At 41.8% G+C, this 274,148-nt stretch overlaps 34 protein-coding genes across 63 annotated transcripts; 17 read left to right on the top strand and 17 right to left on the bottom strand.

Moving 5' to 3' along the window:
• Nucleotides 1-7,188: 7,188 nt before the first annotated feature.
• Nucleotides 7,189-14,562, bottom strand: LOC125312688 (late embryogenesis abundant protein M17-like). 5 transcript variants are annotated; one of them, XM_048271732.1, is made up of 6 exons: nt 14,369-14,562; nt 13,937-14,050; nt 13,033-13,071; nt 9,305-9,308; nt 8,097-8,203; nt 7,189-7,658 (listed from the first exon to the last, which is right to left on the bottom strand). In XM_048271732.1, exons 1-6 carry the CDS (start codon nt 14,460-14,462, stop codon nt 7,384-7,386), a joined length of 633 nt encoding a protein of 210 aa, XP_048127689.1. In that variant the 5' UTR covers nt 14,463-14,562; the 3' UTR covers nt 7,189-7,383. The 5 variants fall into 5 exon arrangements, with proteins under 5 accessions (XP_048127689.1, XP_048127691.1, XP_048127690.1 ...); XM_048271734.1 differs by lacking the exons at nt 9,305-9,308; nt 13,033-13,071 and having other exon boundaries at nt 14,017-14,050; nt 14,369-14,560; XM_048271733.1 differs by lacking the exons at nt 9,305-9,308; nt 13,033-13,071 and having other exon boundaries at nt 8,097-8,210; nt 14,369-14,545.
• Nucleotides 14,563-21,358: 6,796 nt separating this feature from the next.
• On the bottom strand, nt 21,359-22,080 carry LOC115747649 (cold and drought-regulated protein CORA-like). The gene is made up of 2 exons (XM_030683879.2): nt 21,886-22,080; nt 21,359-21,669 (listed from the first exon to the last, which is right to left on the bottom strand). The coding sequence occupies exons 1-2, from the start codon at nt 22,004-22,006 to the stop codon at nt 21,395-21,397; spliced, it is 396 nt and encodes a 131-aa protein (XP_030539739.1). The 5' UTR covers nt 22,007-22,080; the 3' UTR covers nt 21,359-21,394.
• Nucleotides 22,081-27,691: 5,611 nt separating this feature from the next.
• Nucleotides 27,692-30,377, top strand: LOC115747677 (protein IQ-DOMAIN 33). 2 transcript variants are annotated; one of them, XM_030683919.2, is made up of 6 exons: nt 27,692-28,026; nt 28,116-28,388; nt 28,549-28,758; nt 29,317-29,430; nt 29,528-29,893; nt 30,093-30,377. In XM_030683919.2, the coding sequence occupies exons 1-6, from the start codon at nt 27,955-27,957 to the stop codon at nt 30,198-30,200; spliced, it is 1,143 nt and encodes a 380-aa protein (XP_030539779.1). In that variant the 5' UTR covers nt 27,692-27,954; the 3' UTR covers nt 30,201-30,377. The 2 variants fall into 2 exon arrangements, with proteins under 2 accessions (XP_030539779.1, XP_030539780.1); XM_030683920.2 differs by having other exon boundaries at nt 27,693-28,020.
• Nucleotides 30,378-30,900: 523 nt separating this feature from the next.
• LOC115747683 (eukaryotic translation initiation factor 1A-like) lies at nt 30,901-31,941 on the bottom strand. Its single transcript, XM_030683931.2, has 2 exons — nt 31,801-31,941; nt 30,901-31,586 (listed from the first exon to the last, which is right to left on the bottom strand). Exon 2 carries the CDS (start codon nt 31,563-31,565, stop codon nt 31,128-31,130), a length of 438 nt encoding a protein of 145 aa, XP_030539791.1. The 5' UTR covers nt 31,566-31,586; nt 31,801-31,941; the 3' UTR covers nt 30,901-31,127.
• A 591-nt stretch (nt 31,942-32,532) lies between these two features.
• On the bottom strand, nt 32,533-37,278 carry LOC115747681. Its single transcript, XM_030683925.2, has 11 exons — nt 36,986-37,278; nt 36,337-36,470; nt 35,723-35,804; nt 34,372-34,442; nt 34,140-34,241; nt 33,961-34,050; nt 33,629-33,703; nt 33,473-33,505; nt 33,295-33,375; nt 33,079-33,138; nt 32,533-33,002 (listed from the first exon to the last, which is right to left on the bottom strand). Exons 1-11 carry the CDS (start codon nt 37,038-37,040, stop codon nt 32,829-32,831), a joined length of 957 nt encoding a protein of 318 aa, XP_030539785.1. The 5' UTR covers nt 37,041-37,278; the 3' UTR covers nt 32,533-32,828.
• A 3,082-nt stretch (nt 37,279-40,360) lies between these two features.
• On the top strand, nt 40,361-43,992 carry LOC115747680 (GDSL esterase/lipase At2g04570-like). Its single transcript, XM_030683923.2, has 3 exons — nt 40,361-40,848; nt 41,432-41,927; nt 43,560-43,992. The coding sequence occupies exons 1-3, from the start codon at nt 40,498-40,500 to the stop codon at nt 43,754-43,756; spliced, it is 1,044 nt and encodes a 347-aa protein (XP_030539783.1). The 5' UTR covers nt 40,361-40,497; the 3' UTR covers nt 43,757-43,992.
• An 8,058-nt stretch (nt 43,993-52,050) lies between these two features.
• Nucleotides 52,051-54,412, top strand: LOC115747679 (GDSL esterase/lipase At2g04570-like). Its single transcript, XM_030683922.2, has 3 exons — nt 52,051-52,505; nt 52,618-53,107; nt 54,131-54,412. Exons 1-3 carry the CDS (start codon nt 52,140-52,142, stop codon nt 54,322-54,324), a joined length of 1,050 nt encoding a protein of 349 aa, XP_030539782.1. The 5' UTR covers nt 52,051-52,139; the 3' UTR covers nt 54,325-54,412.
• Nucleotides 54,413-67,071: 12,659 nt separating this feature from the next.
• Nucleotides 67,072-68,225, top strand: LOC115747682. The gene has a single exon (XM_048271284.1). The coding sequence runs from the start codon at nt 67,184-67,186 to the stop codon at nt 68,024-68,026; it is 843 nt and encodes a 280-aa protein (XP_048127241.1). The 5' UTR covers nt 67,072-67,183; the 3' UTR covers nt 68,027-68,225.
• A 2,006-nt stretch (nt 68,226-70,231) lies between these two features.
• Nucleotides 70,232-75,892, top strand: LOC115747675 (centromere/kinetochore protein zw10 homolog). Of its 2 annotated transcripts, XM_030683916.2 has the most exons (14): nt 70,234-70,891; nt 71,073-71,210; nt 71,464-71,637; nt 71,768-71,929; nt 72,595-72,828; nt 72,904-73,053; nt 73,584-73,676; nt 73,956-74,051; nt 74,197-74,325; nt 74,443-74,520; nt 74,599-74,757; nt 74,831-74,981; nt 75,081-75,163; nt 75,446-75,892. In XM_030683916.2, the coding sequence occupies exons 1-14, from the start codon at nt 70,331-70,333 to the stop codon at nt 75,527-75,529; spliced, it is 2,292 nt and encodes a 763-aa protein (XP_030539776.1). In that variant the 5' UTR covers nt 70,234-70,330; the 3' UTR covers nt 75,530-75,892. The 2 variants fall into 2 exon arrangements, with proteins under 2 accessions (XP_030539777.1, XP_030539776.1); XM_030683917.2 differs by lacking the exons at nt 75,081-75,163; nt 75,446-75,892 and having other exon boundaries at nt 70,232-70,891; nt 74,615-74,757.
• A 1,220-nt stretch (nt 75,893-77,112) lies between these two features.
• On the bottom strand, nt 77,113-79,623 carry LOC115747676 (triacylglycerol lipase 2-like). The gene is made up of 9 exons (XM_030683918.2): nt 79,375-79,623; nt 79,176-79,283; nt 78,678-78,818; nt 78,383-78,493; nt 78,143-78,286; nt 77,993-78,033; nt 77,777-77,856; nt 77,584-77,679; nt 77,113-77,496 (listed from the first exon to the last, which is right to left on the bottom strand). The coding sequence occupies exons 1-9, from the start codon at nt 79,582-79,584 to the stop codon at nt 77,177-77,179; spliced, it is 1,251 nt and encodes a 416-aa protein (XP_030539778.1). The 5' UTR covers nt 79,585-79,623; the 3' UTR covers nt 77,113-77,176.
• Nucleotides 79,624-80,461: 838 nt separating this feature from the next.
• Nucleotides 80,462-84,268, bottom strand: LOC115747588 (triacylglycerol lipase 2-like). 2 transcript variants are annotated; one of them, XM_030683796.2, is made up of 11 exons: nt 83,616-84,268; nt 83,222-83,531; nt 82,802-82,935; nt 82,585-82,695; nt 82,324-82,464; nt 82,126-82,236; nt 81,885-82,028; nt 81,755-81,795; nt 81,250-81,329; nt 80,915-81,010; nt 80,462-80,786 (listed from the first exon to the last, which is right to left on the bottom strand). In XM_030683796.2, exons 3-11 carry the CDS (start codon nt 82,838-82,840, stop codon nt 80,467-80,469), a joined length of 1,083 nt encoding a protein of 360 aa, XP_030539656.2. In that variant the 5' UTR covers nt 82,841-82,935; nt 83,222-83,531; nt 83,616-84,268; the 3' UTR covers nt 80,462-80,466. The 2 variants fall into 2 exon arrangements, with proteins under 2 accessions (XP_030539656.2, XP_048127877.1); XM_048271920.1 differs by having other exon boundaries at nt 82,802-83,531.
• Nucleotides 84,269-86,395: 2,127 nt separating this feature from the next.
• Nucleotides 86,396-87,638, bottom strand: LOC115747589 (ethylene-responsive transcription factor 3-like). Its single transcript, XM_030683797.2, has one exon. It carries the CDS (start codon nt 87,330-87,332, stop codon nt 86,646-86,648), a length of 687 nt encoding a protein of 228 aa, XP_030539657.2. The 5' UTR covers nt 87,333-87,638; the 3' UTR covers nt 86,396-86,645.
• On the top strand, nt 86,753-109,942 carry LOC115747637 (tyrosine-protein phosphatase DSP1-like). 4 transcript variants are annotated; one of them, XM_048271275.1, is made up of 6 exons: nt 86,753-86,801; nt 106,283-106,471; nt 106,603-106,696; nt 108,947-109,004; nt 109,107-109,150; nt 109,241-109,942. In XM_048271275.1, exons 2-6 carry the CDS (start codon nt 106,287-106,289, stop codon nt 109,430-109,432), a joined length of 573 nt encoding a protein of 190 aa, XP_048127232.1. In that variant the 5' UTR covers nt 86,753-86,801; nt 106,283-106,286; the 3' UTR covers nt 109,433-109,942. The 4 variants fall into 4 exon arrangements, with proteins under 4 accessions (XP_048127232.1, XP_048127233.1, XP_030539719.1 ...); XM_030683859.2 differs by lacking the exon at nt 86,753-86,801 and having other exon boundaries at nt 106,049-106,471; nt 109,241-109,356; nt 109,577-109,942; XM_030683858.2 differs by lacking the exon at nt 86,753-86,801 and having other exon boundaries at nt 106,049-106,471.
• A 588-nt stretch (nt 109,943-110,530) lies between these two features.
• On the top strand, nt 110,531-137,303 carry LOC115747635 (chromatin remodeling protein EBS-like). Of its 5 annotated transcripts, none has more exons than XM_048271272.1 (6): nt 110,531-110,572; nt 132,414-132,573; nt 132,946-133,288; nt 133,743-133,811; nt 135,028-135,163; nt 135,976-136,479. In XM_048271272.1, the coding sequence occupies exons 2-6, from the start codon at nt 132,501-132,503 to the stop codon at nt 136,000-136,002; spliced, it is 648 nt and encodes a 215-aa protein (XP_048127229.1). In that variant the 5' UTR covers nt 110,531-110,572; nt 132,414-132,500; the 3' UTR covers nt 136,003-136,479. The 5 variants fall into 5 exon arrangements, 4 of the variants coding, with proteins under 4 accessions (XP_048127229.1, XP_048127231.1, XP_048127230.1 ...); XR_004016145.2 differs by lacking the exon at nt 110,531-110,572 and adding an exon at nt 137,020-137,303 and having other exon boundaries at nt 132,257-132,573; nt 135,976-136,098; XM_048271273.1 differs by lacking the exon at nt 110,531-110,572 and adding an exon at nt 137,020-137,303 and having other exon boundaries at nt 132,257-132,573; nt 135,976-136,045.
• On the bottom strand, nt 114,608-117,364 carry LOC115747632 (glucan endo-1,3-beta-D-glucosidase). Its single transcript, XM_030683853.2, has 4 exons — nt 116,905-117,364; nt 116,294-116,718; nt 115,219-116,128; nt 114,608-114,860 (listed from the first exon to the last, which is right to left on the bottom strand). Exons 1-4 carry the CDS (start codon nt 117,347-117,349, stop codon nt 114,826-114,828), a joined length of 1,815 nt encoding a protein of 604 aa, XP_030539713.2. The 5' UTR covers nt 117,350-117,364; the 3' UTR covers nt 114,608-114,825.
• Nucleotides 118,590-124,047, bottom strand: LOC115747634. 2 transcript variants are annotated; one of them, XR_007196686.1, is made up of 11 exons: nt 123,714-124,047; nt 123,368-123,521; nt 122,709-122,883; nt 122,215-122,330; nt 121,605-121,664; nt 120,953-121,100; nt 120,316-120,382; nt 119,777-119,848; nt 119,564-119,629; nt 118,806-119,227; nt 118,590-118,617 (listed from the first exon to the last, which is right to left on the bottom strand). XR_007196686.1 is itself a non-coding variant. In XM_030683856.2 (10 exons), exons 1-10 carry the CDS (start codon nt 123,909-123,911, stop codon nt 119,093-119,095), a joined length of 1,191 nt encoding a protein of 396 aa, XP_030539716.1. In that variant the 5' UTR covers nt 123,912-124,047; the 3' UTR covers nt 118,777-119,092. The 2 variants fall into 2 exon arrangements, 1 of the variants encoding a protein (XP_030539716.1); XM_030683856.2 differs by lacking the exon at nt 118,590-118,617 and having other exon boundaries at nt 118,777-119,227.
• LOC115747638 (glycine-rich RNA-binding protein 4, mitochondrial-like) lies at nt 124,216-127,278 on the top strand. The gene is made up of 6 exons (XM_048271277.1): nt 124,216-124,450; nt 124,965-125,199; nt 125,283-125,351; nt 125,971-126,077; nt 126,202-126,324; nt 126,746-127,278. Exons 2-5 carry the CDS (start codon nt 125,064-125,066, stop codon nt 126,313-126,315), a joined length of 426 nt encoding a protein of 141 aa, XP_048127234.1. The 5' UTR covers nt 124,216-124,450; nt 124,965-125,063; the 3' UTR covers nt 126,316-126,324; nt 126,746-127,278.
• LOC115747633 (plant UBX domain-containing protein 4) lies at nt 128,033-131,083 on the top strand. The gene is made up of 4 exons (XM_030683854.2): nt 128,033-128,662; nt 129,670-129,946; nt 130,292-130,387; nt 130,482-131,083. Exons 1-4 carry the CDS (start codon nt 128,148-128,150, stop codon nt 130,863-130,865), a joined length of 1,272 nt encoding a protein of 423 aa, XP_030539714.1. The 5' UTR covers nt 128,033-128,147; the 3' UTR covers nt 130,866-131,083.
• Nucleotides 137,304-137,774: 471 nt separating the features above from the next.
• On the top strand, nt 137,775-145,387 carry LOC115747639. 2 transcript variants are annotated; one of them, XM_030683865.2, is made up of 18 exons: nt 137,775-138,098; nt 138,573-138,690; nt 138,786-138,973; nt 139,085-139,192; nt 139,649-139,713; nt 140,305-140,410; nt 140,592-140,675; nt 141,025-141,171; nt 141,254-141,382; nt 142,183-142,250; nt 143,063-143,096; nt 143,182-143,266; nt 143,573-143,640; nt 143,723-143,836; nt 143,952-143,987; nt 144,112-144,198; nt 144,824-144,915; nt 145,090-145,387. In XM_030683865.2, the coding sequence occupies exons 1-18, from the start codon at nt 137,964-137,966 to the stop codon at nt 145,184-145,186; spliced, it is 1,761 nt and encodes a 586-aa protein (XP_030539725.1). In that variant the 5' UTR covers nt 137,775-137,963; the 3' UTR covers nt 145,187-145,387. The 2 variants fall into 2 exon arrangements, with proteins under 2 accessions (XP_030539725.1, XP_048127505.1); XM_048271548.1 differs by lacking the exon at nt 137,775-138,098 and adding an exon at nt 138,130-138,425.
• A 670-nt stretch (nt 145,388-146,057) lies between these two features.
• LOC115747695 lies at nt 146,058-148,907 on the bottom strand. Of its 2 annotated transcripts, XM_030683945.2 has the most exons (5): nt 148,353-148,903; nt 147,506-147,627; nt 146,884-146,975; nt 146,466-146,552; nt 146,058-146,367 (listed from the first exon to the last, which is right to left on the bottom strand). In XM_030683945.2, the coding sequence occupies exons 1-5, from the start codon at nt 148,721-148,723 to the stop codon at nt 146,260-146,262; spliced, it is 780 nt and encodes a 259-aa protein (XP_030539805.1). In that variant the 5' UTR covers nt 148,724-148,903; the 3' UTR covers nt 146,058-146,259. The 2 variants fall into 2 exon arrangements, with proteins under 2 accessions (XP_030539805.1, XP_048127696.1); XM_048271739.1 differs by lacking the exon at nt 146,466-146,552 and having other exon boundaries at nt 148,353-148,907.
• Nucleotides 148,908-164,171: 15,264 nt separating this feature from the next.
• On the top strand, nt 164,172-171,128 carry LOC115747604 (ribonucleases P/MRP protein subunit POP1-like). The gene is made up of 12 exons (XM_048271039.1): nt 164,172-164,229; nt 165,123-165,549; nt 165,796-165,892; nt 166,117-166,224; nt 166,308-166,538; nt 166,961-167,031; nt 167,164-167,664; nt 168,373-168,481; nt 168,556-169,148; nt 169,875-170,042; nt 170,175-170,516; nt 170,599-171,128. The coding sequence occupies exons 2-11, from the start codon at nt 165,125-165,127 to the stop codon at nt 170,371-170,373; spliced, it is 2,502 nt and encodes an 833-aa protein (XP_048126996.1). The 5' UTR covers nt 164,172-164,229; nt 165,123-165,124; the 3' UTR covers nt 170,374-170,516; nt 170,599-171,128.
• Nucleotides 171,129-176,608: 5,480 nt separating this feature from the next.
• Nucleotides 176,609-182,430, top strand: LOC115747606 (lysM domain receptor-like kinase 3). Of its 5 annotated transcripts, XM_048271041.1 has the most exons (14): nt 176,609-176,774; nt 176,811-176,858; nt 176,917-177,572; nt 178,341-178,374; nt 178,473-178,477; nt 178,598-178,759; nt 179,324-179,520; nt 179,868-179,957; nt 180,332-180,425; nt 180,518-180,669; nt 180,738-180,829; nt 181,367-181,505; nt 181,807-181,905; nt 181,995-182,430. In XM_048271041.1, the coding sequence occupies exons 3-14, from the start codon at nt 176,951-176,953 to the stop codon at nt 182,157-182,159; spliced, it is 1,851 nt and encodes a 616-aa protein (XP_048126998.1). In that variant the 5' UTR covers nt 176,609-176,774; nt 176,811-176,858; nt 176,917-176,950; the 3' UTR covers nt 182,160-182,430. The 5 variants fall into 5 exon arrangements, with proteins under 5 accessions (XP_048126998.1, XP_048126997.1, XP_048126999.1 ...); XM_048271040.1 differs by lacking the exon at nt 176,609-176,774 and having other exon boundaries at nt 176,790-177,572; XM_048271043.1 differs by lacking the exon at nt 176,609-176,774 and having other exon boundaries at nt 176,791-177,572; nt 179,336-179,520.
• Nucleotides 182,431-183,857: 1,427 nt separating this feature from the next.
• On the top strand, nt 183,858-188,987 carry LOC115747628. The gene is made up of 3 exons (XM_030683849.2): nt 183,858-184,219; nt 186,592-187,890; nt 188,281-188,987. The coding sequence occupies exons 1-3, from the start codon at nt 184,037-184,039 to the stop codon at nt 188,506-188,508; spliced, it is 1,710 nt and encodes a 569-aa protein (XP_030539709.1). The 5' UTR covers nt 183,858-184,036; the 3' UTR covers nt 188,509-188,987.
• A 306-nt stretch (nt 188,988-189,293) lies between these two features.
• On the top strand, nt 189,294-193,846 carry LOC115747544 (condensin complex subunit 2). 2 transcript variants are annotated; one of them, XM_030683745.2, is made up of 13 exons: nt 189,294-189,811; nt 189,902-190,003; nt 190,302-190,419; nt 190,618-190,691; nt 190,790-190,850; nt 190,938-191,135; nt 191,240-191,526; nt 191,646-191,790; nt 191,873-192,129; nt 192,216-192,246; nt 192,327-192,466; nt 192,581-192,691; nt 193,347-193,846. In XM_030683745.2, the coding sequence occupies exons 1-13, from the start codon at nt 189,560-189,562 to the stop codon at nt 193,563-193,565; spliced, it is 1,995 nt and encodes a 664-aa protein (XP_030539605.1). In that variant the 5' UTR covers nt 189,294-189,559; the 3' UTR covers nt 193,566-193,846. The 2 variants fall into 2 exon arrangements, with proteins under 2 accessions (XP_030539605.1, XP_030539604.1); XM_030683744.2 differs by having other exon boundaries at nt 189,295-189,811; nt 193,344-193,845.
• Nucleotides 193,847-194,320: 474 nt separating this feature from the next.
• Nucleotides 194,321-198,187, bottom strand: LOC115747546. Its single transcript, XM_030683748.2, has 3 exons — nt 197,733-198,187; nt 196,196-196,219; nt 194,321-195,136 (listed from the first exon to the last, which is right to left on the bottom strand). The coding sequence occupies exons 1-3, from the start codon at nt 197,941-197,943 to the stop codon at nt 194,790-194,792; spliced, it is 582 nt and encodes a 193-aa protein (XP_030539608.1). The 5' UTR covers nt 197,944-198,187; the 3' UTR covers nt 194,321-194,789.
• A 581-nt stretch (nt 198,188-198,768) lies between these two features.
• On the bottom strand, nt 198,769-202,651 carry LOC115747590 (CCR4-NOT transcription complex subunit 9-like). The gene is made up of 9 exons (XM_048271536.1): nt 202,252-202,651; nt 200,718-200,789; nt 200,547-200,636; nt 200,362-200,404; nt 200,048-200,154; nt 199,793-199,888; nt 199,322-199,512; nt 199,142-199,211; nt 198,769-199,038 (listed from the first exon to the last, which is right to left on the bottom strand). The coding sequence occupies exons 1-9, from the start codon at nt 202,429-202,431 to the stop codon at nt 198,907-198,909; spliced, it is 981 nt and encodes a 326-aa protein (XP_048127493.1). The 5' UTR covers nt 202,432-202,651; the 3' UTR covers nt 198,769-198,906.
• Nucleotides 202,652-215,657: 13,006 nt separating this feature from the next.
• Nucleotides 215,658-221,010, top strand: LOC115747545 (aspartic proteinase A1-like). Of its 2 annotated transcripts, XM_048271329.1 has the most exons (15): nt 215,674-215,815; nt 216,210-216,328; nt 216,580-216,958; nt 217,075-217,135; nt 217,438-217,532; nt 217,615-217,727; nt 217,996-218,164; nt 218,272-218,311; nt 218,404-218,468; nt 219,390-219,503; nt 219,605-219,669; nt 219,812-219,968; nt 220,053-220,172; nt 220,346-220,434; nt 220,677-221,010. In XM_048271329.1, the coding sequence occupies exons 2-15, from the start codon at nt 216,252-216,254 to the stop codon at nt 220,759-220,761; spliced, it is 1,629 nt and encodes a 542-aa protein (XP_048127286.1). In that variant the 5' UTR covers nt 215,674-215,815; nt 216,210-216,251; the 3' UTR covers nt 220,762-221,010. The 2 variants fall into 2 exon arrangements, with proteins under 2 accessions (XP_030539606.1, XP_048127286.1); XM_030683746.2 differs by lacking the exon at nt 216,210-216,328 and having other exon boundaries at nt 215,658-215,815.
• A 3,472-nt stretch (nt 221,011-224,482) lies between these two features.
• LOC115747630 (mitogen-activated protein kinase kinase kinase 18-like) lies at nt 224,483-225,861 on the top strand. Its single transcript, XM_030683851.2, has one exon. It carries the CDS (start codon nt 224,610-224,612, stop codon nt 225,840-225,842), a length of 1,233 nt encoding a protein of 410 aa, XP_030539711.1. The 5' UTR covers nt 224,483-224,609; the 3' UTR covers nt 225,843-225,861.
• A 1,643-nt stretch (nt 225,862-227,504) lies between these two features.
• LOC115747591 (pterocarpan synthase 1-like) lies at nt 227,505-228,083 on the bottom strand. The gene has a single exon (XM_030683799.2). It carries the CDS (start codon nt 228,072-228,074, stop codon nt 227,520-227,522), a length of 555 nt encoding a protein of 184 aa, XP_030539659.2. The 5' UTR covers nt 228,075-228,083; the 3' UTR covers nt 227,505-227,519.
• Nucleotides 228,084-230,714: 2,631 nt separating this feature from the next.
• On the bottom strand, nt 230,715-232,758 carry LOC115747631 (B-cell receptor-associated protein 31). Its single transcript, XM_030683852.2, has 2 exons — nt 232,379-232,758; nt 230,715-231,342 (listed from the first exon to the last, which is right to left on the bottom strand). Exons 1-2 carry the CDS (start codon nt 232,659-232,661, stop codon nt 230,960-230,962), a joined length of 666 nt encoding a protein of 221 aa, XP_030539712.1. The 5' UTR covers nt 232,662-232,758; the 3' UTR covers nt 230,715-230,959.
• Nucleotides 232,759-237,454: 4,696 nt separating this feature from the next.
• On the bottom strand, nt 237,455-238,961 carry LOC115747592 (glycine-rich cell wall structural protein 1-like). Of its 3 annotated transcripts, none has more exons than XM_048271414.1 (3): nt 238,421-238,961; nt 237,563-238,264; nt 237,455-237,530 (listed from the first exon to the last, which is right to left on the bottom strand). In XM_048271414.1, exons 1-2 carry the CDS (start codon nt 238,869-238,871, stop codon nt 237,642-237,644), a joined length of 1,074 nt encoding a protein of 357 aa, XP_048127371.1. In that variant the 5' UTR covers nt 238,872-238,961; the 3' UTR covers nt 237,455-237,530; nt 237,563-237,641. The 3 variants fall into 3 exon arrangements, with proteins under 3 accessions (XP_048127371.1, XP_048127369.1, XP_048127370.1); XM_048271412.1 differs by having other exon boundaries at nt 237,563-238,381; nt 238,538-238,961; XM_048271413.1 differs by having other exon boundaries at nt 237,455-237,542; nt 237,575-238,381; nt 238,538-238,961.
• Nucleotides 238,962-243,413: 4,452 nt separating this feature from the next.
• LOC115747666 (L-ascorbate oxidase homolog) lies at nt 243,414-247,596 on the bottom strand. The gene is made up of 9 exons (XM_048271758.1): nt 247,438-247,596; nt 247,187-247,365; nt 246,948-247,057; nt 245,668-245,938; nt 245,425-245,527; nt 244,981-245,326; nt 244,342-244,707; nt 244,092-244,170; nt 243,414-243,878 (listed from the first exon to the last, which is right to left on the bottom strand). Exons 2-9 carry the CDS (start codon nt 247,334-247,336, stop codon nt 243,657-243,659), a joined length of 1,647 nt encoding a protein of 548 aa, XP_048127715.1. The 5' UTR covers nt 247,337-247,365; nt 247,438-247,596; the 3' UTR covers nt 243,414-243,656.
• Nucleotides 247,597-252,764: 5,168 nt separating this feature from the next.
• LOC115747693 (aquaporin SIP1-1-like) lies at nt 252,765-253,570 on the top strand. The gene has a single exon (XM_030683944.2). It carries the CDS (start codon nt 252,828-252,830, stop codon nt 253,548-253,550), a length of 723 nt encoding a protein of 240 aa, XP_030539804.1. The 5' UTR covers nt 252,765-252,827; the 3' UTR covers nt 253,551-253,570.
• An 8,101-nt stretch (nt 253,571-261,671) lies between these two features.
• LOC115747558 (arogenate dehydratase/prephenate dehydratase 1, chloroplastic-like) lies at nt 261,672-267,688 on the bottom strand. 5 transcript variants are annotated; one of them, XM_030683769.2, is made up of 12 exons: nt 267,461-267,687; nt 267,101-267,402; nt 266,032-266,099; nt 265,794-265,886; nt 265,164-265,364; nt 264,941-265,021; nt 264,762-264,857; nt 264,000-264,077; nt 263,819-263,908; nt 263,661-263,728; nt 262,825-262,906; nt 261,672-262,342 (listed from the first exon to the last, which is right to left on the bottom strand). In XM_030683769.2, exons 2-12 carry the CDS (start codon nt 267,369-267,371, stop codon nt 262,286-262,288), a joined length of 1,185 nt encoding a protein of 394 aa, XP_030539629.1. In that variant the 5' UTR covers nt 267,372-267,402; nt 267,461-267,687; the 3' UTR covers nt 261,672-262,285. The 5 variants fall into 5 exon arrangements, with proteins under 5 accessions (XP_030539629.1, XP_030539628.1, XP_048127466.1 ...); XM_030683768.2 differs by having other exon boundaries at nt 267,101-267,686; XM_048271509.1 differs by lacking the exons at nt 267,101-267,402; nt 267,461-267,687 and adding an exon at nt 266,303-266,546.
• Nucleotides 267,689-274,148: the final 6,460 nt, after the last annotated feature.

Raw genomic sequence — 274,148 nt, 5'->3', positions numbered from 1 at the left:
ACCGGGAGAATGAATTCTTTTAACATGATCCGACGCACATTTACTTCGTGAATAGTCTTCTTTTTTTTCCTTTCAAAATGATATTTAAAACGTGTTGTACGCGCATTTTACCCGCACGCGATGCATTTGTAAATCGGTGAACGTCGGGACCGGCTCCCGTGTTGGTTCCGGCCTTGGAACCCCGAAAACCGGACCCAATGCTCACCGCTAATGAAAAATCCCTAGGATCTTTTCCTAAACCAACGCCGTTCAAGGATTATCGGCTCAGCCCTCAAGTATGGATTGGTTAAGCACGATGATTATGGAGGGAGATCGAAAGTCAAATGCAGATTAATCCTCGGGCGTGATGTAAGCCGTCAAATTATGAAAGGATGGAACTTTCCACCCGACACGGCACACGGCCTAATAAAGCCCAATTGACATATCCCAATCGCCCTTTGCTTCTCAATTCTATTATCCTCTTCGATGTGTTTATTATTTTGTTCCCACGTACGGCGGATGGCCCAAAAACGCATCAAATATCCATCTAGATTCGTATCCGCATCTCTAGACTCGTTTAGGCGCTCTCGAAGCACGGCGATGGTGCCCGGCTAGATCGATCATAAGACGGCGTCGAGAAAATTGTTCAAAAAATCTTAAACCTATTGTACATCGACCAATTCAGTTCTAGACCTTTCAATTGTGTTAATTTCATCCTAAACGTTTGGCGGTTTGCCAATTTAATCCTAAACCATTTGACAAATTGTCAACGTAGTCTTTCTCCACTAATTATTCATGTAATAAGTTTGTGACTAAATTGACGACATTTCAGAAGGTTTATAATTAAAGGCTTGCATAGCAACCGTTCTAATCCAAAAAAGTGATTCCGATTAAAATTGATCGCATTGTAATAGGTTTAGGATTTTTTGGGCAATTTATCCCTGCGGCATGGCGACGCACACTTAGACTCCGAGTAACTGGACCTTTCCAGTGCGATTTCACCCGATTAGTTAACAAGTCGACACAATTGACTTCGGGTGCACAAATCCAATTGAAATACGCCGTAGCTCAAGCTTCTTCCACGGCTCATTCGTTTGTATTCATTCCCGAGCTGTCTTGAGCTCCCAATTTCAACCCCCAAATTCTTGGTCAAGTACGCCGCACCCACCCTCAATTTCGTTGTCCATCTTTTTGTTTGTTTATTCAAATCGAATTATTATTTTATAAATTAAGATTCCCATAAAGCTATAAATAAATAAATTTCATGGTGGTGGGTGTTGGCTCCATACCACTCCCGTGAAAACGACGCCGGTGATGTAATGCGACATATAAATCGTGGCGTCGGTTCGTACTCTCAAAAGTCATATGACATGCCCCCCAACCAACCAATTACCAATAGTATAGTCCAAATACATATTATTATGTTGTCAACTAAATTTCCCACATTAATTCTAATAATTTTTTTATTTTATATTATTACTCTCCAGCAAAAATAATTATGAATGGCACGAAAAATTCGGACTCGTGGGGGGGGAAATAAAGCGGGCAATTTGATTTCTCGTCTGCACCTTCACCCAGAAAAGTGAAGTTGAAATTGAAATTGAAAATGAGCAGAGGGGAGAAGGAAACCAAACCATCGGAAACGGGAAAACGGGAAAACCGGGTTTAGCATTATTATCACTTTTGTATGATCAATATGCTTCGATGCTCTGCGAGGCCAGATGCCTCACGTGTGGCTGTCCGGTCACCGGTCGCTTCCCTATCCCCGTTCCCCCCATGTATGAAAATCAAGAACCGAAGCTACAAACCCAACCCCAAGAAGAAGAAGAAGAAGAAGAAGAATACGAACTTGAAAGCAGAACAAAAATGGAGCAAAATGCATGCCTGGCCTTCCCGTGTACGCCGCTGATTTTTTTTTTTTCATTTTTTCTTTTATGGTGGGTTATTTTCTGTGGGTGAAGTGAAATCTTCTTCACCTTGTCACCAGAAGAAGCAAGAAGCTGCTCGAGACCGAACACCGGCGGCGTTTCGCGGCTGAAGAGACGCCTCCCTCGTTAGCAGGAGCACCACCCGAAAGAAGCTCCTTGGACGACGGCGAAGAAGACGAGCGGTGCACCGTGTCGAAGAGGAGAGCTTCTCCTTCTCTGTCCTCCATTGATGCTTGCGCTCTCTTTGGCTTTGGCTTCCGGGGCCAGAGAGGTCGCCGAGAAAGCTCAAAGGGGTCGAAGGAGGAGACGAAAGGCCATGTTGCAGCAAGCAACGAACGTTTGAGTTTCAGAGGAAGGACAACATATAAAGGGACACTCTGTGTTAGAGAGAGAGAGAGAGAGACGGTGTGTGTCTCCCGAAGAAGAAGACGAGCGTTTCCCGTTAATGTTGTTGTCAAAGAGAGTGGGCCAACGAGAAGCCCCTTTTTGTGTCACACATTGGGTTGCTTCTCTTTGTCTTCTCCCCCCCCTCTTCTCTCTCTCTCTCCCCCTCTCTCTCTCTCTCTAACCCACCAGAGTCAACATATTACCAAAAGAAAAAAAATATTGTAATGCATCGACTTAATTCGATCGTAATGTAATGTTCGGACAGCCTAAATCGTAACCAACGCGCCCTATCCTAACGAAACGGGTCGATCGTTCTTGTGTCACCGTCGCATGATGTAAACGAGACACGACGCCACCGCGGCTTTCGAGTGACCCCGCATGGCTTTCTTCTCTGGTTCCAAGCATTCTTCTGTCTTTGCTCAAGCAAGAGGCATTGGCTTTTGATAAGTCATGGGAAAACTAAACATGTCCAATTCCAGAGGCAAAAATTCAAGTGAAAGCCAGTTTCTGCGTTGTGTATCGGGCCAAAGAAAGTCAGACGAGTTTGGTTATTTGCCTTGGCGAGAGATGTAAAACAGCAGCGAGACATCTGTCCAGCATCCGTTGGATCACAAAAGTCGTCTTCCCTTTCCCTACAAGCCAATGTATTCCCGATAGTTCTTGTTGGACCTTCGCTTTCTCCGAGATTTTGGCGGAACATCCAAATTTGAGAAGAAACCCTAATCAACCATGGAGGTGTTAAGACACGTCACGTCCCACAGCATCTTCGTGCTTAGGTTCACGGTTCATTAAGGAGCAAAGACCACCCAAATCACATGACGAACGCTGGAAAGATGACTTGAGATTCGTAAAAAAATTTAGTGGCCGAGTAATCTTTCGGCGAGTGTTAGTTCGTATTAAATGCATAAGGTCACGACATATGTCACTGATATTTTGAAAATTAAGCATCAAAGCGAGAGACGTTGATATCTTAGATAATCGACGCGAGCTACGATGCAGTCACGAGAATTCTACCATTGCCTTATTAGAGGATGAACTGCCTAAGTGAAGTACTATATGAAATTTTCCATGGGAATGAGATCTTCTAAATTTAGGACGTTACTTACAATTTAAAGTTATACCATCAGAGAAGCTGATGCCCCATTTTTGAACCTATTTGAATGGCCAATGTTTATTCTCCTTCTCTTCTTTCTCTTCTTTCCATTTTCTGTTTTGCCTTCCCCAATCACGCAATTGCCCATTCCGCGAAACACAAAGCCATGAACAGAGGACCAGTCCCGAACACAGAGGAGCGCACCGCACGTTGCCGACCAACCCGTGGGAGCTCATCCACCCACCGTGGCCGCCGTCGAGCCTTCAACAACGTCCCCGAGACCCGACCAATCTATCTCGAGTTGGACTGAGGTCGAGATGTCTGCTCCAATGTCACCAGCCTCAGCCGACCTAGTGCGACGCCACCCGCAGTGGTCACGAGCTCGCGACTCGCACGGCCCGGGAAAAAAAATGGAAAATCTAGGTTTTTTCTTTGTAGATTCTTCACTAAACAAAAGAAGAGCATTTCTGTTATTCAGAAAAAGTTACTTTACATGGGTTATTAACCCCTAATTTCAGAGGACACCAACCTTTTAAAACGATCATCATCTACCGCAAAACTGGACACAAATGCGAGAAGAAGAGAACAGGGGGCAAGTTTGCCCGTAACAGTGTTGGTGACGATGACTGAGACCTTTGGCCTACCAAAGGTCCAAAGCATGTCATGTCAGAATCACGTCATGTGACTATGGTTGCTTCTTAAGAGGATGTTTCTACCACTACCGGTCCATGGGGACGCTCCCACAATCTCGTACGTCCCCATGTTAATCCCAAAAGGTGCAAGGACCACCTCTTCGGTACTCCCTATCGGAGGCGCGTCCGTTTGATATACTGAGATCGCGATCTCTACGAAAGCATTTTTTATTTTAATGTGTTAGTACTTGCACGCTCCGTACTTTCAATTGTCAATCATATCTTTTTCTTTCTTATCATGAAAAATATCATTTGTTTACTTTACATTTAAGATATCCCGAGATTTAGATGAGGCTTCAGACGAAGCAATTTAAGGGCATACTTAGGTCCTACCGCAGCAAATTATACATGTTCGCATAAAAAATTGTCCAAAATATTCTGAACTTATTGCACTTTTACTAATCCAGCCTCAAAAATATTTTGATTTTACAAATTGAATCTAAATATTTTCACATTTTGCCAATTGAGTCGATCCGACTAATTTCTTGCCAAAAATCGCCAACATAGACACCGTCTGTCATGGCACGACGGGCACCGACGTAGATAATTTTCCTCATATTCATGTACGATGGCTCTCGATATGCCCCTGCAAACAAATTGATAGCCACTGTGCTTTTCTTGCGATCTAATTTCCTTACCATTGGCATATTTTTGTAACACTAGTAATGTGTTACAGAGGTCCGGATGAGAGATTGAACCCGCCCTAATGTCATTGACCAATATTCAGCATGAGCGGAAAGTACACTAGTCTTGATATGTGCAGTGGCTTCCTTCATCCCGGTTGCAAAAAGTTTCCTTCGATCAGTCGTCCGATTGACGGTTCCGAACATAGATTAAGTATGGATGTATCGATGCTCAGCAAGGAGTTAGGAATTGAAGATCTTGACTCAGTTACCATGTTGTAGTTGAGTGCACGATGATTTGTTCCAAAAGCTCACTCTGTTAATGATTCGGCACGTGGTTTTTAGGAGAAACCACTTTAGGGTTTCTTGTTCGAGTCGTAAAATGCCACATGCACGGTCTTAATTGCACATGTGTCCTGGTACTGGAACCGCAACAAAGTTCTAATCGCAACAGTGTTTCTGGGGGGACAGTTGGAACAGGCTTGGGAGCTGGGAGTTGAAGTCGCGTCCACGACAGGACGAAATCCATCAAGTTTTATAATCGTTAGTTGGAAACAATGATGCACAAACCCCAGACATTTGCTTGGACTCAAATTCACAGAGCAAAACATTGTACAAAACATCAATGGATCTTCAAACTGTGGGTCGGTCGACGTACATCTGTAAACCTTAAATTCTGGATGGAAATAACTTCTGCACAGTTTGATGCTCGTCGTGGAAGTTTGCCATGGCCAATCTAATGCTCATAAGCACCACGGAGTATGTAAGGTAGGGGTGAGCAGTTTTAGATTTTTTACAGATTTTATCTAGAACCTAAAATCTATTCATGCGAACCGGTTTCTCATTTTTTAAAATATGAATCCTACTTTAAAATCTTAAATCTACGCAATCACATATTTCGGAATCGATTCCGTGGACTATCAAGTTTCACATATATTTTTAATTGAGCTATTATAGCGAATCATCGAATCTAATGAACATTATTTATTGCTACAATTCAGTGACCATAACTCATGTTTAGACACGTGAAAATAAGAATCATTGATAAAGTAAAAGTCCTAGTCATGGATATAGCCGGAAATGAAAGTTTGAACTAATAGTTCAAGATCACATACTCATCGTCGGACGCTATAAAATACCGTAGGATGGCGCAAATACGTAAAACAGGAAAACAAAAAGGTTTATTTTGAGATTCATGTTTCACCTTTCGAAACCCGAAATCTACTTATTGAAATCGATTCTCCAATTTTGAAATTCGGAATCTAAACTATATATCTTGAAATCTGAAACTTACTATGTTTAGTCCTTCGGTTTTTTATTTTACTTTGAAATCATGCCCGTCCCTCCTATGGAGATCAAGAAAAGCTCGTTCGTGTATCCGACTGGACGCGCTGAATGCGCTTAGGGCGAACACGAAAGTTAGATTCAACTCCTCGGGTCCCCCGCCGGGCACGATGAAGTTGACTTTCTGCGTTCGCAGTCCGAGCCCGACATGATTCCCCCACAACAAGAAAACCAAAACAACAGAAGAGATTACTTTGACCGGCAAGGGCCGGTTCTGCCGGGGGGGAGTCGTGGGGCCCGCTCCCCGATTGACCTTTGTGCGAGGCCGGAGGGAGAGATATCGATCGATCCTCGTCCCACGTTCTTCTAGAACCCAAGAAGGGGGCTGAAAACAAGGACAAAGAGAGAATCTTGTCGTCGCCGGCGGAGGCATTGTCAAGCCCCAGACAGCCCTAAGGCTAATTCATACCTAAAGTCCAAAGCAAGATGTTTGTCTGTAAAGTCGAACCTGATTCACTCATGGCTCAAAATAATGCTCTTCGTTTACGATATTATGAGCCGGATAGAATAAATCTTACGTTGGACGATACTCGAGGAGAAGCGGTCCGCTGATATTTCTGCCTCCGGATCACCTCGCCAGCGTGTGTATCTTCTACCAGGCCTGGGCGAAGGCTGAACGTGCTTGGCATCGGGCCGCCGAGTTTTCTGTCAGGCCCAGCCGGTAAAGGAGACCGCCACTTCCGGCCCAATAACTTGATGGAAAAAGATTTAACCCGGCCTGAGGTCGGCCGACGGGTCCAAATGCACCGTCCCCGGTTGTTCGCGTGACGCTGGGTAGCTCGTTCGGTCTAGGATCGAGAGTACGGCAGAGCCATCGTCTGCTGCATCTGCTGAATTTGTATACTTTGCTACTAGAAATTACTACCGTAGCGAATGCAATGATCAGCTCCCCTGTTCACATATAATACTTGGGTCATCAAACAGGAACTCTCGCGCCTGGTGCACGGACCGAACGGACACAAGATGCGCCATCCTCTGTTCGTGTTATCGAACCATCAAAATTACGATACATCGATCTGTACCAATATTAGGGACTTTGATCCGCGAGAATGATCATTGATTAATCGCGGCGGAAGTCTAGTCATTTGAGGTATGGATCGAGCCTGCGCTCATTTGGCCATGGAAGATTAAGGGGACAAGAATTAAGCAAACAGAAAACGATTTTGGTATTTTAGGACAGAAACATGAGAGCTACAACATATTTAGGGTCAACTTCAGGGGATCTAACCCTTGCTTGTTGCGTTGCATGCTTCCCGCATGCAATTATTATTCTCCTTTACACAACACACAAAACTTACTTCTCCTGCACTCTCTTAAAGCACCACACCACATCGCTACTAATTATTCCTTAATTTACACTCTGTAATATGCCACTCCACTAGGTTCGCGGTTTGCCGCCTCTTGCCATCTGGGCCGCCTCCTCGGCTGTGCAGTGCGGGCACCTCCCTCCTCCCCCGCGACGCCCTCCTCCTCCTCCCCAGCCTCCTCCACCACGCCCTCCTCCTCCCCCCCCAGCCTCCTCCACCTCCTCCATAGCCTCCGCCGCCGCCGTAATGGGTTGTCCCTTCAGCCGCTTGGTTTTTCTCCGTCACTGTTTCGGCTTGTTTTGCATCTTTTCCCCCAAAAAGAAAAAGAATCAGACAAAAATACATAGAAAGCAAAGATAGAAAGGGGATTTGTGTGCCGTATGGTCCACTTCTTGACCGGTTTTGAACAAAATTTATGCCACGAGAAGCATATATATATAGAGCCGAACTATTTCAGTATTAGAGAAAGCAGAAAAGCCCGTGAAGCTTCTGCGCCAAGCAACTGCTTGCTCCATCAATTGTCGAAAATGCGAAGCTTCACTACGGGAGTTTTTTTTTCTTTTTAAACGAGAAATAAGGAAGTTCATGACGATCGACATTCGATAATTTGTCCGGAAAACTAGTCCTCTTGTACCCCTGAAAATATCGAAAGTTCCTTCTCCCTTAACCCGTGGTACTTGAATTTGTAGAATTCTGCCGAATTTCTCGAAAGTTTAAGAGGTCTATTTAATGACGAAGCTCACCATCAAGACAACAACCGCAATATTTTCTGCCACAGCACCCGCAGTAGTGTTTTCCCTCTTCCAAATTCCCAGCTCGGGCTTGGTCTTGGTTTTTGTCCGTCGCTGCTGCCTCCGCTGCAACAATTAACCGAACAAAACCCAGATTTTGATTAGTCCTGGGAGACTATAATATCCATGTCCCGATCTCATGGTAGTTCTAGGTTTTATAAGTTTCGAGTTAGTAGTCAGAAGTGTCCCGTCGTCACGACATGTGACCCCCGAGAAACTCCCGTTTGCATGCCCCATGCACGTCGCCAACAAATATCGAACGCCCTATAAAACTTGCCATGTCTCCATGTCGTAACCTACTAAAAAAAAATCACGAAAAACAACTCAAGTATAAACCACGAAATTCAGACACGCAAGCAAGGCGGAGGGTACATTTTTTCCCATCCTTAGACGTCTCGGTGGCCGCCGAAGAGATGAGAACTGCTGCGAACAGGAGGGCCACGAAACACAGCGCCTTGAGCTTCATTTTCTTCGGACCGCAGAAAAACTATCAGAATCGGAAAGACTCGAGTGCTTGATGAGGAAGGATATGCTTGAACAGCGATGGTGAGCCTACGAGCGGTATATATAGCGATCAAGGCATCGCAAAGTGATAAGATCCTGAGTTAAAAGCACCGAGACCGACACGCAGAGCATTAATAAGAACGACGGGCTGAACTCAGGTGGGCGTTGTGAATTCTTGGCGCATAGCACCACCCCAGTTTCAAAGCCTTATCGCTTGGAGCATTGACCGAGCAAGGGACATCTGCAAGCTGAGATTGGAACGACAGTTTAATATTTAAATATTCTATTACTCTTACTCACGCTCAGTCTGATTTTTTTTTTTTTTTACCTAGTATTAAAAGTGAATATATTTAATTAGAGAGGCAAAGAGAATCTGATAAGATTTGAACCCGTGATCACTTACTATGATTGGAACCATTGTAACTGTTCTAAAAATTTAGACGATTAGATGAAGGCGTAATTTATCATTTAATTATTCTGTCGTTGTTAATCAGTCTCGGTTTGATCTGAGATTAATCTTTTCTTCGTTCAGCAAAAGGGAAAGTCGAAGCGATAGAGTTGGAAACGAGCCTCGTGTTGTGATCCGTGCAGCGGTCAAAGAGTCAAATTTGGCAATATATAACCTCGAGTGAGTGAGGCCATGGGGACCTTCAAAGTGGCCCTCTGTACGAGGCAGTCCGAATCTGATCGCTCGGTTTGTCATTTGGCGCACCGGGACGACGATGGTGGGACGACGACGTGCTCACGTGGATCTTGGCCGCGGGAAGCGGTTGTAGGATGGTCTACATATGGACAATATCATCTCAATCGTTAATTATATAGAATAGTAGACCCCACTGAATCGGACGGTTGAAATTAATTCGGTCCATATGACTTAGATACCATACACTAATTTATATCTAGCCGTGCATCGTTATGAGTTATTGCGAACATTTATTGGCCAATAGACCGAAACTTTAAGTCCAATTTCAAGTCTAACCTAAACTCCTTTTTTTGTCTCATAAAAGTTGGTAATCTTTTATGTGACAAAAAAAATTAGAGTAAAATGGAAACTGGACCCAAAGCTGGGATGTTTTTATGAGATAAAAAAAAAAGTTTAGGTGAGAATTGAGACCAAATCTAAAGTTAAGGGATTTTTATGGGGCAAAACATAATTTATGATAGAATTGAGACTGCATCTAAAATTGAGGATTTTTTATGATACAAAAGGTCGAATTGAGACTAGAAATAAAGTTGGAGGTTTTTTAGGTATTACACCGTTCAGAAAATAATATGTCATAGTGATTGGGATGATAGATTGAATCCACCCTAATGACGATACACGAATAAAGAGTATGAAAAGAAAGTATACTAGTTTTGATATGTGCAATGGTTTCTTTCATCCTGTTTGCAAAAAATTTCGATTCCTTTGATCAGTCGGCTGATTGATGGCTCCAAAAAACGAGATAAGTTTGGATGAATGACATACTCAACAAGGTGTAGGGAATTGAAGTTAGGATTCTTACTTTGTTACCCCGTCGCAGTTGAGCGCACGATGATTTGTTTCCAAAGGAGAAAATTGTCAAAAAAGTCCTAAACCTTTCACACTTTTGTCAATTCAGCTCTAAACATTTTAAGTTTGCCGATCTAATTCTAAACATTAATTTTCGCTTTGTGCCGATTTAGTCGTATTCGCTGAAAATCGCTGACGTAAATGCCGACCATCCTACGTGACACCGCCGGTGCTGATATGAATAGTTTTTAAATATTTTTATTTGAAAAAAAATATTTTTTTTTGTTATTTTTTATTTTTTTGGTTTGTTGGCTCCATGGCCGACGACCTCTGTCGGATTAGGGCCGGCAAGGGTCGCCGGCCCCTAGGCAAGAGCCGACAGGGGTTGGCGATCCTTGTGGGTCCCCGGGTGAGGACCACAAATCTCTCGCGACCAAAGGCTAGGGGTTGCGACCCTAGCCCTCGCGAGCTACAACGAGGGCGTCGTGGCCCTCGCTCGCCCTAGCCGTCGCCAGATCTGGCCATGGAAACCCCTACCATATCCGGCCATGGCAAGGGCGAGCAAGGGCCGCGACCCCTCGCCTTCAGCTGCTAGGGATTCGCGACCTTAAGGCAAGCAAACCAAAAAAATCAAAATCAAAATCAAAATTTTTAAATAAAAATTTAAAAAAATTATTAAATATTATCGCCGGTGGTGCCACGTATGACGGTCGACCTCCACGTCGGTGATTTCCGACGAATAGTACTGAATCGGCACAAAGTGAAAAGGTTTAGGACTTTATCAAGAAACTTAAAAGGTTTAAGACCGAATTGACAAAAATATGGAAGGTTTAGGACTTTTTTGACAATTTTCCCGCTTCCAAAGCTTACCCTATTGAAGAACGGCACGAAAACAATGTGTTTCAATGTGTTGATTTTTGCAGGAGAAACGACTTTAGGGTTATCTTTCGTGTATAATCTTGTATAATCTCGAATGTTATCCGTTCCGCGTTAGAGTGGTCATCTGCTATGTTATATACTCTGTTACTGGAGAGCGTTACCGCAGTGAAGGACCTCCTTGTGCTTTTGTTTTCATGGAATGCAAGGATCAGCTCTTTGTTCACATATAATACTCAGGTTACCAAACGGGGCCTCTCGCGCACGTACTCTCAAGTCCGAATGACACGAGGCGAAATTTTTGTTCGTGTTGTCGAACCATCAAAATTACCAAGGCTTCAATATATACCATTGTTAGGGACTTTGCTCATCCATTCTATTATTAGCAATATTGGGGTATCTACTTGATTCTGCAGGATTATTCATTTATTTCCTTTTGATATTGCATATCCTTGAGTGATTATATTTGATATCATGTTGTTGCGCGTCGAAATCCTTCGACGGGGCATTGCCTGTTATAGGTTCTAAGCCAAAATTGACTATGGCCCAAAAAGGGTTACTTACGCGAGAATCTTTTATCGAACTTAATCCGTTCGTTTTCCGAAAAGGAGTTCTGGGTCGATTTTGGACAGAGAGTGTCAAATGCAGTAGATTTACACAAAATGCGCGTTACAAACAGGCTTTCGACAACTTCGACGGCCCAATATGCGCGATAGTAACGTGATGCGACCCTGGAATTGAATCGACGGGATCGGGGATGATGTAGGACACAATGCTGGAATTTAATCAACAGCACTCGACGGGGGATTGTAGGACACAATACCGGAATTGAATCGACGGCATCGGACAAGATGGGTGAAGGGTGCAATACCGGAATTCAATCGACGTTATCGAACCTAGTGAGTAGACGTCGAAATCTAATCGACGACACCTAACTCTGGATATGATGCTCGCCGGAATTGAATCAACGACGGGAATCTAAAAGCTATAACTAGGCTAGGCTAAAGGCTAAAGGCTAAGAGCTTAGTTGAAAATGCAAGTGTTTTGGATTTGTTGTGTGTGTGTATCTTGCTACTGCGATGTATTTATAGGCAAGCTCTTTGGTAACCGCCGAACGGTTTCTTCCTTTTGCCCCACGCTTTGCGCTTTTCCATAAGCCACGTGGATGACGGTTTCCCGGTCTTCGTGCCTTTTCTTTTTACCTCGTGGGGATTACCACCAACCGCCTCGATCGTGGCCTCCCTCCGCGCGCTTTTTCTTGCTCTAGAAGGAAGTGGCGCCAAAGTTTACCCCGACACGTGGCACCTTTCCGATTGGTACGTGCACGGCTTCGGTGTTCCTTCCCGTAGCTGATTATCGCTTCCTCACGTGCTCGTCACGAGTCTTTCTTGGATTACTTTTAAGTGTCAACACATGTTTATCTTAATAACTATTAATAAAGCCTATAAATAAGCCCCGTATACTCTTTTCTATACAAATCGAAATATAATGAAATTCCTTATTTTTCCTTCCGTTCATTATTCTCGAGTACTATAATGGCAAGAACGAATCGTCAGATGTTAATTAATAGCGGTGGAAGTCGATCCTGCGCTCGTTTGGCTGTGGAGGATTAAGAGATCAAGAATTAAGGGAACAGACAACACTTTATGATATTTAGGACAGAAACATGAGAGCTACAACATATTTTGGGTCAACGTCAGGGGATCTAACCCTTCGCTTGTTGCATGCTTCATGCATGCGATTATTATTCCTCCTTTACGCACACAAACACACTCCTCCTACTGTCTTAAAAACGCCACTCCACGTCGCTACTAATTATTCCTTCCTTTACAGTCCGATTATTTGCCACTTGCTACGTTCACGGTTTGCCTCCTCTCGCCATCTCGGCCAACTCCTCGGCTGTGCAGTGCGGGTAGCACCCCCGTCCTCCCCCGCCACCCCCTTTGCCGCCTCCGCGCCCTCCGCCTCCCTTACCGTGCCCTCCTCCTCTGCCGTTTTCGGTTGTCCCTTCGGCCGCTTGGTTTTGCTCGGTCACTGTTTCGGCTTGTTTAGCATCTTTTCCCCAAAAAGAAAAAAGAATCAGACATAAATACATAAAAAGCAAGAACGGAAAGGGGCTCTGTGTGCTGTATAATGCCCTTCTTGACCGGTTTTGAACAAAATTCATGCCACGAGAAGCATAAAAATATATATAATAATAATTCTAGCTTTTATAAGTTTTTTAGCTCATATAGTCAGATATGTCCCGTTGTGAACGCTGAGTAACTCCCGTTTGCATGCCCCATGCACGTCGCCAACAAATATGGAACAACCCTATAAAACTTGCCACGTCTCCGTGTTATATAACCTACTGGAAATTATAACGAAAAGCCAAAGCATGAACCACGAATTTCGGACCCCGTGAACAAGGCAAAGTGTACATTTTTTCTCGAACTGGTGCCAAAGAGACCAGAACTGTTGCGACTAGACATGACCAAATGAACCGTGGGCTCGGAATCGGCCTGGAATTGGCCCGTTGACCGGGCCCACGGTTCCAACCCGGAACCGGAACCGGCCCGGAACCGCCAATTCCAACCCGTTTTTCTTTTTTTTTTTTTTTTTAAAAAGGGAGGAAACTTGGGAGAAAAGACCCATTGGGCCTAGGAACAGGCGGTTCCGAACCGGAACTGGAACCGGCGGTTCCAAACCCGGAACCGGAACCGCCGGTTCCCGAATCGGAATCGGCGGTTCCATGGAACCAGCCATGTCTAGTTGCGACCACGAGGGCTGAAGAGACGAGAACTAATTTTTGGGAAAATTAGTCCTTTTCTATCCCCGAAAATATCCGAAAGTTTTTCTCCCTTAACCCGCGGTACTTGAATTTGGAGAATTCTGCCGGATATTCGACAGTTTAAGAGGTATATCTAATGACGAAGCTCACCATCATGACAACAACCGCAATATTTTCTGCCACAGCACCCGCAGTAGTGTTTTCCCTCTTCCAAATTCCCAGCTCGGGCTTGGTCTTCGTTTTTGTCCGTCGCTACTGCCGCCGCTGCAACAATTAACCAAAAAAACCCAGATTTTGATTAGTCCTTGTGAAATCATGTTATCCATGTCGATCCCTGATCTCATAATAGTTCTAGGTTTCATAAGTTTTGAGTTAGCTCATATAGTCGGAAGTGTCCCGTTGTCACGACATGTGACCCCCCCGAGAAACTGACGTTCGCATGCCCCATGCACGCCGCCAACACATATTGAACAACCCTATAAAACTTGCCGTGTCTCCATGTTATAACCTAGTGGAAAATATAATGAAAAAACCGAAGAATGAACCGGGAAATTCGGACACGCGAGAAAGGCGAAGTGTTACATTTTTCCCCGTCTTTAGACGTCTCGGTGGCCGCCGAAGAGATGAGAAGTGCCGCGAACAGGAGGGCCACGAGACACAGAGCCTTGAGCTTCATTTTCTTCGGACCGCGAAAGATATCAGAATCGGCAAGACTCGAGTCGAGTGTGTGATGAGGAAGGATACTGCTTGAGGAGCGATGGTGAATACATGAGCGGTACATATAGCGATCGAGGCGTCGCAAAGTGACGAAAACCTGAGTTAAAGAGCACCGAGACAGACGCACAGATCATTAATAAGCACGACGCTTGGAAGCATTGACCGAGCAAGGGACATCTGTATCGGCTGAGTTGGGAACGACTGTATGGCAGCAAACTGGAAATGAAATTTGGATTTTGTTGGTAGGATACCATCTTTGATTTCGTGTAAAAGACTATTCGAATATTATGTCTCCGATCGGCCGACTACGTCCGCATAAATGTCGGCCAGCTAAAATTGATCGGATAGATTGAATTGATAAAGGGATACAAAATTTTTTCCGTTTTGTTCAATCGAAGCGATAGAGTTTGGAAGTAGCCTCGTGTTGTGATCTGTGCCGCAGTCAAATAGTCCAATTTGGCAAAAGATATAACTTGAGTGAGGCCATGGGGACCGACCTTCAAAGTGGTCCTCGTGCAGCCCCCATCTGATCGCTCGGTTTGTCCTTTGGTGCATCGCGGGTCGACGGCGGGACGATGACATGCTCACGTGGATCATGGCTGCAGGAAGCGGCTGTACAGGATAGTCTACAGATCTCAATCAAATGTCGTGGTAAATGCTCGATTTCGAAAGTTTGAATTATTAGATGGATAAATTTTGTACATAAGAATTTCGTGGAATTTCGTTGTCAAACGATATGGGATGACGTTACGGCTATGAGTGCTTTTTCTTCTCACCTACGTTAAATTAAACGAGATACTCGCTATCGTAGCCGGACCGACATGCATAGATTTTTTTGTTTTTGGGCCCTTTTCACGATTTCAAGAAATAATTCCGCTTGAGGTTTCGTCCTTTTCTTGTGCTGCGGTGTGACCGGAGACACGTCGAGGGAGTGTTTGGTGAACAAGTAATGAAATGAATGCGACGCTTCTTCTGGGCAACGCGCCACGTCATCAATGCAGAGTCGACGGTTCTAAGCCACGTGCTGCCCGGTGTCGTCCTGGCTCGCACGAGGGCGGGACTTCCAGAACCCAAGTTAGGCTTCGCGAGATTCCTATCGTGTCATCCCGTGTCCGTTCTAAAATGCATCTTAGTCATTAGGCTTGACGGTGGCGTGGCGTGGCGTGTTCAAGGCTCCCCCGTGCTGCTTTTAGATTAATGAGCAGGGCAGTGCCCTCGTAATACTAAATAACTTTTATAATTGGAGCTCGTATTTTATTATTAATTTGATTTTCGATTCACGAATAGTGTCTGTTATATATAATTTTTTTTTCTTATAATTGAAAGTAAAAAAAAAAAGATGCGAGGTGCTGATGTGAAACCCTTTATCGGATATAGTTCTAGCTTAAAAGAGAATCATGATAAATCTTGTGTCTTCATTTTTTTTTTCTCTTTTTTACTCTTTATTTCGTTATGGTTGTGCACCTAACCATAGCAAATGTGACCTATTACATGTTAGGGATATTAAGAGTTCGTAAATCAAATAAATTTGACAGAGTAATGACACGGGAATGATAGTTTAATTAAGTCGATAGACCTCATTCGACGACCCAACAAGGATATTGTCCCAGACTTAACGAATAAGTTCGCTAGATGATTCTAATATGGATAGCAATTATGTTACAGGCTTTTCCCTAGTGCCACACCCGATAGCAAGAAATACCATAGTGTCTTGGCAACAGCCTAACATGAGAAAATCACAAGAAAAGTTTTAAGTTTATTGCATTTACGTCAATTCGGTTTCCTATGTTGCCGCCCAGCATTGACGTACACAATTTTTATGGTTTTTATTTTTTTAAAATTATTTTATCATTTTTTTTATTATATTTGTCTTTTTCCTTCTTACTCAATCGGTCATCAAGCCTCAACAATGGTCGGCGATTGGCCACAAATGACGATGGGCGATGGACAAGGGTCGGTCTTGCCAGCTTCTCCCAAGGCTCGCCTCCCCGAATATGGCAAGGGACAAGCCTCGCCCGAGGCCGGCAAGGTCACTCCTCGCCAAATTCCCAAGAGGTCGAGCCTCGCTCAATGCATGGTCATCCCCCACCAAATCCCGACGAAGGTGATCATGCCTAAGGCCGACGAGGGTCACCTGGCCGATCGTTGGCTATCCCAAGGCCTAGAGATTGGCGGAGAAAGAATGACCAAAAAATGAAAAATGTAAAGAAAAAGGAACAATTAGAAAAAAAATATGTAAAGAAGTCCACGTCAACGTTGGCCGTGCAACATGGAACGGTTGGTATCCACATTAGCAATTTTCGACCAAAATTAATTGGATGAACTATATTGGCAAATTTTTAAAAAGCTTAAGACTAAATTAGTCAAATTAAAAGTTTTATGACTAAAGTTGTGTAAATATAAAATGTTAAAAAAATTATGGTAATTTTCCCAGCTTTCCTCGGACACAACACCAAGTGAATGATGGCTTGCAAGGCAAAAAGACTAAGGAATGAAAATTCTTTAAACTTCCGATACTGTCCTTTTTAGGGACGGAGATCTTGTAGATTGAATTTGAATTTTTTGAGGGGAGGGCAAGTCAACGATAGTTAGTTCGATGATGCATGTGCCACAAATCGGTGGTATCTTGCCTTCTCACACGCATCGGGCTTTTGGAGAATCTTCCCAAGTGAGCCGATTCTTACACACACACACACATGATATCCGGCTTTAGGAAAACCTTCCCAAGTTAGCCTATTCTTACACACACACATGATACAAGGGTCGTACAACGACAACGAGAGAGTATGGGAAGAAATCACGAATTGTATTTCAAATGCGTACGTTACAAATGAGGGGATGACCCCTTTATGTGATGGGATGACCACCCCTTTATATACACAAGAATGGAGACCTCTTGTCTCCTCGGCCTTTTGTCTTTTTCCCCTTGTCTTATATGTGCCTTATCTTGCATGGTTCAGCTACCATGCTTTGTCCCATAAGAATTGTCTCTTATGAGACACTTCGGGTGTGCATGGTAACAATTCCGATCCGAAAAAGTGATTTTGATTAAAAGTATTTTTTTTTATTCTGTTCCCTATATGAGTTTTAGAGAATTAGAACATGTTTGATAACCGCACAAAATTTCTATTCCCGAAAACAATTTATCTTCCCAATTTTTGTTATTTAGGTCAAATAATTACATAGTCACTTTGTAAAATTTCATCACACATTTCGAATTAGCCATCAATCTATGCTAAGTGTGGAGCCACAACATTCAGGGTGACTTAATCACAGGACTCATGAATCAAGACCAAAATGTTTCCACCCTGTGTTTTGAAAAGCATGCAAATGAAAAGGAAAACAACATGAGCATGAGGGCGGGCAAGCATGAGCACGAGGGTGACTCTCGCCTAGGATCGCGAGGCGATCTCAATGATCCTGGCAAGGGCCGCCCCTAATCGGGCTCGATGAGGAGACAAGGGACAGATTCAAGTCGTGCGAAACTCACCAGATTCATGCGACGAGGACGACGGATGGCAACGGTGGAGTTGGCGGGTCACAAGAGCGGCAGATGAGGGAGTGAATTGAGACCTCATTCTGTTTTAGGCTAAGTAGTACCGACATCGGCACACAACGCGACACGACACATCAATACGTCATTTCTCAACAAATAAAATATTTCGATACTTTGGGACACGTTGTATTTATCGTGTACTTATAAATATATTAGTGGTGAATTTCTTCTTATTATTCTTATGTTAGAGATTCACGATTAGGTTTTTTTTTTAGGTGGCTGGGTATATTAATATTAGGGTGATTGGATATATGACTTAGGTATATATATTTGTAATAAATTTACATTTTGGCCTCCTTATTTAATGAAAATACTTAAAATTGACACCGTGTGTCGAAATGGTCTTGTCTAGACGCTGGAATCACATGTCGCTAGCGTGTCCGGAGCGCTAACCACGTATCGGTCGTATGCCGAAGTGTATTGGAGTGTCGGCCACGACACGAAGACTCCTAGAGAGTGTCGGCGTTTCCTAGATTTTAGGTCGAGGGAAAGTAATGAGAGAACTTAAAGAGAAAGGTGAGAAATGTGGGACTTCACACAGCTTTGTATTTCTGAAAAGTGATTCTTTTTTTTAGAATTAACTTTTTTTTATTCTTGTTTTTGCTTCAAAACTGTTTCCGGTAATAGAATCAGAATCAGAATCATGTACGTTACCAAACCCGTTTCTCATCATTTTTCATTCCGGGGAATAGAATCGGAAAATCAAAATCGTTGCCATGCAAACCCTTTATCTCTTTTATCACGTAGGGTTTCACCAGATCAAGGTCTAGTCACTACATGCATAGTCCCTAGGATGGTTCTGAAAGGGCTTGGACCATTCAAGAGTCATGCTTAGCCATGCATCTAGCCACCTTTGGTCATGCTTGGCTGGATCAGGTTATTTGTGGGTCACAAGTGCTGGGGTCTAGCCCTATAGAAGTTGCCTATGAGATCGCCTTCCATCAGGTTTTTAAGATTGGAGGCTTTTATAGTGCTAAATAAAAAGATCCTTAGCCTGTCGCACGTATTACAATCCATTCCTTGCATGATAATCTGTTGGGATGTGATACATGTGTGTCTTAATCATCGAGTTTAGTTGTCCCCAATGCAAGTCTTTGGTAGCGGCTGCTGTAGCCGCCCCTAAAAACTTAAGGGAAAATTTCAAAAGAAAGTCTCAAGTGCCCTCGTTTTTTTAAATAAAGATTTGAGTAGACTTTGTTTCAAATAAGGGTCTTAAGTACCATTTTTATTTCAAAGGAGGGCCTTAGTAAGAGTATTTTTGTCTTTTTACATTTTCTTATTCTTTTCCCATTTTTCTTTCCTTTTTTTCCTTTTTTTCTTTTCCCTTTTTTTTTCCTTTTCCCTTGTTTTCTCTTCCCACAGTCGGCGACTGTGGACCGGGCGGCCTCCCCGGCGACTGGCCTCGCTTGCGGCCGTGAGGGAACGTCTCGCCCAGCCTAGGCGAGGGCCGACCTCGCAATAGCCAGCAAGGGGAGCCCTTGCTAGATCGGGCGAGCACTCGCCTCGCACTGCCCAAGGCCGCGCCAATATCATATGCGCCAACTGGAGAACGGAGCCAATGATTCTGTCATGCTAATATCATCCGCACCAGCTGGAGCTCGCTCCAATTGACGCAATTGGCCGCATGGATCAGCTCGTCGAAGAATTCGAGCCTGAGGGCGCTTGATCCGACGGGGGAATCAGCAGATGAGTCGAGCAGGTTTGGGAAGGAGTCGGAGAGGGGGAAATCGTGGGGGAGGAAGTGACCCGGAGGCTCGAGGTGGAGGTGGTGTTGGCGGTGGGGAGGATGAGATGGAGGCAGGAAGGCGTCGGACGGACAGACATGGGGATTGAGCTTGAATGGAGGGGCGCAATCATCATGACGGCCCAAGTCCTTCATGATAGAGTCCCAGTCCAGGGTCTGGAGCACGTCCCACTAGAGGGCAGTGGAGCCATCCTCGGCGTCGCCGTCGCCGCTTCAACCCCCCGGCAGCGAGGATACTTCGGGGGATTATCAGACACGGAGCTGCGGAGGTCGAGGACAGATGTAGGCTCGTAGCACAGGGGCAAAGGAGAGGCGGCGTCTTGCTGTTGGGAAGTGACAGGAACTCTCATAGCTCGGCGCGACGCGCTCTTTTTGCCTTGTCCCCTGTCGATCGATTGTGGTCTGGTTTTTGGTGTTGGGTGGAGAGATCTGAGGTTGAGTTTCTATGTTTGACTTAGAAATAGTGGTGGTGAAGGAGAGACGAGGACGAGGGGAGTTTGGTGGAGATGGAGGGGAAGAGAAAAAAAAAGGAAAAAGGAAAGTAAAAAAAGAAAAGGGCAAAAAAAGGAAATAAATAAAAAAATGTAAAAGGATAAAAATATCCTTAATCAAGCCCTTTTTTTTTAAAATAAAGATAGCACTTTAGATCTTTATATGAATCAAGATCCACTTCAGGCCATTTTTTGAGTAAATGAGAGCACTTAGGACCCTTCTTTGAAATTTTCCCAAAACTTAACAATGGGCTTCACGTCTGGCGGCGAGTGTATTGGTGATGAGGGACGAAGAGCGCCTTCTCGTCACTGATGATCAGCTGGGACAAAGCTTTCTCGCTTTTAGGGTGGACTTTACCCGTTGCTTTGCTCTCCCTATTTTAGTGAGTGGGGTCTCGCCCTCTCTCTAAATGCATATATGGGTTAAAGACATGAGTTTATGACACATTCGACAGGTCTAAATTAAGATATGATACTTTTCACAAATTTTGAATTATGACTAAACTTGAAATCTCATGTAACGGTTATGAAATAAATTTTGCTAATGTATAACTTGTACGTAAGAGATAAGTTTATGTACTATAATTTATCTTGTTAAGTTAGCAGAATCTCAATCCTTGATTTACCAGAATTTATATAGCTTCATCATGCATAGGGAAATGCTTCCCTGACAGCTGTTAGGGATGGTACAATTTCAACCGTAAATCCACACACCATCATTACGTATTTTGCGTAAAACTCTCATTGATTGAAAGATCATATGATCAGAAATATCTGACGGTACTATCAGACTTTTAGACTAGCAGATTCTTTTAGGTTATTGTAGAAAATATGGCCATCGAATTAATATGCTCGGAAAAAATGAACGTTGCCAACCCAAGATCAAACACAAACACTTGCACATTTGATTGAAGACACTCCGTACACGCATCACAAACTTTATTCATTACGCGCTAGGCAGTCCCCTCGTATCGCAACACACCATAATACGAGGCATTTTCTGCGTCTTTAGCTAGTGCAAACACCGGTTGCACATTTGGACCGAAAAAAAAAAAAACACACCGATTGCACATGCGATGCCCGGCCTTGTTGTTGCTCTTCTAGTTCTGAGGTTTCTCTCCTGGCTTGGTCTCAGCAGCCTCGCCGGCGTAAGTGCAGCATCTGCAACCTCCGCCGTAGTATCCTCCTCTGCCACCACAGCAACCGTAGCGGCAGTGACCTCCTCCACCACCGCCGCCATGGTATCCTCCACCGCCGCCGCCGCCATGGTATCCTCCGCCGCCGCCGCCGCCATGGTATCCTCCACCGCCGCCGCCCGGGTATCCTCCTCCGTACCCGCCGTACTTCGCATCATTTACATCATTCGTCTCTGTGGTCGCGGCGGATGTCGCTGCACACAGAAAAGCGAAAGTTTAACCAGGCTTTAGTTCTTCAGTTCTAGGTACTCATGATTAGGATTATCCCATGGTGGGCGAAGAAATGTTTGAGCACTGTCGATTGAACCCTAATCATATCATACTATTTCCATGAAATTAAACAATTGCAGTGCTTCAGAAATAGGGAGATGGGTCAAGAAGGAACGTCATGCGAAAGAGCTCACCATGTTCTTCCTTGGACGTAGTCCCAGCCAATTCTCTTGCAGACACCTCCGAGGAGATGAGAAGAACACAAGCGACCAAAACACCCAGCAAAATGAAAACTCTCGAACTCATCTGTTCTCCCTTTTTTGTCTGTCCCCTCGAAAACAAGTGAAGAGCTCTCAAGAAAGAGAAGTGTTCTTCGTACCCTTTTCAGGAGTCGTTGATGAGAAGGGAATGCTTCCTTCCAAGCTTATTTATAGGCGGGAGAAGGTATGGAAGTGCCTCGCAAATGGGTGAAGATTGCATGTGAGACCTGCACACTCGTTATGGATTGAGACCCCACACCATGTGGTTGATCTTATCTCTTTGATTTGAATCCACACATCAGATGAGAAAGCTCGTCTTCTTTCTACCTTATTGTTTTTATCATGAGATCGACGTTGGATGTGCATTTTTAGACAGGATCGAAGCTCCCTCGCTTTGTACTTTGCCTCAAATGGCAACTTCTCGTGCTATATAGATAGAGTTAAAAACCAAAGTCGTGCGTAGGGTTTTCATTTCCTTGTCAGCCAAATGAGACCACCCTATCCGTGGATTCATATTCCTATTTTGACACTTCGAGTGTAATTTCTGGTAATGTTTAAACGTGTCTAACATGATATTAAAATTGATAAGTTATTCAGGATCAATTAGAATGTTTATCTAAATGTCCTCGAACATTGATCTCTACGACATTGATATGTGAGGAAGTATTGTAGCAGTGAAGCTTCGGACCATTTAGACCTAACCTGTTCAATTTTGGTCAATTTAGTCTTAAACTTCACTTTGATCGTCCTTCCATTAATCAAGTCTATTGGAACTATACCGCGTCGTCATACCGGCTCGACCTGGCGTTCAAGTTCAATGACAACATCGAATATCTTCATGTAATCCAGGGACCGAATTGAACACGTATAACAAATTCATGGACAACATTGCACATTAAGCTAAAATTCAGGGACCACATTGAATAAATTAAAAGCTCGTCGGCCGCATTGTATATTAAACTAAAATTCAAGAATCATTTGTAAATCTTTCCTTCTCTAAACGATTATGACATCACAAGATACTTCCCCCAAGCTTTAACAACGTAGAAATCGCCGCCCGCAAAAGCTTTTAATGCATTCCAAACTCAGCAATTAACTAAAGCTCGAGACTTGGTCAAAGCATATTGGGCAAGTTACACCGGCCGGCCGGTACCATTTAATCCGGCTGGCGTTTTTATTAGCCTTGTTGAAAGTGGCGTGTAATTAATCACTTCATTTTATAATAAGCAATTTTTTCTTATTCAGGATAATCTAACTCGCCAAATTCGAAGTTATTAGTGAGACCGGGTTCATAAGCTTGAGGGACAGAGGCGATGTGAAAGGCCTAAGACGAGGTCTAGGCAGCCTCACCTTTTGTGAAACGGGGTATGTATACACCTAAGACGAGGTCTAGGCCTGTGTAAACCTAAGCAATACGAGGCTTAAGTGAGATTAAAAATCCACCTATTGAAGAGGCTGAATTGATAATTTAAAAGCTTAACCCGCAAATGATATCACGTCAGAATGCTACACGCTAAAGTAATCGGCAGTTGGGTGCGCTTCAAAGCATTTATTTCGTCGGCAAAGATCAACGGCAATCGGGTCGATTGCTAGGGTTTTATACGTGGAATTTCCGGAAACCTACCATTTTATTCTGTCTTTTGGATATGTAGTCAAACGAGGGCCTAAAGATGGTAGCTAGCTAGCGTCCTTTTGATGAATATAAATCCTAATAAAAGCGGGTGGGTGTGAGTGCAGGTTGTATATAAAAGCAGAGTGGGTACGGTTAAGTTGCAGAAGATTTAAAGCCGGACTTCCCCCCTTGACAGAGCGGAAGTATTGGACAAAATCGAGTCGCATGGTCCAACCCCCTCTCTTCCAAATTGTGTGGCTGGTCAGTGTTCATTGAACTTCTCTCTCTCTCTCTCTCAAAATTGAATGACGGTGATCACTTTTCCAAAGTTCAATCTACAAAAGAACGATACATGCTCTTGGGATATGTATGTCTTGGAAGGACAACTATTCTTGGGAAGTTACTTTTTCGACTTCTCAGTATTTGGACGGCGAAAAACTGATCGATTCAACAAAAATCCTTCTCCTAGGACTGCAAAACAACAAGCTTAGATCTCGGAGGCAAACAAATTCTGACAAAGAAAAAACTACCAAACAAGTAAAAAGTAATCATTCTCTTTGAAATTGATTTTCATGGATCATATTCTCCTTTAATACGAAGTTGCCGACGAAAGAAATGCCCACTTGGGTACCAAACTTTAAAAGTGAGTGTCCAATCGTACATCTACTACCTGCTTTGTCTTGATGGATCGATATAGCCAGCTGGCTTTGTACTGCCACAAGAGTGCAAGGCATCGATTTTTTTTTTTTTTTTGTTGGTCAATTTGGGATTGAAGGGGCCAAGAAGAACTTGAAGCATTGGGCTTTTCTTATGGGTTACTACTTGACAGTATATATCAAATCTAAAATCCCGGTGGATTGTGACAAAAGCACCCTCCTTTGTAACCTGAAAAAAATCTTAGGTATTGATGTTGCGACGTGCAAAATTTAGGGCTTTTGGTTGTAGACAGAAGATAATGTTTGTCATACTGGTACAAGGTTGGAGTATTGGTATCGCAGTGGGTAAAGGTTAGGGATTTTTTTGCCGTAGATAGATGGTATTTTTGTCACACTAGTACAAATTTAGGGATTTTCGCTACTCAAAATAAAAATTAGGGTATAAGTATGATAATAGGCATGATTTAAGATTTTTTTTACGGTATTTTCCCTACTTTTAATTTTCCAATACCACATCTTTTCTAGTGAATAAGTTTTGACACGTATGGATCAAACTATTCTACACGAAATGTTGAGGGGCAAGCATGATTCACCTCACAATCGCCCATGGATTCCTTGAGAGATAAAACTTCCAGAGTAAATACGTTCATATTTCGAGAAAGAAGTACGAGTTTAAAAACGGATATTAGGGGTACCAAACTCCTTTGGAATATTAAAAATAGATCTATAATTCCAAGTCTTTGTGTTATTTCTTTTACGAGACATGTCGGATCCGAGACATCGTTACCCGATTAATTAGGATGACGGTTTCTTATTTGAATTTACGAAATCAGCATTTCGATAAAATCACACACTATGGTAATGCTAAGCCTTCTATTCTTTGAGAAATTTATCCAAAAACTCCGCGATCTAACTAGGAAGACAGTTTCGAATGTCACACGTAGATTAATGGACATGCTAATTTAATGTATCCCATTAGATAAAATATATGACTCATTCGTTATGTGATGCTCTAACAACTTTAATTTTTAAGCTTCAATGGTTGTGTATACAACTTTAATTAAGTATTAAAAGTAGAGGTCTTAAGTCCGATTCCTCAGGCCTTCCAACTCGTCCTCTCTGTATCATGACTAGGGCCAATCACCGATCTTTTAAAATGAGAAAATTGTCCAAAAAGTTGTAAAATCATTGCACTTTTACTAATTCAATTTTAAACATTTTAATTTTTTTTAATTAAGTCTATTCGGCCAATTTTGATCAAAAATTGCTGACTTGGCATGGCCTACGCTCCGATATGGATAATTTTTAATAATAATTTAAATTTAATATCAAATGTTAATTTATTTTATTTAATTTTAAATTAGATAAAAAAAAATATAAATAGAAATATAAATTTTTATTTAAAAATAAGAATGAAAAAAGTATGGCAAGCTAGCCGGGCCAAGGCGAGGGCTGGCAATCCTTGCCGGGCCCAAGCGAGGGCACCCATATCTAGGTGACGCCGGCCCTCCTCTAAGGCCAACGAACCATTGTTGGCCCCGGACGAGGCCTCGTCGGCCCAAAGCAAGGGCTAGTGACCCTCACTAGGCCCGAACGAGTGCCGGTGTAGATCAAATCAAGACGACCTTGCCCGGTCGTAGTGAGGGTTGCCAGCCCTCTTCTGGTGCTAGTGACCTCTAGCAACCCCTCCGGCAATGAGCGGCGATGCTCCAACCGATGAGCCCGCCATTTTTTTTTCAATTTTATTTTCTTGATTAAAAATTAGCTTTTCTTTTATAGTTTTTTAATCTAATTTAAAAACAAAGAAAAAAAGAAAAAAATATTGGAATGCTAAAATTTTTCCAATGTGAAGCGCATGTGCCGCGTAGGATGACCGACGTCCACGTTAGCGATTTCCCGTCAAAATTGATCGGATGGACTAATTGGAAAAACATGAAAAGATTTACTACTCAATTAGTAAAATTAAAATGTTTAGGCCTGAATGGGTAAAAGTGCAATATGTTTAAGGTTTTTTGGATAATTTTTCCTTTTCAAAACGCTACCTACATGTCACCATTCGACCGCTTCCGTTATATACACAACTCCACCGAGGCCGTCAATGCCACATTTGCCTCGACTTTTTTTTGTCACGGCTGCCTCCGTGGCACCGAGCTGCACCACAAGCTCCTCCTCCCTCTTCCTCGTCGCGCCCGGCCGTCGCCACCGTAACCTGCGCGAACACCCAACAATACCGGCCTACAACAATGCTTGTGGCCATCACATGATTAGCCTTGCATGTCCAAGCACCTATATGGGCCTAAGTAGCACCGAACTACTACACCAATGGCCCAAAAAATGACGGTTGGCCTTGTTGACCCGATTTGGGATTGTGGGCTTGTAACATCTCGTCCCATTACCTATTGGGATTGGTGTGGGCAAGTCATCAAAAACGTCCTCGATCCTCCTGGATCATGTTCATCTAGGTTAAAGTGCGTATATATTCCTAATCCTAGCTAGTTTTCTTTCGAAACCAAGTCTTATTTTGCTAACCAAAAGTTACCCGTGGAGTTGCCATAACTCGAAGCGAACACACCCTAAACTTTATGAAATACAACCATGTACACATTAATAATTTATTCCATAAATAATTTAATGAAAAAAGAAATTATTCGAAAACACGAATTGCTAGCCTCACCGTTGTGGTTTGCTTGGCTTCTTTGACATGTTATCCACTCAGTGCGGTAAAATAGATTTCGGCATGGCTAACACGCCAAGGCATGCGAAACAGCACCGGCCAGAGGCAACATCGATAGTCCTTTTTCGTGATTTAACACGACGGAGGGATCGGCCAACAAAGAAAAACACAAGCCTTCTCTCTTTTGCCCCTTCCTTAGCCCTTCCCCGTCATTGCCGTGTTTCTTCCCGTTTCCTTCTCTGTTTCCTAGTAGATCTCGATATCTAAGAACTCTCGATCGACTGATGTGGCTAAAGAATAGAGGCGTGTGCAGATTAGACGTACAATATTAGTTCGATTCCCCACGAGGGCCACGACACAAGTTCGAATAGTCTTATACCCGAATCACGTATCCACATCATAAGTCTGCATGTCGAGATAAACGCGCTTACAAACTCCGTCGAACAACTAATCAATCGAAACACGAGACCCACTTCGGAACTATCCCTGCTTTCCTTGCCGGATGATGATGAACCGAAGTGCCCAGAAGGCAATGACCCAAGAAAGGAACGGATAGACTTAGCCAAGGGAAGAAGGAAGAAGGCTTAGAAAGCAAGAATTGACAGGCATAGCCCACCCACCAAGCAAAGCCTCAATTCCAAGAGGCCAATGGGGTGAGAGCCATGTGCACAAAGTGTCTGGCCATGAAAGAAAGGCAAAAAAAAAAAAAAAAAAGCTAAATTGAATGAGATGTCACCTTTTCAGTTTCCCTTATCTATTTTCTGATGATAAAGGGTCCTTCAAGTCCAGCTCTAAAGGAGCTCTGCCCTGCATATGTGCTTAGCTAACATGTGCTGATTGACTAATCATCTCATTTTTGTAAGCAACTGATCACCCAGCAGTCACATTGCAACCTGATAGATTTCACTTACTTATTCCACTTCTCTGAACTTTTGCTCTTGCTATATATCTGAGAGAACTTTTCATCATTTCCCCAAGCTTCAGTGTGGTTTCTGGGGAAGACTCGTTTGAGAATTCCCCTGCTCTCTGTGGCTGGTGGGTGGAGATCAAAGATGGGTCTCACTGGAGAGCTCGTGAAGAGTGTCTTCTCCAGAAGCCGACCATCCGGTCTGCACGAGGCAAATGTACGCTCTTGGCCCCCTTTGAAAATGTGTCTTGCTGCTGAGATCGTGTAGGTAACTTGCGCTAGTAGTGATCTGTTTGATTCTATCAGGCAAGAAGCAGGGAGGCCGAGAGGAGGAGATGGAGCGTGGTGAGATCATACCTGTGCGGCGACGAGTTCAATTCGGTCCTGGCGGAGGAAGATTCTGCTTCTGTCAAGAGCTATGGAGCCACGACTAGTCCACCGTCCGTGGAAACCGAACCAGACGTCGAAAGTAATGGAGGGAAGGAAAGTTTGTCGGGAAAGCGAAGGAATTCGATGTCCAGGTTGTTCCATGAAGACGATGCGGCTATCATCATTCAATCAGCTTTCAGAAGATTCCTGGTGAGGCCACGCTCTCTAGTTTTAGGATACAATCCACTAGCGCACGAAGTTCATCTTGGATCTGTGTTTTCTCCGTCTGCAGCGTCAATTAGGATGGGATAGTTACATTCACCATATGCGTTGTAAGTGCTAAAAACGACCGATGTGTTCACAAATTCAGGCTAGGCGTAAAGACATGGAAGATATTATATCAGTGAGCAGGAGCGAGCAATGTGCGGTATCGGCAGCAGAGAGCCCAAGCAAGGACTCCATTGGTACATCCCTGGAAGTTCAAACCGGAAATTCTGTGCGAGTGTTCGCAGTGCAAGACGAGAAGTTGGCCATCAGTCACCAGAAGCACAAACTCAGAACTCAAGTCACAAAGCCAAAGGTAAAATTCATGGCCACAGTGGCTGCTCGTACGTACCTGCACCTTAACAGCAAGAAACTTCATCATAAATGTTCGACGCCAAACGGGTCATCTTACACTGGTGAGAGTATGGTCCCTCCTCGCAGATACCGCACCTTCATAGATTTTCACTATTAGATTGAAAAGCAAATCACGGCCATTCAGGCTGAAATATGTCGAACGGCAGTGATCTGTCGAATTTCAATCCGACAGCTTGTGAGGGCGCCGCTCGCCGTGCCGTTTTACCAAGTGCATCCTTGTTATTTATCTTCCACGATCACTAACATAAACACCTTTCACCTATTCTTTATCATCGTGTGTCCGAATCAAATGAGGTGAACACATATAAGTATGTGTTGAACAACCACAAAAGTTCCTTCCACGCAGTTATGTACAAGGACTCGAGAAATGATTCAAAAGTGATCCCCGACTCTCCTGAGCATACGGTTGGACAGCAAGAACCATGCTTCGGACAATAATTCGCAAAGATAAAAAGACTGTAACTTCCGTGTGCAACTTCTGTGTGCATCAATGTTGCAGGAAGAGTGGGACGACAGCACAGTAAGCAGCAACATATCGAAAATGAGGATTCAAAGCAGACTGGAAGCTACGACCAGGCGCGAGAGAGCTCTGGCATATGCATTCTCCCAACAGGTACATCTATGATCTAACCGACCTTAGAAAAAAAAAAAAAAAACAAGGTTCGACAACTAGACCTGGCTTCATTACATAATTATCTGCGTGTTTGTAGCTGAGGATTTGTTCAAAGAAGAGGCAAACAAGAACAGAAGGAAGAGAGCCCAACATGAGCTGGAGCTGGCTTGAAAGATGGATGGCGACTCGCATTTCAGAGAACTCGTCGGTCGGATCTCACACGAACATGCCACTTGTGCCCAGGAACATAGTCAAGAACGAATCGCTCGATGTAGCAGGAGAAGAAAAGGAAAGTTGTGGATCGAACGAAGTACCCGTCCATCTCAACGCGTTGTCAGTTAAAGTGACGGGGTATGGGAAGACCTTAAAGCCAACTAGGAACAGGCTTAAAGCTACTAATAAGAGAGGTGTATCGAGGCGGAAAACAGTTCCGAGCCAACAATTTCCAAAAGCTTATGCAAAGGTACAACCCTTCTGTTTTTGTTCAACTGTATCTTGGGAAGAATCTACAAGGCACTCATGTAGCAAAGCCAGAAGGCATGCTCCGCAACGTTCCCGAATGTTTGGAACTAAGTAGCAGGACCAGTTTTGGTGGTTCTTTTGCAGTCAGAAGATTCACACAACATAAAAATATAGCTGGCTGAAAACACCTGTTTTTGCAGGCAACAAGGAAAGACTCATTGGATGAAGTAGGACTTGGAACAGACAGAAAGCACGATCAGCAAATGGAAAGCAAGAACGAAATCAAATGCGATGATTCGGAATCGTAGGAGACGCCTTGCAAAATGCAGACAACACCAACGTCCTGCAGCTGGCGAATTAACCCAGCTAGACAAGTCAGTTCTCTGTTGGAATGACTCCAGTATATATAGCAGTTTAAGACTGCCAGATGCCCGCCAGAATTTTCTCTCTAAATTTATGAATCCAAGTGCTTTCGGCATTGCTAGGCATACGCATTTCATGAATGGTCTAATAAGTTCGATATCAATGAGCTTATGGAATTGAAAATACTCACGGAATTGAAATGCCGCTTTGACCGGTACCTGCTGTTGGGAACATCATGAAAGAAAAGTAAAGGCCACAAGACAATACAACACCATCATTACCCTTACTGTAATGCAGGGGATAGTCAATCAATGCATGTCAAAATAGCACCATGAACCTGCAATTAGAGTTCACTTCACCGTGTGACCCAAGAAAGGAAAAAACAGCACACATCACCAGCCGAATTGCCTTTGAACTCCCTAAGCTTAACATATAGGCAATGGATACTAGGACTGCTGAATCTCTTTTTCCCAAGTACATGACACCCTAAGGCATGACCCCGACGCACCAACACCTTTGCTAAGGGATTGATGTCCCTTGAAGTACAGAACTTGATCTGACAGCTTAAATGCCTAACACCAAGATGGATTCATTAGCTTGAAGACCGAGTGGAAAGAAGTAGAGGATAACAAGAGAGGTGCCCGCCCTTAATAAGGGTACTTAGCATAGAATCCTAAAGTAAAATCACTTGCACAACAACAAAATTTACCAAATATGGTGCATAATTTCAGTATTACACATGTGTTCAACCCACATCTGTGATCCACTTATAGTGTGAAATCTACCTTACGCCAATTCGCTACATTAAAGACAGCTCCATAGTATGAAACAGCCACCAACTAACTCAAACAGCTTCAGCAATCAAAAACAGATTATATCTTATCGATGTCCTCATCTTCGAACTCGATGTAATCATCGCCGGGGCCTTCTTCGTCCTCCTCCAGACCCCCTGCGATGCCCTCATTGAGGCGGGTGTTCTCGGGTAGCTCTCCATATGCCTTGAGAAGCCTGGCCTCGTCGGGCATGTACTTGAGGATGACATCAGCCTTATCATCCTGGTAGTCGCGGAGGCCGACAAGGATGATGTCGCCGGCCGCAATCCACACCTTCTTGTGCATCTTACCTCGGATGTGACAAAGGCGCTTGGTCCCGTCGATGCACATGGCCTCGCACCTGCCGTTGCCGAGCATGCGAAGCACCTGGGCATACTCTTGCCCGTCTTCCTTGAAAACCAGCTCACGCTTCTCATCATCCGCCTCGTTCTTTCCCCTCTTCCTGTTCTTACCTCCCTTACCCTTATTCTTCGGCATGGTCGCAGATTGCCCTCGAAACTGGAGATACAAAATCAACAAACTCGATCAGACCTTATCGTATCACCATCCAGACAGATCAATCAAAAACAACCTTGAATTTCGCGAAAATCAAAGAAACACAAAACCACGCAATCAAATATGCAAATCGACACAAAAAAATAAAAAACACGAAAGCAAAAGGGATTCATCAAAGAAAAGAAAGAATCGAAAATCGAAGATCGAAGAGAAGTACCTTTGGAGAGAAGATTACGAGCAGCAAGTGAATTGAGGATCGGGGAACCTTATGCGAAGTTGGCAGTATGCAGAGGAGCTTCCGAGCCCTAGGATTTATAGTCAGACCATGCAAGAGGGATGTGAATGAGATGCTTCTTTCCTCAGACGACGATGATTCGTGGCAAAGAGGAGCATGCCGAGTCGGTTTCGGAGTGGTAGAATCTGGACCGGACCCAAAATGGATCGGACCGAGCCTTGACATGCGGGGCTTCCAAGCCCGATTCAATTAGACCGGGATTTGGTGCTCGGAGTCAATTGAGTGGGCCGAAGGCTAATTGGGAATCTTTTAACCTTGTTACATGTATCTGGAAAACATAATTATCGCAAATAAGACATGTTGTCTCAAGAAAAAAACAGATTAAAGAAGTAAAACACCCAAATTGTAACCGCAATTTTGTCGTTGCTTAATAAAGACGAAGTCAGCGAATCACAACATTCTCTCGCAATATAGAACGCCGGCTTGCCGGCTCGATAGATTTACGAGACGTTTTGCATGAGGCTATAGCGTGACCGATGATACATTTGAGGCCCGATTATTTCTTCATCAATCAAATAAACTACCGTATGACGTGACGTTACGACGTATAAATGGTACGGTGGAGAGGAAGGGAAAGCAATCATTAGGGGGGTGAATCTCCCGCGAGTTAATATGATACCTAACAATGGGTTACAAAAATTCAGGAGCAGGAACTGAAACAGGGTACAGAATATAGCTCCCTTCATCAACAACTTTACAACAATTTAATAGCATTATCTTCGTTTACAGCCTGCCAAAAGCTTATTGGCACAACAGATGAAATCAAATGAATATATGAGCAGAATGAAGTGGCGGTAACTGCGTACCAGAGCAATCGGATGCAATAACGCAACCTATCAACGTAAACAATCTGATAATCTAATCCCACATTCCGGGACTCAATTATAGAGGCGAGTCGGGTAACCAATGAGAAAAATTTTGCGACCGATCAAAGAAAAGGATCATGTGTTTCAGATTATCCCCTGAGCCAGTGAAATCCCAGCAGCTGGATAATATCTGTGTATTCTTCGTGTAGTAATTGGGACCTTTTCCGTTATAAGACTGTCAGCACCATTACTCTTCGCACTCGTGATTGAATTTTCAATGTCATTTAATCGATTCGTTTCGGAAATGAATTGAAGCCCCTGAAAGTTTTAACAGAACCATGCGAGTCATTGGAGAGCCACGGTAAAAGAAGTGACAATATATTGTTGAACATACCTTTGCAGATGTCTCCTCGTATGGCAATCTCAAGTTCTTGGCTAGTTTGCCACTGATATCCTGCCAATGAAGAAGGTGAAAACTAGATGCATAAATCTCCTTGCAGACAATATTTGTTACTCCTCATTTGTCAATAATACAAAATCCACATCCAAATATTATTCGAGTTATTATTCTTTTTTTCTTTTTCTTTTTTTCAACTTGAAGGAGGCTGACCTTAATCTTTCTGCTGTTTTGGGCATCTTGAAAACCATCAGCTAGTTGACACAAATGCCATAAACCAGAGTTGGTGACATCCTGCGTAAATCAACAGGGCAAGTAAAGTCGATCAATTACAAGAACTATGAGCAATACTTCTTATAACAGGTGCATGAATACATTAAAAAAATCTCACCTGTTTGCTCTCAAACAACTCGATTTTGTCTTCCTGTCAAAATAAAAAATCAACATCAGGGTCATTGGATTGCTCTCCAAGCAAGTTCCAACTTTCACTCCAGCAAGTCAAGAAAGCTTAATCATTGCAATCACATAAGTCAAAATTTCTGCTTACCAACCCAGAAACCATCTGGTGGATTACTTCGACATTGAGTCCTATCTGAGATAGGTTCAACTTCACGTCATTTACCTGCATTAGTCCAGGTATAGGTAAGCAGGTACATGTACACATGATTGATACCAACCAAATGCAAGTTCTGTGCTAGATGAAACATCTCTCTTCATTCATACTTGTAGAGATAAAGACAGTGCAACATACGTCTTATTTTGCAGTGCCAACTGAATTAATGCAGCCAAAGAGAGGAAAAGGACTGATTATGCTCGACTACGTGCAAGCAGAAGATTGTACTGAGTATTGAATATCAAGTTGTTTTTAATATTCCTTACATCATCTGCGATAAGCTTGGATATCTCCTTTTGCTCGTCGAACTTCCAATCCAAGCTCTCAAGCCTCTTCGATAGGTGCCTCCTTGTTGTCTGCATATTTGATGCTTATAGTATATTAAACATGCTCGAAAAGAATCTGAAAAGAGTAATTATAGATTAATATCATCTCTCTGACTTACTGCCAATGTTTGAGACACATTCTCTAATTGTTTTGATACAGTTGCAACAGCATTTTCCATATTGCGCTTTGTAACAAACATTGCATCAGTGAATGACCAGCCCTGTAAAGTTCATTTTCATATCAGTACGCGTCCTTGTAACAGCAGTTGGCAAGAAAGGGTGCAAAGGAACACAAATCAGTAATATTTGGGTAGCAAACATTGTAAGTTTAGTATGTGTCAAGAACATTGCCTTCCACCACATGTAACAATACCCCACTGCGCCAAGTGCAGCAGCTGGTACTAGGTAAGAAGCATAACTCCCTGCAATCACAAACGATGGAAGTATCCATAAGCAACCAAGCAATCCACGATGCTAACGTGAGATAGTACGACAACAAATTACGAACAAGTAAAAAAACCTGAGTTCTGATTGAAACACAAAAGCACAACCTATACAACCTTTCCCACCCTCGGAGATTATCGCATAATTTACACGGGTCAGGTAGCATAATTAATCTAACAACTAGCAGCTCTTCTATTTGCAATGAAAATGATGGCATCGGTTGGAGTATAAAGCAAAAATTTAGCAAGTACAAAACTCGAAGCAGTTCCCTAAAAATGCAGCTAAACCTCAGAATTGGACACAGATTTGAAAATTGTACATTGAATCCTCTCAGCAGAGTACTGGAAAGTGGACACTGTTCGCTCTCAAGGAGAATCTCATGTCTTATTGGTTAGTCCTCTCAAAACGACAGTTTTGGAAGATCGCTATGTTCAGTCTAGGAAAAGCCCAGTACAAAGTAAAGTGCCCCCCTACATTAAATGCACACAGAAAAATCTCCTCACAACGACCTAATCATTTCCTGCTCTACAACTGGAAATTCTTCACCTCCTTAGACTATTCTCACACCCCACCAAAAATGGATGCCCTATTTGCATTTCCGTAGCTTCTTCAGAGCCTATCGAACTATTAAACCTCAAGTACTACTCATAAGTCCTGACTTTGATATTTGGCAACATAACAAGGAAATAGTTGGCAGATGCTAGGAAACCACTAATGGACCGCAACGGGTGCTCTTATTACTCTTTCCCAAAATCTATCATTACTTGTTTTCTGAGTAGGAACATAACTCATTCCCTCTCTCATTCTTAGTGATCCCAAAAGGATCATGTTCAAGAAATAAACCCCAGATGAATGAACCCAGGATTGGACATAGAACATTCTTGGAAGCAGATAAAGCAAATTCTACAAGAAATTCTCTTTTAGGCAACCAATCTGTTTCAGCGATATACTTTCAAATTCTTTTCTTCTCATAACCTCAAACCAGTTAGTCAAGACAAAAATTGGCTCCTTCAGATGAGTTTTTTCTTTTGATCTAGAATAATTTTCTTTTCACTGCTGGTAAGTATTCGTGGCGCTCCTCTTATAAACAAACAAGGTAGCAATTTCATGAGGGAAGAGTACTTACTCGTGTCCTAACGTTATTTAGAAAAGACAACAAGTAAAGGGAAACTCTTATTGGACATAGTAAATAGAAAAGCTGTGACATTATTGAGCCATATAAGCTTTGCAATGTAGTACAGAAAAAAAATGTTCATACCACTTGACGCTGAGTTCCCATTATAGATGGTTATCGGATTGGACAAGGATAACTCCTTGATATCTTGTGCCAACTGCCTAATCTGAAGGCACAAAGAAAGATGAGGCCCAAAGTAAAGGAAAATTCTGTCGAAGATAAATAAGAGATGGATGTGACTTCAAGGAGAATGCATGGTCTGCTCATAAAATTATCAAGAAAGATTAACGGTAATGGCAACTGTATGCACTGAGATTAACTTGAGATAACCAAGTAACCTCTATATGATTACGTAAAGTGACAGTTTCAGCAACTAGCAATTCTATTCATCATCCTTCATTAACTATCATCACCAGTTCAAGTGAAAGTGAAGGCCTTCAATACACATAATAGAAAGTCCTCTCACATCAGAACAAGAATTCTAATACTTGGCCTAACATGTGTTTCATCCTTCTATATTAACTCGACATTAGAATTCTAAACAGCCCAGTATCTACCAATAAAAATTGTTCCTCAAATGCATATGGATTAAAATATCATTTCTCACTCATCGAAAGGGACTCTACTGTCAAATTTAGAGGCTACCAAATGCATCAAAAAATGGAGTCAACTAAGGATAGCAAATAGCTCTGCAATACCTGAGCTGCAAGAAGAGCGCTATTGAACTTGTTGGACAAGACCTCGGCCTCATCCACGCCCTTCAGAATTTCCTGAAGCTGTGAAACGAGCTCCGAAAGCCGACCACTATTGAAAACAATTGAGCCAGTTAAACCTGTTGCACAACAAGGGAGACGGACAGGCAAAAGGTTATCGGAACTGCTTATCAGTCAGATGACTGACAAGTGACAAAAACTCAATCCTCGACCCAACAAAACAAAACACTTTGTAGCAAAGAGAGCTCATTGTCTGGATCCCGAGCGAATTATTCTAACAAATGAACATAACAAGACAATTTTTTGGCAATGAAAGATCCAGTCCTCTCCTTTCTTCACGTCAACAAGGTACGCCCCATCGACTCATCAACAGCAAGAACGATACTGGACCTTAACTAACAAATGGAATCGAATAACCAGAAACCAACGACTCAACCCTGAAGGAGAGGCTCAAGCGCAATCAAAATCACCACGTCGCAGCCGAAAATCAACTGAGAGACATTTGGAAACTTCAAAATAAGTCCTGGCGAGAAGAGCAGCCCCTATAAACCCATCCCGCAAGCAGAACACTGTCCAACTGAATCGCCAGTGATCGCGATTGAAAATGGGGAAGAGGAATGGACGAGGCTATTACCTGCACCGGCGAGAATCAGAACCTTGGAGCTAGAAACCCCAGTCTGCAACGCCATTTTTCCTCCCCAATTGTTGCGCCGAAACTGCTCGATGAGGAGCTAATGTCGCCGTGTTAAACTCCACAATCGGCGGATTTTTTGCAGCTACGAGCTTGAGGATAGAACCAGAACGCCGCCGCCGGCGCTATGGGATGTCGGAGCTCCGTTTCGGCTTCCTCTCGCGCGAGCTCGGAGAGAGAGAGAGATTACGATACGGGCACAACCCAATCGGATCCGAATTTGACCAACCCGGTACAAATTTTATTTCTTACGCCGAGCTCGGAAAGCTCTTGATTTTTTTTATTAGATTTATTATGATGCTATGCGTAAATTAGGGATTTTATTGTTTCTTAAGTCAAAGTAATCAGTCTTAATGGAACTTCGCGACTGACGGAGGAACTAGATATATTATTACATCGTCCGCTATACTCAAATAGAGTTCGCTTGTTCGAAAGAAAGCTATTTTCAAAAAATTATGTTCAAAGTTTATGGTAGTTGGATAATGAAAAATTAATCGAGTTTCGAAAAAACATTCTCAATAGACCCAAAACAACAAATTTAACTTTTGGGGAAAACGACTTTTTCTTCTAATGAGAAGAAAATTGCTTTCTCTAAACCACCGAACAAATGAAAATTAACTATTTTCCTTAAGAAATAATCTCCACAAAAAATATATATTTTCTTCTATCATGTGAAACAAATGGAATTTGGGATACATTTGTACCGAAAACTTCATGATAAAGAAAATTAATTTTCATGAAAAATTAGGAATGAGCAAGATAGACCGGCTTAATCGGGAACCGTCGGGACCATTCGTACCTTATGATAGGGAAAAGGCTATGAGCGTGTGAAATGCACGGCCAGTTGACCATGCAGTTGCTTTACTATTACAGATTGGATCTCTCTGATTTTAAAGTCTTGCTCAAACATCGACTCCTGCCCCTGTTCTTCGTACGCTGCACTAAATATTTGCTGAGGAAACTCTGTGTCTGTCGATCCACCAACGTAACCGAGTCCGATCAATTGCGAAAACGTCAATGGGAAAGCTCTTACGCGTCAGATGTTATTTAATGAGCTCAACCAATTCCTCTTCACTACGATCACAGGTGTCGACTTCCTTTGCAAAGTCAAATGCGGTTTGGTAAGTAGCCATATCAATTGACCATTTGCCTCTCCTGCAACCTCAAGTACGTATCAACCCCACCCCCCCCTTCTTAATGAAAGAAAGAAATAAGTGCACCAAACGTAATAAGACTAAGACTTATAACGATGGTGCAATTGAAACGTAAAAATTTCAAAAAGCACAACCTAAGTCTTTTCGTTGACTCCGTCCAACTTAACTGACAAAAAACGGCGATGTGACTTTTTATTTATTGCTTTCTCTCTCCTACGTGGCTAAAACATCCGCCAACCCGCCATCAACTGGAAGCACAGCCCTCGCCAGTATTTTTGCTCCTTCCCCATCTTTTTTTAATCTTGCTTATGTTTTTAATTTGACGTAAATGATATTTAGACTTAAAAGATTAGACCAAAAAGATGTCATTTTGGCCTTGTCCTTCATATTTTAGCCATATCGGCGTCATGTAAGAGAGATAAAATAATAAATAAAAAGCCATATCGACACATAAAAGGAAAGCTTCAGCAGAGGGAAGAGCGAAACATAAAGAGGAGAAATGGGAGGGAGGGCCCTCCCCTTAGAGACGGCTCTGCAAGAGTGGACTTAGGCGGAGAAAAGGAGTTTACGTGCTAGGGTATCCAATTGGCTCAAGCTTAGAATAGACCTTTCAGTCAAGTGATTTACGTTAACGAAAGGACTTGATTGCATCAATTTGATAAGTTTTAGAACTTGATTGCACTTTCTAAAAGTTTTAGGACTCAATTATACTTTCGTGACAAGTTATAGGACTTTCAAAGTACTTGAGCCTAAAAGTAACGGCGAAGCTTCCCCCCTTGAAACTTGATTAAAATTAAGGGGTCTTTGAAAGTTATTATCTTGGAACGGTCGAACCGGAAACAATCCTAAGAGAGGTCGAAAGGGAACCGGGAGTGCTCGTCTAACGCGAAAAATGGAAGCAGGAAACTCAATAGATCGATCCCGACACAAAGTTGACGTGGTGTAGACAAGACATTTGTAGAAGTAGTCATTAATAAGCAACAGATTTAGAGCCAACTTTCTGGTTGGCTAATTGAAATCAAAGTCATTTTCCTAGCTTTAAATGCCAGAGGGCCTCATTTCACATGCATATCTCACACATTAGTGGTCCACGGACATTATAGTTTCATGGAATTTTCTGGACTCCGACCCTGACAAGATTTTGTGAAGAATAAAATGTGCATTATATTCCACATTGTCATATTGAAATAATTGAGTAATCATTTATTGCCAATTGCAACACTCTCTCCCTACCAATTGGGGGCCATTCTCACCAACAGTTGTCTTGTTAGTTGTTATACAGGTCTCCTCATAATCAATGTCCGGGCCTATAGTTATCAAATTACATAGATTCTTTATGAGGTTTTAAGTTTTACATGGGATGAGATGAAAAAAAAAATGTTCTTTACGCTTACCACCGTACGCGATATTGTTGATCCAATCGCGAATTTGCTTTTAAACAATATGTTCTCGTGTTCGAAAGTTGCAAGAACCATGAACCAAGTGGCTGCATGGAGTAAACGGTCACCTGAATAATTTTCGAACTATCATATGTCTAAGGAGTCGCCACGTGCTTCAAAAGGTTTTTATTATCGACTATATCCCGATCACTTACTTTTTTGTTGAACAACCAAATAATAATTTTTATCATGTTTATATTAAATCATTACTTGAAAATTTTCATATATATCGTGTGAACTATATTTAGGATTTTATTAACAAGCGCTCGACACCAGATGAAGAGAAATATCGTTACCATAATTGGAAATACATTCTCACACTACATGTGATCAGTGCATTACAGATCAAAACAAATGCTCCCAAGCACTCATTATCACCATCCTCACCACCAAAACTTTGGGAAAAAAAAAATCACAAATTGTGCTCCACTGAAACCCTAATTAATGGAGACTGAAACCCTAATCAATGGAGGTTCCTGCTCGTCTCATCCTCTTTCTTGGGATAATTCCCTTCCACAATTTCAAGGCCTCCCATTCTACCATCAGCCACAGAGAGAAGGACAGAGAGAGAGAGAGAGAGAGGACCAGAGCTGCACAACATAACTGATTACTGCCAAAGAAAAAACTCATGCAACTGCAACACCAAGCCAATTAAGCCACTCCATTAATACTCCCACCAAACATCTTTCCCCACACAATTCCCCACACAATTCCCCATCAAAGCTTGTTCCCTCCACTATGAATCCCTCGTGTATATATACCATACCCCATGTCTTGTTCCTCTCTGAGAACTCAGAAATTCTCCTCCCAAAGCCCCAGCTGTTAGCCGGAATCAGGCCTCCTGACTACATAGAAATTGAGCATGGCGGCACACGTGCACTTGCTCTTGCTGTTGATCGCCACCGTGTGCGAAGCCAAAGTCCCTGCGGTCATCGTGTTCGGGGACTCGTCCGTCGACGCCGGGAACAACAACGTGATCTCCACCGTCCTGAAGAGCAACTTCCTGCCGTACGGCCGGGATTTCGTCGGCGGCCGGCCCACGGGGCGCTTCTCCAATGGCCGGATCCCTCCGGACTTCATCTCCGAGGCGTTCGGGCTCAAGCCGACTGTGCCGGCCTACCTGGACCGGATGTACAGCATCAAGGACTTCGCCACCGGAGTCTGCTTTGCCTCCGCCGGGACTGGGTACGACAATGCCACCGCCACCGTCCTCGTAAGTGCTGACTATAATCTTCAGTGCTCAGCTCTCGGAATTCCTTTTTCGTCATTGGGAAAGAGATTTCAAAGTCTAGACTAGATTTTCCGGCTGACTTTTAATCCTCTCCCTATTTTGCCCCATAAGTATTCGAACTGTGATGTCAATGATTCGATATTGATTCCTCGAGCCGAAACAATGGGCACGGTGCAAGCATCATAAACTATTTGAGCCTCTGCCGCTAGAAGGGCAACATCGTAAATGTCGAAAGTCAAAGGTCAATTGACAAAAATACAGATTGGGTACCATGTTGCATACCATGTCCATGGATGATTAGTTTCACTTTTTCCAAAACAGAAACAACCAGGATAGTCGTATAAATACGAACCCCAGGAATAAATGAAACCCTAGTCATGAGCAGAAGTTTTACTAGGATATTGGTGGGGGAAGATGAGTTGTTTTATGTAAATGAAAACACTAGGAATCAACGGAAAATCTCTCATTTACTACAGACTATAGTGCCCGAGAACTTACATCGTACAGTCACCGACGCGAGCTGGCCAACTGAGGCATTAATGACGGTCGTCGCTGTCTGTCGCAGAACGTAATCCCCATGTGGCGAGAGATGGAGTACTACAAGGAATACCAGCAGAAGCTCCGGTCGTACCTCGGCGACAACAAGGCCAACTTCACCCTCTCCGAGGCGCTCTACCTGGTCAGCCTCGGCACCAACGACTTCCTCGAGAACTACTACTCTTCCCTCCCCGGCGGACGGCGGTCACAGTTCACGGTGGGGCAGTACGAGGACTTCCTCGTCGGCCTCGCCACCAACCTGATAACTGAGCTGCACCGCCTCGGCGCCCGGAAGGTGTCGCTGACGGGGCTGCCCCCGATGGGATGCCTACCGCTGGAGAGGACGACCAACTTCTTCGGGCTTAATGAGTGTGTTCAGGAGTACAACGACGTGGCCGTGGAGTTCAACGGCAAGTTGAGGAAGGCGGTGGCGAGGATGAACCAGCGGCTCCCCGGGCTGCGGATGGTGCTGTCGGATCCCTACGAGCTGTTCCTTCAGATCATCAAGAAGCCCTCTTCCTTCGGTGAGTTATTACCCCTTCACTGGAGTCTTACAAAGTAGAGCTCATCAATTAGGCGGGCTCACACCTGATCGGTCCCGAAGGGAACCTTCTGACGACTTCGGGCCTAGCATGTTGCTCAGGCTCATCATTTTTCGAAATGTCCGAGAAGATGTCCGTGGACGAGTCAGGCTGATCCTCGGAAGTTGAGAAAAAAAAAATGCTAAGCTAAAAAAAAAAAAACCGGGTAAAAAATTTTAATTTATTTTAAATTAACTAAAAAGATATTAAAAATTAGATGTAGACCAAAACAACGTCGTTTTGGCCACATAAGATTCGTTACCAAGTTGAACAGAGTTAAAAGAAAGACTTGGTTGCACCAGTTTGACAAATTTTATGACTTGATTGCATTTTGTGCAAGTTTTAGAACTCAATTGTATTTTCGTGACAAATTTTAGCATTTTCATCGAATATATCCCTAAAAAGAAATGCTAAAAAAATACCAAATTTTTTTTTATTGCTAGCTTTGACTTACTTTCCAAAGATTTCATTATTATGCGGTTATAAATTTTTCTTACACCTCATTTAGAAAAACACCGATCTCATATTGTATTTGAGAAACTGAGAGCGATTTTTATATTTTCACTATTAGGTATATGGTATCAACCAAAGATACTCGTGAAGAAAATCTCACAATTAGAAGAGTTGAAAAACATCTCAGTTTCTACTTCTAAGGAGCACAATGTCACGCCATAAATAAACAATAACGACCTTTGAAATTATTCACGAGGAATTTAACATGTGAAGGTGTATATACGTTTGTCTACAATATCGGCAAAGCAAAGAAACTGTGCGATTTCAGCTGTAAATAGATGATTTTCCGATGGGGACAGAAAACCTAAATCATGACTAGTGTTTGGATGGTGCCGTCTCTTTCCTTGTTTAGTCCATGTTTGGACTACGTTAAGAGACCGTTGTCCTGGTCAAATGACCCGAGCCAGGAGCGCACGGTGACCGATTGACTTCTCCTGGATCACTGACCAAGGCCGAGCCGAGTATGAATGTACAGGCGTTAATGAAAAAGTTGGGGCCCTTAGGGGGGGTGGGGAGGCTTGGCCTTTTGATGTCCTCTGGCGTCACTGCGAACCACGGATCCGGGATAAGTCATGTGCGTCATGGCCAATGCATAGGCCCTTGCCTCTGGACGTGCCGGTAGCTCATGAGTCCTGGCGAGGCGAGGCGAGGGCTCGTCGGGTTTCACAATCTCACGAGTAGGGTTCGCATAGTTCTGATACTTATTTTCGTTTTTAACATTCAATCTCCTTTTCCTTTCTTTCTAAGTCATGGTGGATGCGATGCCGTGTTAGCGGATTTTGTCTCGGGCAAGGCACCCGAGATTACATTAGCGTTTCTACAATTAAAAAAAAATCAAGAAAGAAATCAGTAGAAAGATGATCAGAATGCATGAATTCCAAAAAAAAAATGTATGTAAAACCACTAGCTGAAGAATTTACATATACAACGAAGGTCAAAGTGCAATCGAATTGCACCACTAGCTCTCCTTCGACAGTTTTTTCTTTTCTTTTTTGGCTTCGATTGCAGCATGATGTTGCATATAAAGCATGTTAACCCAAGTCCAAATTCCATCTTTGACAGGGTTCGACATCACGCAGAGGGCGTGTTGCTCGACCGGGCTGTACGAGATGAGTTACCTGTGCAATCAACAGAATCCGTTCACCTGCATCGACGCTAGCAAGTACGTGTTCTGGGATTCCTTCCACCCGACGGAGAAGATGAACCAGATACTCTCGGAGTATCTGACCAGGGAGCTTCTCCTACCCACGTTCTCTTGATCGAGTGTACGATGATTATGAATGCATGTGATGCGTGATTTATATATAGACCCTCCGCTGGTCGAGCTATTTCATGCCGTTCCATGTGTAAATTGCGATTGTCGGTGCCAAAATGTTGTACTAAAGATCGATATGAACAATTTAATGTTTGGAGCTCGATCAACTTCCATGCGATGAAACTGCTGATAGATTTGCTTTATTGTATAGTTTTCTCTCTTAGGGAGAAGGCCAATCTATCTAAAAGATGTAATGCGTTGGAGAGGAGATTATTAGTGATTACATAGTCTCAAGGGCATTGACTGGAGTCTCTGCGCATGCAATGAGAATGTCCTTGTGGCATCATGGGCGTCCGGAGAAGTTCGATCCTAGACGCCCACTATTGAGAGCAAAAGAAGAAATTTCATGAGCTCAAAACTAGACTGCGTTTGGTTGAACTTTAGAGAGAGATCTTTATAAAAATGTAAAGGATGTTAGGTTAAAGGAATTTTTCGAAATGCAAACAATATTTGATAACCTGTAATTTAAAGGTGTATTGGGAATCAACTCTTGTTTAAATGATGTTTGAAAAAATCGCACTTTGTAAAAAGACTTCTGCTATTTTTTGTATAACAAAAAAAACCTCGAACAAGAGAAGGGCTAAGGCGGCCAATGCCAGATCTGGCCAAATTTGGCTCGTTGGCGGCCTGAGCAATTCGCCGATGACGTGTCGCGAGGCGAGGCCATTTTCATAATTATGAACTTTTAGCGAGAGCAAAGTTGGCGAAAAGAACATATTAGCATTTGAAAAATGCTCGCAACTCCAAAGTTCTTTCGAACCTGCCTTGTGCTAAAGAGATCTTTGAAAATGCGATTGCATCTCTTGAAAAGTTTTGTCAAACGCCATTTGCCTTGGGCCACAGGCCTTTAGGCATAAGTCTCCTGATTGAGCTAACTATTGGTCAGGATATTACTTATTAGCTTTTAAATTCAACAAGGTTGTCTCTCAAACATTAGAGAAAAAAATTTCATGGGGCAACTTAATATTGAGCTCATGTCTTATCTAATTCATGATGTCAATGAGTATTTTGTAACCCGATTTATCCTTTTAAAAGTGCTTTCACGTAAAAAAAAAAAAAGGTAAATATGAGACAAAGCAAAGTATTCCCAGGGAAGATTTTTCGTGGAAAAGGGCAATGGGCATTGCAACTGATGCGAAATGATGGAAGCCAACGAATTTTGTAATGGAAAAGTATAAAAAAAAAAGTCATAAATATATTGCATTGATACGAATTTAGTCATAAGCTTTTCAATTCGATCAATTTAATCCTAAATCTTTAGACGATTTGTCAATTAATGTAATCCATCCGGCCAATTTTGATATGAAATCGTTGACATGGACAGTTGCATCTTACGTGGCATAGCCGGTACTAACATCCATATTTTTTTATTTTGTATTACTTTTTTTTTCCTTCTTTTTTTTTTCCCCAATTGTGTGTTGACAAGGGCCATGACTCCCTCCCAGCCACATGCGAGGGGCTCACCGCATGTGACCTGCGAGGGCAGCGCGGCTCTTGCCTAGATCTTGGTGAGGGTGTGGAGGCCCTCACCGGTGGCTCGTTATGGTTGACCAACGACCTCGTCGACGAGAGTTATAAAAAAATATTTAAAAAATTTTAACATTTTGGCCTGAAATCATTGACATGGGCAATTGCATCTTACGTGGCATAGCCGGCACTAACGTCCATAATTTTTTATTTTTTAAATAATTTATTTATTTATTTTGTATTACTTTTTTGTTTCTTTTCCTTTTTTTTTTCCCCCAATTGTGTGTTGGCAAGGGCCATGACTCCCTCCCAGCCACATGCAAGGGGCTCACCGCATGTGACTTGCGAGGGCGGCGCGGCCCTTACCTAGATCTAGATGAGGGTGTGGAGGCCCTCACCCGTGGCTCGTTATGGTCAACCGGTGACCTCGTCGACGAGAATTATAAAAAAAAAATAAAGAAAAGAAAAAAATGTTAAAAAAATTGTAACATTTTTGCCTAAAATCGTTGATATGGATAATAGCATCTTACGTGACATAGCCAGTACTAACGTCCATAATTATTTATTTATTTATTTATTTTGTATTACTTTTTTGTTTCTTGTCCTTCTTTTTTGTTTTCCCAATTGTGTGTTGGCAAGGGCCATGACTCCCTCCTAGCCACATGCGAGAGGCTCACTGCATGTGACCTACGAGGGCGGTGCGACCCTTGCCTAGATCTTGGTGAGGGTGTGGAGGCCCTCACCCTTGTTATGCTTGTTGACACCCGATTTTTAATCATCTTTTTTTGGATTTATCTTTGAAAATTCATAAAAAATTCACAAAAAATTAGAAAATTGCAAAATCAACTTTGGTAGCCTTGGTCAAGCTCGAGGAACCATTTTTGATCAAAAAATAATTTTTCATATTTTTTGCATTTTTTGATATTTTTCAGAAAATAGGAAAATACCCAAAAAATCAAGAAAAATACCATTCGAGGTCACAAAAATACAGAAAAATAGTCAGTATTTTTATTTTATTTTTATTTTTACTTTGACCTCTTAAAATTTGAAAATTTCAAATCGGATTTGTGTGTTCCTTCACAAATACAACCCACAAATTAGACATGAAAATACCATTTGGGGTCATTTTATTTTTCTTTCTTCACTATTGAGGGTTGTGACATGATTCTCTAGCATTACATTTCACATTCTGATCCAATTGCGTGTTAATTTGCTCAATTTTGGCACTAGGGACTTAATTGCACAAAAATTTCTTTCATTTTAGTCCCTAGAAGGCCAAATTCAAAATTAAATTTTCTTGAGAGACACCCATGGAATCCCAAGACCCCTAGTCTATAGTTTTTGACCTTCTGAATCTAATGGCAGGCTCAATTGATGATAATTCTTTCATTAAGGACTCCAATTTTACAGAAATCAATTTCGGATCCTACTCAAAATTTGGGGTTTTCACTCAATTTCAAAGGAATTTTTCATGAAAATCACATCTTTAGAGACAATCCATGTTGGGAAAATGATTTTTGTCATCAATTTCATGGAAAAATGCTAATTACGGCCCCGATTTGGCCTTCATTGCATGAACCGGGTCTGCCGGCCTGGGCGAATCCGACCCGGAGACCCGAGATCGTTCATTGTCTTCCCCAAAGCTTCACCGGCGCAAGAGAGAGGGGGAATCCGTTTTCTTGAGTTCGTTATTCAGCGACGAAGCTTCGGGAAGCTTCTGGAAGGACCGGCGGTTAGGAGAGAGCACGAGGGGAAATTAACAAAAGGAAAAAGAGTGCTCGCAAAGAAAGGGGAGAGGAGATTTTCGGTGCAGAGAGGACGAACAGAAAGAAAGAAGAAGAGAGGGAGGCGAGGTTCATTTTCATGGAGAGGAGGCCATTGGAGTTCCGCAACTCGGGAGCCGGGAGCTCCAAATCCGGGAGATCTAAACGACGCTAGACCACGCCATCACCTTTGCTAGCCACGTCTCGACCCTAGGAGCGGGCTGATTCCGGCCAACACTTCTGCAACTTTTGAGAGAGGTGAATCCCGTCGCCCATTCCCAAACTCGCTCTTCGGTATAGCTTCGATTGAATCATGTCGTCTAGGCTATTTCAAGTTAGATGGCTGCCGAACTCCTTCTAAGCAGATTCTCTTCTCCCGTTTGCACTTTCTTTGCATAAAAACCGAGTTCGTACCCTCGCGTTTCCAACTCAGTTCTAAGCTCGCGAGATCCGTTTGTGATATCTTCGACTCGTTTCGGTAATCGGGTAAGTTTCCTCAACTTTTGTTGGTGATGAATAATCGATTGGATGATCCGAGGCATGTTAGAATAGGCTAAGATGAAGCTTCGTCGGGAATTCATTTTTTTTCACTGCGTTGGATGCACGGGTGTAGGCTCGTTTGAGTATGTTTCTGGTGCAAAGATGAAGATATGTCAATGCAAAAGAAATGAGGAATAGATTCGTATTGAAATGACCGAGTTTAACAAGCGTTTACATTGATTTTTCAAGCTCGCCGGAAGTTGCGGGTTTTTTCGCCGGACGGCCGGAAGTTGGAGGTCGGTGTAGGTTAGTTCCGGCTTGTCGTTTGGGTCAAACTCGGGATATGTGGATGTAGGATAGTTGAAAAGTAGAATGAACGAAAAATCGAGAAAGAATCGGGTGGTTTGGGCTTCGGAATCGAATTCCGGCGAGGCGCCGGCCAGGTTCGCCGGCGCCGATCATCTTCTCGGGCGAGCTTGTTGACCGGTCAACTAAAGTTGACCGAGTCAACGTCTACGTGTCGCCGACGTGGCAGCCGCGTGGCAGCCACGTCGGCGAGCTTTTATAACAAACCAATTTGATCCGACGGCTCATAGGGCGCCACTTGTCGAGATCTCTTTTTTTTTAAAAATAAAATAATTTTTTCGAAATTATTCCTTTTTCAGAAAAATAAAAATCCGAAATTTGTGATCGCGCGGCCCAGGTTCGGACACGTGTCACCATTCCGATAGTTGGATCGAATTTTCGAATAATAAATAAAAAATCATTTTCGGAAATGAAAAATACTTAGATCGAACGGTCACTTTTGGTCGCACCATTCAATCTTGACCGTTAATATTGGTATTCGTTTTGAACGGCGGGGATAAAGTCTCCTTCCCATCTGAGCCGTTGATTCCAGTTGTGTGATCCGACCGTCGTCTTCGCGCCACGTGGCGAAGTATTGAACGTCGATTTTTTTTAGGCTGGATTTTTTAAGCGTTCGGTCGCCAAAATGCAAACGGCGCCGTTTTTGGGGAGCGCCGGTCCGGGCGTGGGTCCGGACCAGACAAATTGGTCCGTAGACCGGGTTGACCCGGTCTAATAAAAAAATAAATCAAAAAAAATCAAAAAAATCATTAAAAAATCGAAAAAAAATTAGAAAAAATTGTAGAAAATTCCCAAAAATTCCAAAAAATTGTCAAAAATTGAGGAATGGCTACAATCAACTAGCCAATCCTATTTTTGAGATTTCTTCTTCCGATCTGTTCAAAAATGACAATTTTACCCTTTAGAGGGTAATTTGTCCCCAAAAATTCATAAAAAAATTTCAGAAAATTCCAAAAAAATGTCGGAAATTAGGAAATGGGTCGGTTTAGGTGGCCAATCCTATTTTCAACACTTTTTTCACTCCGGATCTTTTCTGAAATGACGATTTTGCCCCTTTCTTGGCAAATTGTCCCCAAATTTTCTCAAAATTACGATTTTGCCCCTCAAGGGCGAATCACTTCCAAATCATTCCTAATCCTCTTCTTATGCTTTGAATGTCCCTTCCCTAAGCTGATAGGGCTATACTAGGAATACCACGCCGATTTGATGCGATTTATCCGTACGTTATGGATTCCTTGATTTGCGCATTTACTTTGATTGATTGTGATTGCTAGGATAGTCATTCCCATCTGCATGAACTCCTAGATTAGGATCCGTGCCCCACTCGTCTACATGAAATCCGAGATTAGAAAAATTCACTCAACTTAGGTACCAAAAGGGCGTCAATTAAGATAATTGACGTAACTAAGTCCCCGAACCCACTTCTCCGGTTCTCGCAGAATCGAATAGAAACTCCCGACTATTCGATAGGGTTTCCAATCGTACCTTCCACGAAACGATTGGTGGCGACTCCGAGACATGCACACGTAGCACATGTCACTAGACCACACCGAAAGGTCGATCCGTTTTTTTATCCTCCGTTGCGATTTGGGTAATGGGCCTTGGGAGAGGCCCGCGTCCGAAGGTCCACACGCAACTAGACCCGAAGGGCGACCCATTAGCCCACGATCTCCCGCCGACGAGATCGAGGGTCGCGACAATGGTCGACCAACGACCTTGTCGACGAGAGTTATAAAAAAACAAAGAAAAAAATACTTAAAAAATTATAACATTCGTCCACGTCAACATTGGGCATTTCACATAGAATGATCGGCGTCCATATCGGTGATTTCTGGCCAAATTTGACTAGACAGAATACATTGGCAAATCGTCAAAAGATTTATGACTAAATTGATCTAATTGAAAAGTTTAGAACTGAATTGACACAAATGTAATATGTTTAGGACTTTTTTGGTACTTTTCCCGTCTACTAATTAAAGTCAAACACGAGACAACAAAATTATCAAAGAAATCAATGAGGAACAATGTGAGAGGTGTACGTAGTTCAATCCTAGTCAGTACTTACTCTTCAGGAGATCCAGTCACAAAAAAATTCCATTAATCAATCATAGAAGTACAGAATTATAATTGTTCGTACACTGAAGTGTCAATCCACAATGTTTAGCCCTACGAAATTACTTGATAAAATAAATCACGAAGAAAATCTCACAGCTTAAAATACTTAGATATATATTCTTAACACTTCCCTTACACGTAGGTTGGACTATGATCTAAGTTCAAAGCATGAAAATATGTTAAGGAGTAGACAAATAAAGGCGTGGATCTCCTGCTCTGATCTCATGACAGACTTTGTGGGATTATTGTCAAATGCTTTAAAAGCTTGAATTATTTGATGGAGGGACATTTCATGGAAGAAAATGACCCGATTGGAGTTAGGGTTCTCCGCACAAACCATGGTACCCAGAGTTTCTGTTGTACGGCTAAAAAGAAGTCAAAAAAAACACAGAGTGGTTGTTGTCTCCTACCTCTGACCAGCAATGACAGACAAACGAGCCCCAGTATCCCACCAATGCATCATTTCGCATGAAGAAAGCGAGCCCTAGCAGTAATGTCAAAATGCCCCTGCAAGAGGAATTCGAATCCAAAATGGGAAAGCGAATTGTTAGGAAATAGATTTAGGTAGGAAGCACCAATCAATCTACATTCCATTCTCCAAATCTGGTCGGGTTTCATGCACGCGTTCAAGCTCTCGAAACATATAAATTAACCCCTCCTCTCGTTTGTTTCGCACGTAGCGAAGGAGGCTCCATTAATGGGCCATATCAAGGCGCCTCCTTTTCTGTTGGAAGACTTTCGAAGATCTCACTTACGTTCCAAGGTTTCTCCCCCCTTCTTTTTTTTGTTTTACCCTCCTCTTTTCTGGTCCTTTCGCTGTCGTGGGCGGTTGCAACCACATGTTGATGCCATTAAATCCGAGGTGTCCTCTTGTGGACTTTGGTGCCCAAATGTGGTGTTCCTCTCTCGGTAGAGCAGTTGGGCAAAAATCAGCCGCTTTGCCACCTCACAATTGCGAGTCATTTAATGACTTTTGAAAAGGGATCGACGCGCTTAAAAAAGTCTTTCAGAAGGGTGCATTTTCTTTCTTCGAGCGCCCTCCTGCATGAACAGCTTCTTTCGTAACGCGATGAGCTGATTCCTGCATCAATGGCCTCCTCATCCTTTCTGCTCTTGCTTTTGCACAAGCTTAAGACAAATATGGGGGTCCGTCGCCGATTGGTGAATCGTTCGGAGTTTATGGATTTGAGCTGGGTAGTGAATCTTCGAGTTCACTGAGCAATAAAAGAGAGAATGATAAGACTCGCAAACTTTTTTTTTTTTTTTTGGTCAAGAAGAGACTTGCAATGTTGATATCTATTTTTGTGGGGTTCGCTTTTTCAAGAATTTGTGAGTCGCAATATACTTTTACTCTCATGGCAATGTAAAGATTGTTATGCTAGCAAAACCTTGACGATATACATGTATTCTCCTTCAGGAAAAGTACAAAAAAAAAATTTAAACCTATTTCATTTGCATTCATAAACCTTTTAATTGCATCAATTAATCATAAACAGTTCCAAATTGGTACCAATTCAATTAGTTCGGTCAATTTAGACCGAAAATCGTTGATGTGGATGACAGCCATCTCAAGTGGCACGACCAACTTTGACATGAACATTTTTTTAATTTTTTATAGTTTCTTTAAGAAGGAAAAAAACTAAAAAAATTATGAAAAGATATCCACGTGTTGGCCGTGTCACATAGGACGGCCGACATCTACATCAAGAATTTCCCATTTAAATTGTCTGGATGTACTAAATAAGTACCAGTAAATTTATCTAAATTTATCTAATTAACAGGTTCATGACTGAATTGGTACTAATGAAATAAATTTATCTTGTTTTTTTAATACTTTTGTCACTCTTTCTTCCGTCTGCCATTTCGGTGTCTGAACAAACCCTAAAAACATCTTCAAAATAACGTGCCCCACTCGGCACAAAAATCAAACTCCCTCAGGCCCAACCATTAAATCATGCCAAGTACGATCCAACCGGTAGACATTTAACAATTCCAACGACCTCCCACGCGTACAGACCCTGCCCAACAACTCTTATTTATGACCAAGACAAACCCCCCTCAACACCGCACCGCAGCCCTCTAATCTCCCCCCCCTCAAGCACCACCCTACACAGCAAAACGAAGAAACAAAGAAATATGGCCCTCGCCAAGTACGACTTTGCCCTGTTCCTGCATTTCCTCTGTTTGGTCACGGCGACGAGCGGCAAAGTCCCAGCAATAATCGTGTTCGGAGACTCCTCGGTCGACGCGGGGAACAACAACTACATCCCTACCATCGCTAGGAGCAACTTCCAGCCCTATGGTCGGGACTTTTACGGCAGCAAGCCGACCGGGAGGTTCTCGAACGGCAGGATCCCGTCGGATTTCATTTCGGAGGCCTTCAAGATCAAGCCGAGCATTCCCGCCTACTTGGACCCAGCTTACAACATATCGGACTTCGCCACCGGAGTGACCTTCGCCTCCGCGGGAACGGGTTACGACAACGCGACATCTGGAGTGCTCGTAAGTCTCTCTTCTTAAGATACCATATGTAGCTAGATCGACGCATCTGTTTAGTTGAACCATTTTTTAAAGTGGCATTATCACAATCGCATGTTCATGTTTGGCCTGCAAGTCTGTGATCCCCCTGTGGAAGGAACTCGAGTACTACAAGGACTACCAAAGGAAGCTAAGATCGCACCTCGGGCCGAGCTCCGCGAACCAGGTGCTCGCTGAGGCGCTCTACATGATCAGCATGGGCACGAACGACTTCCTCGAGAACTACTACACGATGCCGGGCCGCCGGTCGCAGTTCACCGTGAGCCAGTATGAGGACTTCCTCATCGGGATCGCGGAAAACTTCGTGAGGGAGCTCTATGGCCTCGGGGCCCGCAAGATATCGCTCGGGGGGTTGCCGCCGATGGGGTGCTTGCCGCTCGAGAGGACGACGAACGTGATGGAGCAAAACAGGTGCGTGGGGAATTACAACAATGTGGCCTTGGAGTTCAACGGGAAGCTGAAGGGTCTGGTGGTGAGGCTGAGCTCGGAGCTGCCGGGGATCAACTTGGTGTTCTCCAACCCGTATTACATCGTCATGCACATCGTCCGGAAACCTGCTTTCTACGGTCAGTCCTCTTTAATCAGCTCTATTCTAACGTACATGTACGTATAACTTTGCGTAGTCAACATTTCGGGCAGGTGGTTGTGTGCCATAAAAAGCATTAATCACAATCAAGAAAAGAATTCGTCTATGTTGACGGGTAGACTAAAAAATCTAATAAAAGCCAGTTAACTATTCATCTTCTCCGCTGACAAAAGCTTAAACGGTTAGATAGAAGTATATATAATTGAGGAGATAAATTGAGCTTGAAAAGATTTGAACTCAAGATATCGTGCTTTGATATCATGTAAGATTTTGAGGGCCCGTTGTCAAATGTTATAAAAGTTTAAGATATTAAATAAAAACGTGATTTGATATTTAATTATTTTATCAAGAAGTTCAATTTCTATGGATCGAGATATTAATGTGTATGTTGCTTGTGGAGATTGGGAGGGAGAGATACATGAATCCGGCATCAAAACAAGTCACGGGACAAGGGGTGGAGATGGGACCCAAAGATGTACTATGTAGGCACGCTTAATTTTTTAATGTATGCGTCGCTCTTGAAGCTTATTAGATATGTGCAGGTCAAATAGCATTGGATTTCACACGACCTCGACTTGTATATATATGTTCTGGTCGATCCGGGGGATTCCAAGACATTTACACGAACAAGGTTTAATTACGCATTTATCTAACAGGAGGTCCCGAGTTCAAATCTTATATGGCATCAGAATAAGAGGTCCCGAGTTCAAATCTTTTCGGGAACCCCATTTGCCTCCCTCCCCAATTATATATTTGCACGCGAAAAGATCAGAAGCTTTAAAATAGTTGGGAGTGAACCCACATGTTGATGTGGTCAATATCACATAGCAAGTTGCTCTGACATTTACAAGTATATTAATCTCGTGATCTTGGTCTAGAAGAGCTCAAATTGATTTCGAATCTCATCTCGTCTAGGATGCTAGAAGAGTATTTTACATTAGTCCCCATTATATGTGTGTGTTCTTTTGCCAGCACAATTTCCCACATTCTTGGATGTTTGTAGGGTTCGAAGTTACGTCGGTTGCATGTTGCGCGACGGGATTGTTTGAGATGGGATATGCATGCGCACGGGACAGCCTCTTCACGTGCCAAGATGCGAACAAGTACGTGTTCTGGGACGCTTTCCATCCCACCGAGAAGACCAGCCGCATCGTCGCCGATTATGTCGTGAAGACCGTTTTAGCTAGATTCCTCTGATCACCGGCCCCACACTCTCTCCGTATCCATGTACAATAGACATCGTATGGTCTACGTATAATAATACGATGTATGACTTTTTTGTAGAGTCTACATGCTCTTTAGTGACTATGTCTACGTGATCTTGTGGGTAGTGTAAGTGCTTGCGTGAGTGGTGTTGGTTGTAATGCTTGGTAGTAGAATTCTATGGTGAAGCCGCCCAAAAGGAAAGGAGAGGAAAAGGTGGACTAGGTTGAGCTTTAGAGTTTAGTCATATTAAATCCGTGGTTTCATATAAGAGTTATTGGCCTTGAGAAGTTGCACAAGTCACGCAAACAAATTTTTTCCAGATAATTGAGTATAAGTGCAACATGCTTAGAAGCTCTATGATAACATTGAAGTCGTTGCAACTTGCGTGAACCAACTACCTCAAGATTTTGCAATCCTTCATAAATTTGATAACCATTTTTTGTAGCACACGTGCATGTCCGAGCAGAAACTTTACCGGCATCCGTACTTCCTCATTTCAAGATTCTTGACAAGTGGATCTCAACATTCTTGACATGTGGAGCCCCGCGCTTGAGTTTGTTCTTTATGTGCAAAGAGCTGTCCTGCAAGATTCCGTACAAGATTGTCTCAACTTCTGAGTCAGATACATCATATACATCCTGCACACAGACAAAAGATAGAGTGGGATATGGATCCCCTAACATTGTAATGGGTGATATTGATCAAATCAGGCCGTCCAAATTAAAATAGACGACCTGATTTGAACCATGTCACATCTTCAAAATGGGAGAAAAATGTAGGCAGGAATTTTAAAAAATTTTGAAGAGGTGACATGAATCAAATCAGGCCGTCCATTTTGATTTGGACGGCCCAATTTGATCAATATCACCCCTAACATTGCCATCGCAATGTTAGGGGATCCGGATCCGATAGAGTAAACATTCCAAATAAAACACCATATAGTTCCCACAATTTTAATATCTTAATCAGCCGAAAGAGCAATCATCTTTTGTCAAATCATATCTCTAGCCTATAGCAACCAGATCCGAGGAAATCATGAACGAGGGAAATGAAACTTTGGGCACCCGAGTTCATAAATGCAAGCACAATCTTTTAATCGTCATTATTACAACGGCATTCGGAGAGAGAAGAAAAACAAGAATTCACGAGACTGTTGTGAAACTGTTAGAGGAGGGAGCATTTAAACCAGGGTGCGGCAGCCTTGCAACTTCCAGATCATTATACTAGCATATTTTGGATGGTACATTCCAATCTCAAATATCTTAATCTGTGAATTAGAGTTCAGAAAATCTACCGAGAACCGATCATAATGCCACAATTTTATAACCAGCTTCTCCAAATTTGGTGTGGTCGCTAGCATATTTCCTATAGCCGGAAAGCAAAAATCACGAATGCGCAGGCGTAGGGTCAGAGACTTGCAATTCGGTAGCGAAATCTACACGTCCTCTACCTTCGAACGCTACATAACCTACCCATGTCATGTTAATATCCCATGCAAATACCACCCGTTCACATGCAACGACAGTAAATGAGGAGTCGAAATCCGCAAAGGGGATCCCGCAACAGCATCATCAATCCCCAACTGAATTCCCATTTCAGTCAAATCAAAGTATTCAAGAACGAGGCTGCCCATCAAGAATTTTCCGAAACACGTCATCACTCACGGTCACGAATTCAATGGACAAGGACATGAGCGAACTCCAACTGATACTTTCAATGGACGAGAAACGGCAGCCACGCAAACATAGCTTAGTCAACGAAGAGCAATTATAAACCAATGGAGGCAACGTGCGATCTGCCGCCAAAAACCATTCAAGAAGTCCTTCCACTTGATGATCGATCGCAAAGCAAATCCATGCATGAATCTTAGGGAGGGGGGGGTGGGGGTGGGCGGGGGCGCAGAGCTCTGATCTGATGCAAAGGTGGAACTTTTTCACCTTACCAGACGCATATAGCGTCAAAACCCTGTCCACAAATAAATCGTCATGAGAAGAGACGGAGAACTTGAGATCCGAGATAGCGGTCCAAACAGACCGCCATCTTTTCGACAAAACACAAGTTTTGACCACGTCCCTCGTGGGCAAATAGGAGCAGAGGTGGTGGATTAGGCAATCAGGTGACAGACTGACGTAATCCTCGTCGTCTTTTTGGCCTGTGGTCTTCTTCGAATACCTGCCATGGCTTCTAGGGTTTCTGTTTTTTTTCTCTATTCGGTGGTGAAGCGTGAACTTGTGTTGAGATTTGCTCCCTTAAGTGATGGCTTAGGCTTGCGGCAGGACCCCCAGAGGAAGTTCGAGATTCCCCACTATGCTTATCTCATAAATTTCTCAGCCCTTTCAAATTCCTCGGAAAAAGGAAACCATATCTTATGCATTCAATAAGATACTAACGTGGTTCAGCCAGCCAATCAGACTATCCACTTCATATAGACTTCGTCTAAATCTTATCTATTGCATATTGTACATAATATATTTAAAGGGGGGGAAGATTTCCACATCGTATTTGACTTTGTCCGCTGCATTTTCACTTGATACATCCTTAATGATTTTCCTGTTTGGAAAATTTCCCTCAATTCAGTTATTTTCCTATCTCTTATTGCAACTCATACATCATTCGTCACTCCTACCTCAAAGGCTCATTCGTTTTTTTGTCATGAATTTGTTATTTGATTAGTCTGAAAAAAAATATTGAGTCTCTTTATTAACTACATCAAAGAATGAATGATTCCTTTACACCATCATTGAAACACTTTCACACATTGCATGAAAAATATTTAGTTATAGGAGTATCTAAAATGCACGAAGGCAAAAAAAAAAAAAAAAAAATCTTTGAACGCCCCATGAATCACATTATTTCTTCTCAATCCAAAATGACTGAAATTCAACTATCATTTCAAATTTCGACCAAAAAAAATTTTTCATTTCAAATTATTTTCTTATTTTATATAATTTTTTTTATTAAATCAAATTTTGTATTTTAGAATTTTTCCTTGGATATGTAATAGTGATTTTATTTTGATAATCTTTGAAGAGCCTTTTTCCCGTCCATCCATCCTGTTATGTTTGTGTGAAAGACATCTGATTAGAAAAGTTTGTTAGTGATATCCACAACAAAAATAAAAAGCTTAAACATGCTGCATTGTGCTGAAATCTTGTTTATATTCAATTTTTTTCTAGATTCTACCGGAGAACATAAATACTCGACAATATGGAAAAGAACTAGGTTTAGTGGAAATTTCTCTATCTGAGAAAGCTAATATATACAGAGGTAAAATCTAAAATATTAAAAAGAACATAGTTCTTTTGATATGCATGGTACTATCCGCTTACTAATTGGAAAAAAAAAAAAACAAACATATGACATTCTCAATTATGACAACTAGTACATTGACATGGAAAATACAAAGAAAGGAAATAAAGTGAATAAAGTTGGGGACCACCACCTTAAATTCCAATTGAATTATTAACCGCAGTTGTTTCTCTTTAGCGGAAATCAATAAATTATTTTAGGGATGGAAATTGTTAAAACAGAAATTAGATAATTTAATGACGGTGAAATAGGAAATCAAAAATATTAGTGTGGGCAGAGTCTAAAAAAAAAACAAAAATCTATTAAATTAATGCTCAGTTAGACTTGCATTGTATATGACTTTTGAAATGCTGACTTTGACTCAAAATCCTCTGAAATTGTATTGCCCAATACCTCAATTTTGATACAAAGGCCTTCAGGTCCAAAATCGCTGAATTAAGGCATCTTAAGATAGACGCTCTTGACTCTAATTTCACCTATATAACTAATTTACTTTTGTCGTGAAGAAAATTAAACAGATGTAGAAAGTCACTTAATCTGAAAAGACATTAAAATGGTACAAAATGAAGATATATGGTGTGCAAACAGACAATCGAAAATTTTATCATAGATTTTTTGTATTAATTTTCTGGAAGGAACAAAGAAACCCACTCAATTTGAATACAATGTAAAGATTAATAAATTGTAGCTATTTAAAATACAACTAATCACATTTCTTAACCTTGATATTAAACACAATTAACATATTTTTCTTTAAATAAGTTATCTATTCCATATGAATTTGTGATTCATCTGAAACTATGGATAAAGAAAGATAGTCTTAGGTGTTAACTCAGCCGACGAGGAGTCAAATGAACGTTACACTAAAAGAATAAGATATGCTTAAGGCTGTCCAACTCCTATAACATATATATATATATATATATATATATATATATATATATATATATATATATATATATATATTGCAAAGATGCCAAACCTTTCTTTTCGCTGATTTTTCTATCATATGTCCATTTTAACTCAATTTTAACTTTTATGCATGTTTTTGTATATTTAAAACTCTACAAAAATTTTCCATTGTTGGTGTTTGTGCACATATATAGATTCAAAAGCACGGAAACAACGTGATGAGTGAAAAAATATATATGACTAATTCATGCATAAGCTACATGTAAAAATATCAGTTCATGCATGATATCTAGAAGAAGTCATATATCAAGTGTGCCCCCGCAAAACGTCAGAAATGTAACTGGCACGTAATTAAAGTCTTATACTCTCAACGTAACACTTTAGTTTCTCTCCATATCTAATTGTCAGGCGACAAATCTTGTCGCATATACCATATTAAACCAACAAACTTTGAATATTCATTTGCCAATTCTTCTCTTGATAAATTTAGATAAATTATCTTGAAATGCATGTTAAAGAATATGCGTTAGTTTAACCAAAACTCATGATAACGAAATTATCTATTAGATTTTGAAACTTTTATTTCTCTCGGTTTTAAATTCGACAATATATGCTACAAGAAACTTTTGAGTAAGAACATTTTGACGTGCAATCCAAGGCGGTTCAGTCCCTGTTAGTGTTTGCTAATGAGGAGTTACATGTTTCTATTTTAACGGATGGAACTTTTAGGGTTTTCGAGATTGCAGAGTTTTACTAAGAATAATTCCAATGATGTACACTATTGTTTTGTCTGTTCAGTCCCGCAGTCTAAAATGATGATCTTTTTTTTTTTCTTGACATCCTCTTTTTGGTTTTTACCCCATATATTTTCGGCATTTGAAAATCGAAGAACTCATAGAAGTTTCAACTTTGATATTTTTTCAAACTGTTTCGTCTTACTTTCGAATAGGAAAATAAAGTGTGGAAATACATATGTCATGTACTACTTGACAATTTAGGAAAAATGTTTAGTTCCGCCGAGCGATTTAGTCGATCAACCTACATTTTATCCGAGCTTTCATTCAATTCTGACTTGATGGGAAAACATTCAATAGCCTTGGGGGAGTGAAGTGGCATTCAAGTTCCCCCATTTTGCCTTTTGTTTTCTTCCCAACCTAAGAAAAACCTCAAAATAAAGAAAGCTTTCCAATGAATTTAAGTGTTAAAATATATATTCAGGAAATTTACATGTACATATAAATTTGACATAGTCGGTTAATGCGTTTAAAGCCACGTAAAAATAAATTTGAAAGCAACATCTCAACATCCAGAAGTCACGAACGCGAATCATTTGACTGGAAGACTAATTTTCCCTTAAGGCATTCCTAATGAAGAAAACTTGAAGGCTTTGAATAAGCCTATAGTTTTTACTTTATTTTATATTCCAATGGAGTGTCTAAGACTTATTTTAGCATTTAATTACTCGACATTGATGGGTCCATGTTCGTTGGAGGGAAAATCGTATAAAAAATCGTAAACTTATTGTACTTTTATCAGTTCAGTCCTACACTAATTTTTTTGGTCAAAAATTGTGCCAATTAAATCCTAAACAAATTCACGTTTTGCCAATTCGGTTCATTTGTCTAATTTTGGCCAGAAATTATGACGTGGACGCCGGCCATCTTACGTGACACAGCCCGTGTTAACATGGACAATTTTATATAAAAAATAATAATTTTTCTTGATTTTTGTAATTTTGTTCTTTTTTTTTTTTTTTTTTGATAACCGAGGTGTCCGCGCGGCCGGCGAGCTATGGCTCAAACCAGCGGTGAAGCACGACTAGTCCTCGGGGGTGGCTAGCGCAGCATCCCACCGCCACGACCCCCCACTTAAATCACCGACGCCTACGAGTTTCGAACCCAGAACCTCTCGTGAAAAGAACTGGGCTCAAACCATTGCGGCCACCGATGGGTGGGTTTGTTCTTTTTTTCTTCTTCTCTCCCTTCTTCAATTTTTTCTTATTGTGGCCGACGAGAGTCGCCGAGCCCTTGTAAGGGCCCACAACCTTGCTAGCCACAGTAAAATAAAAAGAAAAGAAGGAAAAGAGAAGAAAAGGAAAAAGAAAAGAAAAGAATAAAACAGTTCGAAACAATGGAGCATTCTGTTACACTGGACATGCATCAAGAGATGGTTGTCGATGTCACTGAGGAAGAAAAAAAAAAAATGCAGACTTCCAGTTGGAATCATTCAAGGCTCCTGAGATGGTTTCTCAGGGGCCTTCTATAAAAAAAATATTGGGACATCGTTGGTTCTTCCAATCTCTCTTTTTATCATTATACTCATGTTTTGATTAAATCATCAAACTTGTGCATTACCTAGAGACCACCTCAATGAGCATAGACCGATCAGTTTCAGGTAAATTAATTAAGGGAAAATTTCAAAAAAGGGCTTGAAGTAGCCTCGTTTTTTCAAAAAAGGGCCCGAAGTGAATATCGTTTCAAATAAGGATCTCAAGTGCTCAAATTATTTCAAAAAAGAGCCTACTTGAAGGGCATATTTGTCTTTTAATTTTTTTGCCTTTTTCTTTTCTCTTTTTCTTTCTTTTTCCCTTCCCTCTTATTCATCATCTCCCCAAGCACGTCATCTATGTCATCGAAAGACCTTCACCGCTCGTTGCATACTGCCACCGCCACCGACTCCCCAAGCTCAACTCCTTCAACCTCTTGCCCGGCACCCATCTTCCCCCTCGGCCCGACGGCCCGCTCCTCTCCGTTAGCTTCTGCTCGTTCCTCTCTGTCGCCTTCTGCTCGTACCAAAGAGTACAATTTTACCCGAGTTGCTTTGATGACAGCGCCTTTGGCCAAGTAAAGCGTCATGTGGCTTATGAGGTTGAAGCTCTCTGTCAAGTGCACCCCGGAAGGCACGTACGGCGGCGTGCCGCGGGGCTGGTGCGGGTGCCGAATCCGGTACACGGCCTCCCGAATGCCTTGGTGTTCAGCATCCACTCGTCGCCGACACTGCCGAAGTCCACGATGGAGATCCTATCCACGCAGTCACTCATCGGAATCATGCCGGAGCATGTGACGACTTCCTCCTCCGCAGCCACCGAGACGCCGGCCAGCGGCACCACGATGGCGACGAGCGGGGCGACGGTCGAAGCCGACGACCGCGACTTTCCCGTGCTCTCGACGGCTACTCGGGGTAAAACGTTGCGAAGAGTGGGCGTGACGCGAGGGAAGGTGCGACGGACGATGAGAAAGATTGAGATTCTGTTGGTGGTTTAGGGGGTGGGATTGGGGAGGACTGGAGATGGATTTGGTGGGCGGATTGAGCCAAGGAGGACAGCGGCGAAGAGTCCAGACGAAGCTTTTTTTATGGAGGTGATGATCTAAGGAGAGTCATGAGCGGAAGATGTGAGCAGTTCTAGAGGAGAGTAAAGCCGATGAAGAAGAAGACAACGCAGAGAGAGAGAGAGAGAGAGAGAGAGAGATTAATGCATTGATTGCAAGAGACGGAGAGAGCTTAGTAGAGTAGCTCTTCGTCAACGGCGGGAGCCCGGCCGCGGGAGGAGAGAGAGGAGCGGGCCGCCGGGTTGAGGGGGAAGATGGGTGCCGGGCGGGAGGTCGAAGGAGCGGCGAGCTTGGGGAGTCGATGGCGGTGGCGGTGGACAACGAAAGATGCAGTCCTTCGGTGACATTCCCACGAAGAAGTCATGCTCGGGGAGATGATGAACGGGAGGGGAGGAGAGGGGACAAAAAAAGAAAAACGAAAAAAAAAAAGGTAAAAAGATTAAAAGACAAAAATGCCCTTTGAATAGGCCCTTTTTTAAAATCATTAGAGCACTTCGGGCCCTTATTTGAAACGATGTTTACTCTGGGCCCTTATTTGAGAAAACGAGACCACTTCGGACCCTTTTTTGAAATTTTCCCTATAATATATATATATGTTTGCAAAGATGCCAATAGTTGTCAAACTTTTCTTTTCTCTGATTTTTCTATCACATGTCCATTCTAACTAAATTCTAACTTTTATCAGTTTATGCAGCTTTTTGTATGTTTAAACTTTACAAAACTTTGCCATTTTGGTGTTTATGCACATATATAGGTCCAAATGCAGATTTCACAGAAACGGCGTAATAACAACTTTGAAATCGTAAGTGGCAAAATATATATGCCTAATTCATGCACAAGCTACATTTCGGTACCTATAAGAAGTCATATATCCAAATATGCCCACGCAAAGCGTTAGTCATTTAACTGTAAGTTATCGCGAAAATTGATAATTCAGAAACGATCAAATAATTAAATATAGGAGTCACTCGCTTATCGGCAATTTAGATCGCCCACATAGCATCTTGTCCGGTGGCTACCATTTCTCTAGATTTTATGTCTAGCTCATCGACTATTTCGACGTGGACGTCGGAGTGGGAAAAACTGATTTTTGTAAATGACCGGCGAAGGAAACTGGTGTTCGAATAATTTGTAGAAGTAATGGCGCATTTCTTTCACAGAAAAGTAAACATTTGAAAATCATTTTTCTTAAAAATGATGGCTTATTTTTCTAACAAAAATAAATGAAGGCATAAATTGTCATCGATAATGGAAATATTTTTTATTGATCAATTTTTTAAAGAGAAATAACTAATTATTTTTAAAAAAAATCTTAATTTTAAGTTTTTCATAATATAAACTCATTAGAAATTCTTTACCAAAAAAAAAAAAACTCATTAGAAATTTGGTTGAGATCTCCGCGCACCGCAGAACACGAGGGTCTTCGTCTGAACCGCGTGATGTAATTTTCATCCCCGAAGGAGAAAGCAAAATCGCGGAATATAATAGCAAGTCTGTGTAGCATTTTGTCTTCTGAATTCCGTGTACAGCACCACTCCAACTCGAAGCGCGTGTGGTTCGCGCGCCCTGACTTTTGCCTTCTATTTACCCAGTCAATTCTTTTTTGAGTATGGACCCAAAAAAACTTTTCTTTTTGAGCTTTGTTTTTTTTATTTTTCATTTTTTTTTCGCCTCTATGCTGTTGGGGCAACCCGATGTCAATTAGAAAAAAAAATCCAGTGAACCCTCCTTGAAACGTTTCAATCCTCTCCCTTCTTGACCATTCCATAATCACTTTCAATCATTGCAAGTCCAAAACCTTTTAGGGAAGGGACCTCAAAAAAATCCGCAAAATAAATGAGATTAAAATTACGACCTCCTTTCGCTTTTGGAGCCGGCGCACCTAAATGGATTACCCTTAAAAAGGATTGAGTTCATATGAAACGTACTACTTTTATCCATCATGTGTCGGTTTTGGAATGATTAATTTAAGGTTATCGTAGGTAAACGTAGAATTTACCATAGGAAGGAAGCGAGACCAGCCTAAACCTGAAACAGATATGATATCCCCAAAATCAAGCTCTTGGCCAATTTTCGGGAGACTACCTTTTTGCTTACGGGCTCAATCTTGAAGTTCAATCCTCAAGGTGCCACAAATTTCTGTTTCACAAGTTCCACCAAGGTGACAAGTCAAGAGCATGCTAAATCACATCGTACTATCGAATTAACAAGAGGATTCTAGGAGTTTAGGAACCATGCTCGGATGAGAAGAGAAGAGGAGAATTTAGGGACTCATGTAGAGAAAACTTCACACCGATATTAGAAGTAGGCTCAATCCCCCTCATTACATGATCCAAGGGGCCTTATATAGGCAATGGAAATACAACTGGACAAAACACATTGGATTTGCATATTCGACAACAACAATACATGACAAAACATGATAGAATAACTTTTGACCACTATTGCCAATTATTGAAGGAAATACATACATATGACATATAAGAGGCCTTATAATTGGTACCGGTAGAACCCTTTCTAAGCTATTCGAGTTGTCGGGCCATTCTTTTGTCTTTTGAAAGCTTTCCAAATGAGCTCGTCATTATCCCATGGCTCTTGGAATCTTGGGCTGCTAGGGACAGCATCCGGTGGCAAAGATGAGCCGGAAGAAATATCTTCACGTAGGATGAAATTATTGTTATAAGAGCTTTGTGCAAAATTATTGTTCTGAGAGCTTTGTGCATATGGATCTTGAGAAAGTGGTCCTCCCCACGGATCTTGAGAATCCATGTCCATTGAAGACTGGTTCTGATGAAAAATCTGCGGGGCTTCTTGGATGATTTCTCTTGAGTGGACGTATGAATCAGAATAATCCCATGAGACATCATATGCATCCGAGGGCCAAACCTCCGGAGGAACAATGCGGTTATCCTGGCATATGATTCTTTGGAGTTCTCTGTATTCTTGAGGAATGGATGCAATACAACTTGTAAAGGTCCTGTAAACACAGGCGACTTCCAAATTATATTAGGGCTTGTCCGTGGTAGTGCCAAGCAAGCTTAGTTTGGATCTCACATCTCTAGTAGAACTGATAAATGTCCATAGCCTGTGGAAAAGCATAACGGTGTATCTTTCGGGTTCGGGTCTTCCCACACGGTTTTGAATCCTTAATAATTCTCTTCAAGCGCCGAGTGGTTGGAACCATAGTAATACATCAATCATTTTTTCTGGTTAGAGTAATCACCTGCTCCGGTCAAAACTCTAACAATCTTGTCAATGGAAAACTGGATGGCTACAACATACAGATTGAACATATACCAAAACATCAATTTGAGTTCTTTAGGGAAATCTTGGTCGGGTGACCAAAGTAAGGGATGGATCAATGGGTATTTAGGGTGAAAACATTGGGTTTCAGTATTAAACCACCATAATATCTAAAGATTCTTAAATGATACTTTGATATTAGGAGTGAGTTGATTGGTGTGGATCAAGTCCGGAACATCGGGGGGTACTTGAGGGTGTTCCAATTTTCTCTAATATCAACGGTGCGGTATATGTCAAGGAGAGGTTCCTTGCGTACAAACATGTTGATAGAGGTAATCGGTTGTTTTGGCATGAACAAGAAATCTGCAAGAATATTTTTGTTTCTCGCAAGGTGTTTAGTGTCAAAAGAATATTTTGAAAACCATGATGTCCACCTTAGCAATTGAGGATGAGGAACCCCGCTTCGCTTGAATTTCAACATATGAGAAAAAGAGGATTGGACTGGTCTGGTGTTCTTGTGAAGTTTTTCGTAGTTGGTTACGCAACTATCGGGAAGGAGTTTCACAAGCTAATCTCTAGGAGTTTGTTTAGGCAAATGAACACATGAGGTATGATCGTGATCAATAGAGATAAATATGTCATCAATGGCATGATTGTGGACTCAGTAAATCATCCGATAATGAAGAGTAACAGCTATAGATCCAAGAGTCCGAAGAGCTCCGATAATCAGAATCTGTACTTTGAGTGCTGAAAGAAGGTTGGGATCGGCAAGGGCCATGTTGAAATTTGGGAAAAGAGTAACAAAAATAGTGTCGGCATTCAAAGTAATCTGAATGGTTCCAATGCGGGCATGTTGGTAGTCAATGATACGAGTGTCGAGTAGAGCGACCCGAGCCATAACAAGCAACCCTTTTATGTCCATGAAAGGAGAGAGCGAGACAAATGGCTTCAAAATGGAGATATGTGTAACCCCGTTGAGCCCATTGAAGCGAGAACTCTTGAGGGAAGTTGTATTTATTTTTTGATTTTATTCTTTTTAGATAAAAAAGATTTAAATAAAGGAGAAAGGTGGCCTAGTAGGCGGATCTTAGTAGTTTCGATACAGCTTAATCTCACCCGGTGAGTGGGTCTTACTGTCAAGCCAAGGGTAGTTGATGAGGACTCCAAAGCCCTTCTTTGGCGCTATAGGACAACCCTCTTTAAAGCAAGAAAAAAAAAATCCTAAAATAGAATAATACGCTCCATATAGAATTTCGACAAGCTTTATCTAATTAAGTTTGTTACATAAATAGTTTCCCCGTAGATGCAAAGTACATGAAAATGTGAGATAATACATTTATACATGTGTTTATGTGTAACATATTCGTTAAAACTCCTCCTCATTTCCTACAACATCTCACATGTGATCAGATAATACGTAACAAATAGAGATTTGGCAAATAGACCAAAAACAATTGGAGTTAATAGCATTTACAAACACACAAAAAAAAAAATCACGTTCCAAGCTCATTGTATATGCTTTGGTGGCTTAAACTATTTATTTCAAAGAAAAAACTTAAATGATCAACAACACACGCCAATGTGTCGCGTTAAAGTTAAACTTTCGATTTTATCTTGAAAGAGCAGGCATGCTTCAATCACGGGTTTGTGACCTATTTCGAAAACTCAAATGAATTATTGACACAATATCCAGCAATGGTATTATTGCAAAACATTTGTCTACTCAATGTGCATTGACAACATAGTAATAAAACGGGCGTTTATGGAAATGATTCTTGGAAAAAATTTCTCTCAGCCCTTTTTTTTATCTTTTCACAAACCCTAAAACAATATTACTTTTCCTCAAAATACTTTATTTCTCGCACAGGCGATCAAGAAGGCGCGTGGGCGTGTCATTCTTTTCTTTCTCATATCCCCAACCCCCGGTTGGAAAAAAGGTGGAAACTTTTCAAACCTACCATCATTCAAAGTTCAGAACTTCCTCTCGCCCCGTTTCGCAAGAAAGAAGAACGATTCTCAAACCCGTTTCGGCAAGAAACCACCGTTCATCGACCTCCATGGCTAAGCCCCACGGCAAGAAAGGCAAAGTCCACCCGTCGCCGCCCTCCGTCGCGGACCAGCTGGCCCTCCTCCCCGCGGCGCTCCTGACCCTCGCGGCGGCTCTCTCGCCCGACGACAGAGAAGTCCTGGCCTACCTCATCTCGCGCTCCAACGAAAACGCCTCTGGCCCGAACCCCTCCGGCCGCCGGGGAGTCGCGAGCGACGGCCGCAAGAACGGGGAGCATGACTTTCCCGGCGAGGAGGACCACCCCCCCATGTTCCAGTGCGACTGCTTCCGGTGCTACAAGAGCTTCTGGTCGCGCTGGGACGCGTCGCCGAACCGCCAGGCGATAGACGAGATCATCGAGGCGTACGAAGACGGGCTGCTCCGGGATGGAGGGAAGAGCTCCAGCGCGAAGAAGAAGAAGCAGAGGAAGGGCCAGAACAGGGTCGCTGATTGCGGTGAGGACAGAGTTACGGCAGAAAGAAGGACTGAGAAGGATGAGTTGGGTGAGCAGGAGATGGAGGGAAGAGCTCCAGCGATAGATGAGATCATCGAGGCGTCCGAAGACGGGCTGCTCCGGGATGGAGGGAAGAGCTCCAGCGCGAAGAAGAAGAAGCAGAGGAAGGGCCAGAACAGGGTTGCTGATTGCGGCGAGGACAGAGTTACGGCAGAAAGAAGGACTGCGAAGGATGAGTTGGGCGAGCAGGAGATCGAAGGAGGCACCGGCGGCGATGAAGCGGCGACGGCGGCCGGTGGCGTCGTCGAAGATGGCGAGGCCGGATCGGAGAAGGGGACGTTGAGAAAGATCGCCAGTTTCATCGCAGAGAAAATTTGGGGCCTTTGGAGTAGGAAGTAAGATCATCCTTTTACCTTTTACCCATTTCACAAGGGATTCATTCTTTGGTTTCAACTTCTTTTCAGTCTCTGAAAAACTCTCTCCCTTCCCCTGTAAATGACTGTACTCATAACGGGGCACGCAGGGTAACTTTTTTGCCCGTTACTGGGTTCGAGCTAAGTTTTTTGAATCTCAAGAGTAATGTAACGTCCCTCTTGGCTTTGTTCTTCATCGATCTTTCCGAGGAGTCCGAACGAATCGATCGAACATAAAGTTAAAAAGGAACCGCGCAAATGGGTCGGAGCAATTTCTACTGCAAATTACTAGATTCTTTCTGATCTCGTCTGTAGTTGGGGGTATGTTCTTGAATTCATGGATTCTGCATCTTGATGTCGAGTAGAACGGCCGTGACACGTGTTGCGTTCTTGGTTTTGGTACGGATATGTGGAGCGGTCAACATTGTGCGGCTAGCGTCGTTCAACAGCAGAGGACCGAAAAAGGGCTCGCGCTCCGTTTTCTCTGCGCGAGAGAGAGAGTCAAATTCAAAGAACGATTCTCGATTTTTCTTTCGCCGCGAGCTTTCGGTCGGAAAAGTTGACTGTCGTGGCATGAACTTCTTCTTGCCGCGAGGGGTAGGAGAAAGTTCCTTCTTCGTTTTATGCGAATATTACCAAGAAGTTCGAGGGGATCGTTGAGATTAACTCGCGGATCCGAGCGATTGATGTGAAGTGCGTATAAAAGGTCGACACGTGGTGTCGAAGCATTGTGATTGACTAATTGTTATCGTCTGTGAGCAATGAATCTCGTCCTTCTCGGTGCCTTGAGCGTATGAATCTCTCTTATATTCGGTTTGTCACGCCACGTTTTACTGGCGCGTGATGTATCCAGCTAATTATCTCCGTTCGAGGGACAGATTCAAGCCTATCTTTCCAACCGTTCCTTTTGTGTTTTTTGACGCGTTAGGCTTTTCTTTAGAAGTGCTCTGATCGTTCGATATTAAGCCGGAGCAATTCAGTTAAAAGCGAGTCTGAAGTTAAAGGGAGAGCTGGAGATATCTCGTGTCCCCAGCTTAAGGCTAGTTTGCTCGCCAATGTGGATCTTCGGGTTACAAGTGGTGTGGTACAATTATGACTCGATTAGAACATTGTGCAGAGGGCATGGGTTGGTTCTTAAATAGGGAAAAATACCTAGAAAGTACTAAACCTATTGTATGGTGAGTAATTCAGACGTGGGCACGACAGTTTAGTTCTGAGCTTTTTGATGATTTGTCACTTTAATTGTAAACCTTTCGATTGTACCGATTTAATCCTAAATCTTTTGGTGGGTTGCCAATGTAGCCCTTTCGGTCAATTATCCAAATAATATATTTATGATTAAATTGACAAACTATCAAAATGTTTATTACTAAATTAGCACAATTAAAAGTTTGGGGCTAAATTGGAAAATCGTCAAAAGGCTCGAGACTAAATTGGGTGGAATTGAAATATTTATGATCGAAATAGTCATCATACAATGGATTTATGACTTTTTGGACAATTATTCATTGTTAAATAACTCTCTAAAGGAAGTCGTTAATATTGGTCATCCCTCTCCGATCGTTTATCAATGATACGTGTACATAAAATCAAAAAGTTTCAGTTTTTATGATGTGATTTCTATCGCTACAAACCCTAAGAATTGCCGCGATAATGATAATTTGAATCTATTTGATCCAACTCTTCTTAATAAACAAAGTAGAGTAGTCACAGACAATCGATGTACGAATTCATCCAAACTATTGTAGTTCAAGTGCAGCAAAATGAGGAGCAAGAAGAATTTTTTTTTTTTTGTCAGAAGGAGCAAGAAGATTAGACGGTTCAATAAGTTCACAGAATATTTGCCCAAAATAGACCTCAAAAGAAACATTCTACCAATGTCAAGTATTAGGTCAATGGTCTTTCTTTCACTAGTTGTAGGTCAGTTTCGGACATAATCTATATAGATGCCAGGTTACATTCTTGAAGCTTTTTATGCCCTGTGTTCTCATTTTTCTTCATAGGTTATACCAACATTTGACTTTAATTTATCCGTCCTTTTGTTATGTTTTTCCAAGATTTCTTTTAAAGGAGTGGGCTTGAGCAACTCTTTGGGCCAGATGCACTTCAATTTCACACGAGGCCCAAAACCAAAAGGCCTATATGGCCGGCGCACGATAGCCCTCTCCGCCGCCGACTTCCACCTTCCCGCACTCTCGATTTCCGTTCGCATCCCAATCCTCACACCTCACTCCAACTCGATCCCCTCGCCCGAACCAAGACCCCCTCCGATCGATCCCCGTCCCACGAGATGGACGTCCTCTTCGACACGATCAACGTCCGAGACCTCCTCTCCGCCGGCGACCTCAGCGACCCGACGTCCCCTCTCTCCGCCCCCGATCTCCGCCTCCTCATCCAGAGGCTCGACTCCCACTCCCGCGGCATCAAGTCGCAGGTCCAGTCCTACCTCCTCTCCCACCACTCCGACTTCTCCTCCCTCTTCTCCCTCTGCTCCGACGTCGTCTCGCGGACCGACGATATCGCCTCCGAGTTGGGCGGTGTCCTGCAGTTGATATCCGACCGACCCATCGACGTCCAGATTGGCGAGGCCGTGTCCGAGATCGAGGTCAAGACGAGGGAGGCGAAGCTGAAGAAGGAGCTGCTGGAGTTGGTGAGGGTCATTTCGAGACTGAGCGAGAGGTTTGGAGGGGCGAGGGAGGCGCTGAGGAGCGGACGGCTCAGATTCGCCGCTGAAGAGATTAGAAATCTGAAGTTGGCGGCTAGAGTATGTGATACGGAGGAAAATGTTGCGGGGAGAGAGCCTGTGGTGTATGGGCTGTTGAAGGCTCAGTGGCACGAGTGTTTTGAGGAGGTGGAGTGTTTCTTTCCCTTTTCTTCCCATTTTAACGTGGCACGTTAAAATTCAAAAATTGGTTGATAAGTGAATGGACTGAGCTGCTGAATTTCTGCTTTTGTTTCGTTGAAAAGCTTTCAATTGGCGATCGCTTGAGTTCATGATTGTCCTTTGAGAGGTTTTGGTTTTGGGTTTCTAGATACAAGAGGTTTTCTCGAGGTTTGTGGATAATGCTGTCCTATTCGAGCAGCAGTCCAACAGAATTCGGGTGAAATACCAGCTCAGTGTCGATGGAATTGCTGGGGTAGATTTCCAAGAAGTTTTGGAGTCAATGGAGGTGAGTTTATCGAATCTCCCTTGTGCTTATGCTTGAGTAGAATTTATGCAGTTCTACCCCCCCATTATAATCTTCAGATGAAGATAATGCAAATTGGTGAACTACTTTCGGGTATTATAGCAAACTCCTGTGTTAGATAGGAATTAGCCATGGGAAAATGGAATCTATCTATTTCTTAATGTATTCGGTTCTCTTGGTGGCAAGACACCATTTCTTCAAGTTCACATTTTGACTTTGTTCATGTTTATTCTAGGTGGTCGGCCTTTTAGATTATGGACTTGCTAGAGTAGCTGATTTGATGATCAAGTATGTTATGACACCGGTCATTAATTCTGGCTCGGCAATTGCTTTTGTAGAAGAATCGAAACAAGAGTCAGGAAAATTGACTGAGGCATTTTTGAGGATGATGCAGTCTCCAGATCAGAAGGTGATTATTATGAATGTTTCTTATAGGTGATATATTGGGCTACATTCTCTGACTGCAAAAAGAATCTTCTTTGGTGAAGAAATTACCAACCCATGTTTCATTTGTTTCATATGTTTAATTGTTGTTTCAGATTGGAACTGTGGATAGCGAGATGATCTTTTCCAAGATTATTGAGGTTGCTAAGTTTATTTGTGAACGGATTTGCTTCAAAAGTGATTCATGGATTCGATCTTTTGGAAGATTGACATGGCCAAGGATATCAGAGCTGATAATAATTAACATTCTCTCCAAGGTTGGTTGATCAAGCAATCAAATTGGCTTTGATACTGCCACTAACTATTCTTGCTTGGGTGCTAGAAAGATGAAGTCATCAGGAGTTTGTGCTTGAAATAATCTCATGATTCGAAGTGATAAAATTCTGAAATGTTTTGTCTACCATGGCATATATATTATGTTCAGCAATATTGGTAAGCTTGTGAGGTTCTTGGCTGCACTGGTGGGACATTTAATTTTGTCTATATGAAAATGGATTTAGGAAAATTCTCTGCCTCATCTAGCCATTTCATTTGTCGAATAATTTGTTCAGCTGATAAAACATTTATTATGACGACAAAGTCCTCCTTAGGTAGGTCAACCTGGACCTATACACTCTTCCTTTCCAAAATTCACTGGTTGGGGCTTGGAGCACATATTGTGCCGGTTGATAAAGTGCCTCATAATCGGGAACGGAGTCTGTGTCTGAATTCGTCCCATCATGTCCTGCGCCAGCTTATGTGGCCATAGCTTACTCTATTAGAATTGTCAACTGAAAATTTCTTCTCTTCCTTCTCAGGAATTATTTGTCTGAATGGATGGATGCTTGTCTCTATTTAGGTTCAGGCACTGTATATAACACCGCCTCATAGATTTTAGAGCATGTCAACTGGGCTTTTGACATCCTTAGGACTCCTATTTCAGGTTGTTCCAGAAGATGCTTCTGAACTTGCCGATTTTCAGAAGATCATTGAACTGGCAACTGGATTAGAGACAGCTTTGAAGGACTTGCGATTTATTTCATCCTCTGATAAAAAGGATGAAAGATTGAGCAATTTCACTGAAAACATTGAGGTTCACTTTGCATCAAGGAAGAAAAAGGAAATCTTAGGAAAATCCAGAAAGCTGCTTCTTAGTTGTGATTTTGCCGTTCCACAAGTGAGATCTTTTAAATGTTCTACCGATATTTCATATTGCCGCGAGTTAGCTTTTTCACAGAGTTTTGTCTGGCAGGAATATACTAGGAAACATCATTCGCCAAAAGGTGCTGAAATCTCTGTGGATCCTTCCGATCATGCTGTTGACTTGCTTTTTCTGTCGGAGAAATGTTTGGTTTCTGAAGCTGCTTCTGGATTGATGAAGATGGTGCATGATACTCTGAAAGTAAGTAAAAAACGTGCATGCTGTAGGATGAGACACTTGTGTAAAATTTCTCCTTACAAATATGTTCAAATCTAGATAAAGAAGTTACTGTTCTACATGGCAGAACTATTGAAATGACCAGTTCTTCCTTGAATATCTACTTGCCATGTCTTAGGCAGAGTGCACTTTAATTACTTATGCTGCAGAAGTGAAGGGTATACATGTAGACTTTAACTGCTTAAAAACTATATTTTGCATTGCAGCAGAATTCTAATTGCAATATCCAATTGCTTTGATTGCCGATTTCCCTGATGTCATATATGCTGTCATGTCTTTGAATGAATGTCATAAAGCTTGTTGTTTGTATTGATGGGACGATATTGTTCTTCCATTGTTATTCATAATCTTAATCTTTGAGGACTCCATGCCTTCAATTCTGTTTGCCTAGCATAATAAATAAAGGGTGCCAATGGCACAAAATGGTGTTTTTATTTTATAGAACCAAGAGAAATAAAGATAATAGGATAGTTGTGACTTGTGACCTCATGCAGGATGTTTGCTCATCATCCACTAGAGTTGCATTGGAACTGTACCATGCTGCAAGGGATGCTATTCTTCTTTATGAGGCTATTATTCCTGTCAGGGTAAGTGATATGACCAGTATATTCATAGCTATGGTATTAACATGTGATATCACTGTATATATACTACAGTTTGATCTGATGCCTGCATTAGAAAATTTGTAATGGTTAACAATTTAGAATGCTCAAGATTACTGCCTTTACCCCCTTGCCGAGAGAGTGAGTAGCAATTTGTAGTGTGTTAGATATTAGGTGCAGACAAAAAACTCAACTGTATCCTGCATGTTACTACATTGTCTCTGTATATGATGGGATCTTGATAGTCTCTTTTGGGTTATGAAGCAAGAAAGGCAGCTTGATAGCATCAACCAGGTTGCTGTTCTCATGCACAATGACTTCCTTTATCTTGCTCAGGAAATACTTGGCCTCGCATTCCAGGTAGGCATGTATGAATCTGTTGGTTTCTAAGAGAAGTTTGAAGCCTGGTGTGGTTTTTTTCTTTTCTTGAATATCAACGAACTGCTTTAGAATTACTTGAAGAAGATTTTCTAATACGATCGTACACATAAATGTGATGTTCCAGTACCGGCCTGACTTCCCGAATTGCATCAAGGAGCATGCTGTTTTTGTTGATTTGGCACCAAGATTACATTTGAAGGCGGAAGAGATGTTGCAAAGACAAATTCAACTTGTAATTTTCAATTTAAAAGGGGTAAGACTTTCTATGTAGATGCACCTTAGTCGTTTGTGGCAGGGTGAGAAGTTATCTGCCTCTGTTATTTTGGAATTACTGTACTTTTCACACTTCGCTGATATTGATAATTATCAGGCCTTGGACAGTGCAGACGGATTCCAGAATACTCATCAAATGCAGCAGTTTGAATCTGCTAAATTGAGTATAGACCAGGTATTTTTGCTACAGCTTTTATTATTCTGCTTCCCGATGTCTTTTTACCCTGGTTCACATCTGATTCTTGTTAATTAGGTGGTTTTCATTCTAGAAAAAGTGCACATCATATGGGAGCCCCTCTTGCTGCCTTCAATCTATCATAAGAGCATGTGTCTCGTCCTGGAATCAGTTTTTTCCAGAGTCACTCGAGACATACTCTTTTTGGATGATATGGCAGCGGAGGAAACATTACAGGTACTGAAGTCGTCATTAGCTGGTTTCTGCTGATTTCTGCCAGAAGTGGTCTAATACATGATTGTCATTTCAGCTTCAGAGGCTTATATACCTGATGCTGGAAAGTCTGTCGGATTTATTCCACTCCCTGAATGCCATAGACCAAGAGGGAAAGTCACAAGATTCCTCTTTACGCTCCCTTGATGATTTCATGCCATCTCTACGTAAACTTCGTAAACTGGCAGGCATGCTCTCTTACAGTTACTCAAAATTTTCTTCAAATTCGTGATACTAACTTCTGTCCTGCAAATCTGATTATTGCGTTTCATTCTTGCACAACTCAGAGCTGTTGGATATGCCTTTGAGATCCATAACAGCAGCTTGGGAAAGTGGTGAATTGGTCACTTCTTGTTTCACATTGCCTGAGGTACAAGTTATGACATATTCAGGCAATCAGTCTGCTTCTTGTTTGTTAATTCACTGTTTTGTTTTACATCAAACTCTCTTCTTTTCAAATTTGCCACGCCGTTCCTGCGTTAGAAGTACTTTGATCAGGAAGTGAAATAGCTGTGATATTCCACTATCAAATTGGATATTGTCAATTTTCCATGCCATATTATATGCTCCTTTCATGGCAGATTCTTCTTTGCCTCTTTTGGTCAGATAATTCTTTGTTCTTTTAATTTGCTTTATGGTCACATGTTTGCAGATCAAGGATTTCATCAAAGCTATATTTACTGATTCGCCTCTAAGAAAAGAATGTCTATGGAGGATAGAAAATGCCAGCTTCTAAAATTTGCTGGATGACTGCATCCATCTGTTTTGAAGATCCAACTTGAAGAAAGGAATGAGCGATCTTCTTTTCAGCTACAGGTTCATCTTTAGCGACTTACTACTCATTAAACAGCGTGCCTTCCTGGTAGAAGCTATGCTGGATTACCTCGTGGTGTAAATTTTCTTCTTTTTTCTTCCTTTTGGCTAGATTTTATTTTTCTTGGCATTCTATTGAGGGAGTCTGAGGGAAGAAAAAGGCATACTTCTTGAGTCTGCAGGGATTTTTGTAGGGCCATTCCGTTGTAAATTAAGATATATGGGTCCAACTTCCTGAGTTGTTAATAGAGGATCAATCGATGTTTATCCAGATTTTTAAGATCCATCTCATCAGAGGATCTGTTGATCAATGATTTTTGGATGTATTTATTTAATGTCATCTTGTGGCATCTACAGGCATTGCCCACCAATTTGTTGCGGTTACCCCAGTCTTGCATGCTCCTTACTAAAATTTACTCCCTTTGCTGGTCATTCATGCTCATTCAGCACATGACTTAAGAATTAATATTATGCTTGTGGCTTCCTTTTCGCACTAAAGTAATTGCCTTGTAACTATCTAGCCGCTCACTGTCTTAATGGCCCCACAGAGAGATCGCCACAACGGTATTTCTTTGCTTATGCTATCTTTGGAGTCACATGTCAACAGTATTACCATTGCTTTGGATAAAATCTGAGACCTACTAAATCGTTGCGTCTGTGTATTTTGTGTGTGCATGTCCGCTTGCACATAATTATGGACGGTTGCAAACATGCATGCATGTGTAAATGTGTGCATGTGCCTGAATTTGTTTGTCGAAATACTGAAACTATCGTGTGCAAAGTAGCTGGTGGGTTAACAAGTAGAACTTTGGATTGTCTGCTGAAAAATGTCTTCATCCCTAGTGTCGGACCTCTGCTAATAGGATGGTGGATTGCCGTTTGAGAAATTCGTACTCTACATGTCCACTAATACGCCTCAGTATGCTGGTGATACTTACAGTTTGATAGACAGCAAATTGCACATGTATCCACAAACACTTGCGTCGTGGGGTTCCGAACAAAGCATGGTGCAATGCAGATGATGGGAGCTATCAAACTCCGGCATTCATGCCATGTGTCATCAGCAACATCAGGAGGGAAGTATTCGGAACCAGTCGCCATCCTATGCTTCTCATGTTAGCTTTACTCAGACAATTTGCATTCCAGGTCTCGGAGAAACCTCATGGTAGCCTCTGCCTTTACTCGACAATTGCAATCACAGAGGCCCGTGAAAATGCTGAGGAACATAAAATATGCGAAAAAGTTGGAGTACAGTTTGAGAGGCCAATCCAGTTATTCAGATTCCTTAACTTCACCTTCACTTTCGATCGACTGCGCAGGTTCCCTTTGTTTAAGGATGTTCAGAAGATGGCAGAAAATCTTAAGACTACTTCATGCCACTTGAATTACATCATACTGAATGGGGCATGCATGCCCTAGATTTGCAGCAGACCCGTTTTAAACGCGGTGCGAACTCTTTTTTCTTTTTTCCTTTTCCTGGCTGTACTGGACAGAAAACATTCTTGTCCGATATAGAGAGAGAGGCCTAAGTTCTATCCTAAATTTGTATAGGGAGAGTTCTGTTCCACCCTCAGTGAAGGCGGAAGAAGGCCATTACAGGCTCATATATGACCTGATCCGCATTTATGCCAAAGACAAAATCGGCGTGAGCATAGTCTTCCCTGTACTGAATCACCAACTTGTCCCCATCATGATCCTTAAAGCAACCGAGCAAGACTTTCACATCAGCGGGATCGGCAAGCAGGTCTTTCCCTCCGTAGCTAAGGTAAAGAGGGAGATCATTCGGGATGCTCGTCATGTTGTATACTGGAGGAGTTGGCTGGCCATAGTGGTTCATGTTATCGTCTTGGTTGCCATAATCGAACTTCGCTATGGTTCCCGTCCTGATCACTACTCGAGTACAGAGATCGCATAGAAGAATGATTTAACTACATCCGTAGCCCGTGAGAGAATATCTGAAGAATCAATGAGACTTACTCTGGGCCAAGTGGATCATGTTCTTCGTTGCAGTCGATTGCGGTTCATGATCGAGGAAAACATCCGACCTAGAAGAATTTAAGCAGCAATTCTGGCCTACAACATATAACGGTCAAGACCGGCTGTCCGTGAAAAGCGAAAAATACAACTTGAGGACATTATTGAAGGCAGTGGACATCAAAACTGGGATTACCTGTGAAGCCGGACATCAAGTTTGAACAGTCATTGCCTGGTATGTTGCATATGTCTTTTAGAAGCTTGTTCACAGCGTCCCTGTCAAATTGATACTAACGTCTAGCTTCAGAGTGTGTGATTCTGGTTTTAAGCTAGAGTGTGAAAGAAATTTATCATATGCACGACATCGCCGTCTTTGTGATCACACAGCCCCATGATTGTGAACTATACTCACCCTTTAGGATTCAATTGATGGAGACCTAACCAGTAGATGTCCTGGTAAAACAGACCAATGTTTAGTAAGCTTCCTGCTGAAATTCACTCTCCATTGACAAATTTCTGTTTTTTATAAAGAGGGAAAGAGGATGATATCAGTTTAGCTTACTTCAGCTAGGAAGATCTGAGCAGCACTTCTCGCCAGCGGGGAGGGCACTTGATTCATATAGGCGATCGGGCTAAGCAAAACAGCCGATCTTAGCATGTTCACCAGTTCCTTGTGGGAGAAGGCAGCCAGAGCAATTAAAGTTCCCTGGAATCAAACTTGCTATGTATTAATTTTTTTTTCCCAGCAACATAATAAAGATTTCCATGAACTTGATGGGAAGATTGAGCGAGATATATTCACCAAGGAATGCCCGACATAGTGCATATTCTGGCCAGTGAGGCTGCGCACGTGCTGAAGCACGGCGGGCATGTCATAAGCAACTAGCTCATCCCAGGACCACTCCCAGTATGCCTGCAGTACAGAAACCAAAATGTTACCTAGTCTCACCAATTGAAAGCGGTTCAGTAAGAAGTTGAGTTAAGCAATCGCTTGGAATGCAACAATCTAGATCCTAGGCCTTTGACATACTCGAGACCGAGGACAATCCGTGTTCTAGGAATTAATAATAGGAAATTCTAGGAAGTGGATCGCAAACCGGATCACTAGGACTGAGAGACGTGTGCTGGAGGCTGGAATTAGTTCCCCGAGAGTTGGACAGCCATACATCGTACCCCGCATCTGCCAATATGAAGGCCAGCGACTCGGCTGGTGGGTTCATCAACCATGTCACAGCATCCTGTCAAATTTCATTGAAAATCAATCTCTCTATCGGCTCATCTAAGTTTTGAGAGTCTCAAGATCGCCATTTCTCTGGCAAATCCGCCAGCAACAAGTACATGTCGCATAATCATCCGAAACCCATTAACACATGATCCAAGTGCTTGTGGTACTGGTGGTTCGGATGCATCACACACGGCAATGCATGTACGATTGATGCTTGGCTCATCACATGCTGCAATAGATGTGGCCGAGTCCAAGCCAGAAATTTGTTTTGCTTACAGGTTATCTCGTTAACAGGAAAACGGAAAATTTTTACGCGTTCAGTTCTTTTTGTCAAGTCCTTTTTGTGAATCATCAGTTTGGGGCTACTGACCATCATGAGACCATGTTGCAGAAGAACTGGAGGCTTATAAGCCGACTGCCCGGACCTCGAAGCTGGAATCCTCTGAAGGCCGAGAATGTAACCATCTTTCGTCGTCACCTGAAACCCAAGACATCATAAGTTCAATCAAATTCCACGTGAACGGAAACCCAAAAGAACTTGATATGAAAATGATTAAGAGTTTATTAACTGTATGTTCTTGGCAAGCATAGCCTTGTGTGACCACCAAAGATTTGCAGATGCCGCCAGTACCAGCTGAAGATCCTGTGGGGTAGAGCCTCGCTCTTCTCGCTGCAACCGAAGCCGCGCAAAATAGAAATGCCATGAGAATCAGCTTAACCGTAGTGTTAGCCATTGCCAACTGCTTATTTTCTATATCCACAATGCCCCATTTATTCATACCATGCAAAGTCCAGACAAAACTAAAGAAGACACACGAAATGGTGTGGGGTCTCTAATCCTGCGGCTATTTTCTCTTCTTTTATTGTTATTTTTTCACTCTCCGTTACTTCTACGATTGAAATTTGTTTACTCTGAGGCTCATGGCTCATCAGGAAGTCGAATTGGGCGATGATAAGAACCAGGAGATAGCTCGCAAAACTGCGGAATCAATGTGAACGTGGGAGGAGAAGATGTTGATGTGTAGGCTGTTGAAAGACTAGTGTGCAGATAATGTTAAAAAACCACTCAATTACAAGACATATCTAGAGTAATCTTCTTTGATTAAATATTCCGTTTCGATAAGCTTCGCGCAGAAAAAAAGGTGTGTAAATGCAGAACAGGATGCGGTACGCATACATCGTTGAAAGCTATCTGCAGGTTGCGGCTACACACGGAGCCCTTTTTTGGGAAGATCTTTCTGGTTTTATAGTTCAAGACGTTGCTCTTGCGAATGACATTGGCCCCTCGAGTTGATATCATTCTCGGTCCCATGACCCGATTTTTGTTAGGCTTGATTTTGATGGAATGTGAGTCGTTTATTCATGTTCAGCAGATCGTTCTGGTTTGCCGTGTCTGCGATATAAAATTGAAATCTACCCTGAAATTTTGCAACATGGCCTGGTCAAGAGGATGATCTAGCCTTCTTTCTGTAATGTCGCGAGGAATATTCTGCAGACATAATTCCACAAAGAAGCAAGGGGATGTGATAAACACCAAACAAACAAAAGCAGACAAAAAAATTTAAAGAATCTATAATTTTCTGAACATTCCCATTGTCATTGAAGTTACATAGTCCCTTTGTACAACATTACAATCACAAGTTTCTCCTAGAAGTACATCCTCATTGCAGCCTGAGAAAGGCCATCAGAGGATCATACACTACTTCTTTAGCATTCTCGCCCATGACAAAATCGGCGTGAGCGTAGTCCTCTCTATACTGAGTCACCAGTTTGTCCCCGTCGTGGTCCTTGAGGCTGTCGAGCAACAGCTTCACGTCACGCACGTCCGACAGAGCGTCGGCCCCGCCGTAGCTTAAGAAGAGGGGTAGATCGTTCGGAATGCTCGACATATTGTACAGGGGAGGCGTCGCCTGCCCATAGTGCTCCACGTTCTGGCCTTCGTCGCCATAGTCATACATTGAGATAGTGCCATCTCTAATCACTGCTCATCCACCAATAGGACACACTAATGATGAATAAAGATTTCATTCGGCGACTCAAATGGAGCATATAACTTGCTGAGAAACAATATGATATTCGCGACATCCTTTCAGAAATTCATCCACTTACTCTGAGCCAGATGGATCAAATTCATTGTCGATGTGGGTTGAGGTTCATGGTCCAGAAAGACATCAACTATGGTGGAGTTCAGACAGCAATTCGGGCCTATAGACATTCGAGCATTCTTTGAAGTCAGCAATGGAATTCAAGTACTAATGGGAAAGTGTCTATTCGATCCGAATTGGTGGAAAAACAAAGATTTTAACTATGTAGTTGATTGACTGATCAACCTCTTCATTTGGAAAAAAACACAAGGATATAACTCGTTTGTTCACTTGATGGGCGTTCAGTTTAATTTTTCCGAAACCTTTTACGGATGAGTCGGCACGTGGAACATATACTACCTGTGAAAGCAGTCAACATGTGAGTGCAGTCGACTCCGGTTTTCTGGCAAATATCTTGCAGTAGCTTCACTGCCGCTACCCTGCATGCTTGAGAGAAAGATCAGCGGTGTCACCGGAGATATTCTGCCGGCATTTCAATGTTCGTCTAGGAACAACACTAACAAACTGAAACTCGATGGTAGTAAATTTGATGGCGACCTGAGCACCGATAACTTAAACTACTAGGCGGAAAGGCTGCTCCTAAGAGGTCTAAACATTGAGTGATATCGGTGCATCTGGGCTTGGTCTAACTCTTGGAATAGTTTCTACTGAGAATGTTCCGAGGGATGCGATATGCATGGTTCTTTCTCCGGCCGTCTACTTGGTAGCCTAGTAATACTTACATTTAATGTAGTTTAGTAAGAAGTTTAGACATTTTACTTGCTAATGTTGCAGGAGAAGTCGAGGCACTACACTTCTTACACTAGCTGCCAGAATGATAAGGGATTGAATCGGATTATCTCACCCTCTCAGATCGAATTCGTCGACGCCCAACCAGTAAAGAGCCTGTCAAGAGGGAAAAAAAAAGTGAGATTCTGGTCCAGTTTTATCAGTTTAGCCTCTCTGCCAGTACCGACAGAAAATTGGGTATTTACCTCAGCTAGGAAGTTTTCGGCCGCACTTCTCGCAACTGGAGATGTCATCTGACCCATATAGGCGATCGGACTAAGTAAAACGGCTGATCTTAACATGTCCAAAAGTTGTTCCTTGGAGAAAGCAGCTAGAGCCATCAAGGTCCCCTGCAAGAGAACACTTAAGTTGCTGCTAAATACTAAAATCTGCAACGTAATGCAGTTTCTAAAACAAAGTCAAAGTTCGAAATTGAGCGGAACCCACCTGGGAGTGACCAACATAGTGCAGTCTCTGCCCAGTTTGATGGTAGACGTAGTTGAACACAGCAGGAAGATCAGAAGACACCAAAGTATCCCATGTCCAATTCCAGTAAGCCTACAAGGAAAAGAATGGACTTTCCAATGAAGAAACATCGGAAGGCGAAAGGAGAACCCCATACTGAAGGGGCAGAAGGTTCATCACCTCATCGTCAGGACTCAGCGACGTGTGTCCACGGCTATATTTGGTTCCACGGGTGTTGGCAATCCACACATCGAACTTGTTATCCGCTAAGAGGAATGCCAGCGATTTGTCCGCCGGCAATAGCAGCCACGTGATTCCATCCTATCACCAAAACACATATTACATCTCTAGGAAATAAAGGGTCACTTGGCCAACTATCTTCTGACTTAATTCAATCAACAAGATCCTAACTAAAATGCTATCAGCTGCAAAGTTACCCACCATGAAGACCCCGTGCTGTAACATCACGGGAGGCCTGTCCCCGGTTGTTCCGCCTGATTGTCTCACTGAAATTCTCTGCAAGCTCAGGATATAACCATCCTGTGTCGTTACCTGAAAAATTATGCAACTTACATTGATTATTTTACATTGTGTAGTCACTGCAAATCAGAAATTAAACCGTCACTATGCGATCAAGTATCTGGAGTCAGCAAATTACAGTATGTTCTTCACAGTCATAGTTTTGTGGCTCCACCATCGATTGGCAAATACCATCATCATCTGCAACTGCGACCAAGTCGGACAGGCGCCGTTGACTTCTGAGTGAAAATGCTTTTGTTCTCACTCCCGTGGCTGACCGACAGAGAAGAGTCAGCAGAAGACTAATCGTTGCTAAAGCATTCGCCATTTCCGACTCCTTTCAGGGCTTTAAAAACACTCGGACGCTAGCCATTTTATAAAAAGGTGAACTAGCATACAAACAGGACTTAGCATCTACCATCACTCAAACCTCGTTTGACGAAAGGCAAGTGATGGTTCCATCGAGGCATCTTTAAGAAAAGTCCTTGGATCACCCTGCATCCTTTGATGATGACTAGGTGTAATAGGTCAGACATGTCGACCAAAACATGCAAATTACCAAAGCTACAGTTTTGAAAGCATTTTGTTGTCTGATCACCCAAGGCTTAAGATATAGCTCCAGAAGATTCCATAGGAAACTAAAGCTGTCACCCCATTTTGCATACAAAAGTGATGGCATTTTTCACATGGCAAAGTTTCTCCGAAAAACTGGCAAATCAGCATAGACATAGCCGAGAAGTTAGCCCATTTGATGCCATCGAAATAGAGTGCCTCAACACCGATGAAACTCCATCAATGGCATCTTGTAAACCAGAACTTCCTGATGCGTCCATATCATGACGTCAAGAGGGAGACACGAATAAATTCATCTAGCAAAAGGTGTTTAGATGATGAAAAGATCACATTAGATTAAAGACACCAGACGAAATAGGAGAGGGAATAGATTTAGCTACCGAGGTGATCGTCGTCAAAACCACGTTTTTTGCAAGCACAAAAGGAGTGTCCAAGTCATTGCATACCAGACATCTACTATGAATAAACTGAAATGGGCATCCATGACATGAGATTCTTAAACTGGCCTGACATATATACTGATCATCGTTCTGTTCATAAGATGTAAGAAAAAAGGTTCGCTATGTGACCTGCAGGAGATTCATTCATTACTCTGATGATGAACAACTCTAAGCAAAGAAAACACACTGAAAAATTAGATCTTGTCTTGTGCGTAATGGCTGATCCTGAAAGCTCTGATTGTTCACATCTGGACCTCAGCCCAACATTTGGAGTTCTGATACTAAAACCAGGTACCCATAACCATACCGCAACTCCATGTAAACCTACTCTTTGTGGTCTATATCATAAGAACCGATTCGTGCAGAGATGTTGGGTGTTGGTTTCAGTTACTTTGATCAAGGCTAGCCGTCTTGCCCATCAATTGGTAAAAACCCGTGGGCATTGCCCTCCGCCAGATTTGATGGTCCAGATTTTCCCGCTATACCCGTGAAAGAATGTTTCTTCGAGAGAGTCGTGAACGAAACACTAGCAAAAAATTGTAGCGATCGAATCACCTTCCTGGCTAGAGTTGCGTTCATATCCATGTTACTTATGTTTACACGAAATTACTTACACATTGTTTATCACACACAATCTCTTGAAAATAATCTGTCAATCTTTCAAAGGAATTCCTATATCTTACCACCAACGGCAAAGTCTTTTGTGGATGCAATTCACGATTACCACTTAGACTCCAGGAAATTCTCCACGAATCTTAATGGAAGCCACCAAGCAGGAGATCACATTCTGCACATCAACGGCATCAACAGAAATACCACCTCTTGGAGAACATGAACATAATAGAAGAGAAACTTTCTTCAGCCGTCCGCAACCTGGATTAGGAAATCGTCGTTTTTTCTTAACCTGACTTGGCATGGTTTGATACAAAAACCAAGTTGGACTCCCCTATTCCGACCGCCACTTTATCACACTTTTGTTCGGATTGAATTTCCGTCGTGAGTTCAAACTGAAGACACAATTCCAATACAAGCAATTTGGATAGTGTTGTGGGATTTCCTAAACTTTCAGTTATTTGAAAATGGATGCACCTTTCTCCAAATTTAACCAAATCATTCATTAAAATTTTGACATGATAGCCACTTGGCCAATTTTCAGGAAACCATCTCATTGCCGCATGGGCCATCACGTCAAAGGGCATCAACTACAGGGATTTGCTTTTTCTTTTTACCGCATTGCTGACCTACTGCAAAACTTACTTTTCACTTTGGAACTTTGCCAATTAACATTTCGAAGATTGGTAATTGTTAATGCTAAATACCATATCTTCAGAACCATGTACATGTATGAGGTTCAAAACCATTTTTAGAAATTTCCAATATTTCTCTGTATTAACTTTCCTAAATCAAGGAAAAGGAAATGAAGTCAATAGGTAACATCTAGCTGACAGCAAACCAAACCAAACCAAACAGTAACATGCCCTGTAGTTCGACTAAGCAGCTGCAGCACCAGCATCCAGACCGATGTACCTTGAAATGGCCTCCAAAAGAAAAAGCAGAGAGAGAGAGAGAGAGAGCATGGCACGATGAATCATTATTACGTTCACCCCCGGTCAAGGCTCAGCAGATGTGTAAAAAGTCTCTAAACCCAACAGTAAAAAGTGAATGCCCGTACAAAGTAGAACCCCTTCTCCTCCTCCTCCCTCCTCCGCCTACCCACTCTTTTTGAGAGAATCCTAAGGTCAAAAGCAAGGCAACCAACACCGTGTAACTCCTCTTTCAAGATCTAACTGCATGCTCAACGGGGCACACAGACTGTCAAAAAAACAAACCAGACTCCTTCCACCCACCACTCACTCAATGATTTTACCATCCACCGGACACCAACACCCCCCACAAATGAAAAGTCCTAACTCTCATTCAATCGTGAAGAACAGAATAAGAAAGCTTTTTAGACACATGCACAAACCACTACAGTGGGGCGGGTCTATGGTCCTCGAGTCCTCGAACGGTTAAAATCTGTTGCATTTCAATCCAATATCCAAATACTACAGAGGCCATGAAGCATAAAATCACCCGGTAAAATGAGCATACGATTTTTTTTTTTTTTAAATATGTCCGAAAGCTCTATTTGCCCCTGTTCTTCCGGGTCTCTCTGTTTTAAAGAACAAAAAGAAAACAAGCAAAGCATGCAAAAAACCCTTTGCTTGAGCAAATGCATAGCTGCAGGGCAGAGTAATAAAGAAAAGGTTAGGGAAGAGTGCAGAGCCTCGGACTGCGGGGCTTCTGATGCAAATCCCAGGCTTGCAAGAATCCCCATAAAGCAGCCCCCCCATGTGCATTCAATGCCCCTTCTCGACAAACCCTATCTTCCCCATTCGACACCACCATAGCCCTCCGTTCTCAACCATCTTCATCTTCTTCTGGGTATTATGTCTCCTTCACATTCTAGGTCATACACATTCATTTCCACCAAAATCTAACATGCTTGTCATTTGTCCTTGAACAAGCAAGTTCCTGACTTTGAATCGTAACCCATCTTCTGCACATATACGACACACAATGTGCAGTGCACAATGACCCATAAAAATCAAGTCCGTTTAGGGCAAGGTCCAAATACAATAAGCAGAGAAACGATGGCAACCAGAAAATAAACAGAGAGACCGATACAGAAACAGAGGAAGGAGGGGGCGGATTCAAAAAGGGGAAGACATTTTTGTACAACAGATCGAGATCTGATTAGCAGATACATAAATCTATCCGTAAGCCCATCGAGTTCATGGACAAAAGCATAATCTACAGGAGATCTAAAAATTAAGTAGATTATCTCTGGAAAAAAGAAAAAAAGATGCCCAAATCTCTCCACTTCTCTTATCATTTTTCCCGGAACACGATACAAGATTAGAGGGTTTCAAGGTGACGAAATACCCCCAAAATAGAAAACTTGATATCAAATCTAGGCCGCACAACAGATCAGAGGCACAGAGCGGTGGCGCGAAGCGCATCACCGTCAAGATCGGCGTCGTCCAACGGCGGGGGCAGGTTCAGATCGAATGGCAACGCTCGCCGGAAGCACGAGGACGCCAGCACGCAGCAATCGTCCACGTCGTCGATCACCGACGACGACGAGTCGCAGTCGCTCCGGCAGTCCTCCGGCGGAGCCCTGGGGACGGCCAGGACCCTGGGGACCGCCGGAGCCAGATTCGAGACCCTGGGACCGCTGTACGACTCCACCGTGCTGCTCAGGCTGCTGCTCGTCGGCCGGTTGACGTGGAAATCCTCAGCGGGCGGGACGCGGCGCCGCCGGCTGCGAGGCCGCGGCCGCGGGCGGGGCCGGGGGAGCGCCGCCGCCGCTCCCGCGGCCGGCGACGGCGCGGCCTGGGGCAAGCCGGTGAGCGGGTCGAGGGGGAAGTTGGTCTTGGCCTTGGGGCCGCGGAGGGAGAGGGCGGCCTCGTCGTAGGCGCGGGCTGCGTCCTCGGCGGAGTCGAAGGTGCCGAGCCAGATTCGAGCCTTCTTCCACGGGTCCCGGATCTCGGCGGCGAATCTGCCCCAGGGCCGCCTCCGGACGCCGCGGAACCGGTGCTCCTGGGCGGGTTCTGGGAAATTCCGCGTCGTGGGGATCGGATCTGCGGCCGTCGCGGCGGTTCCGGTCTCGGGCATGGATGTGGGAGAGAGAGAATGACCAAGAAGCAAACTTTTTCCTCTCCCCTTTCCTTTTTCCCCTTAGGGACCGATTCCGAAGCGGAAGGCGGAGGAGGAAGAGACGGGAGGCCCTGGAAAAATAAGAAAGGTCTCGCTGGGGAAATCTCGACCACCACCTCCTTCAATGTAGGGTTAATAATCCCTGGGCCTCTCCATTTCCGCGTCTACGGAGGTTTCCTTCCATTCTCCTCTTCTTCTTCTTCTTGCGCTCTGTTTTTGTCGTTGATCTTCGCTCCCCCGCTTTATTATTCCGCCCCCCAACTTTTTCCTTCTTTTTATTCCCACAGGGGACGACGGGACGATTATTAAAAGGAAAAGCGAAAACGCGCACCTGTGAAAAGACGATTCTGCCATTTCCCAGCTTCTTGAGTCAGGGATGAGGTGAAATTTCCATCTATTTTTGCTTTTTCCTTTTTTTTTTTCATTGGTTCTCCGGTCATCGATGCGTAAAAGAAAAGGTAATATTCAGCTGCGAAAAGACGATTCTGCCCATCACATAAGGGTTGTCGGGATCCCTGTACAAAATTAGCTTAATAATTCACACAAAAAAAAAAAAATTTTGGTATTTATTGCGGCGAAGTATTATGTGGTCCTTTCTGTTTAAAATAATTGTTGCTTCTGATTTCCGCCTTTTCTGGCTCTTGGCAACGCGGTCGATTTAAAAAGCATGCTACAGCCTACGGCCTCCAGCACTAGCAACTTTTACAAATCCAATTTTTTTTTTTTTCTGGGGGACCAATTCCCTGATAAAAATATAAAAAAATTCGAGTTGAATTTCAAATCTAATTCGTACTTTTTTTCGTCTCGCGAAGAGTCGTCAATCTTCGGTCGATTTACTTTTTCGGTTCTGGTCGAATTGGACCGGATAAGGCGAGGTAATTTTGATAACCACGAGTAGACCGACATGACAATTCCACTTTAGCAGTAAATTCGTGTTGTCGCTCTTGTTAGTTCCAAATCGATATGGAAAATTATTGAAGCGATTAGGGCTCCATTCTTATGGCTGGGGCTCGAGATCTTCAATTCGTCCTATAGAGAGGCTGTCGCTTGCTCTCGCACTCTCTCATATAGGCTCGTGCTCAGTCTACCTTCCTAATTTGCACCCTCATACACAAACTCGCCATGGAAGCTATTTCAATTTAGGATGGGAAAATGACGCAAATGGCGCTTGAATTTTAACCTACGGGGCAATTTCGTTCCCGAACCCGTAATTTGTTTTATGCGGTCTTTGAAGTTTCGTTCAACGTAGAATATCATCCCCGAACTTTTAGTTTATTTAATGCGGTCTCTGAATTTTTGGTACATGTTCAATTTAATCCATGAAACAACATTGAAGATTATCGCATGATCCATAAACTAAATTGAACGTGTACCAAAAAGTTCGGGGATCGCATTGAATAAATTAAAATTTCAAGTACAACATTGCATATTAGACTCAAGTTCATGGACCACAATGAACAAATTAAAAATTCAATTACGAAATTGCACGTTAAATGAAAATTTAAAGACCATTTGTGTGATTGTTCTATCCCATTTAGAAATATATTCCTTTCATTCATCCCATTTAGAAATATATTCCTTTCATTCCATCGCTATGTTGTCATCGTCCTCCTCCTCATCTGAAGTGGTTTATTACACTCTCTCTCTTAGGGATGTGCAACCGGATCAGGTTTACCCAAAACCCGAATCAGCCCATCCGAAAAACAGGGTCGGGAATCGATTCTTGCTCAAATCGGTCCCGGAATCGGTTTCAATTTTTGGGAACCGGTTGAAACCGATCCAGCTTTCGGTTCTAGGTGAAGACCCACCCCGACCCATTTTAGAACAAATTTTTAGTTACTTTAAAAAAAAAAAACCATAGTGTCCAGTCTAGCATCGCTTGCCCTTTGGTTGTCTCATGGCCCTCACCTTCTCTCGCTCCTCTGTTTCTTCTCATCTCGTCGTATTATCTATTATTATATTTTGGACTATTGCTTTTGGTGAATTGTAATTTATATTGCTTATTTTATCGATACTCGTATTATTTTGATTGCAAAAAAAAGGACAACAGATTCTCGGGTAAACCCCGAAATCGAATCGAAAAACAGGGTCGGTTCTCGATTCTAAAAACTGGAAACCGGTTATAACAGGATCGGTTTTAGGATTTAGGTCTAGACCCGGCCCATACCCGCCCATACTCTCTCTCTCTCTCTCTCTCTCTCTCTCTCTCTCTCTCTCTCTCTCTCTCTCTCTCCACAGCTAAATAGCTCCTCAAGCTTGATTGTTTTGCAACATTTTAATTCATAGAGCAATCAATCGGTGCACTGTCAAGGAATTGGGACATTCCTTTTGCTGGCCCCTTAAATTATAATAAGCACCTTGCGAAAAATAGCAAGTACATATCAATAAAAGGAAAAAAAAGAGAAAAATATTATGATCAGAATGACTTCATGATTATAGATTTCAACTTAAACTGTTTTGAGAAAATTTAAGGGATTTTTGAAGAGGTCTCGTTCTTTTCACTCTCCGTCGGCAGACCTCCTCATCTCCCAAAAACTCTTCACTCTTTTGAAACTCTCCAGTAGGCTCTCAGCTTTAGTTTATGAAGCTCGAGCCTCCTTAGTCTCTGATTTTAATTTTCTTTGCTCGATACTTTTCTTTTATCTCTTGGTCTGTTTTGAAAGTTTTTGTGTGTGAACTTTTTTTTGCAGCTAATCTTGGGTGAACATAGAGACCGGTTCGGCTATTCATCCAGTGGATAAGCATCGAGGAGGATGTTCTTGACGTGGCTCTACAAACTCTCAAAGAATAGATCGTTATCCTCTCCCAATCTAAATTTAGGTCAAGATCCGTAGATTTTACTCTCCCGGACTAGATCTAGATATAGATTTTAGAGTTCCTTACATATATATATATATGATTTATGTTCTATCAATGTGTTGATGTTAGTATCTCAACATGCTGATGGTGATGAGAACGTTAACGTGTACTGCAAGCCGTTGCAAATAGAGTGGAAGATCTTGACGTGTGCTCATCATTGAATCCGGTGATCGGCCACATCCAGAAACGCGTATAGTAAAAAATTGTTCCAAACATGTTCCGAGAACACTTTTAAGAAACAAAAACATTTTTGGAGCAAAAATAAGAAACAACAAAAACTTGTTTTTGGGTTTTGGAACATTTTTTAGAAACAACTTGAGGGCGAGTTTATGCAAATCACCACCGCTCACTATCGTCGGTGAGGAGTTGAAGCGATCGCCAACAGCCTCCGCCACCGTCGGTCGCCGGCCGCCGGCCGCCTCCACCGCCGGTTGTAGATCCTTCATTTTGATGAAAAAAGTGTTTTTGTTTTTAAGAAACAAAAACATTTTTGGAGCAAAAATGAGAAACAACAAAAACTTGTTTCCGGGTTTTGGAACACTTTTTAGAAACAACTTGAGGGCGAGTTTATGCAAACCACCACCGCTCACTATCGTCGGTGAGGAGTTGAAGCGATCGCCAACGGCCTCCGCCACCGTCGGTCGCCGGCCGCCTCCACCGCCGGTTGTAGATCCTTCATTTTGATGAAAAAAGTGTTTTTTTTTTTACTTGCCAAATGCGTTTCTGTTCCCGAAAATCGTAGCCGAGAATAGAAACACAAAAAAATATTTATATTCCAAATATGTTCCCAAAAATAGAAACGTTACCATACGGACCCTTATTTTTAAGGGATAAGAATATGCCTCTAACTGCAGGCAATCCTTTGTTATTTACTTTCTAGTATTTGTTTTGTACTGTAGTTATTGGGGATTTGCTTGGCTTCAAAGCCTTCTGCGGATCTCTCAAGCGTTATTCTAACTAATGAATGGAATATTTTTCCGATAAAAAAGAAAAACTTTAAATCATTTTTATATCTCACGGTAGGTAGAACAATTTTCAATTTTGGCGGGACATTGGGAACATAGCCAAACCAAAATGACCTTCCCTCGCACCTTTCCTTAATTGTCTTTCGAGTTGTGCGTTTCACGATGTGAAGTCCTCGATGCAAACGTAGCAACATTTAGGCTAAGAATTCTTCGAGACATGATGGTTCCGTCGTTTTCCAAGGAAAATAAATAATTCGAAAATATCTTTTTTAAAAAATATTCTTTTATATTACTCAAAATAATTAGTCGATAATTTTTTTTTACTGCCCGGCAATATAAATATTTTCATGAATAATGAAAATACTTTTCGTCCGTTTATTTTCATAAACAATACAAGCAATCATTATTAGAAAAAATATTATTTAAATTGCTCATTTTTCGCGAAATAAACGGAGCCAAAAATTTTGCGATTCGTCACTGTCTTTCTTGCCAACTTATTAGCCTCGCGCCAAAAAAAAAGTTGCACATGATTATTATTTCGTGTGCTTACAAAGCTATTACGCACATTTATGTAATCAACGTTATGGCCAAAACAATAGCTCGATGGACTGTCTAGAAGAGGACGGCTGCCGGCAATGACTGGGTTGGAACAGAGAATATGCAGGCCAGATTTGGAATAATGCCAATGCTTATTGTTTAATTAATTATCTTATGATATTGTTCTTTTTTTCCCCCCGTTGACGATTGTATTAATATTTAGGGGTTAATTTAAATTATACTCCAACAGTCGATTCCCACTCTCTGTCTATTCAAAGCAATTGAAATTTTATATAATCTGCCCGTTTTGTTTGCTTCGATAATTTGCTCGTTTTATTTGCGCCAAGATCTCCAATTTCGTTCTATGCCTCCGTCAAACTCTGAATAAAGGTTCCATTTTGAGAATTTCACAATGACACGAAATTTATGTTCACAGAATATAAATTCATTTGATAAAACAGCATAAAACTTCTTTGGTCGGGCGACGGGCGAACGAAAAGCGATGGTGGGTGAACGGCAACCGGGGACGAGAGATCGACAAATGGTGATCGACGGTTGGCAGCAGGGACGCGAGAGAGGCGACCCGCGATTGCCCGCTGCCAAACGGAAGACGGGGAACGGAGATTGGCGGATGGCGACCGGTGGCCTACGGTGGGCAACGGGAGACTACCAACCAATGGATGGCTACCGGCGGCAAGGACGCGAGAGAGAATGAATAAACAATGAGAAAAATTCTTATTTCTATTTCTATTAAAGAAATAGAAAATTAGAAAATTCCCGCCTCTCATTTTTGTTCCGTTCTACCTCTCATTTATGTTCCAAATCAATTTTTGGATAAAAAATTTATCCCGAAAATAGAAAAATGAAATTGCATTACCAAATAGATTTGTATTCCAAACTTGTTTCCCATCACTAAAATAAAAATAAAAAATAGGGAAATAGAACTATTGCCACGCGCACCCTTATTCTCTCTCTTGAACAATATACCAACTATACAAAAAAATAGTTTCCATATAAAATTTGGGAGAAAAGGATATTAAAATTGCCGTAAATTTCGTACGAAGCTCATTTTAGCACCAAAACTTTTTGAAAGAACACTTTAATACCACGTCGGAGATAAAACGATCACTCAAGTGCCTTTGACGACAAATCCCGGTAAAAAATTTCACGTGACATTTTTATTTGAAATATTAATTCCTATATGGCTTTATTATAGAAATGAAAGTCCAACGTAATCGATGAGGTGACCCACCATGACAAAACGACGCCGTTCTGTCCTTGTCTCTTCTGATTTGCTCGCTCTCTTCCACTTTCTCCACTTTCACCGTAACCACAACGGTTCTTTCAAATCAAAGACAACCATAGTTTCCCAATCTCGTTGTCTCTGAGTTGTTTCTCTTAAATGGCATCTATACCCTCCTCAAATCGAATTAATCACACACAGCCCTCGATCAAAGCATTGCCCCGTTGGTTCTCAATTTAAGGTTCGAGGAAGAAGGGAGTCTGTTCCCCAATTCTTTAATGTGGGGCAAAAGTTGCTACACCACGTCGCTCAAGGCAATTAAAGCCGACTCACTTGTCGATGAACCGCGTCAGGATGAAGAAATAGTAAAAATAAAGCCGTGTCGGATTTCAAGATCTTAAATCGAGAATGACATTTAAGCGATCATTTTTCTAACAAAGTGGCACTGAAGTGCAATTAGCTTTTGCTAAAAGGGGTAAACATGTCGTTTGAGCAAATGAAGACGGGAGGGTTCACACATTCGGGGATCGACCTTTCCAACCACGAAAGAACAGTGTGAACCCGCATCGGCGTGCATTCTCTCTCTCTCTCTCTTCGCCGTCCAGGCCGATTCCTTTCAATTTACCCGTTCCCGATTGCCTTGTGGGACCACAAACCCGACCACCTCTTTTTCTTTTTCTTCAAAGATTGTCTTGCCATGTACCTGGATTTTACCAAAGTTTCTTTTCCAAATTTCCGTCCGTATATTATCCAAAATCACCCTTCGTCTCGCTGTTTCCATTTCCATCCATATTGGGCCTCCCCAAAACAAACAAATGAAACGAAAAAGGACCTATTCACAAATTACCTTTGCAAATGACTGCCGCATTCCTTTTGATTTTGACATTTCATCCGCCGCCTCGCGTGAGATAAGAGTTATGGGTGTTAAAGGTTTTGATTTTCTTGAGAATCCGAACCAAATTGAACAGTTAGAGCGAGCGTTTGAATTGAATCGAATCGCGACCGGAATGGAAAATCTGGTTCGGCCCTCAGCTAGTGGTCAGCAACCTTGCCGGCCCTTTTCATCAAAAAAGGGCAAAAAAAGAATTTTTTTTTAAATGATTATTTTTTCCCAAATTACTAACATTAAGAAGAAAGAGATTTTCAGTTTGGTTAAGTTAATCGCCGCTCGATGCTGCGGGCTCTCTCCTCCTCGTTGGCCCCTATGGACGATCCCCGTCGTTGTGCCGATGCCATTTCACGCCATGACTCTTTTCGGACGAACATCCCGCATTTTTTGCTGAGTGAATTCCACTCGTTTTACGAAGGAACTGGGGACGTCGCGGGTTGAGGAGCTCGTACATTGATCCAGCATGAATCAACAGGACAAAAAGCCCATTTTGATTTAGTCCATCAATCACATTTCAAAGAAACATTAACGAAAGATGAAAGGTCACGTAGAAAACGGTCCTAAAATTTCTGGCCCGACCCGCTCCAGCGAAAATAAAAAATAAAAATAAAAACTCTCTTGTACCCCTTAGAGACAAAGTTGGCCCGAACGGAGCTTTGGAGTCGGGTTAACGAAGCGGACAACTTCACTCGGGCCGAACATATACGGTCGGGCTTATTGCCAAAAGGTCGGGCTTTTAGAAGATATTCTTGTTCGAGATAACCATATTCGAACAATGGTCGTTCACTATTTTAAATTTTGCGTTTTCAGTTCATTATGTTCGATCAACTTTTTTTAATTCTTGGGCGAGCACTTTGTATTGGGAATTCCAGTCCTTCTTAAACAAATCCAATGAGTTAATTTATTATTTCCATATACGGTCAATAATCGACGTTGATTTGTTCGCATCAATTTTCATTAATAGAAGGATTAATACTACGAAGAATCTCAAACTAATACACATGTGGCAAACACAGAGGGTAAAAATCCCAAATTGGTACACTCGTCAACTACCGCGTGTTATCCAATTTAGTAATTTGATGATAAAATTTAACGGAAACTAACGGATGGTAAATTTGTCACAAGTTTAACAGTTTGGGATTGTTGGTAATCTTGAATAAATTTATTACAAGTATACTAATTTGAGATTTTTTTGCCATATTAATCCTTCAAAGAAATGCCTCCCCCAAAAAGGGCCCCTCCGGACACAAATCGCAATCCCATACGACAGCGGGTTTCAGCCTTGATCTCACAGAAGCCCAAGTCAAAACACACATCAAAAGATGAATTAACGACGCACGCAAGCTCAAGTCAAACACAGTTTGGTTAGAAACCTTACGACAATCCTAAACCGACGCCGTCGGACATTATTCCCACGAAAACTCCTCCCGCCCGAATAATTTGCTGTCGTCGGTGACGTGAATTCCCGGCTTTTTGTCAAACATCGCCGCGACGTTTGCTGCGACTTTGAAAATGAGGACGCGTTTTGTTTCCTCGAAGACGGTCAAGAAGATGAAGATGACGACGGTGCTTGCCTCCGTGCAAGCAACACTTTTAAGTGTGCCCAAACAACTCGATTCCTCCAAGAATTTTTCTTGCTCTCTGGACGTCTGCGTTGTTGAAGTTCATACGATTCGAGGGATGAAAGTCGGCCACCCAAGATTTACCCTTTTGACAATCTTTCGTAGAAAACAGAACCGCATCGAGAAAGTCGACGAGAATCCGATGACAGGAAAGTAGACAGAAGCGAAAAGCAAGAGAATCGGAGGTGCTGACTGGTGGCTATTTCGTTTGCGTGAGACTATTATAGTTTTGGTTAAACCTAAACCCTAGGTCGACAAGAGACGAGGGGCACCTCCCTAAAGGCAAGCAATCAGGCTTATAGCTTGATATGTATTTGTCTTTTCTCGAATTCAACATGAAGGATGACTAAGCTCCACATCTGCATTAATTCGGCCTTTAACGCAACTTTGATGCCACTTAAAGATAGATTAAACTAAACTTCGCAAAAGGTTGGATGAGTGTGGTCAGGTAAGACGTGACGGAGACCTTATCATGATCGGCCATGAATGCTTCGCACCCGATGCAATTCATGGGCTCACGCGAAAGGGGCGACCTACGTTCATTTGTTAAATTTCGTGGAATAAATAAAAAGGCTAGACCCGATTACTGTACCTGATAATTAACCTGACGAGGTTAATTATCCTGGAAAGGAAATATATGCAAGATCGATGCTCAAGGATTTTCAACGTCTTTCTGAGCACGAAAACATTTTTCTATTCACGGGATTGTTTGCGAAGAAAAAGGTGAATCGCAAAATGGGATCGCGGCAGCCGTCAGAGATATTGTCAATGAGACAATAACGTATCAAAGGCGTGGTCTAGGGGCATTAATTCTTGCATGGCTCCATCTACTTTGCTTTATAACTTGGATCGGGACTTGACGTGCCAAACGAGCAAAACTTCGGTATGGTCCAAGATCCACGGCCTCGCTCAAAGCAAACAACATCCATTCAGCGAGAAAGATAAGACGGTGTAATTTTCATTTCGTCTTTTCATAAGGTAAGCCCCTTTTTGTGCTTGGGGCATTAGCCATTCGTAACTTTTTGATTTTGGTGTTGGGGCTTCTACCTCGACCAAGAAAATGACAGGTATTTGATTGGGATGAGACCTGCGAAGGGCCTATTCGATATGACCTCTAAAGAGATTAAACAGAAAGCAACGGGAAAATTACCAAGAACAGAAAAGAAGGATTAAAAAAAAAAGAAATAAAAATAAAGAATCCATAAAAAATTGAAATAAAGTAAAATGTTATTAAAAATTATCCACATTGGCACCGGCCACTCAAAAGAACTGAATTGATACAAATGCAAAAGGTTTAAGACTCTATTGGAAAAAAAAGAAAAGATTTAAGATTGAAATAACACAATTGTGATATGTTTAGAACTGTTTTGGCGATTTTTATGAGAGCAACCTTTTGTCTTTTCGCTTAAACTTGCAAAACACGATAAAAAGTTACTATATATAATTTACTTGTCAAAAGCATTGGTGAAACTTAAGGATATTTCGCGCAAAAAAGAAATATCAAAATGCATCCATAGTAAGATTTAAATTAAATAAAACATAAGAAATAGAAATTTTATTTAGACACGTCCAATTACATTCTTTTAGGCTAAATTGTGATGACCTATCACTATCAGTATCCGGTAATTGAGGCAAAGAACGTCAAAATGATGAAGGGTTCGTGTTGTTGCATGATGGGAAGGACGGTACCATGTCTTGGATTCAACTTTAAAAATAAAATAAAAAAAAAGGCAAGAAATTTTCATTAAGGGGAGCGAGAAGGGCTTAAACAGGGCATCGGATCTACCAAAACTCAAATGGGATGCAAAAATGTAGCAAGATGGCAGAAAACTATCAAAAAAGTTTTAAACTTATTATAATTATGCCAATTCAGTTCTAATTTTTTTTTTTTACAATTCAGTCCAAAATATTTTGCATTTATATCAATTCAGTCATTCGGACAATTTTGAGTGAAAAATGCTGACGTGGCCAATTTTAGTAATATTTTAATATTTTTTAAATCTATTTTGTTTTTTTTTTCTTCCTTCAACTAGTTGGCGAAGTTTGCCCCCATCGACGATGGCGAGCCTCACCCGCTCGATGAGCTCGAGCCTCAATCAAATCGGGCGATCCGGCGAGGCGTAACCTCTCCGAGTGACAGTGAGGTTACACCTCGCCAGGGCCGAGCTCACCGGCCTAACCGGGGGGAGCTCACCGGCCCTCGCCTCTAGTCGATCGCCGGGCTCAATGGCCAGCTAGAGGAAGAAGAAGCATAAAAAAGAAAATAAATAAATAACAAATACAAAATTTTAAAAAAATACTAAAATATTATTAAAAATTGATCACGTCGACACCGGCCGTGCCATGTCAGCAATTTTGGGGCAAAATTGACCGGAAGGATTGAATTGGCACGAACACAAAATGTTTAGGATTGAATTGAAAAAAAAAGTTGAATAATTGGTTGAGGATTTTTTTGATAATTTTTCCGCAATATGGTATACGGTTAATCACCAAAAACTTACAGGTTTTTAGATTTTATAGTTGGAAAACACGACAATTATTAACTCTTTAAGGATTTGTAATGGTTTTGAGATTTTTGGGATGGCATTATTTGGTCAAACTTCTCCGTATTACGGGCAACATTTGTGAACATTGAGAACAAATTTAGTATATACGACATTTTTCAATGACGGACGCCATTTCATAGCGGCTTCAAATTTTCCTATCTAAGGCTTCTAAGACCGGTTGATTTTAAATTCTTTCAATCTTATTATTTTTTAGACTTCGTAGATTTTTTAATTGGAAATTCACGATGCACAAATTTCGAATAAAGGGTTACATTCGCACATTCGATTTTTTTTTTCCAAGGTATGATTGTTGCATTTGCCAAATGCTATGGCAGGTTGCAGGGAAATTTTTCAAAAAGTTATAAATTTATTGCATTTTGGCCAATTGAGTCCTAAACTTTTTGACACTTTGTTAATTGAGTTCATCCGGTCAATTTTAGCTCGAAAATCGGTGACGTGGATGCCGGGCGTCATGCGTGGTATGACTAGCATTGACGTAGACAATTTTTATAATTTTTTAAAAACTTTTTTATCCTTTTTTCTTTAGTTTTCTTTTTTTAATTTATTTTCCTTTTTTTTCTTGCCAAGTCCGGCGATGGCCACGAAGCCCTTGTCGGCCGTGGGCAATGGTCGCGCCCCTTGCCGCGACATCACGAGGGCCACGAAGCCCTCATCTAGTGGCCAACGAGGGTCGCCGGCCCTCGCTGCACTTGATAGAAAAAAGAAAGGATAAGAAAGAAAGAAAGAAAAATAAATAAAATTAATTTTTTAAAGAAAATTATTAAATATTGTCCACACTAGCGTCGGCCATCCTATGCGGCACCTTTGTCGTCCAAGTCAGCGATTTCCGGTTAAAATTGGCTCGACAAAACATCAAAATATTTATAACTCAACTGGCAAATATTTCGATAGAAAAAAAAAAATCAAAAATTTAAGACTCAATTAGCCAAAGGGTAATAGAGTTTAAGACTTTTTGGATAATTTTCCCACGGGTCGGAGTACCCAACGTAAACCTGACTACTTTGGGGGACACTTCAAGAAGAAAAAAAACAAAAACAATCAAAGTCAAGATTCCCGATTTATATTGAAGCAATAGAAGAGGTCACATATCGTTCTTCGGATTACTACATCAGTTCATGACTTCGTTTTATGTCATGCATGGAGGAAACGTACACGCATCGGCGCTGTTAGGGGCTCGGGGACCAGGCTCGATCCAAGGCCTGAGGTACAAATTATTGATACGACAAGTCTCATCAGTTCATAGTCTTTGATTTGGAAGAGGACGTGAGAAACTTAACTCTCAGTCTGCAGACGATCAAACCTCCCATGGTGCAATCATTTGATTGGGGGGGAGAGGGAAACGCGCGGCCTCACGGAGTTCGGCGCTAGACGTAATTCAGAGTCATGTAGGATTCAATCCTTGTCATAGGTATGTTCACATTCACATCTTTTCCCCATAAGTAGAAAATTTTGGTTTGCTTTATGCACCAGGAAGACATTTTGAATGTTTTGTTTTGCTCTATGCACCTAGAAGATATTTTGCGTATAAGATCTTTTGAAATCCAAACATAAAAGCAGTGGATATGCATGTCGGGAAAAAGTGTCTAAAAGGTCCTAAAATTATCTCAAGACGGCGCAATTCAACCATAGATATTTCAATTGTGTCAATTTAGTTCTTAATGTTATGATGATTTGTCAATTTAGTTCTTCCGGCTAATTTTGGTCAGAAATCACCGCCGCGGGACCCGGCCGTCCTACGTGGCATGATCGGTCTTGGCGTGGACCACTTTTGTAACTCTTTTTCTTTGAAAGGTTTAGTATTTTTAATTGCTTCTTCATGTCATTTTTTTTAGTTTTTCCTTTTTTCCTTTTGTTTTTTCTTGTATCCTTTTTTCCTTTGCTGGCAAACATCGCCAACCACAAGCGAGGATGTAGTGGACTTCGCTAAAGCATCGCGAGCCCTAGTCCGCGGCTGGCGAGGGCTTTGTGGCCCTTGCCCAAGGGTCGACGGGGGGGAAAGAAGTAAATAAATAAATATAGAATAATACAACGCCGACTATATTATGTAGGACGGCTAGTGTCAACATAAGTGATTTTCGGCCAAAATTGGCAGGAAGGGCTACATAGGCAAAAATGTTTAAGACTAAATTGACTAAATAGAAAGGTTTAGGACCGAATTGAAATTCGTACACTAGGTCTACTGTCTAAAACTTTTTTGGTAAGTATCCCAATCAATACACTCAAGTAAGATGATTGACCGATTATATGATGTTGTCGCCAATATACTTTCTACTATCCACGGCTAGTAGGAAAAATATACGTGAGTACGATACGTTAGATGAGTTTTATGCATGTAATTGAAATTTCGAAAACCGACACTTATTTTGTAATTATGGCGTGGAAAGCGCGTCTTTCACGAGGCCAAAACCACGCCCCGTGCTCCGGGAAGGGGCCGAGAGGATGAGACCCGAGTTCAAAGCCCGAGTTACTCGGAGCCTATGCGAAGAGAAATATCTGTCTTCCCACGTAAAGAGAAAAAAAAAAAAAAAGCAAAAGGGATGAGAGATGTCAACATACAGAACTTCCCTAAGCAAAAGGGTTTCGCTCACGATCCGAACATTGTAATCGAAAACAACACATGCCAAACAAACGGCCTTTCGGAGAAGGTAAGAGCAAATTGCAACTGCTCTTGCATATTTTCCATCTCGAGCCATATATACGAAAGTAGCTTTTTTGTCGAGACAAATCTATCCGGCCGTCGAATGTGGAGCCAGGCAACTTGCGCACCATGTGAGGGGGACCAAGCGCCGCGACCCAACTCCGAACCAGACTGCCCATGATGCGATAACCAAAGGGGGTTTCGATTTCGACGATCGAGAGGCCGGCTCGTGATTATTTTAACTTCGGAATCATTTGCACGTTCGTATTGGCAGACAGATTCGGTCCAACATCTGATTAGAAAACCCAATCATGGAGGGGGCGGAAATCCGACGGCGTCCTCGGATTCCGAGGTCACTGTCGATCTCCAGGGGGAGGTGGGTTGGTCGTCAATAATTGATGGTCCGAGCGGGTTTGCCGACTTTGCGGCGGGAGGTCGTGGCTTTATTGTGGGTTGTGCAGCAATTAGACGCATCTCTCCCTCTCTCGTGGAAAGCGATGGACGTGATTCCGCGATAATTTTAATCACGAGGGTCTTCGCGGATTTGGAGTAGGTTTATATTATACGTATAGCCAGCTCACTCCGTCGTAAGCTATAATTAGCTTAATCTTGGGGAATTTGGTTTGAATTCCTGGCGGGAATCATGGTGACGTATCGTCGCTAATCCACGCGTTGTTCGGCAACCTTCGTTGCATTATATATGCACACCAGAAGGAGGTTAAACAGATTGTCCTTTGGTTGAATATGGGAGTGGGGATTGTAATTAAGCACTTGACTACATCACGCGTGCGATGACCTAGAGCTGATTGCTTCTGACAGAATTCTCTCTGTCTTTTCTTTTATTGAGCACCTAAGTGCGGCCAAAACAACGAGGGTTCGGATGTAGCTTAGGGCTAGGAGATTTGAGCCATTGTAACTCCGTGATTCTCCCGTTGAGCGGTGGATTCGCACAACGTGAATCTCTCATGTTCGTTGTTGTCCCTTGCTGACTTCTTTGATAGGCTTGAGTTGAGGGCGAAGAAGTGCATAATCGTGGGTTATGTTTCGATAGTGTTGCGCGTAAAAAATCCTTCGACTAGGCTCAAATAAATACACGAGCCTTGGCCCAAATGAGGTAGAGGCCCAAAGGGATTATCAACGCGGGAATCTTTTATCGAACTTAATCCGTTCGTTTTCCAATAAGGGATTCAGGGCCGCTTTTGGACAGAGAGTGTCAAATGCGAAGAATAATTGTATTGATGCGAGATGTGTGATACAAACTCTTGTTGATTTGACAGCCTTCTCATTCGATAGTGAAACGAACTTTGACGCACTAGGAATTGGAATTTGGCTCCGATAATTCAATCGACGTGGCCAAACCAAAATTATAGGACACAATGTCGGAATCTAATCAACGACACCGGACGGTAGATGTAGGACACAATACCGGAATTTAATCAACGGTATTGGACAGGATGAGCGATGGAAACAACACCGAAATTGAATCGACGGCACTGAACCTACCGAGCGGACACCGGAATCTAATCAACAACATCTAACTTTGAGTATGAATCTCACCGGAATCGAATCGATGATGAGAATCTGGAAACTACAACTAAACTAGAGGTTAAAGATTAAATATAGAGACGAGTGTTTGTGTGTGTTTTTGGATGTCTTCTTGCCTGTTGTGGCTAAAGGTATTTATAGATCAAGTCCGGTAACCGTCGAGTGGTTATTTCTTTGGTCCCACGTTTCGCTCTTTTTCGATATGCCATGTGGGTGACTCCTTAGTGGTTCCTTGATTTTTGCGCTCTTTCTTTTCACCTCGTGGGGATTATCGCCAATCTTTTATTAACCGCTCCAATCGTGGCTTTTTTCGCGCGCTTCTTCTTTCGTCCTTCAAGGAAGATGCTGCCAAAATTTTCTTTGACGCGTGGCATTTCTACGGTTCTTCCGAGTCTGTCTCTAGTGCTCTCATCCGTAGGCGATTGAAGCACTTGCTTATCACGTGGCCATCCCCTAGGGGGGAACCTTAGGTGTTAATAGATAGAACAGTCTTGAGACATGACCAGTCAAGCAAACCAATCACGGAATTAGTAGTAAGGTAGAGCTTTAGGTGGAGACTTTGAAGGTATTAATTATTTCCCCCATGGCTATGCTGCTTCTTATATGTGGTGCAAAGACTATATACGATCGATAATGTCACGCTATTGACTTTGACGAACCTTGGTGTTCCATCCCACCTCGGCGTGCATTGCAATGCAAGGAAGGAAAGGACGACGAACAGAACGAGATCATTATTAGTCCCCAAAAATTTGGATTCATGTGTTGAATAATTCAGCAAAACTTCTCACTATAATCGCCGGATTTAGAATACATCCAAAGAGACGTTTTTGGGTGTTTATCCATTAGCCAACAAAAAAACACGTGTCATCAAGGACAAGTGGACACGTCAGCACTTAACTATCCATAGAAGATAAATGCACAGGAAAAAGCGTAAATACGCCAAGCGCTAATCGGCCCGCGAGACGACGGCCATTATTGACAGCCTATGTGCTGCAACACATCAAAAACACCCACGCGGGTCAAAGCGTACGCCGCCAGAATTACCACTTGCGTCCAAAAATGTTACGGGCGCCACCCACCAGGCCTGTTAAAAACGAGTCAATATGGTAGAATGGGTTATTACAGGCGTTAAATGAGTCATAAATAAATTTTCAAGTTACTTAAATTCATTTGATAGAAAAAAAATAAACTCAACTCACTTTTATTATTTTCTTTCATTCTCGATCACCTCGGTTTGAGTACGAGTTTTTTCAAATTTAGTTAGATATAAAAGTGCTTTAGGGATATCGGTTAGGGTGTGTATGTGTTTGGTATAGATCGAGTGGGGTATGGATCACTATATTTTTTTCGTCAGAATGGATTACTAATTTTAGATAGCATGTAAATGGATTAAACAAGTCTATTTGGGCCGGACAACTTTCGACCCGTCCCAAAAAGCCCCTTTAGATGCGTCTAGGAGCCGCCATCCGGAATCCTACTTGCCCGATGTAATCTTGAGTTGAGGAGCAAACATCGACAAGAACCTCGAAACCTATCATGTGAGAAGTGGATGTTTTCGACGAACCCAAGTTCCGTATCGAATGAGAGTGGACTCCCGACTTCACTCATAAGCGTAATTCTATATGGGTTCGGATTGTGGTTATAAGTAGGGGTGTTCGGTTCCATGGTGGAAATTCCAAGGTGGGCGATTTCCACCCTAGGACTGGAAAATGCCCGTTAAGGACCAATTTCAAAAAATTGAAATCGGGAGCTGCCTGTTGGTTCCATGGACCTACCAAGCTTCTTTGTTTTTTTGCAAGCAAAAAAGAATGCCGGTTCGGTTCTTAGGTGGGTCTATGCAACCGATTCCACCAAGCTTTTTTGTTCAGCAAAAAAATGTCTTATTCTTTTAATTGCCTTGTTGTTTGTAAAAAATGCAAACACGTGCAAAGAATACCTCACTTTATTCTCATTACTTCGTATAGTGAGTAGATTGAAGAAAATAAATAGGAGCAAATGGCAGTAATTAGGGTTTCTAACCTACGACAAATGGAGGCGATCGAGAGTGAGAGAGGGAGGCGTGGCCGTGAGTCGTGTTTGTGCGGAACGACCGAAGGCGTGGCCGTGAGTTGATAGGAGTTGAGAGTCGAGAGATGGATAGACCGGGGAAGTTGCCCGAGAGAGTTGAGACGAAAGAGACCGAGATGAGACGAGACGAATGACGAGCTAGATTAGAGATTTAGAGTTCTAATTCTTCTTATATATATTTATCGGTGCGGTCCGGTGCGGGTGGACGGTTCTACACCTAAATCTGGGAACCAAACCGATACCCACCGGTTCCAGCTTATTGGAATCGAGAGCCGGACCGGTGCGAAATCGGGAATCGTACTCATTCCGTTGGGACCCATCGCCCGGGGGTCGGTTCGGTCTAATTTTGAGCGGTTTTCGATTTCTTTGCTCGCCCCTAATTATATGAGGTCGAACGACCTGGATCGACTCCCCGTAAAATCACATGCCACGGCCTCCTTTTATGTTAAAAAAAAGAACCTAGGGGGCGAATATGCCCTAAGGCTCGACCCCCCGAAAAAAAAAAAAACAGAAATATGCCCTAAGGAAAGTAGGAGAGCAAACCAAAGAGTTTCCCAAAGATCCGTATCGTTTTGTTACGAGAGAAATGGCCACGGGGAAGGAGCCAAAGAAAATAGAAAATGGTGTCCAACCGAAGAGAGAGAGAGAGAGAGAGGCGAAAGGAGATCCGGCTTCCATATGCGTAAAGTGCCCCCCTTCTTTCTTTTGTACCCTTTCTGGCGTGGGAACCGCACGTGACAACCCGCCCTTTTCCACGCCACTAAGTACGTGGCGGCCGGGCCTCGCACCGGCTGCACAGCCCAACGAATGCAACCCCCACCCCACCTCCGCATATTCCTTTCGAATGTACCCTTCCTCTTCCTCCCTATCCATTTCCACCCCCGCCCCCCCCTCCTTTTTTTCTCTTTTATAATCAATTATCGTACGCAATTATTATTAATTTTTTTTATTTCTACTTTCTATTTTAAAAAAATTCATAATTATAAAGATTTATAAATTTCCCTTAATGTGTGTGTTTAATAAGTGCCCTCGGCGCTCATCGACAAAAGTCTTCATCAGTAGCAGCACCGGCCTTTAGTTTTTTTTTTTTTTTTTTTTTTTTAAGAGTGATTTGTCGAAATAAGGTCGGTTCGCTACAAAAGAAACTGGAAATTAATGTGGAAGATTTTAAAGGGGAGATGTAGGTTCAGTGCACCCTACGACTAGGTCAAGACCCAAAAGCGATTGGAGTCATGATTGAATCGTCGCTCGACTCCCGTGCATGCTCCGGATTTGCAATTTTAATCCGAATTCAATTGAACTTTCTTCTGATATTCACCGGGTTAGAGTTAGACAATCGATGTTCGAGCCGTTCGATTTTCCGGACCGCGAGCTCCACGACGGATCGACGTGCCACGGCTTGTTGGAAACCAATCGGAGTCATCGCTTACGAAGCCATCTCGACGTATTTATTTGGTGCGCACTTATTGAGCGCATTCGTACAATAGACATCTCCAGCTTCGAACGATTCTAAGGATTAGGTAAAAAAAAAAAAAAAAAGGGAGGGATGGCCTTTACGGCGTTTTCTCATTTTTAATGGATTCCGTCACGCCAGCCAAAAAGAAATCAGTTTTCCAGTTTCACGTCAAGAATTACTTTTATTCCGTGAAGTTTCGCAGTGGCGAGGGTCGCACCCCTTTTTTTTTTCTTTTTTCCTGGAAGAAACCGCCGTCTCTCTATAAATAGTCGTCGTGGTCGCCGCCACACACCATCACCTCCTCCCCGCAGCCCGCCGCTTTAACCACCAAAGCCCCTCTCTCTCTCTCTCTAGCTCGAGTCTTCTCTCTCCATAACTGTCAAAAAGGTCGCAAGCAGCGTCGGGACGCGAAAACGAACGTCCCTCTCTCTGATCCCAAGGCGGCCCTCTCCAGAATCGGACTGATGAAAGTGGACAGGGCGACCGAGCGAGAAGGGACCGCCGCCGCCATGTGCAAGAGCGCCATGTGCAAGAAGATCGAGGTGGCCGTCGTCGACCACCGCGACCCCTCCCCGGCGGCGGGGGAGGAGTTCCTCCACTTCACGCCTCCGCTCAACTTCGCGCCGGTCGACAATGGCATCTTCCGCTCCGGCTTCCCCGACTCCGCCAACTTCTCCTTCCTCCAAACCCTAGGCCTCCGCTCCATCATGTGGGTGCCCGTGAGATTTTTGTGCATTTCCCTCTTTTTCCAAAATATCCGTTGCCGTCGTTTGCGTACGTGTTGAATTTTGTCTTCCGTTTTCTTGGCTGCGTCGTTGTCGATTCACGTGGACGGGGCAGATACTTGTGCCCGGAGCCGTATCCGGAGGCGAACGTGGAGTTCCTCAAGTCTAACGGGATCAAGCTTTTCCAATTCGGAATCGAAGGATATAAGGTGAATATTCTGTTCCTTAGATTAAGCTTTTTCCGCTACTTTTGACGTCGCTGTTGCTTTTTTCATTTCTTTATTCTACAACCCCCTTCTTCTTTATCTTGTATGATTGTCTTGTCGCTACTTCTACAATGGCATTCATCGCGAGTTTGGCTTCATCGACCGCTGAATAAGCTATCTTTGGCGAGTGCTGTGATTATAACCTAGCCACGGTACGGGTGGGTCGTTAGAGGGTTTTCGAATTTGCATCGTCACTCATTTTATGGCTCTAATCTATTCTTGCACCTAACATATTTGCTTGGTGGTTTGAGTGGAACGGGGGGCCTTTAAACCAGAAAGTAGGACAAACGGAGGATGACAGCCACTGGGCTCTGGGGTATATTGAATCGCATTAACATCCGATGTACCGTATTTGGTATCTTGCTAGTTGATTGAGCACCGTTTTGATTAGGTTCTCTGTGTGCATATTCAGACCGGGGAAATAAGAGCCCTTTCTCGAGAATCCCAGAAGAATACTCACATCCAAGTTATTGAGTGTCGCATGCTTTCACTTTTTGTAGATGGGGAATTCAAAAAGTTGGCCGAAAATTTGATCGGGACAACAATGGCAGTGTTGCAATATCATGTCAGTAGTCGGAGTCTTTTTCAAAGATGAAGTCGGAGAGTATATCATTTTTCTTTGTAGATATCTAGTGATATAAGCAATGTGCTGTGCACGGATCCGACTTTTGTTGGTAAAGCTCAGATATTTGTTAAATCTGGCTGTTTGGTAGGGTCGGATTTGGCCAATTTTCTACCTGATTTTTGGGTGCCACATGCATTGTAAAACTGATTTGGTTTCGAAGTCATGTGGTGAGCACTCGGTGTGTCTTTGTCCTGTGCACCGGAAAGGAAAAACCATACAAGCATCGTAAAGTTGTTTCAGATATGATGCTGATGACAACTGAATATTGTCTTTTAGAAATATTCAAGAAGGGACTACTAGTTACTCCGTTGTTTGTTCTGCACCTCACTGGCTTGATAACTTGCCTCTTTTGATAAGTTTTTAGATGACTTTTTTACTCATCCCATTGGTACATCTTCAGTATCTTTGCTTTCTCCCCCCCATAAGAAGTTGGAAAGCCTCTTCCATGCATTTTTTTTTTGTTGCTTTTGTCATTCGGCCTTATCTTATCACATTCTGAAATTGAAACGTCTCTCCTTATTTAATTCTAATTTTTCCAATCAAGTAACCCAAAGCAACTAAGTTCGAGAGCTCAGATCCTGAATACAATTTGGAATCTACAGTTTGGCTGTAAAGATTTGAATTTTCCTTGATGGTATTGATTCTTGCTCAATGAGTGATCTTATTGAGGGCCTTCCTCTTTCTACTAGCTATTTTTAGGACACGCACACACGCACGCACACACGGGTATATATGTAGAGAGAGAGTTTGCAAAAAGAACACAGAGAATGCATAAACTTGTCTGTTGCTTATGTTTCTTAAGTTTTCATACTGCAGTACGTTGATTTGTGACGGTTTCGGAGTGAAAGATACTAAATACTGAATTTGCAATCCTTGGATGTTGACTCGAGTATGATGAGTGAACGAATACAGATCACTAGATTTGCATCTAGAACTTAGCATTTTGTGAGGACAAGTTGGTTACTTTTTTCAGCCTTCTTAGGACGAAATGTGAAAATACAAGCTACGCATGAATTTAAACTATAGAAGATTCTGGCTTGTAAACTTTTCCTTATTTCCGACCAAAAAAAAGAAACTCTTCCTTATAGCTAAACAATAATTGCAGAGATACATGTTTCTGGGCAAAAAATTGGAATAAAATGTCCATGTTTTACTTGGTTTAGAACTTCTCTCGATGGGTTACAAGCTAATAAATTGACAAACCCCAACTTTGTTGCTATTGGTTTCCGTTGTTCGACAAGTGTAGGCAATTGGATTAAAAGATGAGAACTCCTCAGGCTGGTTTATTTATTTATTTTTCTCTGGATTTGTTTTCGTATGCATGCACTAGCATTGGTGGTCCATTTGAGTTGTTCTGTCTAAGTAGTTTATCTTTTCTGCATTTCCTTTAGGGTTAAATATGTGCATTCATGATTTTCGTTATTGCTAAGTTGTTCAAATCTTATTTTTCGCAGACCTTATATTTTATCATTAGCTACTCTAGAGACTAGAGTAATAATGACTATGAAAGAAGATAGATACATATGATGTTGAGCATTCAAAAGTAGTCACCATGGTTGTGCTTTCAGGAACCTTTTGTATATATCCCAGAGGAGACAGTTCGTGAGGCATTGAAGGTTCTACTTGGTATGACAATTATTCACTCTCCTCCTATATTTATCCGAATGCAGTAATCAAATTTTGTTCGAGGGTCTTTCTTAATGTTTCTTCTTACCATTTTTATTGCAGATGTAAGGAATCATCCTATTCTAATTCACTGTAAGAGAGGAAAGGTATGTTGCTTCATCTATATAGCTACTTAATGCCGCGACCTTTATTTAAAAATGTGTTTTGACTTTTGGGGATTACCCTTCTATGTGCAGCACCGCACTGGCTGTCTGGTAGGCTGCTTGAGGAAACTGCAGAGATGGTGCCTTTCATCCATATTCGACGAGTATCAGCGGTTTGCAGCAGCGAAAGCGAGAGTTTCAGATCAAAGGTTCATGGAGTTATTTGATATTTCTAGCTTGAAGAATGCACCATTGACATTTTCATTCTCAAAGAGGATCTGCTAGCAGTATTAAGCAGATATTTTGCTTTCCACTGGCGGAGGCAGATCGATCGTCTTGCTTTAAAATTAGTAGGAAAGGGTTGATGAGTTTCCTGACTGCTTTGCCGCGGCTAAGGAATAGTGCTTATTTGATTTTCCTCTCGTGCAGCTATTAATAAGGACACAGAATTCTATGGGGCTCGTCAGATTCGTTCATCGGTCCTCTAGTTCATTTAATTAGCTAAGGAGAAATAAGGTGCCAATCCGCATAAAAACATGTATATGAACCGGCGACCAAAATTACCGTTTCTGCTTTCTGTCATCAGCTGTTTTTCGCCCATTGTTATATTAGAGGCCTGGCAGCTGGGGAAGTGCAGCACTTTTTTAGTGTGGGGATTGTGGTCAAATAAAATTTTTGCGGATTGTAAAGTTACTGGGATCTTACATGTCTAGTGCAATTTGAGGGGAATATCCTTCTGCGAATGTAATTTTCCCAAGTGCTTCAGCATTATGTTGAAATGGCAGTTCGTATCCATGCTGCATTGCTCTGCAGTCCTCACGCATTTGGGTTTTACATGTTTTCTGCGTAATACATAGAGAGCGAACTACTGCTCCACCACGGATCTCAGCTGCACTACACTGATGTGATTTCCACTTCTTCAGCATTAAGGTTGGTTCCATAACCATACAGATTAAGGGGGAGCAATAGGAGGGGCAACCGCACTTTGATGCTAGAAAGGTGACCCCACAGTAACTAAAGAAAAAGAAAAGGAGAAAACAAAAAAAATATTAAAATAATAAAAAAAATGTCTAAGTTAGAACTGGTTGGCGTCATGTCAATGACCTCAGGCTAAAATTGATTGGATGGATTCAATTGACAAAAGTACGATAGGTTTGTGACTTCTTGGACAATTTTTCCCAAAAAATTAGTTAAAATGGATTAAATGTGTCAATATAGATTGATACATTTGTAACCCGACCCTAATAGATTCGACCCACTTGTTTTTGGGCCTAGCAATGAGCTATTATTCAAGCTTATGGTATCAAGCATCGACCAAAAGGGAATGATGTGGGATGCAGGGTATGGCCCCCTGTCACTGTACATAATTGCTGGATCGCGAGCCCTTTCCTCAAAACGCCTCTCTCTCTCTCTCTCTCTCTCTCTAAAATTCTCTTCTATGACGTGATGCAAAAGAACAGGATACGTCCAGAAACGGTGTCGGAATCTCTCTCTGTCTCATTTATTTTTCTTTTCTTTTGGCTTTTTTTTTTTCCATATTATAAAGGACTTTTGTAGCATAACATTCTTTGAATAACTATGATAATAAGAGTGTGTTGTGAGTCATAAATTCTTAAAGAGTTAACATGATAATAAATTTTAATTAATTGTTATTTATTTTTTTATGGCCCAAAACAAACCGTTAGTATAACAGTAAGTCTTTATTATAAATTCCAATTCATTAAAGGGTATGAATTCGTCGGGGTGTCATGGCGTGGGAAATCCCAGCTTCATCCCAACTTGCATCCGATGGTGTGGACGAATGGCGGGCTCGTTCGAATGAACTAGGGATGAGCATGGTTTAGGTACGCGATTTCCACCTTAGAACCGGGAGTTGCCTACTAGGGATCGGTTTTGAAAAATTGAAACCGGGAACGCTCATTGATTCCATGGATCCACCTGGAAATGGACCACCGGTCCGATCCCCGTTTTCGAATGGGTCCATGAAACCGGTCCCACCAAGCTCACCGACCAAATAGAGATTGAAATTAATGATTGAGTGATTAGATTGAGATTAGGGATTCAAACGTTTGGCAAATGGAGGTGATCAAGAGCGAGAGAGGGAGGTGATGAACGATTGAATGTGCGGTTGTGAGTTGATGGGAGTCAAGGCCATGAGTTGATGGAAGTCGAGAGACGAAGATGGAGCCAGAGACGAAGGGACCGGGGTGAGAGTGAGAAACTAAGAGTCTAAGGAGAAAGAGAGAGAGAGTAGAGACCGAGATGAGAATGAGAGTTTGAGACCGGATGATTGAGTTTCGGATTAGGGATTTAGGATTTTTTAATTTTTTAAATTAAAAATTATATATATTACCAGTCCAGTCCCGGTGGACGGGTGGGCGGAACTGAAAACTGGACCATTTCTCTTAAGAACCAATGGTTTTGGGCCGGTCCGATTCTGGGCGATTTTCGATTTTTTTTGTATGCCCCTAGAATGAGCAGCGACTATGGCTTCCTGTGTTTCGACCGCGAACGTGGTGCGGACCTAGAAACTCCTCTCAGCGGGGGTCAATGGTGTGACCATTTAATCTAGCAGATCGAGTGAACATAGTATTCTGTTAAATTTCACTAAAAGAATTGAAAGTTCGATGTTGAACTTAGCTCGAATTAGTTCACATTTAATTTCTCGAGCTCGTATCAGAACGTAATTCATATTTTAAAGCTTAATCTCAACTGCTCTCAATTAAGGAAAAATATGATAAAACGTCATATAGTTATATTTACTAAACTTAACAAGAATATTTACGAACTCAATAACTTATGGGTTCCTCACCTCGTTTTGTACACCCAGTGGCATAAATAACCTCGTGCACCACAACTGTCCGCAGGTGACGCATCAAGTTGGGTAAAGAGAAAACCTTATTTTCATGTCGTAAATTGTGTTGTTTTGAACTTAACAAAGTCAAGTTTTAGTATTAAATGTTTCGTGAGGTCAAACTTTCATGGTAGTTCTCGAAAGACATCGTCGTTCCGGCGAAACAACTAGTAAATGTTCTCACCGAAAACCGACGTTTGGTGTTGATGACGTTATCAGAAAGGTGTCGATTATTCTTACCAAACTGCTTATTGGACAAAATATCTTTCTCCGAAAGTAGTTCTTCGGCCTTAAAATATGTTAAAGGCTTCGTGGTAATTCCGGATATGAATAATTCAGATAAATAAGGAAATAAATACTTTTGTTTCCAAACAAGACTATACAAATGCAAATCGAACCGGAGTTTGACTCGACGGAAAAGTTTGTGAAGTATGCCTATTACAAACGAATAAAGTCATCAACACAAAACATCTATTACAAATGACAACCTTTACTAGTCGATGAAGTCATTGATAGTCATCGTAGATTTTACTGAGTGTTGGAACTTGAGGGCGGTGATAAATAATCGATTCCAGAAATAATTGTCGAGTGGCTATTTTGTAATTTTTTACAGATAAATGTCACCTAATAGTAGGAAATTGCACAATAAATTTTTGCAACCACAAATAAGATTAGGAAGTTATTTTTTCTTTCAAATTCAGTAATCATTGCACGTAATACCGTATGTAACAGTTTGGAGAGGGTTATAAATACCTCAAGTGTATTGACGATAACTAGCCCCTTTGAATTAAGGGTGAGCAAAAGAACATACCGAACCGGCTAGATTTGGGCATTTCCGGTTCCTAAAATTTAGAATTGATGAATATGTATCTGGTTTCGGATTTTAGGCATGGACCCACCCATTCGACTGGACTAATTTTTTTTTTTAATTTTTACAATTCTAAATTTTCAAAACCCTAATTCACATTATTATCTCACTCAGAATTGGTCACACACGCCCGTTGCTCACGCCTCTTCATGTCACTTCTCTCCATCTCGGTCACTCGCGCTGCCTCCCTCTCGCAGCTCCTACGCCTTTCACTTCGCTCAGTCTCATACGCTCGCACCTCTTGCTTCCCTCTCCCTCGCGGCTCGACGACGCCTCCCTCTGTCCTTCTCGCTCGACGCCTCCTTCCCGGCTCCCTCTCAGGTGATGAGTGAAGCTGCGTCTAGTGTGATTTGTGTGAACCTCTAAAACACTAGAAGGCAATTCGCAATCTCTAGTACGCCACATTTGTAGACAATAGTTAGTTTTTTTTTTTTCAAGTGATGGTTTGTGCAGCTTGCATTAGCTTCGGCATTGTCGGTGGGGATGAATTTTTTCCCGATTCACAAGCTTAGTACTAACTAGAGGAATTCCTGCTTGAATTTCTTTTTTGTCTTTATCCCGTCAAGCATAGGATGCCAACTGGTGGTTGGGTCCTCAGGGCTGAATTTTTCGTAAGACCCTTTTGTTCTTTCAGATATGAATGGCTGTGATCGTACCATTACCTGTTTTCAGTATATAGAAAGAGTGCCAGGGAATTTGGTAATGTTGGATCTTGAAGAAGCTAAGAAGGAGGAGGGGGGGATAGGAAAATGGATAAAAAAAAAAGAGATACATCCGTTTCCTGGATCCACTCGGGGACCGGACCGGACCGGTCGGTTCGGTTACCGCGTGGGTCTAGGACCGGGTGGATTGGTTTTCAGTTCCTCAAACTGAGGACCGATCCTTATGATTTAGCTCCTGATTTCACAGTGAGATCGATTCATCCAAAGACTGATAACCCCTCAAAGTTTGAATCAATCTAAGAACTCCACGTTCTTTTGCCAATTTACTTCAATGCATTTTTTACATGGCTCGATGCGATTGTCTCTGATCGCCGCACCTTCAATTTTCTCTGTCATTTACTTTCCCGTCCGAACTCAACAAACGAATCGTCGTGACCCCTCCTCTCTGTCGATTCGCACCAATCAATCAATCCATATTTTGAAAGGCGTTTTCATCCGCACATTTTCGGCGAAACAGATACTGCTGCAATGGCTAGATGTTTCGCACATCTTCAATTTCTGTAATGATATTCCCCGTTGCCTAGAGCCAAGTCACATGCGATGATGTGTTAAAGTGTGGAAAGTAGGGGAGAGAGAGGCACATGGGCCATATGGTCGCAACTTTCTTCTGCGTGTTCCTAGCGTATATTAAAAAAAAAAACAGTACAAAAAAGTAGGGACCACTTAGGGTTTTCCGAGCCGCCAACGACACAAAATGGTTGCTGCTATTGCGAGCCCAAGACAGTGCCCTCTCCCTGGTTGGTCCCCACCAAATTCAGTGACCTCCGCGTGGGACTCACCGGCTCGTACGGGTCGGGCCAGCTCCACCCGCAAGTCTCACCCTCCCGTCACCTCCTCGGGAGCCGGGGGGTTTTATTTCCTCCGGTTTTGGTCCTGAAGAGACGCGACGACTCGGATGAACCGGTCACAGCGGCCCCCTTTTCCCCACGGGTCGGAATGTGGGCACAAAGCGGGTCGAGAGAGTTGCAGTAAAGCAATGTAGACGGAGGAAAACATAACATCATCAAATCTGAATATGGACAAAAGCTACAACTAGTGGAAGATTTTTTTATATTTTTTTTTTGAACTTTTTCAACAACTCTAGGGATTAGATACAAAGCACAGAGACCCACCAATAAAAAAAAAATTGTAGGATTCTACATTTAAACCCCCCTACCAAAAGCTGAAAATAACAATTTGATCCCTAAGGCCCTTGACCTCATCACCATCCATCCATCCATCATCGGGACCGGCTTCAGTATCCCGTGGGGAACTCGCATTTCCCAAACTCTGCCAAAGAAAAAAGCCGCACCATTTAGTACTCTGATAAGAAAATTTACAGTACTAGTAGTACTAGTAGTAGTGGAGAAGAGAAGAAAACTGGAAAAGCATGGAGGGAGCAAGCAAGCTTCAAAGTCAAAGAATGGTCGTCAGAGTGTTGTTAGTAGTGTCAGATCAGTGGAAAAAAAGAGCAAAGAAAGGATTAAATTTTCCCAGCCATTCACGTGGTGCTGCCTTCTCTTCTCTGACTAATTTTGACCTTTTTCTCGTGACAACCTGGACTCCGCTTTGGGAGTTTCACCAAATGTTTTCAATCATCATCGACCTCGCGCACTCGCGATATACGTAAAGAGTGGAAAATACGTACTGGGAGGCTGGGATACGATGGAGGCGGCCCCACCGAAGTCGCAGGTCCAGAACCCCCGACCCATCTTCTGGTAGTAGCTGTTGAACGCGTACGACGCGTGCGCCTCCACCGTGTTCGGGTCGTAGCACGTCGACCCGGGCTGGATCGGCCGGCAGTCCGCCCTTCCCTCCCCGCACGCGAAGTCCAGTGCCGCCTGCAGCTTCTCCTTCCCGGCCTCGCCGCTGGCCACGCACCACGTGTTCGGCCCCGATGAGCTCTTCGACACTCCCCCTCCGCCCCTCACCGGCGCCGCGACCGTCCTCTGCCCGCCGCTCGCCGGCGTCGACTTCCCGCTGTCGTGGTAGTTCTTGAGCCCCTCCACGGTGAAGGGTATGTCGTAGACCTTGTCCTCGTTCGGGTAGAAGAGGCCGTAGTTCTGCTCCGACGAGGGGCCGGGCTTCTTGTTCTCGTTGAAGAGCGCGAACAGGTAGACCGTGAGGTCGGCCTGCGGCCTCCGGGGTGTGCCGCCGCCGGTGAGGATCCGGCGGACGAGGTTGCCGTTGTAGGCGGCAGCATTGTCCTTGCTCGCGCCGACCTCGTTCTCGTCGCCCTTGGAGGGCCAGCCCGTCTCGGTGACGACCATCTTGATGTCGTCGTACTTGAGGGCAGACATGGCGGCGAAGACGGCGTCGATCTGGGCGTCAAAGAGGCTGAAGTAGCGCAGCCCGTTGCCGGCGTCGACAACGCCCGGGTTCTCTCGGAAGAGGGCGTAGTCCATGGAGATGACGTCGGAGTTGGACTCGTAGGCGAAGAAGGGGTAGGCGTTAACCATGAGGTACGAACCGGTCTGGCGGAGGAACTCAAGCATGGGCTTGAACACCGGTTCGATGAGCTCGGGCCGGAACGAACCGGCTGAGGAAGGGTAGGAGGCCTGCAAAACAAATAAAGGGGTGTCGAATCGTCGATTCTGTACACTAACAGAAGAACACAACTCAAGACCAAAAAGATGAAAGGAAAAAAAAAATTATACTTTGACGCGACACGAACACGATTGAACATGTCTTGAGACGCCACAAATTGACAGCCTCTCTCATACCTGCAAGGCGCTGAGGGCGATGGGCGAGGAGATCTTGATGGCGTTGTGGAGGTTGTACTTGACGAGGGCGGTGTGGATGTTCTTCATGGCGGGGACGAGGAACTTGGTGGTGTTGCGCGGGTCGACGAAGACCTCGTTGCCGACGGCGATGGCCTCGATCTGGGTGGCGGGGTGGTAGGCGGCGACGTTGCGCTGGACCCAGACGAGGGAGTAGGAGAGGCTGCGGGCCGCGGCGAAGAGGAGCTCGTTGGGGAGGTCGACGGTGAGCCTGATGCCGGAGCCGGCGAAGGCGTGGAGGACGGCGGGGTCGGCGTCGTAGATCTTCACCTTCTCGATGCCCTGCGACTTGAGGAGCTGCACCACCTTGGAGGCCGACGGCAGGTTGTTGGCCACCCGCCCGTAGTTCACTCCGATGGAACCACCATCTGTCCACACAACAACACCCATTAGAAAAGAGAGAGAGAAAGCAAGAAAAAGCACGGCATTGTGCTCCTTCGTGCTTTCTGCGGTGACTGTGAGTCGGAAAGCTTTCAAAATTGCACTGCATTTGAATGTTTCGCGAGAAAAAAAACACGGTGAACGAGGAAAGGAGAGAGCTTGAGATAACTTACCTGCAAGACAGAGAACAGAGAGAAGTAAGAAGCAGAAGAAGGAGGAGGAAAGAGGAAGACGCTCCATAATGCGTTGGTGGTTCTTCGGAGGAGAAACAGAGGAAGAGAGAGTATAGAGAGGAGGAGCGAATGCCTCTCCTCTGTTTCTTCTGTCTGGCGAACGAGCGAGCGAGTTGGTGGGAGCGAGTGGAAGTGAGCGAGCGAGTGATAAAAAGGAGGAGGAAGAAGAGGGGAGTGCCGTTGCGAAGATCGAGATGGTGAGGTGGGACCCAGGGGTGGGGTCGTGGGGACAAGGAGAGAGAGAAGTCATCACCTCGTGGGCCCTCGTCACTCTGTGTCTCACGTGTCCCCACGCCACGCCACAATCGGGACTGTTCACAAAAACTCGACCGTTGGATGTGGCGGTCCCACCGGACCATGTACAATCCGAGGCCGAGGATTCCATCGTTTGTCCCTCCCCACCCTTGGATCCCGCTTTGCTTATTAAAGCGCTCCCAACGTCCCGCTATCTATCTATATTTGCTGCGACTGCGAAAGGCATTTAGTTAAAGGGTAAAAGAAATGTACCTTTACTTCCCTTTTCTCTTTTACCTCTATCCATCCAACTTATATAACACTTTTTTTTTTTTTTGGGGGTCGAAACTTATATAACACTTTGAAGACCGATCTCTCGTAAAAGCGACGCCTTTATCCGCATTGGTATCTTCTTCTTTCTAACCCCCCGCCATTTTGTTTCGTGCATTACTAACACATTTCGACGTGAATGTCCGAGAGACGCTAACCATGCGCATTGAGATTCCTGTTAAAATTAGATGCCGACGGAGCGACGAGTTTGTCAACCTTTTAAAGTTTTTCTGTCACAGCATCGCTTATGCCTAAACGCTACAATCCCGAAACAGATATAGAGATACGTCTCGAAGAATGTAGGAGTTTTTCGCAGAAATGCCCGCGGAGGAAGGGAGGAATTCGATGCTGATTACAGATACAGATACCTCACTCTTTTTGTCCAGCCACTGATAGAAAAGAGGGACGTCGAAACATGTGATAGGATCTCACCGGTAGATTTGTACATGTTCCACCATAGCCGCTGATTGGAACTAGTAAATGAATTCTACGCTCTTGGGTAATCCATCCATTCTATAACGAGCTTGTGATGCATGGGACCTGTGCAGTATTTCCCCCACCCGATCTCTCCCTTTGTCTCTCTCTCGGGCGGCCCGAATTTCGAACGTTAAGAGCATCGTGGCACCGACAAATCCTTGTCCTGATGCGGGAGGGAAACAAGGCTTTGTCGCCAGTGTTGGAAGATAGTTTAGGCACTAGCTGGGCTCCTCCTCGGAAAAAACGCCGGTGCAAGGAACGAGAAGTAGACATCGGTCTTCGTCCCATCTCCCGAAGCATCTCTTCTTCTCTTTTGTCTATCGTTCTCGTTTCAAGATTTTTCATTTTGACTAAAACCGACAAAACAATTCCCGAATAACAGCGCAGCCCTCGTAATTCTAGGGACGCAATCCTCGAGAAATATGTTAATTCTCGTGTATGAGCGAGCTCCATTACTCACCCACAAAGGGGCTAGTCTCATGGACACATTGAGCTTTGCCTACATGTCACTAGTACGTTTCTACGTACGCCGACATCGCCCATGCAAAGTGCAGTGCCAAGAAAATACTGGGAATCATCAAGAAGAGGCAAAATACGAGAGCAGGGAGCGTACTCTCTATTCAACATGTTGCGAAGTGAACATCACTTCAGGATCTGTAAGCACATGCTCCAAAAGAGCGAGCGTGTATATTTCTTCTCCTGACCTTCTCGTTACAAAAAGTTAGAGGCCTTTTTGCCTTTGAAAGACCGCGAGGGCGCAAATGCCAAGAAGAGGCAAAATACGAGAGCAGGGAGCGTACTCTCTATTCAACATGTTGCGAAGTGAACATCACTTCAGGATCTGTAAGCACATGCTCCAAAAGAGCGAGCGTGTATATTTCTTCTCCTGACCTTCTCGTTACAAAAAGTAGAGGCCTTTTTGCCTTTGAAAGACGGCGAGGGCGCAAATGCCAAGAGTGAAAAGCCGATTACAGGTAATAAATGCGACATTTTACAACGGTTACAAGGAATGAGCGCACCTGGTTATGATCGGCGAATGTTTGCTTGTGAAACGGAACTAAATGAATGCCTTTGTTATCGTTTCGCCTCAGGCAGTCTCTTTATCAGGTCCGCTGTACATGGTGATGCACGCTGAAATTAGGACAAGAAAACACCCGACAAGCCGCCCAAAAGATGGGGATAGTCTTCGTGAACCAATTCCCCAAAACTGTGATAGTGCAACCTACATGACAAATGAAGGTAAAGGATTAAACTGTGATAAGCCATTGATATATGATCACATGTTAAACGGTAGAAACCCATCGTGAATAGCAAATGAAGAAACTGGTCACATCCATCTGTAATCATAGTTGATACACTCAGGGGCGGCACGTAAAGCATTGTGGAAATCACTTGCCCAATTGGATGAAAGATGCATGCGCTTCTCTAATTGGAATGCCCCTGACCAACTAGAACCTTGCAGCTAGTAATGGAAAAAATGAACAAACAATGCAGCCAACATACAGTTCAACCATCGACAAGGACAGTCTTCGATAATTGAAGCAAAAAAGAAAAGTACCTCAATGAACTGGATGTTTGTAACTTTGCTAGTCTTTTCAAGCTGAAGAGCCCGCGCCAATAACAGCTGCAAGTTAACACCACAGACAGACCCCATTAAGATGCTACAGCAAGTCAGGAGACCAGAGAGAGAGGAAGAGGATGGGAGAATTTAGTGACTAGTGAAGATTGGTGAGCTGAAGATAAAATAAGCACAAAAAAGGGCTAGGAGCACCTCTGCCAGAAAGGCCAGCACACCAAATACCACCATAAGGAAAACTGTGTAATAGCTAGGCAGCACAAAATCCTGTACCACAAAGATAGAAAAAACATCTGAAATTGCAGCGGCTGCGGCATAAAATTGTAGTCATTGCAGCGGCTGCGGCATAAAGTTGTAGTCATTACAGCACGTGCAAATTGATGTCAATAGCGACATCAGGAAAATAACCTGATGGATTTGGTCGCTACATAAAATTATGAAAATGCAGATTTCATATGGGCACATGTCTGATACAAGCTTGTGCCATGTGCTGGACTGTACAGTATCTAGCTGTCCAACCAACATATTCAGCAAGTATCCTAAGTCCACATACTAGCACTTGAAGGCTTAAAGGTATCAAAGAATTAGGTCAATCATGGCGATCCTGAACCGGAAATTTATAGAATTAGGTCAAATCTAGTGAGTTTAATAAAAATATCTAGAAGCCTGGTATTTTAACCTGATTGAACCAAGAATTTACTTCTAAGGGAACACACCAAGTCCCACGAACTTACCTCAAACGAAAACGTGCAGAGTCCAGCAGCAGGGCTAGCCAGCAAGGCAAATGAAAACACAGTCGCCCTGAAAAGTAGAAGCAACAGTAGCAATGAGTTCTATATACAATTTCCAGAGGGGGAAATAACTTTCTTCATCATGATCACGATTTGCAAGGTTACACTTATCCACTTCCACCAAAGAGTAAGGAGCCAATTTACATCAACATAGGAGAGGACTCAGAGATACCATACTGAATCAATAATTTTCCTAAGGTTTCTTTAGCATGAGAGAGAGAGAAAGAGAGAGAGACAGTTGGATCATTGTCTTAGATATGTTTAGATATGCTCTAATGCATTTCAAGATTCAAGCTATTATCATATAAAAAACAACTGCATCTATGCTTCAGTTCACTGAGGGAAAGGCCTGCAAATGACAGATATCAATCTATAGTTGGATCATGAGAGAGAGCAAAAGAGAGAGAGACAGTTGGATCATTGTCTTAGATATGTTTAGATATGCTCTAATGCATTTCAAGATTCAAGCTATGATCATATAAAAAACAACTGCATCTATGCTTCAGTTCACTGAGGGGAAGGCCTGCAAATGACAGATATCAATCTATAGTATAAACGTGCTCATGAAAAAAAATTGTACATAGGTTGATCCGTTTCTCTGGCTCCTGCTCGAATAAGACAATAGCTGATTCCACCAGTTATTGCCGAAAATAAGCCAACTAGCACTGCCAATATATGGTGACTTCCCTTAACATAAGCTTGTACTTTGCCAGCTTTATTTAATACCCCTGTAAAAGTCGATAATCAGTTTGAAGTTAAAACCTTTCTAATCTTTCATTTACAGGCAGTTCTTACAATGGAAAATACATTAAAAAAAATCAATTTTCAATTGATACAAAAATAATCCAACTCCTGTACCCCGTACAAGAGGCTCATTGCCAGGTTAGAAGATGAATTGTTCACAGAACTGAACCATGATACTATTAATACTCATGACACTCTCTAGCTCACAATTTTCTTGCTCATAAACTCACACGGGTCTCAAAACATACATAGTCACAGAAGTTGAGAGGAACCGGTTAAAAAGAAGATGAATCAGTGGGGCAATTAAACCTAAACTTGCAGATGCTTTTCATTTGTTTTCCTTTTGTGGTTTAGCATCCTGTACTATCATGAAATCAGGACACATTAGCGCAACTGAAATCAAACCAGACATTCCGTTTTATGAACATTCCCAAAGCAACTGACATCCAGCATGTACTTTAAAAGGTTCTGCAAACTCACTTGTATACCTTGTGTGACAAGCATCTGCTGGAAGATAAAAAGCACACCAAAGTAACTGCAAGCAAGACCTAGGACAAGAAAAGATCAAGGTAAGCAGTCACGCACTGGTGAACCATAATACCAAGGCAGCCAAACCAGGTACTACTTCCATCAAATAGCTACAAAACAAGTTCCATTAGAACAGAATCAATACTTAGAGAGACATACATGATCAAAGTTTCAAAAGACAACCAGGAGAGTATTATAGGATATGAATGTATCTTCTCAAATAGTATTATGAATGTATACATTGCATTGCAGAAACTCCAAACAGCCAAGGCCTCGAAATCGACCATAAATATAGCACAAGTAAACGCAATGAACTTAGCCTTGTGACCCAATCCAGCAGACCAGATTTTCTACACACCCCTTTCTCAAGCATTTATACTTAAAAAGAATTTGTCTAGGAACAAAGCATCTTTTACTCCTGCAGCTATATATGAGGAAAGAAGCTACAAATATACCATATCTCTCACTCTCTCTCTCTCTCTCTCTCAACTGTCAACCTATATAGAAGACATGGGTTCATAAGAAGAGATTTTCATAGTAAATAAAATTCCAACTGAAAAAAGAACACACCTCCTATATCCCCAATTCTCAACTTCTCCCGCAATATGATTCTCGCCGCTATTGAAGCCATAATTGGAGTTGTGAAGCTCAAAATAATGGCCTGAGACAAAGGTAATCTTTGAATGCTGAAATGAAAAAGAAAGAAGGTTCAACTCAATTTAGAATGAATGGTACTTGAAAAACTTCAATATCAATACAAGCATGGGAATGTAGGAAAGAGAACAGCCACATGTTTTAAAATCAAATGTTGAAGCAAAGAAATTAAGCGTCAGCCGATTTGGAATGCCATGTCACACCAAGAATGTAGAGGTAATGAGTCTATCCTATTGACGTTGCTGACAACTCAAATGTGCACCAATGGGGATCCATTGTTCTTTGAAGTACAAGAAGATACTCCAGATGGACTTAAAAAGGAGAACATGAACACCTCTAAAGCAAAAAGGCACTGCATAAGCATAAGGATGAGACGAATTCTGGAACAAAGCATATCTACCGTCACTTACCAATAAATAAAACTCATTAGTGAGAGATATCCAAGTAGAGCTCTTGAAAATAAAAGCTTTCTAGCATGTTTGGGCTCAAATAATGGCTGTCCACCCTTCCTCAACCACAGATACGATGATATCAAAATTAGCGTACATCGGGCAAATGCGGTCTCAAACAATGGAATTGACTGAGCTGTCATGACAGAATTAAGGGGAGAAAATCAGTCTGCATCCAAAACAAATGACATCTCAATCCTGGTCCGAAAAGAATTATATCAAATGAAGGTCGATGAGTTTAAGAATGATTATCAGAGACAATGTATTATGACGCCCCGAGACTGGAGAAGATGAAAAAAGAAATCATTCAAGAAGTAATCCCATAGGACATATAGTAGAATATATAGTTCCAATCTGAGTTACCTAGTTCTCACCGTCGTATAAGGGTTAGAAGGCATTACATTATGTAAACGGGGAAGTAGCTTCTTTTCTGGGGTACACATGATATGAAGCTCTTCCTCATGGTTGCTTAGGCAATACATTAGGCAACCGTGATTCTTCGGTGATGTTATATATATAAGTCCAGCAGCTACATTCAGACTAAGATGTACTTATATCAGGGTGTTTCATTCGACGATAAGCACCGAGAGACTTGACACCAGCGAAAAGTCAATACTAACCAGAGAAAGCGTCAGAAACAGCTTCCATCAAAAAGTAGATCATAGATGACGCAGCCATGCACAACAGACCAGAGTATCTGGATCCACTCCACACCCACAAAGCACACTGAACTGCAGGAGACACCTCGGCATCGTGTGATCTGATTATTTGCTCCTACGAAAGCATAACATGGTCAAACTTACTTCTCCAATTGCGGCTTCATCTGCAAATTGCAATTACGAGCAAGAAAGAGAGACAACAACACGCAACAGAACATTCACGAGCGTCAACCAGTTCAGCACAAACACAACCAACCGGCTATCCAATTGTTCTATGTCGGGGCTGAATTGGGGTCAAATTCGTTACCCTAGGTTTTCGTTGAGGATAGGAGATGGCGAATATGTTGATCTTAGGCTTCTCGGACTGATTCAACAGAGGCGTTATCTCGGGAGCATCGCCGTTAACATCGGTGGCGGCAGCGGCAGCGGCTTCCGACGGTGAAGATGCGTCGCTCACGATCAGCTCCACCGCGCGATCTCCTTCATTCGCCTCCGCCGACGCCATTCGCACATCGAAGATTCTCAGCGATGGATTGAAAGTGGCGGTGATATGCGAGACGGTAGGTCAATGGTCATTCATCTTTACCATTCCAATTTGGCGATTGGCACATTCAAACCAATTGTATTTTTTTTCTCTTTCTTGTCGAGAGGTGAGTCAGGTGACGGTCTCCATGGATAGAGCGACGGGAGAACTGTCAAAAAGAGGTGAGCGAGTTGGTGCTTACTGGACCGGGTTACCGGTCCAACCGTGAGACGGGCGTCGAGTCGTCGACTAGGGCCGGCCCCCACCCCCCACACACTAAAAGCGTTCCACTTCAGCCCGCACTCCCACCAGTCTTCCACTTCGCCTCTCACATCGCGCCAAGCTGTCCGCTCAGCCAACCAACCATCAGGCTGCCACCACCTCCGCCGCCAGCGACTCCGGCTACAGCGCAGAAACCGCCCCTAAAGACTGAAGACTGCCAACTGCAACGAACGCCGCTCCTTCACCTCTGAAAAACCCTTCAGGAGAGATTGGAGGATCTCAGCATTCGTCGCGGAAAGGTACGCAGGCCGTCTCAAGAATAAGATAGACTGCTTGAGCGAATTTCTTCATTCAGTAGCCAGAAACGAAACCTGATTTCACAGAAACTGGACTCTCGGGTTCAGTTTTAAGGTGGCCATGCCATATTAGACTCTCTTGCTCGAGCACGAAGGATGGGCAATTCATCGTGTTCATCATCTGAACGGAACGGATTCCTTCAATGAGAATCATATGATGGCATTCAGTTCCTTAATATTCAAACACTGCAGCTTGCATAATTGGTTTTCAGAAAGATTAAATTGTTTTTTGTTCGTCAGTCGTGTTACATGAGATTGAAGAACATAGGGTGCCTATCTCAATTACTAAAATTATGGTTGCATCCGAATGATGATCACGTCTTTTGTGTATTTCCTCACACCGTGGAAGTATCCCCATGTTGTTGGACTAGAGTAATTGACTGTTATGCGAGACAAATTTCTTGTGAATATCCTGCTTTTGTATGCTGATACTCTGACTCTGTCTTTTTCTTGGTAAGGAACATTGTTTTGGTGCCAACCAGTCGTGAGTATCTTTCGAAGTATAAAGAGAAGGGAGAGATCTGCGTCCTTTTGGTAGCACTTAGCAGGGCTCAGCATGGACAGGACTTTGATGTTCCTGGTGCGAAGGGCTTTGACAGTTCAAAACCCAAACCAGACCTTTAGCTTACGCCGCTTTTGTTCTCCACCCATGTCGTGTTCGTCTCCCTCCAATAGTAAACTCTTTGTTGGTGGTGTGTTCTGTTGTCTCGGCTTCATTCCATTAGCATCACGTAAAGCACTTGGGTGTCTAATTTTATGGATCTTGGTGTCATAGGACTGTCGTGGTCAGTTGATGAGAAGTCCTTGAAAGATGCTTTCTCTTCATTTGGGGAGGTCACTGAAGGTAAAGCAATCTCCAAAAGCCTAACATTGATACAAATTCTGTACTGATTTGCTAACTTGTGTTCTAGTTCATCAAAGCATCTCAAGTGAGCAAAGTGAGACTCTGATTGTGAATGGAAATGTGTTTTGGTTTACTATTTGGTCAAAAGAAGCGGGCAAAAAGAACAGATGCAGGTGTGGACTGCTGACTGGCAAGCTATTAATCTATTTGATAGGCCCACTTAAGGATCTCTCCAATTACTAGATCCGATATTTGGAAATGGCTCAATTTTGTAGTAAGTTACTTCACCCTATGCTCTGCGGGTGAATGCTGCCATGTGATGCCCATGATGGGGGCTGAAAAGCTATGTAATTGCTGCTAATTCGTAATTATCAAATTTGCAGTATTGATTCAGTTCCGAGACTTCTTGTGTTGATCTTCTAAAATCATTTGCTTCTAAAGATTCATCTATTAAAACACCATTACTCAAAGGAAGACATGCACCAACACAAGTACTCTTGGTATTAGTGATGGTTAACATGCTCAGGATTAGACGAAGGGGAAAAATGTTCTTACTTTCTGATGGCCTGCAACTGTGTCTGAAGTTTTCTTTTGCTAACTGCCTCGAGTTTTGTTTCAGTTAAGATTTTGTATGACAAAGACAGTGGTAGATCAAGAGGCTTTGGTTTTGTTTGTTTTACAAACCAAGCTGAGGCTACATGTGCAAAAGATGCCATGGATGGGAAGGTGAATAAGTATGAGATTTCCCCATTTCATTTTCTTTCCTTTCTGCGTTGTATAAGGTTCAAGTTCTGTTCATGTTTCTCAAAATTCGAGAACTATATTCCAACTATGGCACGTTTGGTTGTAGGCATTGCTAGGCCGACCCTTAAGGATAAGCTACGCTCTTGAAAAGGTCCGTGGTGCTCCAGTTGTTGTCCCTCGCCTCTCGAGTATTGGTGATGACACCAGTCTGAAGCGGTGATCTTCCCTGGTATTTTGTTTGTCTCAGCATTGACTTACTGCAAAAGGAGTAACTAAGACACCTAAATTGTCCGTGACAGCCAAATATCCTTTGGTCCTCCCTTATCATCGAATTTACCTTGAGAAAGAAAAGGGCTTTCTTTGCTTGTACCCAATATTAGTAGGAATTAGAACTCACAGAAAGCTTATCAAGACGCAATTTGTTTATGCAGTCAGCGCCATTACAGGCTGAAAGATTAATGTGAGGTCTGAGCCTCGTCTTTCTAGTCGCAGTCCACCGTTTTCTGCTTATAGCATTCCGACTCATATGAAGAGTTGCAAGTAGCTCATATGCAGAAACAGAATACGTGTAATTAGCACTATTAACTATTGATAGTAGTTGTGGTGATCTTTTTGATATCTTTACCTTTCAACCCTTCTACTTTATGCAGCTTGAGACTGAGACTGGTCTTGGCAAAGGAAGTGAATCAACTCGCCCAGTGAAAAGGGAAACGGACATACTCCCTATTTATGAAGCAATGTCTCGTTTGCCTGGAGGATCAAACACTGATGAAGCTTGGTTTCAATTACCTGGAGGATCTATTACTGAGGTGTAATCATCAGCTATTTTGATAACTGTGTCATTTCGCCTTTTCACCTCACCGTAATAGCAGTGACAGGCTTTCAGGGGCCACGAATCATGCTAGTCGCTGGAATCCATAAGTATGCCTTAGTGGGTGCCCATTGATGACCTTTCCTAGTGGGGATTGATACTCTCATTGAGAAACTTGACTATTGTTTGATGAACTATTTGCCCCTCCTGCTTATGAGGCTGAAGTGTTAATTCTGCACTATCCTCTCTTTCTAGTCTTCCTTCTGTTAGCCTTGACACTTTCTTTATTCCTGCTCCGGAATGAACTTGCTGTAGGAATGCTTGATCAGTGGTGTTCAAAAATGTGTTCATGTTACTTCTTTTGTTCTCCAACTCGTTAGATTCTTTTAACTTCATTTTTCTGGAGGTTTCTTTTCGTCGAAAGTCAATAAAAGGCGATGGATTGAAGAGGTGTATCAAGAACTTCAGGGACAGGAGACCGGAGCATTTGGATTGGCCAATCTCCTGAGAATAAGTATGATAGTGAGGAAAGTTAATATACACTGGTAAGAATGGTTATATGAGCTAACATCGGAGATGAACGTGACTCACAAGCGTACAAGCCATAAGGTAGACCTTTATGGGCCAAAGGCCTAATGGGCCCGCCCAGGAATGGGTGGGCTTGGCCTAATACTTTCGCACGAGTGGGCGGGCCTGGCTATTCGTTTGGGCCCTACGTAGGACCTTCGGTCTGCCCACCTTCTCAAATCACAGTAAAAATTGTCTTTGAAAAGAAAAGTTTGGAACCTCTTAAAAATTTCCATCTCTTATGCTGTTTATTAATTTATTTCTATATTTTAACACGATTATGTTGCTTTACACACATTTTCAAACTTTTACCAACTTGAATTTCGTACTCAATTTTGTCTTTTTGAAAACATCCACATGTGGCCATGTCGGCGGGCCTGACACTTGAACAAGCCCGTGATTTCGGGCTTCGTCAAGCCCATAGTATCCATGTGGGCCCGGCTGACCTGTCCAGTCCAGGTCCATGTATCGAACGATTCGCTGCATTGCCAACTCCTCCAACGAGACGTCGTTTTAGTCTCAGGAACAGCGAGCTTTTCCACTGAAGCGGTGCCGTAGCAGCAAAGACAGCTATGGATCCCCCAGTCACTCCATCGACATTCGAATCGCAGCTGACTTGAGAAGAAACACAAGCAGCGGCTCCATCGAAGAGTCTCAGCCCCCAACCAATCGCCATGGACAACGAGCCCATGGAGTCGGCGCTCAAGGGCGACGAGGACAACGCCGCCACGATCAACTCCTTCCGCGAGATCACTTCTTCCTCTCGTGAGGAGGCCGTCTTCTTCCTCGAGAGCCACAATTGGGACCTCGACGCCGCTGTCTCGACGTTCCTCGACAACAACACCCTCGCCGACGCTCCCCCGCTCCCCGTCCCCGTCCCCGTTCCCGTCCCGGCTTCCCCTAACTCGCCCTCTCAGTCGCCTTCCTACTCCCCGTCGCTGGCGCAGTCCCCATCGCTGTCGTACTCCCCGTCGCGGTCCCCGTCGAGGTCCCGATCGGCTTCGCCGGCCAGGGCTCCCTACGAGCTGCGCTCGCGCCGCGCTACCAAGGCGAAGAAGAAGCCGGATAAGCCGTCCGGCAGCCGGACACGCGGCGTCCGCACGCTGGCGGATCTGAACCAGCCAGTTGATCATGGCTCGGACAGCGACTCTGACGAACCGCAGGAGTACTATACTGGTGGCGAAAAGAGGTCTTTTTTTGTGTGTCCTGACATTCGTTTTACTCAGATGCACGATAAGCTATGCTAAAGGCGGCGGCGGCTTGCATTTGTTTCAATAATTTTGCTTCAAATCGACTGATAGGAAATAAGTTTCCCGCCCGTAGTTTCTAATCTCTCTGGAAATAAGAAGTTGAGGTTGTTTGCTTCTTTGGATAATTGTGAATTAGGCATAATTGAAGATCGGTCTAGAGCTGTCATTGTTTGATCTGTTGGTGAGTGGTGAGTTGCTAGAGTGAAACTTGCGTTGAATTTTTCATGGTTTGTACCTGTCGGTTGGAAACTATGTGTACTCCTCTTTGGAACTAGCAGGAAGCGAAACTCATTCTCAGCCAATGACTTCCATCATCTTTCCATGTAATCCTTTTGATGATAAAAACTTGAGCTTTCTGATAAGATTTTGTGATAAGGGTGTACTTTCACTTATTCAACTTCCTTAGTATTTTAGTCTTTCAAATTTTGCTGGTCTAGTTGATAGAGTAGAAGTACGCTGGACATTTTGTCAGCACCGGGTGTTTTTAACCATTCTTGTCACTGTTCCTTGAACGACAGTAGAGAGGATATTAGCCGAAGAGAAGAATCCTGCTGTTCTTCTATTATTGCGTGCTAGAGCGAGAGTTATCTAGTTGTGATGAGCTAACTCTGAGACCAAACTTAAGTAGGTGATTTTGCGATGAGCGGAAGAAATGTTGGTGCAGCATCAGAAGCCTTTTGAAAATGAAACCGCGAACTTTTTCTCGCCGAACTTATGTGGGTGATTTTGCAATGAGCGGAAAACCTCCGCCATGTCCTTGGAATGTGAGCTTCCTCCTTAAAAATTCAAAGTGAAGAAGAAATAATAGCACTTTTGTCCTGTTTTCAGTTTTGAAAGTTTGCTGAGCAATTACAGTATTTATGCGATGTTCCATCTGGTATTGTCATATCAGATTTTGTTTGATTAGTGATATACTGCTGTCCAATTTAATGTTCTTCTGGAGCAGTGGAATGCTTGTCCAAGATCCCACCAAGGGGAATGATGTAGATTCAATTTTTAATCAAGCTAGAGAAAGGGGTGTGGAAAGACCTGCTGATAACCAGTCATCAAGATCAAGAAGCTTTACTGGTCGAGGGAGATTGCTTTCTGGGGAGGTCATCTCATCTGCTCCTGAGCACCCTGAAGTGGTCACCCACACAATTACGTTTTGGCAGAATGGATTTACTGTTGATGATGGTCCTCTGCGGAGGATGGATGATCCTGAAAATGCTCAATTCTTGGAGGTATGTGACATGATTCTCTCCAGGCTTTTTCTTGTGGCTAGTAGCATCTATCTCTGTTATGGCTCTTGTAAAAAGTATGCACTAGGCCTGTAATTTGTGGTTAAGTTCAAGAAATTTGAGGTTTGCACTGCTCAGGCAAGATTGTCTGATATATTTCTTTAAAGTCGCTAAAGTCCCATTTAAGCTAGTCACTGGCTAAAGTTCCCAGGTCTGTTTATATTGAGTCATGTCATAACCAGAAAATGGATGATATCACGATTCACAAGAATGGCTCAAAATATATGTGCCATTTTTTATATTTGGCTACTTTGTCGCATTACTCATTCCTGTTAATGTAACGTGCAGAGCATCAAGAATTCAGAGTGTCCTCAAGAACTTGCTCCAGCTGATCGGAGGACTGCAGTGCATGTTGATCTTGTGAGGCGCGAAGAACCCTACAACGTAAGTCTTCCTTTCCTCCCAAGTTGCTTCTGCTAGTCCTTTTGTCATCGCAGCAGTGAGATGTGATTATGTGGATCTGTTCTCTTCCCTGCAGGAACCAAAGAAACCCCAATTTCCATTCCGTGGAACAGGAAGAACTCTAGGCAGCACAAGCAGCTCTCCTGCTGCTTCTGAACCCACTGTTGCTGCCTCTTCCATTAATACTCCACCAACTCCGTTCATGGGTCTAGTGGTGGATGATTCGTTGCCGTCCACTTCTATTCAACTCAGGTTAGCCGATGGGACGCGCATGGTCTCTCGCTTCAACTATAGCCATACGATTCGGGATGTTCGTGCCTTCATCGATGCGTCCAGGCCTGGCGGGGAAAGAAATTACCAGTTGCAGACTATGGGGTTCCCCCCCAAGAAACTCAACGATCTGGATCAGACGATAGAGCAAGCTGGAATAGCTAATTCGGTGGTTATCCAAAAGTTCTAAGTGGCTTCCTGGGAGAAGTCAGAAGTGCTACTCTCAGATTAAATTAAGCTCCGTCGCATGTTTATTATTCAGAAAACTTGCCCCCGAATGAGATCCAAACGACCCTTAGGAGACATATTCTTGCTGCAAAGCAAGAGTTTTTGGTTGTTGAAGTGTGGATGCCAATCTCATTGAATTCTTCAGTTAAAACCGGGAAGAATAGATATTTCCTTCTAGCCTCATCATGTTCAGTGTCGCTGCCGCTGAATCATGTTATAATCCACATACGGGTGTGCCTTGGTCCACTGTGGCTGATCTGGAAGGGAAACGCTGTCGATCCACAGAAGAGTAGAGTTTGTCATCTCGTTCGCGTGACGGTTGATTAACTTGTAGATCTCAACTCGATGCTTGTTGGGACACAATTAAACCCTTGAAGCAGGACCAAGATGATCATTCTGAGTCCATGTCTTCCGTCCTTGAAGCTCCCTTGGTCGGGTCAGGTGGTTGCATTGTTCTGAACGCTGGAAATGTAGTGATTCCAAAGGGGTGGTCAACGTCGTTGTGTCATCCTCCACCTAACAAGGATTCCGTCAGAAGTTCCAGCTTTTTGTATCATGCCAAGGCCACCAACATTTTCATGCTGAGTCGTGGACGAAGCAGAGATATAGAGAATCAGAGATGGCCCAACCTATCAATCGTATCTACAACCGTTAGCGATAGCGCCCAACCTGACCAAACTTTTGCTGTGATTCTCATGGTACAAACCATCCTGCTGTCTTCCGTTCTAGTGAGGCTTTGGTGAGTTTGGAACGTTGACAAATTAGTGCAATCTTCCTCGCGAAGTCGCATGACCTATAGCTTCTACGTGCGGTCCATTTTACGACAACGAATATCGAGAGCGACGAATCAAGGCGGTGTTTTTTGAGCTCTTTTTATTTATTTATTTAAATCAGATTTTGAACCCGTTTCAACACCGATAGATTGGTCACGAGCGAAAAGAAGAAAAAAGAAAAATCAGGAGGGTGGGTACCTCTGTAATTGCAGCAATAGACAAGGTTTGAATTTGGGTGACAATGAATGAAGTCAACGGGGTCCCGCTTTCTGGAAATTTTATTTATTTATCTATTTATTTATTTATTTTTTGGAGTTTAGTAACAAAGCAAATATTATGCGATTCCAAGTAAGAAAGTCCTCCTCTCATGTTTTGCGTGGTTAATGTTTTAATGAGTTAAAACGTTCAAATTAAATAGGCACAGTATGCCAAACCCAATTTTCCCCCCTGGAGAGAAGATAAAAAAAAATTAAAAAAAATGAAAAAAGAGAGAAGAGGACAAAGAAGACCCTTGTGGGATTTATTACAGCGGATGACGTGGCATGCACTGAGTGACCAACTTCAATCATCCTCGCACCCCGACAACGCGACACGAGAACCCGCTCCCCCCTCCTCTTTCTCTATGCTCAAACGCCATTATCGCCTCTGCTGTGCTTAGGGCTTCCTCAATCGCCTTCCCAGTTCCACCCCCAAAAAACCCTCCGCTCGAACTCCGAGAAAGACCTGGCGAGCCGATACTCTCTCTCCATTGATTGACGTTTCTCCGCTCGGCGATACGAATCCGAGCTCCGCGAGCGCGACCAGCCCAGCTTCACTCTCCGCTGATGGCGAAGACCAAACCGGGAAGGAAGGACCTCGACTCCTACACCATCAAAGGCACCAACAAAGTCGTCCGACGTAACCTTCTCTCCTCTCCGATCCCTCTTCGCGGCCCGCGTTTCTCTTTCCTCTCTCGGCATTGCCCGTCTCGCTCGTTGCTCCGTCGATGTAGATTTTTCCGCCTTTGAGCGCAGTGTTTTCGAGTGTTTTTTTGCGTCCTGAAATTGCGCGCGCGCGTGTCGAAGTAGCTGGTGGTCTCTTCGTGTGAGGCGGGGTCGTGGGCTCTCCGCTGTCCGTCCTCGAAACCTGCATTTCTCTCGCATTTCGCTTGCGCGAGAGGCTTTGCCTCAAACGTTCAAGGGGTTTGAGTTGATTGTTGCTCTGGTGCTCGGATTATGACAAATTTCATGCGGAAGTTGATGCGGGAATTCCTTCCGTTTTGTGTTGCAGCTGGAGATTGCGTTCTCATGCGCTCGCCGGAGTCCGGCAAGCCGCCTTACGTGGCGCGCGTGGAGAAGATAGAGGCCGACCACCGTAACAACGTCAAAGTCCATGTCCGGTGGTATTACCGGCCAGAGGAATCGATTGGAGGGCGCAGGCAGTTCCATGGAGTGAAGGAGCTGTTCCTGTCGGATCACTTTGATGTGCAGAGTGCCCACACTATTGAAGGGAAGTGCACGGTGCACACTTTCAAGAACTACACCAAGCTTGAGAATGTTGGAGGAGAGGATTATTTCTGCCGGTTTGAATACAAGGCTGCCACCGGAGCATTCACTCCAGACCGAGTAGCTGTGTGAGCTCCAGATTTTTGTCCCTGTCATTCATTTGAGTAATCTCATTTGGCTTAGCCATAGAAAATAGTATCGATCAGAGAGGTTGGCATTTTTAAGTGGATATTGATGGACTTTCTAGTGTTATTGCAGATGTACTTATTTGCCTGGTTCATACTTTAGTTCCTGTTTGCTATAGTTTGCCTTTTGGCATGGACGGTCAGTTCTTTAAGGTTAAGTGGCGACTTGTATATCTGTTTTTCTTGCAGCTCGCTTTTTTCATTCTGGCGATTGGTTCAAAAGAATTTCTAGTGCGGGCCACTGGGTGTTTGTAGAGCTCTCTCATTTTAAAATTTAAGTCAGTCTCTTGGTTCTGGTAGAGAGAGAAAGGTCTTTCTTGGTTAAATTTCTGTTCATGTCTTCCTTTTCGGTTTTCTGGTATTTAACTAGCATTAATTTTGGGTTTGTATTTTGAAGGTACTGCAAGTGTGAGATGCCGTATAACCCAGATGATCTCATGGTGCAATGCGAAGGGTGCAAGGACTGGTACTAGATATAAGGCTACTAGTTCAGTTTCTCTTAATATAACTTTGTGTTGTTAATTGAATTTCTGAGTGATTCAAGCAGGCATCCCATTTGAGTGGCTTAGGCTGTGTCCATGTGCTTAAGTTCTCTTTTTAAGTTATGTTTACTTATTCATGATATGTTTGATTTCCCTTTGATCTGTTTCTGCTTTATTTGTTGTCAATTCAGAGTATCACCTCTTCATAAGCTTCCGTCGTCACTTTTGGATACAAATAGTTGTCTAGTGCCAGGTCTTTAACATTGTCGGAGATGATGCCTATGCCTAAGCTAACTTTCTATATTCTGCGCTTGTTGGAATTTAAATGAGCCTAGTCTTCTTGTTGCCAAAAGCAAGGATTAGCTGTTCTGGTGTCTCTTTTTGCTCTTATTTCCATTGGGTGGACTTTTATGAAGCTTGATTCCTGCTATAGATGGTTGTATCTGTTTCAATGGTTATCAACTCTGATGAGGTTTACATCCATTGACAAACTTACAGCTAGGATGATTTTTTAGAAAATAAATGGTAAATAAATCAAGCACATTATATAGCCTCCTCGAGGTGTATACGTATAAATAGTAAATGTTCAAGTGGCTCTAAATAATCCTCTTCGTTAAGTTCACCTGTAGCTCACTGGTCTCTTGGTCATTGCATTCTTCGTTTGAAGGTTATACTTTGGAGCTTTAACATGGGTAGATTCCTTTCAGGATGCCCCTTCAACTAACATCTATATTTATTATGTCAAGATATCTAAAATGACGAGGATGTGGTTATGATTTGTTCTTTCTGTTCATCCAAAAGGATGTTGTCTTGATGAAGTTACTTGTCCAGGACTCCCTTGTGACTTACAGCATGCAAACCCTCTAATTTCTCTGCCAAGCACTTCCTTGTCATATGTAGACCATTGTAAATTACACAGAGGAAGTTTGTAATTGGTGTCACCTTGTTTTGCTTTGTTAAATGGTAGCATATAGGCAAACCTTTATAGCCACAGAGCAATTCTTTGAAGGACATGTTGGCCAATGGTTGCATTTCAATGGTCATTTCACTGCGGTTGGTACTGCATGCATCTCTGTTATTTACCGACGCTTGCCAAGCTGAGTTTCCTGTGCTGTGATGTGGTCATTTCTTCAGTTTGTTACTGTATTGTGCTTTTTAATTATCATGCATGACAAAAACCACGGTAATCGGATGTCGTAGGTTCCATCCTTCTTGTATGGGTATGACGATTGAAGAAGCAAAGAAGTTAGAATACTTTTTATGTACCGACTGTTCTACTGAAGATGATGCCAAACGATCCATACAGTTTCCTGTATCACCTTCAACCGAGACGAAGGTGAAGATGTGCCTCCCTTTCTCTCTGGCCTTAGTTTCAATGTGCGCTTGTGTGGTACATGCTGCCATGCATCGTTAATAAACGTAGATCATGTGGAAACTTGCAGCTTTTTGTAATCTCCTAGTGAAGAGATGGTTGTTTTCTCTTTCATTGGCATAAGCATCTTCTTCTTCTTAAATTCAGTTTCACATGTGACCATCCACATCAATAAGCTGCCTGAGAATATTGGTTATCAAGGAAGCTTGTAGTTCCTGTTGTGGGTTTGCCCTTCTATGATCTCCCAGGGAACCATTCCATGGGGCATAATGCTCTCCCTTTCTGTAAATGGGCCTGGGTTTTCACCACTATTCAGTGCTTCCCTTCACCATCCAACACCACCCTCCTTTTCCCCGGTTTACCTAATTCAACGTGGGACAAATGAGTGCATCCGTTTTAGGTTGGTTTTGTCGTAACTGAATTGAAAGCGTTGTAAATCACTGATACTTTGTGACCGAAATGCAAGCTAGTGGCGTTTTGTATTGGATTACGACTATACGTGTGTGGTTGCAATTTGTTACACTGGGGCACCATAGACCCATCCGGTTGTCAAATAGTAGCGACACTTTCATTCATCATGTGGTTCATCTGAAATCTTGTCAATTGATGAAGAGATTTACTCTGTAATTCTGTTTGCTTTTCAAGAAACTCTCTTTTGGTTTTAGTAGTCAGTCGACTAACTCTGATGTGCTTAGATTGAATTCTAGTGTTTGTGTTATGGCTTTGTCACATTTTCTGAAGCATTCCCTCTTAATTTCCTCGTGCATTGTTTTTAGGTGGAGGCAAAGCGTCGGAAGAGGTGACTTGTAGACTATGATGCGGAGAGGGCTGGTACTTATTTTCCTGGTATCAGCTCCAGTGTTGTTATCCTGTTCTTGAACTGTACAGCAAAGAACACTGTGAGCATCAATTAGGGATATTTGATTTTTCTTTTTGTCTCTAAGTAGATTAGAGTGAGTAGAGGACACTGTCTTTTATGTTGCCACGTGCATTGAATCTGCTTGAAAAAGAGTGCATAGACCACGCTTCAGCACGAGGAGCGAGGAAACTTAGACTAGACTAAGCCATTCCTCGCTTTATTGGGACAGACGCAGTGAAATTGTTCGGTCTTTTTTCCACAGTTTTTGCCAGTTGGTTAAATTGAGTGACTGCAAGCGGATTTTTCTTTTCTTTTTCCTCAGTTGTTGGTTTCACTCATGTTTTTGTTCATCTCTTTGTATCATGTGCAAATGTGCTGAATTGTTGGTGAATACCAAGTTGCAGGCCCATTCTTGTTGCTTTTTGTTATGCCTGTAAATTATGATCTCAAATTAGCAGCAACCAGGTAGAGCTATAATAGGTATATAGAGAGACAGAACTAAGAATAGGGAGAGTGGAAAGGAGTTTGTGAAGACTTGGACACAGACGAAACAAGAGAGAGGAGGAATTTGAGGGAGGAATGTTGTATCGATTCTTCATATTCTGAGTGCATTTCCTTGATATGTTGGCATGTAAAGGTTCTTACATAATGATTCGTTAAAAACAGAAAAATGCTTGAAAATGCCTAGCCAGCTATCATAATTCATTAAGCTGCAATTGACGTGTCCTCTTTTAGCTATGAATGTACCTATCTAAGTTTGACTTGCTACCTCGACCTGCATATAAATTCCAGGTTCTCCACACATTTCGCGACTCCTACCGAGGAGCAAATTCAAAGAAATAAACCCAAAGTGCATAGCAGGCAGCGTGCCGCTGCTAATTTTCTTGTTTCCGTTTCATTTGTTTCTTTCAGCTGATCGAAACTAATCACCCGTAGAATGTTCTCTTTGACCCATTTTTAGGGCAAAGTCCGATGCAACCGAGGAATAAAAGCTCGATGTTTCTGCTCCGATGTTAGGCACCGTGAGCAGTGGTCTTTGCTTCTGCCTTGATCTGTCTTTCCCGCTGATTCTAACAATTACGAAAGGCTGTGATGCGGATGTTCATGTAGGGTGTAAGTTGTGTGGAATGGATGTCCTGTTAGCAGGGGAAGTTTGTTTGTGGTTCTTCTATCTTCATGTCCTTCCGGGGAAAAAGGTGACTTGAAAGTGCGATGGAGAATGTCACAAGAAGTTATACTTTCAACTCCTATCGAGCGGTTGAACAAAAAATATATCGACTGTGTTCAACTCAAAACAGATTTCGCGATTAACCAAAGAAAAAAATGAGCATATTCAAAAAATAATAAAATATTAATAAAAATGTTCACATAGTGTCAATCGTGGCATGTAGGACGGTTCATGTTTATATTAGCCGTTTTTGCTTAAAATTGATTGGATAGACTAAATTGGCAAAACGTAAAAAGATTTGGGATTCAATTGAAAAATTAGAAATTTTAAAACTCAATTGATAAAAATACAAAAATTTAAGATTTTTTGGATAATTATTCCCGTGCGCAATCGGCCTAAGTTTGTGGCTTCGGTTGAAACATGTGCTTTTTCTCGTCCGGGTTCTGGTTTGGTCTCATTCGTGCCGCATAAGTCCAAAACAAAACCGAGAGTCTCCACCGGATCGATTCTGGTCCGCCAAGAGGACCGAACCGGACCGCCCCGGCCCTGCCCGGAGATACATCCCTATCCTATTCCTACAGCGGGAAATGAACGAGTGAAGGCGGAGGAAGGACCGTTTTGGCCGTTAACGTGTCGAGATGCAGGACGCATGTGACCATCGACTCTCATGATCCCCTTAGCTTCGAAAAACGATGACAGCCTGAGAGACTAGACAAGCGAGCTCAGAGAAACCAACAATGGCGGTGTCTGAGTTCGGACTCCTGAGCGGGTGTACTCGTCGTCTCAAAGTGAGCCCGTTGTTCAGGAACGAGACGAAGAGGGCGCGAAGAGTTCAGTGCCTTCAAGCTCAGACAGTCCGCTCCAGAACTCAGGTTCGCGCTGTTTATAGGATTTCTCTTCGCCGTCTGTTCCCGATTGCTTGCCTAGAAAGCGGTTTGTCATCTGTGTGGAGCCGCGATGCCATTAGCTGACTTGATTCGGCGTTGGTTGATGAGGTTCCGGTCGCCTGAATTCCTGGAACTTGAGAGTTTTAGAATCGGGGGGGTCGGAATTTGCTTATGCTAAGCAGCGAAAATTGCTCTGTATTGGAAAAAGGTTGTGAGCAAGCGGGCAAAACTGTCACTGTACAAGTGTCCTAAAATGACCTCCTCTATTCAGCCATGTTCTTTAGGATGAGTCATGTGGACATTGTGGTGCCGGAATGAGATGAGAGTTTTTCGTTCAACTACTGGTATTGAGTCCTGAGGAAATTATCGACAAAATCTGAGTAGGAAATACGGTAATTTGATAGTTTGAATTTTATCTGGTGCTAATTAATTTGATTGCTACGATTTCCAACTGCACAGAGGATAATGGAGGGGATCACAGTTAGTGGAGAGGTTGGCGGTGCGGGTGGAGCATACTCTTATAATGCTTTAAAGAGGTTGGACCAACTTTGGTCCAGTATCTGTTCTGTCGCGACAGGTAGATTTTGCTCTACTGCTGCTTTTGATGACAATAAAAGATTTGCAATTCTTTGAGCACTTAGAGACCCTGCATCTGTTGTGCATATTTTACAGACAAGCAAGAGCCACAACAGGTTGTTTCAACGATACCTGGTCTCTTCAGCAACTCTAATCTGGCTGGGATAGCAGTAGACACATTTGATGTAATAGTTTGTGGAGGCACTTTGGGTATTTTCGTAGCCACGGCTTTGTGTTGCAAAGGCCTTAAAGTTGGAGTTGTGGAAAGGAATATTCTCAAAGGGGTATGCTTTTTTTATAAATTCATTATGGTGCAATTGACATGAGAAACTCTCGCTTGGTTTTCTACAGAATGAACTTGATTTAGTTTAGTTTACTCTCTCTTTCATTATCAGAGAGAACAAGAATGGAATATCTCGAAGAAGGAGCTCCTGGAACTGGTTGAAGTTGGTATTCTTGAAGAAGATGACATAGACCAAGCTATTGCTGCAAAGTTTAATCCTGTGAGTCTTAGACCTACTAGATGAGTACTAGATCTACTCTCCCACACTAATTAGGAAGTATGGCATGCACCAAGTACTAAGTATGTCCAAAATTTGTTCTGGGATAAACAATGGCAGTTGATAATTTGTAGTCCCTTGGTTGTTTTAGTATGTTCATACATGGGCGTCATCATTGGAGCCAAACAGAACATTCTATCTTTCTGTCCAAATAGATTAATAGAGAGGGAATTTACCTAGTACCATTGGTTTCAAGCAAAATTGAGTATCCATAGAGTTAATGGCTGCTTCCAACTAAAGTGGGTTCGTATGGCTGAAGGACACGCTGACGCGTGATTTCTCTTAGCATTACATAACTTCCTGCCATGGCTGTAAATCAATGCATTCCTGATCCTTATTGTTCCTTGGTCTGATAAACTAACTAATTATATTTTTCCTTGCATGTCCTGAGCTTCTCAGAATAGATGTGGTTTCGAGGGAAAGGGTGATATCTGGGTTGAAGATATTCTAAATCTTGGTATTTCGTGAGTCGTCATTTGCTTTTCTTTATTGAGTTTGTTTGACAATTTTCTGAAGTTCATCAAAATGTTGCATGTTGTTCTTTGTATTTGTCCATGCCGTAATATTTCTTTAATATGTCATTGAACTTCTAAATTATCATCACTGGGAAGGGAGAGAAAGAGAGATCTCGCTATGCACATTTCTCAACAGCCCCCGCATGCTTGGTTCTTGAAAATCAAGTTAAGGTTCTTATATTCCGCATATGCATCATAAAACAGTTATTTCAGGGATGGAAGCTCCTGGGGGGCCTTCTCAGTAATTTACACAACTTTATAGATACTTAAGTCATGATTTATAGGGAAGTGCACATGTGATGTGCCCGAACAGCCTTCAGAATGGTATTGTATTTTAGTAGTAGAGACAGGGATATATTTGCACATAGCTTTATAGACAACATTGATCATGTCTTAGTTATTACACTATCATTTATGATGTACTCGTGCTGTCCATTATATATTTGAAGCTCTCACTTCAACAAATTTTAGTCTTGTAGCTTATGATACTTCTGCCTGCTATTCTTTACTTTGTGTTTGGCCACTTCATTGTCTCCGCAGGCCTGTAAAACTAATTGAAACAGTGAAGAAACGTTTTGAAGCACTTGGTGGAGTTATCTTTGAGGGTTGCAGTGTGTCCAAGTTCTCTGTATACGATGATGCAGTGGTGAGTATTTGTGTATTTAAGGGGTTTAATAAGGTTCACCTTCTCCGCAGTAAACGTCAAATTCAAGCTTCAGCATATCCCCACCAGAGACAGTATCATTATCATCGTTTGCTTTGTTTGGAAATGTCTGATTCTTATCTTCTTTCATGGAACATCTTACTTTTTAGTGCTCATACTGCAGGTTCTGCAAACAACTGATGAAGTCATTTTGCCATCACGTTTGATTATTGATGCAATGGGTAATTTCTCTCCCATATTGAAACAGGTACAGTTCCTGCACACATTTAGCTTTTGCATCATTGACAAGGGAAATGCTTTTCCAATTCAGTATAACTAAGGCGTAGAGCAAGGCGAATACTTTTAAATGCATTGTTCATCATCTTGGTTGACTCTTGTTTGAGTAAACTGACAAATCCAAGAAAGAAATTTCACAATGAAATAATCTTTTTCTTCTTCTTCTTCTTCTTCTTCTTCTTCTTTCGAATTCTAACAATTAAGAATTAACCTTCAGGACTAAACATCTCATGTGACGATAGTTCTCTTTCGTGCACACATTATGCAGTCTTAAACTTCCTTATTTTTTTACCAAAAAACAAAAACTTCCTGATATGCAGATAAGATGGGGACTAAAGCCAGATGGTGTTTGCCTTGTTGTTGGATCTTGTGCTCGTGGTTTTAGGAACAACTCCACTAGTGATGTCATATACAGTAGCTCATCAGTGAAGCAGGTTGGAGACTCAAAAGTACAGCTTTTCTGGGAGGTGGGTTGACCATATCACTAATAGAAACTTATCTGTAGATACTTCCAAAGTTTGTATTCAGCTTTCTCTAACCATCAAACAGGCATTTCCCTCTGGCTCAGGTCCCGAGGATCGTACCACTTATATGTTCACCTATGTCAATCCTCAGCCGAGTTGCCCAACACTGGAAGAATTACTAGAAGAGTACTGGGATTTAATGCCCAAATATCAGGTTGATATTTGTCTTACTACCAAGGAATAGCCTCCCTTGCTTTGTTCAATATCTTTGTGTTAATTCTGTGTTCAATGTCTTTGTGCTAATTCTATGGTCACTGTCTTGTGTCATATTATTTTTACACAGTGGTTTGTGCGAATTCGACAGACTGGACCTTTCTCTGGCTCTTTCTTTAATTGCTATTATAAACTCCTCTTTTATTATCTTTGAATTATTTGCAATCCTCGATTTCTCCTCATGAATCTGTCCTCGTGAGTTGTTGGGCGGGTGCAATCTTGTTCTTTTTCTCACTTGTTTATGCCCATACATGCTATCTCTCCAACACAGGCACATGCACACACATGCATGAGAGAGTAGCTGTGCTTTTGCCTTTTTTCATTGGCTTTTGCAAGTTATCATCAGATTTTTTTCTATCTTGGTATTGGTGCAAGTAATTATTCTTTTCAACTGATTGGATTGTTTTTAATGAAAGTTCAAGAGGACTTTGTTGTTTATCGATGATACTGTAGGAAACCCACAGATAGATTGCTTGTGCAGAATGCTCTTATTATTGCACCTCTTCAATTGGTCTAATTCTTGTACCAGTTAATCATCCTTCCATCGACATGAGTTTGTTTTTCCATCTCTCAGATAGTCAACACAATGCATGGCGTTTGAGTTATTACAGACTTATTATCTCACTTATGTGCTACTTGAGCTTGACATGCGTCCTGCTTGATAATTCATTCACTAGATAATTGATGTTGTCAGCAGCCTAAGTAGAGAGACAAACTATTCCTCTCTGCCATTGTTTGCAGGAAATCACTTTGGATGACCTAGAAATATTGAGAGTTGTTTATGGCATTTTCCCTACTTACCGTGGAAGGTAATGGTGGCACTTTTTAAGTAGTGCTTTTCTTATAAATCGGGATTAATGTGTTTGTGAAGCAGTATCGACAATGGGTGGTCCAGGAACAGCAACGGGAGAGGGCTCGTAGGCCCCCTCTCCCTCTTCCCCGAGCCTATTTGTTCCCCGGGCCCCAGAAAGATGCGGAACTCTTTTTTTTGAAGAAAAAAGATGAATGTTATGACTGTGACTAGTACTTTGCCATGAAGTCTTCAAAGCTTGAGAAGTTAGTTTATCTGCTTTTGGTCATGGAGGACATGCCTAAGAAAAATCAAATGGATTATTTTATTGTTGTGTAATTGGTGTTTAAATGGGTTGAAGTGCTTTTGCTAGCATCATGAATTGCAACTAAGGTTTTTAGGGTCTCAGAATGTCTCTATGCAGAGAGGTCTTGTGTAATTTTGATTGAAGTCTATTGAGTAAAGTTGTAGTCCGTTAGGGGCTTCTCTCATCCTCTCTCTTGTGATCTTACAATATTCACAAAATGAATGATCTATTTCTCGTAGATCTTTACATGCAAGATTATTTGGTGGGTTGCATGTATAGAAGCAGGCTCTTTGGGATCTTCATATTTCTTTGACGTGCTAGTCAGTTACTCATTACACCTAAAGCCTTTTGCTAGAGTAACAAGAGAACTTGAGATTTGACGTGAACTCCAATTTCAGATTTGTTTCTTTACCTTTTGGTCGAAAAATTTCATAGCGTAGGCTACTTGCATTAAGTTCAAAGCGGTCTCTGTGTTGATTCTCACTCCTTCTTGTTCTCCTGAAATGGGATGATTAACCTGACAGTCCATTGCCAGCTGCTTTCAATCGCATTTTACAGGTCATTTGGATTATCAGATTTAAAGTCGTCCCTTCTTTTGTTTACAAGAAAATCAAGTATCTTGACACTATTAGCTTGTCTGCAGTTTGGTGATGCTAGCGGCATACAATCACCTGTTTCATTTGGAGGCTTTGGAAGCTTGACTAGGCACCTTGGCAGATTGTCAGATGGTAGAATTTCAGTAACATATTTTTCTCCACCTTGCTTCCAGTTGATAATGTTAGTAGCACTAGGGGCTTTTTGCTGGAAAACTTTTTATGATTTGGCTCGAGTCTTAGTAGCAGAAGACTCTTTATTGCTGATGGTGGGTGGCACTTGATAGCTTGATAGCATCGTTTTCTCTTTCCTTTGCGGCCTTAATGACGGATGAAAACAAAATTAAGTGCGCAATACCATCATGTAAAGAATATGATACAGATTATCAGACAATAACAACATTTTGAATATTTCGGTTTTTTGCTTTTTGCATGTTTAAGGAATATACGAAGCGATCAGTGGCAATTTTTTTGGCTCATATGAGTTGTCCTTGTTGAACCCATACATGGTAAGCACGTGCTGTTCTTTTCAGCTACGTGGTTATTACATTCTCTTGGAGATTATCTAAGAAAAAGATTTTCGTAGCACAGCCCAACCTCAGTGCTTCATGGTTGTTTCAAAGAGCTATGTCAGCCAAGCAACAGGCAAATGTTTCACCGGAATTTATCAATGAGCTTCTTTACGTCAATTTCCAGAGTATGCAGGTATGCGTTTATTACTATGGAATAGATTGCTAGAGTAGTCCTTCTGGTTGGACCTGTTATCATGTTATGTACTCCTGTTGTTTTGTTGTGTATGAATAATCTCTTCCTTTTACAGAGATTGGGCAATCCAGTGCTGAGACCATTCCTTCAGGTTCATATTTTTCTCATAGCTTATTTATTTTGCCCATATTGCATGATCTGACTGGACTATCTGGTTGATATTTATGTTTGTAAGCTATATGGCTTACTGATATCTTGATATACTCTAATGGCAGGATGTTATACAATTTTGGCCTCTTGCCAAGACTTTAGGTCTTGTCATGGTAACTAAGCCACTTGTAATCCCATCTATATTTCGTCAGGTAATTAGTTTTAAAAGTTCCTTTTTAATCTTTCCTTCTCTTCTGAGAAGTTGTTTAAGTCAGTTAACTTTTCTTCGACCTTCACACAAGCAGCAACAAGCAATTCAACCTCTCAAAACACTTATAATGATTTGCCATCTAATGTAATTTATTGAGCTTTATTAGTCGATACAATTTTATCTAATGATGAACAGGAGGTTAGGCTGTTAATGCCTTTCCCTACGTAATGGTCTCTCATCAGAAGCGTTAGATGTTCAAGTATCATCTAAAAATAAGATTAATTTAAGTGGGAATGATGTAATCAACCAATTCATAGTAAACCCTAGTGCATGATTATTGTTACATGAGGTCGTCTACCCTAGTAAGCATTTGACATCTTCTTGTTGCAATACCCGCAACTTGGTCATTCTACTTCATTTATGGACTTGTACCTATGTGCATCAGGCATCTACAGTTGACAAGTGGCTTAGGGATGATTTTAGGGGAAACCTAATATTTTATGCTTAACCATTTTGTCTGTTTTCATGGTTTGATCTTATCAAAACGCTGTCTTTCAGTGGAGAATGAGTTTCAATTATCCAGTAGTTCAGCTGATATTGGTAGAAATGCTTTGACTCGCTGTCAGGTTGGGGTTCCCGTGCTTCTCGACTGGTTTGGACACTTCTTCATGCTGGGCTATTACACGTTCCTTTCTGCATTTGTTGACCCTGCAATTAGGTAGGTCGATGGTCAAGTTCCATCTTCAGAATGAACCCAAGGCTAGAATTTGTTACCTGGCAAAAGATTGTCTCTGGCCTTGGATGTCTATTAGCTAGAAGCCTAGAAATAGCTGAAGTTGCATTCGGTTTCATATTTTTTACATTTGAATTAACTAGTTGCGCGATTGTGAAGGCCCTTGATCAACACTTTTCCTGCTAAGATGAAGTACGAGTGGAAGCGGCATTTAGAGGCTTGGCGATACGGATCTGGTTTAGACTATGAGCTGTGAGGACGTATAGCAGTTGCTGAATATACTGAATTTAGTCCTCTAGAGAAACTTGGGGGCACTTTACTAATGTATCGTTTTGTTAGTAGTTGTCCATTTTAGTGGAGGAAATGTTGGTAATGGAGAGTGATCCAACAAGCGGCATATCCAATTTCAAACAAGCAGAGGAAGATCACCCTGCTACAACTCCAATCTTTTCCACAATTCGCACATAGGTCTGGTTTAGACTATGAGCTGTGAGGACGTATAGCAGTTGCTGAATATACTGAATTTAGTCCTCTAGAGAAACTTGGGGGCACTTTACTAATGTATCGTTTTGTTAGTAGTTGTCCATTTTAGTGGAGGAAATGTTGGTAATGGAGAGTGATCCAACAAGCGGATATCCAATTTCAAACAAGCAGAGGAAGATCACCCTGCTACAACTCCAATCTTTTCCACAATTCGCACATAGGTCTAGTGCTCTCCACCTATCCAAAGTTAGTGGCCATAGAAGGTAGTCACTAGCTAAATGTTTACGATTGCTCATCACTTATGCAGAGTTGTCTAACATCATAGAAACTGTTATATCACCACATAAAATAACCCTATAACTATATACCCATATAGCATCTATTCATGTAGAATTGGAGGCCAGGCAAGTCATATGAGAAAGCTGATAAAGCTAACAAAATCCTAGTAGGATATTCAGAAATGGAAACCTAACCATAGCAAATCTGTCGACATGTCCAGAAAGATGATGAGAGGATACCTCCTTGAATTTCTTCAAAATAAAACGAGTGGCGAGCTTCAACTGATAATGGATCAGTTGTCTGTGTACGTTTCTAAAGTAGTTAATACAAGGAGAATTCCACTTGACAATTACTTAACGAATCAGTGTCACGCAGAGTCAGCTCTACCGTTTTATTCTCCATCAAGGACATTATTTCATTACAAGTGATTGAGTCATATCTTGAACAACATGACAAAAACATCGGAACAAAATGAAAATCTGCACGATTTCCTTTATTCACCAGAGATGACGATCTCCGCTGGCAGCTTTTCCTATTTGTTATACAAGTAATCACACGTTGTACAAATCAATTTGAAGTCCTCATCCCAAACGTTCTTGAAAGCTCCTTCATCATGGGCTTTTGCTTGATGTCGTCCTCCCTTTCTATACGCCATTTTCTTGACATGTTCTCAACCTACAAGAGAACCAACAACAGCTTTCCAAGCATGTACGAGACACCCGAACAGAATAAAACGGAGAACAGAACATCCATAGATTTCTGGTTAGACATACCCAGGTCCTTAAAGGAGCCACTTGCTCTCTCACCGTCCCATATGTTGGCTGAGCTAAGTCTCTCACCTTAACATAGATATCTCCACCCTTTCAAGACATGGACCACGGGAATTACCAAAAATTAGATCCATAGCGTAATTTCAGAGAAGAAAGGTACAAAATTATCAAAATAACTAGTGAGATTGGCATGTGAAAACCAGTAGTGACAGATTTGAGATTTTTCTTCGTTTCCATAACAATGTATCAAGAGTTCGAAGACAGCAGATAATTTATTTTTCTGCCTTCACGTTTCCATAACAATGTATCAAGAGTTCGAAGACAGCAGATAATTTATTTATCTGCCTTCACGTCTATTAGAATTTTCAGAATGAACTTCATTTTATCAAAATGGAAAATGTGAAGTCAGCAAAGAACATACATTTTGAACCTGTAACTTGGAGGCTACCAGTCCAAATATTATGGATGCACTACCGAAGACAATGACAGTGGCCGCAGCAAATGCCTTCCCAACTACAAGGACAGGGAGACAGATGTAGTAGTGTAAGAGCGAAGAACAATTTCGGAACCCGAGACAAGAAGTCGTGCCACATAGATTCTAAAGCTCAATTATAAAGCTCAGACTCATTTGGCAATAAAACCAGCAGTTAAAAGGGTATGTTAATACAACTTCCTTGACTGTGCTGATCAAACAAATAAGTTTATCTTGAGCATTAACACTTCAACAACATCCAAAATTCCAAAGAGAAATTACAAAACTTCTATTTTGCTTATGTTAGCAGCACAAGCGGCAGACTGGACGTGCGTGAAATCACTTTCCCAGACATATGAGACATCTTTCCTTTCCCAAGTGATACTTTAGCTTAGTTTGGCTAATAATTCTTCACTAGAGTGGCTAAGTGATATGTGAAGCATCCAAAAGCCAGCTTTCATAACTTCCTATCAACATCATAGAAACATTTACCATGCCTAAGGTAAAAGGCAAAATAGGATACAAACACATTATTTCCCAGTGTGGAAGATCCAAGAAGTAATGGACCTACCATTGGCAAGGCCATCGGCTGCAGCCTTCAACTTTTCAGGGTTGGCATGTGTATATCTATCTTGTCGCAACTCGTTGGCTGTTGATGCTAAAACCGAGCTCCCTGCAGGAGGCAACTTCCACCTACAATCATTTGGATGCCAATCTATCAGCAACACATCATTGCATAACTTTTCGCCACTGCCAACCGTGACGGACGATCAAGGCTTGACATACACAACCACCAAAACCTAGGGCTATCAATCCTCCAAGAGCTATAATCGGCAATACCGATCCCCCAGTAGACCATTCAGGGGCAGACACAAGTACATTCGAGAAAATCAAGCATGAGCTGAGGAAAATTAGCACCCTTTCTGCAGCAATCGCGGCAATGGATGAGCTTCCACCACATTTTCATTTCAACCTTCCGGAGCATCAGCTCACGTTAGACTTTAGCTGTGGGTATCTCGGACCAAAACGGCAGGGATCAATGCATCCCTTGCGATAAACACTCACGTTACAACTTCAGACGAAACGCCTATGTTTCAACATGCAGAATAACAAGACACTCTGCCCCTCATTCACATTGAATCCCAGGTCCATAAATTTCGCTCTAAAAAGAAAACTTTCAAAGGATTAAGGCGGGAAAAGAAAAGGTTAACCCAGAGATATCAATCTCTTTTAGTCATTTCGACTACCGGAATCTTCCGAAACTACTCTTAATTTCACACTTCACCTCAAATCAAGCTTTCACCAAGCGGCAAAAAAAGGAAGAGCAATTCAACGCACACCACCTCTTCTATCGAAATACACCATTCCATTTCCAAAAACATGTAAATCACCGGGGCAAACTAAGAGAGAGCAACGACCTGTTGGGACCGAAAGTGACCTGGGGCATAGCCAGATGAGCCCTGAGAGGGTTCAACGCGTCGGACGAGACGGCCGATCCGCCGGACTCGGGGTCCCATCGGAGAGCCCATTTGGAGGCTTTGGAGAGAGAGGAAGAGGAGGAGGAGGAAGGGTCGGAGCGCTGCGAGTAGATCCTGGAGGGCAGCGAGTGCCTCAGAACCTCGGGCAAGACGTCGGCCTCAGCTTCGCGAGAGATTGAATTGCCGCCGTTGGCGGCGGCGTTCTTGTTCAAGGGTTGGGCTTTCTGGGCGAGGCGGTTGACGGCGTGCTTCGACTCCTCGAAGAAGTAGGCTCCCTCCTTCCCGGCCAATCTTGCCGCCAGAAAACTCATCCCTTCGAATGCGTCGTTGATGATGATGATGGCGACGGCTCTGGATTTTTGGGGGTGAAACGAAACGGGGCTCTGAGCTCGTTGATCGGGCCGTGCGTGTATGTGAATGTAGCTGGGCTAGTCTGCTCCATTTTCTTGCACCACAAGAAGAGATTGCAGCTTAATTTTTCTTTATTTTTTTTTTATTTCTCTCCTGTCCATAGTTTTTTTTTTTTTTTTGAGAAAATTTCCATAGTTATATTCGAAATGTCAGATTTGAGTTATAATTAGCGCTCCAATAAGATTAGAATTGAAAGTTAAATCCCAATGATGTCACGCTTAATTCAAGCCGAACCAACATATGGACGAATCGGAGTAACTTGAGATCGAGGGATGACCAGAACACTCGAACTTGTGATCAATGACGAAGTAAAGCTTTAATAAAACTCGGACCGATAATTTCAAACGGAGAAAGGAGAGATGCTCTTGCTAGTGTCATACATCAATTTGTAGGAGATAGATGATCATACCAATATATATAGGTATGATCATAGCAATGCCATCTCATTGATCGGCGTCAATGAAATTTTCTTATATTTTGAATCTGGTCCGAGTTCATCCATAATCGAAAAAATTCCAAGTTACATATAATGTTAGGATTCGACGCACAATCAAATCGAAATAAAACGTACGGCGAGAAAGAGAAATCAAGACACGAGATTTTATCATGGTTCGTCCTTAAACTAGAGTCACGTCCAAAGAAAATTTCACAATAATTAGCACGTCGTATCTCTCGTTACACCACTCAATTACAAGTTGAAAAGAGTTTATCTAACAGTAACTATTCATGAGCGCAAACTCAAATTATTAATAAAAATTATGGGCTTAAATTATAAAAGTCCTATGATGTTCGGGAGGCGCTGCTCCCTTGAGACTCCCGCCGGATGACCCACATACTTTCTTGTCGCAGGAGAGTATAAACCACACCTCAACATATATGAGTTCAAAAGTTTTAGATGAAGAAAATACCTAAAACACTCTCTGAGGCAAAAGTGAGTAATAATTTACCATAAATTGAAATCGGATTCGTAACGTGAATTTGGGGAGTTCCCCTTGTTGGGAGGGCGAGCCCCACATAGGAAGTTCGAGGGCTTAGTTATGCCTAGCGAGAAACTTGGTCTTTTTTTAAGTCATGTTTTAACATATTTTAGATTAGGACTAATATAAAAAAAACTTTAAATTATGCCCATTGTGATGCAAAACCCCAAATTTTCTTTTGTGTCACTAAAAATTTTAAACTTGCTACTTTTTTTGTCATAAAAAATCCCAAACTTATACTAGTACAACAAATATATCCTAAATGGAACTGCAATAAAGCGGGATGAGTAACAAAAAAGTTCTAAACCTATTATGCCAAATTAATCATGAACCTTTCAATTGTGCCAATTTAGTCATATACCTTTTGCATTTGTACCAATTAAGTCCATCCGGCCAATTTTAGCCGAAAATTGTTAACGTGAAAGTCGTCCGGCCTAGGTGGCGTGATCGGCATTGCCATAAACATTCTTTAATGATTTTTTTAAAAACAATTGAATTTTTTATTTTTGGCCTGTGAGGGCTTGCCGGCCAAAATCAAAGAAAAAATGACTGAAAATAATTTGAAAATTATTTAAAAAATATTAAAAAATATTCACGTCAACCTCAATCACGCCACATATGACAGTCGGCATCACGTGAGCTATTTTCAGGCCAAAATTGCCTGAATAGACTCAGTTGGCACTAATGCCAAATGTTTAGGATTAAATTAGCACAATCGAAAGATTTAAAATTGAATTGGCACTTTTTTTGTACTTTTCCCATAAGAAAACGTAAATATGTCACACATCTATAAGTTTAGGCTTTTGCGTGACAAAAAAAAAAAGATGGGGGGTATTTGCATCACGGTAGACATAATTTGAAGTTTTGGGTGGTATTTGTCCACTTGATTATTTCATACTTGGGCACTCGAGAGTGCTTCAGAGATCTCTCCGTGAGGTTTCTCTGTGAGAAAAACACTGAGAAATTGGACAACGTGCTGAGTGAGAACTCCTTACATTCAGGAGAGGCGATTGGAAGACATACATTAAGCTTTATGTTTTCCTTCTTCGCGTTAAATAAACACTTGGTTCAAAAGGAAAAGGAGATTTCTGGTTTGAGATTTATCTGTTAAAACGAAGAAGAGTTTGGATTATAGTTAAGTCCACGCCACGCATTTATTCGCGGATGATTAAAGTCAAAGAGAATTTCTGTTTGCACCTGCTACGAAAAAGGGGAAATGGTCTAAAAAATTATAACCTATTGCGTTTTTGTAAATACAGTCATAAACCTTTAATTTTATCAATTGAATCTACACGGATAATTTTAGTTGAAAATCGCCGACATCGACGCCGGCCGTCCTACATGACACGATTGACGCCGACGGGGATAATTCTTAATAACATTTTAATAGTATTTTGAATTTTGTAATTATATTTTGAATTTTTTATTCATATTTTCCTTCTTTTTTTTTTGCCTTATTTTCTGTGCTTTTTTTTTTCCGACGACCCTTGCTAGTCACGACCAACCCCGGGCTGTGCTACGTAGGACAGCTGGCATCCACGTCAATGATTTTCTATCAAAATTCGCAAGATGTGAAAAAGTTTTGGGACTCAATTGGCAAAATTAAAAGGTTTATGACTGATATGGCAAAACTACAATAGTAAGTTTAAGACTTTTTGAATAATTATTTCCTATAATAATAATAATAATAATAACCCTAAGAAGGAAGCTTGAATCAACGAGGAAAACATTCATCGTATTTTATTTCCTTGCATCGGCAAGATGTTCGGAACATAGGTTTTCCCTCCATTTGGTCATGTGGTGTGCGCAGTCACACGTGTTCAGATAAATAGAATAAAAGAAATTATTGCCATTTCCGAGAAACGAGAGGAAGAGAAATCGATGAAAATCAAAAACAGCAAATAAGAAAATTCCAAAATCATTGCGAGACGAGAGAGAGAGAAAAAAAAAAAAAAAAGGTTGTAAATATACTCTTCAATTTCTCATTCATCTCCCTTTCCATAATTTTTCCAGATACAGCCGAACAGAACATCAACTCCTCGCGATCCACGAAAAGAACTGATTTAAGAGCACAAAACTAGATTTTATTATTCGTGTAACCCTACGTGACCCAAATCTCCAACGTGCATGCCGGCACAACGTGATAAAACATGATTGGATTATGCTGCGTCTAGCCCAGAGAACTCATCTTACAAAGGAGCTGTTACCAAGATTAAGATATGAACCCTAGAAATTTCGGAATAAAGCACATCAGTATATCCTATACACGTCTGGTGTGGAGACAGAAACCGGAAATGATCGACATCCGAAATAACAATTCAAAAAAATGAAAGGAAAAAAAAAAAAAAAAAGGGTAGTAAGTTTCTCCTTCAAACCATCTGTAATAGCTAGTCTTAGCTCATAGCAATCGCTTGTTGTGGAGCGGGTTCGATCCGGTGGGAACCCTTCGCTTCTCGGCCGTCACGAAGTCTCCGGCTTGGCCTTCATCGAGTGGAGCGTCGACCGCGCCTGCCACGGTCATGTTGGACTCGAAAGGCTGCTCTTTCGACGGTGGCAGCGGCGACGATGGTGAAGAGACGGACAAGCTCCTTCCGGTGGCCTGAGTCGTCGGCGGAGTGAACAGAAGGAAGAGCAGACAGAGAAGAAGAAGAAGAGGAGGAGGAGGAGGACAGAGGCGAAAGCGATTGCTCATATCTGCGGAGAATGTTTTTGACAGCAACAGGAGATCCCTTTCTTCGTGTTTTTCGGGTATATATGAATACTTATAAAGACATCGTTTGCTCCTGTCGTTGACTTGGCTATGTGCCACGCAAACGAAGACTATTTAGATAGGTGCACTCTGAAGTCTGAACCATTGAAATACATTACCGATCTCGCAAACTGAGTAAGGGATGAGGCGAATTGCGGGGTTAGGTTAATTCTATTTGACTTATATGATTTATATCTAATGTCACACCTATATATAATGCTGTCGACACTTGTTTTACAAAATATTTATTCGTGGAGTGGACATATTATCTATGGCATTGAGAACCTAACCGACTAATGCATTAAAAGCATACGGACCTCACTTTATTCTAATCATGGAGATCAATATTGGTCTGTGTCGATTTAGCAAATTCGCAAGTTATAGGCTAGTTGACATTCCTGGAAAAGTGTCCAAAAAGTCTTTAACATTTTGCATTTGTGCTAATTCAGTCCTAAACCTTTCACTTGTGCTAATTTAGTCCTAAACTTTTTGCATTTGTGCCAATTGAGTCAATTTGGCCAATTTTTGCTGGAAATCGCTATCGTGGACGCCGGTCATCCTAGGTGGACCTGGCCGGATGGGGACATTTTTAAATGTTTTTTATTATTTTTTTCTTTCCCTTTTTTTTTTTTTTTTACTTTTTTGTGTTTTTGGACGAAGGGCCGGCGACCCTCGCCAGTACAATTCTCAACCCGGATCTAGGCCGGGCGAGGGCATCATGGCCCTCACTCGAGACCAACGAGTGCCGTAACGCCCTCGCTTAGTGCTAGCAAGGGTCGCCGACCCTTTATCCAAAAGCAAACCAAAGTAAAAAGAACAGAAAAAAATTACCAAAAATTAAAAAATATTATTTAAAAATATTCATGTCAGCCTCGACTACACTAAAATAGGACGATTGAAAGGTTTAAGATTGAATTGACACCAATATAAAAGGTTTAGAACTTTTTGGATACTTTCCGGTGAAATTTTCGGTGCTTTTGGCAAAGTTCTCTTCTAGCCTACGAAAGAAAAGGAGAAAACCTTTTTAAAACCTTCGAAATGCAATTCTCCTCAGCTTGCTTTAACAATAAAGGGCTTTCCTTTATGTTCATCGTCGGTCAAAATTTTCAGATTCCACGATATGATTTATTCATAACATAGAAATATCTATGGATCCGAACATTAGAATAAACATTAGCCAGATCACCAATTGCATAACACTCGAGATATAAGTTATCTGAAAATCGCAACTAATCGAATAAAACAAGATCCTATTGAGATACATGTGTGAGTTGTATTAGAGAAATCTCACATTTGAGAATTGGTATGGTGTGGAGAAGTTAATATATCCCGGTAAGCCCATAACTCATTGGCTTAAACTTTTAATTGAATGTGGGTCTAACTAGATATGCCAATGGGCTCGAACTTGAACTCTCTCTTGACAATTTTCCCGCTTGAAAGTATCGAATTTTTACTACGCGCTCCCGATAATCACAATGAATAATAATTGGAAGAATGTTTTTTCATGGACCTAATGGAAACCATCGTACTAAGTCGTCCATGATAAAAAAGGCCAGACAGAGATGGTTGACCATTCGAATTGGGATCGGTGTAAACAGTGCATCAATCTCTCTTAATGATCGATCAGTGGTCGGCAAAAACGACGTTGCGTTAGTGGAGGCGTCACGCTTTCTATTGGGACGGTGCTGTGCGAGTCGCGACTATGGACATCGGGATTGGACAAGTCATATGGACGACGCTTAATGCTTTACACCGATCGATGTAGTTTTCCCACAAAGTTTTGCAAAAGAGTCGATTTGGTAACCAACCATAGGAAGAAGGTCCAACCACAAAAAAAGGAAAAAATACCGACGCACTCGATTGTTCTTGTAGAAAAAGCACCAACCGGAATGAGGAGGGCATGTTCATATTGACCTAATTTATAAACCCAATCGGAGATTATCGCCCTCGCGTTTTCCTCTTCGGAAAAGGACGATGGCCGCCTCGTATGTCTCGGTATAGTTTCGAGGCGGCGTACATTCGAACGAGGCATACTCACCCCCACGGTCGGAATCTGTCTGTTTTCGCTTCTTTTGTCGATTAATTTCGATTTTGGTGTCTCTAGCATTAGTCAAAAGTTGCGCGTTTGTAGAAGACATTATTGTGGCGCAGGCAAGCCAATGCGGAGAAAGAACACAACGTCTGGTCCTTGACAAGATCGATGATGTTTATGTATTTGTGGTTTAGCTGTTTCTTTCAAGATAAGGGAATTTTATTCACGCGCTTAATTATCACGGCACTGAAAGTGCGGTCTCGGGGCAATTTCGTGAAGTGGACCGGGTGGAAAAAAGAGGAAACAGTGATTTATTCAATTAATTCGAGTCACATCAAAGTGGAGTTCTACGAGTCGTTTGCGATCGAGTGGATGAGAATTTTGTGTTCGCAATTCGTCTGTATAATGATGACGGGCGATATTCCGGAGATTACAATACAGAACCCGTAAATACCGCATTGTGTTTAGTATGATCATGCGGCAAGATGATTTCGTCGTCGATTATTCAAATTAAAGCACTCGGTATAAGTAAGTTAGCGGTCCTTCGAGTGCAAATTTTTTGCACTCAAGAATGCCTTTTTGAATTGGGTAGTCTCGGAGAAAAGCAACGAGTAATTCGTGTCGACGATCGAAATAAAAACAGGTTGTGCCAGAAGGAAAACCTTAGCCTTATCTGAAACGGAATAGTTAAGCACAAATTAGGGAAGGGAAGCGATTGTGATTCCAAACTTAAGAATCTCATTTTACTTTATATGTTAGTATAGACAACGAAATTCGAGTATGTCTCAAAATTTCACGTACTTAATACGCTTGATATTGGTTAATTCCGCTGACCATTTTTGTAACGGATGGATTTGGATAAATTAACAAGAAAGCCATAAACCTATTGTATATGTGCCATCTCGGTTCTAAACCTTTTGACGGTTTGGGCAATTTAATCTTTTCGATCAATTTTGGCTGGAAACCACCGGTGTGGATATTAGCCGTCCTACGTGACAGAGTTGGTGTTAAAGTGAACAATTCTTGCAAAATTTTAAGAAAATAGACGAATTTTTTGTCTATTTATTTTGTTTTTCTTTTCATTTTTGTTTCGTGGCTAGCGAGCCTCGGGCCAAATTAAAAGATTTAGGATTAAATTGACTGAAGTGATTGAAATTGATAAATTATTAGAAAGTTTATAACTAGATTGGTATTTGTACAATAAGGTTGAGATCTTTTTTATAAATTATCCCCGATGGATTTGGCATTCCTTCGTAAGTCAAAAAGCTTGGCCACATGGCTATTGGTCTATGGTTTGAAGATAGGCTTAGAATGGGTCCAAAATGAAGGACAGATGAGCCAGGAACCCTAAAACTCGCGAGGTCAAACACATAAAAAAAGAAGCTGGGAAATCTTCTGGTTCGACAAATGGAAGATTGTGGAAGAACAATTCACGGGCAGCCGACAGGAGCATTATTATAATACCTTGTTGGTAGAGAAAAGGCTAAAAGAGTATAACCCATAAAAAGGAAAACAGCAAAGAGAGAAGGAAATTAAATAGAATAGTGTCCCATTGTACACAAAACCGGAAAAAGAAAAGTGTTGAATACCTATGTGAAATTTTCAAATAAGAGCCTAAAGTGCCTTCATTTTCTCAAATAAGAGCTTGAAGTGGACTTTGTTTTAAAGAATAGTCTGGCCAAGGGTTTTTTCGTCATTTTATTTTTTATTTTTGGAATTTTTTTCCTTTTTTGTTTCATTTTTTCCTTCTTCTTTTTTCCCTTCCTTTTCACCGATGGTCGGTTTCAAGAAATGGCCGGCCATGGACGAGGGCACCTCTGGCATCGAGGGCTAGCCTCGCCTTGCCCAAGCAAGGTCGTCGCGGACCGGGCGAGGGCAAGCCACGGCTAGTCTAGGCAAGGGCCGACCTTAGGAGAGGTCGCCGGCCCTCGTCGACTCCCGCCCGGTGGTCGGCGAGGGTCATCGGGCCCAACAAAGAAAACAAAGAAATGGCAAAAATGAAAAAAAAAAAAAAAAAGGAAAAGAATTCAAAATGTGAAATGACAAAAATATTCTTGATTAGACAATTCTTTGAAACGATAAGGGCACTTCATTCTCTTCTTTGAAATAATGAATGCACTTTAAATCATTTTTTAAATAAAGCCCACTTCATGTCCTTATGAGAGAAAATAAACGCACTTCATACCCTTATTTAGGATTTTTCAATATCTATATATAAAGTGGTTTACAAAATAGAAGTAAATATTTCTCGGATAATTCACAACAAAGCACGTAATTAGAATCCCACGTGTCATTTTCTTTATCGCACATTATTCGAAGCAACAAAAGATGGCAGAGTGAATGAATAGTGATTTCTTGCGGGCCACAGGATTTCCCACTGCCACTTTGTCAAATTATAAATCATCACCGAAGCGAGCGAGAGAGAGAGAGAGAGAGTTGGAGCTGGTGCTTTGTACGCTTTTAATCTAATAAAAGAAACCCAAAAAAAAAAAAAATCTAGCAAAATAAAAACGAGGGTGGCTTTTAAATTTTAATAACATCATCTTTAGGTGGAAGAACGTGTGGACCAGCCGACACTAAACTTTGATATGTTTCAATAAATGGAAAAAAAAGAAAAAAAAAGAATCGATCTTAATTGCGTGAAATCATTAAAATAAAAAAAAAGGTTTCCATTCCCAACACATTTGATTTTGCTCTTGAATCAGTCTAATCAAACCAAAGTAGACGCTAACCCAATCTCGAACCGAGCATTTCAGCCCCACCGGACATTACAAAGCTCTTCTTCTTCGACAACATACTCATATTGATCCGACCTGCAAGAGTTGCACCATAAAATCCATTCTCATTCATCAGTCTGCTCATGTAGCGACTCGAGAATACGCGTTAAGAAAATCCTTCCGACTACACTGGCAGTCGAGGAAAAGGGAAAAAAAATAAATAAATGATGAAAAAGAAGAGATTCATATAACCCACCACACGAGCAGCCATTAGTCCTCCCCCAGCGACACATGATCCTCAAATTTCCTGACGTGACGCTAAAGCTTTGAAATTCCCTCCCGACTTCTCTCTTTTTTGTAGCCCACCACACGAGCATCCCCAGCAATTATTTCGACCCACCTCTTTTTCCAATGCGTCAAATCCCCCTCGGACATTCCAATCGTGGTGACTTCACTGGAGATCTTGAACATGTTATTAGAATCTCGTCTTAATCATTCAAGGAACCATTATTAACCACCCTTTTCTATAGAATGATTATAACCCACACAAGCGAAAGGCACAGACATCCAATTTTGTAGCATACGCAGGGAATTTATGTGAACCGGTATAAAAAAGTTGCATCTTGCGGGAAAATTGTCAAAAAAGTCCAAAACATTTCGCACTCTTGTCAATTCAATTCTAAATTTTTTAACCTTTTGCCGATTCAGTCCTATTAGCTGGACCTCGCCGACGTGAACGCCGAACATCCTATGTGGTACCGCCGGTGCTTACATAGACATTTATAATATTTTATTTTTTTGAATTTTTATTTTTCCTTTCTTTTTTTTTCTTCACAGCCCGGTGGCTGCCGATCCTCGAGCGAGGGCCGTGAAGCCCACGCGGCCAAGGTTAAGGGGTCACAACCCCGTCCTTAGCCTCACCGGCAGATCTAGCCAGGCGGTTGGGCAAGGGCTGCAATGTCCTCACTGTGGCCAGGTGACCACCAGATTTGGCCAGGCAAAGGCAGCAGCCCCTCACCTAGGGTACAACGGGGGTCGCTGGTTGTGAAGGAAAAAATTTGAAAAAAAGAAATATTCAAAGAAATATTAAAATATTATTACAAATTATCCATATAAGATGTCCGGCGTCCACGTCAATAATTTCTTATTTAATACAACTGAATTGACAAAAGATGAAAAGATTTAGGAGTAAATCAGCAAACTCAAAATATTTAGGATTGAATTGGTAAAAATGCGAAAAATTTATGACTTTTTTGACAATTTTCCTTGCATCTTACCAAACTTGTGTTAAAAGGCCATTGGTGTCGATTCGAACCTCACTCGGTTTCTTGAGGCGTGGAGGGAGAAATGGGCTTTTGATTTCCCATCCCGACGCTAGCATCAAGCGGATTAGATCTTAATGGCATCTCTGCGTGCTACTTGTCTACGACAAGGTTAATCGAGTGAGGACTTGACGGGCTCGACAGACGTGGACGTATTTATGTGCCATTAAGTAGAAATTAGCACCTTTGCTTCACCCATTGTCGCCCCCTTAATCCTTCCTAAGCCTGTCGAAGAACAGAGTCGGTCAAACCCACTAGCATAAAGTTGGTCCCGTTCCCCTTTTTTTTTTCCCTCCCGTGTGGATGGAAATTCTCTAATGATTTCCAATGGGACGGTTCGCATTACCAAAAACGACACTAAGTTAACCAACTGTTGCATCGACGCGCCTCATCCTATGTGGTTCACCATGCCGACAAGCACGGTTAACTGCGCCATCCGATGCAGAGAACGATATTTATTCACAATCTGTACTCTTTGTCAATCGCATCCTATGGATTTTGTACATGAAACCTGTAACGACCCCGGGGCCTTTGCCACGTTATTCTACCTTTTATCTCATTTATTTATTATTTTTTGCCGATCTTTATTCTTTATTTGTGAAAACGTCGGTAGCTAACCTAATTTAATAGACATAACAACTTTCAAGATATTTATAAATATGCTTAGTTTCACATTTGCTTCAAGTATATTTTACAATAAACACTAATCTCCCTTATTATGTATAATCAAAATTTGGAAGGTTACCCTCGACTATGGCTACTCTACCCCTCCATACTATTCCTTATCCTTACTTGGGTATTCTCTTAAGGTGTCACTCTGCCTTGAAAACCTGATTGTCCATCGAAATTGCGTGGAGGACCCACGAGCATTCTTCTACCTACTTTTCGACACCAGTCTCTACATTCACGACTTCCTATTGGGAACATTCCATATGAGTCGGCAATCCAAATAGCGAGGCACAAGGCGAATCTATCTTAGTTTCCTAAAAACTAAAGGGATGAGCGAACAACCCAGTTAACAAAATCATTAAGTCTAAAATAGGAATATCTATCCCATACCCGATGCGGTGGTGTAAATGCTATTAAACAAAGCTATCATGTGATCCACTGTAAAACAAATGTCATGTATTTCACACATCAAGTATGCACGTGCAATGATTCTTTCATGTTACTCATGGCTCGTATTTTCTCATAAGGGCTGTGAGCTCATCAGCTCATTCTTGTAATCTCGTAATCTCATATTCGTTATCCGGGAATGCTTTCTCATAACCCCTAACGTCGCTCGAGAAAAACGACGTCTTGTTCGCATTGTCACCTTCACGGGAAACGACGTCTCGTAATCTCGTAATAAAGCCAACTCTAGCATCCCGTCGACGGTCTCGTAATTCCCGTAGATGCCAATTCCGGCTTCCGTCGCTCCTTGGGTGACAATGAATGAGCAATAATTTCATATTTTCATATGCACACACATTCTTTTTGCATACACATGCCCCGTTTATTATCTTTTCTTATTATAAAAATGCAGGTTTGGAAACCAAACGAAGAATGATCGCTTGAGCCTCCTTCGGCCCGACGAAATCAGCCTGGTGGAACCCAGACCGATCCAACCGATGGCGGTTGGTCTTGGCGACTCACCGTAGGCGACTCACCTTAGGTCCTCGTTCAAATGTCCGTCTCATTTTTAATGCTCGATGAATGTGATTTTTGATGCAACACACATATCCACACGCAATCAATGCAACATAGCATTGAGCATTAAATAGACATTACTACCTTAGAATTAGTAAACCCATTCACTTGGTATTCGAATTACGGTGTCCTATGTCAAGCAACAAGGAAATAAGACGAGAAGTGGCGTGATGGTGGTGACGACACGAGGCGATAGCGGCGTGAGGTGATAGCGGCGTGAGGCAGCAGTGGAAGTCGGCGTGGGGGAAAGGGGAAGTAGGTAGAGGCATGAGGGAAGAGAAAGAGAGAGGGAAATGGATTGGTCTTCGTGTTATCTAATTGAGGGATCATATCCTATTTATAGGCATAAAAATCAAGGTCTTAGTCAACATGTTATTATTATTAGTCAAGATGTCATTTTCATCATTTATTATCATAGGACACTTTGCTTAATATGATTGGTCCAACTTGAAGCCTATTTTTCTTAGGTTTCTTGATTAGCTACTCATTAACATTATATTGGTCAACTTGTATGGTGGATATGCATCATTATCTTACGCATTAAATTCGATAATGACTTGATGTTTATCCCTTACCATTAATGCTTGAAAGTGACATTGATTTTATCATAACATTAATTACTTGAAAGCGATATCGATCTTATCCTATCATTAATTACTTGAAAGTGACATTGATCTTATTCTATCATTAATTTCTTGAAAGTGACATTATTCTTATCCTTATCATTTAATAATTGAAAATGATATTATTCCTATCTTTTAGAAAAACTTAATTGACTTAGCATTGACTCCCATATTCTATTTGATTTATAAATATCAATTCAAGAACTATTTCTTCATATTATATTTTCTAATACAATTTTCATAAAAACTTCATAAATAAGTTAAGTAATAGCTTCGAAATTTCGAAATAACTTTCTCGAAAAAGTTATAAAATAGCCTCTTACAAAGGTTCCTTAAAGAACATGTCAAGAAGATTTATTTTATTCTCTAATTATTCCTAACGTGGGGATAATTACAGATGTCACAAAACCACACCTTTGTGAGTCGTGATTGATGTGGTTTACCGTGCGCGTCGGTAACGTATCCCTTGAATGCAGACACAAGGAGGTGGTTTAACGGTGGGCCGAATTCACAAGACGGGGCTATTTTTGTGCCACCGGTGGAATGAATGGTTGCGTTATTTTGATTCGAGGTGCAAAAGGTTGGGTCTTTTTTTCCTTGAGTTGTTTAAAAGGTCGCGTTATTTCCTTATCTGTGATACAGAACGTCGGGTTTGTTCGACCCGTGACCGGTCGCACCTAAGAGCGCGAACGTGAAGAAATTCTTCTGTACCATGTGACGTGCTAATTAGTGTAATACACATGAGTACTATACAGGCATTTGCCTTGGTAATACACATTCTCGATGTGGGCTATGTCACAACTTAAGACATTAATGAGTGTTATAGGAAACTGTAACTGGGAGTTTAAGCAAGTGGATCATGATCTGTATGTATCTAAATCCGACATTCTTCGATCGTCTTGATATAATAATGCCTGGTTAGTTTTGGTCACTTATTGGGCCTAGGCTTTTAGCCCATTTATTCTTTAAGCACATCTTTTTCACATGTCTCCCCTCGTTTTTGTGTAGCAAGGGGGATAATTATATATATAAATGGACATAAACCTACTGTCATTGTACCAATTTAGTTTTAAACTTTTCTATTTTTTTGCGAAATTAGTCCTAAGCCTTTGCTGTTCTTGACCCTTTCCACATTTTGTCAGTCTTTCATCCTTTTAGTTAAGAGTCCAAACTTACATTGAGTGGCCTCGATTTTTCAGGTTCGTCTACGAAGATTGGTTCCTTTTTGGATTGAATCGGCAAACTTCAAAGGTTTTAGGACTGAATTGTCAAAAATGGAAAATGTTTAAGATTTTTTTGACAATATTTCCCAGTTTATAAGCTTTGACTCAATATCCAATGTTGTTCCTAAACTTTTTATTTGTTCAATATAGTCCCTAAACTATTTTTAGTATAGTTCATAGAATATATGAAAATATTTAAAATTTCATGCACCACATTGAATAAATTACAAGTTTATGGATGATATTGCACACTAAGCCAAAGTTTAGAAAACATACTTAATGAACTAAAAGTTCTCGAAGGTCATTGCACATTAGACTAAAGTTGGGGAATCATATGTGTCATTTTCTCGGTTTTTTAACGTGTAACGCTTTAATGGGATTAGATCCGACAATGGTCGGACTCAAACTTCCTTTTGTTTTCATCTTCACTCTTGCTTGTCTCTGCAACCGTCGATTGCTTCTCGGTGCTCGAGTCAAGATCTGCTTCTGCACATTTGCCACAACCTTGATGCGCTTTTTCTTTTGCTCCTCTTATTCCTGTCCAAGGTCGGTCTCAAGCTAAAATGAAAAGAAATAGACTCCTGTTTACATACTTAGGGGCATCACTTGGATCGGCAAAGTGAGAGTGTTCAGGAAATGTATGTGATAGGGGTTGCATTCAACAATTTAAAATTTTAGAGATGACATTGCATGTCGGACTAAAGTTCAAGGACGACATTGAACAAATTTAAAGTTTAGAAATCTCATTACATATTGAGCCAACATTACGCATTGAGCCAAGATTTAGGAGCCATTTGCGTTGTTTACCCAAGAAAAAGAAAGTTTTATAATGTCCGATCATCGTCTGCTAATGTGGCACACGTGAGAATTTGACAACTTGACTACACAAATTGGTGTACGCTTAAGTTGTTTCATTTGGTCCAACATGTTAGAATATTCATATATTGAACCCCGTTTTCATCTAATAACATAAGTTTCAAAAATAGTCAATAGCGGTCGCAAAAGATCTCACGTGGTATCGATGCACGGGTTTTTTCAGGCTCCTTATTTGTCTCATCGCGGAGTGGGCAGTGATTGCGGAAGCATGTCGCGTTTATTACCCATTTAAAGCTGTTAAGCTGGTCCATAAAATTATCATGCAAAGCGTTAGTTTTCGATTGGGTTGTTGTTTTGTGGGGGGGGGAAGAGGTTCTCTCAACACTTATGCACCGGTGCTCTCTGTGATGTAACTCAGTCTTCGTGTGAAAATAAGATTGGTTTCAGGGGAAAAGCACACCAAATTATCGGATTAATAAACCTATTCTCTTTTTTGTTTTTGGGTCGGAAGAGTGCATTTCGTTCATAACTTAATAGGAATAGAACTCCAAGAGTGTCCAAAATCATAACATAGCAAAGACCAAAGAGGAGGTGGGGACAGTTTGATGGGCCTTCGCTACCCAATCCGCAGCCTCATTGGCACTCCTGGGACAAATGGGCCATACTCTGCTTCCAATCTTCAATAATTGAACCCACAGTCCATGGGCTTTCTGCTAGGCCTGTAAAGCATTCCCCGTACAGCTAAGCTAGGGCTTCCGCAACCATGGCCGATGGAGCACCGACTTTCTTGGCGAACCAGGCCACGAGAAGCCCGCGCTCGTCCCTGCGGACTCCAGCTGCCAATCCCGTCCGCAAGCTCCGTCGGCGTTGATTTTCAGGACCCCCCCGGGGCGGCGGGAGCCATCGGCCGGACAGAGGTGAGCTCTCGTCTCTCACTTGCTTCCCTTTGCCGCTATTTCATCTCTTATAGAGTTTGTACGAGCTAATTGCTTCTTCGACGTGATAATTGAAAATCGTAATTATCCATTCTTATAAAGAAACCTCCCCCCATCACTTCTCGCTCTCGTCAGTCTCACTTCCTAGCCCGCCTCGCCGCACCACTTCCACCCCGTTGACCACACCGGGCCAACTCGCCACCGCGCCTTCTTGAGCTCAAGGTTCATCTCTCTCTCTCTCTCTCTCTCTCTCTCTCTCTCTCTCTCTCTCTCTCTCTCGCCACCTCACCGTCGACAACGGCTGTCGCTGAAGCTCAAGGAGCGCGTGTGTTTCTTTCTTTCCATGTTTCCTCATTCGTGCGATTGCGCCGTGCATGCCGCCTTCTCGCCTCTTTGTTTTGATCTTATTGAGCATTGCAGGTTCCATATGTGTTGACTGTTGAGTCCAATCGTCTGCTAAGTTTTAGTTGCCTTTGTTTCCAACGGTAGTCTTTGCCCTTTGAAAGCTTGATAACGTGATCATATCATCACGGTGTTGGGGCGGACAAGGTGGTGCACTGCGGGGCACTGCCTTATTCCACGGAGACGAACGGGTTGCCCTGCCTTGCGTCCGGCACGGGGCAATGGTAGGGCGGTGGTTTGCCCTACAGGATGGGGCCGGGGAACGTAATACCAGCCCGCCCCTGCCCTGTGCACCTCTCTACTTGGCTTCCTTATTTAGCATGCTTCAATGGTTTTTGTTTGCAATTACTTTTACTTTGTCAATTCGAAAAGTCACAATATGTGTGATCATATTCTGCTTCTTCCCCTGTTGCTCTTACCTTCAAACCTCTCTCCCGGGAGGATTTCTTTTTATCACTCTGGAGTGTCTAACAATGATGAGAGTGCTGCAAATCTAGATGCTGTGTTTTCCCTTTATATTGATGTTATTGTTGTTAATTGCTACATTGTTGAGTGGCCAACTGCTATTGGCTATAGGAGGTTGTTGTATGTCCGAAGTTGAGTTAATAGTAGTTTTAAGTTAGATATACATATGTCCTTGCCAACTAGCTGTAGTGTCTGGTGCTTTAAGTTTGAGTATGATTTCTTCAGTATAAAGAAGATGTGAGATGTCATTTTTTTCCGTGTTGTTTAAAAATTTACATCAATTGGAAGTTCAAATCCGAAACTATTTGACAGGAACTGAGTAAAAGTTCTTTGGTTATTCTATGGGCAGTGATGGGCTCTGATGGAAGTAAAAGATCAGCGACTCCTCGAACTCTCAGTGTCAGAAAGTTTGCAGAATCTAGAGTTTCTGAAGTTGAGAATCTACACTCCATCGTAGCCAACAGATTGAGCAATAATTTTCGCTCTCGAAGGAATAAGAGGAGGAGAACCACAGCCCATGACAACCAACTAGCCAATAGAAGGCATAGGAAGAAGCAAAAGGATTCACAGGTGGCTGGTGCTGATCGCAATGCTGCAGCTCCAGGCAAAGTTCCTCGACGCATACGACGCAGAAATGAGCTGAAACAAAATCCCCAGAGTGGTTTCTGTACATCTGGGGATGGAACTAGGAGACTTAGAACTCATGTTTGGCATGTGAAGCGGTTTACTATGACCAAGTTGTGGGGCTTTTACCTTCCTCTTGGTTTGCAGGGCAGGTGATCAGGCTGTCTTTTTCATCACTATTATCATGACTTCATACACTGTTTTTAACGGATTAGAGCAATTGACAGGTTATGTTAAGCTTGGTGTTTTTTCTCCCCTAGAGGGTTTGGTCTACAGAAACTTGTCTTTTGCCCCCTTCTTAAAGTGTTTTATTTATGGATGTGACTGAAATTTGAATCCATAGAAAGACATGCATTGAGACTTTTCAAGATATTTACTTTTATTTTTCTGTGTTGTAGAGGGAGGGGTTCAAGAGCTCTCTTGAAGTGGTATAAGCAAGGAGTAGTCGTCCATGACGCTAGTTACCATTTTGCTGTCCAGTTGGAGGGTCCACAGGTGGCATCTTATGTCTTCGAACTTGCATAACTTGTTTTATATGTACATGTGAGCACATTTCTTGTTTATATTGCTACTTTTGTATACGCCATATAAGAAAAAACTTTTTGCATTGAAGCTTTAGCGGCTTAAGCAAACTGATTATCATTTTAGCTTAAAACTGGACAGTCTCCTCTTTTGTTCAGATTCATAATTAAACTAGTAATAACTTTCTATGGTTGCAGGATTCTTTGAGTTCGCTGTTAGATAGAGTACTAGTTCCATCTCCATCTGCTCATCCAATGGACATGTCTCAGTCAATTATTTCTGGTGTTACATATGGAAGGGCTATGGTAAATACATTCAATGAAAATCAAAGTAAACGAACGATGAATTTGGATCCAACAGTTGTAACTTCTTAACTCTTGTCTTCCAGCTTCATCATGTTGGAACGCCTCTTTCAAAGCCAATTGCTCCAGTTATTTATATGTGGAGACATTTGGACCAGCATAATACTGGTAAAGTTCAGCAGGATTGTGCTTTAAATGGGGAGGGTGTACCTGAGAATATCGATGGCTCTGTTCCAATTCGTCGGCTATTTGTCTGGGTACATGTATCAGCGTTTACTGAAGGATATGATGCTCTAAAGTGTGCATGTCAAAAGGAGGTATCACTTTCTTATAGTCCTTTCACTCAATTTATCAATGAAGTCCATTAGGTTTATGGAATTAGTGGTAGAAAAATTGTATATCCCCTTGTCCAAGGGTCAAAGTCAAGCTTATAGGCCATTGTTCTGTTTCCAATTATTGCTGTGATTATGGAAATCCTTACCCTCCCTTCTACTGAGAGAGAAAAGAAGAATATCAGATGGAGAAGAGTTTAATAAAATCACACCATTTTCGGCTTTATATTTGAATTGTTGCAATAACTACTTAATCCACGTGACTGGACTTCCTGCTCATTCTATTAAATGTAGAATTTCAAAGATGATTAGTAAATCACTAAAATATTTGGCCTAGCAATTAATAGTGGCTGGTGTGGCCAAAAATGATTCTCTAAATCTCCTTCATTTCCTTTCTTTCATTTCAGATGGATGAAATGGGTAGTTTGATCCGTTGCTCTTCGCTTGAGGGTCATCTTACGAAGTTGGAAGTTATGGGGTCAGGTGCTTTTAAACTTCTTCAGAATATTTTACATCCAATAAAAAAGTGAGTTATGAAAGAGCGTGATGATTCCAATTTTTCCTAGTTGCTTATTTGAAGTTGGCTAAATGGTTCTGGTTGTTTGGGCAGTGTTGTAGAAAAACCTTTTCAGTTGAAGAAGCATTCTTCTGTCGAGGCTAGTAAGGACGAAAAGAAGATGGAATGTGACTTGCTTCACAATGAGGACGGTTTTCCTTCTTGTGCAATTCTCTCTCTTATGGTCAAGGATCCTCGGGAATACAAGGATGAAGAAGCTGTTTGTGATTCAAAAATGATAGCTATTAACACAGTTGATGAGGTTTTAGCACATGTAACTGAAAAGCAGCCATCTATGACACAACCTTCGGACAAAGGAGGAGGTTTATTCCTATTGTCACAGGCACATCATGATTTGTGGGATGCTGCTTCAGGAACAAGAACCCCAATTGAAGAGAATGTTCTTCACACGGAGAGGCACAATAAGCGTATGGATTTCTTGTGCTTGGATAATTATAATTCCGGGATGTCAAATGCTTTACATAGTTCGCAGTCTTCAAGATCCTGCCCTATAATGCTTCTAAGAAATGGGAGCGCAGATGACCATCTTAAGGGGTAATTAAATTTATGTCTTGTTGCCATGATAAGTTTCTGGCTTGTTACTCTTTAAGGCATCTTGATAAAGGGGATGCTTAGCTGCAGAGATTCTTTACATGTAGGCTTGATTAGGTTTTTCTTTTGTTTTATTTTTTTTTATGTTCTTTGAGTAATCTGGATATCTTTTGCTTGCTTGAAATTATGTCATGCGTAGCTGGGGAGCTGTAATGTAAAGATGCATGAGGAACGAAGATTTTCCACATTTTTATTCATCATTGTAGAGATTTTCTTGGAGAATTTATTTAGTCTTTTAGTCTGAATTGGAAAGGACTTTACCTTGTGCTTGGCTTATCTGATAATCGTCCAATGAAAGAAATTACTAACCAATAGGTGCTGGAGCTGCTCTGTAGCTTTTTGTCCTTTGCAACCCAGTAGTCTTCTTTTTTCCTTTTATTGTATCCTCAGCAGTAATGGTTATCGTTCACTCCTGATTATGGCTTTGAGTGTCAAGTAGTTTTTCATGTTGATTAGTCTATGCAATAACATAAGTCAGCAATGAGACAAGCCTTTGATCTGAATATCCTAGTTCAAGGACCTCCTTAGAAGGTTGCAATGGGCTGTCTGTGTGTGCGTGTGATGATAATTTGCCACTTCCATTTTTTTCCAACCCCATTTAGAACACTCTTCATATGAAACATGAATTCATAATTGTATTGTTCTTTTTAGATGGTCAATCATACTCCCCTTGAGTTGGGTCAAGGCCTTCTGGATTCCTTTTATTTCCAAGGGGGCTCATGCCATAGGTTTGAGGGAGAAGCACTGGATTGCAAACAATGTAAGTTCTGAAACATGAAATATATGATCTATTATGGTTGGTTGTTAAAAGTAGTGTACAATTTCATTTGGCAGGCTTGCTTGCCCTACTTTCCATGGGATTATCCTGATTGCAATGCGTATACATCCCTTATGGCAATCGAAGCCTCTGCTTCTCATTCAAAAGCAGATTGCCGTCCTCCTGCAGTCAGAGCTCTAAAAGTTCCCATTCCACCTCCATGGAGTGCTATTTGCCCTTTTGACATAGCATATGCTGGTGGGATAGATACTCCAATCTCCAGTGAAAGAAGCACAAGCAATGGCAGTTCTGCATCAAGCTTGACAAATAGTACCTCAGGCGTGACATCATCCAGACTCCAAGATCATGTGTGTGGTTTTAGGGGTTCTGTAGTTAGGACTAACAAGGAGCTGACCTGCTTCCTTGAAGATAACTACGGTGGTCATTCATTTTTGTTTCCTTACAAAATGGGGAGCGGTAGGAGTTTCTTGAAGGCTTTGAAGGACAAGAGCAATGTTGGCGGATTGGCAAATGGGATCTCTCGAATCATGGCTCGTCATGACTTATGTTTCCTAAGGGTGACACTGCATGCTTTGAAGGAAGGTTTCTTCGAAGAAGGAGCAATTGTATGTGCACCTCGTTTCACTGATATATCATCAAGGGCTTTGAGGTCGTTACTTTTCTCTCATCATTTGCTCTATCCATTGGGATTTTTTTTTTATTTCCCTTTTTTCTTTTGGCTATGCTATCTATATGTTTTTAGAGAATAGAAAATAGGAGGTTATGATGTTTGCACCAGTCCAGTTTGATGGGTGCAAATACGTCTCTCTCATTTTGTGAGTCTCGGAAAAATTTGAAATGCAGTTTTGAATTTCGAAGTCTTTTGATTGAAAACTTTGGTGCTTGGTAAAATTATTTAGAAGTTCTTGACCCCAAAGCCTGCCTTTCATGCCCACAGTCCAAAGCGACACCTGCTTTCACTAAATCACTTTGAGAAGCCAAAGCTGCTTTTGGAAATTTTGGAAATTTTCAAAAGTTCACCCTTAAGAGGGTTTAATTTTGTTTTCCCTGACAGATGAGGGAATAAGTGAAGGTGTTAACTTTGCAAGGTGAAACATCAATGGAAGCGTTACTTTTTTATCATCATATCTCCTCGATCCAAAGCTTGGACTTACTTTTTTGGCTTTGTAGAGTTCTGGCTTATTCATCTGAAATAAGCTTCCGCTTGCCATGCCATTAATTTGCCTTCTCGGATCTGTCCTTTAGGATCTCTCTCTCTCTCCCTCCTTTCCCCCCCCCCAACCCCCCCCACCAACCCCCCCTTTTCTCCCTCCCTCCCTCTCTCCCTGTCTATCTGTCTCGTATGCTTCAGATTAGTATGCTGCGTTTGATGCAGGCTAGAAAACAATGAAAGTGGTCTACAAATGCCCCAACCAGCTGCAACATCGTACTTCAAAGAGGTTTGTCCTGGGGAATGGGAAATCCAAGTGCCAGAGGACCCAATTGCTAGGGAGAGTCACCGTTGGCCTATTGGATTTGTCACAACAGGATTTGTTCGGGGCAGGTTGGAGAACATCCTTTCGTGAGCATCCATTCTCAATTTAATGCATCAAAACATTTCTGCATAGATAGTGCATATGCTTCCAAACTGTTGTGATACTGCATGCAATAATTTTTTTTTTTAATGGTTATTCAGTGAGAAGCTGACAGCAGAAGCTTTTTGTGAGGTAAACTATCTATCTTATCTTAGAGAGGAGCAGTGGACTGAGATGTCCGTGGGACGGAGGAAAGAGGAGATATATGTTCTAGTCAGGAATATGAGGTCTTCAGCATATAGACTTGCTCTAGCCACTGTCGTTCTGGAACAGCGGGAAGATGATTTGGAATTTATGTAAGATGGTGGTCTCCTGTTTATACCTGATGACACTGGATGAAGGGTCTGCAGCCACATCAACTGTTACAGTTTCTGCCTCTGGTCAACATGTTTGAGGCAGTAAAAACATGCAACTGTAACCAAGATGTCCTTGTTGCACAAAAGGTGCGATAGTCTATAGTTTTCTGGATAGCAATATCAGAAAGAACATATCTATACTAAAACTTGTATATTCACTGCGTGACAGGATATAGCTTTTGTTTAAACAGGCTGGTCTTTCACAAACGAAAAATGGATTCAGCAAGCGATTATTCCCATCTTCCACTATCCTTAATGATATTCTCCTCGAGTTTTGGAGGGTCTTCTGGTTACAGGCTAGGGATATGTCGCTAGAGTTAACTTGTTGAATACTTGGTGAAGCACTCTAGTATGATAATAGTGAAGTCGTCAGTGATGGGAAGTTCATTAGTTTCCGCCTCTAATAGATTATCAGATGCCTAGTGATGCTTCCTCTCTAAAATTGGATTCTCAATTCATTCATATGCATGAGATCTAATCTGGGTAAAGGTTTCTCCTATCTTGTGCAGGATGGTCGAGGACATGGGGGGGAGAACACTTTGGAAATGGGTATGGAACTTTCAGTACTTACCTCCCAACTTGTAATCTTAAAATGATTGATTTTGATTCCAGAGAGATCACTATTCCAGAAATTTCCTTGCTTTTCCAAGTGTATTCCGGGTCTACAACTTACATTCGCCTTCTGTTTTTTGCATCAGTAAGGTACACAAGTATGGGAAGAGCACGACCGGTATGAGGGAACTTATTATGAGTACGAACTTGCTCACTCTGTATAATTTATTTAATGGAGGATAACCAAACAACTTAATCAGGAGATTAGATTAGATTGGTATTCTGACTTGGTTGCCAAATTGTCCGCAAATGTGTGAAAGGACTGAACCTCACTACGGTGGGTGAGCATGGTAAGGGTGAGCATGGGGTTCAGTTCAACCGGGAATTGGATCGAACTGATTGGTTCTCTGTTCCGTAAATTGGTAGTTAGTGTCGTAATATGTTAACAGATTTTAAAATGCATGACATGTTGTTAATGTCCTCTTCTATTTATGGTATTGAATTTAAAACATAATATGTGTATTGTCGATGTGGTAAGATTCCTCTTCTCTTCATGTTATCGAATTTGAAATATGATATATATATCGTCGGTGTGGTAAGATTCTTTTCAACTGTTAAATGTGATCACCGATAACATTAAAGGAATCAAAACAGAAGAGTACATATGTTCTTTTTTCTTTTAATTTATCTATGAAACATCAACATCCGTCTCATCTACGATACTTTTCGGTAAATAGGTCTTGTGCTATAAATATGTCCAGCTTTATTGATGTTCATGGTAAATGAGTCCCAAATCTGGTCGGATTTTTTTTGTTTCAAATGTGTATAAATAAGATAAAACGATTTTACTTGTGGTTAATGTATATAAACATAATAGCACTTTAACATATGTTGAAAATCCAATTATTGTCTTTAACATGAAAAAATAATATAAATACTTAAATGATGCAATGTTAAATATTTTATGTTAAAAAATTTGATTTCTTTTGTCCGGATTTCAAATTTCAGAAATCAGGAGTCACAGGGCCCGAAAACCGACCCGTCAACCGATGAACCTACTGCACGGCGTCGTGTCAAATCAACCAGTAATCAGACAACGGTGAACGGAGGTCAGCGAAGGCCGCAAGCTCTGCTCTCTCTCTCTCTACCGTGCACTTTCGGCAATGGCGGCCTTGTAGCTGATCTTTTTAGTTCACTTTCAGAAATTGCAGCGGTTTTTCGTTTTCGTTTCCTGCAACTTATTTTGATTTCTGCGGAAAAATGAATTCGCTGACAGGAAAACCCACCTTCGTACTTTTCTCTTACGTATCATCCTCTGCATCATAATCATCGTCATCGTCGTCTTCTTCTTCTTCTTCTTCTTCTTCTTCTGCTTCTTTCGCATATGAGCCTCGTTCCTTCACTCCGATTAGCACTACTAGGAAGGAGCGAAATGGTTGCAGTGACTACCGAAGAAGACCTTTGATCTATGAACTCTATATATATATATATATATAGAACTTGTATCAAATACAAAGGCGTTGATTCTTTTCCTCGACATGATATCAAAAATCTCCTCCTAACATGAAATTACTAAAAAAGCTTTATGTAAATAGCATCTTATGCCGTCAAAATCACGTGTTTACTTCAGGTTTTACAGATAATTTGATTTCGAACTTACTGCTCGAGAAGGCAACCGCATTTCTCGATTTAAACGAGTGGCGCCTTGGATATTTTCTTTTAAAATGTCTCGTGGGTTAGGGAATTTTTGCTTGAAACGTTCAAATAATGGACTATGTGCTTAAAGCAAATGCACTCAAGTATTTTTCGAGATAAAAAATATTTAAAACTATAACTTATTTTATGCATTATTTCTTCTTTCAAGGTGTTTACAATAAGATTATTTACGATACAACTTCTAATCCCAGAGAAGATTCAATTCATATAATGATTAATACCATCAAAACCCCAAATCGGTATACCCGTGTCCCATTTACCCCAAATTAATTTTTGTGAAACAAAGACTCCCAAACCGGTACATTGTGCCACATTTATCCCAAATTGGTGCCCCCGTGCTACATTTACTCCAAATCAATGTTAATGTCATAAAAAAACTCAAACGGGTCCAACTCTAACGATAAATTTTATCATAAACCGGTGCACCCATGCCACTAGAGGTGTCAATGTGGCTTTTCTTTTTGGTCGAATGTCGGCTGCCGGATTTCGGAGGAAAAAAAAGGGAAAAAAGAATAGAAAATAAAAATAAAAACATGTTTTTTAAAAAGAGTATTTTTATTTTTTTTCCAATAGATGCATATTGCATTAAAGTGTTTCGGTTAAATATAGAATTATTTAAGTAATAACGGTCAAGTCAATGTAGGTCGTTAGATTTGTGTTACATGGAAATGGGTCAAAATGGGTTGAACCATTTTCGACTCGACCCAAATCCAACCTGATAAAACCATTTGACACCTCCACATGCCACATCTACCTAAAAAAAAAGAAAAAATCAGATTTACCAGAATTTTAGAGTTAAAAATGGCACGGGTATATCGGTTTGGGGCAAATGTGATTACATGTAAACCTATTTCAGGTGGTTTTTGGGTCATAAATACTAGTTGTGGTAACAAGATATCCGTTTGAGATTTTTTATGATATAAAAAATTAGTTTAGGGCGAATGTGGCATTGAATTGATTTAGGGATTTTGACGGTATTAGCTCTTAATATAACAGTGAATTTACCTATTTTCCATCGTGTCAAACGGTTCACCTCTAGTGGAACATGGAGGTAAAAATAAGATTTCGTCCGGTTAGAAACAGAAATGGACCGCTGCCACGTTCCGTGCGCTTCAAGTTGCGGGTCAACCTACGGTGCCAAAAGGAGTTCCAATCCAACGTCCGGGACATGCACACATGGGCGATGCTGCTGCTCTCGGAATCGTTGACTAAGTCAAAACGCGTAAATGATCAATTTCGCCTTCCATTTTTCCTAAAGCAAAACGATAGTAATAAATTGCGAGTACGATGGAAGAACACGAATATATTAATAATCTTTTTTTTTTTTTTGGTGGGGGTGGAAGTACCATATGCACCGTGAGCGGGCCCTTTCACTCTCGATACATACAAAGCGATCATCGAAATTCGTACGTCAGGAACGACACTTCGAACCTAAAAATCATATAATGACATCTTGAGCGAATGAAAAGGTCTCTATATTTAGGCAGTTCTTTGTGGGTTGTCGAATAAGCCGGGGTCAAAGAGATTGGAATCGGACAATTAAATCCTCGAGGTCGATGGATCGGATTTAACCTCTTATGCACGCCAAGTTACACATACGATTTTTGGGTGTATTTTGATTCAACTTTAAAGAAAGGTATTGAGAAAATGCAAAAATCTTTGGGTTAAGGGTATTTTTTGAAATGCAATTGTAATTTGGTAAAAACTCATTTATAAAGCCATTTTGAATTGACTAGTGTCTAGCAAAATTCTTATTGCAAAGGACTTTAGTTGGTTTTATTTATTTATTTTTTTGTTTAAGAAAATTCGGACCCTTTGTCGGCTCCAGTGAACAGCTCGGGTTGATGGCAAGGGTCGCGTGACCCCTGCAAGGGCAGCCTTGATCGTGCGACCTTAGCCGGCCCTCACTTGGGCCAAGCAATGCGGGCGATCTCGAGCAATCGTTGTTCGGGTCGTGTGACGTTGCTGGCCCTCCGTAGTTGGATTTGGCCGCCGTCCTTATGCGGAGGAGATGAACAGTAACAACCCGCTTCCTTTTGTACGAAGTTGCTGGCCTGCTTCTTCTCTAGAAGGTTTGACAATTAATCAAAATCATTATTGTAATTGTCATTATTTGCCGTGTAAATGATGACACCCGGCTGAATTGGTACCTGCAATAATGCCACGAAATGTTTCCCATCTCTTAACTAAAAAATTTTAAAAAAAATAACGAGGCCAAGTTACCAAAACGCCCTCCTCTTTTCAGAGGATACGTTTCTATCGTTCTTTCGTTCCTCCATTCGCGTGGCCCTCTCGATTGATGCCATGCCGATGTCAGAGGGAAATAGTCCTATCATTTTTAAGTCCATTGAATGGCCGCCATTTTAAATTTTAAACATTTTAATTTTATTAATTTATCTTTAAAATTTTTGTACAAGATTTTAATGTAATCTTCAGTCAGTTTTCAACAGAAATTATTGACAAGAAGGGATATTATATAGGACGACATGCGATAAACGAATCGCCATATTAGCGATTTCTAGCAAAAATAGATCGGAAGGACTGTATTGGAATTTAGCACAAAGATTCACGATTAAAATGATAAAATTGAAAAGTTTAGAATTAAATGGATTAATTATTTTGATGTTAAGAATGTCCGGAGAAGAAACGATCGTACTTGTTAGGGGTGAGCATGGGCCGGGTCCGGACCTAGACCCCGAAACCGACCCAGTTATAACCGGTTCCCGGTTTTTTGAACCGAGAACCGACCTCGTTTGTCTTGGAACCTATTTTGGAACCGACCCTATTTTTCGGTCCGGTTTCGTGGTCTACCCGAGAACCCGTTTTCCTTTTTTTTTCATCAAAATAATATGAGCATTGATGAAATGGGCAACAAAAATTATAATAAACCAAAAGCAACAATTTAAAAAAAAATAATAAATAATAATATGATCCACCAAAAGCAACAAACTCTGATATAAAAAATAAAAGTTGCAATCCACCAAAAGCAACAATGATCATCCGTAACGCCGAATTAACATAGTGCAAGTCTTTCTATCACGCTTCAATTTTCGTTGTACCCATTAAAAAAGAACTGAAATTGCGGGATCCAAAAAACATGCTAAAAGACACCACATTTAGCGAGTATGAACCAGCACTAGAAAATCTCAAACACCACGAGCATAAAACCAAAATTATAGTTATTTGGACACTACATTATGGTTTCTTTTTTTTTTTTTAAGTAACTAAAAACCGGTTCTAAAACCGGTCCGGGTGGGTCTTTACCTAGAACCGAGAACCGGACCGGTTTCAACCGGTTCCCAAAATTGGGAACCGAAACCCGGACCGGTTTGAGCAAGAACCGATTCCCGACCCTGTTTTTCGGGTGGACCGATCCGGGTTCCGGGTAAACCCGGTCCGGTTGCACACCCCTAGTACTTGTTGCTCATTCTCCGCCAAAAAGAGGTAGCTTTAACAAAGCCAAAAGTATCAAAGCATATGTGCTCGTTATAAATATATAGAGCTTTCAGGTAATTCAAATCTCTCTTCCGATTCGAGCATAAACAATTTTTTTTTTAGTTAAATGCATTACTCAAGCATTCGAAAATCGGGGTGAATGCCTATTTTAACAAATGGAGTTACTTATTAACGTACGATTTTGGATTCGATTAGATTCGATTCGTTGGATCCAAACACGCGTGGACAAATTGAAGTTTGTTAGACAAAGTCCAATCGGTAAAAAAAGATTCGTAAATTTTACTGGGGCCCACGAAACCAATAGCGACCCGGCGAGGGCAATATTGTCAAAGTGCTTCGACCAATGAGAGGTCGCGTGGACTCACATCTCCGAGCGTTACTTCCTCCCACGCGCCTTCTTCACCGCGGACCCGTGAGCCCAGGACCGAGTGAATTTACTGTTAGGTCGATTAGGACTGACAATACGACAAATCTCGAAGCTTTGTTTTATGCTGTAAAAGCTCGACAATGGCCGGATCAACGACCCTCATCATTTCTCCCCGGCAAATCGTCAGTATCCACGACGCAATCCGGACCCTCCCTCTATTTCTTAATTCAGAAAGCACCAAAATATCGCCGGTCAACGCCAGGAAGCGGCGAAGAAGACGAAGAAGAAGAAGAAGAAGCAGAAGGAGGAAAAATCAAACTCGCCTTCGACCAGTTCAAAGTCCCCGAAACGCAACCCCGTCCCGGGAGAACTTCTTCTTTTTCACTTCTCCGGCGGATTCGAGCTCCGGTCTTGCTGTTCCCTCGATCAGATGAAGCCGCGATTATGGACGATCGGCTTGTTGGCGGTGGTGATGATCTCGGCCTGTTGCCGAGTCGAATCGAAGTGTAGCAGGAGCTGCGACGAAGCCCTAGCCTCGTACTACGTTTGGCAGGGCACGAATTTGTCCTTCATAAGCCAGGTCTTGTCGGCGTCGGTCGCGGATATCCTCAGCTACAACAAGGACACGATCCCGAACAAAGACAGTGTCCTGTGGGGGACCAGGATCAACGTCCCCTTCAGCTGCGACTGCATCAGAGACGAGTTCCTGGGTCACGTGTTCAGCTACTCGGTGGGCGCCGGCGACACTTACGATGGGGTCGCGCAGGAGTACTACTCGAACCTGACGACCGCCTCGTGGTTGCAGGCGTTCAACTCTTATCCCGCGACCAATATACCGGACAACGCGGTTTTGAATGTGACCGTTAATTGTTCGTGCGGGAACAGCTCTGTTTCTAAGGATTATGGATTGTTTATCACGTATCCGCTGAGGGAGGGGGACACTCTCGAGTCGGTCGCCCAGGGCGTGAATTTGACGACCGATTTGCTGCAGAGCTATAATCCTGGTGTGAATTTTAGCCGAGGGAGTGGTCTGGTGTATATTCCTGGGAAAGGTGAGTTTTTTTCACTCTCCTTCAGGACATGCTTATTCGGTTCTGTTAATTCTCCATCCGAGCAATAAAATTCTCAGCGACCAGGTAATTTAGAAGGAGCCTTAATGTTTAAAATGACTGTCTAGACTGGGTTAAGATGTATCTCCCCTAGTGTTTGAATGAGTTCCTGGACCTCTGTATCATTCCAATTACGCCTGATGTTTCCGAAGAGACAAATGATGTGGAACTGTTCTTCATGAGATGTGAAGAGTTATTTAAGAAAGCTAGCTTGGTCATTCTACATAAAGTGTGGACTGGTCTATATAATCCTGATGGCGATTATTCAATACAATGTCAGATCTAATTCGGCTTATTACGACCAGATTAATATGGCATATGGAGCAAAGTGGCAGCAGATGCAATTGCACTATTTAGGTGATGTCGAACATTTAGAAGCTGGAATGCCATCTTTTACTAGTTACCCATTTTGTTTTAGTTCCCGTCACGGCACGGATGAGTTGCTTCTTTATGATTAGGTTTTTCCAGGTGTTTATTTGTTTGGCTAGCCAAACATGTTTGTTTGTAGTGTGTAGTCTCTGAAAGAATTTGCCAATGGTAAATGTAATAGTCATGTTTGTGAATTGTCTATCATTCCTTTGTCCTGATATCATAACGGCTGTGAAGTATTGGATACTAGAAATCTGGTATCTGGCCTAAGTATTGAGCTTTAAATACATGATGACAGAAGTTGCAATAGTGGTATTGACTTAAATCTCACTTTTCTTACAGATGCTAGTGGAAATTTTCCAGCTCTGAACCCAAGGTAGCTTGTAGTAGACTGCTCATCATATGGAAGTTTGTTTAGCATTCCATCCCTTTCTCAGTTGTCTGACTTATCCTTTTGTTTTTCCCTCTTTCCAGCACAGGTTGAATGTCCCTCTCCGCATATTGATTTTCTGATCGCAACTTCATCTCGATATCCTAGTGGTGATGGCTGGCCATAACTATACTTAAGGAATTCTGGCTTATCTTTGACTTTTTCATAGCAGGACTATCAGTTGGAGCAATTGTTGGCATATCTACCGCAGCAGTGGTGGTGTTGTCGTTTTTGGCATTTTGTCTATATGCTGGAATGTATCGAAAGAAGAAAATGAAGGAGGCAATGTTGCTGACGGGATCTCATGAATTATCATCTCAAGCACGGAATGGTAATTTTATTGCTGATTTCCATCCTTCACGTTTCATCTGTTTTGCCAAATATGTCAGAACTAAAGATTAACTGGCTTGTCCATTTTTAAATTCTGCGACTCTGGCAGGCAGATAAAATTTACGCTTACAGATATGTCCGTTCACTTTCTGGATGAAATCATTCCAATCTATATGTCTTTGGTCACCAACAGTGCATGGACATTATGTCAGTCACATGGGCTTTTATTTCTTGCTGTGTATGAGTTATATTATTGTAGAAGTAGAATCCACAAATTACTTCTGCAGACGAGACTTGATGCTGCTTAAAATAACTATTTAGCCAGTGTTCTAGAATGGAATTACTAGAGAATGCTTTGTGTTTCAACAGGGGATACGCTGTTGATATGTTTTTCTTATCCACCGTACCTTCCTATATTTTATTGGCGTCACATTGTTTTGTCTTTGGCAAGCAGTTTTAGCTCTTGTCTACGCAAGAAAGAAGATTTGTTTGTCCCCCTAACTTTCGTACAGAGTAAATGAGTACCCTGACTGATGTTTGCCCAATCTTCATGGTGTGGTTCCAGGAAGTGACTCAGCAAAACCTTCTGAATCAACTGGTCCAGCTGGTGGTGCTTCAACAGGTCTTACAGGAATCACTGTGGACAAGTCGGTGGAGTTTTCATATGAAGAATTGGCCAAGGCTACAGACAATTTTAGCCTGGCTAATAAAATTGGGGAAGGTGGCTTCGGAGCTGTCTATTATGCTGAATTGCGAGGCGAGGTTTGTCGAAAAATATCTTCTACAATTAATGTACGGCTAATATTGTTGGTTAAGGTGGGGTAAGTTCATCAGAAGCTGGATAATGAGGTAGTACTCTTATTAAACTTCGATCTGGGCAGCGCCACTGCATTTGATTCAACAAACCCTAGAGCTGGCTCCAGTCGCTTACATGCCACTTAGCTCACAATAATTATTCTCCAGCACAATCCTATCTGGTTCAAGACTATTGGATTTAGGGATTCTGTATTCAGTTGAAACAACTGTTATGCTCTACCGTGCTACAATTAGTTGTCAGTACAGTTTTCTATCAGTGCGCTCACACAACTTTCTTCTTGGAAATCATGCAGAAGGCTGCAATTAAGAAGATGGACATGCAAGCTTCAAGAGAATTTCTTGCTGAATTGAAGGTTCTAACAAATGTTCATCACCTTAACCTGGTAAATCCCTAATTTCCGGACTATAGTAGTTTGTCCTTTATGAAGGAAACACCTTTCCACATCAATCAATCCTACGTGTTTCCTACAGTGTGTGTCGATGTGGAAATGTTGGACCGTGTGGGGCCGTGACATTCGTGTGCACAGATTTTGTGCTTTCATATGCTATTTGTTAACATTAATATTTGCTGGTGCATCTGTTCCATTTCTCTTTGACTTACCATATTTAGTGATGCCGATCATCTGGATATGTCCACTATGGAATCTGTAGATGAGAGGCTGCCCTTATTTCTGCAAAAATCCTGAACCGCATCTAAATTAATGTCATTACTCTCTACTATTCATCAAATAAAGACTTATATTAATGGTTGATTCAGGTGCGTTTGATTGGATACTGTGTTGAGGGTTCTCTTTTCCTTGTCTACGAGTATATTGAGAATGGAAACTTAAGCCAACACTTGCGTGGCTCAGGTGAGATTGGTCACATTTTGAGGATATTATTTGGTGAGTTTTACATTTTAATCTCTGACCAGTGATGATTTGTACATTCGATCTATTTTCAGATAGGGAACCACTTCTGTGGTCTACCAGGGTTCAGATTGCCCTTGATTCTGCAAGAGGTCTTGAATATATCCATGAGCATACAGTACCAGTTTATATCCATCGAGACATTAAAACGGCAAATATATTGATAGACAAGAATTTCCATGCTAAGGTTGTTCTCTGTTGATCTTTGCACCTGGATGGACCCTTTGGTTATTGAACTAACATAGTGTACGACAGGTGGCAGATTTTGGTTTGACAAAATTGACTGAGGTTGGGAGCGCATCTCTCCCCACACGACTTGTAGGGACATTTGGATACATGCCGCCCGAGTATGACGCTCTCTGACTCGCTCTGTGTGTGTGTGTGTGTGTGTGTGTGTGTGTGTGTGGGAGGGCATTGACACTGACAGGGGATGGAATAAACACCAGCAACCATATATGGATTTATAGTTCTTAAATAATTGTCTGATTGGAAGACGTTGGGAAGCTATGCGCTTTGTAATGCAATCATGGCTATCATCGCTGATTTGAGATTGTGAACATTTTTGGGGTTGTGATAAGTAGTATCCAGGTTTTGAGTAAAATGGAAAGGGTCTTCCAAGTAAAACTGTTCTTCATGAAGTAGACTGATATTCGCTGTGCAAAATCTAATCAATCCAGACTAACAAAGAATGATAATTATGGTTGGAGAAATATCACTAGTCAATCTTCCATCACTGCTCTTGCTCAATTGTAAGTCAAAATTAGTGTGGAAGAGTTCATGCTCTGCATTTTAACCTGAAACATCAACGCAGATCTTTGAGGTGACGATTTATTTCAGCTTTGGACATACGCGTACAACCTAGTTACTTTAACTTCTCTGTGCAGATATGCCCAGTATGGCGATGTCTCTCCTAAAGTTGATGTGTACGCATTCGGTGTGGTCCTTTACGAACTTGTTTCTGCCAAGGAGGCTGTAGTCAAGGCAAATGGTTCTATTGCTGAATCAAAGGGCCTCGTTGCTTTGGTTATTCTCTTTCCCTTGTCCTAATATAGCTAGTAAGAGTAACTAGAAACTTGGAGTTTGCCCCAAAATATTTAATACAGGTTTAGAACATTATCTCTAACTCGAACAAGCAAATTATATCTGGGATCGGCTGTTTTGACTTTTTCTTTGCTACCGGTTTCATGTGAATTGGTGACGGGTTTTTTCCGTACTTGTGGACATGTCATGATTGTGATGTGCCTCCTTGTGTATTTTTGAAACTCATAGACTGCTTCTGACAAAATATTATGATAATTAATCGCTGTAATCTCGTCATCTGTAGTTTGAAGAGGTTCTTAACCAACCCGATCCCAAAGAGGACCTTCGCAAGCTTGTTGACCCTAGGCTTGGAGATAATTATCCGCTTGATTCTGTCCGGAAGGTGGGGTTCCCGATAGAATTTTCCTGCCATTTGAGTTTTGCTTTCTCGTTGAATCAATATCATAACTGCTGAGTTTTCTACTCGTGCAGATGGCCCAGCTTGCGAAAGCTTGCACACAAGAGAATCCTCAACTGCGCCCCAGCATGAGATCTATTGTGGTGGCCCTGATGACGCTTTCATCTTCGACGGAGGATTGGGATGTTGGCTCCTTCTACGAGAACCACGCTCTGGTGAATCTAATGTCTGGAAGGTAGAAAAATCTCCCCTTTTTACTGGAATCATGCAATTACATTTTTTAAGCATTCCTTCCTATGTAGTATGTGTATATTCATGTAGTTGGTCAAGGACGATTTGTAAATTATTCTCGTGAGTCTTTCCTTTTCCCTAGAAAGAGAATTATTGTGGAGCTATTTCGACACGCGTTGGTTGTATGTACGTTCTTCCTTGTATATACATACTCATACCTTGTCATGCTACAACAAACAGCATGATCGGATGCCATAAAAGAAAACCTTTGAAGTGGCAGAAACCTGTGATCTCCTTTGTTGGTTTGATGTTTGACCTTGCCTAGCCTGATTTGGACGCGGTAAACTCAAATTTGGAGATGCATGAGTAGCAGAACAAAGGGATGGTCAATTGAGAGAATTAAATGCCAAATGCTTTTCATGGTTGAGTTCTAGCGATGGGCCGTGTGTTATCTGAAGTCGATGTACCACTACCAGGAAACTGTGGTGTAGTTCTTGTTATATGCAACAGTCATCAAAAACTGAATTTGAGGTGTGCCGTTTGCGGCCAAAAGGACAAACAGAATCAACCTAGGCAGAGGCAGGCGCATGTGGCATATGGCAAACCAAGAGTTCTTTCTGGTCCAAGAGATCTCTTTCCTAGATCCCTATCCCGCCTTTCACAGAGGCCTGCCCTCCCCGGCCCAAGCTCTCGCTTGTGGTCAGCGACCTCTGCTGGCCATCGACGAGCCCTAGAGATAGCCCATGGAGGGACAAAGAAAAAAAAAAGAAAAAAATTATGTGGAAAAAATTTAAAATATTAATAAAGAAATTTTGCATTAGCACCGGTTGTGCCATGTAGGACGGTTGGTTTTCACATCGATGATTTTCGACCAAAATTGATCGAATGGACTCAATTGGTGAATGCAAAAATGTTGCCGATCGAATTGATAAAATTAAAAGGTTGAGGACTGAAGTGGCACAAGTATAACAAATTTAGGACTTTTTGGACAATTTTCCCAATTGCATTTTGCCCTCGAAGTTTTTGGAATTGTGGCAAGTTGCCTCATGGCGTTTCAATTTTTACGATTTGCCCCTCGATTTTTTGGAGTATTGTGGCGATGAGCTCCCTAATGTTGACTCCATCCAAAATTTTCTCATATGTTTGACCACATGACTAGTTATGAAACGCAACTTGGCCATGTATAGTGTGTATATGCGAGGGGCAAAAAACAAAGGGATTATTCAAAAACAGAGAATTGTTTGATGTGCATCCGGTGCTGACTCTTGCCGGAACTTCTAGTCGCATGCTTTCCTCATGTAATGTGTTTCCAAATTCTTCTTCTACTACGAAATTTTTTCCCTCAGTGATTAGTCGCATGCTACGCATGGCCAGAGCTCTGAGCAAATTTGGATCGGAGTCGACACCAGGCGGCGACATATTGCAACCGATTCCCAAAATCGGGTCACAAATTGCGAAAATTTGAAATGTTGGGAGGCAATTTGCGACAACCCTAAGACAATCTAATTTGCCCAAATAGACCAACCGTGATTTCGGACCCTGTTCTATATTCAGATGCTAATTGGGCCTTCTTGACAAGAAAATCCTAATTGGGCCGAAAGTGAGAATATATCAGCCCAAAGTTAGTGTAAAGCCTGGACAGAACAAAAGGCCCAGATTGTTCTGGAGTTTCTTCTGTTCAGTTTCGACGGACAAGAAAAATCGAAAGCAAACAGAGCAGGAGAAGACGAATTTAACTCGCTCTCTCTCTCCCACCTTTCTTACTCGCCAAGGAAGGAAATCGATTTGCAATTCCCATTGTTCCTTCGATCATCCATCGCCTCGATAAATTCAATCAAGATCACCGTGTCGTTCGTGTTCTCGCTGGGAAGAAGAGACCTGGAAGATGGATTTCGAGCTGAGAAGGGCGAGGGAGAAGCTGGAGAAAGAACAGAAGGAGAGGAAAGCGCAGGCCAAGGCTAGGTTGGAGAGGGAGAGGAAGGCGAAGGAGGAATCCAGAAAGCAGCGGGAGGCCATCGAAGCGGTCCAGAGATCTCGGAGGCTGGACGCTCTCGAAGCGCAGGAAAAGGTACTACTGACATTCGCTTCTCGTCGTTCCGATGGGATGAGATGATCAAAATTTTGCTCGGTGATTGCGATATGTAATCTGAGTAGATTCTTTTATCTAGTTCGAATCGCTTTGTTACTCGAGGTATGACTTGAGTTTGAATCCAACTCTCGGGTCAGGGAAGCTCGATTGGGCTTTGGTTGAGTGGAGATCTAGGTGCTTCCTTATAGTTGATTTAGTCACAATTTGTTGCGGTTAGAAGTGGATAGTTCCTCATGAACATGCTCAAGGAGTCTCCCAACTAAAATTTGCTTTCACCGGAAATGTTAATCGGTGGTTTATGACTTATCAAGGCGAAATAGCACTTATGGAGTTGGTGTTCGTAGCTCTAGTTTCAGGTCATATCTGCACAGAACTCCCACTTGTGGCATCGGCTTAAAGCTTGATATATTGCTAAGTCCCTTGTGGAGTGAAGAAAGTATTGTCCTTGGCCTCATCTTAATGCATCTTCCATTAATGCCATGCGTGTGCCATATAGCCTTGATTGAAGTTCTTGTACGGACTGGCGTTCCATTACAATGAGACCTTTGGTTACGTTCTTTGATTTTCCATCAAACGAACTGTGCTAGATATATAGGTGCACAGCTTTCAGACTTGTGGTTATTCCCATGGCTCACTATTGTTGTATCCTTCTGCTTAGTGCTTATTAGAATTAGCTGTCGAAAAGTTAAATGGATAAGGCTAACATTAGTAAAGATCCGAAACATGTAAGTAGGCTCTCGTTTTGAATAACATGCAATGTAGAGCTGAGTCCCAAGTTGATTTTGTTCAGGTAACTAATTGAGTGGGTGGTGCAGATGTAGCCATTTATGCTTTAAGATGTCCCTTCTCGTCTTAGGCCACTGCTGATTATTACGCTGAATCTGGGTGAAGCAACTTTCATGTAGCCAGAACCATCTTTAAGTTTATATTCTCATGTGAATGGTGTTATGGTGGTGATATCATGTGTTTCCTGAGGTTTGAAGTTACGTATTTAATCAATCTAGTTGCTGGAAAACTTAAGTTGAAAAAGAATCAAATTTTACATGCTTTGTTCCTTAACTAACATATCACAACCTGTATGTCAAGGCGAGGGCATGCTAGTTGTGCTCAGTTTAGAATATTTCAGATGATTGTCTGTGCTAACTAGTCTTGCCTCCGGCCATTTTGGAAATTCTTTCAAGAGTAGAACATATGTCCTATACTTTTGTTCAAGTGCGTGAGCCCTTTATGTGCAAAGTGTCTAGCATTCGAAGAAGTATGGAACTCTTTGAAAACTTTCATTAGATCTTTGCTAACCATCTCCCAATTGTCATGAAAAAATCTCAAAAAATTTGACCGTAAATCCATCCAAACCCGGTGTCTTATCTCCATCACAATACAAAACTGGCCTTCTAATCTACTCCTCCTCAAAAGGTACTTCCAACATCTTAGCCATGTCAGGATCAAGCGAAGTAAACGTCATCCCCTCCAATTTCTTATCTCTTAAACATCCTTCCCTGCATAATTGAGCATAAAATTCTGATAATCGCACACTCATGACATCCACATCTTCAACGACTTCCCCAGTGACTTCCAACTTATTGAGGAAGTTATATCTTCTACAAGCATTGGGCATCTTTTGAAAAATCTGTTACCTTCATCGATTCAAATCTTCCGAGAGTTCTGTCTCAAGAGGTTTCTTCGATTTCTCAATCAACAAAACGAGTTTTTTTCCTATTCTTTTCTTCTAAAGTGCTCTTCCTCTAATAGAGTTATCTGGATCTCCTTATCGTCAAGCTTTTTAACTTCTTAAATTGTCTCCTTAATTTTTTTCTTCCAGGTTTCCCACCTTCTCATGACTCCATTGTTTGAGAACATATTTGAGCCCCTCGAGCATAGAAGCAAAATTGAAAACTGGCATGCCCTCCAAAATAACTATTCTTCCATTAGTTGATGACTGCCTCTTTTGTAGTCTTCTACTTTGAGCAAACCAAATAGGAGTGGGACCCCATCTAATACGTCTCATTTCTAGCAGAAGATTATGGTGACTGAGGTCACACAAGGTAGCATTAAAAAAACTAATTGCCAAGTTTCTCCTCGAGATGACAGCTTTTACAATATTTGATGTGCATTGTGATCAAGCTTCACTTGGGCGATTAGTATTCTCTCAACTTGCATCTTGTAGCCTCAAGTCCTGCGTTTTTTTAATGAGTTACAAAGAAAGTGTATCTCTCAGGTTGGATTCAGTTAAAGAAATGCTAATACTCTGGCACATTATATATGTTCTCTGCTCTTTTCATGGAATGTTCTTTCTTGTTCATGTGATTAGGAGGTGCACTCTTTAGCTAAACTCTACCACTACCTAACTGCAGGTTGAGGAGCAAATGAGAGAGAGTTTGCTGACTGGGAAAGGAATTTCATTCTACCGCTTGCTGGAGGCGGTGCCATTTCAGGGCAGTGGCGACAAGATCAAATTGCCACCTTCCTGCTTCACTGAATTATCTGATCAAGGTGCCTTGGATAAGGGCCCTATGTACTTTCGGTTGGCAGTGGTTCAACAAGGTAATCCTGTGGATACAAAAACTGACGATGACGAGAATGGGGCCACCCATTGTGGTGTGTTAGAGTTTACTGCAGGTGAAGGTTCTGTTGGACTTCCACCTCATGTATGGAGTAACATATTCAAGACAGATTCGCCAGCGACTCCATTAGTTGAAGTTCGCTATGTCTGGCTCCCAAAAGGAACTTATGCGAAACTGCAGCCTGATGGGATGGGCTTCTCCGACTTGCCCAATCACAAGGCTATTCTTGAAACGAGCCTGCGGCAGCACGCGACTCTTTCTCAAAATGAGATTCTAGCTGTGAATTATGGTGACCTTATATACAGGTTACGTGTACTCGATTTGAAACCTGCTTCAAGTGTGTCAGTTCTAGAAACAGACATTGAGGTTGATATAGTTGGCCCTGATTCTACTCTGGAGGGGACAGATCAGCGCAGGCTCATACCACTGACTCCAGGAAAGTCTGAGCTTGGAATGGTTGACGAAGGTAACTATGTTTATTACAAGTTTTCCATCGACAATGATGTCTGGGAGAAGATTTCTTCTCAAAATGCCATGGTCGAGGTGAAGATAGAAGCAGAAACAGACAAGGGAGACACTGATCTTTATATATCCAGGCATCCCCTTATATTCCCAACCCGACATCAGCATGAGTGGTCTTCACATGATGTGGGTTCAAAGACACTGATTCTTAGCTTCAAGGATAAGGGTCTTGGAGCAGGCGCTTATAGTGTTGGTATCTATGGCTTCAAGGGAACAAGTAAATTCCTGGTATCAGTTACTATAAATGATAAAATCCAGAGGACGGTGGGTCAACAAGCGGGGTCCTCATCTTCACCTGCAGAGATGGATACTGTGAAGTGTAGAAACTGCAAGCGATTCATACCTAGTAGAACTATAGCACTGCATGAAGCATACTGCAGTAGACATAACGTAGTTTGTCAGCATGTGGGTTGTGGAATAGTTCTTAGAGTTGAGGAGGCTAAGAACCATGTGCATTGTGACAAGTGTGGACAAGCTTTTCAGCAAGTAGAAATGGAGAAGCATATGAAAGTGTTCCATGAGCCAATTCAATGTCCTTGTGGAGTTGTCCTAGAAAAGGTGCAAATGGTAAGTAACGCGTTCTTGTATTTCTGCTGTTTAAGATTTAAACAGCTTTTCCTCCTGCTAAAAATTGCTATAACATCTTTTACAGTAATGTCTTAGATTATTTCCACGGGCTCTTGCCATTTTGCTTTGATCTGTGCATTATCTTGAATCATTGACGGTCATGAATTGGTCAATGTGTCTGGGTTTTCCAATACAAATGCATGTCTGGAACATGTTGCCTCTATGCGTATAACGTTTCAAAACAATATGTTGGGACTAGTAGTTGATTGCTCCTTGTTGTTCGGATCTTGCTGCATCTCTGGGATACCGAGCATTTTAAGGAGAGGAAAAATCGAGGCTGGAATCCAACTTACTTAATTATTGTGCTTATCTTTATTACTTGTTTGGCAGGTTGAGCACCAAGCTTCAGTTTGCCCCTTACGCTTGATCACGTGTCGTTTCTGTGGGGACATGGTTCATGCAGGAGACACTGCAGTGGACATGAGAGACAGATTAAGAGGTCTGTGTGAGCATGAGAGCATCTGTGGATCAAGAACTGCTCCCTGCGATTCATGTGGCCGTTCCGTCATGTTGAAGGACATGGACATACACCAAATAGCCGTTCACCAAAAGAACTAGATGAAGTACCTTCTCAATCACATCCGATCGCCACACTGTATGAGTCGATCTGTGCCGGCATATCAGCAAACTGCTTCTCCAGAATTCCCGTGGTTGAGATTGGTGTGGGATGGTGAATATGTATCTTGTGAGAATGGTTGTGTCGGTGACGTTGCTCTTTTGTACTAGCATGTAGTATACTGCTGCTCGGAGATGCTTTCTCTTGAGAATGCAGTGCCATCTTCATCCTGCTTGTCGATGTATGTATCCATTTCAATGCGCCGAAGATCGTTCGTTCGAGTCACTTTGGATCCTTCTCCATTTAGGAACAGGTTAAGAAGCGGATCTTCGCCGGTGTATGTTATGTTTCCGGCACACGAGAAGGATTACTTGAAGGTATCTTAAGTATTGTATCCTCTTTCAAATTCTTACTGGTTTGAACCGAGAGTTTGAAGGAGGCCTTCCAAGTCTAATTTTTATTTATATTTTGTTTGGTTTGATCTCCAAATCTATTTGAGTATCATATATGCATATGAGTATGCATCGAGGAAATTTAAGTAATTTATCTTGTATAACAATGAGCAAAATACGTTTGCACTTAAGCAAAAATGCAGCAATTTTTTTTTTTTTTACTATCTTCTGCCGTGAATTTAACTTTTAAGAAATATTTTCAGTTTTTTTGGTTCTAGTAAAAAGGTTTGTGATGCTAAAAATTGGAGATTAAAGAATCAACGAATTAAAGGGATCAGCCGGTTCGCACGATGAGACCGGACTTTGGTTAACGAAAGGTTGATGCGCACGTGTCGCCTATCCATTGGTGACCCAACTATAACAACAAATACACCTGAACACAGCAAATCGCTCTCCCGTCGTCCCCGCAGAATTCAAACACCACCAAACGGAGGGAAAAGAGGAAAGCGAAACAGGATCTTCTCTATCTGTTCTCACTCTCCTCTCCTTTCGTCTGATGCTCGTGCTCCATTCTCAACTGCAACTCCTCCCAAATTGCCCAAATCCTGACGCTTCGAAACCCTAAGGCGGCCTTCTCCTTCGTCGGCTTCGCTTCGGCTTCATGGCTGAAATCGTCAGCCCTAGGCACAGGTCCATAGCCAACCGGATTCAGTCCCCGACCAGCCCTTTCTTCCTCGGCTCCAACGACGACGACCTCGAGAGGGCCCAGGCCCGCGCAGCCCGCGCTGCCGCCATCCGCCGGAAGCCCGTGGCCGCGCACCCCCCGCCCGAGAGTAGCGATGCCGATCCCGGCCTCGGGAAGCAGCAGATTCTCGAGTTGTTCCACAATTGCATCAAGCTCGCGAGCGAGAATGTATGTTTCCTTTCTGCTTCCTGCTTTGACCTTGATCGAATATGATCCTGCTATTGATTTGTCTGGTTACTTTGAATGTTATTGGTGCAGAAAATCAACCAGAAGAACACGTGGGAGCTGGGATTGATAGACCATCTCTATGAAATTATTAAGGTCGAAGAAGAAAATGACACGGAGACGAATTTTCAAAAGGTGAGCTCTTATGCCCGTTGCTATTATGTCTATGGGTTAGTTGAGGAACAATTGTCCATGGGCTCACATTTTATATGAGCTTCATTTGTTGGGGGAATTTTTGAAAGTTCTGAAAGCAGCTAATCGGTTTAAGATAGTGTAACTGCTTAGATGCAGTAAAAACAAGTGCTGGTCAATTCAGAAGCAACTCTTCTAGAAATTTAGAGGAAGGGTTTGAGTGGTTGCTGGTTGCAAATCTTTCTACGGGAAATTTTGATGCCTAAATCTGCATGTTGCACCTTTACATTTCTCAATTCAGGCTAGTTGCACGTTGGAAGCTGGAGTTAAGATATACTCAATGAGAGTTGATTCTGTGCATTCAGAGGCCTACAAAGTCCTTGGGGGAATGAACAGAGCAGGTCAAGAAAATGAACAAGGTCAGTGGCATCGGTCTTGTTTTCCTATCAATAGTAGATACAACATCTTCTGTTAACCTGCAAATGGATTTGTGTGGTCAGGTATAATTTTCTTATATAGAGATGATTCTGGTTCTTAAAATATTTTTGCTTTCTTGTTTTTGCTTCGTGTTTATAATCTGATGTAACTGTGGCATTTTCTTTATACATCTGTTTCAGATGGTGTTGTGGAGGATCCTAGTGTTGATGGTGGACAAGAAGAGTGTCGATCAAAAAGAGATACGGACAAGAAGGTTTTGGCTATATATAATGAAAATGTGAAAAACAAATTTAGTAGAATTCCAAGTAATCAAATTTCAATCTTTAAGCAAACAGAAGTCTTTGCCTGCAGATATCACCATTATCGACACTTGAACCATCCTTTGAGGCTCTCAATGTGAAGAAGTTTGACGGTGACTGCTCATTCAACCTCATCTTGTATGATTTCGAGATTTAGAGGTCGATTTTTTTAACAATTAGCTTGATCACTTCCGTTCTAGTTGCATTTTTGGTGGATCCTCTTTACCATCAGACATCGGCACAATTTGATGAAGGTGGAGCAAAGGGCTTGTTGTTGAATAATCTTGGAGTGTATGGTGGGTGCCGGGTGCTATTTGACTCTTTGGAAGTACCTGGAAACTGCATGTCAGACATTCAAAACGATAAATTGGACACAGTTGATCTTTCATTTGCAAAAGGTTTGATGCCTTTCTTTTGCTATTAATACAACAAATATGTCTGCATGCTCATGTGCTTGAGGCTGTGGCAAAAATAACTGACATGTCCCTGTCCTACTTAACAGAATGTATTGAACAAATGGTACTGGATGTGCAAATGAAGGCTGAAATTACACCAACCTTAAGGATGATAGTCGATCAATTTGATGAAGACAATAGAAGGCCAACAGATTTTGTCTTTCAGAAGCCAGAAGAGCAAAGTGATGCTACATGTAGCAGCAGCAATGTGTTTGATGGTGCTGACACATTTGAAAACTGTAGTACCTGGGATCAGGATGATGATAATGGTGATCCGAGTGTGGTTGTGGAAGAGTCAAATTGTGTGGATCCAACAGTTCCCAGCCATACTGAGGTATTTATTGCGCTTATTCATATGGTTTCTGCAACCAAATAGAGATTATTATGATGCTCTATTTTTTACATTGGAATTCAAAGAAGTTGTTTCTCAATTACTTCTGGTGACTTTTGCAGGAGAATGAATTATTTTCTTATCACGACCCTGATTCAGAAGACAAGGTAGAGGAAGTCGAGAGCTATCTTTACCTCGGATTGGGTTTTAACACCCAGCACAATGCTTGGGCAGGTCCTGACCATTGGAAGTTCCGGAAGCCTAAAGGTATGGAGAATGTGTAGTTGCAGAAGGCATGATTATTCCTGTCACTTTGTGGATAAGTAATGTAGGTTGAACCTCATTGCAGGAAAGGAAGAAAAGCATGCTGTGGAAAGTGGTTCACCAACCACTGCTAAAAAAACTAGATATAAGAAACAAGTAGAAGTTGAGATTGACTTCACAAGCTTTCTGGACAAGGATATGCCAGATATATTTGCTCCTCCCAAGAATCCTAAGTCACTGCTGTTGCCTGCAAATAGAGCTCCATGTAACATAAGATTGCCGGAAGATTGCCATTACCAACCAGAGAGTCTTGTGAAATTATTTCTCCTACCGAATGTAATGGTAATAGTATTTACAAGTGGTGGATATTTGATTTCTTCTTTAACCCTGCCAAACCATGCCAATGATATATACTTCACTTGCTGCAGTGCCTTGGCAGGAAACAGAAAAAATGGTCAGGTATATCTATTTCCTATGAATGCATATTCAGGTATATGTTGTGATTTTGGTAGTATTGAAAAGCCTTCATTCAATCTCAGATGAGCGGAGAGAATCATCTGATGGTTTTGGACCCTCAACCTCTTGGGACCATGAGAATGTCTTTGACCAACAATTTGATGATGGAAATATCCATAGTGATGAGGAAGATGTTGACACACTTGTTTCTCAGCCCCGCCAGGTCGTTTTTGAATTTTTTAGTGTTCATTTTGTTAGTTTACCTCTTTAGTCTATTCATTTTAATAAAGTATTGCTTCCTCATATTTACTCAGCATTATAAATGATTCCTTTTCAGGTAAATAAAATTGAAGTTCAGTATGACAAAACCTCTAAGCAAGTCGATGTCCAAGCCCTGAAAGAGACTCTTTGGGATCGTATTCTTAGACCTCCTGAAATGTCTACTCAGGTATGCTTAGCTTCTTCCCTTAAATGGCCAAAAGATCTGCTAGTGCATCCTGTTGTAAAATCTGAGATGGACCTTGTCATGCTTTCTTAAAAGTCATAGTTACTAATGAAAATGCCATCATTATTGTTATTTATAGCGGAACTAGGGCTTAACTGTCAACATCAATAGTTTTATCTATTTAAAGATGCGGATAATAACTCTATGCTTGATTTAATGATGTCCTTGTGAGCACATTCTTGCACAGTTCTGTAACTAGTTCTTCAACTTGTCAAATAAATCAAGTGGAATCACTACTTGTAATTTCCAGGACTCTGTTTTGCAAATCATCCATATGGGGGAGCTTCTATGGACCTCCGAGTAACGGATCTGTAATCGTCAGTCTATCGTAATCACATATATTTTGCCATAATATTTAGAAATTAATAATAGAATAAAAATATTGCATTCATCCAATAAAAGGAAGGGACAACTATTATGCACAAAACTTCACTCAAGGCTATCGACTACTCATCTCTCCTGATTTTCTTTAATGACTCCCGCAATAGTCCTATATTTGTTAATCGTCTTGTGGTGTATTCATTGTTTTGGATATCCAAACTTTATTCATGTCTGGAAAAAAGACGAGGTGATATAATCAATTTGCTTTGATTAGAAGGATCAAGAAGAAGCCGTGTCTTTCAAGCAGATCTTGGCCAGTTTTCCAGCTGACTGTGGAGCTGCTGCAAGCATCGGCGAGATCTCCCCCCATTTATGCTTCATATGCTTATTGCACTTGGCAAACGAACACGGGTTGAGCATCCTTGGCTGTATCAACATGGACGACCTCAGCATTCGTGTTCCTGGTCACAATGTGCGTAAAGAAGATGGTGCCTAGAAATTTATCATGCCATGTGCAAATGTGTAATGTGACTTAGAGGTTTAGTTGTGTTTCTTTTGTTGTTGTGGCTGGGTTTCGCTCCCCTTCCCAGGCTGGCAATCAAATCACTGTAGATCTTTTTCTCCAGTCGCAACGATTGTTGTAACAATGGGGAGTTCTCCCCTCACGGCGACTGGCACGTAGGGCTATAATTTCTCAAATCATCTCTGTACTTCAAACTCTCAATTCTGTTCCAATACTAGTGGCACGTGCACTAATTGCCATTCATCTCTCTTTGGATAGCATTGTGTTGTGTTTGTCGCCGGTGGTGATCTAACATTCATGGCCATATAGGTGCAGCCACCAGGGCACTCAATCAAAGACTTGCACTAACTGATTTAGCTGTGATAATTACGCAGAGGCTTGTGCGGTACATTCCAGATGCACCCTTCAAAACTGTCGGAGCAGAAATCTACTTTAAAACAGTGTCATTGCCAACTCACCATTGACCACGGCGGTGGTCCCGTGTTCCTGAATCCTGATACATAAAACGTGCAGAGATTCTGAGCCTAACCTATGTGAGGACATCGCGTGCACAAAAGTTCGAGACTCTAGATAAGAACAATTCCATCAATACAAAGGAGATGGACGGTTACGAGAGAAGATCACTCACGAAATCGTGTTCCTTGCATTGTGTGTTTTCATGCCTCCATCCTGTAGAAGATAAATCACCTGACATACCATAAATGTTCGAGTTTTAATAGAAACAGAACCCCTACAAAACAATTCATTATCCCGTCTTTCAATGACAGAGAAAAGGACGTGCAGAAAAATTTGATGCAATAAAACACAGCAATCAACCATAGTTTTCGAAATTGATTCAGGACTCCATGGTTCCCCACTAATTCCATCCGTATCTCTACATAACACATCCTAATAACTTATCCCCAGTAAAATGGACTTCCATGGTTCACTTTCAAGATCAACAAGGTTCACACAGTAACCCAATAGCCTAGGGTTACGTACTATATGTTACAGGAACCAGGGTCATCTGATCTGCTTTGCTTCCTCAGATGCCTCCACAACGCAATGGGCTGCATACTCGATAGGGCAATGAATATTGATGGCGGCCAGAGATTTAGATCAGATTGATCCAAAAGCCAGTCCTGGAAAGCACACCGTAATACAATTTCCTCCAGCACCTTTTCAACTGAACATGAGCATTTTGCAACTAGTGACATTCTAAGCTGACTGCACGTTTCCCTGAGACTGGGAACGAGCTTTGGTGACTCCTTCCCTCCATCCTCTTTGTCGAGCCCTCAGTTCCCACATAGCCGTCAACTTCTTTTGTGCTACAAATGCAGCTTCAGCCTTTTCCCTTGCTTCTTCACATGTTTCCATTCCTGAATTGCATTTGTCTGCCTCTTTCTGATACTGCGATGTCAACTTCTTGGCTTCGAGCAGAGCCATGTCAGCGCGTTGTTGACTTTCCAAAGCTTCAGTTTCACGGAGCTTCAATTCCTCTGAAAGAAGTTCTGCAAAATTCTTTTCCGTATCTTCACCGACCTCCGGATCACGCTTTGCACAATCTGTAAGGCACATAATAACAGTAAAAGAAAAACATGTTATTCTGAGAACCAACCATTTCCAAGGTTATTGATCTAAAAATGGAAAAAAAGACATGCAGAACCCAAAGGTATCCAAGTCTGGTTTGGCCATTGGATTTCCTCAAAATACAGGTCTTATTCTTGTGAAAGGAGATCCTTTATAGTACAAAAGCTTTTGCATATTTAACACAACATCATTCAAACACTTATGCTGGATTAAGTGAACAAAATTACGAAATTGAAATTGCGTAATGTATGGGCTGGGTAAGTAGGAACCGGTAATTTAGCTAGACTGAAATATCTATATTCGTACACCATCGTAACTACTACAGTTTCTCCATTTCCAAGCTTCTCACATCAGTCTTTCTGCGATCAATTAAAGCAGATGGAGTTCTCAAATAGCAATGTTAATTTAGGAGAAAGGGTATGAAGAGGAATAAAAATGAAAGGGTTCCAGTTGAAAATGGAAGGAAAATAAGATTGATTATGACATAGAAGAGAACTCCAAAGACGAGAAAATGAGTCGAAGATTTTCACCTTGACCATTATTATTTTTTCTTATTGATAAGGAACGATATAAATTTAAGAAATAACTATATAATTCTTATGCTAGTTTCCTGACCAAAAATTGAAAAAGAAAAACAATACATAGCTTTCTCAAGATAAAATGCCTGTCATTCTGGTATTTTCACATTTTAAAATAATCTCTAACACTCTCAACATTTTCATTCTCTTCATTTCGATCTCATAAAGAAAAAGGATGCAGACATCTGTTTCTCCCAGTCATTCTCTTGATGTCTCCCATTTTGTTTTCCAGAACCCAAACTTATGTAGTTGCCACTCCAAGGATTACATTAGATACCAGTTGCAAACAGAGAATGGAATGAAGCGAAAAAGTAGACTTTTTAACATATAGAAGTTGACCATTGTATGCCAATTGTTGACTAGTTCCATGCACATGAGAGATACATGACAAAAACATTTTGCAAAAATTTCACATTCTTGGAGATAATGCAGTTCCATAACAAAGAAGAGACTAACCTGCGAAGGAGCCATTGCTGAGTCCTGCAGCCGCATGGGAAAATTAGAAACTAGTGAAAGTTAGCCATCAATTAAGAGCTCAAAAGTAGAGCAGAGGATAAATCAACAGAAGCAGTGTTCAACAGATGCACCAGTGAAGGACCAATAAACTAAAGGTAACAGGGAAGGGAAACTGAATCAAAGCAAGCCCGAAACATCAAAAGAACCTGCATGCTATGACAGTTTCACATGCACCAGGAGAGTAAAAATCGTTATGCCTACAAGAAAGGGGCTGAACTGGAAATATGCAATGACATGTCCTAATCTGGAAGAAGCAGCTGAAAGCCAGATGACATTCAGCTTGTGTTATTTTTTAGCGCTTTTACAGAGATCATTTCCCAGTCCCAGATAGCCCAAGAGCTGACACAATATGGAATTTCAAACAGGGCTTTTTCCAGTAGTGCAAGACTGGTCCATCAATGGTAGCATGCATTTCAAAATGGATGTCAAGAAGCAGACAACTGATTTGTTACCCATAGGCCAAGTCCACTCTCAGAGTTTCCAAAACACCCAATGGAAGCAAAAATGTCGAAACAGATAAACACCACTCAGCTGCTCCTACGGAAATTGAGAATATACCGTTGCTCATAAGCCAAGTAAATGTTCTATCATACCCTGGAGGAAGTAAGCATTTAATGCCCCCAAAATCCAGGGACTAGATGCTAGGTTTTGGAAGCCAAAGATCTGATAAAGATTCTACTAGATGAATTCTACAGGGTTTCCAAAGGAGAATCAAACTTTGCATTTGTCCTACCAGATCCCATAGATCTCATTATGATGCACTAGCTACACATGAAACAAACAAGTAGCAGTTACCTTAATGCCACAAAGGTTATTTTCATGCAAGAAACTCAGCTTACTGTATTCAAGAAAGCATAGCCCAGAATCAGAATTCTATTATTAGAAATCAAAACAACGTGACATGATTTAGACTAAGCCAGAGCATAGTAGACCTTCCGAATGAGAGCAAATTCAATAAGAAAAGCAGGACAGAATAAAAATTCAACACGGTTCCAAAGCTCAACACAACTTCAAACCAACCCAAAGAAAATAGTAATTCAACAGAAAGTGAGAAGTTAAAGAATATAGATCCACGAAAGGCCGTAGATTCAGATTAGCAGCATGATGAGCCCACTAGGTTAAAGCACAAGACGAAATTTTTCAGAGGGAAGCACCAAACATAACAATCCTTACGGCAGACTCAATAAGCTATCCAGTAGCTGTTACTATCAAATCTGGTTTGAACAGACTCCATATGCTATTCAATTATTAATTTCTCTGTTTCAAACAAAACAGGTAAGAACTCATTCCAAATTTGCACACTACACAATCGCAGTTTCTAAATATGGACACACTGCCATAAGCATCAGCAGAAAAAGAGAGAAACGACTTCGCAAGATCAACAACACAAAACCAGAACGATAACGAACAGATTCGTAAACTAGAACGGATCCGAATAAGCTAATGTCATCAGATCCATCGGCCCGGAGCCATTTACCTTCAGGAATGGAGAGGAGAGGCTGAGAAGAGCAATCGCAGTCACAGGCAGGGCAGGCGGAGGAAGAGGAGCGGCTAACGGCGGCTAATCCCTCCATGAAATGCCAGTACAGAGGTGGGCCCAGGATGTAACCAGCGATGCACAGAGCCATTACCCCCAACCCCAGCTTCAACAGCGCCGGCGAGCAGGCGCGCGTCTGGTTCAGCGCCATCGGTGAGAGGGCAGTGCTTCGTCCGCCCCGCGGCGGAGGATCGGGGATCACGCGAGTCGCAAGTGGAGGAGCAGACTCGGATCGCGAAGACGAGATCGAGCCTTCCTCAAAGCGACAGCGAACCCCGATCTCGTCGCGGTCTCCTTTATATATCTTCGCACCTAATTCTGATCAGCGTCTCCTCCAACACCGACTGATTCGCTCGTCTTTATGTGCTTTTTTGGGTAAAATTGTACGGCCTGACCAAAGTGCACAATTTTAATTGGAGGAAGGGTCAGATTGCAAAGCCGAGGAAGGGTCAAATTGCAAAGCAGTATTCTCCTTATCTTTCACAAATCTAAAACTAGAGCAGCATTTTTTGAAAATTTTCATTTAAACCCCCAAGTATGACTATGCTTCATTTCGCTACTCAGTTTGATCTATTGTTGCATGGGCCAAAAGTACAATTATAGTAGACTACTAAGTCAAAAATGCAAACTTCAAAGCTCTACTTCCTGCAGTTTCATCTTTAGTCCTTCTTTCCAATCCTCTTCTATTTCCATCACTTGCACTAGCCAAGGGTCGCTCCGATGATAGTATCAAAGGAGTTTCCAAGTGGCCATTGACCCGACCAAAGATTAAGCATTAGAGGCCCGAGCCGGCCGAGATCCCCAACAGTATGTCCGAGGAGGTGAGGCCACGAGCCGCAAAGTAGCACGATGTCGATAGATCCTAGATGGGTAACCGATTCGCACATTCGGGCACGAGATAGATTACCATGCCTTAGAAGGAAATCTCTAGCAGAGTCATACAAAACTCAAAACAGTTTTATAACAACAGATCAGATGCCAGGCAAATGTATGCCACGGTCACTGGCCAAGGGTTTATTATAGATCCTAAGTTACACAAGCTAACCAACTGTCCAGCCTGAACAGAAATTCCACTCTGCAAACTCCGTTTGCTTGGCTGGTGGCGCATGATCGCTCAGTTCACCCTCGATCCGGGTGGTCTGCCTATTGGCCCAAGTCGCAGTTCCACAGGGCGACGTCCACTTCCCCCGCTACAGGTGAGATTGGCAGCTGCCGCTCTCAATATATCCCTGGCTATTGGTTCTGCCTGCAAAGTGAAACATCGGCGTTCTCGAACACAGAAACACTTTTGACCCGCCCAAAAAAAAAAGCCACAGAAATACTTCTGGGTAAACAAATTTCTTCCTTACTTCAAGAATGTTGGCAATATAGGGATCTCCGAGTCTCATAGGAAGAGAATTATGTAGCAACTCCGGAGCGCTGAAAATATATGGAGGAAAAAAGATTTTAAGGATGTTTCTGCAGCACTTGATCATCAAGGTGTATACCGATAAACATTTTGAAGAAACTATGAGCTATATTAAGCAAACCTCGAGTGCTTTGAGAGGCTCAAGAAGCAAGCCGCAACCCGTCTTAGCAGCAGTCTAGAGAGCACAACGCCACGCTCTTCAACTGCGAAAGTCAGAGTATGGGATATCGTTGCGAATCGGCAAATAGGGTTGGAACAACACTGCATCCCGGCTTCATGCATTAAAATCCTTTGCAGAACGAGAGCAGCGACCTGCTTGTAAAACTACGTTCCATGTTATTTCGGAGGAGCACAACCTGGCAGTATCGATATCAATGCTCTAGGAAAGCAGAAGTTGTGATGTAGAATAGTTCTTCGCTGATCAGAATGTGGTTGTTAAACATGTTTAAGGTCTTCGAGTTACGCAGGAAACGGAAAAATCTGATCAGACATCAAACAGTCTTTCTGTGTTCCTTATTAACGGGTGGAACTTGGAAGTCCCTATAACAGCAACCTAAATTGGCAAAGTTAGCGGGAAAGTCGAAGCCCTGACCTCCTTTCCAGGTATCTCGCTCACCACTATGCAACGGAGACAAAACAGCACCATGCGAGCTTCAGCAAGCGCCTTAATAATCTCTTCATCCTCCACCTGCCAAGTGAAATGAAAGAAAAATTGATGAGGTAGAGAAATCACAACTCTTTATCAGTTATAGTGGAAGGCGACCAGGTTCTGTGTATGTAACTTATTGAGACGACTAGATCCGACATTGAAATAAGAACATCCTGTATAAAGAAGACGGGGGAGTACCTCTAATATTTTATCGATGACCTCCAAGCTTCGCAGCCTCAAGTTTTCATGAAGCTCGTCCCTGTGCGCGGTTGTCAAGAAAGGATACAGGTACTCTTGGAGTTTAGCTGCAGTGAATGGCGAGAGGCGTAAGATTCTCAGAGCCGCGGAATCATCTCGTCTAAGTAGTTAATGTCGACTATATGCATCCTCAATTGCTTATGCAGTATATCGGATAAAAACACTACGTAGATCGACTTCGACAGCGAGGTCTCGCACAAGAAATGCCGAAGCATGGTGATGGTTGGAACCAACCTCAGAAGTTTTCGACTTACCATTGACAAGCAACCTTTTGGCATCACTATGAGAAGCCAGGCACTGTGCAAGAAATAAAAGAGAAAAATCAAAACATGGATTCATCGGGGTGGGATGCTCCAATCATTTCAATAAGCAAGGTTCAGATCTCTAACAAGTAAAACAAATATGAGGAAGTAATGTAGAGCGATATGATAATAATAACCTTCAGAAGGATGAGAGCATCGGAAGCTCGCTCTGCCGCCGCCACGGTGAGAAACGGTGTTCTTACCATCCGGTATGCAGAAGAGACTTCCTGTGAAAGTGAAGGGGAATTAGAGGGCAGGCAAAGAGGAAGATGGTTGCTGCCAAGGCGAACCGCTTGATCCTTGCGTACCTGAATCAGCACGAACACGATACCGGCAGAGTCCCACAGCATGGGCGCCAATTTGGGGTGGAATTCTCGGTGCTGCCGAGCCGACAAGAGTAATGCTAGAGATATTAAAATCGTGCCGAGGTCTGCACTAAAAATTGCAGCTTTCGTGGGAGAGTTTTGGCCCTTTGAGTGGGTCATCACTTGAGGCTGCTGATGCAACCATGTATACATACATAAGCTCTTAGCCCAAGCTGGACCGTACCTTTCTTTTTCTGACTCTAGTTTTTGTGACATTAAGTGGACTGCCGGAGTGAGTAAAAACTAACGAAGTCAATTGGCTTTTCCTAGCTGGTCTAAAAAGCTGAGCGACAGAAATTACTTGCAGCAGCAAATAACTCGCGTGCCAAATTGGGTCAGCTGTCAATTCTATAAATGACTGTTATCTTACATTATATGTCCAGGAAAAAGACAAGAACATAAGACGAATAGAGAAAATGGGAGTGGTCAGACAGAGATACACGATAAATGTTTGGTCTTTTTATCCTCGTCATTGTCACAATTTCTTGATCCTTCCATGAACAGATAAGAAGCAGCAATCCAACCCTGTTTAACTTGGAGGTCGAAGAACAAGACCAATTACGTGCCATCGTCTATCTCTTGATATGTGAAATATGGTGAATGCCAAATTCTTCACATTTGATAGCAGAAAAGTAGGAATTTTATCTTTTTGAAAATTAAAAATGGGATGGTGATGCGAAGAAAATTAGTGAAAAGAGAGATTTTTTACGGAGTAGAAAATCCATTTAAAAAGAATTGCAACTGCCCCATCTTTTTAAATTTTGAGAACTCTCAAAACTCTAAATGAATATGCATGAATTGCAAACTTAAAATGGGATGACTCTCTTTTGGATTTTATGGTTACGAAGTATCCAGAAGATTATTGTAACTTGGGACTGGTTCCGCTTATTTTCCAATGGAGGGGGCTGCAAACTTCGAGAACTATTTTATGTCGGTTTGATACCGACCCTCAAGCCCCCAATTCCTATCATATTATTTTTTTTCTTTGCCTGATAGGAGGAAAATACCATAAAAACTTACAAGAATTATTATTTTCAGCTTTCCGTTAAGCCTTTTAAGTACTTGCCCACATCCAAAAATATGTAAAGTATGGTGATTCTTCACATTTGATCGAAAAAAAGTAGCAATTTATCTTTTTGAAAATCAAAACGGGGTGTTGACACGGAGAAAATTAGAGAAAACAGGGATTTTTTTATGGAGAAGATAATTGATAAAAAAGAAATTGCAACTGCCCCATCGTTTTAATTGTTGAGAACTCTTAGAAACTTAAAATGAATATGAAATGCATGAAGGTGATGATCAAAATGAAAATCAACTCCAAACGATCAGAGCAAAAACGAAAAAGAAAAACTTGAGCGCTTTACGGTTGTCTGTCTCGCTGCAATAACGCGATACAAGACAAGCATGGATAAGAAAAATACAGGTCAACCCCAAAATCGTCGCCAAGAAGAAGGATCAAGAGAAGGGTGGATCATACCGCGGCAAGAAAACGAAGAGCCTCTCTTCGCTTCTCGTTGTCGTGAAGGGCAAGAATCAGAAGCTCCATTCGGAATCTCATGCCCAGGCCTTCTCCGAAGAAGTCCGCTGCCCGGGACAAGCAAGAGGCACTGAAGTTTGAGTCCTCGCCAAAGAACCACTTCCCGAAGATGTCCCCCATCTCGCTTAAAGCCTCGAAAAAAGCCTGCACCAAGCGATAACAATGGCGATAACAGCGCAGACCGAAGAAGCTAAACAGGAAGGATGGTTTGCGCTATAATGCTTGGGCAACGATACGACCGAAAATCTTAATGACGAGAGAGAAGGGTTTTCGAAAGGGCTTGGAATTCTTACTTCAATGTTTAGGAGGCGCTACCGCTATGTTTGATCTGTGAGAATTTGGGTTTTCCTTTCAGCAACGAAGCACAGCAACACTCTCACTGCAATGAGAGTCTGTATTTATCCTAAACTCACGAGAAAACTCTCTCGGAATTCAAGTTTGACGGCATTTTTGCATCTAGCGAAAAATTAATCTAGCACTTGCTTTTGTACTAAACCGGGGGCCTAAGCAGAAAGGCCTCGCCACAAGGAAAAGAATCCAATGGAGCGGTCGCGTGATTGCACACGATCACGCGAGAAGCATTGCGTTCTTCGGACGCCAATCAAATGTATGGTGAATAATGAAAAAGGGAAACGCTTCCGTCTCGAAATCAATGGCAAGAAGTCGCTAACGGCATGTACGCATACAGAAACGGAAAGATACCGCGTGTACGGCTAGATAGTTTGCGCTGTCATAATTGTACAGTGACCAACAGATGAGCAAAAATGGTAATTGCTTACTCAGAAAACTAAAATGTGGTCATTATGCACGTAAGGATTAAGGTGTAATCACAAGAAAAAAGAAGTATTAAGGCTGGCTTTGCAATGTGGGTGTGCATGGTTTACATGACAAAAATGAAGACAATGTTGGCGAAACCTTAAGTAAGCCACAAGCAACAAAGTCAATAACAAGCTGAATCTTAAAAGGGTCCTTTGGCGGGCAATGGTGTGAAGAAAACGATCACGTTTTGTCTGAATGAGTAGGAACTCAAACGACAACTTTTGCCCTTTGGACAAGGTTCTAATGTCGTTTAAACTACATATATATACTCATATAATACACATGGCATGAAATAACTCTTTGTTAGAAAAAAGCACCATGCTAGTTAGTTTCTCCAAGGTTTTCGATATATGGCAGCAACAACGACCATAACTAGGCAATTAGAGAAATTGTTTTGAATAGTTGTCATATATGGGTAACTCCTCTTATTAAGGAAGCTGATGTTCTTGTTAATCATGGAATGCAAACTTGATTTTGCTACCAAAACTGAACTCCCTTTTGGGTATTTTTCCATATAAGAACACTTACTCTTAATGGAAGCAATAAATTTCATGCCAAAACAAATTTGGTGCATTTTAATCAGTTCACAAGACTTTTTCTTTTATCTATTGACTTATTTAGAAATAAGTTATCTCAAAGGTTTGTTGTATAAATCTCTTCATTTTTCCATAAAAGGATCAACTTTTGAAAGAAAGTGGATTTGATTACTGTGTTTGACCCAATTCTCCACATAATTGATTTTTGAGAAAAATTACCAAATTAGTCATAAATGTACCGTATAAACGTCAATTCAGTTCTAATTTTTTTTTCAATTTTATCAATATAGTTCTAAAAATTTGCGCAAAACTCCAAGATAGCCATTTCGGCCAATTATCGGCGGAACCACTGACTTTGTGATCCAAAATTTTTTACATTAACATATCATGCAGGATAGCCGATGATGACTACACACTGCATTAGCAATTTTTAGTGACAATTCGCCAAGAGGATTACATTGAAATTTCATGCAACGGTTTGAAACTATATTGTCAAATTTAAGAGTGCAAGACTGACTTGGCATCCATTAGCAGAATTGCTCAAATTGTTGGAGAAGTCTCCGAAGTGAGAATTGAAACGAAAGGGTTCTCTTCCTCCAGAGTTCGTAAGGCAAGAGTCACTTTAGAGCTTTCATGCCCTCTAAGCATTGGAATGATTTCCACTTATTAAGACAAGAAGATACAGTAAGACTTTTTTTTTGGTCGAAACGAAAATCTTCATTTCATATAAAAAGAGGGTACATAATTGCAACATAAAGATGCAAATTCCACAAAGAAACTACAAATCAACTAAAACTAGTAAATTCGAAATGTGAATTAACTTGGTACACCCTGTAGATACTCACCTTTTCCACCAAGATGGATCTGTTGTAGCATCGAATACCACCGGCGGCAGATCACCGAATGATCAACATCAGCATGCCAAAAAATCTTTCTCCAGCAACTATAGTTAACATAAGGCGGTGCGTGCTTAGGTTCAGCGTATCTAGCACTATCACCGTGTAAAACATAGAAAACACCTTGTGAATCCCAAATCTATATCTAGATTGGGGGAAAAGGACACTTTTAGTGCCAAAAGTTATGTACGAAGATCACTTTGGTGCCAAAAGTTTCATTCGGATCACTTAAGTGCCAAGTTTTTTGAAAAAAACGATCGTTTTATTGCTAAGTCCAGTTTGGTCCATCGAAAATCTATTCTGGCATTATTTTACTAATATTTCAAGCCGACGAGACTCCAGCGAGGTCCAATCAGCAATTAAAAATGTAAAAATTAAAAAAAGAATATCAAAAAATAAAAATACATACTTAATTAGTTTACAAAATTAAATAAAAATATAAAATTTTGAAAAATATAAAAAAATACAAATTTTATTTAAAATAAATTGACAAATTTTGTTTAAAAAATTAACAAAATGAAGTAAAAACTCAAAAAAAAAAAAAAGAAGAAGTTGCGGAATAGGAGGCGAGGGCTCGCACAACTCTCTGCTGCCGCCCCCCACCGTCTCCGGCAATGGCCGGTGAGGGTGGGGCATGGCCAGCGGGGGTCACCGAGCCTCGGCCAGGGGCCGATGACCCCCACCGACGGCATGCAATGGCCCGCAAGCCCTCGCCCGCATCTAGACGAAAGCGACATCGATTTTATCATATTATTTAATGCTTAAAAATGACATTTCTATTTATCATTTACCTTTTGACTTTGCATTGACTTATTGAAAATGACATTTATTTTATCTTGACTTCGCATTGACTTATTGAAAATGACGTTGATTCTATCTTGAATTGACAATCCTCTTAGTGTGAATTCATTTATAGTTTCTTTGACATTATTAATTTTTACTAGTGTAAATTCATTTATAACTAAAGTGAACTCATTTATATTTTCTTTGACTTTAATAATGAAAGTGACATTATTCTTATCTTATCATTTAATGATTGAAAATGACATTATTCTTATCTTTTAGAAAAACTTAATTGACTTAACATTGACTCCATATTCTATTTGATTTATAAATATCAATTCAAGAACTATTTCTTCATATTATATTTTCTGATACAATTTTCCAAAAAACTTCATAAATAAGTTAAGTAATACATTCCTTGAGAAATTTCAAAATAACTTTCTCGAAAAATTTCCGAAATAGCCTCTTATAAAGGTTCTTTAAAGAACATGTCAAGAAGATTGATTTTATTCTCTAATTATTCCTAATGTAGGAATAATTCGGGATGTCACGGCTTGTGAAAGCCCTCGCCACCTAGTAACATGAAATGTGTTATTATTATTTTTAAGGTTTTTGTTAAATTTTAAACTTATTTTTAATTTTATGTTAAATACAATTTATATTTTAAATGAATTTATTTTTAGCTATTTTTTAAATTTGAATTTATTTTATTTTAAAATGTAGAAGTTCATGTGGCAGCCCACGTGGACTTATTATTATTTTTAAATGCCATTTTACATTAAAAATTAATTATTAATGACACATGGCAATTTTGGTTGAAAAATTTTGTCGGAGGCCTCAAAGTGATCCTTTTACCTCCCACTTGGCATTGAAGTGATCCGGCGAAAATTTTTCGTACCAAAGTGATCTCCGTACACAACTTTTGACACTAAAAGTGTCTTTTTCCCCTAGATTGGGATAAAATAGCACTCAAATCTAGATCTAGTTCTAGATCGGGAGAGAAAAGCTACAAAAGAGATACCAATTGAATACAAAATCACTTTCAGAAATGCCCACTGCTCAAGATAGCTACAAAGAGTCTCGAAGACTTGTGAAGTGCTCGATAATCTAGAGTAATCACCCAAAGCCAGAGCAAGCAAGCGAGCAGATCCGGAGAGAATAGATTCTTCCGAGGCACTTGTGTTTCGATCTTCAAAGCTCAAGGATGTCGTTCGCGTAATCTACGAAAACAACAAAAAAGCCTAAAAGATAAACTAATGGAGAAACAACCAGATATGAGATGTAGAGATGAGAAGGAAGAAGGAAGGACAGAGGGAGACTCTCTCTCTCCCTCGGGGAAATCTGCTGGGCCGCGACTTGGTGTGGGAAACCCTAACGGAGAGAAAAAGGAAAAAGGGGAAAAAGGATATGAGCATTCCCCTCACTTTTGCTACTCCTGCCTGAAGATTGGTTATCATGCAAAAGATTTGCAACAACGTGCCCTATGATGAAGAATTCTTTACAATTGAAGAAGAGTGTTTACTTGGATCTTGGTTGAAGAACGAAGCTAATTAATGTAGCCCTCTTTAATAGATATTTTATGACAAAAACAGTAATAAAAGATAAAGAGGGTGAAACGGTGCTAGAAACCCTAGTTAATTCGGGCCAAATTAGACCTTATATCAAAGAAATAATAAGCCCGCGACATCATCGCATCAGCGTGCTAGATGAGAGAGGTAAGAAAACTTACCCAACTCATTTAGCTCTTTTATAAGATCAGGGACCAAAGTCTTGGCCTCCCATATCTCGGGCACTCCCAAAGTTTTATAGCTCCTTTCATCGCCAGTAGTGGAAGATAACCTAGACAGAAAGTAGAATTGGTAGAAAGTTACTGGGAACAAGAAAAGCAGAAGGTACAATCTTTATATAAGACAACCATCTACTTAGCAAGGTTTAGATGAAGCTAACTTGTTAGAGATTCGATTCAGATGTTGAATGATTGTGGAAAGTGGGCTTTGGTGGATAAGCGACCGAGTTATAATAAAGTTCATATGCTGGAATCGTCAAGGATAAAGCAATCCCCTAACGTTCCAGTCCCACAGGGTTCTTGTGGCTTAGGAAAGACCAGCCTGATGTTTCTCATGGTGACAAAAAATAAAGATCGGGTTTTATTTGAGTTGAGACAACGCTTTCAATTTGAGAGCTATTTTGGGCCCAACCCAATTGCTATTTATTGTAAAATAACCAAATCTCATTAACAGTTGAATCCAGCTGAGCTCATTTTTCATTGATATGGTGTGTAAATTCCAAAGAACAAACAGAGAATGCAACATATTGGTTCCTATAGTCATCTGCCCTATGTTTGTAATGGTGACTTCAATGAAATTCTCTATCACTAGGAGAAGTTGGAAGACAACCAACAAAAAGCTACATTATTGAAAGTTTCTTAGGATTTCCTAGACTCGTGCTCACTAGTGAATTTGGAAAGTGAGGGATGTGCATTTATTAGGCCAACAAAAGGGGGAGATGATCATGTTAATAGACTCAATAGAGCTTGATGAATCATTGATTAGAGAGTCTTATTACCCTATGTTGACACCTTTGCCATTCCAGCCATAGGCTCCAACCATAATCCAATCCTATTATCACTTTATCCAGATCATGTTCAAAGAAGAGAGAGTTTAAATTTGACTTTTTTGCTTGAGGAAGAAGAGTATGGGCAAGTAGTATGGAATACTTAGCTATCAAGGAAGGAGACAAATGCAGGCTTGTTGAGTAAATTGGGCAGTGTTTCCAGAACCCTAACTAAGTGGAGTAAGAATAAATTCTTCCATGCACTGAGAAAAATCAACCTATTGAAGGAGGAGCTTCAAACTATCATGAATAATACGAATCAAGACTATGACAAGGCTAGAGTGCAGTTGCTAAATTGTGAAATAGAAAGGTTATGGTGGTAGGAGGAGATGTATCGAGGGATGCGCTCTAGAATCAACTGGTTGAAATAAAAGAATAAAACCACGAAGTATTTTCATGCCAAAACCATTCAAAGAAGACAAAGGAACAAGATGTCTCACGTTGAAAGTTAACGAAGAAGACTGGATTAGATATCCTATCCAGGTGAAACCAATGACTGTGGACTACATCAAAGATATATAATGTTTTGCTACGTATGGAAATTTTGCAACCATGTTGAAGGATTATTCGTGGCTAGTGGAGCATGAAATGAACACATGCCTAACGGAGAAAGTCGCACTAGAGGAGGTCACAACGACTATCCCTTAGTTGGGAGCCATCAAAGCATCTGGGCCTAATGGTTTAAATGAAAAATTCTATCAAGTATGACAGAAAGATATCCACAGTCAGGTATTCAATGAAGTACGAAAATTCTTCTTTTCTGGGCAACTCAATCCAGAATTGAATAGATAACATATCTTCCTCATCCTAAAAAACTAGAGCAAATTTCGGCCAATCAACTTGTGTAACTTTTCATATAAAATTTATTTCAAAAGTTTTGGCTAACCGACTTAAACCTTGGTTGCTAGAATTGATATCCCTAGAGAAAGCGCATTTGAATCCAATACAATATCTTAATGGTTCAGGATGTTCCATACCAGTTGAGAAGTTGCAAGAGAAAGAGAGAGTTTTAGGCAATCTTCAAACTAGACATGAAATACCTGTGATTGCGAGGAGTAGGATTTTGTAAAGGCCAATATGCTAAAAATGAGATTCTTTTGTAAATGGCTAACCGGGTGATAGGGCACGTTTCGATGGTCTCATTTAGTGTCAATTTCAATGGAGAACGACTACCCTATTTTCAACCCTCGAGAGGTATAATGGAAGGTGAGCCTCTATTCCCTTACTTATTCATTCTAGTAGCTAATGTGGTATCTCACACGGTGAAAGAAAGCACTGGATGAAAGAAGTATCAAAGGGATTAAGCTGAATAGCTCATGCCTCACACTATCCCATCTTTTTTTTTTTTTTGACAACCACTATCCCATCTATTATTTGCAGATGATTTCATCTTTTTGCTCTATGGAAAAATCTGTTAAAGGTAGAATGTAGCCACGGTTTTGAATCAATATTATTATGCATTAGGGCAAGATATTAATTGGAACAAGTCAGGAATGTATTTCAACAAAGATTATCCTCGGGCGTTGGAAAATTGTATGGCCAGAGAGCAAAGAGTACTTGAAACTGAGAAGACATGAAACTATCTAGGAAGGAATCTGAAAAATAAATGTTTACTTGAATACTAATGAGAGTTTATATGAAGCTTGAGGGATGGAAAAAGAAGTCAATATCTAAAGTAGGGCAGGAAGTCCTCATTAAAACGGTAATGCAAGCTATTCCTCAATATGCAATATCTATTATTAAGATCCAAATGTTTATTTGCCACGCAATTAAATAGTAGGTTGCCAATTTCCGGTGGAAAAATAATAAGAAGCGAACGAGTATGTATTGGAAGAAATAGGATATCCTGAAAGTCAGATATGATAGTGGTAGATTGGATTTCAGGCACTTGATAACTTTGAATAAAGCTATGCTTAAAAGGCAAGCTTGGAGAATTGTTAATTAGCCCATAACTCTATGGAGTCGAGTGATAAAAGGCTTGTGCTTTCCCCTTGGTGACTTTTTGCATGCAAGCTAAGGCGCTAAACAATTTTGGAGTTAGTAGAGCATCATAATGGATAGGGAAGCCATACAACCCTCGGTTATGTGGTAGTTGGTAATGGGGAAAGCATTAAAATTAGAGGACAGATGGCTAAAAAGGAGAGTGATTGGGGGCTTTCTAATAGAGATGATTTAGCTTGAGTTGGTGATCTGATAAAAAAGACCAGCAGATATGGAATGAACAGATATTGGAAACCTTGCTTTGAAGAGATACAAAGGGCATGCATGGCAACATTTCCGCTTCAGAAATCAACTTCTAGCCAGAAGTTAATTTATCTACTTTTACTAGAAGCAGAAGTTGATTTACGATCGGAGAAATTCGTTTGGTAACAGATGAAAATTTCTACTTCTAAAATATTATTAACACAAAATATTTTATGAAAAATTATTGTGGCAACCGAAAAATTTCTACTTCTTTTTTTAACTTTTTAAATTTCTTTTGAAAATAATTTTTATCATTAAAAATATTATTAAATTTTTTAAAATAAAAATTATTAATTATTTTTTACTTTGACAGCTGGAGACGGTGACGACGGGGCGGCGGTGGTCGTTGTAGGTGTTGCCGATCGTCAACGGCCGAAGGCAGCGATCCGCAACGGCGAGCAGGCGATGGTTGACGGTTGGCGGTGGTCGATGGAGGCGGTGGTGGCTAGCGGAGGTCGGTGGTCGGCAATGGTTGGCGATTGGTAGCAAGTGGTAATGGTCACGAGCGGCGGCCGGTAGGTGGCGGTGGTTACGAGCCGCGATGGGCCCACTCGGCGGAGGTCGACGGTGGTTGGCAGCAGTGGGAGGTCGGCGGGTGGCGTGGGGGGGACGAGAGGAGGTGGGCAGCGGCCGGTGGAGGCCTGAGGCGGCTGTGTTCACAATCGGCGATAGGCAGCAGCAGCTGGCGGTGTGCGGGGATCGACGATGGGGGGAGGCAAGTGGATGCGAGCGTGGTTGAAAAGAGAGTGCGAACGTAATGAAAAATAGGTGAGGTGAGAAGTACTTCTTGAGTTGAGAAGCAATTTTTTTTTAACTTTTCAAATTGAGGGAAAAACAACTTTAGAAGTAGAAATTCCTTTCAGAAGTAAAAATTTTTACCAAATGGATTTCTACTTCATAAGTTAAATTACCAAACGGATTTATGCTTTGGAAGCATTTATGGAGCAGAAATTCAATTCTAAAAGTGTTACTGTTCGCCCCATAAGTGACATCCTAACATTTCCATTGGGACCTCAAGCCACTACAGATGAACTTTTGTGCCCTATCTCTAAGTCTAGGATTTTCCCAGTAGAAAGGGTGTATAAGAAGAACAGAGATAAATGTTTTAACTCGAACGTCAACAAGGCTTTCTCGTCATTTGAAACATTGCGCGCCCTCTAGCATAGATATGGTAGGCACCCACTCTGTCCAAAATTAATGTTTTTCTTGGGAATACTTGCCAAAGTGCACTCACTACAAAGGATAATCTTTTTTGGTAGAAAACTCTCTACAATCTGTACCTAGAGATTCAGCTTTTTCGGAGTAAGAAGGGGTAGAGATGATTGGGCATGTTCTTTTGCTTTGCCCTTAGACGTCAAAGTTATGGTCTCACCCGGCCCTAAATACCAGTATATCAAATCCAGGTTTAACGTTGACAAAAAAAAAATTCAAGTTTATCATTAATTGAGGAATGGTTGATTAACTTTCAACATATCACGATGTCTTTAGTATTAGCGTGAACTATCTATTAGATTCAAAACAGGAAGAGTTCTTCTTATTTTATACTCTTTCTATGTATATCCCTTGATTTATAGGTCAATTAGGGTTGGTTCTCTTCTCTGTATATGAATGTGCTTATAGCCTTGTAAATAGTAGAAGGAATATAGAAATCACGATTGATTCCTTCTAGAATTCTTCTTTTCTACATTTAGAATTTCTCTTTGTTGTTCTCTGCTTAATTTGGAAGTAAAGAAACAATTTTGTGTTTCGAGCATAAGTCTCAAACTCAGGGAAGCTACCGGAAGCTGCTTCGACCTTGTATGATCGTATTGCTCACTAGACAATTAGTTCCAAGGAAAGAACTGAACTCATACAAGCTTCGGATCGACTGTGGAAACCACCAAAATAAGGCGTCTTAAATTTAAGCATTGATGGAGCTTATTGGAAGTAAGGGTGTCAACGGGCCGGGTCTCGGCTCGGTTCGAGTCGGCTCGAAACCGAACAGTGCTAAGCTCGACCCGGTCGAACTTTCTTCAGGTCGGGCCGGGTTGAATCGGGTCGGGTCGTTTTTTTTTATAATCAAAATCAATTGACATGTCCATTGAATGAAAGAATATAAAAAATAAAAATGAAAATAGGATACATTAAAAAGAAAACGTTGGTGAAAAAAAAAGCCGGAACAGGGCCAACCCGACTAGGCTCGATCCTAACAGTACCAAGCCGGCGCGAAAGGCCCAAAAATTAGGGTGAATTTTCGGGCCGGGCTGGGTCGGGTAGGGTCGGGCCGAGCCAGGCCGCGCCGGTCGGACCGATGCAGGCTTTTTTGACACCCTTAATTGGAAGGGACTAATGAAAGAGCCATAGCATATATGAATGGCAATTGCTCGGATCTTCTCGTGGATGGCTTTGTACGAACTGTCATGGCATCATCGGTAGCTCCAACTAAGGCCTTGGCTCTACTGGAAACTCTAAAATTTTTCGAATCACACTCAAGTACTTGTTTTGAACTTGAAATATAGTTCTCATTCATTAAGATAAGGAACGAGTATACATAGATATAGATTCAAAACAAATCAGAGCCCAAAGGGTTTTAAGGGGAAATAAGGTCCAATTTTTTTTTTTTTGTCAGATGCAAGGTCCTATTAGAAAGAAGGTTTTTATTACGTTGGACTTCGATGAGGCAGTTCGTCACCTTACTTGCTTCTCGCTTGTAATGTGTCGCTTTAGAATCCATGTAAAAGCTAAGTTGAGCTTGGGGCTTCCTTGATAAGCAAACTTACTTCCCAAGAAGCTTGTTCTTCCCCGGATAAGCCATTTACCAGATCAAATTGATATGATTTAACGGAAAAAAATCTTGTCTGAGTTACCAAATGAGATCCTTTTATCAATATCAGTGCACTCAATCATGTCAATGTGGCAAATTACAAAGCGATTTCTGATTTTTCAAAAAAGAGGAAAAAATAAAATATTTAAGAAATCAAGATTAAATTTCAAATTAGTCGAGAAAGAAAAAAGAATATAAGAAATGAAAGTTTTTGAGGGAGGGTAGAAGTTGGCGGTAACTACCATTAGCAAGAGTCCAACACTTTCTGAAAATTTTTATATTAATTGCTCAACGCCACATCAATTATTCACTGTGGGACTTCTCTAATATAATTTACACATATATCCTAACAACTCCCTCTCACATCCGAGCTTCAATGTTAGGTTTGCTCCCCCTTAATTTAAGTATCCTTTTGCATAGTTGTGTATGGAGATTACTTTAATGCCAAAAGTTTTCGCTAGGTCACAATCGAAGACAAAACGACCACTTTAGTGCTTTCAACAAAAAATTTCGGCCATTCTTGAAATTTAGGAAAAAAATAAAAATATATTTTAAAAAATAAAAATTAACATAAAATTTTTAAAATATAAACTTTATTTAAATAAATTGAAATAAGCTAAAAAACTTAAAAAAAAAAAAAGATAGGCAAATTAGGTAGCAAGGGCTTGCTGTAAACCTCGCCGCCTGATCAATCTCTCATTTTTTTTTATTTTTTTTTATTTTTTTGAATTTTTTAGCTTATCTTTTAAATTTATTTTAAATAAAAAATTAAAATTCAAAAAAAATGCTACGATGGACATCTATCAAGCCACGTCAGCATTATTTATTAAAAAAAAAGCGCCACTTTGGATTTCCGACGAAGAATATCAGAGTTAGCACTTAAATGATCTTTTTTTAAAAAATTTGGCACTCAAGTGATACGACAAAAACTTTGACACCAAAGTGATCTCCGGATGCAACTTTTGACATCAAAACTGTCCTTTTTCCAATTATATGTGTTCTTAACTTGTTCAATCCCTGCATTAAAACGCAAAAAAAAAAAATTTTTTATTCATATTGTTTGTTGTAGGTTGAGGGAAAGTGACGAAAGAAATGAAATGAAAAAGTAAGAGATGTGGGACTTTATATTGTTCTGTGTTTTTGAAAAATGATTCTCTTTTTTAGAATCAATCTTTTTTTATTATTGTTTTTGCTCCAAAATTGTTTTTGGAAATAGAATCAGAACCAATCGACCATCGGCTCTGAGACCATTTGATACCATTTGTTGGGAGTGCACGGCAGAAGTCTAATATTTTCATAAGGAGATCGTCAAGAGTGGAGCTCAAGTCTGAGCCCGTCAATATATTCAACTATATACACCTTCACTTAAAAGCTTAAGCTAATGAGTTATGAGCTAACTATGATATATTAATTGTTCAACAACATATCAATTATCTAATATGGGACTTCTCTAACACAAATCACATGTGTATCATAACAACGAGTTCCTCTTTCTTATCTTTTAGTGGAAATTCAAGCAAAAATCTTTAAGAAGAACAATTTGGATGATAGAGGACAATATTATGAGGTAAATCATATCCATTTCTAAAAAAATAAATTTAACAACTCAAAATTGCATATATATTAAGTAATGTTAAATTCTTACTATCCCATTTTTCATTTGTAAAGTTGAATGACCAAAGTGGCAAAATCACGATATCGCATGGTGCAATCCTAAACTTATTATACACCCGGCAATTCAGCCCTAAATTTTCTAACTAAATCTTTACGCAAAATTTCAATGTAGTCCTTCCGACTAATTGCTTGCCTAGAATCGCTGACGTAGCGATCCATAGGTAGTTGTAAGATGATCGGACTACTCGTGGATCTACACGTCGGCGTTCCACGTAGATAATTGGTCGAAAGGAGTATATTGAAATTTCTTGCAAAAATTCAGTATTACATTGGCCAAATTAGAAAAATTAGGACTAGATTAATAACCATTCAATAAGTTAAGACGGTGGTCAAATTAGAAAATTCATAGCTGAATCGATAACTATTCAATAAATTTAGGACTGATAGTGTAATTTTTCCGTCGCACAGTAGCTGGCAACTAACGGTTGATAACTTGCCCATCCGTGCTGTAACATGAAAATCGAGTCTTTCGTCCACTTATAGCCGTTATATCCCCTTTCGGACATCAAGCCCCTCGTTCAATCCTTCGGAAATTTTGAGGACAAAGCTTGGAATCTCAGGCACCTAAGAATTATCATCGGCGACGAAACCGAGAAAATGGAATTAAAATAAAGCATAACATGAAAAGACAAAGACGGAGAGTATACGCAATTAATCTCGTCCGTTCATCAGGCTTCACTTTGACGTCTATCTGATGGCCCACATTCCCAATGTCCCTCTCTTTCCCCATCTTTTTCGTCTTTTTAATTATTTATTTATTTATCGGAAGATATTTCTCATGTCCAGCTCGAAGTGTGGATGGTAGTTGCGGTGGCGGCCTGCCACTTGGCAATCCCACTTTCTTGCTTCTTACGCATGGGCACAAAAGGACCTGACCAACATGCAGCCACTGGTGTTCCGACACGTCGCGAATACGAGAAGTTTGAGGCCGAGACGAGAAATTCGTCTCGAGCCCGCAAGGCCGTCGGATATGCCCGCATCGGCGGCTGAGGTGCCGCGAGGAGCATATTAGAAGTTATCTCCTCGTCTTGGTCCTCTCCGTCTCCTTCGCTTCCCTTTGGTTTCTTTCTATTTCCTTGTCTGTTTTTTTTGGTCCAAACCGCTTTCTTTGGCCGGTGCCTCGAATCAATTCTCAGGTACGACGCAACCCTTCTCTCTCTCTCTCTCTCTCTCTCTCTATCTCTACTCTCCGTGACTGCTTGCCTGTGTGAGAATTTGGTCTGGAGGATCGGGTTATGGTGGAAAAGTAGTTTGCGAAAGCGAATACCTCGTTCTGTTGTGGTACGTAAGAGCTGCGGTTTCATATCTCTCCAGTGTTGGAGGGATTTTCGGCTCTGCGTTTTACCTTGATTCTGTCTTTGCCTTCTTTGAGGTTGAAATTAAGCTCAAGTTTTCTACTTGGATACCTGCTCTTATCTAACTGATCGGTGGAGTGAAACACCGAATTAGAAGGTAATTTTTCCGAAGTTACGCAAGCCAGCTGGTCCAGAGCTGAAATTTCAATTCATTTTAGTGAATTTTTGCGTGTAGGCGATTAATTTTGGATCACTATGGTTCTGGTGATGGGTCTTGATGAGCGATGACGGTTGGTCTCCAAAGCTTATCAGTTGTAGCAAAACCGAGAGACTGAGTTCGAGTCTGAAACTTAGGTTTTGATTTTGGGTTGCAAAGTGAAAGTACACGCCTTCGGAAATCAAGAGACTATTAAGTCTTAAGCTTTCTGCGTCACGTCTTGATCAAGACTGAGATGAACGTGTTTTCTTTTTTCTCAGACAGAAATCATTGTCTAAAAAGGCTTTTGCTTTTCATGTTATGTCTCGAACACACATGTGGTCTTTTTGAGCTTACATGCTTCCTTTGGTAATTATTTTTTAAGTGTTGCGGTCATTGAATTTTGCAGTTTTACTATGGGTGCCAAATCTGGAGCTGCTCTGGTTGCTGTCTTCCTTTTGTTGCTCTTGTCGCCCGCCGTGTTTTCCTTGTCCAATGATCGGCTGATCAGGGTTGGACTGAAGAAGAAGAAGTTGGACCAACTCAACCGTGTCACGGGACAGAGATATTCCGAGGAAAGAGGGACTCTGGGGGGGATTGAGAGGAAGTACAGTTTCCATGGTTATAACGGCGACTATGAGGACACTGATATCGTGTCCCTGAAGAATTACATGGATGCTCAGTATTATGGTGAGATTGGCATTGGAACCCCATCCCAAAAGTTTACTGTGATATTTGACACAGGGAGCTCTAATCTTTGGGTGCCCTCTTCAAAGTGTTACTTCTCGGTTAGTCTCCTAGTTTTAGATAATTTGTCTGGAGAGAACTTTAGTAGGTTATAATTTTTTCTTTGAGTTTGTTGCTGATCCATCTTGCATTATCTATTTGAAAACTTCTATTGCAGATTGCATGCTACTTGCATTCTAAATACAAGTCAAGTGAATCGAGTACCTACAAGAAGAACGGTATTTGTTCTCATCCCTAAAATCTGTTTTTGGACCCAAAAAAAAAAAAAAAAAAAAAAAATCTGTTTGCTTGTCTAGAGTGCTATTGGCTGTTTTTACTGAAATTCATCAACTTGCAAGTGATGTTATTTTTGGCTTCTGAATCTCTCTCTCCTTTTATACTCTACAATAGTAGGGTAGATATGCCTGCAACCCACTCATAGACGTGGTTCTTGAAGTTCTAAATGTGCCCTTCCTATCATTTGATATGTATGCATTTCAAATAGTACTGCAGAGTGAGGATATCTTTGTAAATATTGCAGGGAAATCTGCTGATATCCATTATGGATCTGGAGCAATTTCTGGATTCTTTAGCCAGGATAATGTGAAAGTTGGCGATCTTGTTGTCAAGAAGCAGGTATTAGGCTCTGCCTTTTACGGCCTGAAATATAATGTCAAATAGATTGTACAGTGATGCCTTTTCTACAACCACCGTATAGGAATTTATTGAGGCAACCAAAGAGCCTGGCATCACATTCTTGGCTGCAAAGTTTGATGGCATCCTGGGGCTTGGTTTTCAAGAGATATCAGTTGGGAAAGCAGTTCCAGTCTGGTAAGTCGGCATTTTACAACAATGGAAGTACACCTTTTCAGGCTTATTTTTCATCCCAGTATTGTATGTCCTAAGCTTTTGGAGAGTGTATAACTCTAACAAGTGCAAGCTTATCTTGCATCACAGTTTCATTCTTGGTTGATTAAATATTCTAACAATCGAGATGCTAAGCTTTCGGAGAGGTTAATAAATTCCACCTTATCCATCTCTGTCTATCTCTCTGTGCAACATGCTGGATTAAATATCATATTTTCGGTCTAATTCACAGGTATAACATGGTCGATCAGGATCTTGTTCCGGAGCCTGTTTTCTCATTTTGGCTAAACCGAAACACTAAAGGGGAAGAAGGTGGTGAGCTTGTGTTTGGTGGGGTTGATTCTAGTCACTACAAGGGCGAGCATACATATGTTCCCGTGACACAGAAGGGCTACTGGCAGGTAGATTTTCAGAAGTCCAACTAGTCCTTGTAACAGTTTGCATGCCTTCTACTGCTTTCTTATCAAGCGTTACATTTAATTCATCCATGTTAACATTCTCTTGGCAGTTTGACATGGGTGATGTGCTGATTGATGGTGAAACGACTGGTATTCCCATGTTGTTTAGCTCGCATCTCCTTTATATTACTTTCTCATTCTCCTGCTTTTAGGGTGTTGAGATCGGGGTACTTCTTTTTCAGGATTTTGTAGCGGTGGTTGTTCAGCAATTGCTGATTCCGGAACATCCTTGTTGGCGGGCCCTACAGTATGTACTTTTAACAGCTGAACTTTTTATTCACTCTCTTATAAAACCTAAATAAAATGTTAAGCAGCTGAATAGTTGGTTATCATGGTGAATGAAACTGTATTTCTTGTGATTTTCTGCAATATAGTCATTCTTTCAGTTGCTTTTGTTTGTTGGAGAAAAGAAATGGTTATCACCTAAGACTCTCATAAAAATATTGCGTCTCCCCTGCGTTTGTGTGGCAACCCCCTTACAAAGCACTTTTGGTTTTGGATTTAATCCAATTATATATAAGCTTCATATAGCATAGAACCCCTCTTTCTGGAATTAGTACCTCAGTGAGTTCTTTGAGTGGTGGTCGTGCCTAGTGCAGAACATTAGTAAACTACTATTTACAATTATTTCGTTCATCTTCGTTAGTACTAAACGGGAGCTGTTTAGTTCCTTGGTTTCTAGGCCTTTTCTTATCTTGTTCGAACAGAAAGTAATATTACAAGACTAAAAGATGCAATCAACAGGATTCACTGATTTTCTCACTTGTCCTATACTGTAGTTAATAGTATTCACAAGTTGTACTGGCGAGGTGTTATAGATGTATTAAACTTGTCAATAACATCATATGTTGACAATTTAAAAACATTTACCAATATTTTGATATTTTAGGGGCCTGTTTCATCTAGCCCAAATTTACCATGTGAAAAGTTTCAATCCTTTCCGTCGACAACAAAAAATATAATAAGGAATGAAGTGTAGAATTTTTGTTTTTTCTGTGAATGATGGAGGCCTCCATGTGTTGCAATTCTTTTTTTCTTGTTGTAGCATGCCTTCAACCAACTGTACCTATTTTTAAGCACGGCTTTACTGTATTGCACACCATTTTTATATTAAAGTGGTATCCTTCTAGAAGCGCTTCTCTGTTCTGACGTTATGTGGGATTATCAGACTGTGATAACCCAAATCAACCATGCCATAGGAGCATCTGGCGTGGTAAGCCAAGAATGCAAAATGGTGGTTGGCCAATATGGTAAAACCATTCTGGAGATGTTGTTAGCTGAGGTAAAACCTTTTGAAGTTCTTTTTAATCAAGCTTCTGTTCTGCTTCTACTTAATGTGCCTCACAGGATATATTGTGTGTTGTTCTCGCTGTAATTTTATAGGCACAACCTCAGAAAATCTGTTCTCAAATGGGCTTCTGTACATTCGATGGCACTCGTGGTGTTAGGTCAGTTGCCTTTTCCGCCCTCCCCTCCCAGTTGGGAACGGCAGGATGAAAAAGTAGTCATAGTCCTTTTTTGACGACCTAGAAAGTGGTATCGTTATAGATTCTTTGAGCCACTGTCGCTGGAATGACCGTGTTTATGCAGGATGGGGATTGAGAGCGTGGTGGACGAGCATGAGCACAAGTCATCAGGTGGTCTGCGTGATGGAATGTGTACTGTTTGTGAAATGGCAGTTGTTTGGATGCAGAACCAGCTGAGGAAAAATCAAACGGAAGAACAAATCTTGGATTACGTCAACCAGGTAATCAGCTTCGGCCATGTCTATTCCTAGAGAGAGCTGGCCTCACATGAAGCTTATCTTTCCAATGCCAATTGCACTTGGCAGCTATGTGATCGTTTGCCTAGTCCAATGGGAGAATCAGTGGTTGACTGTGGTGATCTAGCTTCTCTGCCCAGCGTTTCTTTCACAATTGGTGGTCGGGTATTTGATCTTGCCCCAGAGGAGGTACGTTATCGAAGCCAACTGTAAAAGCATGTCGATGTGTATTTGTCCAGTAGTTTATGGATGTTGCATCTACATCTTGTGATGTTTCATTCCTATTCCTATTCCTATTCCTATGCAATTTACTTGATTTTTATTGGCTCATATACTTTTGGATGGTGATGTCATTGCACCAGTACGTGCTTCAAGTCGGGGAGGGACTCGCAGCTCAGTGCGTCAGTGGATTCATCGCTTTGGACGTGGCGCCACCTCGTGGACCTCTCTGGTATACTCCTCGTATATGACTTCAACATCTTTGAGACAGTTTCCATCTTATGTTTTTTACCCTAAAACTTTCTAGTGTCAAAAGTTTCAAACAGTCGTTCCTCATCATGACCAACATGTGGGCACCAAATTCTTTCTTTTGTTGTTTTATAGTTCAGTTTCTTGGGTGACTGCTTATCACAAGTCGTCAAATATTTGCTGCAACTTAACGGGGACTAAACTAGTGTCACGTTACTGATGCAGGATCTTGGGAGATGTCTTCATGGGCCGGTACCACACGGTGTTCGACTACGGGAACATGCAAGTCGGATTCGCCGAAGCGGCGTGAATGCATTGATGCTTTTCTTTGCTGTGCTTCTGCGTCTTATCTCTACACGTGTTACAGTTTTATGGACATGTCATGAAAACATCTTCTATCCCTACGCTCCTGTATAGTTTATGGACATGAAGCAATCATCTTCTACGACTGTTTGTAAAGCTAATACCATGCTAGATTCTGGTCCTTGTATAAAAGAACATACCCAGGAAGGTGATGCCTCTTTTTTTACTGAAAGAAAAAGGAGGAGGAGTTCATGTAGGTGGCTTGGATGAATTTCACGTACATGTTTAGTAGTTCGAAATTCGGAAAATTAGCATTTTTGTCAGCTGGGAGGATCACGAGATGTTCTCTCGGCTCACCTGAAAATGTTTGATGTCCATGCTAAACGTTCTAGAAGCATTTTCGACAGCAGGTAAAAGTTGTGATCATGAGATTCGATGCGCGAAACCCAATTGACATCAAGCATATTTAACGTGTGTCCAAGAGACGACGACGACGTATGCATAGTTCTGACGACGGTTTGTTCAACGTTCATTGTTGGGCGATTGCTTATACAGTCTATTAAGCGACTAATGCTTGGCCCTACACGTTAGCGGATTGATGGGAGATTACTACTCAGGGACTAGGTATTGAGCGAGAAAATTTGCCGAAACATGCGGTGGAAGTTCATGAACAAACTCGATGACGAAGAGGGTAGGGGAAAATTATTTGCAGTCTTAAACTTATTGTACTTTTTCAATTCAATCCTAAAAATTTTTATTTTGTCAATTGATTTTTCTTAACCGGAGATGACGGGAATATTTTTTTAAATTTGAATTTTTTTTTTTTTATTTTTTTCTTTAATTTTTTTTTTTATCATTGTGTTGGTGAGGTCACCGGCAACTCTAGTCAAATGCAAAGGCCTCTCCAGCGGTCAGCTAGGGCCTTGGTGCTCTTGCCCGCGACTGGCAGGGCTGCAAAAGGCCTTGAGTAAGGCCATCGTGGCCTTGTTAGTCATGAGTGCCAAGACCCTTGTCAGACCAGGGGAGGGCCGACACGTGAGCCCACGACCTCACATGTCGCAGGCGGGAGAGCCTTCGCAACCTTGCCGGCAGCTGACGAGGCCACAAAGCAACTGGCGAGGCTGCGAGCACCAAGACTCTAACAAGACTTGGGGAAGGGCCTTCGCAACCTCGCGTGTCGCGGGAGCTGCACGCGAGACAGCTATGACCTTCTCCAAGGCCTTCGCGATCGACGAGAATCAATGATGATCTCTTCAGCACAACGACAGAAAAAAATAAAAATAAATAAACACCAAAAATAAACAAAAACAAAATGTTCATGTTTTTAATATATTAAAAAATTCATCCACGTTAATGCCGACCGTGTCACATAATGCTATCGGTGTCAAGAACTCAATTGAAAAAATATCAAATGATTTAAGACTTAGGTTTGTGATTTTTTGTGTAATTCTTTTTGCTTTTCAGCGAGCATCGAATGAACCCAACAGAGAGGAAACAGCTTAGTTAGTGATAGCGACAGGGAGAGCCCCCTTGATTAACGCATTCCCTCCCGCTAATCAACCGGAAACACTCCATAGGAACTTGTTAATATACGCTTAAGATTGTTTTACGGAGTTGCAAGACAGCTGTCTTTTCGAAGCATTGAGATCAGACCAATGTCACGCCCTCCTCCGCTCCACGTTTCCCTACTTACATCTTTCATCTGAGACGTTCAATGCAAATTGCAATCTTCCGGCTTTATGAACCCCCGTGGCGGAAAAAAAAAATAACAAATATTACAATGTCGGTCCGTTTTCATGGACGGAGAAATTGGACCAAAAAAAAAAAAAACAGAGAGAGAGTTAAATGCTCTCTGCATGTAATAAAAGGAAAACGTACTTCGCCATCTGGCTCCTAAACGGTGTGATACACGTGGCCTGACGGAATTGGGTGGGCCGATCGTGGGCCCCCACAAACCTCTGGCCTTTTGAATACCCCGAAGGAAATGGCCCCCCAACCGCGAAACGAGAAGCGACGGAGAGTCCACGCGAGACGCGTTTGGTGAAAGGCTTCCTTCCAATCAATTTATCCGTCTTCCAAGCTACGCATCATAAACCCCAAAACTCAACAAATCCCCATCTAATTTCTCTTCGCTCCGTTTCGTTGGTCCAACTAACGAAACCCAACTATTGTTTGAAATACTATTTCACATTGCTCTTCATATATATATATATATATATATATATATATAGTCTCTCTTCATCTATCGGTTTTTAGTATTTTAACATGGTACTAGAGGCAATGACATCCCTTTTGCATATGTGTGCCCGCAACCTCTATAAGCCATGTACACGGAGTCTTTCTCCATGTGAACATACGAATAAACGGCATGGTTATAGAGAGATGATAAGATGAGAGGCAAGGTCTTGGTGTCGAAATTTAGGAAGATGGAGCAATTGGGTGTGCACATATTTAGAAAAATTGTCCAAAAAGTTATAAATCTTCTTGCACTTTTGCCGATCTAGTGCGGGCGTCCATATCCACGATATCCTGCTGAAATTGATCAAGTGAGCTCGATTGGCACAATGTTAAAATATTTAAGACTCAATGGACACAATTAAAAATTGAACTAAACAGGTAAAAGTGAAAAAGTTGAGGACTTTTTGGATAATTTTTTCAGTATGTGTGCATATATGTGTATCGGTATCGGACTGTGATTGCTATGTGTCTCCTCTACGTGATGTCTAAGTAAATGATCTTGCAGCAAATGGGAGTGGGCAAAGCATCGAGCCCTTTGTATCTCAGACCATAACTAGAAACGGACAGCTCCTACGTGGTGAAAGAAAGAAAGGCGTCAATTGCTTGGAGCGGAGGATTACTTCAACCTCACTCGCAGGTAACCAAGTACAACGAGTTGCTCAAGCAAATGGAAACTCACACGTAACAACGCAAAAAAGCAGCGACACTTGGCAGTTTAACAGATCACTCAATAATATCAAGCTTTATGCTTGAGGCACGGGTTGTGGTTTCTCCACTCAAGCATTGCAAATCTGCGACCAATTCATTCATGCCAGGTGGGTATCTTCTCCTTTCGCAAAAGTTTTAAGGATTTTGCAACCCAAATGTCCGAAACACGGACCTGATTCTGTTATGAGGTAAACCTAACTTTGTCTGTCCAGGATTCCAAGTGGCAAATTTTTGTATTCCCCCACTAATTGTGCTGACTTTTGACCCGACTTGCATCTCCTCTCCGCAGCCCAAAGACTTCCGTATCGAGTTCTCTTGACCATTGGATATGTGATCAGGGGAACTCACCAAGATGCTCCGAATCAACCTTTTTGGTGGTTCAACCCATCTACCCTCCAATCCAAATCCAAGTCCAAATCCAAATCCTCTTACAAGCAAAAGGAGTCTCGCTCTCAAACAATACCAAGCATCCAAGTTTGCATTTTATCCATCCCTATCCCTTTCTCGCTCGCAGTTCCAAATTCAGAATATATTTTCCACGTCCTGATCATACGGAGCTTAATTAGGACGAATTATTTAGTCATGTTAGTATCACGTAAATCCTATCTCATCAAACGATTCATGTAAATTAGGCTCTCGGATCCGAGCGCACATAATATCTGCCACTCCCATAAGTTCTAACATTCCCAACCATCTTAGACGTGTCGCGCGTCCATCTCGCCATGCCATTGCCGTCCCAATTGGCCAAAGCTGTCAACCCAAAAATTGTTTTTACACGTTGAAAAAGTTTCGTTCTTTTCAAAGGGCCTCCTATATATGAACACCACTCTGTTCACAATCATTCAACGCGTACTGCAGAAGCTCTCACGCAAAGCACGACTCTGTTTCTAACCCTTCTTGAACCCCACGATGGAGTGGACCAGGGGCCGCACCGTCGGCCACGGCTCCACCGCCGCCGTTTCGCTCGCCACCTTGGCCGAGTCCGGCGAGGTCTTCGCGGTGAAGTCCGCCGAGCTGGGAGCGTCGGCGTCCCTCCAGAGAGAGCAGCGAATCCTCTCCTCCTTGTCCTCCCCTCGCATAGTCGAGTACAGAGGCTTCGACGTCACCAGAGAAGGCAACAATAAGCTGATGTACAACCTCTTCATGGAGTTCGTGCCCGGAGGCACACTCGCTGACCTGAGTCGGAAACTCGGAGGCAGACTCAGCCAGCCGACGATCGCGCGCTACACCCGCCAGATTCTGGAGGGTCTCGAGCACCTGCACTCGCGAGGCATCGCGCATTGCGACGTGAAGGGCAGCAACATCTTGATCGGCGAAGACGGCCCAAAGCTCGCCGACTTCGGCTGCGCGAGGCGGGTGGACGACCCGGCGGCGGCGGAGGCGCCGTTCGGCGGCACTCCGATGTACATGTCGCCGGAGGTCGCGAGAGGGGAGGAACAGGGGCACGCCTGCGACGTGTGGGCACTTGGGTGCACGGTCGTCGAGACGGCCACCGGAGGAGCGCCGTGGAGCGGCGGAGACCCGGCTTCAGTCCTCTACAGGATAGCGTACTCCGTCGAGTCGCCGGAGATTCCGGGGTGGCTGTCGGAGGAAGCGATGGATTTCCTGGGTAAGTGCCTGAGGAGGGACCCACGAGAGCGGTGGACGCCACGTCAGCTTCTGGAGCACCCGTTCCTCATCGGAGGATTCAAATCAGGATTAGACATTGGCGACGTGAAGCAGAATCGGGAATGGGAATCGAGCGCTTCTTCGACTTCTCCGACGAGCGTCCTCGATGGAGGGCTCTATTGGAGTTCGGCGGAGGAAGAGTCGGAGACAGGGGCGGCCGATGAGGACGGTAAACACAAGGGGGACGCGGCCGGCGATAGGATCAGACGGCTGTCCGCGAGCTCGGCGGGGCCCACGTGGGCGCGGGAGGATTGGATCGACGTCCGGGGGTGCGTTGTCGATGATGACGTGGGAGACGAGGGATCGGGGGATTCAATTGGTTGGTCGGAAGTGGAGGCGGTTGGTGGGAAGGTCGGCGGTGAGGAGTTAAATGGAGCAACGAGTAGAGATGCTTTGGAGGCATGGGATTGCGGGGAAATTGGTTTTGTGATTAGGAACAGTGACCACATTCTTTTGCGACCCTTAATGACGTGATTACTTTAATTTCAATCTCTATATCCTGTCACGATCTATAGCCATCGGTTTCTTCTTCTTCCTCCATCCTCTTCTTATTCACAAAAATGAATGATGATAGCACGCGATGCATCTCAGACATAGAGCTCGTAAGGAATGATCATTCCATTTGGCGTCATATCATCACAGCCATCCAGTCTTCCACGCCAAAAAGTTATAGCAATAATAATACAAAATTGACCATAATACGTCCTAGGGTTTAGGATTAGGACGACATTTGTTAGAACAGAATATGAATCCCCAGCTTGCGGAAATTCGACCCGTCCTACTCTTAGTCGAAGAGCGCGCGTCCAACGAACGTGGCGATCCAATTCGTCTTCTGAAATGGAGACTGCGAACCACGGGAGATTGCAGGGTTTTTAAACGGGAAATTTATAACCGCGTCGAAAATGCGAAGTACTGGCTTTGGTAGGTAAAACTCTTCGCTAGGTGCTCTTCTTGCCGTCCGAATTGGACGAGTGATCAATAGGCTCCAACTGGGACTTCAGCAGGCGCTTTTAGTAGTTGGGCCGGCCTCTAAAGAAGTTGGGCCGGCCGGTTATTCTATTCAGAAGGCCTGTGTATTGCTGTGGACACTGGATTTACTAAACGAGTTTTAACAAGCTTCAATTATTTCTACAGACTAGATATTCCTTGATCAAACCTGAATCTAGCTCTCTCAATGAGATTTGAGAAAATTGTTTAAAAGTTCCTAAACCTATTACGCTTTCGTTAATTTAGCCATAAGCATTTTAATTTTTTGCAATTGAGTCTATCCCCATCTATTTTGGCTTGAAATCGCCGACTAGACGCCGGTGATGACATGGAATTTTTAGTAATATTTTAATATTTTTACGGTTTTTGTTTATTTGTTCATTTTTTTTTCTGTCTTCCTTCCTTACTTTTCTTCTTTTCTTCTTCTTTTTTCCTTTTCTTTTCTCTTTTCTCTTTTATCTTTTTCCCTCCACCGGCTACCGCCGGGCCTCGTTGATAGTCGGCACGAGGCTGGCGGAAAGAAGGAAAGGAGAAAACCGAGGAAGGACAACAGAAAAAAGTTAAAAAAAAATCGAAAAAGATATTAGAATATTACTAAAAATTATCCACGTCGGCGTCGGCCCGTGCCACGTAGGACAGCGGATGTCTACGTCACCGATTTGCAGCTAAAATTGGCCAGATTGACTAAATTGACAAAACGTGAAAAAAGACTAAGACTCAATGGGCGAAATCAAAAGGTTTAATACTGAATTGGTAAAAACGCAATAAGTTTACGACTTTTCGGACAATTTTCCCATAAGAGTAATGCTTGTGGTTGACATCCACATTTTCGCCCAAGATTGGGACTCATCATTTTTCTTATACCAAGAGATAGAGCCTCATACCTGAACGGAACGACACTAATACGAATCGTGTAGTTAACAAAATTTCTGATTCATGAGATCAACGAGATACTTCGTGTGCCCGGGCTTATTTACTGATTAGGAGGATTTCTTTGCCGATGAAACAAGAACGTTTAGACAACTTCCTTTGACTGTCGGACAATGGAGCAACGAGATTCGTGATCTTGTAAATGACACTCGCAAGGAGAGACAGCCTTATAGCGTAACGCTTTATTTGTGCTAGCAGGCCGGACGGGGCACGCAAACGTCCGGTCCCAACATTCTAACCGCTACGGACGGTGACATTGCACCGGATGACCGAGTAACCCCTCCGCACGTCCGCGGAGACGGTCTCGAACGTGGTGTACCCTTGCGCGAACCGGAACTTCCTGGTCCCCCCCACCACCGAGTACTCCCTGACCGCCTCGAACTGCTTCCCCGTGCCCTGGATCTGCAGGGTGCTCCCGTTGTAGGCTCGGTTGGCGAACACGATGGAGAACGCGACGTGAGTGCTCGACCCGTCCAGCGCCGAGGTGACGTACACGCCCTGCCCCCGCCCGACCAAGGGTGAGTCCGGGTCGGGCGTCTCGGTTATGAAGTCGTCGGTGACGAACACCGTTCCGAACTGGCTGAACGTCCAGAGCTTCCCGGCGATGCCCGCGACTGGGAGGAGAGTGGCGTTGGGCCCGGTGGCGAAGTCCTGGAAGTAGAGCACCATCTCGGTCGTTTGTGGAGGGTGGGTTGCCTCTGACGGATGGTAATGCATGAGAATGGAGATGGTGAATAAGAGAAAGAGTCGGGGGAACGTGAGTGTTTTAGGAGCTGAGATTGGTGCCATTTGATGAAGATGAATAGGTGAGGCAAACGGAGATTCTATTTATTTAGGAGGAGATGGGGACAACTCCGATAATCTAGAAGGTTGGGTAGTATCGGGCCTCTCGTATCCCAAAAGTTAAGATTAGACTTGCCCTCGTATTTATAAACCAACCACCAACCCATATGGAACAACTCAAATAATCTTTGCTTCACACATCAGGTTATAGGTGCAAGCTAGCTCAAACCCTCACACATCACATCAGATTATAGGTGCAAGCTAGCTCAAAAAATGAGACTTTTCATCACACTTATAAACCGACTTGTTGGGCGACCCGGGCAAGCTAGCTAGGCTTTTCCTCGTACTTATAAATTGGCTTTTCCTCATACTTATAAATTGATTTATTGGGTGAGCTAACCCAAAAGATAAGGCTTTCCATCACACTTATAAAGTGACCATCAGCCCCTTCCACAACCAATGTGCGACAACTCCAATAATCATTGGGTCATGGGTCAGAAACAATAACAATCCGTATTTTTCATACGAGTGCTTGGTGGTCTTAAGACTTTTTCATCCCAAAAGTCAGCTCAAAAGATGAAATTTTCCCTCACACTTATAAATCAATCACCAACCTCTTCCACAATCAATATAGGACAATCCCAACAGTTATGTATGTTCTGATCTATCCGTGCCTTGGAATTCGATACTGTTGCTCGAGTCAACGAGCTTAATGACTAGATTTTAAAAAAGAGTTAAAAAAAAAAAAGTCGCATTGCTTAAATTCTTCGGCACCGTTGAGTCTTCAATTTTTTTTTTGTTCCTCTTTCTCTTCTTCTGTCCCCATGATCCCGCGGACGGTGATCAAGTTGGCCCTTGTGAAATCAGGAATGACGTCACGAATCTATATCAAATAATTTTTTTTTAAAATTTTAGAATCATTGTATGAGTTGTTATTTGATATATTCTGAATGGTAACATTGGTAGATGCGTTAAAATTACCGGAAAGAGAGGAATTCGACCTTTGAGGGCAAAAATGATATATGGGTGTTAGATACTGAAGAGGAAGAAACGCTTTCTTTTCTTCCCATATTTTTTTTGTTTATCCCTTCCTGACCGCATCTTCAAAACGAAAAATAATCTCCATAACGAGTAGTATTCGTATTTAAATTTTCACGTTATGGATTAGGTTTGTTCAACAGGTTCAAACTCGAGACATATTTTAACATTTGATGTCATTTTATTCGTCGAAATAACGTGATCTACTGTTTGTATTAACCCTTAAAAAATCATCGTGCCACGCTTGTGATCGGTGGAGTGTACTTTTTCTTTTTCTTTTTTGGGTAGGCGAACGCAATTGATCTATTAATCTCACCCTTCACGTTGGTTTAAATTGAGCTGCTTTGGCACATGTTCTTGCGATCCTAGATCAGCGGCTCGAAGGATTTTTAACTCAATCTTCTCGCCGTTGCTCTTACCCGTCCATTAGAAACCCTAAAGATTCTATGAATTTCCCCATCGCTTCGAACGAATAATGTCAACTGCTAATCTAGTCGAGTAGCCAGGACCAAGCTTGTAAAAAAAAAAATTGCCAACATCTTACAGCTTAGGCCGAATTCTTGCCTCAACCATTGAAAGCGAGCTGAATCATTTGAATCGTCGCCAGCTTTGGCCGGAAAGAGGAAAAAAATGCTTTCTTTCTTGTACTTTTTGTATGTTTGAATTGTTCATGAACTCTCCATGCTCGTTGAATCCATGTAATCTACTGTTTTGTTAACCCCAAGTTGTATGACAGGGCATCAAACAATTAATAAGCTTCTAGATTTTGTTTCCAGAGATTGGGAAGTATTCCAAATGACAAAATGGAGGTGGGTTTGTTACTTTTCTTGGGACAATTACCTAAACCTATTACATTTGTACAAATCCAATTCTAGATCTTTCAATTTAATCAATATAACCCTACATATTTTGACAATTTGCCAATATAATCCATTCGACGAATTTTGACAAAAAATCATTGACGTGCATACCGGACTTTGACTGAAAAATCGCTGTTACTTCCAGTCTCGTTGAAAAGAATATTAAATGAAGAGTTCTCCGATTTTCGAAGAGCCGATTACACACAATACGATGGTTAATTTTTGTAGTTTTTTTTTTAAAATTTTTTTGAAATTTGCCATTTTTTTTCTGTTTCTTCTTCATTAAGAAATTGTTAAAAACACCGGAACCAGACTCTCATCGTTCTATCGGTGAATATGGACCCGCCTCTACTTCACTTACCAACCAAAGCGTCTCCTTCTAGGCGAGGAGACCACAGGCTCTGAGGCCGCCTATCCTGGATTCGGCAAAACCAGGACAGGATTCACATAAGCAGACTAAACCACTAAACCTGCCCGAGTATGAAATCACAGAGATCCACAAGAGTTATCATCAAGCAAAACTAAACTGCTTGTACTAGCTTGAAGCAGAAGTACCGGCATATGCTGCCGGCCAATTCACTCAGTAGGTCTGGACATTTTCCATGTTCTTGTTTCTAACCGAGTCATACTCCTTGTTTGAGTCTCTCAATCGTTCGGTTCCCCTCTTGATTGAGGAGAAACTTGCAATGAAGCATAACTTACCGGCTTCACTTCTTAGAATTATACAAGACAGAATGGATGGAAGGAAATTGAGAATCCCATTTGCTGTCATTCTATACTGATTAAAGATATGAGGAATGATCAAAGAGTAAATACCGAGTACAACCATGATTTCCGTCCTCAACCAGCAAGTTTGCAAAGTTTTGTTCTTTACTTTGTACAAGCAGATTCAACACGACAGCCATGCAGTCTTCCCCGCCCAAAAACCATATCTCTACTGAAAAACACTAATGAAACAAGATCAAGAACTCGCCTGCTCCAGAAAACTCTTCGTTAGGTGTTCTTCTTGCCATCAGAATTGGACAAGGAGAGATCAATAGACTCCAACTGACTTCGAAGACTTTGGTTGTCTGCAAGCAGGCGGTCATACTCAAGGAGCAAGCCTTCAGATTGTTTCTTCAGAGCCTCGGCTTCAGCTTCAGCTTTCTTGGCTTCTCTGTCTTTTGTCTCGTATTCATTCTCCAGCTTCTTCACTTTTGTCCTCAGGATGGCAATCTCTTCCTTCAAGCCTTTGACCTCCTCTGCACTGCCATTTTTTCCCTCATCAATGCCTCGACTCTGTTTCTTGGCTGCCTCCATGGTCTTTCTGAGCAAACGAAGTTCTCTTATGTAATGGTGCAATCTATCAATCATCAAAGACAGAAATAGCACAAATCCTGCATCAAGTAAACCACATAGAATCAGCTCCAGCCCATACCCACAACAATGATAATAGAGGAGAGCTCAAGGGTAACCTTTCTTATTTAACTTTCTCTACCAGAGAGAAGGCTGCTGGATACTAGTCGTTTGCAAAAGAAAATGACGCAAACTAATTGGACCACCACACAGGTCAATACAGAGAGCAATGCTATACAGTTTGAACCATCAATGCAGGACTGAACGGCAATCTATAAACAACCCATAGTGAAAAAACAAAACTAACAGATCTCCTGGGATTCCGACAGATGTTTCAAACATACTAAACATAATAAAAACTGAAGCAGACACAAATGAGCTCAAAACGTGGGCACTCACAAGACGACAGTCGGGCTCAGTAAACCCAATTAAGGCAAAAACAGAAAGGGAAGAAAATATCTGAAATGAGAAAATGTTTTCGCATAAGCCAACATTATGCAAAGATCAGGCTTCCCAAGTAAGGACACCGATATTAACCTACAGATTCAATCAATGAATTCTCCGGAATTAGTAACAATCAAGATCCACTGGGTCATGGAAGCCATGTACTTTAGTTTAGCAATCAAATATCAGGCGCTACTTATCCGATGCCTGTGTCAGAGAACTCCGGTTCTGACCTATGCGAGACAAAATCTCGAACGCACAAGAGTATAAACCAATCACGTATAAGCGACAGAACTAAGGCACTGGGTTTAGCATTGCAATTGTGGGATTGCGACTACAGACAGCAGCACTTTCAGCTTGCAAACTGCTAATTTTGCCAGATTTGCGTCCCACCGCAGATGCACATTTATCTGAACAAGTCTTGTGAACCAGCGCCGATTTGCTTCGATCTAGCATCATTTCTTCCCATCCTCTTTACCGGAGACCCAAACAACTCGACTAATGCGAAACAAGAAGAACCCTAAGAGCTAAAATCAGTCGACGTTCCGAAAATGCGTCAACAATTACCCTCCAAGGAGCGCGAGGAAAATCGGAAGCTCCGCACCAGCTGAGGGGGAGCTAGAAAGTCCTTACCCATGAGAGAGGCCTCGAGCATGTGCTTGGACATGAGGACCTGGTCGGTGGGATTGACAGCCCCGGCCTCGACCGTGCGCCGCTGGATCTTCACCATGCTGTACAGGCTCGACCCGAGCACGGCGAGCACCGTCCCGGCCACCGTCTTCACCACAACCGGCCCTCTCCCCCGCTTGACCCGATCCAAGGCCATGATCACCAGCTTCCGCAGAGGGGTCTTGAACAGGAGGGTCAGGATCAGCGCCATTTCGGCGAGGATCACGGTGTACAGAAGCTGGATCATCTTTTCCACGCGAGAGGGGGGAAAAGGGGGATTACAAAAACCTAGAATCGCCAAGAAGAAAAGTGATGGGGGAAGTTTCTTTCTGTCGGGAGAGGCTCCACTCTATGGAGGGGAAGAGGCATTTATACAGGCTACCAGTGCCAGTGGAAGGTCTCCACGTCGGTACAGACTGCTTCGCCATGCTTCTTCAAGTGCAACGCGTCGTGTGCTTGCCGTGTTCAAGGATCGCCCTCCATTCACTTCATTAATGAAAATTCATGTCCGATAAATTGATATCTTCTTTTTTCGAAGAATTTGCCAAACGATTGCTTAGGCCCCAAAAAAAAAAAATGTTTAGTTGAAGTCTTAAAACTGATTACGAAATGCAATCAAGTCTTAAAACTTATTAAATTTGTGCAATCGAATCTTTTTTGTTAATTATGTCTAATTTGGCTAATGAAAAATGCTAACGTAACATTTTTTAAATTTTTTTTATCTCTTCCACGTGACAATGAAAGCGACTAAAATAAGGTAATCTTGATCCAAAATTTATTTTTAATATAATATTAATTTAAGTTGTATTGAAAAAATAAGCTAAAATATTTTATTTAAAAAAAAAGGAAGAAGGTTATAACCATGCGATGGCCCCACCACAGCCAAGAAGGTGGGAGAATGGTTACCCCCTCGCTTGATCCGACAAAGGGCCGCAACCCTTGCTCAAATCCACTAGCGGCCCCTTCTTCAGAATTGACAAAGGGTTGGTAACCTTCATCCAGATCCGAGAGAGGGCCACGACCCTCGCCGATCATTTCCCAATCATCGCCGACCCTTCTCGATTGTGGTGGGGTGGCGGCGCCTGGTTCTAGTTTTTTCCTTTTAAAAAAAAATTATCATTTTTTTAACTCAATATAAGTAAAATGTGTATCATAAATCATATTTGAACTAAAACGACGTCATTTTAGTCTTATATTTTATGTTTTAGCCACGGCATCACCACGTAAGAGAGAGAAAATATTAAAGAAAAGTCACTTCAGCATTTTTCATTAGCCAAGTTGGACGGAATTAATGGAAGAACTCAATTGCACCAGTTTGATAATTTTTAGAACTTGATTGCACTTTTGAAAACTCAATTGCACTTTTATAACAAATTTTAGGATTTCGACTCACATATCCCATAAAAAAAAAAAAGGAGGTTGAATGCAGGTTCCTTTAGTTTTGTGAAAAACAACTTTCAGGAAAATACTTTTTGAATTTTTTGACGTTTAGTTCACAAAAAATAAAATGAGTCGAGGAAAACATTTTTGACCCATAAAAAAAAACTTTAAAAGTGTGGAAAATGTTTTTCTTATTTTAGAAGAGAAAAACATTTCTCTCATCTTTCTTCCCTTCACTTTATTCACATTCCTTTTCTATTTAACCAATTTTCTTTTTTTTTTCTTCCCCTCTCTCTTTCTCGTGGATTTTTTATTTTTTCTGAAAAGCAAATCTCTCTCCTGAATTTTTTTTTTTTTTTTGTGGGAGGGGGTTGTTTTGGACTCCCTTCACTTTAATTATGCTGCTTTTGCACCTCTGTCAATTGAGCCAAGGCAAATTCAAGTCCTCAAATCACTCGCCTCGCTCGAGCACAGGCCAAATATTATTCGGCGAAAACCCGTTTTTCCGTTTGCCTTTGAGCGAGAAGACGAAGCAGCCGAGGAACGAGAAGTGGCCGGGGCTATATTCCTCTATTCGATCATCCGGTGTTCGATTATGGAAATTGGATTCATAAGAAGTGAAAAGAGGGACCTTCAATTTTCAGCAAGAGACCAAAACATCGTTTTCCTATTCCCGGTCTCTCTATTGCACCAAACATTTCAAGAGGTAATTTTGCTCGAAATTAAGCGAATTAGGGGTTTTCTACGATTTTGAAATGGAGCTTGGGAGATATGAATCAATTTGGTTGCATAATTATTTCTACATATAATAGTCACTTATTCAATAAAAAGCGTGTAGAAATTCTTGGACTGAAAAAAAAAAATTCAATGTTCCAATTCTTTCCAGACATGTCATATTAAGATTATGTGCTTTGAAACTCTCGGATTTTATTTGCCTAATTTCCTAAAAAAAATCCAACTTTAAGTTCGGTTCCAAATATGCCTCGAACTTTTCTTTGTCTCGAAAAAATCTCCAAACTTTAGATCCCCATCCCAAATCTGCCTCATGAGGCCTCTGTCCAAAATCACCGTTAGTCATCATCAAGTTTCATATCTTAGAACGGTTTCATTTTGAAAATTTTCAATAGTTTTTATTGGCTGGATTTGTTATCAACGTGAAAATTCCTGGCTATCGCCCCATTACTTTGTTGATGTGGATTTGTTATTGACGTGGAAGTGTCACGTCAAGTTCAGATTGGATCCAGGGGGTAGATTTGATAATAAATTGAAAGTTGGTGAATTTTTTTTAGATAAAATAAAATTCGAGGCAAATATGGGACTGGTCCTAAAATTGAAGGATTTTTCTTAAACAAAAACAAAATCGAAACATATTTGGGACCGAAATAAAGTTCGAAATTTTTTTGGAGACGAAAAAAAATTGGGGTAGATTTAAGAGTGAACCTAAAGTCGGGTGTTTTTTTAGGAGAATTAGGCCGATTTTATTAAACATACTTCGCAATAATTGTCTTCGGAATACTCGTGTCACAATTCGTTTTTAACAGTAGGATGATTTATTGAACTTCATGACAAACAGATATTGTTACATTTCTTGTCTTGTAATTGTCCTGCCCAACCACCAGACTACTTGCAGCGTAAGTTCATCTGATAATTTCCGGTTAATCAAACACCACAAATTTCCTGCCTGGTCATGACAATAGCATAAATTCTTGAATATTTCATTATCACCTTAATTCAATACTAGTGAACCAAAATGACATATGTAACCTCAAACCCATCTATTGCTTCTTGGTATAGCAGGTCCGGTGGTGTCAAGTTTAGATTTTGCGCACCTCGACTGGTGTAGTTCCCCGAGCGATCTAAAGGGCACATTTCCCCGCATCATCTTGGTACATTTGGGATTTTACTCCTAAAAGCATTTCCTCATAGGTAAAGGATGCTATTATTATTGTGATTTTTTATTTTTTAGTTTTATTTTTATTGCAATGCTGTGTTCCTTTTTCACATCCAATCAAATACCCCGCAAAACCAACCAACCATCCGTCCTTTCAACTGGACATGGCCACGGGCCGTGAACCGCCGATTCCAATTCGTGGCCATGCTTGAACCGGAACCGGCCCTTGAAGGGGCGGTCCCGATTCCAGTTCGGAACAACCGGTTCAAGGGCCGGTTCCGGTTTGGCCCAATTTTGGGCTGTTGGGGGGAAAAGAGCCCCTTTTGTTTTTTTGTTTTTTTTTTTTTTTGCGATTTGGAACCGCCTATTATGGGCCGGTTTCGGTCAACGGGCCTGTTCTGGTTATTCCACGGGTCGGTTCCGGACCCAAACCGGCCCGTAGCCATGTCTACTTTCAACTTTTAAAGGTTGCATATTGGTCTAAAAAAAAATAATGATATTTAGGAATTGACAGAAAAAGTAATGTAAATATGCACCATGGTTATGTATAATCGATATAATTGATCTGGATACTAAGATCTTATTTGAACCAAAAAAGGAAAAAAAAGTTGCGTAGCCATTTGGATGCACAATAATTTCGTTATTAATCTCAAACTCACCATATCAAGCGATTTTTCGTCTTTGATAGTTTAATTGTTCTTTCTGCGACCTTCAAGATTTAATTTTAGTTAGTGTTAAATATGTCTTGAATTTTATATACCCAGTCCGGTTTATCACCCGACCCGACATATTTTTTGTGCGGCCCAAAAAGTGGAGGAAAAATTGAGATTTGGTTCATACGCGGAGAGTTGAGCCGATAGGCTCAACTCGAAGCAAGCGAACAAATCTCCTTTGCGATGCGAACAGATCTGCGTGGGGGTTCGGGGGCAACGCCCCTGAGAAAAAAAATTTTGCGCCTTATTTTGTACTGCGGCTAGGGTTTTTTTTCGTTTGACATTGATGATTTTCTTTATGTGAGAGATTTGTGAGCCGTGTGCGTTTTGTTCGATCGATAAGACCGACTTTGTAATCTGTACTCTATTTGATCATAGTGGAATTTCGTTTTGCCTCGCCCGTGGACGTAGATCACCTTGATCGAACCACGTGAATCATTGTGTTCTGCGTTCGCTTTCACATTTGTTTTTCAACAGTTAGTGATAATCATTTCCAAAACAAAAAATACCAAAAAAGTCTTAAATCTATTATCATTACGCTAATTCAATTCTAAACATTTTTTTTTATTAATTGAGTCCTGAATATTATATAATTGTGCCAATTTAGTACATTTGGCTGGCCAACGATGACATGGCGTCGCCGGCGCCGACATAGATAATTTTAATAATATTTTAATATTTTTCGAGTTTTTAATCATTTTATGTATTTTTTTCTTTTGTTAGGGCTGTCAAGAGGCCACCGGTCATTGGGCGAGGGCCTATGAGCCCTCACTGATCGTGACCCTCGCCCAGCTGTGAGCGCGGGCTCACGACCCTCGGCCAGTTCAGTCCATTCGAAGACTCATAGCACCATCATAAAAATACATCGGTCCGTACGTGGAGCTAACCGTAAATTTTTGGAGTTGTTTTGACAGATTGTCCGTAGAATAAGTAAGGATGTTTCTCGGGTCTGTTGTTACTTGGAACACCGCAAATTTCGTGATATGAATAGGTCAACCGATTTAAAACACGAAAGGATAGAGGTAACATTACATTGCATTGCACTGTCTGAATTGAAAGACTGGCAGTTTGTTATTCCATGTGGTCTTTAGGTTGCACACACGTTTGTTTAACATTAAGGCAACATGAAAATCTTCGTCACTCCCTTACCAAAAAAAAGAAAATCTTCATCACTCCAATGTAAGATCGATGGACTCCTCCGACATCGTAGTAGATAGTTTGGTTTTGGAGGTTGGCCGGGGTTTTATCTTCCTCCACCTCCTCCGCCGCCCGAGCCACTTCCGACGCCCACCCCTTTGCCAGCACCGGCACCAGCCCCTACTCCAACTCCGACCCCGATCCCGATTCCGACTCCAAACCCTCCGCCTCCGCCGACGCCATGGCCACCTCCAAGTCCGCCACCGGCACCTCCCCCGCCTCCTGCGCCACCGCCTAAACCTCCTCCGGCTCCACCTCCTACTCCCCCGCCTGCACCGAAGCCCCCGCCATGGCCCGATCCTCCACCTAGACCACCGCCACCTCCTCCTCCGGCTCCTCCTCCACCTCCAACACCTCCACCAGCACCACCTCCTACGCCGCCGCCCGCACCAAATCCACCCCCTTGTCCTGATCCTCCACCGACGCCACCACCGCCTCCTCCTCCGCCTCCACCAGCACCTCCTCCAATGCCTCCTGCACCGCCACCTACACCTCCTCCTGCACCAAAGCCTCCTCCATGGCCTGAACCCCCGCCAACCCCTCCACCTCCACCGGAACCACCTCCTCTGCCACCTCCAGCTCCAATGCCACCTCCAGCTCCGCCACCTACACCACCCCCAGCCCCGAAACCTCCACCATGACCGGACCCACCACCAACGCCTCCTCCACCTCCACCACCAAGACCGCCACCACCTCCAACCCCTCCACCAGCACCTCCTCCTGCTCCGCCACCGACACCTCCTCCAGCTCCGAAGCCACCTCCTTGTCCAGCACCACCTCCAGCACCTCCACCATGACCGGACCCACCACCAACGCCTCCTCCACCTCCACCACCAAGACCGCCACCACCTCCAACCCCTCCACCAGCACCTCCTCCCGCTCCGCCACCGACACCTCCTCCAGCTCCGAAGCCACCTCCTTGTCCAGCACCACCTCCGGCACCTCCACCTCTACCACCACCAAAACCGCCACCGCCACCTGCACCACCTCCAGCACCACCCCCAGCTCCGAAACCTCCGCCCCTCCCGGCTCCTCCTCCAACTCCTCCCCTCCCCCCTCCACCAAATCCACCGCCTCCTCCAGCCCCACCTCCAGGACCGAATCCGCCACGACCACCGAATCTGCCGCCGCAGCGTCTCCGTCCCCATCGACAGTCACTGTCATCCCGGAACCCAGTCTTGTCAACCTTGTTGTCACCGAGAGCAAGTGCACTCAAATGGAGCACAATGCAAGAAACGAGAAGAACCCCGGAGAACCATTTGCTGGCGACCCCCATGGCTTTGGACACCAAAAGAGAGGCAGAGACAGAGTGTTCGTAAGCGAGAGAGAGAGAGAGAGATATTCAGTAGCTGACTAGGCTTGCTATTTGTTAGGTCATCCATGCTCGTATTTATATAGGTTTCATCCACCAGCTAGCAAAGCAAATTTCTCCATTGTCCCTGCTTGCTCCTCTCTAAACATCCAATAAATGGCTGCATGTTCATCACTTCATATGCCGCGTGGAACCGTTGGGCGATCGGCCCGCACATTAAATGGAAATGAAGGTCGAAGTTTGACTTTCGACATGTACTCATGGATGGAGTCATCAACTTGACTCTCCGGCTACTAAATTTGCATGTTCTTTTTGCACAGGAGATAGCAGAAAATTAGGAAGAGAAGCTAAAGAGAATTTCACAGGTAGGTAGGGAGGGTTTTTAGCTGATAGGCTTGTTCCTTTGTTAAACAGAATGAACGAGCTTGGATCTTCACAAACACAAAAATAAAATCCTCGAATTATTATTCATGTCAAATTCACAGAGCTACGTAACGCACCGGAAAAAAAAAAAAAACATGCATGCAGTTGCTCGTCTTGTTCCTAACGCTCGATCATATCAGCGTCAAAGCGGGATTTTCTCTCTCTATCCCATTATTCTTTTTTTATTCGGATGATTAAACGACGTTATCGAGAAAATTTGACTGACATTGTACGGTTGAAACAGTGGAAAACTTAATTGCTCCCACCTAATCTTTGAAGGCAGTCAACTCTAGCCGCCGACACTCGAAGATGCAGCTACTTGTAGTTGTAACCCTTTGAATCAATCATCCGTTGCCCGGTCATTTTCTTTTGGAAAGTAATGCTGTGTTTGTTTCAGAAAAATTTTCATGACAAAGGAAAATACTTTCTGTAGAAATTTCAAGAGAAATGAACAATTTTCACTTGTTTGGCCCTACATGGAAAAGTTGTTTGGATCTCACTTGTAAAATGATTTCAATCTCGTAAATTTCTATGAAGCATGTCTAACTGATTAACATTTGAATTGACAAGTTCCTAACGGCATGCCTCTCGCTTTTCTAGTCCAGGATAAGATTTGAGCTCAAAAAATAAACGTATGAAAAGGCAAAATCGACCTTTTTTTTCCATTTCTTTTCGTCACAATTTCCCTAGCAGTACCTAAACTAAACATTCCATTGTTGGTTCTAGCATAGATGGCTCTATCTTCACATGATACATTAGGATAAATTGTGCTGCAAAGAGTCGCTCGAGTAGCTACTGCGACAAGTAACCAAAGAACAACGAGTTCCTCGTTCATATAGAATTGAGAACCGACATGTAAAGTCTAATGCTTGATCGAAAAGATTACGAGTTTCTTCATTTTCCACCTTCGTGTCAATATTCACTCTCTCTTCCGTCGAGCATAGAAGATGAACGGAAACGAGAATCAAACGATCATACCACTGAAGAACTTGTTGACACCTAAATTTTAATTTTTAGAAAAATCATTCATATAAGTATAAAATGAGAGTTATTCATAATTCTCACAAAAAATAAATTTTCATGCATTGCATATTTAATTTTCATCGGTCAAGTGTACGTCATGTCGGCTAGGGCCGTAGATGAATTAATTGAGCATGGTTCCGACAGATGACCGAGTTAAAATCAACTCGAAAGTCACTAGAGAGGGTGTAGAATCTTTTTGGACTCGAAACAGCCCGTTCGAACTCTTAAAATTGCAAAAAGGCCTTAATTAGTTACCCATTTGATTAGTTAAGGTCCAAGTGAGTCCGAAATCACAAAACGAGCCCATAAAACATTGAAAAGTAGCCCGTTTCACTCCCCTCATTCATTTGGCCGAAAATTGTAAGAGTCTAAGTCTAGTAGGACTCCTCAAGATCAGAATTTTCGATCTAACGATCAACATCTAATTGGAGCTTTTGATCTAACGGTTTAAATAAGCCCTACAACTCAAAGCCCTACTTTTCTCTATAAATACATCTTTATGCCTAGGGTTGAGGCGTCGGAAAATTTTCTACTCTCACTTGAGAACTCACGTGGAATAACAAGGGGTGAGGGAGATCAACTTTTTTTGCTGGGCTTTTAGGTTTGCGTTTCTGCTTGTCCTCTTCTGCTAGTCTTTCTTGGCTGTTTTTACGATGGTTTGGTGCTTTGTTTTTTCTGTCTACCTTGCTGTGGTTTAGTGTCGATTCCCCTGCTATTTGGCGTCGTTTTACTGCTGATAGCCGCCTGTTTCAGCTGCTGTTTGGAGCCTAAAGGCCCCACTGTTCGACAAATTTTCTCCGGCATTAATCAAGGTCGAGCTAGCTCGTTCGGCCTCAGTTTTATTATCAATCGCTGCTGTTCGATACCCTAGTTCCACTGCTGTTCTGTGCTAAATTCGCTGCTGTTTGGTACCAAGTTGATTGCTATGCAATAGCCGAATCCGCTGTTCTGTGTGCTGATTTTTGTGACTGTTCGTGCTGATTTTTACTGTTAATATAAGGCCGATCTGCTGCTGTTTTGTCCTGTTACTCAGCTGTTTCTTTAGGTGAACAGCTCCCTGGACAGGCCAAGAATAACAAGGGAAAGTCCCTGGCTGTTCAGTCCGAAAAATCTGCTTGGAGCTCCTAGGCGTACGCGATACCCCTTAGCCGATTAATCTTGAGAGATTTGCTCACCAATATTTTTCGGTTCAAGCTTTGAATTAGGTAACAAAGAATTCTCTGTCGTATCTTAGAATTTGTTATCTATGTGATTGATTCCTTGCCTTTGTACCTCGTTCTTTGCTAAATTTCAATGACTGATATTGGCTTGGGTTACAAGAAGTTGTCGAATTGAAAGCATGCATGAAAAATTCGGATTTTTACTCATGATATCACTAGATCCGAAAATATGAACATGATTTGGTTGAATTTTACTTCATCTTGTTTGTCTTGATTGAATTTGGATTACCTTGCGTATTCTAAAATTGATTAGATAAAAGCGAATTTTGACAAATAGGTTAGTGATATTCAATTGAGATTTGGTGGATCATTCACGGATAATGATTAATCTTTGTATATCAAATTTGAACTTTTCCGCATATCTTTTGGCTTGTGGATGATCATGCATATCTTGAACATATTTTCGGATTCTTTAGGGAAAAACTATTTGGTATATCTTATGGATAATCTTCGAATGGTTGGATTAGAATTTTTTCGAAAATCTGAATATTTTGGATAAGATCACATCCCGATTGAAAATTTCAAACGTATCTTTAAAATCCGGGAAATTATCTAAAAATTCCTCTCAAATCTCAAGAGATAATCTTTCCTATTTTAAAAGATATGAAATCCTTTGTGAATAGGAGCTTATCTCCTTGAAAATTTCAGAATCCCTTAAGGGTTTTAAAAATTCAATAAATATTTGCACATCTTTAAACAAAACTGCCTATAACGTATGCTCCCCTTGTGCCTTGTCCCGTCGGAAAATTAAATCACACGCCTTAGCCACGATCTCGTGGAATGGGATGGTGATTTAAATATAGAAATTCGTATTCTGCCCTTTGGCGAGAAGGGATGTTGTATTTCTATATATTATCCGCATACCGGCTCGAATCTTCGAGGATGTAGCGGATAAAATCTCGCTCTGGCCCGAATCTTCGGGAACGAGAAGGTTTATCGAAAAATCGGATTTAAAGGTATATTATGGGCATTTTTGTTTAATCTTGTTCAAATTCATCCGTTTCAATTCAGAAATCCGAAAAAAAAATTAAAAAAGAATCACAAATCATCAATCAAGAAAAGGCATTTTCATGAAATTTGGTACCGAAAGGGTGTTAATTAAAATTAACATAATCAAATCCCCGAACCCTAAACCTCTGGTTAGCAGAAAATAAAGTATTCTCCCGTACTTTATTTAGGTATCTAATCTACCTACCAAAAAAGATTAGTGGCGGCTCCTAAATTGAAAATCAAATCTAAGTTGCGAATTGGTAGGGCTTGGGAGAGTCCGTATTAGGTTAGTTAATTCATCTAATTAACCTAATAATCCATTAACCTAAAAATCTAATTTTTAGGTCGCGACAGAACTCAGAACCGATTCACGATGTAAAGGATTAATCAAATTTTCGTAGATTATTCTTTAAACCGGTGGGGGAGAGAGAACCTAGGACAAGCCGTTGAACGCCGATGAAGAAGAGCTGCCGAACCTTGGACGAAGAAGTCTGAGCGATCCTTGAAGAAGGGTAAGAAGAGTGAATGAAGGGTGCACCTTTGCCAAGGTGAAAAAGTAACTGAGCCTCGGTCAAGAAAAGTGAAGACGTTGTTAAGAAGTTCGGGAAAAGTTTTTCCTGAACTCATTTTTCAGCACATTTTCTTTTTGCCGTAAATAATTTTCCATTAACTCGTCATTTCCATTAAACCAAAAACGTGAATGTCCGAAAAAACTTATTCGCCAAAAATTCTTTCACTCAAACAAATGTGCCATAAGTATTGTTCGGTTTTCATTTTCAATCTCGATGAGCCAATGGATTCGCCCAGCGAAGCTAGCTAAAACAGAATTTACAGAAAACATGGACAAAAGTTAAGAAAACGGACCAAACGATGCGAACAACGCAAAAACGAATAGAAAAAAAGCATGCATGAGGAGATCGTTCTGATGAAAGAGCATTTGACTCAGTCAATTTAAAGCATACTAGACAAATCTATATGGCTCGAGTAAAGCCTGTGTAACATCTTTAGCAGTTACCGAGAATCCTGTCAACTCCTTCTGGTTCGTTCCTAGTGGATCGACACCTTTATGATCAATGATGGGATTCGATTCGATTCACTCTTTTATTGGGACCAAGCGGGTCGACCGGGCAGCCCTACCACAGAGGAGAGCATTGCTAGGAATTGGGTACTCGTCCCTCCAAGAGTTGGCCGGAGAATGAACTCGGAGGTAGAATTGTTGTCCCAGATATCGGCGAGCCCAGTTCTCGGACCGCACGTTCCACATCCCCACGTTGTCCAAAGGAATGTAAACAGCAGTCCATGAAGTAGGATAGACCTGAGACAAGATCAATGAACAAAATCAAAATGGAAGCTGTCCTTTCTGTTTTACGAAACCGAAGAATCGGAAGCAAAGTTATCAGATGCTAACTTCCAGATAGTCAGATATCCTCTGTAACAAGATTTTTAAATTCCAAAATACTCGAACGAAATATGATGATAACATAGATCAGCCTTAGAGAGAAATGAGAGAAAGGCGACGCCTGAATACCTGAACGGTACAGCGAGAAATCGTGTCTCTCAGATTGTAACTTAATCTACTCGCGGGTGTCCACTGCCCTCCGTCCATCCTGCCCAATTTCAATGCACAGCATGAAGACAGAGTCTTTCAAATTCTCATATCCATGAAGATTTTGAAGAACTTTTTTTTCTTTTTTTGATAATAATCCAGGGGCATGGGTGCAAAGACCGGCCTATCCGGAGAATGGTCATTCTTAAGTGCAATGGGTCAATAAACTCACCCCACGACAAAGAAGTTATGGCCATCGATGTGCCAGGACTGCACGGTGTCTTCAACATTCTCAAACACAATCTCCACATAACCTCGGAAATCAGCTGCCATGACTGATGTCTGGAGGTAAGCGGCACCGCCGGTGGGGCTATCCGGGATGCTCCCTAGTGCGAAGACTCCAGGAATGTTGAAGTAGTCAGCAAGCTTGAGAGGAGTATCGGCTGGAACAAAAGAAACGCTATTGACGGCGTATCTCTGCTTCCCATTAATAACCGGAGCAGAGTTTGCGAGTCTGATCGTTTGCGTAGTGTTGATCATTCCATAATGGTAGGAGCCTTGGGGATTAGGCCTCGGTCCACTTGCAGTTAGGTTCCGCCTAATAAGATACATGACATGGCGAACAGATAAATGAACGGTCAGTGCTTACACGGTGAAGAAGTACTTGGAAATTTACAGCGCTTAGACCAATTGGTGGTGCTTTGACAACCAAAGCAGTGGTGATAATTATGATAAATTTAATGTTATGGTAATTGATAGATTACCTAATGAAAACCGAATACTCAATCAACGAAGCAAGAATTCTTTGAGAATTAGTTAGTTTTCATACAAACCAAAGTTCAAGCAAAGAAGGTACAATGCCAGGACACACCTGATAGACCTTGCTTGTTCAAGCGACCAGTCAATCTGCACGGTCGGCCCTCCAGGAGGTGGGCCAGAGACACTTCCAGCTGAGTTACTATAACGGAGGACCGAGGTAGCGGTCAGCACTTTGGAGGTGAAGCGTGAGGAGACGACAATATAGTAATCTTGTGCGGGTTGATCGCAGGTGACGAGGACAGAGTAAGACTGACCCAAGTGTATGTCCAGGGAATTGTAAGTGTTCTGCAATGTGTGGGTCCCCTCGACTTCCACTAGAACCATCTTGTGCCCCTGGATCCTGAAGTTGATGGCAGTCGCGATCCCTACGTTCGATATTCGAAATCTGTACGCCTTCCCTGCCAAAACAAGTTTGGAATTTGGTACGGTATACTTGACGCTTACCGCTATTGGGACAAGATAATTTGTCCTGCATATCCAGAGCTCATCGAAATACCTTGATCCACTGTAAAGGTGTAACTGTTTGATCCACGGCCATTAATGAGTAGCCCATCCGGGAACGGAAGATCACTGCCACCGTCCAATATGGCTCTCAAGTCCTAAAAATTAAGTAACAAAGAAAGCAATAAGCCAAATGTGTCGGCATGTATCCAGCTGCAGGTGAGACATTTGATTCCAAAATGCATACTCTTTTTCAACGGCAGAAGCATATGACGATTGTACGTTTTAAGCAACTTACAGAGTGGTTTCTCGTGAACCAATCACCAGCAAGGATAGTGAAGTCGTCGGCAGGAGGTGGAAAAGGCACAGGAATCACTGATCGGCTAAAAATCTTGAAGCCGCCAAAGCCTCCTGCGGCCTTGTGGAAAGCGAGGGAAGGGAAGTAGAAATAACTACCAATCTGATCCTTCACTTGAAGGATATAAGTGAAGTTCTGGCCCGGTGGGATCGGGCAGTTTGTGCCATAAACTCCGTCCTGCCACGAGTTTCTTTTCTGCTGCACGCCGTTCCTGAATTTAAAATAGATGAGCGACTACTTAGATAATGTTACGCCAAATGAGCACTTGTGCCGGGCGACATATATTCAAGGTCCAAGTTCAAGCTTTTACTCTTGGAGCTTTTGCTAGTAAGAAGAATTTCCGAAAGTCATCAGACTTATTCCGTCGTAGGAGTTCACTGCCAGTTATTTTGATACAGTTATCAAGGTGGAGAATCGCTTGGTTCAAATCGTCTTATGATTTTTCACTCATTCTACTGAGCCAAAATTGTTTACGGACAGATTGAAGGAAAGTGCTCAATAGTTTGAGAGAACCTGTGACTTGGCACATTGAACATTCACAGTACATCATCAAGCATTACATACTCGGACAGAAGCATCTTAATAAGAACTTCTTCTCAATAGAAGTAGCCTGTAAATTTCGGTATGAAGTTCAGTATATAACATCAAAAATGATCTCTTAAGCACTCGGTTTTCTAATGAGGTGATAGATCCGACCAACAAATCCATCCCCAATGAAATGATCCCCTAGAAATGCTTGTACACGATTTCGCCCTCTGTCCAGCTCTAGCTCAGAGTCTGTATATCGAAGTTAACTATTCTAGACAATGCTCAGCTTCAGGATATAACTTTGTGGTCAAGCGACTTCAGTCAAGGACTATGATCAAGTAAATCGTCCCAGGATTTGAATGTCAGCCCTGTCTTTCACCGACGAAAATTAACAAAACGTCTGCATACAAGCCGACACAGACACGATTAACCTGAGAAAGTATTGCATAGATTGACTCTTAATATGTCGAAGGAATTGCAACACTGACGCATACAACTGAACTGAAGAAAATACATTATAGGGCACTTGTTTTCAACGCTAAGCTCATTTTAGGAGACCTGTTAGTTTAGCTGATAAACAACGTACGTATCAAGACTACAACGCGCAAAACATACCGCAATTCACATAAAAGTCATGAAATAAACCAGATGAGTGAAGAAGAAGAAGAAGAAGAACCAAAGGGAGGACTGACCAGGAGATGAGGAAAGGCTCATCCAAGGCGTTGAAGACATTGATGATCAAGTTATCATTGGTCACGGACACAATCTGAGGCCCTGGAAATTGCCCGTTTATCAAGATCCCCTGCCATGTTTTTAAACAAGAAAAATGAAAAAACCTCAGCTTCAACACACGACCCATCAGCTTCCACCAAGAGAAGCAAATACCAGAGAGAGAAAGGAACTCCAAGTGCAAAAGACCAAAGATTCGCACCTGCTGTTTTACTCCGAGAGGGTATATATAGCCATAAGTGACGTTCCAGTTGTAGAACCTATATGGGTCTTCCCCGTTAATGCAGCTCGCTAGGGACAGCACCAGAAACGCCATTGACGCCACTGCACAAGGGCCTCTACAAGCTGCCATTTTCACTCTACACAAGCCTCCAAACGCGTCCAACGGGACTGACTTCAGTGAAGAGCAGGAAAAAACAGAAACAGGGAACACGAATCTAAGAAGAAACTTACGGATGAAGCAGAAGAGAGATTGTCTCTATTTATCCACCCTCTGTTTTGCTGTTGATTCTTCCTTTTCCTCTTTTTGCTTTGAGGCTTTGCACTTTTTTTTCCCCTTGTTTTATTTATTCCTTCAAACAGCAATGCAGAGCAGAGAAAACAGGGGCGTTTCGATATATGGACAACGCATCTGAGTCCCTCCATGAGCTGTAAATTAAGCAGAGTCTGAGAATTCGAGAAGGGAGAGGACAGAATCCGCGTCTCTCACTCTCGAACGAAGTGAGGCAGTGAAGTGATGTGACGCCAGAGACCCGAGAAACCTGAAACTCATAAATCTTGTCCTTCTTTTTTGGTCAGACATAAATCTTGTCTTTGACCTGACCATATATTCATTTCCTAGCTGGAGCATCCTCCCCCTGCTTCAGCATTGTTTGGGCCGTGATAAATTAATTGATTAATATCACGAAAAATTTTAAATTAATATATTTATAATAAATTTATTTTAAATTATTTTTTTTCATCAAAAATTTCAAACTAGTATATTTGTGATATACTTACTCTAAGTTAATTATTTTCACCATTAAAAATTTCAAACTGATACACATATGATAAATTCACCATCTATTAATTTTCATTAAATTGGATTAATAACACGAAAAACCTCAAATTGATACACGTGTGATAAATAAAGGGTAAAAATCCTAAATATGTATATTAGGCAATTGTCGTGTGTCATTTAACTCAGCAATTTGAAGATAAAATTTAAGTTTAATACCATGAAAAACCCTAAATTGGTACACATGTGATAAATTTACCCCAAACTATTTTTTTTTTATCACGAAAAATCTTAAACTGGTACATTTGTAACAAATTTGTCCCAAACTATTTTTTTGACTATCAAAAATCCTAAACTAGTATATTTGTGACAAATTTACCCTAAACTAATTCTTTTGACCACGAAATACCCAAAATTGGTACACTTGTGATAAATTTATCTCCCGTTAAATTGACTTAATATCACGAAAAATCTCAAATTAATAAAATTATGACAAACAGAGGGTCAAAATCCTATACTGGTATATCCGTCAACCGTCACGTGTCACCAAATCAACAGTTTGATAGTTAAATTTAACAAAAATTAACGGAAGGTAAATTTATCACGTGTGTACTAATTTAGGATAAATTTTTCACAGGTGTATCGGTTTGAAATTTTTTATAGTAAAAAAAATAGTTTGGGATAAATTTATCATAGATGTACCAGTTTGGGATTTTCCGTGATATTAATCCTAAAATTTAACAGAAACTAACAAAGAGTAAATTTATCACAAGTGTATCAGTTTAGGGTAAATTTATTACAAGTATACTAATATGGGTTTTTTGTGGTAAACAAAATAGCTTGGGATAAATTTATCATAGGTGTATTAATTTGGGATTTTTTATGGTATTAATCCTAAATTCATCTTTTTCTTGAGAATTTTATGAGTTGTCATATATCCAGTTTTTTTTTTAAATGTTATATTTTTCAGTATATTATTTCTTGTTTGTGCAATTAGTACGTTCAAAACTAATTATCTATTAAATACAGTTCATAAGTAGCTCCTGTAAGCCTCATCCTTTTCCCAAACATACCATTCGGCATTTGAAGTTTGTACCTACGCTTCGAATGAGATAGGCATCAAGATATTTAGGGAAAATTTCAATTAAGGGCTTGAAGTGTCTTTCTTGTTTCAAACAAATATCCGAAGTGATTATGCCTATTTCAAATAAGGGCTTCACCTCGCCGATCAACCGACCGATTAGAGGCATTTTCGCCAAAATATAATTTTTAATTCATTTTTAGATAAATTAAATTAAAAAATGAAGCTGAAATTAAAATACAAAAAAAAAAAAGAAAACACAAGCGGGAGGACTACCCACCTGCCTATGGTTGCCGCCCCACCGTTGGTGGGGTGAGCAATGGTTGTCGTCTATGAAGAGGGCCGCAGACCTCGACTGAACTAGGGCGAGGGTCGCGGCCCTCTCCCAGCTCTAGTGAGGGCCCGCTAGCCGTCACCACTTGTGGGTGGGATTACTAGCCCTCGCCGAGGTGCCGGCGACCCCGATAGCAACCATTGTCGCCGTTAGCCTATTAGTTTTTTTTTTTTATAAACATATTTATAAATTTTTTTAGAAAACTAAAAGAGGAATAAACAAAGAAAAATAATAAATAATAAATGACGAAAATGTCCCTAATCAATTGGTGAGATGTCCTTTTTTGATACTATGTGGCCACTTCAAATCCTTTTTTCAAGCCATTATTTGAAACAATAAGAGCATTTCAGACATTTATTTGAAATAAGATTTACTTCAGACTCTTATTTGAAAAAATAAGGGCATTTCGGGGTCCTTAATTGAAATTTTTTTTCCAGACATTTAATATGCAGCTTCCTTATTTTTGTTATTTTTCGCCTCACGTTAGTTAGTCGATGGTGAAATGCTGCCTTTTACCGAGGTAAATCCTATCTGTGATGGACCGACATTTTTGGGTTGGTGTCTGTCCTCTGGCCTCGACATTCAAATTCATTTTATCATAAGGTCGACGACTGCTGCAAGCATTCATTACCCCAAAAAGATAACTCCGCGACTGATTCGGAAACCTATGGCCTTGAAGTGATGACTAGATCGATAGCTCCATGCGACTATAACCTTTTTTTTAAACAATAGTTAAGAGTGCATCATTAAGTTATAATAAGAAAAATATGAGGTAATGAAAATGGACAAAAAGCCTAAAAAAGAGACGAGAGAATCTAACGGGAAAAGCCCCAATGAGAGAGGAAGACTTGGATGCGAAGCAACTGCATGACGTGGCAACATCGGGTGCTTAATTAATTAATGTTATATTTCTAACTCTAATTCTAACTAAGCATATTCTCTCTGCTTTTGAAGGCTAATCAATGTAATTAGCATCTTATGAAATAATTAAAAAAGAAAAAGAAAAAGATAGGGGCTCCATCAGTGTCGGCCGGTGGAACCTTCCAAGATCGAGCTGTGGATTTGTTGGTAGCCGGCCCACGTTGCAAATAACGTTTACTAGCTTGAGCCCCAATACGACGGGCCGTTTTAACATCTACTATAGTTGCCGCAGTTCTTGCATTCTTAAGCGGGCTTGGCTTTCTTATTCTCCCGAGTCATAGAACTTGGGTTTTGTTTTGGGTTCTGAACTTAGACGCTAGATTCGTGTCGAATAATCAACGTGATTATAGTTAATACCACGTCAATCCATGGTGACGCGAGGATGATTGGACTGATTTTGTAGGGGGATTAGATTGTGGATGACGGGGTTGGATCAGTAGGTCAGTAGTTGAATAATCCCATGTCATACAGATACGGGTAAGTTTTCCGTCAACCATTAAACGAGATTGGGCTTCAATAGCGTGAACAGCTTGTGCTCGCTTCGACCTCGCGCCACCTTCCGGCTCCAACACGTCGCGGTCGATGAGCTACTCGTTGAAGGCAACAAGATATGTAGGAAGGTCCTCTAGACTCGGTCATGCCCTCGACTGCCACATTGAGGCCCTATGAGGCCTGAGGGCCCAATTCGCAAGTTGTTGGTGGCACCATCGGCGGAAGCAGTTGTCGATCACCGCAATGGCGAGGACGCGGCGACAATGGAGGAGCAGGCCAATTGTGCTCCGAGAGAGATATGCTCAATCATATTTTGCATCCGGATTTTGAAATATGCTCTCCTTCTGTATTGATCAATCCATCCGCATACCATCGTCCCGTGGTATAATCGCCCTATGAAATGTTTAAACCTCTCTCCTTATGTATAGGACCCTAAGAAACTCACAAGGAGAAAAGGAAAAGCTACCCTCAATCTCTCCGGTGGCTGCGCAATAACGTTGCGTCCCTAACGGCGAATTAAATTAACTGGGCTTAGGTTAGTGAGCCCCGAGTTGAAATGGATTCATTGTTCCCTTGTCAGAGCCCAACCTAAGCTTACACTTTAATTAGACGAGTTCTATTCATTTTCTGAAATGAAAAAAAAAAAAAAAAGGAGTGAGCGAGCAGGCACAATTTCAGAATAAAATCAGAAACTTTCATGATCGGACCAGTGGGAACTGGTTGGATTCTAGGTTTGAGGATATACGTGATAGGTTTCAGATTACAAAATTCAAGGAATCAATTCCGACAATAGGTTTCAGATTGGAACTCGGAACAAGTCTTTGTGTTTTTATTGTTCTATAACTTTGTGTGATCCTGCTGTATTTCATGGCACCCGATGACGAGTGTGTAATCTAGAACGATTAGTCCGAATTTTCATTTCCAACGATCTTTGTGATTGACACTTTCACTTTATTAATGTTTCATATTCTTCAAGTGTCTAGTTATAAGTTGTGGTCAGTAGATTATAACAATAAATGGTAATCATTAGATGCGATGATTTCACTGCAATTGTTCACTTAAGGATACATGTTCAACCTGGATAGACTCTGGAATCAACCTTAAAACCTGCGATATGGTAGGTTCCAGGTTTTAGGTTCAAAAAATTGAAGAATCGGTTCCGACAGGTAGTTTCAGGTATCAAGTAGATTGTGAACCAACCCCCGAAACCGCTCATTTCTTTAAAAAAAAAAAGTCATTAAATGATGTTCATTTCGCTATTCAGTTCCCTCCGAAAAGATACTCATGATAATGGCCAAATTGGGTGTCGATCGTCTTCTGCGTGTTCCAACCGAGCAACCACATATCTGACGTTTCCTCACCATGTTCATGATCGGTTTTCTAAACACGCCAAAAAAAAAAAAACAGAGAGAGAGTTTTTGCAGGGTCGTCAGACATTGTAGATTGCAACCTAACTTGCGAGGGGTGTAATGAAAAAATGCAGGAGGAATGTGAGTTTCAATGGCATCGATAACCTCCCACGATCCACCTACCCAAACCCTTCACGTTTTCAGTAGCCATCTTCCATCTACCTAACAATGCCGATTAAGTTTTTTAAACGGGATTGATTCACCTTCGCCGCTCCAGCGAGCGCGCACGGCCTGTGTTTCCATCGCTTGCCATGATCGGAGGCTTATTCTAAACTCTACCGGCAGCCACGGACGGCGACTTGATTAACCCCAATGCAGGCAGATAGGCTGTAGGTAGACAGGCTTTAGATAAAAAGGTGATTATTCTTACTATAAGTATTACCGTTGTTATTGTTAAATGCTACTTACCAATAATCGTTGTGATCAGATGACATAATCATCTTTCGTCTTGACGCGTCTGGCTCTGACATAAACTATTTTTCAGACGGAATCTCTCGTTTGCGATTCCTTTTAAAAGATTCTGCAACTTCGCTGATTGTTCATTTCTTTCTTGGCTCTTTGCCCCGAACAGCGCCGCCCCTACTCACGACGGTCGCCAAAAACCAAGTCATGGGCCTCCTCAAATCGGCGGCGGCCGACGCCGTCCTCACCTGCCTCTGGGTCGCCTGCGTCTCCACCCTCGGCACCCTCACCTACCTCGCCGCCACCGCCCTCTCCGTCCCGCCCCAGTCCGCCGCCGGCCTCCTCATCACCACCTCCCTCGCCTCCGCCCTCGTCTTCCTCTTCAGCGTCCTCGGCGCCATCCTCGGCGGCGCCAGCTTCAACCCCGCTACCACCGTCGCCTTCCGCTCCGCCGGCCTCCGCCCCGACGCCTCCCTCTTCTCCATGGCCGCCCGCTTCCCCGCCCAGGCGGCAGGCGGGGTGGCCGGCGCCAACGCCATCCTGCGGCTGATGCCGGCCAGGTACAAGCACATGCTGCGGGGCCCGTCGCTGAAGGTGGGCCTGCACACGGGCGCCGTCGCCGAGGGCGCGCTGACCTTCGCCATCAGCCTCGCCGTCCTGGTGATATTCGTGAAGGGGCCGAGGAGCTTGCTGGTGAAGGTGTGGCTGCTGGCGATGGCGACGGTGGGTCTGGTGGTGGTGGGGTCGAGCTACACCGGGCCGGCGATGAACCCGGCGAACGCGTTCGGGTGGGCGTACGTGAACGACCGGCACAACACTTGGGACCAGTTCTACGTGTACTGGATTTGCCCCTTCGTGGGTGCGGCCGTGGCTGGTTGGGCGTTCAAGCTCTTGTTCCCAATCCAGAAACCCAAGGAGAAGAAGGCTTGAAAAGAACCCAAAAGAAACAAATGAAGGTGTTCGTCCTTTTCGTCGATTCTTGCTCTTTTCATTTCTTCGCCCTGTCGTTAGAATAATCGAAATTCGAAGGACAAATCCCCCCAACTGCCATTAACGACTGTACAAGCTTTGGTGATCTGATTGTAGTCAAACCCATCTCCCGCGTTCGATCAGTTTGCATCTTCTGCACTTGTTGTGGCGTCTGTCGATTGCAAACTTTTCCCATTTGACTCGTGTTGCTGTCGCCTTCGATTGGGAAAAATCTTTCGGGCCGCGAGAGAATTCGTTTTCTTGAATCGATTGGGGACTGGGGCTGATGGGAGATTCTTGGACGCAGCTAACTGTTCTCATCTTCAAGCTCGGCGGTGGGAGAGTCGTGTGAAGATTCCGTTCCCACTCCGACCAATCAAAAACCCTCATAGCGTTTCAAAACCTAAATTTTTTCTCTACAAGCTGAAAAGACCTATTTGCCCTCATGCCCACCCAAAATCTAGTGAACTTGCAATACCTTTCGATTCGAGAATTGAGGGCAGGGGAAGAGACCAAATATATTGGGCTATATACAAAAATATGGTAGGATATATATATATATATATATATATATATATATATATTAAAAAGAAACTTTTGACTGTTGGGTGTTGTGTATAGTGACGTGGAAGGTCTTTTAAAATCATGTAAGAAAAAAATTGAGAACTACCCCTCGCAAACAAAGTTAGGTGGCAACGTGCTGGCGGGATCGGGACCACCACTTTCCACGTGAGGTTCCACCAACTCAGGTCGTAATTTTGATTTTAATTACGTTCGACGTATAAATCGAAATACAATTAATTGTCTGGATTTGGATGGGCTCAGCTTACTCGCGAAGCGGAAATTGATGATGGGCTTAGCTGACGCCCAATTCCCGAGGGGCGGACCGAACTTTGCTTGTGCTACACCATTTTCTGACTTCTCCCAAATAGCCGAATCGAACGCAAATGTCGTGTTAGGACGGAGTAGAGAAGGCTGATTCCTCCCCACAAAACCAAGGTGAAGAAGAAGACATGACGAAAAGGTAGCCGATAACTCGCTCTCATATCATATCGGGTGAAAGAGCGAGGTCGTATGGTCGGATCGACCGTGCCTTCTTCCGTTCACTCGCCATGCTAAGGAAACCACGGCGAATATGTCCGGTTGATTATTTAACGATATCGTGTTAAGGTGCCGAGTTGCATCATCTCTACCGTTTGAACCCTTTGATCGGGTTGATTTGAAAATGAGTTGAGTTTGGCCCGGTCTTCCGGCTCAGAAGGGTGTCTGGACATTTGGACCACCCCTATGCAACTCTAAACCCGAGCCGAGCTATTTTCCCTCTCGTCACGATGGGAAAACGCGTTATCGAGTGGGCGAGCGAGCTCCGAGTTTCTATAGGCCGAGTGTTCGGGAATTGCCCTTGCGACGGTGGTGCTCGTGACTAAGACAAGGAAGTAGACCATAAGGGGAGTGAAAACCCAACCAATTCAGTATGTATTTCTTGTTATTGTGGACAATAAGTGGTAGATACTTGTGCCAACTGACAACAAACGGGCCAAAAAAAAAAAAAGCATGATTTCGCGCCGAGGGGACCAAAGTACGGAAGTAGGCAAACATGTTATTGCCAGCTTGCGCTACTCTCATCAAACTCACCATATTATTCCTTAAGTACTATGGAACGAATCCGATGATAACCGCGTACGCAGGTTTTGCAATCCAAGGTAACTGTCGGAAAACATTGAAGTCACAAAGGGGAACTCCTCTACACCAATGATGAGGAAGACTCGTGCCTCAGGCATGCCGTCGCGAGAAGTGGCGGTGTGTATAAACAAACAGCGTGCAGCCCAATCTGTCATTCTGAGCCGCTTCGCCGCCTCCTTTCTGATGCTCTATCTTATGGTGGATGTACGACCGGGCATGTGAAAACATTGCACGGGAAAAAGGTTTCCGCCGAGTGCCATTGCGTGAATCCTTTTTTCCTTGCTGTGGTCGAGGACGAACTCCTACAGCTCCAAGCAACACCATGCCGATTCAACGATCGGGTCTTCTGAGGTTCCATTCATGTGCAAGAGAGCAGATAGAACTGATGAATTAATAGCTTTCACAGAGAAATCGCTGCGGTCCTGCAAAAGCGTCACGTTCAGAGTCAGAATCCAGTGCAGATGAGGCTACAGACCACGAATAATTTGTCACAAAACAGACATATTTCAAAGTTTGCCTATAAAGAGTGCCGGCAATGGCAGCGAAACAATCTTCATCTTCATCTCCTCGCACACTCCATTCACTAGCCCGATCACCACATCATCCTGAACATTTCCTTTGGTTTTCGTCTTCAGCTTCTGTCCATCTCTCGTGGTTTTTTATATTCGAATCAGGCCAATGTGCACACGTTCAGAACCGATTAGCAACAACTCCACGACCCTGCAAGCGGAAGGCCATAATCAAACTCATGGCTTGGATTAAAACCAGATCCATACAAGGTCTTCGATAGAAAGGTCTTGCTTTCCTCGCGATCAACACAGCATAAAAAGAATCCAAGTCTCACTGGAAACATACTTTCTTCGAGTCCCTTGAAAAAACGAGAACGGGCGGGTCGGCGACCAGTTAACCCATGATCAACAAAGCTGGACTTTCACTGGGAACTATTCGAACCTGTATCGCATTATTGTCACAACTAATCGCGAGAAAGGATGACACGCTAGATCAAACGGGGATTTGGCGAGTTGCTAAACGGTAGCTGCAAACAAATCAGTTGCCATTATTGAGCCAAACATGTAGGGACCGTGCCACGGTGGCCGGAGACTAGTGGACAAAGTTTGGGATCAATACTTAATTAGCAATAATAAAGTTCCGGTGACTAAAGTAGCGACAGCCCACGTGTGGAAATCTCCATGAAAAGCATGACCATAAACAAAAGGGAATGTAAAAGCTAGGTTAGGTACAGAGAATCTTGTGGGGTTAGATTATCATGATCGAGTGAAGGTGACATCAATATGTTATGTTAACTTGGAGAGACACAGCAGATTTTGGATGACTGGAGGCTACACGTCAACGGCTTATGACCCTGTTGGTCAGCATCATCGCTCTGTATAAATAATTGGTAATATCCAATATCCTCTCCAATGTCACAGAATTTTTCTCTTGGTAATAGGTCAAATAAGATTGACTCGAAACGATTAACGATAAATCTCTTTTCATTAAGGAAATTTCGGGTTTCCAAGAATCACGAATCGAATCTGCTGCAACATCAGCAGATGGATTGAGGAACCAAATTCAAACTCTTACAAAAATGCATCTGTTCAGACACACAATCTATGAAAAAAGGGCAATCCCACGACATTCCACAAAAATTTAGTCTTTCTTTACCAATTTCATGAGAGCTGCTGATTCATTTCTTATGTTGACAAGAACATTTCTAACGGAAGATTTTTTCTCCTAATCAGAAATCAACAGAAGCATATTTTTTTCTTTTTACATGTGAGGTTACAGAAGAAAATAAACATAATTGAAGAGAGGGAAAAGGCTATTACATACCTTTTTCTATAGGCACAATGAAGATGAGAATGAAGAAGAGCGACCGAGCGAGGAGGGTGCAAAGGCTCACCGCCACAGCAGCGTGCGAGATACCAGTCGAGCAAAATGCGGGGCTTCTTTAATAGCGTTAGCGACGGGGTGAGGAGAGAGACCAGATTCATTGAACCTAGTCCAGTTCTCGAGTTCACAGTGTCGTGAAAAGAGACCAAAGACGACAACCCCGATTTTGCTTTGGCAGACGGAGACGTTTGATGCTTTTTTCCTCGGAGAGTCGCCACCACCGGAATCAAACTTCAACGGTGAACTTTTCACCTAATGCTGCTTGGACCCCGGATGGCTTGTTTCGAGTAGGGTTTAGACAATTTGTGATGCGAAATATAGGGAGGAGTCTACGGGCTTGGATGGCAACGATTCTAATCCGAAAAAGCGATTCTGATAGGAATTGATTTTTCCGATTCTGTTCCCTGGACGGATTTTAGAAAATCAGAACGCGTTTGATGTCTGCACAAAATTTCTATTCATGGAATAGAAATGCATTTGGTAATCGCACATAATTTCTATTCTTAGGAACAATTTCTTCCAATTTTTTCATTTAAGTCAAATAATTACGTCTTATCACTACAAAATCAACCTATATAGCATCACTAATAAAATGATTATAGATCATGCATAATCCATAATCAGTCTATTTATTCTGTGGAGCATAAAGACATATGCAAAATCTATAAGAAGAACATAAGCTCAACATGCAATTTGCACTTGAATTTTTGCCACGAATTTGCACTTAAACACTTCTATATTTAACGAAACTCATATCCGATCCGACCCGTATTACTTAAACACTTCTATGTTTAAGCATATCATGGCATATTTATTTTGTAATTTATTAAGAATGCAATACAAATCTAGAAAAAAAAAATTTCAAAATTTTTTTTGTTTAAAAAATTTATTCCTTCTTTTTTCTAAAATATATATTTTTGTTAAATTATTATATTATTATAAAAAATTATTATTTTTATAACTAAAATGTATTTTTATTTTATTTTCATTTTCCTTTTTCTTCCGTGACCGGCGGCGGACGGAACAAAGTTAGAGCCTTCTCACTTTATTAGTCTTGTTTCTCAAAAGTGATTCTGGAATAGAAAATCAACTTTTTTTTTTAATCCTTGTTCTACTCCAAAAGTGTTCTCGAGAACAGAATTAACAAATTTTAAGACCAGAATCATGTACGTTACCAAACAAATTTTTCATCTTTTTTTTTTTTTTTTTTTTTGTTCTGGGGAATAGAATCAGAATTATTCCTATGCAAGTCCTAAGTCGATGAGCATCTTGCCGACACTTGTTTGATAGCCGACGAGTGAATTATTGCATATTTAATGAATGTCTTGAGGACGCTCTTTGGCGACACTAGAATCTAAGCATCTTCGTCGCGGGCGTGAAGTATGTTGGCGAACTGATTTTGGGTATGGTATGATTGGTTTGGTTTACTGAGTTGGTATATTAAATAGCTTTGCTTGATTTCAAACACGGTCATTTGGAGGGCTGTCCTTTGTATCACTTTGTAGATTATTTTCCTTTCGAGTTGATGTCATCGGTAGCCTCGCTATTTTTGCTCGGAACTCAAAACTGTCCTTCTACCTTTTTTTTTTTTTGTTATGTTCAAAATGGTTCTTGCTTTCTAGAAAGTGTCGGGACGCCGTCCCGACGATAGATTTAGCTCATTGGCGACGTGGACTTGATGTCCTTAAAAACTTTTGATGTTAGGTCAGAGCGACGTCGACGTGCATTGCATATATGAAATTGTCTCCTTCCGTATTTTCGAACATCAACAGAGACTCGAACTTATGGAGTTCTACTTCCCATTCACGTCTCCAAGATATAACTTAAGACTTCCAACCTTGAGCGGGCTCTTGCAAAACGACGTAGAGGGTTGATTTTGAATTTCGAGTAAAAAATGTAGAGACCTCTGGTGACGTCATCCCTCTACTCCTTTTTTTATGATTATGATTATCGTATCTTATGTTATGAATCTGCAGAGAAGAAGCATTCCTGATAATAATGTCCAATTTAGGACTTGTTTTTCTAGGAGATTACTGTACACTTACAAGGGGTTTTGTCGTAACATGACCACGGAAGAAAATTAGCCTTCTGCTTTTTAGATTGAGGCCTGTAATCTTTGATGTGGGAAAGTGCCCTTTGATCAAACGTTCATGGGATTTTAACTTGTTCCGCCACCGCAAAATGAAATTGTAACTCCGCCTCCATGTTTTGCCGCATCAAAATCATTGAAGGGTTGGAAGATCCTTCTTGCTCAGCGGTTAATACACACTACAATGAGTACAATCCGTTCATTTCTCACTCGAAGTTCAGTTGAGTAATTAGTGATCTCTCGGATGTATAGTCTTGTAGGTTGATGGAAAACTACCAAAAATAAAAAAATAAAAAATCCCAAACCTATTAAACTTGTGTCAATTCAGTCCTTCCCGCCAACTTTAGCCGAAATTTGTTGACGTGGACACCGACCGGTGCTAACAGGGACATCGGTGCCGTCATAGCTAATTTCTAACAACAATATATTAAAAATTCGATTTTTTTTAAAATTATTTTATTCATTGCTTTCTCTCTTGTTTGCCTTCCCTTCTTCTTCCTCGGGCTGGTCACCGATCCAAGAACCGACCGCAGGACAGAACCGGCAAGAGCAAGACCGAACTTCGCCGTCGTTGGGTGAGGCCGAGGTTGCCTAGCCATAGCAAGGCTCGGCGTTGCCCTTAAGGTTGCAAGGCGACCTCACCATTGTTGGGTGAGGCCAAGCTCACCCGGTCATGGTGAGGCTCGGCGTCGCCCTTGACGTTGCAAGGCGACCTCGCCCGGTCGTGGCGAGGTCGGCCTCGCTCAAGTCTAGCGACCGGCTACAAGAAGAAGAAGGGAAGGGAAACAAAAGAGAAAAAAAAATAAAAATATTATTGAAAATTAGCCACATCAGCGTTGGCGTCCTCGTAAGCGCCGACTAGCGTCCACGTCAACGAATTCTAATCAAATTTGGCTGTAAAGATTGACTTTGTTTCAATTGTGATAGATTTAGGATTTTTTTTGGCGATTTTCCCGTCAATCCTGTCACTTTGCCCCGTATAAGTTCCGTTTTCGAGTCATGTGCATATGCTTTTTATTCTTATTTTTGTGGTCGGACGTGTGCGTATACTTTTAAAGAGCATAAAGTGAGTAATTAGTGATCTTACATTTGCACATTCTATGATATTGATACTGTACGATACTGTCCTGTTTTCATAGGGAACGAGAGCACGGAGACGACAACTTGGACAAAATTCAAAGGTTCCGATTTTTTTTTTTTTTGTGAACATGATCACTGATTTATCTCACAGAAATCGCACACACAAAAGGGCAAAAAAAAAAAAAAGTGGAAAAAAAAAGAAAGAAAATGAGATCTACTCATGGCCCCAGAAGAAAAACAACCACCAGCTTCGACAGCACAACTCTGAACAAATCATGTTGTCGGCTTCCTTTCTTTTCTGCGAACAGGAGTTCAACGTCCAACTTTCGGCGGTTCTAATTTCTTCTCGCCACATTTCGTCCTTCTCTTTTGACCTTTTTCTCCTTTTTTAAAGGTCTCTTCGGTCTAATCGTCCAATGGTCATCGGTTGATGATCTCGCGTTAGAATAATGGTTTAGTTCTTTCTACTGTTGCTGTTCTTCACTTGAATGAGGGAGAACCCGTCGTCAAACTTAAGATGGAGCAAGACTTCAGTCCAGAGCATGCTCCGTTTGGCAAGACTTGCTCTTAATTTTGGGATAGTCCTGCTCCTTCTATCGAGTTAGGAAAGGAGAGCTCAATGTTGGGTAGGGTACCGGCATTGAACTTTCAGCATTTGTGTTTTCGAGACGATCGAGGCCCCCACTTATGAAAATTAATCGGTTGCCTCTTTTGCCCCGAAAGAAATCTTACCGAAAATTGAATTTTATCCCTTTTTAAAAAAGTAAAACCTAATCCACCACACATCATCTTGAGCGATGGCAGTTGATGAGGGCCAACAAAGCCAGATCTGTTCAACTTAGGGCCAATGAGGTTGCGAAATCTAGGCGACCGTCACCTGGGGTTGCCCGAGGTCATGCAACTTCGACTGATGACTGGGGGCGGCTTGAGTACTTCGCTAGAGCTGGTGAAGGGTTTGATTTTTTTTAATAAAAAAAGGAAATAATGCAGCCAAAACCCTTTGCAAATTTTTTTTTTTTGCTAAACACTACTTAAGCCAAAGTTGCTTTTCAAAGGATTTGTTTACAAAACATCATTTTATTTTCTCAAAGCCCATTTCTAAAGCCGAACCAAAAGCAACCTAAAACATTCAAACTTAGTAACGACCAAATGTAGGGGTCATGCCAATTCCGTTCTATGTGCTGCCCGATTTCACTACATAACTCATTCCATTTGCCATTTAACTCCATTCTGGTGGCACCTAGCACAAGTTAATAGAATTCAAAACGACAGGTATGATCTGACTTTTTTTTTGTCGGAGTCCGAATAAGAACTAGCAACCCACATGCACTGTTATTTTCCACAGGAGGAAAGAATAGCTAGATTAGTATTTGGCATTTACGAAGCATAGTTTACAGATTCAAAAGAAAACTTCCTCAGCACAGCACGAAGAGGTAGCAAATGAACAATGCAGATGGTGATGACAAAGAAGCTCCAACCAAAATCTAAAGCTATGACTTACATTGGTTCGCTAAAAAGAAAACCTGTAACCTGTCTTGTCTCTGATGAAGAGTTGTATCGCCCCTGCAAATAACAAATCCACGCCCATCATGCCTGCATGATCCTCAAGAACATATCTTGAAAGCTCACAATCTGCTAAAATACAGGGCAAGGATTAAAATGGTGTTGTTTCCCCTCTGCTTAGCACTCATAAGCGCCTCGCCACGGTCCCAACATGCCACCATCTGGCAAGTAACATCCTATAGCCCTGCCTATCCATTTGCAAATGTAGTTGGGCAGTTAACCAATGCAGAATGGCCACCGTCTCACTTGGGAGCATAATACTGATCCCGCCTCAGTGAATGACAAATGGGTATTGCAAGCTTCAAGCCGACTCAGATTTCTAAAGGGTTGGCATTCTCATCCATGATTCACGAGGATAACGGTGAAATGAAGAGGCATGGACACGCAACTAAACACTTGTGTCCATGGGATAGCAACCGAGTACACGCAGAAAGGTGGCGAATTCCTGCATAGAGGTAGCGAACTCGTCATAATTGCAGGTTATGCCAGCATAAATGCAGAAACCACGTATGGGTAAACAATAGTTACCAGACCAACTTTCAATCGAAGATGAATATTTCGAACAAAAAAAGAAATCTAAGATGAATATAGCTTTCCAATAGAACTCATCAATGTCAGAATGGTAAAAAAAAAAAAAGATTAATGCACATGGAGCGGGCAACAGTTGCTTTGATGGCCAATATTTCAGAGTCCGAACTCTGATTCGCTGATCTCCCCTACTCAACAACTGAAGTGCTGATTAACCAAATGCAGTTAAGCATTTCTCGTTTTATTGTTGAAAGGTCCACCAACTTAATTGCCCATGGACGTGTGTGTTTTCATTTTCCTTCTTGGGTTATTTTGCAGCTGAAAGTTATGAATACTAAGATAAGGCCAACAATCAAGCAGAAAGAATGTCTCTCGTGATGAGAATGATGATGATAGTACCTGCAGATGTCCTAGAGCATTCTGAGCACGGGTATCAGCCATAGAAGCCTCAAAGTCAATGTAAAAGAGGTAGTCAAAGTATCTGCCAAATTAGAGCCAAACCACATATATTGTTTGACTTACTACAGATAGAAGTACGCACTATACAGAGGGTGAGTGCAATGACAAAATATGAATTTGGCAATAAAGGAGTCAAACAATATATAGGGAAATCAGGATGCCCAAAAAATGCAACTAATTAAAAAGGCAGCACATATTAACAAAGCAGAGATCTAAAAAAATTTGAGATTTAAATAGGAAATGGGCGTTTTCTATGTTTAATGGACGTAACTACCAATCAATATGTTCTGTTGGGTCCTTTTCTGGAATGACAAGATCATTGTTTCTTTTCCGGGTCAGGAAGCCATGATCTGCAGGTTAACATGGAGAAGGCGAAGTGATCTAAAAATTATGGAGGATTTACATAGATAATGGGCGTTGATCTTCAGGTTAACAGGGAGAGACTTTACTTTGCCTTTGAGAACAAAATAAATGTAGACAACTAGCAGCTGTTATTTCCTACAAAGATCTTTTCCTTTTGACTTATCAAAAGGGGACCCAAAAATAAAACCATTCCTCTGGACATTTGCCGGATGACATATTTCCAGACATCTATACTCCCAAATATTCCGACCAAAAAAAAAACTCCCAAATATCAGAACACAATTCAACTTAAACTACTCAACTTCAGAGTTCAAGAGTCCCAATTTCCCTATCGAAATGATTCAAAAGAATGCAAACAAGAAGGTCTTTGAGTTTGATCCAATAATCCAAGGAATAGGAATCTAAAAACTCACTTGGCACTTCCAGTATTGGAGTCATCAACAACTCTAAGTGGCCGCTTTCTCTGTGGCCGGCTTTCAATCTGACATTATGCATTTGATGCTCAGGTAGAAGTTTATTTTACCAAGTCATGCAAATCAAATATAAGCTAAAGAAAGACTTGCAGAGATACCTTTGTCAAATTTATGCCCCTCAAGGAAAATACAGCCAAGGCTTTAAATAACACACCAGGGCCTTCTTCCAAGGTGAAAACAATACTCGTCTGGGAGGAAGGGTGGCCATACTAGAATTAATTAGTGTTCACTAGAAAATGAAAATAGGTAATGCATGTGTCCAAAGCTGTGAAATGTCACCTTAAAAGGTTTGTCGGTCCTTGGTATAATGGGATCTCGTGCTAGCACAAGAAAACGAGTGACATTATCGGAGTCATCCTGCGAGGTGCATAATTATTAGGTAGTGGAATACCGAGGAAGGCGATCGTGCTCATTATGCAATAACATGTTCAAGTCACGTGTTGTGAACAGGTGAAGATAAGTCAGAAACGGGTACAATGTCCACACATTGCTGTAGGATCCATCCACCACTGGCATATTGTGGCCATCAGTTCTACAAGAACCTCAACTAGCATTCTTCATGTTCTCTTTCGTTTAATCAAGAACATAGGTCCCAGTGACAGAGAATGAAATAGTGCCCACATTAGATGGTTATGTGTTAGGATTTCTACTTATTCTAGTAAAATAGAACAGTTCTTTAGTAGTTCGATTTTTCTAAGCCACCTCGTGGAACCACCATTATCCCCAGTCAAGACTACAATCAATCAGCAAAAAAATTTCACCAATACAACAAGAAGACTTCACCATATTAATAACTTCTATGTCAATCCTCCTCCATAGTACCAAACATACGAGATCACCACAAATTTTGATTGCTGCAAATAATACTTCTGCACTAGTTCTGCAAAGATCTAAACCACAAGAGCAAGCCAAGAAAACATATGAAATTTTCAGAAAGCATAACACCGTATTTCATCATCAGGGATATGGGGGAGTGAATTAATATTCTAAACAAAAGGAGGAGCATTTGTCAGTGAAATGAAATACAAGATAAACAGTCACCTGGATTCTTTCTGCAAGTATATTAAGCCCATAAATATTTGCTGCCCGAGCACTTGCAACAACTCCAGCATCCCTTAGTTCATTCAATGCTACAAACTACCAAATCTAATGTCAAGAATAATTGGGTACTGTTCAGTGGAGAAGTAAAAGGCAACCCACCTAATAAATTCACAGCATACCTGAGCAGCACCAGCTGTACTATCAACACTTTCTCGGGTAACACCTAACCCGGTCAAAGTATTATCGCTTAGAGAAAGCGCCTGCAAGGGGAGATGGATTTCGCAATCCATAAAGGAAGTCTTTAGAAATTTCAGCCCATAATAGTCCTGCTGCTTATTGCATTTACACCACATACAGACATGATTAAGCATTGCCTTTTGGCCGATTGCATGAAAATCTCACCTGTGGATGGCTTAAAACACGTTTTAACTGCTCTGCTCTAACACCTGGAAGAGCCAATAGACAGAGGTTGACAGTCATCTGAACTTCCCCTACTATGTGAAGTCTGTGTCTGAGAAGTAAATCATAGTTGCGGTGGAGGCTTCCGCCAGAAGAATTCTCAATGGGAAGAACTGCTTTATCAACTAACCATAGTTCGACAGCCTAAAAATAAATCAAATAAAAAAGGAAATGAGGAGTAAAGCTATATCCATTGATATGCAAGATCATAAAATTGGAATTCATACACCAGGGCAAGTTCGGCAAATTGTAAAAGGGGTCGTGTTAACATATATTTTTGAAATAATTCAATTTCCAAGGCACTGATTGTGCATAATAACATGAGGGCAATCAGTGCATTGAAAACTGTAAAATTTTCGACATCTGTTCTTTAACAAGTGCCTACATCTCACACAGCTGCAAATTCTGTAAAACGGTTTAAATAAATTCACATGTTTCAGCATTTTGCCCCGCAGATGAGTTTCAAGACAAATTGGCACGTTTTCTCTTGTTTTGGCTGTGAGAACTACAAAAAGATATGTGGTCACTTGCAGTGCTACTTCTATGTGGAAGTATATTATGTTAATTCTTAACCTTAAAAGCTTCTTCAAACTCATCACAAGGAACAGTCTCACAGTTAGGATAGGCTTTAAGAGCAGCATCCTCGCTGAATGAACCTGGTACCCCCTGCAACGTGTTTTCAGCATGTATGAGATACAGATTCTGTCTCAGACATGGTATTCATCCTCATTTTACTCAACTTCATTTTCCTGTTTTCTTATGCTTTCGCCAACTCCACTGAAGCAAAAGGAAAAACTTCGCAGATGATTACCTTGAATGCTATCCGCATTTTCGACTTATTCTCTGGAGTATGAGAGAAATCAGAAACAGTCAACGGCCCTACATTAATTGGAGAAATACAAACATCAAGATGCACGTGGTTAGACAAGGCAGTGTGGATCCAATCGCAGTATGCATTTGATAGCAAAATGCTGTCAACCTTACACAACTTAGCATGTTAAGCAAATTCTGGGCAACAGGTCAAGGACAGGCCAAACAGAAAGCTGCTACAAGATCAGATAACAAGACCATGAAAGTTTGACCCTGATTTGAAGAATAAACCTATAAAAGATGCTTATAATTGTGTCCTTTCGGATATTCCTTCGTCCCGTTGCTGGAGCAGTTAAATGTAGAAGTTAATCCAGCCTATCCAAATTATCATCTCTCTCCTTTGCTGGAATTGCAACATCTTCATCGGGAAACACAAGTCTAATTACAGAAATCCATAGTTAAAACTCGTCCATCAGCATTACAACATTTGTGCCCTCAGAAAGCTGAACTCACTATCTTTCACACAAGTTGATTCCAACGTGAGCTTTGGTCCCGACTCCCAATAGACAGTTATAAAATCCCCCACTACAGAATATGTGCTAATGAAATGACTATGCAGGCAAGCTCAACTCCATATCACATAAGACCATGATTAGGGCTCTTTTGTTTTATGGAAAATAAATAATTTGGAAAACACATTCATAAAAACGATAACTTGAAATAATTAACCAATAAAAAATATTTTCATCAACGACAATAATTCATGTCTATACATTTTTATGGATCATGAAGACATTTTTCATTCATTCATTTTGGTAAGCGATACAAACAATGATATGCAGGAAAATATTTTTAAAGATCCTTCATTTTCCCTTAAACAAACAGAGCATAAACACCAATCAAAGTTCCACAGGCAATTCATTTCTAATCTTTTACACCAAAATTTAAACACAAAATGCTACCAAGAAGTCCAAGCACAAAAAGAGACTTCAACACATCATGAGTAGCTTGGAACAATCACTTCGGACGAAAAGCAAGTAAAACAAAGGAAACTTGTCTATGTTACCCACTGCGAAAAGAAGTCAAGTCCTTGTGCAATCTCTTGGAAACACTAGTCTCCGTCTGGTCAACGACCCTGCTCAATTCAGTGGCCGACTTCGACGAGCTCTCGTCCTCGACCGACCTGATCGCCCGCCGGACCGACAACCCAGAAAAGCCACCGAAGGACGCCAGTTCAAGCAATCCCACCCGTTTCGGCGCGACCAGTGAATGCCCACCACGACCCAGTTGCCAAACATCACCGGTGCTCCCCAACACGACCAAGTTTCTCAAGGCCGTCATCGCAACGACGAAGAGCTACCGACAAGCAACGCTTCGTCGTCTACCGCATTAATTCACTGAGGAAAGAGAAGAAAAAACAAATCTGCTGCCCCTTTCCTGCTGGAAAAGACGAATTCTTGAAACAGAGAATCTGGAGACGGGTGAGTGGGTGTTAGAAGGTGGCAAGAAAACGTGGGTGACACAGAATAAGAGCGCATTAAGCACACGGCACTGGCGAGTATTAGGTGAACGTTTGTTTGTGCACTGCACGTTTTCTTGGAATCAGATTAGACTGAGATGGGTAGATGGATAGACTCGACCAGTGGATCACTTGTTGCAATTTCTCTATAAGCAAGCCATGGTGGGCTTGGTAAAAGCATCGTTGGGCAGAGGGAGTTGTCGAGGAAAGTTCTCCAGACGGTGAGGGAATATTTCATAGCGCTCCATACACGAAATATCGCAGTGAACAAACACCAAAAAGTTTTTACTCTGCAGCACTCCATGCACTCGTAATAAATTTATCGCAAGCTAATTTTTTTATGGGCTATATGCTCACAGAGCACATCTGTAACTTCTTCACACTAAAATCGAAAGCCGATTAGCATACACCTAGATCTCCATCTGTTGCTACGGTTTGTGCCTTTCAATGCGTTTAAAAGAAAAAACAAATAAATTATAGTTAAGGATAATAGGTTTCAAGGTGGATCGGGCTTCCATCCTAAAATCAAGAACTCAACTGGTGTTATATATGTAAATCCTTGATGTAAGTATATGAGGAATTTGTATCCATGAAAAAAGAAAGGGTATAGGTATAAAACAAAAGAATAGACTATGCATAGAAAAAAAGAAAAAATAGAGGCCAATGTGGTAAAAATAATGAATTGTGGTCCATTCCCAGTTTGTGGAATCGAAAACTGGCCCGCCTGGTCTTGGATCCAGTAGTGATATCTTTTGTCTTTTCCTATTCCTTGCAAGACCGCAAGAGTTATCGCATGCTCAACTCTCATTCTTTATTCGACCAAAGGAAAAAAAAAAAAAAACTCTCATTCTTTAGTGTTTTCAACTTTAACCGATGAAAACTTTGGTGGAAAGAAGACAAAGGCGTGATAGAATATGATCAAGTATCATTAACTTGCTAATAAAAAAAATATCGATATGGTACGGTGCTCATAGTGGTTCAATTCCACACTTGAAACCGGGAATTAGACCGGCAATCACCGGTTCAAAATTTTAGGAATCGAGAATCTCTCAAAACTGGCCAATTTGGTCCATTTCCAATAGTCACCCCTAACTATAGTTTCATGTAATGACTGATTTAAAAAAAAAGTCAACAAGTCAAATATTTGCTTTGTGCAAGTTGCTTAGAGGACAATCCAGTCAAGGTTTTTTTTTTTTTTTTTCCTTTTTAGTTGCCACGATGGTGAACAATGTCCATCATCATTTCCGAATCAGTGTTTAATTTTGATAATATATGGTCCCTATGTTCCGACTAGATGGGCCACTATTAGAAGCTAAATTTGTTTGGGACTTGAGTTCATATCACACGATTAATATAAATCGACAATGTTTGAGATGTCCAATCATTGTGCTCGAGGATAAGTAATGCCCTCCACAAAAGTATAAGAAGATGTGTAGCGGCTATCCTCTGGGATTCAACGGACTTTCTGACTAGAGGCAAAACCATAAGAAAGCAAAAGCAAAGAGTATATTGCGTGTGAAGATCTTTTGGTGCATAGGTTTGGGCAAATCGAAAAAAATGAAGAAAGAGCGGTCGTTACTTATAGAAGGAAGACAAAGTATATGAGCAATTACTAGTTTGTCTAAGAATAAATATTACGACGGTTGGCGAAATGATTAAGCAATGGCTAGTACATTAAATAAGCCACGATTAGAAGAAACTAGAAAGTCAACAATGGCCAAAGGTCATATGCAGAGATGTCTGATTTTATTGTCCAACTGACTTTTTGAAATGCACTCTACACAACAACCCCTCACATATTTGAAAAGGTTCATTAGATGAAGAGAAGGAACGAGGCCGATTTCACGGTAGAGTGCAACGCATCGAATCTGATGTCTTTTGGACTATAAACCAAAATAAGAAAAAAAAATGATAAATAACTTTTGGAAGCAATAGTGAAGTTTATAAATTCTATGAACCAATGACTCTCGTTGTAAGTGAGAGTTCTCACTAATCACATTATACCCTACAATTCTTGCTATTCAACGCGGCTTCTCGAGAACGTGCACGTTTGGTTACTCAAAAGTGCTAATGGAAACTCAACGGTGAATGCCATGGGACTAGCACTCTCCACACTTACATTAGGCGATTCCATCGAGTGTTCACTACAAATAAATAGACTACCAATAAAGGATATGGAATTTGTCAAGATCTTACCTCATCTTCGCTTATGTGTAGTTAAGAATCAATCACATGCGCCATAGGAGGAGGGAAATTAGTACATTTGTTTGTGCCATATGATTAACAAAATAGCTTGTAATCACACGTATGAAGCTATTTTATGTGATCTCCCCTCACATGGTTAGTTACCATCGTAGTTGATATTTCGTATTAGCATAAGTCCCCTTTCCCTTGATGTTTCAAATCCTTGCTTCCTGTTGGGGTTTATCTCATATCAGTTATGGAAGGGGCTGGTAGTTGCTTCATAAGTGGGATGGAAAACCTTATCTTTTTGAGCTAGTTTTTAGAGTGAGAGATGCCCAACATCACCAACCACTAATATCAGAGCCTAGGTTATCAACAAGTCTGGACTCAACTAGGTTTACTGACCACTTATCTCAACACTCATAGAGAGTTGTTGAGATAAGTTGATTTAGAAAGATAGAAAGGGACTTGAATTAAGGGGGAGTAAATCTAATACTGGAGTTCACATGTGAGGAAGAAGTCCCATATCGGAGAATTGATGAAGTATGGAGCCGTTAATATATTCTAGTTGGCTCATAACTCATTGACTTAAGTTTTTGAATAAAGGTGATTCAACTCGATATGTTGACGGGTTCGGACTTGGGCTCTCTCTTGGCAATCTTCCCCGATGAAGGTATTGGACTTACGTCGTGTGCTCCCAACAAACGATATCGGTGTCGATGGTTGAGTGGGTCGGGCGTTGTGGTGAAGCAACATGGGCCCGATGATAGACTTCATGGCTCGGTTCGGAGAAAGATACCAAGGATGAAGTTGGGTGTTGGATAGTTAAGTTGAGATAAGTTGACGTAGAATGATAGAAAGACGCTTGAAATAAGAGGGAGCAAATCTAAACTTGGAGCTCACATGTAAGGGGAGATTTTGAAGATGTACGTGTAAGTTGTGTTAGAAAAGTCTCACATCAGAGATTGATGTTGTGTGGAGCAGTTAATATATCCAAGTTGGCTTATAACTCATTCGTTTAAGTTTTTAAGTGAATGTGGGTTCAACTGGATATGTTGACTGGCTCAGACTTTAGTTCCCTCTTGGTGGTGTCCCCTGAAGAATGTATTTGACTTCTAATGCATGCTCCTAACACTTCCTTCCCAAAACTTTAGTCAAAGGAATGGTCAGACTCCATAGTGTAGGACCTGCTTTAAGATATTATGTTTGCAACCAAATATCTTTTCCTACAATTGTAAGTTTTCTTCTTAGCAACGGTTGCGTTGTTTTGCAACCACTATACATAGATGCGACCAAATACCTTTTCCTATAATTGTAAGTTTTCTTCTTAGCAACAGTTATTGTTGCTTTGCAATCACTATACATAGACACATAGAGCGCTGCTTTCATGTCTAATAAATTTACATAGTAGAAATTTCTCGGACTCATTACTACCCAACTCAAGAAGTCAAAAGTAAATCTTGATAGAACAGTTAGTATGGTCGATTTCTAAGACACTACAACACGATCAAGGGTAAATCCATAATCACTAGTGGGTTTTGTCTTATCTACATCAAACATAACTATAACTTTCTAACATAGCAGGAAACCATTGTACAAGAACCATAATTATTCTGTAACTCATCCAAACTAGTGAGGCATCCTAGAGTGTGGGAAGAACATAGAATGTACCCCATGCTTCTATATCATACCATCTGTAGTCCATAACATATAGTCATCTTGATAAAGGAGGCATCCGTGACAATGGGGGCATCACTCTAAAGAGCGGAATAGGCCATGGCTAGATCTCGTATCAAATGCAAATATGCACCATGTCATAACAAGTCATTTAAGATGTTTGTACCGTTGGATATTTCAGTAGTTTTGAAATATCCTTTTATAATGGTTTTGATGGAATTATGACCGCAATGATTAGCCATCGTTATTTTCAATGCTCAGTTTTCTAATGATCGTATAACGATTTTCTAACGGTCGTGTAATGGTTTCCTAGCTGTCATTTTTCTAACGATCATATAACGATTTTCTAGCGGTTAGTTTTCTAACGACCATATAATGGTTTCTTAACGATCAGTTTTCTAACGGTTTACTAACAGTCAATTTTTAACGGTTGCATAACAACTCTTTCTTAACGGTTCTTTTGTTTTGTATACAAAATTACAAATCACAATTCAAAAACTGTGTCTAAAAAAATAACAAGAGTGAATTTGCCCTTTTTTCTTTTCTCTTCTTTACTAGGTTATACACATAACGTTGTTTCTGTTCCTTCTAGTATTCAGTGTAGAATATAGAAGAGGATCTATTTTATCTTGGAAGGATAGCCGCTAGAACTTTACGCACTGAGTTTCGTACTCCGAGAGGTGAAATTATCCTTAAAACAGTGATGGCACGCCTCGAGATAATTCTTTTTCTTTTATCACTTTTACACAACAAATATTTGGCTTCATTCTCAAAATATACACATCCAACTCGAGCGAGGTTGGTCTCGTTTGGAAGAATTTTTCCCTGACCCAACGAAAGGTCGAAAGTTGGTAAATTTTCTTCATTCATAGTGGAGTATAGTAGCTGTATAATCTGGAGCAATAGAAACAGAGATATGAAAAATATCTAAAGAGGAAAGGAGAGATAAGGCTCAATCTTATTCAAATCTTTGAAGCCTTTTAAATAAGCAAGTACATAACAGAAACACGGATCCATAACAACCGTGATTTCCATAAACCAATTACTCCACTAACTCCTAAAACTATGACAACTGAGAAACAAATTAGTTAAACGTGCAAAAAAAAAAAACAATTATTATTTCGACAGTACCTGCGACAACGAAATTCAAATCTCACCAAACGGATCTCCAAATTGAGCACCGTGTAGATAATGGATTATTTCTTTCTTTTATCACAAGGAATCTCGGACTACGAAATATCCCACTAACCAAACAGGCAGCTACAATTTTGACAAAAAAAAAAGAAAAGAAAAGGGCTTCTATAACATGGATTTCGTTCATTAATTACTCTAAATCTCCAAAGTTTGATGTTGCAGGCATTCAACTCAGTTAACGTATGAGCAAGAAATTAGGAAGATGCAATTGTTTATCCTCAATAAACACGTGTCGCGATGTTGCGCTTGTCTTCGCCCTTGATAAGTCTTCTGTAATTTTCACCTTCTTTTATCTTTGTCAACAGTATGGATAGTCTACTTTTTTCTTCGACAATAATAGTACTGAAATATAAACTTTGTTTTTTTTCTTTTGAGTCCATATGTTTAATTAAGTCGATGCTCCTTAAGTCCAGCCAAAAGAAGTTACCCAAAATCCATGAGAAACGCACGCGCGAGCGCCATATATGGGGTTGAGGTGACGTCACCCTTGAGTGAGCGGACAAAATAGGATGACTATGCACGCATGACAATACTTATGCTCAGAAGTAAAAGTAAAAAAATTAACTTCTAATCACAAATTGATTCAGTAATAGTGTTGCTAATTCGTATTGAAAGAGGATGGGTCCATCTACAACCTACTTAGCACCTTTCATTTTATTCTTCCACGTCTCTGCTTTTGGTGGCTTGGGGTTTTCCTCTGTAGGAGCAATGGGAAGACTTCTAGATTATATGATGACGTCACAACTAGCTAATTTCTAATAAAACAACTTGAACAGGTTAATATTCATTATTGATTTCAAAGGGTTGGAACAGTATTCAATATTGCTTGTACAAACATGCAGGCGACGGGACCCACGGGTTGGTGGTGAGGCGGCCTTTGGCCCCCCCTCTTCTTTTCCCCCGCCGCGTCAGCTTGACGTCTCGGGTATTCCTACTTTAATCATTCTTAACAACAACGTTACTTTGTCCAAAGAAAAATTCAGTTTTTCCCATCTGGGACTTGCTCAAATAGTCAAATGTATAGTCTCATTTCGATTTAATGAATAGGTCGAGGACCATCGTGAACAGGACGGAGAAGAAAGACAATTTTAGGGTTTTTCATCTACCACGCGCCTCCCATGAAGAAAGCCTATGTCTTTGGTTCTTTCCAGAGAGAGAGAAAGAGAGACAGGCAGACAAAGTTGCTCATAAATCTGTCGACCCTCAAAATTATTTTGATTAACACCCACCTCTTCCCTTATGTGGAATCTCTCTCTGTCTCTATCTGAGTGTTGAAGCTTCGAGCTTGGTATCAATGAGGAGATCAGCAGACAGCAGAAATGACAAGGGAAGGAGGAGAGAAGACAATTGCAGGTGGATGGAGAGAGAGATGGGAGTGAAGAAGTGTGGCGAAAGATGAAGAGGCTGAAGATGTTGGCGCGCCTCAAACTAATGGCGTGGTTAGAAATTGACTCTTTCTTCATCCCTAACCCCATCTTATTGGCTTGAGCCGCGTCAATATCTCCTCTTTTCCACACCTCTTTCCATCTCTCTCGAGCTAGCTC

This window comes from Rhodamnia argentea, chromosome 10 (assembly GCF_020921035.1).
Source record: "Rhodamnia argentea isolate NSW1041297 chromosome 10, ASM2092103v1, whole genome shotgun sequence".
Taxonomy (NCBI): domain Eukaryota; kingdom Viridiplantae; phylum Streptophyta; class Magnoliopsida; order Myrtales; family Myrtaceae; genus Rhodamnia; species Rhodamnia argentea.
This window is presented reverse-complemented; position numbering and strand designations above follow the sequence as displayed.

Bases quoted from the DNA above. Each gene is read 5' to 3' on its own strand.
- LOC115747545 (XM_048271329.1), top strand. From the start codon at position 216,252: ATGAGCGATGACGGTTGGTCTCCAAAGCTTATCAGTTGTAGCAAAACC. The intron at 218,165-218,271 runs GTAGATTTTCAG...TTCTCTTGGCAG, and splicing joins CACAGAAGGGCTACTGGCAG to TTTGACATGGGTGATGTGCT. The intron at 220,435-220,676 runs GTATACTCCTCG...TTACTGATGCAG, and splicing joins CCACCTCGTGGACCTCTCTG to GATCTTGGGAGATGTCTTCA.
- LOC115747633 (XM_030683854.2), top strand. From the start codon at position 128,148: ATGGACAACGAGCCCATGGAGTCGGCGCTCAAGGGCGACGAGGACAAC. The intron at 128,663-129,669 runs GTCTTTTTTTGT...CTTCTGGAGCAG, and splicing joins TATACTGGTGGCGAAAAGAG to TGGAATGCTTGTCCAAGATC. The intron at 129,947-130,291 runs GTATGTGACATG...TGTAACGTGCAG, and splicing joins AAAATGCTCAATTCTTGGAG to AGCATCAAGAATTCAGAGTG.
- LOC115747558 (XM_030683769.2), bottom strand. From the start codon at position 267,371: ATGACGGCCTTGAGAAACTTGGTCGTGTTGGGGAGCACCGGTGATGTT. The intron at 266,100-267,100 runs GTGGGTAACATA...CAATTAATGTAG, and splicing joins GGACTTGACTTCTTTTCGCA to GGCCGTTGACTGTTTCTGAT. The intron at 265,022-265,163 runs GTGAGATTTTCA...CTCCCCTTGCAG, and splicing joins GTGTTTTAAGCCATCCACAG to GCGCTTTCTCTAAGCGATAA.
- LOC115747638 (XM_048271277.1), top strand. From the start codon at position 125,064: ATGGACAGGACTTTGATGTTCCTGGTGCGAAGGGCTTTGACAGTTCAA. The intron at 125,200-125,282 runs GTGTGTTCTGTT...TTGGTGTCATAG, and splicing joins TAGTAAACTCTTTGTTGGTG to GACTGTCGTGGTCAGTTGAT. The intron at 126,078-126,201 runs GTGAATAAGTAT...GTTTGGTTGTAG, and splicing joins AAGATGCCATGGATGGGAAG to GCATTGCTAGGCCGACCCTT.
- LOC115747649 (XM_030683879.2), bottom strand. From the start codon at position 22,006: ATGAGTTCGAGAGTTTTCATTTTGCTGGGTGTTTTGGTCGCTTGTGTT. The intron at 21,670-21,885 runs TTCGCATGACGT...CATCCGCCGCGA, and splicing joins GGAAGAACATGGTGAGCTCT to CCACAGAGACGAATGATGTA.
- LOC115747546 (XM_030683748.2), bottom strand. From the start codon at position 197,943: ATGGCGCTGAACCAGACGCGCGCCTGCTCGCCGGCGCTGTTGAAGCTG. The intron at 196,220-197,732 runs GTAAATGGCTCC...ATGCGGCTGCAG, and splicing joins TCTCCTCTCCATTCCTGAAG to GACTCAGCAATGGCTCCTTC. The intron at 195,137-196,195 runs GTTAGTCTCTTC...TGTGCCTTACAG, and splicing joins CAGCAATGGCTCCTTCGCAG to ATTGTGCAAAGCGTGATCCG.
- LOC115747592 (XM_048271414.1), bottom strand. From the start codon at position 238,871: ATGGGGGTCGCCAGCAAATGGTTCTCCGGGGTTCTTCTCGTTTCTTGC. The intron at 238,265-238,420 runs GTGGAGGAGGCG...TTGGTGGTGGAG, and splicing joins TGGCGGTCTTGGTGGTGGAG to GTGGAGGAGGCGTTGGTGGT.
- LOC115747639 (XM_030683865.2), top strand. From the start codon at position 137,964: ATGGCGGTGTCTGAGTTCGGACTCCTGAGCGGGTGTACTCGTCGTCTC. The intron at 139,714-140,304 runs GTGAGTCGTCAT...TTGTCTCCGCAG, and splicing joins ATTCTAAATCTTGGTATTTC to GCCTGTAAAACTAATTGAAA. The intron at 141,383-142,182 runs GTTGATATTTGT...CATTGTTTGCAG, and splicing joins ATTTAATGCCCAAATATCAG to GAAATCACTTTGGATGACCT.
- LOC115747590 (XM_048271536.1), bottom strand. From the start codon at position 202,431: ATGGGGGACATCTTCGGGAAGTGGTTCTTTGGCGAGGACTCAAACTTC. The intron at 200,155-200,361 runs GTAAGTCGAAAA...CATTCACTGCAG, and splicing joins CAAAAGGTTGCTTGTCAATG to CTAAACTCCAAGAGTACCTG. The intron at 199,513-199,792 runs GTCAGGGCTTCG...TTTTACAAGCAG, and splicing joins GCGAGATACCTGGAAAGGAG to GTCGCTGCTCTCGTTCTGCA.
- LOC115747679 (XM_030683922.2), top strand. From the start codon at position 52,140: ATGGCCCTCGCCAAGTACGACTTTGCCCTGTTCCTGCATTTCCTCTGT. The intron at 52,506-52,617 runs GTAAGTCTCTCT...TTGGCCTGCAAG, and splicing joins ACGCGACATCTGGAGTGCTC to TCTGTGATCCCCCTGTGGAA. The intron at 53,108-54,130 runs GTCAGTCCTCTT...GGATGTTTGTAG, and splicing joins CCGGAAACCTGCTTTCTACG to GGTTCGAAGTTACGTCGGTT.
- LOC125312688 (XM_048271732.1), bottom strand. From the start codon at position 14,462: ATGAAGCTCAAGGCTCTGTGTCTCGTGGCCCTCCTGTTCGCGGCACTT. The intron at 14,051-14,368 runs GTAACACTTCGC...TAATTGTTGCAG, and splicing joins GTCTAAAGACGGGGAAAAAT to CGGCGGCAGTAGCGACGGAC. The intron at 13,072-13,936 runs GTGAGCTTCGTC...TTTGGGGAAAAG, and splicing joins TTGCGGTTGTTGTCATGATG to ATGCTAAACAAGCCGAAACA.
- LOC115747637 (XM_030683858.2), top strand. From the start codon at position 106,227: ATGAAAGTGGACAGGGCGACCGAGCGAGAAGGGACCGCCGCCGCCATG. The intron at 106,697-108,946 runs GTGAATATTCTG...TTGTGCTTTCAG, and splicing joins TCGGAATCGAAGGATATAAG to GAACCTTTTGTATATATCCC. The intron at 109,005-109,106 runs GTATGACAATTA...TTTTTATTGCAG, and splicing joins GGCATTGAAGGTTCTACTTG to ATGTAAGGAATCATCCTATT.
- LOC115747630 (XM_030683851.2), top strand. From the start codon at position 224,610: ATGGAGTGGACCAGGGGCCGCACCGTCGGCCACGGCTCCACCGCCGCC.
- LOC115747606 (XM_048271041.1), top strand. From the start codon at position 176,951: ATGAAGCCGCGATTATGGACGATCGGCTTGTTGGCGGTGGTGATGATC. The intron at 180,426-180,517 runs GTGAGATTGGTC...ATCTATTTTCAG, and splicing joins CCAACACTTGCGTGGCTCAG to ATAGGGAACCACTTCTGTGG. The intron at 181,506-181,806 runs GTTATTCTCTTT...CGTCATCTGTAG, and splicing joins CAAAGGGCCTCGTTGCTTTG to TTTGAAGAGGTTCTTAACCA.
- LOC115747681 (XM_030683925.2), bottom strand. From the start codon at position 37,040: ATGGCGTTGCAGACTGGGGTTTCTAGCTCCAAGGTTCTGATTCTCGCC. The intron at 34,051-34,139 runs GTAAGTCAGAGA...TCAAATATGCAG, and splicing joins ATGTGTCTCAAACATTGGCA to ACAACAAGGAGGCACCTATC. The intron at 33,003-33,078 runs GTATGTTCAACA...TAAAACTTTCAG, and splicing joins ACGAGGAGACATCTGCAAAG to GGGCTTCAATTCATTTCCGA.
- LOC115747676 (XM_030683918.2), bottom strand. From the start codon at position 79,584: ATGAATAAATGGGGCATTGTGGATATAGAAAATAAGCAGTTGGCAATG. The intron at 79,284-79,374 runs GTTAATAAACTC...CTTGGGTTTCAG, and splicing joins ATGCTTGCCAAGAACATACA to GTGACGACGAAAGATGGTTA. The intron at 78,034-78,142 runs GTAAGCTAAACT...CTGTTTTACCAG, and splicing joins CTCAGATCTTCCTAGCTGAA to GACATCTACTGGTTAGGTCT.
- LOC115747604 (XM_048271039.1), top strand. From the start codon at position 165,125: ATGGGCTCTGATGGAAGTAAAAGATCAGCGACTCCTCGAACTCTCAGT. The intron at 165,550-165,795 runs GTGATCAGGCTG...TCTGTGTTGTAG, and splicing joins CCTCTTGGTTTGCAGGGCAG to AGGGAGGGGTTCAAGAGCTC. The intron at 165,893-166,116 runs GTGGCATCTTAT...CTATGGTTGCAG, and splicing joins TCCAGTTGGAGGGTCCACAG to GATTCTTTGAGTTCGCTGTT.
- LOC115747695 (XM_030683945.2), bottom strand. From the start codon at position 148,723: ATGAGTTTTCTGGCGGCAAGATTGGCCGGGAAGGAGGGAGCCTACTTC. The intron at 147,628-148,352 runs GTCGTTGCTCTC...AAATGATTGTAG, and splicing joins GTCACTTTCGGTCCCAACAG to GTGGAAGTTGCCTCCTGCAG. The intron at 146,553-146,883 runs GTATGTTCTTTG...ATGTCTTGAAAG, and splicing joins CCAAGTTACAGGTTCAAAAT to GGTGGAGATATCTATGTTAA.
- LOC115747635 (XM_048271273.1), top strand. From the start codon at position 132,501: ATGGCGAAGACCAAACCGGGAAGGAAGGACCTCGACTCCTACACCATC. The intron at 132,574-132,945 runs GTAACCTTCTCT...TTTGTGTTGCAG, and splicing joins CACCAACAAAGTCGTCCGAC to CTGGAGATTGCGTTCTCATG. The intron at 133,289-133,742 runs GTGAGCTCCAGA...TGTATTTTGAAG, and splicing joins ACTCCAGACCGAGTAGCTGT to GTACTGCAAGTGTGAGATGC.
- LOC115747589 (XM_030683797.2), bottom strand. From the start codon at position 87,332: ATGCCCGAGACCGGAACCGCCGCGACGGCCGCAGATCCGATCCCCACG.
- LOC115747632 (XM_030683853.2), bottom strand. From the start codon at position 117,349: ATGGAATCCTCGGCCTCGGATTGTACATGGTCCGGTGGGACCGCCACA. The intron at 116,719-116,904 runs GTAAGTTATCTC...TTGTGTGGACAG, and splicing joins CTCTGTTCTCTGTCTTGCAG to ATGGTGGTTCCATCGGAGTG. The intron at 116,129-116,293 runs GTATGAGAGAGG...TTTGTTTTGCAG, and splicing joins TCGCCCTCAGCGCCTTGCAG to GCCTCCTACCCTTCCTCAGC.
- LOC115747634 (XM_030683856.2), bottom strand. From the start codon at position 123,911: ATGGCGTCGGCGGAGGCGAATGAAGGAGATCGCGCGGTGGAGCTGATC. The intron at 123,522-123,713 runs GTAACGAATTTG...ATGCTTTCGTAG, and splicing joins ATCCTCAACGAAAACCTAGG to GAGCAAATAATCAGATCACA. The intron at 121,665-122,214 runs GTGTGTTCTTTT...TTCTTGTCCTAG, and splicing joins GAGAATTGGGGATATAGGAG to GTCTTGCTTGCAGTTACTTT.
- LOC115747677 (XM_030683919.2), top strand. From the start codon at position 27,955: ATGGGTCTCACTGGAGAGCTCGTGAAGAGTGTCTTCTCCAGAAGCCGA. The intron at 28,389-28,548 runs GTGAGGCCACGC...TCACAAATTCAG, and splicing joins CAGCTTTCAGAAGATTCCTG to GCTAGGCGTAAAGACATGGA. The intron at 28,759-29,316 runs GTAAAATTCATG...TCAATGTTGCAG, and splicing joins CTCAAGTCACAAAGCCAAAG to GAAGAGTGGGACGACAGCAC.
- LOC115747675 (XM_030683916.2), top strand. From the start codon at position 70,331: ATGGACGTCCTCTTCGACACGATCAACGTCCGAGACCTCCTCTCCGCC. The intron at 71,638-71,767 runs GTGATTATTATG...TTGTTGTTTCAG, and splicing joins TGCAGTCTCCAGATCAGAAG to ATTGGAACTGTGGATAGCGA. The intron at 73,054-73,583 runs GTAAGTAAAAAA...GACCTCATGCAG, and splicing joins TGGTGCATGATACTCTGAAA to GATGTTTGCTCATCATCCAC.
- LOC115747588 (XM_048271920.1), bottom strand. From the start codon at position 82,990: ATGGCGAATGCTTTAGCAACGATTAGTCTTCTGCTGACTCTTCTCTGT. The intron at 82,029-82,125 runs GTGGGTTCCGCT...GTTCTCTTGCAG, and splicing joins ACTATGTTGGTCACTCCCAG to GGGACCTTGATGGCTCTAGC. The intron at 81,330-81,754 runs GTGAGATAATCC...TCAAGCATGCAG, and splicing joins GACGAATTCGATCTGAGAGG to GGTAGCGGCAGTGAAGCTAC.
- LOC115747631 (XM_030683852.2), bottom strand. From the start codon at position 232,661: ATGATCCAGCTTCTGTACACCGTGATCCTCGCCGAAATGGCGCTGATC. The intron at 231,343-232,378 runs GTAAGGACTTTC...TACTTGATGCAG, and splicing joins GCTCGAGGCCTCTCTCATGG to GATTTGTGCTATTTCTGTCT.
- LOC115747666 (XM_048271758.1), bottom strand. From the start codon at position 247,336: ATGGCAGCTTGTAGAGGCCCTTGTGCAGTGGCGTCAATGGCGTTTCTG. The intron at 245,939-246,947 runs GTCAGTCCTCCC...TTTTAAATTCAG, and splicing joins GAGCCTTTCCTCATCTCCTG to GAACGGCGTGCAGCAGAAAA. The intron at 243,879-244,091 runs GTATTCAGGCGT...ATCTTGTCTCAG, and splicing joins TTTCTCGCTGTACCGTTCAG to GTCTATCCTACTTCATGGAC.
- LOC115747628 (XM_030683849.2), top strand. From the start codon at position 184,037: ATGGATTTCGAGCTGAGAAGGGCGAGGGAGAAGCTGGAGAAAGAACAG. The intron at 184,220-186,591 runs GTACTACTGACA...ACCTAACTGCAG, and splicing joins CTCTCGAAGCGCAGGAAAAG to GTTGAGGAGCAAATGAGAGA. The intron at 187,891-188,280 runs GTAAGTAACGCG...CTTGTTTGGCAG, and splicing joins TCCTAGAAAAGGTGCAAATG to GTTGAGCACCAAGCTTCAGT.
- LOC115747544 (XM_030683744.2), top strand. From the start codon at position 189,560: ATGGCTGAAATCGTCAGCCCTAGGCACAGGTCCATAGCCAACCGGATT. The intron at 190,420-190,617 runs GTCAGTGGCATC...CATCTGTTTCAG, and splicing joins AGGTCAAGAAAATGAACAAG to ATGGTGTTGTGGAGGATCCT. The intron at 190,851-190,937 runs GTGACTGCTCAT...CTTCCGTTCTAG, and splicing joins CAATGTGAAGAAGTTTGACG to TTGCATTTTTGGTGGATCCT.
- LOC115747683 (XM_030683931.2), bottom strand. From the start codon at position 31,565: ATGCCGAAGAATAAGGGTAAGGGAGGTAAGAACAGGAAGAGGGGAAAG.
- LOC115747682 (XM_048271284.1), top strand. From the start codon at position 67,184: ATGGCTAAGCCCCACGGCAAGAAAGGCAAAGTCCACCCGTCGCCGCCC.
- LOC115747680 (XM_030683923.2), top strand. From the start codon at position 40,498: ATGGCGGCACACGTGCACTTGCTCTTGCTGTTGATCGCCACCGTGTGC. The intron at 40,849-41,431 runs GTAAGTGCTGAC...TGTCTGTCGCAG, and splicing joins ATGCCACCGCCACCGTCCTC to AACGTAATCCCCATGTGGCG. The intron at 41,928-43,559 runs GTGAGTTATTAC...CATCTTTGACAG, and splicing joins CAAGAAGCCCTCTTCCTTCG to GGTTCGACATCACGCAGAGG.
- LOC115747591 (XM_030683799.2), bottom strand. From the start codon at position 228,074: ATGGCACCAATCTCAGCTCCTAAAACACTCACGTTCCCCCGACTCTTT.
- LOC115747693 (XM_030683944.2), top strand. From the start codon at position 252,828: ATGGGCCTCCTCAAATCGGCGGCGGCCGACGCCGTCCTCACCTGCCTC.